The sequence below is a fragment of the Lampris incognitus genome, chromosome 3 (genome assembly GCF_029633865.1).
Source record: "Lampris incognitus isolate fLamInc1 chromosome 3, fLamInc1.hap2, whole genome shotgun sequence".
Lineage (NCBI taxonomy): Eukaryota > Metazoa > Chordata > Actinopteri > Lampriformes > Lampridae > Lampris > Lampris incognitus.
Genome location: NC_079213.1, coordinates 64,531,534 through 64,819,891, shown reverse-complemented (window position 1 = coordinate 64,819,891; position 288,358 = coordinate 64,531,534). Strand labels below are relative to the sequence as shown.

The 288,358-nt window shown below is 45.8% G+C and overlaps 6 protein-coding genes across 10 annotated transcripts; 3 read left to right on the top strand and 3 right to left on the bottom strand.

Moving 5' to 3' along the window:
• The first annotated feature begins 43,513 nt into the window (after positions 1-43,513).
• On the top strand, positions 43,514-56,612 carry c3h1orf52 (chromosome 3 C1orf52 homolog). 2 transcript variants are annotated; one of them, XM_056276661.1, is made up of 4 exons: positions 43,514-43,936; positions 44,245-44,455; positions 46,627-46,772; positions 56,526-56,612. In XM_056276661.1, exons 1-4 carry the CDS (start codon positions 43,622-43,624, stop codon positions 56,598-56,600), a joined length of 747 nt encoding a protein of 248 aa, XP_056132636.1. In that variant the 5' UTR covers positions 43,514-43,621; the 3' UTR covers positions 56,601-56,612. The 2 variants fall into 2 exon arrangements, with proteins under 2 accessions (XP_056132636.1, XP_056132637.1); XM_056276662.1 differs by lacking the exon at positions 56,526-56,612 and having other exon boundaries at positions 46,627-47,615.
• A 6,245-nt stretch (positions 56,613-62,857) lies between these two features.
• Positions 62,858-136,785, top strand: syde2 (synapse defective 1, Rho GTPase, homolog 2 (C. elegans)). The gene is given in 9 exon segments (XM_056276554.1): positions 62,858-63,145; positions 74,605-74,906; positions 75,506-75,920; positions 89,724-90,946; positions 106,067-106,193; positions 127,232-127,413; positions 129,326-129,557; positions 135,292-135,741; positions 135,744-136,785. Coding segments are annotated over 9 exon segments (3,363 nt in total). The 5' UTR covers positions 62,858-63,006; the 3' UTR covers positions 136,037-136,785.
• A 15,714-nt stretch (positions 136,786-152,499) lies between these two features.
• Positions 152,500-190,535, bottom strand: dnai3 (dynein axonemal intermediate chain 3). Its single transcript, XM_056276766.1, has 22 exons — positions 190,520-190,535; positions 187,846-188,030; positions 186,844-186,946; positions 186,750-186,757; positions 185,730-185,873; positions 185,073-185,272; positions 184,592-184,708; positions 184,038-184,225; positions 183,067-183,191; positions 177,819-177,908; positions 175,472-175,567; positions 171,466-171,585; positions 169,966-170,039; positions 169,468-169,621; positions 168,871-168,967; positions 165,090-165,214; positions 163,875-163,938; positions 161,293-161,423; positions 160,761-160,965; positions 159,014-159,105; positions 158,572-158,694; positions 152,500-152,643 (listed from the first exon to the last, which is right to left on the bottom strand). The coding sequence occupies exons 1-22, from the start codon at positions 190,533-190,535 to the stop codon at positions 152,500-152,502; spliced, it is 2,601 nt and encodes an 866-aa protein (XP_056132741.1).
• A 2,644-nt stretch (positions 190,536-193,179) lies between these two features.
• On the top strand, positions 193,180-201,788 carry mcoln3b (mucolipin TRP cation channel 3b). Of its 2 annotated transcripts, none has more exons than XM_056275661.1 (14): positions 193,180-193,256; positions 194,164-194,387; positions 194,954-195,121; positions 195,588-195,741; positions 195,875-195,950; positions 196,135-196,231; positions 198,119-198,218; positions 198,416-198,528; positions 198,723-198,872; positions 199,497-199,598; positions 200,379-200,501; positions 200,811-201,017; positions 201,151-201,278; positions 201,607-201,788. In XM_056275661.1, exons 1-14 carry the CDS (start codon positions 193,250-193,252, stop codon positions 201,644-201,646), a joined length of 1,689 nt encoding a protein of 562 aa, XP_056131636.1. In that variant the 5' UTR covers positions 193,180-193,249; the 3' UTR covers positions 201,647-201,788. The 2 variants fall into 2 exon arrangements, with proteins under 2 accessions (XP_056131636.1, XP_056131635.1); XM_056275660.1 differs by having other exon boundaries at positions 201,148-201,278.
• A 185-nt stretch (positions 201,789-201,973) lies between these two features.
• Positions 201,974-245,752, bottom strand: LOC130108984 (G-protein-signaling modulator 2-like). Of its 3 annotated transcripts, none has more exons than XM_056275657.1 (15): positions 245,639-245,752; positions 234,130-234,351; positions 229,801-229,936; positions 227,883-228,022; positions 226,441-226,564; positions 225,447-225,562; positions 224,813-224,968; positions 224,107-224,215; positions 223,226-223,391; positions 221,036-221,136; positions 220,186-220,368; positions 219,493-219,655; positions 215,016-215,201; positions 214,488-214,597; positions 201,974-202,972 (listed from the first exon to the last, which is right to left on the bottom strand). In XM_056275657.1, the coding sequence occupies exons 2-15, from the start codon at positions 234,348-234,350 to the stop codon at positions 202,805-202,807; spliced, it is 2,079 nt and encodes a 692-aa protein (XP_056131632.1). In that variant the 5' UTR covers position 234,351; positions 245,639-245,752; the 3' UTR covers positions 201,974-202,804. The 3 variants fall into 3 exon arrangements, with proteins under 3 accessions (XP_056131632.1, XP_056131631.1, XP_056131633.1); XM_056275656.1 differs by lacking the exon at positions 245,639-245,752 and adding an exon at positions 245,395-245,476 and having other exon boundaries at positions 201,975-202,972; XM_056275658.1 differs by lacking the exons at positions 215,016-215,201; positions 245,639-245,752 and adding an exon at positions 245,395-245,476 and having other exon boundaries at positions 201,976-202,972.
• A 35,512-nt stretch (positions 245,753-281,264) lies between these two features.
• On the bottom strand, positions 281,265-288,275 carry si:ch211-262h13.5 (uncharacterized protein LOC571127 homolog). Its single transcript, XM_056277937.1, has 7 exons — positions 288,051-288,275; positions 286,408-286,518; positions 285,943-286,030; positions 284,081-284,247; positions 283,257-283,364; positions 282,352-282,438; positions 281,265-282,125 (listed from the first exon to the last, which is right to left on the bottom strand). Exons 1-7 carry the CDS (start codon positions 288,273-288,275, stop codon positions 281,637-281,639), a joined length of 1,275 nt encoding a protein of 424 aa, XP_056133912.1. The 3' UTR covers positions 281,265-281,636.
• Positions 288,276-288,358: the final 83 nt, after the last annotated feature.

Sequence of the window (288,358 nt, the reverse complement as noted above, 5' to 3'; positions counted from 1 at the left end):
GATATGGAAAACTGAATACGACTCAGCCCTTGCTTGTGCAGTTGTTTACCTTGAACAGGACTCTGCACACCCGCCGTCTCCGGAGGCGCCGCCCAATCACTGACCCTGTGTTTTGACCCCCGTGTAAAGGAGAGGTTAAAACAAAGGCACTTTTGAGGTTAAGAAGTACTATTACTGATCATTGCTAATCTCAGACGTGTGAGATTTCAGCCACAAAGAACTTGCGTTTGGTCACCAACAGAAATTTGAGTTTTCAATGGATCCGTGCAAAGCCAGTTTGTTGTTTGACCCCAACTGACCTCACCTCTAGGTGGCACTGCCTACCATATACCGCATGGAAACAATCACTAACAAGCAAAAAGACCCATTTTATATGTTAACATGTTTAACTTGGTGAGTTATGAAGACAGACAGAAATTGGTTGTGTAATTTTAGCTGGCTCCCGAGGTCCGTTATAGGACGGCGTCGGGGTCCGTTTCTACGTCTAGCACAGCAGAACCGCTCATCCACTTCAGCCATTCACAGCTGGTGTCCCCAACTAAGCCAACAACAAGATATCAAGTGCAACGCTAACAGATGGCTGCTTACATTCAAGTTGCCGGCTGTGTCTAGAGATGTTAAAACACACAGTCCCAATATCTGCTACATGCACCCCTACAGGTCCAGGACTGAATCCAATGGTTATCTCACCCACCCCCCTTTTCCTTCTCTATCATGATCCCATAATCCTTACCACAAAAAATGATGTCAACTTTGAGTCAAATTAGCTGTTTTTCCCCCTTTTCTTTTCTTCTTCATCCTTTGATTCACTGCACGTCAGACACCCAAGTCTTCACAATTTCCAGAAATGTTTCTCTTTGATATTTTGACTTACGATAACGATGTTCGGTGCGTGAACTGTTATTGGCGTGGGTGGGTGAGGGGGGGATGGGATGGGATGGGATGGGACGGGACGGGGAATATTGAGAGCCTTGACTTATCTGAGTGAGTGAATTCTGTATTTTTTTTTCTATTTCAGTGAGTGCATGACATCAGAAGATCTATATTAATACATCGTAGTTAACTTGAAATTTGTGACTGCAATTTATTTATCTTACGCCAAAGAGAGGAAGCCAATTACTCCTACCTTTGTTTTGTTTTTCTTTATGAGTTTTAAAGTTGTTTAACAGTCACCCTGGGCGCAGCAATTATGTTCACTTGCACGCTGCAAGTGAATTATGGGCAAAATTAATTCATTAAACAGCGTGTTTCCACACATTAAAATGCACCACCAAAGCAGGCAAAGATGACATGTACGTTTGAGTTTCTTCAGATATGTTTTAGTGCACAACTGTATAACGGCCAGAATGTAGGTAAGCAAGAAAAGTAACGGTAAAATGAGTTGAAACTCTCGTCCTCTCTGCCAACTTCCATCGAGGGAAATTTCGAGGTCTCTATTTAGCTGGCCAAACTAGGCGTCCAGGTAGTTTTCAGCCACATTATGTATAGTGGTTAAAAAGCAATATGTGGGGACTACAGTAGTCCTTTGGGCTTGTATCAGGTGGTCTCTAGTCCTCACATTGAAAACCACCAATCCCCCCAGCCTGAGCGACAACCACAAGATCCAGTGTGACTGTCCCAGCCCCAGAAAATGGCAGTCGCTTTGTCATTCTCGTCAAATAGGCCCAGCAGTGACATAATAGTGTTACAGCATATTAGATATGGATATTATAACAATGATGATGCGGTTAGTTCACGTGAAACAGTAGTTCCAGCTGCTCTTATGTCATCTCTTGGGTGCTACAACACACTTTACACAACGTTTATCGTCTGGAACCTGGAGCACACTCTGTACATTCAGACCAGATCAATCAAACTGACAGACCGCCCTGCGCACGGTTACCGCTGCTACCACCACCCGAAAGAGAGACTTCTGGCAGCTCGCACGGTCATCGTTACTGCTGAGAGTGTGTGGCGGGACTCGAGGATGGTGTTTGCCTGTGTTTGTACAGACAGATGACAACATGAGAACACATCTCTGGCTTCGGAGCGCTTGGTTGGCCGATGTCCTAGCTACAAACAGAGAGGGTGCTACCCGCAAACAGGTCCCCGTTTTGGTGTCTTGTGGATTAAAGAGAACAGATGAACACTGGAGAGGGAACTCAAAGTGTTTGAGGGGCCCCTTGTTTGAGCGAGCGCCAGAGGCAGGCCGCCATATTTGTTTTCCTAAAACCGTGTGGCGGCCTGCTCCGCTCAACAGAGAGAGAGAGAGAAGAAGAAGAGTCAGAAGATGATGGGGGAAGGGGAGGAGGGGGAAAGAGAAGGATTTATATAGACGAATAGGGGACAAGAAAGACAGGGAGGGAGAGAAAGAAAGGAACAACACGAGCCCTGTCACCTGTTCCCCGTCGAGAAACTGGTGTGACATTCCATGGCCAGGAATGGAGACGCTCACCCCCAGAACAGGAAAAGGGAATGGGGGGAAAAAAGAGAGAGGGAGGAAATATAAATATAATTATTCAACTGCTGAGGGAGGATAAAACTGACATCTGTAATGCCAGTGAGTTGCTGATTCAGGTTAGCACCCTGCAGAGTTTAAAAGTAGAAAATAAAACTCTAAATATAACACGCAACATCCCCTTTTGGAGTGCCAAGTGGGGCCACCCGATGCTGATTCGGACAGCCTTGTCGGTCCGTCTGTCAGTAGGTCTCTCCATTTAGGGCCATTTAAGGCATCTCTGAGACCCCGCCGCCATACAGAGCCAACACTTCGGCACATCGAACAATAACGTCAGAATAAATGGTGGGAATTTTCCCATGCCCTTACCTCTATATTTGTCAAAATTTCTCTCGTAGCATCGGATGACAAACTTACTGCAGCCAATTCTGTCCAGTGCATCCCAAAATAGTCACAAAGGTCAGCATATTTCAACCTCATTTAGAGAATAACTGCTTTTCTTAGATACTTTCAGATTACTTCGCATCTGTTTATTCTTCAATGCGTGACTATAGAGTACAAAGGAGGGGGATGAGAAGACATCATACAAAAGGCAATGTGTCGAATTCACAACTTCCAAAATACATGCTCTGCACCATGACCCTAGTGATCGATCAGCACCCTCCTGAGTGTCTCGAGTCCTTACTCTAACCATAAGGATTCCTCTCCATCTAGGTTGACAGGACAGTGAGACGTGCTTCCCAGTCCAAGTCCTTTCTGGAGATGACTACTGAAAGCAAGACAAAGCTCCCCAAACATTGGTCTGTTGACTGAGGGAAATACCACTATGTGGGGAGTGGGTGCCATGTCAAGACTATAAATAATCACTTCTAAAAAGTCGGTGCTGCAGTGACTGTGTCCAGAACTACTTTTCTCCTCTGTAAATTAGCTTGGATCCCAATGGTTCCTTCGAATAAGGAAAAGCCCGAGAGGCAAATGGAGGAGAAAACCAGTTAATTTTACTTGGCAAATGACAGCAAACCCACTTTAGCTGTATGTGCAATCCTCATCAGCAAATGGAAATAATTATCTTGACTCTCTCATTGATGACTATCAGGGTACCAGTCTATGAGTGGTGACATTCACAATACATTGTTTGCATGGCTAATTTGGCAGACCACTTACCAAATCCATTAGAGGCAACAAACCATACAAAGCCGTTAATCTAGCATAATATCCATGAAATGCTTTAGTGAACACGGAGAACCAAAGTCAAGCCAATAAAAAAAAGCCGTGGTTCTAGTTACATAAAAATGAAATCCTCCGTAAGCGAGCTGGCTACAGAGTTAATAGAGTCACATTCTGCTCATTTTGGCTTTGCTTTTAATGACACGTTGCTTAATTTCTTGAGATGACGTGGGACCGTCAGACCACACCTGATAAAATCCCTCTAACTGACCAACGCTCTTTTAATCGAGTACATTGTCCTTTGCAGAAAAAACATTCAAACTTCAGATTATCCTTACAGTCACAGCATGCAAAGCACAATCATACTCCAAGTAAGCCCTAAATATGGGAGAACAATATGGTTTGTGGAGCTTGAAACACTGATCTTACACTAACCCAAATAAAATGGAAGCATACCGTATAACAACCAACATATTAACACCACACATTGCAATAAATGCCACCAGAAATATCAAAGAAGACCATACAACATGAAATGAGAGTGAGCTAAACTATAATGCAAAACCAAATCCCTGCTTCTTCTTTTTTTTTTCCTACACCCGTTCCTCCCCCCTCACAACGATTAAGGTGGGGGATTTTCTGAACGAAAACGTTCTTGTAAACCAGCAACTCAGTTCCTACATTTTCACATCCCGGTGCCCAACCATTGCATTCTTGGGCACCGTTATGGCATTGGTCCTGGGCCAATACCTGCTGCTGTTGGCAGTGGTTCAGCTTCAGCACCTGTACCCCCACCATTATGACTTCAGTATGGAGGCGTATGAGCTGATTCAACATCTTCGCACAATCCAAATGTCCAACCACAATTCATGATAATTAGCAGGTCAAAATTTTCCAGGATCCAGCGCCTGCTCCCAATTTATCACATGCTAAGTCGTTAAACACACAATAGAACAAGTTTCTTTTTCCAGGTTGTGGGTTCCCAAGCTTACTATCCCGGAGACACTCAAATGCTGACACAGAATCTGAATGAGCGCAATAATTCAATACTATCATTTACTGTCTTTCAATGGTACTGGATCGAGATGAAATTTGAATGTTGTCATACCGAGATACACAATTGTGTTGTCTAAATTAATGGCAATGAAAAACTATGACCTAAGATTTTTCACAAAATGAGATCTGAAATATTTGGTTTGATGTTATATTTTACATTACCAATGTGATGAAACTCAGCTGGATTCCTAAGCATGGTATTTTTGCATATGTAAGCAGATTTTGTGATATGTGTTGATATTGTGCAAAATTCCCCGTGATTATCGTGATTTTAATATCTTTCATATTGCCCAGTGCAAATCTGAATAAAACCTTATGGGGTTTGATGATGCACTGTAAATGACCTTTGTGCAAAAATGACACAGAACCAATGCAAAACCCCGTGAACCAATCAGTCCCTGGCGTGATGAGACACCGTGCAGACCAACAGAAGGTCAGGCTAAGCTGCACGGCCAAAGCTGGTGCTTATCTGTCAGCCCCGTTGGCCTTTTTGCTCCAAAAACACACCAAATGGTCACGGGAGTCAAGAGGTCACTGCAGACCAGAGCAAAGATTGACTCAGTCCACAAGACAGCGAGCAGACAAAGGGTTGTGAGTAAACTTCCACGGGTCTTTATTGGCTTGCCCTTTTCCTGTCATGGGGGAACCTGCAGATGTTTAGGAGGGTTAAACACACTCACTCACACAGACCAGCCAAAATCCTTACAACCAGTTGAGAAGGTGAGTAGACTGCCTCAGGGAGGTGAGTGTACCGGGATCCCACAATGACACGTCTTTAAGTGCCAATAAAACTGAGTTTATGCTGAATATCCAGAAAATGCAAGAGGGTAGGTATGACCACTTGCTGCACTGGCGGCCACCAAACCCAACCACCCAACAGACAGGGATACAATTTGCAACTGAAATATCTGTAAGAAGACCTCCTATCAACCCCCTGTTCAAGCACTAGCAAGAATGTCATTACTGACCCACGATGCCCCGGTGAAAAAGTTGCCTCATGCACTATTTTTCATCCAGTTTCTCTGATGGAACTATTACATCTCATCCTATCAAATGCTCCTTAAAGGGTTCTCGATGGGACATTTCTCTGATTTCTTGCACAGTAGGACCACCTGTCTGATCAGACTTTTCAGCAGAACTCTTCCATGCTCCCTGATAACGTGCATCAGGACATGAGAAGGCACAAGTTACATAATAAGGTGCAATGCCATGGCCAAACAATGCATAATACTGTGTCATATTATGACAACATTGTTGTTGTTGTCTGTTGACATGTTTAATAAAAAAAAACACATCACTCCTTGTGCTTTTACGCGATTTACAGTCCAAAGATTTGAGAGGTATTTCACTCCTAAAGAAAACGTTTAATGAAAAAGGCTTACACCGATCCCCTTTAATACCACCACACCACTGCCCACCGCCTGCAACACAAAGCTCGGTTCTGTTAGTGGATCAGGTTCATTCAAACTCACTGTCTCTGTGTGGCCATGCAGTGTGCAACGGCTCATCACTGGTGGGGATTAGAGAAGCAGTTTCCATTTTACACTTTATGTCATTCGCCTCATTTGTGGTTCCTTTAATGCAACAAGATTTGACCTTAATATACCACATCCTCTACAAACAACTGCCCAGTGTTTGAGGACCATGCACTGTACTCTCTCAGTCAAGTGTAGGTCAGTGGTTGTGTGTGTCTGTGCAGCCGTAAGGTCCAGTCCACAACCTGCAATGGAGCAGCGGTGTCTGCCAACAGTGGGTGATTGTCTAGCGCTCAAGGAGCCACATGCATGTCACTTAACCAGCGATGCCTGCACACTAATCCTCAGTAGATTCATAAGGTCGCACACTTGTTCACAGTCAGCGCAGGTCCAGCCAATTTCCTTCTAAAGGGCAAAAACGCATACAACAGGACCAATTTATTTTCCTCAGGACAAACGCCACTAGCAGGGGAACAAAACAAATTGTGAGCCCAACCATCTCCAATAATATCTGGAGGTGATTTGCTCTACAGACATCTTGGCCCCACTTATGGTTAAAAAAAAAAACCCCGAAACAAAACAAAAACAGAACATCCTTTTTATTAATAGTCCCTCAGAACATACAGATCCCGGCAGCTGTAACAGGAAAGCAATACCCGCATGCTAGATGTAGCCTAAATAATGCACACTTCCATGAGGAATGTCAAAATCTAAAATGAGACTTTTTTTTCTTCTTTCTTGCCCTCTTTCATTTTTTGGGTCCCAAAACCGGCTTAGGTTAATTAACTGTAACGTAGAGGTGATGAAATTATTTCCACTTGTAATAACAGCACTATTTATCACAGCTATACTAAGTAAGGTAGTCTAAGTTCTTATTTCTAAAGGGCAAAGAAGCTCTTTGACGGTTCCAAGTCATCATCCATTCCCTGTTCATTGTTTATCTTTTCTCATTGCAGTTACCATAACTATGTGGCTGAGGGAGAGATGAGAGAGGTGAGCGATGGCATGTAGATGCTGGGCTGTTCTTATTAGATGCTGGGCTGTTCTCATTAGTACCCCAAAGCACGACCTGATAGGTAAAGCGATGAATGTGCATACACCTTCCAACCTCACAACACTGCAGTTTATCACATCACAACTGTAGAAGAAAAGGGGGGGGCAATATTAAAATAAAATGAGCAGCCCCTGGACAAAAGCGCTATTCAAAACTATTGCATTCAATCCAAATAGTCCAAATTAGTCATCACAGCCCACCGTGTTTCTCCTGGGGAAAGATGGCAAATCGTGTATGTTGCAAGTCTGTCAAGTTTTAAAAAGAAGAAGAAGAAGAAGAAAAAAAGGACGAAAAAAGAAATACACCCTGTGCACCGGTCCCCCCAAATTGCGAGCGTGCGCGCAGATAACGTGCCCCTTCCAAACGTTTAATCTAAACGTGACTTACGTTGCTGCAGCGGGAGAAACGTGTCCACTCCTTGTCCGTTGGGCCCCTAAATGCATTTGTATGCATTTGTCCAGGCAGCAGAGATCTAGGTGAAAACAGAATTCCACGCAGGACACCGGCTCATGGGCTTAACCTCTGGGAAGAGCCGAGGGAAGCGTAAAACTGAAACGAGAACGGGGGGGTGGATGGAGGGGGGGGGGGGTGGACTGCCGCCTCAGAATTTCCTCATCGTATGCAGTCCGGAGGAGAGATCTCTCCCACTCTTCACCGCTTCTGCCTCTTCGGCTCCTCTGCAGTTTTGATTGGAGGCTATAATTGTTGTTTTCTCTCTCTCTCTCTCTCTCGTCCTTGCCAAAGAGGCGCGCAACAGCGAGGAAGAAGAAGAAGAAGATGAAGAAGAAGAAGAAGAAGAAGAAGAAGAAAAAGAAAGAAGAGTGAATGAACGCTGTCTGCTGGAGAGCGGCTGCGCCGAGCGACGCCGGCGCCTTGTTTTCAGTATTCAAAGAGCGGCACGAAGGCTGCTCCGGCGTTTCCAGGAGGGCTCCTCGGCGGGACAGACGTGCATACAGATCCGGCTCCGGCCCCGGCTCTACCTCCAGGCGGTGGTTTCTGTAATGTGCCCTGACTTGTACCGGTGCAAGACGAGCCGTATTCTCTCAAAGTGAACTCCTTACGTACGAGCCGGTGTTAAATTTCACCAATTACACGACGGGGAGTGGGGGGGGTGGTGTGCTGACATCACAGATCGGAACCAGGGCCCCCGGCGTGTTGCTCATCCACGTCCATGTCTGTGTCTGTGATGATCGTGGCTACTCGGGCCAACTAGGGGAGGGGGATGAGGAGGAGGAGGAGGAGGTGGGGGGGTGACTGTTCTTCAGCAGCGATGCTAAACTTTGCCCGAAACAAATTTAAGCGCGTTCACACATCTGGCATCTGTTGTTCAGGTCTAGTGGATGTGCAGTGGCCTAACATGTGGAGAGCTGCCTAATCTGGGACCCGTTTAGCTCTTTTTTTGGGGGGGGGGGGGTCCCACTGGTCTTGTTTTAGAAACATCAAAAATAAGTTGATTTCTCCCATGACGGATGTGAGTTTGAATCCAAGTACACGTGTCAGTAGTAGCCTATATAAGATGCTCACTTTGGCAACAACGCGCCATTAAGTCGTCATATGTGGACTTGCTTTGGTTTTGCAGACCCAGCAGTTTTCATGTGGACGATCTGAACGGCGGATGGTGTGAGGAGCTCATTCAGATCTGACGTGTTTGTGCAAGTGGTTGAACACAATGTCTGCTGTAACACACACACACACACACAGTGAGAACGGACTACCCAGTCAGGGAATGAGAGAATATATTCATGTAACGTGACCCCAATCGTAACCTGGTCTTTATTTTCGTTGGTCAGCATCCAAAATAATGTAGTCCTCAACTAGGGCCTCCCATTAACTGCCTTTCTACTGACATGAAATCCCAATAACAAACAATTAGGACATGGACCACCATGTGATGCAGTTATGAGCATGTGGTTTATGAGTACAGAAGCTGAATCCAGGAACTACTGTGAGGTTAATCCTATCAAACCCGATGGTACATTAGCGGTGCAACAAACTAAGTGCTATCATGTAATCATGCACTTTTGACATTTATTACCCCACTCCATCTCCGTATTTACTCCACCAATCATCTGATGTTAAAGAAGAACATGTTCTTCTTGTAGATATGAATGTATTGAACACAAAACTATTAATTTTTAAGGGCTATACATGGCTATTTTCCAAGAGTTTACCTCAGAATGAGGCCTATTGGCCCTGGTTGCAGATGTACAGGAAAATTAATTCCTCCTTCTCCGACTTGCAGCCGTTCCCCGCACAGCAACGCCGCGTTTACCCCCCCCTTGAAAATGATAGTGTTGGCTTTCTTTATCATGGCCGCCAGAGTTTCCAAACAAACGGGCCGTAACCCACTTCCACCGTTCCCGCTACAGGTTAACCCATTAACCCAGAACAAACAGAACTATAGGAGGCCCCAGGACCCCCGCCTGCCCACACATACTCCAGCATCCTCTTCCAGACAATTTCAGCCTCCCTCGGTTTATCCCGGAAAAACGGAGCCCATATGGTTTGCAGTTTAGGGAGCGAGGGAGATGCTAGTAGCAGCGTAGCAGTTCCTGCCTTCGGTCCCTGGTGGAGCACGTTGACTTACTCAGCCAGACACTTGAAAATGACAAAAAGGAGAGGGGAGGGGGGGGGAGAGAAAAAGTAGAAACGGTGATGCCTATCCATGAAATGATACGCAGGAGAAGGTCAAAACGACATGGAAACTCCAATGGCTCTAATTGTCTGGGGACCAGCCAGTCTGCCGGGCCCTCTAAACAGTGAGGTTAGTAACAATCAGCCATGGTTAGCATCGCTGCATTCGTTTTGTGGTGAATGAGAACAAGGCATCTGAGGGGCCTCTGTGCCAGTGAGGTCTCTTGTCTGTTTGCAATAGTGGGTCAAGCTCTCTTCCCCTCTTCATCAAAGACAGTCGTCTCAAGAGGAGGAAGCACGTGCCACTGGGATGTATTCTGGCTTTGCCATCAGCCAGCGTCTCAGGCCAGCAATGCCTTGACCAGATGTTGTCCACCACTTCCAGAGAAAGAAATGTTGAAATGCTGGTCGTCTGACAAGATCATGAATCAACATCATGAACAAATGAATTAACAGATCATCGTGTGTGTGTGTGTGTGTGTGTGTGTGTGTGTGTGTGTGTGTGTGTGTGTGTGTGTGTGTGTGTGTGTGCGTGCGTGCGTGCGTGCGTGCGTGCGTGCATGTGTGTACTGTAGTCTTAGGCCCTGTAAGCCTTGATAAGGTTTCCCCTCGGCGGGGTCAAAGCTTTCATTTTTTGCTGACTGGTAAATTCTTACAGATCCATTTTCAGCCAATGGTAATGGATTACACTGATGAAGGTACGGACACGGCGTGCCTGCTCTTGAGAAGACCCTTCGAGCTTTCGAGCCAGCATCTGAAACCATACGAGAAACGTAAACCTGGCAGCCTTGTTGTAGGCCGAGGGCAAGTCTACAGACACGGCGGATGGCCGGCTCGCTGCAAAACTGCAATTGCGCCATCCTCCTCCCCCTCCTCTGACGCTTGCCGAATCTCCGCGCAGACTGAAAACAAGCTTTTCCGGATTACGTCCCCCGATGCAATGTGGCAGAGGACTGTATCCTTTTCACATGTCCAGATGTGCAATAATCAATTCATTACGCGGCGAGCAGCATCGTTTAAGAACAAAGAACAACTGGCATCCATTTAGCGAGGCCGGATCACCTCCACCCTGCTGAGTTCACATCTTCACTCACCCGGGGAATGGGCAGACACAGATGATGAGCCCGCTTGTGCTGAAACACACCAAATCTGCCCCCCCGCAGTTTCATTGCTGTCCCCGTGGCTGGCCCATAAAGCCGCAGTAAGCAAGCCGGAGTCACAATAGCTGTCAATGGGCCCGTGTTTTCAGGCAATGACTGGGAAGATCTGGAAGTAAACGCGGCCCAGAAGGGATTCTGATCAGTGTAACATGTGGTCAGAGACAAAGTCCTGCCAGAAGATAAAATGTTATATAACCCACAAAGCACACGCCGCCATTCTAGCTCGTATTGTTACCAAACCAAAACCCCTTCCTCCTTTAATACAGAGTCCTCTCTGTGCAAGCCACACGTCTTACGTTCTAGCGGTTTCATTACGATTCGTACTTGTGCAATTTTGGGATTCGGGTACGTAACGAGAACCGATGTGACGGTCCGTAGTATGGTTACGCTATTTGAGACGGGATCCCAACACGAGGGCTGCAAACAAGGCCACAGTCGTTCACGGCCTCCGTGCTTCTCGGGGATGTCAGCGTCGGAGCAACAGCGGCGTGGGGGGGGGGGAACTAGAGTTCATCGTGCATAAGTAATATTTCGCCTTTTAGGCTAGATCTTTTTGGACTTTCCTGTTCTGCTCTGTATTAGTGTAAACTACTAATAAGACACGTTAGCCCCTAGCTAACGGGTCTGACCCTTTAGTCGAGCGGTTAGTGATGTCGCCTTATGGTGCAGTACACCTCATATCGAATCCCGCACCGGGCAAGAAAATAACCGGTTACATTAGTATTGGCTATTAACGAGTACTGATCCATTCCTTCAGGCGAAACAGACTCAGACCGTTAGTTTGTGGTCAGCAGGATTACAGGCTTACGTGTGCCGTAAACCAAGCCATTTTGCCTTTTATCTGTGATGTTACTCGTGGCTTTCGATATCAGGTTTTATTTTCACGTAAAAATCTCCGATGCCGATACTCCCTCCACTTCGACCCGATATCAGCCCGGCGACATCCGATACCCGATCCCCAGTACTGGGGCATCCCGGGTGAGAACCTATCACTGGTCATGCACAACAATAGATGTTAATTCCTATTTAGAGCTGCAAACCTGCTCGTAACTAAAGGCCATTAGTCATGTGATTGTTCAGCACATCTGCAGCGCAGATGGATCCTCCCCGACACAAAGACGCAGGCACACTCTGAGCGGGTATATTTAGCTTCATCCCTGGTCAGCACCCTACCGCGATGCTGAACGAGTGAAAGCAGTAGGCTGGCATGTGTCTGTGAGCCGACTGACAGCCGGCTCTACCTGCAGACTGGCTGGACCCCCGAAACCTGCCTCCCTCTCTAATTAGCAGCCGAGGGCCTGTGTAATCTCTGTCCAGCGCGCATGTCATCGGCTCGTAAGGCTGTTATTTTGCCGAGCGAGGAGAGAGTGGGCAACAGCTGGGCGAGTGCTTAACAGATGGCGGAACACAGAGGGGTCGGCGCATGTAGCCGAAAACAGTCCCGCGTGGAGGAGTTCGCGTGCGCGCCAGGGTGGTTTTGCAGAGCCGCGGGGACTACGGGGAAAGAATGGTGAGAGACCTGGCGAGTCCAGGGACATGGGAGGTGTTTGGGCCTAAAAAGAAGCCCGGGTTTGTGTAGGGAAACTGATTTGTAAGGCAGAGAAGAGGACAGGGGGGGGCACACATTACGGAGAGACAAGGGTTCTTGTGGTTTCTAATTTTCTTTCCTCTAAGGCCTGGTATGTACTTATGGATTTATTTTTCTCTAAAAGGAAGAAAGAATAAGGCCACTTTATTTTGTCCTCGTACGGGTTACAATCCATTTGTTCTCTGCATTTAACCCACCCTCGAGGCTCGGCGTTTTCGGTTTTTTTTCAAAGCCATCCAGCGTGCCGAATTTCGCCACGATAGGGCACTGTTACATAACCTCACACGAACAGGAACGACTTTTGGATCCGTGGAAACATAAAAATCCGGGTGAAAATCAGTTTAAAAATCTGGGTATTTTTCGGTGGGACGGCCTGGAGTTCAAAGCCAGGACCGTATTGCTGTGAGGCAACAGTGCTAACCACTGGGCCACCGTGCTGCCCAAAAACTGTGCATGTTTAGTTAAAAATTCTGCTCATTAGTATCCCAAAAATTAATTCCCAACAATTTTATATTTTTCTGTTGTTGCATTCATTACATTACTCTTTTTTCATTTTTAAAGTTGTAGTCGTGCACACTTGGCAACACACAAATACACTCACACATACACAGACAAAACTCTCCCAGGCCACTTCCACACTCACCGGTTCCCCTAAAATGCCAAAATACATACAGCAAATATACACATACCCATACAAAGCCATGGTACACCCACAAAAATTACTCTCTACCAATCGTAATTGAGTGATTGAATTTACCAGAGGAATTTGTGATGCACAATTCTTTTTACACATGGTGGGAAGAAGTCAACCAAAGCCACAAAAGCAGGCCTGTGTTTTAACTTCAAAAATTACAGCGTGCCATACATAAATTACTCAACTCGATGATGAGCTGTGAGGATTTATGGTTTCTTTAACATCTCCAATTAGCAGATTTAGAATATATGGTGCAGCGTCTGCACTTAGAAGAAAAAAAACTAAGGGAGGTAAAGGCACCGAGTAGACCAACGACCATGCAGTGCGTGCCGCCAGTTAGAAATTAATTCTCCCATTTTGGCCTTTTGGGGCATTGGTTCCTTGCATCAGATATCACCTCTTGGTGAATGAACCCCACCTGCCATCACAAAACCCCCAAATGGCTTTCCCCCTCACCTGTAGAACAGCAAAGAAAATCAAGGACTCTTCAACTGAAACATACCAAATGACTGGGGCCGCTTCGAAGGGAGACGGGTCTACACGTATGCACATTTTACTTTTATTTACATGCATACTGTTGATACATCATTTTACATAAACACGTGATGTAACATCATATACCACGTCAAACTGAAATTAAAAATGTCCTTTGAATATGTCGAAAATGGACTTTTCTTGAAGTTTGGTCATTGCTAGGCAAACATTAGCCTCAGCACTGGGAACTATTTTCATAACAGCAAAGGCCATGGTGTTTTAACACAGCTTTAGATCCTGTTTGCAGTTGGTCTTGGATGCTTACAGGGTAAATTTCAACGAATCAAAATTTCAGAGAAATATATTCCTTTAAGGGCAGCATGGTGGCACAGTGGTTAGCGCAATCGTCTCACAGCAAGAAGGTCCTGGGTTCGAGCCCCGGGGTAGTCCAATGTTGGGGTGGTCATCCCAGGGCATCCTCTGTGTGGAGTTTGCATGTTCTCCCTGTGTCTGCATGGGTTTCCTCCGGGTGCTCCGGTTTCCTCCCACAGTCCAAAGACATGTAGGTCAGGTGAATCGGCTGTACTAAATTGTCCGTAGGTGTGAACGTGTGTGTGTGTTTGTCGGCCCTGTGATGGACTGGCGGCCTGTCCAGGGTGTCTCCCCGCCTCCCGCCTAGTGACTGCTGGGCTAGGCTCCAGCATCCCTGCAGCCCTGAGAACAGGATAAGCAGTTTGGATAACGGATGGATGCATATTGATTTGCATTTTTTTCAGGGTTGAATGTATGAGACAATCACGGTTTACCCTTAATTCACAATTTTGCTGTATTTATGACAATATTCAACAAATTCAAATAAATCATGAAGCGTTATTTGTTAAGTGAGACATGATCGAAACCTGTTTTCAGACACACATACTGTATTTTAAGCCAACCTTTAGCATGATTGTATTGGCACTGTAAGCTTTATTTATTTATTTAGTTTTTTAACCTGTGCTGTTGGCAGGCTTGGCATACAACACAAGGAGTTTGCACGCCAATGTGCCCTAGACAGAGTTAATCTGCAAGTGGAGTTCAGATTCTCCACCTGCAAAGGCAATCTTTATTAATTATCAAGAACCAATTACAGAAACTCCATGCTTTGGATGATCTGTGGGATGACAAGAGCACAGGGTTTTTGTTAGACATTTATAGCCGCCACCAGTCCCCCTCTTCTGCATGTTTGATCAGCAAAACAATCAGTCAGCATCGTTTCTCCACAGTGGCGAACCGTGGCCCTGGGACCTGGGCCTTCAGCAGGACCACATGTGGCAATAAAAAAAAAAATCAAACATAGCAATAAAACTAATAGCCAAAGCCCTGTCACATGGAAGTTCAGCATATAAAAGGCTTCTTTGCCCTAACTGGCTTCACAACACACAAAGGTGATTCCGGAAAACATTATAATCCAGCTTTTAGTATACCCCTCTGGTCAATCATTTACAAACACACTAAAAATAATTTACAGATGCCTCATTAGAACAGCAGACGTCAGCAAAAGTTGCGTAATTTCGAGATAAAATAAAAATAAAGAAAGCAGCCGATTATTGAAATAAGCTGCGTATTCACCAAATGAAGATCACTTGAACACAAAGTCAATCCTGATATCCTTTTTAACAAAGTGTGCAGTTGCTGGGTCGTACAGTTTGTCCTTTGACTTCAACTCCATAGGAAGTTCTTTCTCAACTGAGGTTAGAGCCCAGGCTGACAGACGAGCCTGTCCAGTGCTGCTTCTCGTGTACATTTTTATCCTTTTCAGTGCTGAGAATGTCCTCTCCATGGAAGCTGTGGACACAGGGATGGTTAAGACCAGGCAAGTGAGAAGGTGGACTTGGGGCATACTTTCGGTCAGTCCCTTTTGCTGGACAAAGTGGAGGAAATCAGAAGGACTCCATCCTTCGAAGTCAGACATAGCATACATTAGCTCAGTCTTCAGACGGGATATGTCGAAGTGGCACCCATAACTTTCCTCCAGCCTGCAGAGGAAGCTCTGCCTATATGCAGTAAACTGCTGTGGGTCTAGTAGTGCAAGAAACAAGAGCCTCTCATGGTCTTTGAACCTGTCCCTCACCTGTATGTGCAGGTTGTCCATTATCCCACTGTGTAATTGTTGGTAATGAGTGCGCACATCATACTGCACTCCAGCCTGCCGCCTTCTGGGTACCCCAGTCTCACCAACTGTTTCCTCACAGATGGCATGGAAGCTCACCTTCTCCCTCTCAATGGTGCCACAAAAGTCACTAATCCTCTTCAGACAAAACTGCATGTCCAGTCTGCAGAATGTCAAACAGCACATCCGAGTGTGCAAAGACAGAGTTGAAGGTAGCCAGAAGGAAATGGAACTTGAAGCTGGACATAAGGTTGACATACCCATCTGCACAGCAAACGCTGGTGGCATCTGTCCTCGTGATGATCTACTATGTGCTCAAACACCTCTTGTAGCTCTTCTCTCCTCTCGCACACTGTGTTGACCAAGCAAGATGAATACGTCCACCATGTTGGGGCAACTCTGGGTAGTCGGCGCTGGCATATGTCATCCAGTAATTTTGTGTGTTTAGGTGATCTTGAGAAAAACGCTGCCAGCCCACTGAGATGGGTATAAAAGATTTTGCATTCCCTGATCTTTGCAGCACCTTGAGACATGACCAAAGTCAGTATGTGCACATAGCAGTGAACGAACAATGCCTGTGGGACTGCTTCCTTTATCCTGTCCTTGAACCCCATGTAGACCAGAGGCCATCACCGCAGCTCCATCAAAACACCAAGCAACTACATTTGAAGTGCATCCGACTTTGTTAAGAAAGGCAAGAATGCGAGCTGCAACAGCCTCCGCCCGCTTGACCACAGTCACATCCTCGAATCTGAAAAATCTCTCCTTCACGTCACTGTCAGTGACGTAACATAACACAAGTGGCATCTGTGGTGAGTTACTCACATCAGTTGTCTCATCAACGATGATGACCGCTACAAATGGTGTTTTCCTCACCTCAGCTTTCATTGCATCCCCAGCAGTGGCACTGGTCGGGTCATTCTGGATTTTGCTTAACGTGCCACCAAACACCTTAGATGTTGCCACTGTCATATTCAGCTAAGTAGTCCAACAACTCCAAATAATTCCCCTTGTTCACCAATTTTCTGCTCTCATCGTGTCCTCTAAACGGTAGTTCCTGCTTCCCCGAAAACATCACAGGGTGGATGAACCGTTTCAAAATCTCCCTGTTCTGTCTCACCTATGGGCAGAAATATGGGTCACTGGAAACTGAATTTGAATCGTTTATATTTGAATTTGAATTGCTAAATTTGAATAATTGCATTAAAAACTGAATTTGAATCACATAATTGGAATTTGTGTTGTTTAACTTGAATAATTGCATTGAAAAACTGAATCTGAATGGCATAATTTGAAATTGAATTTATTAGTTTGGAACTGAATTCCAATAGAATTCCAAATGGATCTGAATTTTAAGTGAGGATCAAGGCTGGCTCCAAGCATTTTGCGACCTTTTTTTTTTTTTTCTCAATGGCTCACACCCCACCCGTCCTGCAAGCCCTAGTCCAATCATTTGGTGTGAGTGCTGCATATGCATTCCAGAACTGAGAGAGAAGGGTGAAGCACAGCCTCCCCAGTAATGGAGGGCAACTCTGCATCCCACCAAGTGCACCGACACGGACATGGCCAAGTCCCCCAAATACCCAGTCCCCCAGCAAGAAGCACCCCATGCATCGAGAGCAGAGAGGAGACCAAACCCAGGCGGCCCAGAACAACAATGGAGTCCTGCACCCCTGAGGATGATCACCGCCTGGGCAAACCCACCCCGGGTGCGCCCAGTCAGGATCATATGCCCATGTGGTGCCCATGACCAGATGGCACATACCACCGAACCCGGCACAACTCCCCTGACCCCAGGGTGGGCGGCCCCCACAGCACGCCCACCCACCGATCACGAGGCCCAATCTCGACCCAACGACCTGCCCGCCGCCCCCAACCCTGAGCCCCAAACCCATGAACACACCTCATAGATGCACCTGTAAGCTGGATAGAGGCGACCGCCAAAGCCACGGGGCCCCCCTGCACCTCCGCTGCTCCGGCCTGGGAGCAGGAGCTGATCCCCCCCCTCAGGCCCAGAGCCCCTCCAATAGGCCCAGGATCCCCTGTAGCCACAGCACCAGCACCCAGGACAACATCCATAGCTGCAGGACACCCATCCAACCATAGGATGGCCCAGAAGCCCCCCACATGCCCAAGACCCACAACATCGACCCAGATCAGATATACTGGCAGCGGCATGGCTCAGAAGGTAGAGCAGGTCGTCTAGTAATCGGAAGGTTCCTGGTTTGATTCCTGGCTCCTCCAGAGAGCATGTCGAAGTGTCCTTGAGCAAGACACTGAACCCCTACTGCTCCTGATGGGCAGGTTGGTGCCTTGCATGGCAACCTCTGCCATCAGTGTGTGAATGTGAGGCATACATTGTGAAGAGCTTTGAGTGGTCAGTAGACCAGAAAAGTGCTATATGAATGGAGTCCATTTACCATTTAAATACTAATCTGTCAATGGATGGGGCTAAGACATTGATAAAAGTATCCCATATTTCATTAAATGAATCAACTTCATTTTTGGATAATGCCAATAGTCTTTCCATTGTGATATATTCGGTAAATAGGTGTAACCGTTGGAGTGTGTTGAGATTCTTTCTACTTTTCCAGGTGAATAAAACTGTTTTTTTGGCAAGTGTTAAGGCCATCAAAATGGGTGTCTGGAGTTTGGGTGCTGTTTCCACCGAGGAGAGACCCCCAAGAAAACAAACCGATGGGAAAACTGGAATACTGTGGCCCAGGAGAGAGGAGAGTTTATTAATTATGTTGGTCCAAAATGTTTGAATAGGTGGGCAGAGCCAAATGGCATGGAAGTAATCATGCGTGGTATTGAGAGTAGAATGTGAGCAAGTGTCTTTGTCTAGGAGTCCCATTTTGAACATTTGGTGTTGGGTGATATGTTGACGGACAAGATCAGGCAGGAGACTCCGTGGACTATGATGTTTGCGGATGACATTGTGATCTGTAGCGAGAGTAGGGTGCAGGTAGAGGAGAGCCTGGAGAGGTGGAGGTATGCACTGGAGAGAAGAGGAATGAAAGTCAGTAGGAGCAAGATGTAATACCTATGCGTGAGTGAGAGGGAGGACAGTGGAATGGTGAGGATGCAAGGAGTGGAGGTGATGAAGGCATACGAGTTTAAATACTTGGGGTCAACTGTCCAAAGTAACAGGGAATGCAGAAGAGAGGTGAAGAAAAGAGTGCAGGCAGGGTGGAGTGGGTGGAGAAGAGTGTTAGGAGTTATTTGTGACAGAAGGGTACCAGCAAGAGTTAAAGGGAAGGTTTACAAGATGGTAGTGAGACCAGCTATGTTATATGGTTTGGAGATGGTGGCACTGACAGAAAGGCAGGAGACGGAGCTGGAGGTGGCAGAGTTGAAGATGCTAAGATTTTCATTGGGCATGACGAAGAAGGACAGGATTAGGAATGATTATATTAGAGGGACTGCTCAGGTTGGACAGTTTGGAGACAAAGCAAGAGAGGCCAGATTGAGATGGCTTGGACATGTGTGGAGGAGACATGCTGGGTATATTGGGGGAAGGATGCTAAATAGGGAGCTGCCAGGGAAGAGGAAAAGAGGAAGGCCAAAGAGGAGGTTTATGGATGTAGTGAGGGAGGACATGCAGGTGGTTGGTGTGACCGAGGAAGACGCAGAAGACAGGATGAAATGGAAATGGATGATCCGTTGTGGCGACCCCTAACGGGAGCAGTCAAAAGTAGTAGTAGTAGTAGTAGTAGTAGTAGTAGAAGTAGTAGTAGGTGTTGGGTGATATGTGCTCTATGTAAGACTTTGTACTGGATCAGTTCCATTTTTGAATTGCGGGTCATAGAAAACGTGTTATTACAAATGCACTTTCAGAAAGACACATCAGTGGTGACAGCAAGGTCTCTTTCCCACTCCGTAGTTGGTAAAGACACAGGTTCATCTCTTTTTAATAAGAGTTTGTATATTCTGGAAAATCTTTTTTTTTTTTAGCTAGCAATACAAGTAAACTCACTGAGCATTGGAGGTGGTTGTAGGGCATTGTTAGTTAATTTGAGTTTTCCTTTTAGAGACTGCTGCAGTCTGAGATGTTGCAGAAAGTGGTGGCTACCAATGTTATGCCTCTGGGTTAATGTTGTGAATGATAAAAATGAATTGTTTTTGAAAATATGTTTCAGATGTGTCGCTTCCAAGACTTGAAAATTAATGGCTTTTTTTTAACCTAAAAATCTGGGGTTGTGCCAAACTGGAGTGAGTTAATTTGTGGGACAGTGTAACCTGAGAGTTTGTTGAATTTCCACCAAGCTGTCAGAGTCATTGCGATAGAAGTGCTTTCAAAACAATTGTTCATTTATTCAGAGAGAAATGGGAGATCAGCTATTAATAGTTCCTCATATTCACTTTGTTCTATGTCCAGCCAAGCATGGTTTAATTGTTGCGCTGGCTGCATCCATTTAGTAATACATTGAAGATGGTTAGTCAGATAGTAGTATCTGAAGTTTGGGGTGGCTTGACTGCCACAGTCTTTGTTTTGTTTTTTGTTTTTTGTAGTGTTGCCAGTTTAATTCTTGTTTTTTCCACTTCCAGTAGTAACTATTGGTTTTAGAGTCCAGGGCATTGAACCACTTAGCTGTCAGTTGAACTGGGGTCATTGAGAAAATGTAGTTTATTTTTGGTAGTATATTCATTTTTTCTGCTGCTATCCTGCCAATTAGTGACAAAGGTAGTTTGTTCCAGTGGGTAAGGTCTTCTTCGATGGATTTTTAAGTTAAGAGCAAACAGGTCTGACAGATTGGTGGGGATATCATTACCCAGGTATTTAATATTGCCTGTTGTGATGGTTAAAGGAAGATTGAGTTACAGCATTCTGGTTTTCCCCACTGAGTGGTAGGACTGTAGTTGTAGACCAGTTTATTGAATAGTCTGAAATTTTGGGAAAAATGTTGATATAAGAACTCGCTGGAGGGACTCCATGTCCAATCTGGCCCGGGAACACCTTGGGATCCTCCGGGAGGAGCTGGAGGGTGTTGCTGGGGAGAGGGATGTCTGGAGTGCCCTACTTAGCTTGCTGCCACCACGACCCAACCCCAGAGAAGCGGCTGATGATGAGATGAGATGAGATGAGATGAGATGTTGATATAAGATTAAATACCTCCAGTAGGGATGTTGACGTATTCCTTAGATATAACAAAAGGTCGTCTGCATAAAAACTGATTTTGTGAACAGAGTTTCCTGTTTGTATGCCAATTATATTACTGTTTTGGCAAATGCCTGCTGTTAGAGGTGAGCGTGGACAACCTTGTCTTGTGTCACGTTGTAATATAAAACGCTGTGATGTGAACCCATTGGTGATGATAGAAGCGGGTGGCGATTTGTACAGAATTTTAATCCACCGAATGAGTGACTCTCTAAAACCATATTTTTTGAGAGTGGAGAAAAGATATGTCCAGTTAACTCTATCAAACACCTTCTTGGCGTCTAGGGAAACAATAATAATATTTAGGTTATTCCTGTGGGATATGCTGCTGAGACTGAATAAAGGGTGCATATTGCTGGCAGAGTGGCTTCAGAAAGCCTGTTTGGTCTGGGTGAATTATTTGAGCAATGACAGATTCAATTCTGTTTGTTAGTGTTTTGCTAATGACCTTTTTTTCACAATTAATTGGGCTTATGGGTCTATAACTGGAGGGGGTCTATCCTTGGTAGGTTTGAGCAAAACTGACATGAGCGTAGTATTCACAAGTGGGGATATGATGCCCAGATATGTTTATAGAATTCCACTCGGTAGCCATCTGATCCAGGTGATTTAGTGTTGGCTATGGTAAGAAGAGCTTTCCTGATTTCTTCTGAGGTTATGGGTAAGTCTAATTTATTGGCCTGCCCTTGGGATAGTTTTGGGAGGTCGATGCCATCGAGGAATGAGGTAATGTTTTAAATACTAGATTATGAGTGATATAGTTTTTATAGATGTCCCTGAAATTTGTGTTAATCTCTTGTGGACTATGTGTTAAAATGCGCTGTAAGCTTTATAATCAATACATTTGCAGGCAGGGCATTAAAGAGATCATCTTGAGTGCAAGTATCTCAACACTGTGTACTTAAAGTAAAGGCTGTCCTTTCCATTCTGTGTGGAGTTTGTATTTTTTCCCCGTGTCTGCGTGGCTTTCCTCTGGGCACTCCGGTTTCCTCCCACCATCAAAAAAACATGCATGTTAGGGTTAATACTCCTGTCTGTGTCCCTGACCAAGGCAATGGAAAGAAGGACTGGAGGTGGTCCCCCGGTGCTGCATGGCAGCACTGCTCCTAGCTGCACAGCTAGGATGGGTTAAATGCAGAGAGCGAATTTCATTGTATGGATGTACAAATGACAAATAAAGTGTATTCTATTCTATTCTATTCTATTCTATTCTAAATCATTCAGCTAGAGAAGAAAAGCTCTTTACACTGTAAAATATCCATCTTTATAATCCTTTTCATCTATCTGAGTGAGATAACCCCATTTAATTCCCAAGTGGTTTCAATTGTTTCTGTCAGATTACTCCACAACCGCCTAGAGAACAACACTTGAGTCAAAAAATTCTTGAAACCACTTGAAATGTTCTGAAAATAAACTAAATTAATTCACTCCACAGGAAGACTTGTTTTTTTTTTTAATTTGTTTTAGGAAAACAGGCCTTTAAGATTCACTAGTCGATTAAATGACGTTACTGAGATGGATTTTTTTTCTATACTGTCACATTGCCTGGCATGATTTCAAAAGACCAGAGCAATCACTCTGCTCCAACTACATACATGGATTAAGGTAATTTGATGAAGGTAGAATGTCTTTCCACTCAGTAATGATTTTTATTACCATTAGTCAGCGCCTTCCCGCACATGTTTTGGAAAGGCTTTTCTTTAAAGTGGTCTAGATGAGCTGTTTGCATGTATTCTTGGCATAATGCAAACGCATCCCTCCTCTGCAGCATTATCAGCCAGATGAAAGATGGCTAGTTTGAAGTAAATGCCATTTGGTTGGGACGTTTTGTCAGCATGAACAGGTGACAGTGCCCCCAAGAGTGAGCTGCAACTGCAGCAACGGATGATCAGCCATTCAAACAATGAAAAAGACCGGAACATCGATCATCGGGTTCGTATGTGCTTTCAACAAAGCATTTGTTAAAGGGCCTGCTTCTAGTTTATGAAATAAGAACAGTAATATATTTTAATGATGTGGAATTGTTTTGGTTCATAAGGCTGAAAAAGTTCCAGACTCACACTTAGAGAAGAGCTTGATTAATCTAATAAGTCTAATTCTGCAGTATAAATACACAGGTTTTGGACTGCAGTGTGTAAGCCGCGGGTTATGCACCCTGATATGGTTTACAAAATCAGGCGCACAAACATCAATATAAATGCAATCAAAGAGTATAATTTACTCTGCATGTAACAAACTGTACGAAGTAAATATAATCAGTACAATCCACGCATCGCTCTCACGTGCATTTCAAACAAATGCGTTACAATTTATGATCCTATAAAATTGCCTTTATTGACACAACCCGGTCCAGTTAAAGCTAATGAGCGGCAGGCTACATTGTTCTCTTCCAGTATCCCCATCCCGAGACACGCTCCCGAGATCTCCGAGCTGCCTGGCTGAAGGCGAGTGCTCGCTTGAAACAACCGGTGATGAAAAAGGAGAGGATAGGAAGAATGAGACATGAAGAAGAAAAGGGGAGGAGAGCGGGGGGGGGGGTTGAGGTGAGATAGAAAGCAAAAAAGGAAGGAGGAAGAGAGAGAGGTGGAACGGAATAGCCGAAAGAGAGCCTATGCGACTTGGGGGAGAGGAGAAAAGGTACCCTGCTCTTACTTTCATCTTTGGAGCTGATCCTCTGTCTGGCGTGAATTCTCCGAGGAGCTGGCCGCGGAACAGAGGGAAGCTTTATGCTCGCTAACTTGAATATTCCTTGTACAAAATCCCATTTCATTTCATGAGAGGGATAAGAGAATGGCTTGAAAGGCATGATCTCTGTTATCTCCGGTGATACTATGTGGCTGCTAGTAATTGAGGCCTGGGTCCTTTGTATTTTTTGTGTGAAGTCCAGCCAAAACCAAAGATCATAATCATTACACAAGGATAATGTGTTGAACAATCATGATAGAGATTCAACGATTCACAAAGAAAATCATTGTTATACCGGATGATGCGGTGATTTGGCAGACGACGGCGGCACACAACGTGTACTCATGTTGCGTTTCACCTTGTGCGCGGATCTAATGTTCGCCCATTTCTCTCCCGTAATTACTGCAGCTTTATGCCGTAGCAAGAAATACCTTAAAATATGATATGAATTAAAAATTCAAATCATTACTAGTCTAGAGAGAAAGTCTAGCGAGAAAGAGTGCAGCTTTGGCATGGCTGGAAGAGACTTACTCCGCATAGCCAAAATTAGGAAAGCATCTTTCAGTCATAGATTATTTGCATCAACCTGTTTTGTGTTATATTCTAAGAGTTTTGAGTATCAGTGATGAAAGAGGTTTTTCCCTACTGAACCAACTCCGCTGCTGTAAGATGCTTATGGGATGTGCTAGTCCTGATGGGAGCCACTTTCTTTTCAAATACAGAGGATGCACAGATGGGATTACACAGATGCTGGACTGAGGACGGGAGACAGCAAAGTCATGCAGGGTATTTGGTGATGCTGGTAGGGATGCAGAAATAGTGTATTTATCCTTCTTCCATAGCCGGAAGTGAACTCCTTTATCCACCCATCTCCACCCGCGAGAGACTTCACACCAGCTCGCTGCTGCCTCTCCCGCACTTGGAGACGGGCAGAAAAATTTCACATGTCTGCTTTGACCACAGGCCCCACTTTACCTTTCAGGTGTCTCCTTTTCACAAACAACCCACCCCTTCATACCCAACACACAAATTCAGTTATTCCACCCTTTTCTTGACATACACTGTCACCAACAAATGGATGCATTTTCCGTTCTGTACTGACCAATGTCATTCTAGCACCTTCTGTGTGCCCTCATATCACTTCCAGGATCATATAGGAAAGCTTCGGGTCCCTGCACTGACATGGGTCTTTCACTGCAGAGGGTTCAGACATCAAAAGAGTCAATCATAGGAGCCCTGGTTTTGACTGAGAGCCAGGTAATGGAAAAGGCACGTCAGGCTTGCCCAACAAGAATGGTGCAGACTGCAGCTCCTTGCATTTGTCAGACACAAATATCCTCACAAGGAACTGCTTTGGGGACCCGATGGGGGCACATAAAGGTTAATTCATATTTCCAAATGTTTTAGTACTGTTTCACCTTTTGACTTAGCTTAATTAGTACCTATATCAGCGGGATAGATGGACAGGACAACGTCGAAGTCAAAAAACCCTAAGCACATGTCACTGCACATTTACAGTTCAGTGGGTCCTGATGTGGACTACCCTACTACCTATGTGATACTCCACACTGGACAAAGAGACAATGATTTAAAATACCCTTTGACCTAGTTAGGGATGGTGGAAGACAGAAAGCTCAGGTAAATGAGAGAAAGATAAACTGCAGCATTCGGGTGGCGTAGCAGTCTATTCCGTGGCCTACCAACACGGGGGTTGCCGGTTTGAATCCCCGTGTTACCTCCAGCTTGGCCGGGCTTCCCTACACAAACAATTGGCCGTGTCTATGAGTGGGAAGCCGGTTGTGGCTATATGTCCTGGTTGCTGCACTAGCTAGCGCCTTCTCTGGTCGGTTGGGGTACCCGTTCAGGGGGGGGGGATAGCGTGATCCTCCCACGTGCTACGTCCCCCTGGCGAAACTCCTCACTGTCAGGTGAAAAGAAGTGGTATAGGAGGAGGCATGTGGTAGTCTGCAGCCCTCCCCGGATCGGCACAGGAGGCGGAACAGCGACCGGGACAACTCAGAAGAATGGGGTAATTGACCGGATACAATTGAACAATTGAGGAAAAAAAGGGGGTGGGGGGGGGGAGCTCAGGTAAATGAGAGAAAGATAAACTGATGTCTTGACATATGTGAATGTCTCTGTATAGACAGTGTGTTGGCAGGGTTGTGTGAGGCCGTGTGAGGAAAACACCTGCTTTGCTTTTTCTCCCTACCTGTGAGCGAACTTGCCACCTGGCCCCTTGTGGGCCCGGCACGACTCTACTCCAAACTTCAACAGACACACTATCCTATTGTATGAAGAACACAAAACAATGTGTCCTGCTGAAGATTAGAAACAACTGCTGAGAAAACTGTTCCCGCTTTCTAATGGGAGAAAAACAATAGATTTTACTGGTGCCGGGGAAGAGAACCTGCTGTGCTGCCTGCTTTTCAAGACAACCCACAGGAAGAAAAACAGCCCAGTTTGGCATTTAAGGCAAAAAGAGGGCACATGAATCGTATGAATGTCAGATTTTAGTATGCTCAAAATAAGCGTTTCAACTCTTGGCTCACATCAAATAACAAATGCTTGGGAGAGATAGAAGCTAATCCCAGTGGAAAAACCTGTCTTGAAAGTGTTTGAGGGCATATCATTAAAGATGAGTATTCTTGGGGTTTTTTTTTTACCATCAGTTTTAAACCTCACAGCAGATCTGCCGTCTCTTGTAGCACCACACAGACTACCAGCGGACTTGTTGGGTGGCGAGGACAGATCCCCGTTGTTCCCTCTGTGTCACTCCTGGTGGTGTAAGATTAGCTGCCATTCCATCCATCAGTTGTTCCGTGTCATCAGCTTGTGTCAGCGGTGCACAAATAGCCCAGGTCTACTGCCCTGTTGCCCCACTGACCACCGGGGGTGTAGCTCTGCCACCTGTCAAGCAGAACACAGGTTAAAAAGCCAGACTCCAACCCCAGCGACACAAAGACAGCCACGATGTACCACTGAGACATGTTTAACGTGCTCTCCTGCATGACCAGCCCCAAACAAGGGGAAGTCGAGAGCGGCACGCCGATGCCCTCGTCTCTGCTAGCTGGCGTTATGCAGGCTCACAGACAGGTTTAGTGTGTCTGGTTCCCAGCATGTATTTCTACCATTAACTCATATGTGTATGACGTCCCACAGGAATGATAGTCTAAGTGGCTGACAAGATGATAAAGTGCCGGTCTGCTAAGTCCAAGAGTTCCAAGTGCACTTGGCCACCCTAAGACACAAAACTGAGGCCGATTCAAAAAGATTAAGTCAAACATGAGTTTTGGGATTTACTGGAATGTGAGGAAGCTGACTGAACAGACAGTATCAAGTCCAAGAGGGCATTCAAGTCTCGAGTCAAGTTCTGACCTGACTACACTGTGAGGTTGAGTCAATGACCCGGGTCTCAAATTTTTTTGCTCCAAGCCAGATTTGAACTTGCACCACTGACACTACGGACAAGTCAATAGCTTCAACGTGCCCTCCGCAATATATATTATCCACACAGCTGACGTTTCGCATGGGCTGTGTGTGAATGTGCTGCACTTCTGCATCTTAATAAGGCTGCTCTTAAAGTGTGAATATCACATTTCTCTATCCCATTCTCTTGCAAAGATAAAAAAAAAAAAAAAAAGATCATTTGCACAGTCAGTCCAGACAGAGAAAGACCTGAGGTCATCACAACGGCTGCCAGACTGTTTTGATCCGTTTGGGTCTGCTGGACACAAATCTTGACGGAAACCCAAACTCTAAATAGGGCCGAGACATTAGTTAGGTCAGTATGGTTATGTCATGCCTGTCTTTTTTTTTGTTTGTTGCTTTTATATATATTATATATATATATATATATATATATATATATATATATATATATATATATCTTCATCTAAGCCATCTTGATCTATCGGTGTGAGTCACATATTACATATTGCCTTGGAGACTGTATGAACTCATTTGAATTCTATATTATACATTTGCACCTTGGCAGACCTACTTTTGTTTAAAACGGAGTATGGCAAGTGTGGACAAACCCTGGTATACTCGTTTCATTACAATAAATATGCCTCTGCAGCCAATGATTTGGTTTGGAGGGTTAACAAGCATCACGCCTCGCAACAGTTGTGCAAAGAAAGAGAGAGGTCGGGGAACAACCCCTGTGGCATGTAAGACTGTGATGCACGACGTCATCACGCAGAGGGAACACATACCATTCATGGTATATTGCCAAATGGAAAACAGGACTTAATTAACACAGTCCAAAGTGATTAAAATGGAAAAAGAAACACAAAAAAAAACCAAAACACACGTTGAGCAGGGACAATGATCAAGTGAGATCTGTGAGCAATTTCCATTAAAATGAGTAGCCTTCGGCCGGTGTGGTGTGTTTAAAAACAAAAACACTATGAAAGCATCCATGCCTCAGAGGCTATGTGAAGCAACTGTTGGTTGATTCACTCACACCGAATGTTTTGCTCCAGGAAACGGGGGTAATAACGGCACCTAAATTCTTGGGAACATGTGTAAATGAAACAATATGGCTCGCAGCAAAGATGTGTTGCAAACTGCAACACATCACTATTCATGGAGTGAATTACTTGGGGGGGGGTACCCATAAATGCGATGAGCTTTGCAAGTTCTGGGGTTTGCACGGCGTGTGTAGCTGCTGCTGTCAGCAGGGTTTTTCAGAAATAAAGAAGCATGCCATCTCTCCAGAGACTCAGGCCACTTGTCTCTGTGATGCCAACAGATTCATTTAGAGCCTGGAGCCAGGGACACTCAATCGTCTCCTTGTCACACTGCTGCTATATGTGTATAAGCCCCCATCTTATGCGGCAGCACGGTGGCACAGTGGTTACCGCTGTCGCCTCACAGCAAGGAGGTCCTAGGTTCGAACCCCGGGGTTGTCCAACCTCGGGGAGGGGGTCGGCCCAGGTCCATTCTGTGGTGGGTTTTCTCCAGGTGCTCCGGTTTCCCCCGCCATCAAAAAGACATGCATGTTAGGGTTAATACTCCTGCCTGTGCCCCTGACCGAGGCATGGCGAGACGAGCTGGAGTTGGTCTGCGGGCACTGCGCGGCGGCTGCACACTGCACCTAGCTACACAGCTAGGATGGGTTAAATGCAGAGGAAGAATTTCCCCATGGGGATTAATAAAATAAAAAAATGAATAAAAATAAATCTTAGATCGTTCGTTGTTTTCTTGAGGGGGGGGGTTTGGGCACATGAAAAAGGACAGTCGGCAAATAATACACATCAGAATATAAGGAGAAACTGTCATTCGGGCAGAAATGTTCCATCTTTTTTATTACCCTGACACATTTTTACCAACAGTCCCTCTATTCAAGCCCATCCTGGGCCTGGGCCTGATGGGACCATAGATAGTGTAGGTAACTGTCTCGTGGTCAAACAGAGAGCGGGGGAGCTACACTGGCAAAGCCATGTTATTGAACCATGGAATGTATGTGGAATCTAATACATCAGCTCCAACGCTCGCCTCAGCACCACTGCACCCCAGACATACAGCACTGTAGAGTGTCTGTGTGCTGTACGGTAAGACGGGCACCGGACTGTCTCTTCCCGTAAACGAGCACATTAAACAAGAAGCTCTGAGGCCTTCCCGTAACTGTCCAACAGAGGGACCCTCCTCTGTGAGACCCTGTGGACTGAGTGGCTTAATGCAAATCATCCAGAAGAAGAACTAGTTATGCACACATCCAAGAAGCAAGAAAAGGGCAAGAAAAAAAATAGAATAAAGGAGTGAGGTCAGCACCCTAAATTGCTCCCCAAAGCTATTTTATTCGGCTTTAATAACTCTTGGGACCAATTTAGCGTGCAGACCTTACTCCTCCATTCTACTAATGCAAATCATTCTCAAAACCCTGAACGTTGATTTTTCGGCATTCACACAGAGGGAAGTGACAAGAAGTTGTTTTCCAGCTTAACGGTATCCTAAAAGTGTCTCTCTTTCAAAAACCTGGCAGGAAAAGTAACACTGACTGAATGTAGAATTCAGTAAAGTGAAAAACAACATATCTGAGAATGAAATAGCCCCAATGGTGGCAAGCTCAAACGTTGGACAACACGTGAAGATGGTAACCGTTATGCTTCCTGACAGTCCAGGTCAATGGGACACCATTCAAGAATGTTGGTGTGAACAGGTATTCCCCTTCGGTCCATTTTATTCTGACGCAGTCATTTCTCCTCGCACCATTTCAGGTCAATAGGACACCATCTCCACACCACACCTAGGGTTAAACAGACACTTGCTACCCGGCAGAGGAGCCATGTAACTGACAGGCGTTAACACTCCCGTAACTACACTGCTAAGCTGTGTTAAACACGCTGCAGTGCGTTAGGGCCCGACGCTAGCCCTGCTGCCCATATCAGACTGCATCAAAAACCATCTGCTGGCTGTGATTAGCACTTCTATCTTCTCTCCCGCTCAACCCCATCCTCCTCCTCCGCCCCCTGCTCATCTCATTTCACACTAAACAAAGTCACGGCGGGGTCCAGTGGCTGAAGCCCCCGCTCCCCCTTCACCTCACAGCTGGAGCGCCTGGCTGGGTTGATGAACTTGGCTGGAAGGAATCTGTAGGCTGCTGCACTTGACTGAGTTTACCTAATGAGTCAGAAAATCCCACAGCTAGGGCTTCAGGGTTCGCCGTGGGCATCAGGGGAAACAGGTAGTTCAAAGATGGGTGTGAGGTGAGAGGGGTATTTCATCAAGGCCATTGCATGGATTTTTTCATTAAGCAGCTAGCGCAACCTGTAAGGAGTAAAGCATGCTTGGGGAACGTCTATATAGAGAGGAACTGGATGTAAGCGCACAGCGCAAGGACTGCGAGGGGGAGAGGGCATGGAGGGAGGAGGAGTGGATGAAACAGGGATTTACCCCTTTGATCTGTAAACCATGTCTGTAACGGGGGAGGCTGGGGGACCTCTTCCCTAAGCCAGGTGCACTCCGTTCATCTAGTTGCTGCCAACCCCCCACCAAGCTGCCCCCTAGGTGTGAAATGTGCCCCCAATCCTTTTGCTGCATGCCCCATCACACAGGAGACCTACAGCAGGAGGAGACTGGCAGAGGAGCAAGATGGTAGACAGAAAGCAGGGCACAGGGCTAACGCTACAAGCATTTTCAGATGGCAGGCCAGCAGGTGTAGCCAGTGCAAACTGAATCTTCATGCAGTGCAAGCAGCATTCAGCGCTGTACCACTTTGTCTAGACAAGTTGCTTTCAAAAGTTAGCATTTTCCTTTTTTTCTTCAGCCCTCAGATGCCAGAAGCACCTGATAGCCGAGCCACGTGATTGAGAGACATCAGAATCAGAATCACTTTATTTGTCATTTCATTTCATGCACTTCCGCACATGAAATGAAACGAAACATCATTTCCCCCCAGCCCACAGCAGGGTAACACAAAGACAAAAACACATATCCAAACTATAAGAACTACAAGAACACATATATCCAAACCAATGATCTCTGTCCAGGAGAGCGAACGCCAGCCAGGATGACCGTCAGTACAGGCGGTCTGCATGGGCTAGCAGTTAGCTTAGCTTGCCCTGCTTCCGCATCCTGTCAGACCACCCTCGGTGTTTCCTCTTTGGGCTCAGCTCCGGTCAGGGCCGTGGTCCTTGGGTCCACAGGACACAGCAGACCAGGCTCCCTCAGCCGATCCAACGCCGGCTCTCCCAGCCAGACACTTTCGACACACCTCCCCGCACTCCACACGACGACAATAAAACACAGTCAAGGGTAGGCGAGGCTGCCGCCAGACCGCCCTCGGTGTTATCGGAATTGCTGGTTTGCTTGGGCTAGCAGTTAGCTTAGCCTGCCCCACTTCCACGTCCTGACATGAGCTTGTTGTTAAAATTCATCATTTTGTTTTTGCTTGACATATCTGGTAATTTGGCAATTGCATCACAAATGCACAACTGAATGGCTGTATAATGGGGGACTGAGACTGTACCATGCCATACAGTCATTTTAGGGCTTCTGCATATTAATTCTTAACAGCCTTCTTAACAGAATCAACATATTTCCCATACAAAATCACCCATCATAAATAATGAAATGACATTCTGAATTTCTGCAGTGCTTTTCTAGTTCGAGGACACAAAGCCCTTTACATTAGACGACTGCATCTAATTACAGTGTGGGTTGCCCAAGTGGGATTCAAATCCCCAACTTTGTCTGTATCAGTACCACGCTCAAGGAGTAAATAACAAAAACAACAAAAGTGCTCTTATTTGGAGTCATATGAGAATTTACTACATAAATTACCATTATAAAATTAGGGATACGTTTTTGTAATGCCCCCATGACTCTGAACTGGATTAAGCATGTCTAGATAATGGATGGGTGGAAGGTACTGTAAGGCATGAAAGAGAGTCCATGATTAACACTATCGTTCTTCTTCTTTGTGCTTTTATTTTGTCTAATTTGGTCGTCATCCGGTTCAACTTGCTGCAGAATGTGAGAAAACCTTAGTCATAAACTTGTGAATCATACCAAGCAAAATGTGAATATTCAAAAAAAAACAAAAAACAATAAGACAGAAGCTCTTCAGCACGTATGCTGTAGGAGATACAGAATGTACTGCAGATCACCATGCTATTGCAGTTCATTAAACATTTATATAATCTGAGAAATGTCTTACTTCTTCTGCACATATGGGACTCTAAAGACACAGAGGGCTGTCACATGCATGTTATGCATTGTCTGTTCATCATTAATCTTCATCATCTCGTTCTCATGGATATGGTTTTATGCAGTACGAATAAATGCATAGTAATCTTTTTTTCAAAACCAAAACATTTGGTTTCATTGAGCGCAAACCCTTTGTACTGTCTGAATGAGTTATCTAGAAATTAACGTCTTTTTGACGACCAAGTCTCGTCATAGAACTGACACCTGGGCACCGGAATAAACAAAATAAATAAGTGAAGCCGCAGATAGGGCCGACCCGGCTAGGATTTTTGCCACACACAAACATCTTGCCTTCACCTCTTGCCACAGGAGACAACCGCCATATAAAATGAAATCCATACGTTATTCCTTGCACGTTGGTTTAGTTCTGACTCCTGGTTATCTGCAGTGCAGCGGTGGTCAAGTGAAATAGCCGAACATAGCATGCTGTGTTTGTAGGTCAGTGGCCTAAAATAGGCCAAAATGGGTTTACAATCTAAAAAGTTCCCAACAGTTTGCAAATCTAGCTTTAAGCATGTGGAAATTCACTTTGAAAATGTACTAAGTCCTCGGAGGGGGATCCAGAATGCTCTGCTCTTCTTTCGACAGACAAATGTGCCACAGTATGAGCTCCTGGTTCAGGCCAAAGACTACAATAACAACACATCAGAGGCTTTTTCTCTGTCTCTGCTTCAGATCCTCTCTGGTAGTGCACAGCTATGTTTAGTCACTTATTGGCCACTGTCTATCAAAAACCCCTCCTCCTCTTCTGTTTGGAGCAGTGACTTGCACACAGAACCGAGGAGACCACGTGAATTATGCATTCAAATTGTAGACGTTGTTGGCCCCGGCTCAAAGCATTCTTCTATGAAATGTGCGTAACATACAGAGAGGGAGGCCTCTCTGCAAGGTCTGTTTAGCAGTAACAAATCTGTTTTGCAGGCTTCCTTGAATGTCCTCCATAAGACAGTGGATGCTCCCCTTCCCATCGCTGATTATTTTTGTATCTATCCGGGTCGTGTGTAAACCTCGCCCTTGCCTATTACATACAGACCGAGTCGGACTTAACCCCCATTTGATCGAGTGTTTGTGCAAAATGGTAAGCCTTGAACGGCTTGGATGGATTCATTGGTGGTCTCGCCAAGGTAAACAAGGAGAAAACAGTTGTGTTTTATTCTGTCTTGCCCCCAGTGATGGCTGCTCCAGAATAATTCTCTACAACACCCTTGGAGAACATCTACTGCTGGCAAAGAAGACACGAAAATAAAACTTTTTTTTCCCCTCCCCAGAATAGCCTGAGACCACACCAATGGAAAACTGCTGAGAGAGGGAAAGAGGACAGTTGGAATGGAAAAGCTGCACATGTCAACTGTCATCATATGTAGACTAATTTTCTGGCACAAAGGGTGCAATTAACAGTTGGGAAACAGCAGTCTTTCCATGACAAGAAAGCCCAGCACCACAACAACACTGACTCACTAAAAGCTCGGCCCGGCTGCAGATGTACGTTAACTGACACGTGATAATTTGCTAAGGATCTCGGGTGTGTTTGAAATTACTTGAAAGTGGAAGCGCCGCGATAATGCAAGCGTGTGAGTCAAAAGGGATCATAACTGAAAGAGGGCACCACTTGCTAGAACAGTTTTTACAAAATTTCCGATTGTGCCGAAAAGAATCTTATGGAACATGTCGGATAAGAGTACTGCGGTGTAAAATCAGCATCCCAGAGACTAAAGCTAAAAATCAACCAGTCAATCAATCAATTCAATCAATCAATCTAGGAAGAAAGAGAAAAAAAACAGCAATTTTGCACAGAAATAAAAAAAGCTCAAGTACAGCGAATGAACGGGTTTAAGGTTCTTTTTTTTTCTTTTTTGCTGCTTTCATTGTTTTACCATCGGTTCAACATGGAAGCAATAAAGACTTCTAATCAGTTGCAGACAATCTGCTTTCTGACCTCATACAGTATTCATTTTTCATGGCAAAAACCATTCTAGGCAGTAGATTTGTTTGCATTAAAAAAAAAAAACTAGCCCACAAACTCCCTCGACTAGTTAACATATTGCTTGCAAGTTCTCGCCCTGCCCATACTTTTGTATTAATGGACTGCCTTAGAGTAGCACAGCAGTGGAAAGCTGGGCGAGTATGTGTGTGTGCGTGTGTGTGACTTTATGTGTGTGTCTGTGTCTGTGTGGGTATGTGGTGCTGGTTGGGGGAATGCGGGAAGGGGAGGGGGGCTCATAACATCAGGAAGTGCATGGGGTTGAGGGTTCTGGTGTGCTTAGCCCACAGTCATCTACACTGCAGGATGTCTTGGACCATGTGATGGGGATGATCACCCAATGCCCCCCTACACGTGTGCGCACACACACACATACACACACACACTCCCCTAACCTCAACCCCCCACCACCGCCCACCTGCCCTCAAAGTGTCCTTTTGACCCAGATCTCCCACACCTTCCCTGACTACCTCTGCTGCATCCTTCTATTTTTTTCTTCTCTCTTCTCTCTCTCTCTCTCTCTCTCTCTCACTTACTCTCTCCCATCTTGCCACATCACTTGGATCCTGTTCCGGCCTCCAGCCACGAGCCCCAACAGGCCGTGTGCTGCAAACAGAGCCTTCAGTTAATGGAATAAGCCCAAGAATGCCACCTCTCAGGTTTTAAATCGCATTAAGTGTTAAGTGACCAGAGAAAACACAGTGGTGGAGGAGACTGTGTGTGGTTTTCACGTGTCTGATAAACAGCGACAGGGAAAAAGGGGGAACACAGCAAAAGATGAAGAGGAGAAAGCGATATAAAGTGAAGAAACACACACAGAGGAAAGACGAAGGAGGAAGATGAAAAATCCCGTGACTATGAAAAGCACCGCCCCCCTCCCCCCCATGCTTGTACAATCACCATGATCTATATGTTTTTAAAAATCATGTGTTAACATGAATGTTGACTCTCAACTTCTAACTTATACAAACAGCTGGCCTTTTCTTCAATGCCTGCAGGAATCTCTTCTCTGGCAAAAAGAAAAAAAGGGGAAAAAAATCACCAGCCATGACAGGACATGTTATTTCCACCTCAGTTTCTCCAGAGTGCATCTGTATCACTGCTGGAAATATGGATGGAAGAGAGAACTGAGACAGCAGTGATCAGAGAGCGAGAGAGAGAGAAAGCAAGAGAGAGAGAGAGAGAGAGAGAGAGAGAGAGAGAGAGAGAGAGAGAGAGAGAGAGAGAGAGAGAGAGAGAGATAGAGAGAGAGAGAGATAGAGAGAGAGAGAGAGAGAGAGAGAGAGAGAGAGAGAGAGAGAGAACGACAGATATTAATCAAGTGTTACTGGAAGGAGTGGATGTAAAATAAACAAGCATTGAATTTAATGGGTTCAAACTATTCTGTGCACACAAATATACATGCACGCACATGCAGTTGCACGTGCAAGCATTCACAATTACACAAATGATCTCATTTGAAATTAATTAGCTTTGCTGAAACTTTGATCTAAAACAACCTGGAGTGCTTAACTGACGGGGGGGGGTGCTGATCTGTACTATGTGTTATCACACCTAACTACACAGTGGTTCACACAAAGTAGCGAAGTTAGCCTCACATTTATTTTCAATAAGGCTCAGTGATCTGATGTAACAGGCCATATTCTTGAGCCCTAAAGACCCCCAGCCATGAGAGAGAATCTAAAACTGTCCAAGAAGCACCGCCTATTAAATCCAAATCAAGCCAGGTAATGAAATAAAACCCCAAATAAATCTGAAATGTCCACCATCAGCTTCAGAGAGGTCTCTTCATTAAGTGTTCTTAAGTCATTCATTTTACCTCCTGTCATCCCTCCACATCAACAAAGCATGAGGTCAAAGGTCACCTCAACGGCATCAGCCTAAGATTGACTCGGTGGGAACAGCTTCCACACTCCTGCTTAAAACTCTTAGTTTATGTTCGGACAACTGAAGTGCAAAAAAAAAGGCTTTGTGAAGCTGGGAACAGATGGAGTGGATGAAAATAAATATCATGATAAAGAGGTTGATATATGTAGACTGTTAATCTCATTGCACGAAAGGAGAGAAATCACATCTGTGTTCTGCTTTTCCTATTTGTGCCATTGTAGGGATTCTGCTTGTGATTTTTTTTTTAATGTAAGCAGGCTTTCTACAACTAGTGCCCAAATTTAGCCCCGGGTCCACTGACACAGGAAACACAACAAAAATAAACATCTTGCAAATATCCTCTTATTTATCATATTAGCAGACTAGGGATTGCATTGGTGGGGGAATGACTTGGCCACACTCTACCCCTACTCGGCAAAAAAAAGATCATATGCATTTTCATTTTTACATATCTTAGTATCAACTGCCCATTATCATCTTTAATAAAACAGAGCAAACAACCATTGTTGTTCCTGGCCTGATCTTAGCCTAAAATAAAGTGCCACACAGAGTTAGGCGAAGAGATTATGAACAGCTAAATCAAACAGAGACATGGAGAGGTGTGGTTTTTCACTTCCATGAGGCATTTCTCACAAGGCTCTGTGGAGGATTGGAGGAAAAAGAGAAGAAAAAAAATAAACCAAAGAAAGAGGAATCTTGAGCAGGACACTTCCCTGGCTGACAGATCTGCACTAATTTCTTATTCGGAGTAAACGCAACCGAACGCGGGAGACCGTGAAAGTAGGCTGCAACCTTTTCAGGATGCAAAGTTTGTCTTTCAAAGCGTCGTGAAGAGTCTGGCAGCAGCAAATGTGAAAAAATGAATACAAATCACTTCCGAAACCTTTGGCAGAGAACCCTTTGAATAAAACTGACTAAGTTTAGCAGCAAGTGAGCACAACGTGAAACATCTGAGGGAAGTTATAGGTTGATAAATCTGAACAGACTTTCCAAAAAGCAACATTGCTAGGAGCGACAGTCGGCGCTAACCTTACCCGGTCAGACAGTCAGGGTCTGTTTGCTTTTTAAACATCGCTGTGCCATTGAAAGATGCAACAGATGAAACGTGAAAAGACTAAGCTTAAATACTAAACTAGGTATATCTCATCTCTCATCTCATCATCAGCCGCTTCTCCGGGGTCGGGTCGCGGTGGCAGCAAGCTAAGTAGGGCACTCCAGACGTCCCTCTCCCCAGCAACGCCCTTCAGCTCCTCCTGGGGGATCCCAAGGTGTTCCCAGGCCAGATTGGACATGTAGTCCCTCCAGTGCATTCTGGGTCTACCCCGGGGTCTCCTCCCAGTTGGCCGTGCCCGGTAAACCTCCAAAGGAAGGCGCCCAGGAGGCATCCTAATCAGATGGCTGAACCGTCTCAACTGGCTCCTTTCGATGCAAAGGAGCAGCGGCTCTACTCCAAGCTCCCTCCGGATGTCCAAGCTCCTCACCCTATCTCTAAGGCTGAGCCCAGACACCCTACGGAGGAATCTCATTTCAGCCGCTTGTATCCACGATCTCACCCTTCTGGTCACTACCCAAAGCTCATCACCATAGGTGAGGGTTGGAACGAAGATTGACTGGTAAATTGAGAGCTTTGCCTCATGGCTCAGCTCCCTCTTCACCACAACGGTCCGGTACAACGTCCACATTACTGCTGATGCTGCACCAATCCGCCTGTCAATCTCCCGCTCGTGAAAAAGACCCCGAGATACTTGAACCCCTTCACTTGAGGCAACAACTCATCCTCAGCCCGGAGGGAGCAAGCCACCATTTTCCGGTAGAGAACCATGGCCTCAGACTTGGAGGTGGTGACTCTCATCCCGGCCATTTCACACTCAGCTGCAAACCTTCCCAGTGCGCGCCGGAAGTCGTGTTTTGATGAAGCCAACAAAACCACATCATCTGCGAAGAGCAGAGATGCAATTCTGAGGTTCCCAAAACGGACACACTAGGTATATGGTACCTGAAAAGCAAAACTAGAAAGGCCAGGGTTATACCACATCTAAGATGGATGCTAATGATTTTGTGACACATCAGTTATCAGTATACTGTGTTTTCCAGTTCAAGGCCATACATTGAGAGTCAGAACCAGCAGATAAAAACAATGAGGGGTGCTTGCTAAATGGGAAGATTGCTGGTTTGAGTCCATCTCATAACAAAGGAGCCCCAGAGGGATCACATGATGACAAAGCTACGGTACCAAAACCGTGCAATCCTACGATGGCCATAGCTCTCATTTTACATAATGGCTATTTTGAGGATTTTGAAATGCTGAGCAAGCTAGTCAACTGTCCACTTAGGCTATTGTAGTTGGTGTATAGTCATTGTGGTCTACATTTGCACTTGGATGCCAGATACTAGAGGTCATTGTGGTTTCTCATGCGTGGTTACTCTCAACGTGACATAAAGTAAATTCAGCAAAACATCAACAAGTGATAGATGATGCTTACATGATACACCCAGTGACATATCTACACTCACCCATCTTTTCATCTGAGGCTCAAGCCCGGCTTCCATGTTGGTCTTCCCCTTAGTTTAATAGCACAAATAATAGATTAGATAATCTGTATTGCTTGACATATATCAGATGACAAAACATGTACATAAACAGAAGAGGAGAAGACAGCAGTGAGAAAGGACTGGAGGGGACAGGAAAAGAAAAATGTGAGTGAATAACTCAAAAGTCAAATTTTAGAGTTGCTTCACCAGCCTTAAAGTGTCTCCGCGGTCCTATGAAGGCCTCCTCATCATTGGAGAATTTCTGCTATTAGCAGGGAGTATATCACTACTATATATCTGCCAAGCCTTGACTCATTCAGATGTTACAACTTGACACAGCGTTATTACACGTTGATGGGCCTAAAGTGCTAATGACAGGTTCTGCAGAGGTTTAGTGTTAGTCTACAAGATGTGATCACTGCATGTATCACCAATGAAATAGGGGTAGCATGTATATGAAATACGTTCTCCTGACAATTATATCTACCCCAACATTACCCCTGCTCCATGGCATTTTCTCCAAATCATTGACAACATAGGCTTGTTGAGGCAAAAGCTAGAACAAACTTCTAACAAGAGATCATAATTACGATATTAGTTTGAGGTTGCATTCTGGCTAACACTCTGAGCAAGACTACTGCCACTATAACTTTTGTTATTATTAGTACTATTATAAAACAATGAAAGGAAATTCAGAAAAGGAAATGGTGAATGCGAGCAGTGATGGTGTGAGTGATGATAAGTTGCCTAACATATTTAGTCTTCTTACGACCTTTAGGCTTTGTCAGGATGGCCTACCAGTAAATTCTACCTCTCCTGACCTGCGTTCACAACTCAGCTAAAATTAAAACGTCTTCTTTGAGGTGTTGCCGCTCCCATTTGTGAGTGCAGAATAGTGATAGTACTGCGTGAGAGAGGAGGAGGTGGGAGAAACTGTGGGCAGTATTGGTAGATTTATGTTTCCTTGTCTACTCTTTGTGCTGTAGCTGATGTTTGACCTGTGCACTGGGGCACAAAGACTGGCCCCTCCAAGTCTAGATGCCTCATAGAACAGACCACATTGAGGTGAGTTTTTATATTCAGGTTCTTTTAACTAAAGTTATCATCAACAGACATGACATGTGGTTGGCCAGGAAGCTGGGGGCTACACAAGCCTCTGTTACATATATTGGGTAGGAAATAAAGACGGATTGACAGCGAGTTAACACTGCTTAGGAGGTAGACATTAAAAACAACACAAAATCAACTTAACTTTTGTGAAACTTTAACAAATTCTAATAATGTCGTAACCTAGGCAAGAGGTTTTACCTCATTTAGATTAGACTTTTGATACACAGACCTTATGGACAACAGACTGCGTCTTAACTGACCTGTCTGATCGTGTATCTGTAAAGCTATACTGCACTCTAGGGGTGAATTAGTTTCAATGAAATGAGGTCCATTAAAACTCCCAAAATGTGTCTGTCAGTCTGACCCTCCAAGATTCACACTGAATGAGTTACTTTAAAAATGTAGATCAATCAATCAATCAATCAATCAATCAATCAAGTCGCATTTTTATAGCACTTTTCTAGCTGCAACAGCCACTCAAAGCGCTTATTTCGAGCAAATAGGAAATATTGAAACAGTAATGAAATACAGTTGGTTATGTTTTTTAATAAGTTAATTGCTGTACCTCTTATCTATTTTTTATTTGATAAAAAAGTTGCAAGAATTTCCTGCAAGCTTTTTTTAATGCCATTCTCCGATCCAGCTTAAATATTTTTAGTGATCCTTTTACCATCAACTAGTATTATACTAATATTATACTCTGTTCTCACCATGTGGAAGTGCAGGTATATCAGGGATAATACTAACCCAGTATAGAGAAGAGTTTAGATGATATCCTAAAGGTAAGTCTAGACATGCAATGCATCTTTGTCCATATTTACAATGTACCACAAAATTAGTTTATTGCTTGATTTAAAAAAAGTAATGCAAACACCATAATTTGCTCATAATTATGCTTCTGTGTGCTTGCTCATACATGAACAATGTTTTACTTGGACTTTTATTCCACATTAGTAACAACATTGTCTTCTTGACACTGATTTGTGACCGCCTATGTCAGATTCTTGTTAAGACCATTAAAGCCAAGTCAAGTCAGTTTTACTAGCCCAATATCACCAAATAAATAAATAAATAAATAAATAAATAAAAGTGAAAAATAAAGCTAAATAATAGTAATTGTAATAGAGTAATAGTAGTAGAGTATAACTGTGTATTATGTGTGGATGGGCAACATGAGTCAGAAAGGGCCGGTGTGATTGCAAGTCTTTGTTCCAACCAAGCAGTTACACACCTGGTTCTATTAGTCAACCAACAGTCTTGTTCCAACCAAGCAGTTACACACCTGGTTCTATTAGTCAACCAACAGTCTTGTTCCAACCAAGCAGTTACACACCTGGTTCTATTAGTCAACCAATAGTCTTGTTCCAACCAAGCAGTTACACACCTGATTCTCTTAGTCAACCAACAGTCTTGTTCCAACCAAGCAGTTACACACCTGATTCCATTAGTCAACCAACAGTCTTGTTCCAACCAAGCAGTTACATACCTGGTTCTATTAGTCAACCAACAGTCTTGTTCCAACCAAGCAGTTACACACCTGATTCTCTTAGTCAACCAACAATCTTGTTCCAACTAAGCAGTTACACACCTGATTCCATTAGTCAACCAACAGTCTTGTTCCAACCAAGCAGTTACACACCTGGTTCTATTAGTCAACGAACGGTCTTGTTCCAACCAAGCAGTTACACACCTGATTCTCTTAGTCAACCAACAGTCTTGTTCCAACCAAGCAGTTACACACCTGGTTCTCTTAGTCAACCAACAGTCTTGTTCCAACCAAGCAGTTACACACCTGGTTCTATTAGTCAACCAATAGTCTTGTTCCAACCAAGCAGTTACACACCTGGTTCTACTAGTCAACCAATAGTCTTGTTCCAACCAAGCAGTTACACACCTGGTTCTAATAGTCAACCAACAGTCTTGTTCCAACCAAGCAGTTACACACCTGGTTCTATTAGTCAACCAACAGTCTTGTTCCAACCAAGCAGTTACACACCTGATTCCATTAGTCAACCAACAGTCTTGTTCCAACCAAGCAGTTACACACCTGGTTCTATTAGTCAACCAAAAGTCTTGTTCCAACCAAGCAGTTACACACCTGATTCTCTTAGTCAACCAACAGTCTTGTTCCAACCAAGCAGTTACACACCTGATTCCATTAGTCAACCAACAGTCTTGTTCCAACCAAGCAGTTACATCCCTGGTTCTATTAGTCAACCAACAGTCTTGTTCCAACCAAGCAGTTACACACCTGATTCTCTTAGTCAACAAACAATCTTGTTCCAACCAAGCAGTTACACACCTGATTCCATTAGTCAACCAACAGTCTTGTTCCAACCAAGCAGTTACACACCTGATTCTCTTAGTCAACCAACAGTCTTGTTCCAACCAAGCAGTTACACACCTGATTCCATTAGTCAACCAACAGTCTTGTTCCAACCAAGCAGTTACACACCTGATTCTATTAGTCAACCAACAGTCTTGTTCCAACCAAGCAGTTACACACCTGATTCCATTAGTCAACCAACAGTCTTGTTCCAACCAAGCAGTTACACACCTGATTCTATTAGTCAACCAACAGTCTTGTTCCAACCAAGCAGTTACACACCTGATTCCATTAGTCAACCAACAGTCTTGTTCCAACCAAGCAGTTACACACCTGGTTCTATTAGTCAACCAACAGTCTTGTTCCAACCAAGCAGTTACACACCTGGTTCTAATAGTCAACCAACAGTCTTGTTCCAACCAAGCAGTTACACACCTGGTTCTCTTCGTTAACCAACAGTCTTTGCTAAGGACCTTGATTTGTAGACTCTGGTGTGTAACTCCTTGGTTGGAACAAAGACCTGCGGATCATGTTGCCCATCCCTGGATGAATTTTTCCCAATGAGTGTGGACCCACCTTAAATTAGTTTAAACGAGCATAATCATGTCAGGCCTACATGAATAAAATGCATACCCATGAAGCCCAATGCATTAGTTTTTCATTTCCCCCCCGTTTAAGGTATCAGGTGTACGAAAAGACATGTGTACGATTCAAACATGAAAAAACACATGGTTGTATTTTACTAAAGTTAGCTATTTCACTTACTGTGCCACTCATTAATTTTCAGCGAGATCTTCTGCTGTACATAACAAACCTGAGAAATCTTGAAGTAAGATGTGATAGTAAAGTAAAATCAAACTTAAACGCTACATTTTTTTTAAGTTTGGCGCAACGACGTTGGCGATTAAAATCTTTACTTAAATAAAAGTATAACAGCGACACTCTGAGGCCGGTAGGGCCACCGATGGAGCAGGACGTCAGTTGTGCGCACACTTTGTGCCACAATCCGACAATTAAAACAAAAAACAAACAACAATAAAAAAGCTAGACTCTTCAAATAACAGGCGGAAAAAAATAATTTCTTATGGATTTGTGACACGAAAAAACTTCCATATTCAAAGCCCACATAAATGGTACTACATAGACGTACCGTGTAATTTTGCGACAGTCGTCACGACACTGCATGAACGGTTTACGTTTGTTTTGGAGGCTTATTCAAAATGGAGTAACGAGAATCGCGTCAGACGAAGAAGTTGCAGCTCTATCGTCGTCACACATTTAACGCATTTACTTTATCTTTGTTTACGTATTGACTACAAAAAACAACGAAAACACAATGACCGACGAAAAAAACTCCGACTCCTTCCGTTTCTTTTCGAGTTACGACGATTTGAGCGATAGTAGCGGCAGCAATGACAGCGGTGACGACGATGAGGCAAAAGGCACGAAAAAGCCAGGGCAGAAATCGGGTACAAATGCTGTTGGAAACAGTGACAAGTCACCTCAACAAGGGGCCACTTCTGCCTCCAGTATTGTCCCCTTACCCAAACCCGACGAGCTCTTCGGTTCCGTGTCCAAACCCGCTTTTTTATACAATCCACTGAACAAGGAGATAGACTGGGACAGTCTTGCGGTCAAAGCTCCTGAGGAGGTTGGATAGTATGTGTGTGTTAACGTGTGGCGTAGCTTCATGTTAGTGAGGCTGATACGTGTGTATGCGTGTTGTTTCAATTGTAAAAGATTAGTAATTGTAGATTTAGGAATGGTAGATTTGTAGTAGTCTATACTCTTACCTTACGAACAAACGCTTAGGATGCTATAGAAATATCATATAGGAAATATACAAAACCCTATAGTTTTGTATATTTCCTGTATGATATTCCCTAGTGTGTGTGTGTTTTTTTATAAGGGTGCAACCCCATTCTGCTCTTCCATGTGTGCCCCCCCCCCTACTTGCAGCCTGCCAGAGAGTTTAAACCATGGAAGACGAATGCTGTCCCTCCTCCTCAAAGCTACACCCCAGAGCCAGAGAAGAAAAAGGGACCTCCTCCAGGGATGGACATGGCCATAAAGTGGTCCAATGTCTACGAGGACAATGGGGAAGATGCACCACAGCCTTACACTGGCAATGCCCGCTTCCTACCCTCAGAGGAACAACCCTCTGACTCAGGTTAGTGCATCAGACTTCTCAAACTGTGGTTGAATTCTTAGTTTATTCACTAGGAGTAATGACAGAATGGGCGGTGAATTTGAAGGTTTTACTCAAGCCATTGCCATTGTTCCTACCATACAACTAACTAGATGAGCTCTGTTGATGGATTTACAGATGATCCCCGTTTACATATCTACAGTGCATGAGCGTATGCTGGATGTGCATCAGTGAGAGATGCCTATAATATTCATTTTACCTATTTATATGCAACGTATATTTGGATATAATATTTGGATAGAACCTCGCTAATGTGGATTTTCACAAATGTTATTGTACATACAAGACACATTTACAGACCAATCTGAAATTATTCTTGATTGTTAGTAACCACTCAAAACAGACCTATTTCTCGAGTATCCAAAGGAGTTGAATCAAGTGCAACTGGACTTGGTATATATCCATGAAGACATTTTGCCTCTCATCCAAGAGGCTTCCTCAGTTCGTGCCTTTCTGACTAGACCAAGCTAGTCTGACTGGCTGGTGATGAGACTCAGAATTTATCCTCTTTGGAGTCGTTGTCAGAGCTATAGATGTCCATGGCTCTTTGCGTTCCAATGTTTACCAATGCCCGTTGCTAACCTCCAAGCCACTGGTTCAGATATGTGGACGACACATGGGTCAAAATCCAAACACAAGAGGTGCAAGCGTTTACCAAATACATCAACTCAGTGGACAAGAACATTAAGGTCACAAGGGAAGACGTAAAGAACAACAGTTTGCCCTTCTTGGACTGTGACGTCCACATTGGGGAAGACAGGAGCCTCCACATTGCGGTTTACAGGAAACCTGCACACACAGACCAATATCTACTTTTCGACTCTCACCACCCACTGGAAACACAAACTGAGCGTCATCAGAACTTTGCAACACAGAGCTGACAATGTGCCCAGCAGCACTCAGGCCCAACGAGAAGAACACACACACCTGAGGGGAGCTTTAAAAACCTGCGGCTACCCCAATTGGACCTTTGTGAAAACTGCAAAACGTTCCAAAAAGACCAACCAGGTGAGCGACGAGGAGAAAAGGAACAGAAGGAATAGCACAGTCATCCCGTATGTTTCTGGGGTCTCCGAGAAACTCAGGAGAATTTTCAACAAACACCGCATCCCGGTATACTTCAAACCCAGCAACACACTCCGACAAAGACTGGTTCATCCCAAAGACCGTGTACCACACACCCGGAAAAGCAATCTGGTGTATGCTGTTCAATGCAATGAGGATTGCACTGACCTATACATAGGAGAAACCAAACAACCACTACACAAACGGATGGTCCAACACAGAAGGCCAAACTCCTCAGGACAAGACTCAGCAGTCTATCTACACCTAAAGGAGAAGACACACTCCTTCAAGGACAGCAACGTACACATTTTGGACAGAGAAGATAGATGGTTTGAAAGAGGGGTGAAGGAAGCCATCTATGCGAAACTGGAAAAACCATCCCTCAACAGAGGAGGAGGTCTGCGTCACCACCTATCTCCCACTTACAATGCCGTTCTTTCATCTCTACCCAGGAGACTCAAGAAGCCTAGCCTCCAAGAACAACAGTCGGTCACTAATTGCTCCAACGACTCTCATGACCACTGAACGATGAAGTCGAAACTAACACCCACAACGACCGTCGCTGCTAAACAAATGCAAATCAGTAGCTCCGATAACGACGGGCGCGGCCAAACATCGGTACACAAAAGAGCCACTCATGGCTCTGTTAGCGACGGGCGTTGTTAAACATCGGGACACAAAGAGCCATGGACATCTATAGCTCTGAAAACGACTCCAAAGAGGATAAATTCTGAGTCTCATCACCAGCCAGTCAGACTAGCTTGGTCTACTCAGAAAGGCACGAACTGAGGAAGCCTCTTGAATAAGAGGCGAAACGTCTTCACGGATATATGCCAAGTCCAGTTGCACTTGATTCAACTCCTTTGGATAACCATGACCTGGATGAATGAGAACATTCACAGACCTATTTCTCAAGTGTTTATCACATTGCTCTGTTGTTAGATTGGGTCTTTTGTTAACACAAGCACAGTATGTTTCTCTGCTCCTCTCTACTCTGCTTATCTTTGACTACTCCATAATTTCATTCTGACAAGGTTTCCATGTTTTTTCCTACTCTGGTGTTTTAGATGAGGACACAGATAAAGCAGCCATGTCTGCTAAAAAACGAAGGGTGGAGACCTTCCAACAAAAGGAGAAGAGAAAGAGGGACCTGGGACAAGCCACCTCTGATAAGAACTTTGTGGAGGAAGAGAAAAGAATCCTCAGACAGCAGGTAGAATGAGGCCTAAACTGTGGGGGGGTAAAAAACATCATTTGCAAATTAGAAAAGTTCCTGGACAACAGTGAAAGGACTTGCTGTGTAGTGAACATGCACATCAGTCTTGACTATGATGGTCACAGTATTGTGACTTGAAATATCATGCCAGTATTTGTTTTCATTGAGGTTGGTACATTTGAGAAAATACATATTGTGTTTAAAATAGATTTTTATCATTAGGATGTCAGGCATCGATAAAGATAAGGAATATGTAGGCATAGTCTTTCAGGTGGCAGTAGCCATACCCCACTCCAGCATGTACATCTTCAATAATTCATCACAGAAAGTTGAGTCAGTTCATCTGGACATAGTGTTTATTGAGAGAAACGTTTCATCGCTCATCTAATGCTCCTTTTTCCATTACATGGTACTGGCTCGAGTCAACTTGCCCTTTTTTTCGTTTTTCATAACTGGAAAGTACTGGAATTTTGGTAACTGTTACTACTTTGCTGGTACCACCTTTGCCAAAAAAAAAAACTGGAGCGGGTACCAAAATCAATGCAGACCTCTGACTGGTCAGAGAAACCCGTCATTGCATAATTTTGCGTCACTGCGTCATCAGTGTGCGCATGGGCTATCACCCGGCATTTTTAAATACAGAAGCAGTCGAAGCGGAGTTATCTTAAAAGTACATTTTGAAATTGAAAACCAGGCGTCGGTATGACGACCAGCTACACTGATGAGGTACTGTTACGGTAATGGAAAACGACACAGAAGTGAGTCGAGTTGAGCCGGTACCATGTAGTGGAAAAGGGGCATAAGTAACCTCTGCAGTCTCAACTGACTGCAGGTATCTCCACCATTATAAACAATACAGTGGCATAATGACTGAAAACAACAATCGGTTCCATATGCAGATTGCCGTGACCATTAACTAGAGTTTCAATGGTAATGTGTACTATTCACTAAGGATCATGGAATGGTTGCAATCACAGCATAGTAAGATGGCGATAGATGTACTAACCCCCCTCCCCCCATTGGTTCAGTGCTGGTCGTTCCCTCTTCACGTAGATGGCCTCTGTGACTCCCCGTTGTGATTGTGATTGATTCCCCAATCCTCTGTAAATAGTACACATGGCCATTGTAACTTTAGTTAATGGTCAGGCAATTTGCATATGAAACCAATCATTGTTTTCAGTTGTTATGCCATTATTGTTCATAAGGGTGGGGATACCTGCAGTCAGTTTAGACTGATGATGTCACTTAAATGAGTGATGAAACGTTTCTTTCAAACATTACGTCCAGATGAGCTGATTCAACTTTTTGTGATTTTCTTACCTGGATTATTGAACATGCATAAATACTTCAATAATTCAGTTTCCACTGAATGGACAAACGGGGTAAACTGTGTGCTAATCATTATCCTGGTCCACTTAAACGGCCAGATAAAAGTCAACGTAGACATATGTGCTCAAATTCGTTGGCAGTACTCCTCCACAAAACAAGGAATGCACCGTTTTCTCTGAAATAACTTGAAACTGACGAAAGTAATTGACATCCACCACTGATTATTCCATATTTCATAGAAATCAGATTTTTCTTTTCCATCATCCATTTTCCAAGCTGCTTATCCTAATTAAGGTCGCGGGACGATTTTTATTTTTATTTTTTTATTCAACATAATATTGTAAATCACAAAACAAATAAAAATGGCATGGACAAAAATGATAGGATTCTTGACCTAATATTTTGTTGCACAACCTTTAGTGGCAGTCACCACAATCAAATATTTTCTGTAGCTCTGAATGAGACTTCTGCACCTGTAAACAGGTATTTTGGCTCACTCTCCCTGAGCAAACTTCTCCAGATGTCTCGGGTTTGATGAGTGCTTTCTCCAGACTGCACGTTTCTGTGTCTGGCTTGTTTATGTTTTTCTTTCAAAAGTGGAGTCCTCCTGGGTCTTCCATGGAGTTCAGTTTCACTCAAAAAGCGACCGATGGTGCAATCAGAAACTGACGTACCTTCACCTTGGAGTTCAGTTTATCTCTTTGGCAGTCATCCTTGGTTCTTTTTCTACCATTCGCACTATCCCTCTGTTCAATCTGAGGTCGAGTTTCCTCATCGGCCGTGCCCAGGGATGTTGGCTACTGTTACATGGACCTTAAACGTCTTAATAATGATATGATGATGTGCTGATACCAAACAGCACAGTGACTACTTTTTTCCATTGAAATAGGCGGAATGACTGATTACAAGATTGGATAAATGTTTGATACAAATTAAAGAAACCAATTAGTTTGAAATATCACTATAATTCAATTATTTAACAATTATGTAATTATTAATTATATTTGATAATTATATCATTAAAGTATATCAAAATCCAAAAAAAAATATTTTCTAAGGGGTATCAACAAATTTGTCCAAGCCGTTTTAGAATATCTTTGTAGGATAAGCGATAATTCATCTCTTTTCACTGCTTCTTTGCTTTATTCTATGACATACCAAAGGCATGCAAGTATATATGACGAATGAGCTTTTAATTTCATCGCTTTTCAGGAGGAATGAATCAATATTTCAGTGAGCTGCACAGGTGCCAACAAATTTGAGCATGTCTGTACTTACCCTGTCTTCGCACCAAAAGCGTCATGAGCACCAGCGGTTGCTCTGGTGCTATAGCTACTCACTGCCAGTGCTCTAGCATGCTTTGCCAGAGCGGCAGGTTGTTCAAGCTGTGTTGCTGAAATAATTTGTGACTATAAAGTTTGCACTTGATATGCTGCAGTGTGAAGAAATCCCTGTCTGCAGTCGTTTGCTGCTTCAGCACATCATGGCTAATTTGCATAAAGGTAACCTCAGCTCAACTACAACTCGTTGCTCTGGGTACTGGCATCTGTGCTGTCCCCTGCTGCCGTGGTGACCGCTGCCCCTCATCTCCAATTCTTACAGAAAATAAATGATTGCCGGCTGCTTTTGTTGCTCATGACACTTTTGTGTGACAAAGTTACAGTATACTTTTCTGTAAGTAATAATTGTGATAATAATCATTTATATAGCGCCTTTCTAGACACCCCAAGTACATGATGGATTATAGAAAGCTTTCCAGTAGGGTAATCCCAAGATTTATCATTATCAAATTAACAAAGACATACCTTGTTATCTTTGCCCCTTAACCCCTAACCCCACAAAACTTGTACATGGTCACGTCTGGTCTTGTTTTTCATATTTATTCATGTATCTAAGATATGAGAGTGATTTCTGACTGTCGTGACTAATAAGAGGTGAGTTGGCCTACGTCCTTTTGTCGTGATTTTCGGTGTATTGTCTTTGGTTAATTGTAAATAATCAATTACCACATCACAGAGACAGTGCTTCATTAAAATAGTCTTCAGATTCCAGCTGAAGACAAAACATGCTCCATATGCTGCAGTGGTTATTGGGAAAAAACATACGTGACAGTTTTCTTGTCGGGCAGCATTGTGGCTCATTGGACAGCACTGTTGCCTCATTACAAGAGGGTCGACGGTTCGGTCCCAGTCCTTCTGTGTGAGCGTTTCATGGTCTGTGTTTTTGTATAGCTTTTCTCTCTGGTACTCAACTTTCTCCCCACCATCTAAAGACAGTGTATGTTGGATCAATTCTAAGCACGAAATTGCACAAGAGTATAAATGATTGTGTGCAGGGGCCCTGTGACGGACTGGAGACCAGTCCAGGGTGTCTCCTTACCTTCCACCCGATGCATGCTGGGATTGGCTCCAGCAACCACTGACCCTGAATTGGACTATGTGAATTTGGACATTGAATGAATTAATTATTTTAAGTTTTTTTTAGATGAATAGGAAATTGTGACTAGCGTGTATGTTTAATTTTTTTAAATTTCAGCCAAAACTTTTGAGTCGTTCTTCCTTCCTTTTGGACACCAGATGTCACCATTAACCCACAGCAACATGCCTCCTTGGCGTTTTTAGTGTTATCTGCCTCCTTTGGGCACACAAATTATAGTGACCTATGTGCATGGTTTTACACAAGCGATATTACGGAGTCATGCAATAATTTATAATCAGGTGTCATGTCAAGATTACAAAGATAGTTCATGTTTTGAGGCAGTATTACCCTATATATCACACTGGATGTTTGCTGAGCCCTGAAATAGTATTAAAAAAAAAAAAATTCTACCAGCCCAGTATTTCCATAGAGGATTATGGAAGGTTCTCTCGAGGTTAAAAACTGCAGCCTGGTGCAGGGATCCTACTCTTGTAAACTGCTTTCAGTTGTCTTTTGTCAAGTCCATACAGTTTGTTTAAGCATCATATTACTGTCATTATTTGTAGTTTATTTTCACTGATATATTGTTCATTGTGAGGTAGTAAATGGCAAATATTTATCTGCACTATGTCTCTGTCCCGGTGTTGAAATTGAGATTGTAATGGCACAAGTGTAATGCTAAAATATATTGAGAAACATAAGACATGAGCTTCACTTTTGCCCTTAATGACCAAAGTGTGAAGAGCTTTGCAGAACATGCCATTTATTGTATTAGCTGAAAGATAATAGCACTTTGTTTTAGTCAAACAAGTATTTTTCTTGAATAAAGATGGGTATCAGTTTGGGGTTTTTAAATTTGGTTTTTCATTTCTACACCTCTTGATGAGTAGGAAATGCTTTTTTCCCCCCATCGTTGAGAACTCTCTGTGACCATTTGTGTAAATGTACTGGTGTTTTACCCGTAGAGAGAGAAAAAAATGAAAGTTTTCCACAACTCTTACTTCGCAACACTTTGGTGATCAGAGAAATTCCTGGCCTATCTGTCGTCAGGTTTGACATGAAATAGTGGTAAATATGCCTGTGATAAAATTCCAGCTTTCAGGGATGTGCCTGGCCATGTCTGAAACACGTACCTGGCCCCCATCACAACAGCAGGAGACTGATTTTATCAGTCATATTTACGGTCAAATAACTCCTTTCCTGACTGATTGTGTGTTATATGGTCAGTAAGGTCACATCAATCTGCATTCGGGAATTCTTCATGTTGCTGTCAGCCATAAAAAATGGAGGACGTTTCCCAGAAAATGTGTTTTGGTAACATTATGCTCTCAGAATGGACTTGTGTGATTGGTCGAGTTTCATTTCTCAAGTCTAGTTTGCGGTGTCTCAGAATCTATTTAGCACCACCGTGGGCCTGTGATATGATATCCAAAGCATTCCTTGTTTGTGGTCTCTTTGTACTGTAGAGATTGTTACCAGGGAAAAGCATGTTTTCTTTCCGCTGTCACACATGACTGACCTAATCTTCTCCTCTTCTTCTTCTTCTTCTTCTTTTTTTTTTTTAAGAGAGAATGTCTTGGTCTAAAATTACACACAACCCACTCAGAGCATCCTCTCCTGTTTGGTGTTATAGATCTGCACTAGTTGCCCTTTTTGGGGCACCCCATCGGTTACTTAGGTTCTACTAAATAAGTCCCAATTTTATGTTATCTGCAACGATTTCTTCAACTTGAAATGCTGAGCTGATCAAACATTAGGTAGTTGTTGCTTCGTGAGATTTACAATCAGAAAATGAAACCATCAGTTTAGGCTGATTTAGCCACGGTGGCCCAGTGTAAGCGCTGTTGCCTCACAGCAAGAAGATCCTGGGTTCGAACCTCAGGGCTTCCCAAGGTCCTTTCTGTGTGGAGTTTGCACATTCTCCCTGTGTCTGCGTGGGTTTCCTCTGGGTCCTCCGGTTTTCTTCCCACCATCAAAAAGACATGCATGTTAAGGTTAATACTTCTGTCTGTGCCACTGAGCAAGGCAATGGAAAGAAGAACTGGAGTTGGTTCCCGGGTGCTGCAGCTGCCTACTGCTCCTATACAATGACAAAAATAAAGTGGCTTTTTTTGTGGCTTACAGGAGCTGGAAAATGTTTGCAAGAGGTTAACAAGGCTCAGGTGAAGTGTTTTGTCACAGCTACACCCTAACAAAATGTCATTCATACTGCCCCGATGTTATGACTCTGACACATTTAGTGGCAGGTCGAGACCTCATAATGGCCAGGGAGCACCCAGGGATCTTAACTGAGCCCTGAAGTAGGGTTGGGGTTAGAGTCAATAACTGACGTTTTACATCCTCGCACAATCCATTTGCAGCCTGTAGATAAATTTTGCTCACAGACACGTTTGCTGGGTGGTCAAAACCTGTGTTGACCACCGCATATTATGGGGCATTTGTTAAATCCTCCTCTTCGTTTTACTGTCCTGCTGTGGCTGTCATCTGGTGCCTCAGACTTGGAGCCAAAAACAACCTAACAAAACTAGACCTTGAGAAGTCTGACTGTAACAACACTGTTGCTCAAACAATGAGATAACAGGAGATGAGATTAAAATATCACAAATGAACTGATCTTTTTTGTTTTTGTTTTTTTGTAGTTTGCAGTAGGGAACTATCATTCAATTTTGGTGTGCTGGTGACAAAACAAGCCTTATTTAGCAGAAGCTTTGAGCTTTGCTCCCTGTTCGACAGAAGCTTTGGTGTGAGTACCCATGTCTCGTTAAATGATTTACATGTTTGCATGTAGTATGTGGTGGTACCTATGCAACCATGTCTTACTTGTATGGAAGGATGTATTTATGTAAATATGTATGAAGGTGAATTTGTTTGCTGATTATATCTGTCTGTCTGTCTGTCTGTCTGTCTGTCTGTCTGTCTGTCTGCCTGCCTGCCTGCCTGCCTGCCTGCCTGCCTGCCTGCCTGTCTGTCTGTCTGTCTGTCTGTCTGTCTGTCTGTCTGTCTGTCTGTCTGTCTAGCTAGATGAAGACAGACAGACAGGTAGCTGTATCTATCTATCTGTCTGCCTGTCGGGCGGTCTGTCTGTCTGGCTAGCTAGCTAGCTACCTGTCTGTCTGGCTAACTAGCTATCTGTCTGTCTATCCATCCATCTGTTAGTTCTATGCCGGCCCATAGGCTAATTCACTTCCTCAACACTTTACTTATCTTTGCAAACTCCAGTCTATAGCTGCAACCTATATTTGCAGCCTGTGAGGCCCGCTGCTAAGTGCCAGGATGGAGGGCTGTCAGTGTGGCTCGCAGAGAATGCTGACCGCTGAGAGCTGCATGCTTCTTGTCTCTTCTCACCCCCGTTTGCCAACAGGGGCCCAAGGCAGATGTTTTCTAGGAGCAAACAGTTGCTTTTCACACCAGAAAACTGGCCAACAGTGTGAAACACATGTTGAGCAGAGACAGCGGAAAAAAACAAAAACCTTTCCAGAGCTAGAGAACATAACATGGTGCTAACATTGGTTATGTAGCAATCGAGCAGCATTTCAGTAGCGTATTGATCCACGTTATGTACAGCTACAGTGTAATAATCAATTATCTCTTGCAGTTAAGTGAGAACACAACAACCATTAGTTGCTCAGACGACATGATTAGGACATTTCTGTATAAACCAAGGGTGCCTCTCTTACCCTGACACGTGGTTTGAATGTAGGACTTTCTGGATTGAAATTTTTCAAACCACATTAAGAAACTAATGTAATGTCTTAGTTTGTTGTAATACTGTGGTTCTATCTACTGATGGCTGCTGAACGTTGTCAAACTATCCCTCATATCCCTTGTGGCATAGACCCAATGAAAAGTACCATGCGTCGTTCGTGATGAAATCACTGAAAGACATTGAAAAAATAAAAAGTTGGATCTACTCGGAAATGTTATTTCAAGTTGTTCCTCGCAACTACTATGTTCAGTAACTTCTGACTCATTGAGCACATATTTATAGGTCAGATTTCTCTTGTGCAACCACATGACATGAGATTTACTCTCATGATATGAGAGTAAATCTCATGACATTTTTTTTTTGAGTGCAGATCCTTAGAAAACAGCCCTATCAGAGTAAAAGTGAAAAGTTAAATCATTAGAATAGATGGAACTAATAATCTGATTGGGAAATTGAAATAAAAAATGCAGCAGCAGATATGGCGGCATGGCTCAAGAGGTAGGGCGGGGGATGTCTAGTAATCGGAAAGTCGCTGGTTTGATCCCCGGCTCCTCCAGTGAGCATGTCGAAGTGTCCTTGAGCAAGACACTAAACTCCTATCTGCTCCTGATGAGCAGACTGACGCCTTGCATGGCAGCCCCTGCCACTGGGCATCACGGTGGCCCAGTGGTTAGCACCGTTGCCCCACAGCAAGAAGGTCCTGGGTTCGAACCCCAGGCCGTCCCAGGTCCTTTCTGTGTGGAGTTTGCATGTTCTCCCCATATCTGTGTAGGTTTCCTCTGGGTGCTCCGGTTTCCTCGCACCATCAAATACATGCATGTCTGTGCCCCTGACCAAGGTGATGACAAAGAACTGGAGTTGGTCCCCGAGTGCTGCACTGCGGCTTCCCACTGCTCCGAGTGTACATGCTGCCCACTGTTTCTAGTATGTGTATAGAGGATGTCAGAGAAAGATGAATCAGTTCATCTGGACACAATGTTTATTGAGAGAAACATTTCCTCACTCGTCTAAGTGACATCTTCAGTTCTTCAGTCTCAACTGACTGCAGGTACCCCCCCCCCCATAAACAATACAGTGGCATAATGACCCAAACCAACGAACACTTAAGCATTATCACACGAGAGGGAGTGCTGTTATACTGAGGCCTCGTACCGACGACTCAATCACAGCCGTGTTGATATTCAGTATAACAGCACGACCTCGAGTGTGATAATGCTTTTATACAACAGTTCTACAATCACCATTTATTCGTTAACAGTAATAAGCAACAACAGATTATGATTTGTTTGTTTATTTAATCATTTATTTAGCGCCGCCAACAAATAGTTCCACAATCTATCCATCTGTGCCATGCAAGTTTGTTACAATCTGATATTGATAACGACCGTTAATGTAGCCTAATTAACGGTTATTAATAGAACATCTGTGCGGCGGAGTGATACATATAGTTAAAAGTCTCAGTGCTGTTATACTGAATATCAGCAGTCATGGAATGCCTCTTGTCCAGTCAAATGACTTGGTTGGAACTAACTGTTGTATAAACATTGCCATTGTATTGTTTATGAAGGTGGGGATACCTGCAGTCAGATGAGACTGAAGAGGTCACTTAGATGAGTGATGAAATGTTTCTCACAGTAAATACTGCGTCCAGGTGAACTGATTCAACTTTCTGTGATTTCCTTACCTGGATTATTGAGCATGCATCGAGACATGAACAGAGCATGGGTTAACTGCAGGGAATGGATTCCATCATATGTATGTACAGTGATAATAAAGTGTCTTCTTCTTCTTCTTCATCATCAGTGTATGAATGTGTGTGTGAATGGGTGCATGTGAAGCATACATAAAGCACTCTGAGTGGTCGGTAGACTAGAAAAGTGCTATATACATTTACTATTCCATTTACCATTTATATGAGTGAAACAGCAATGTTGTTTTAAATCTTATTGTTACATATGACAAGCAATATGGGCATGGTTAACATTTACCAGACCACCCCCCCCCAAAAAAAATACTGTAGAGAAAAAATAGTTCTGGTGGCACCTATTAACCCATTTGCACACAGCTTCATAGTCTTGTGTTCTCCAACAAATGTCAAGTTTTAAAGATGGCATCGTACCAAGCAGTATGTAGGCTCTCATGTCCGGAGCCAGGCCCCCCATCCTTGACCTCAAGAGACCTCAGACTCAAAACGCGAGTAGAACTTTTATTTTCCATCCTCTCCGTTCCTTCTGTCCCTCTTATCATGTTTATTTTCTCAACTTCTCCTGGATCGTCACCTTGCCGTGGTGGAGAAGCTTGCATGTACCAGTGATACCAAGAGCTATGCCGTCCGGAGCTTGGCTCCTGGTAGGGTCACTCAAGGTGGATAGGTTAAGGGGGAGGTTCCAGACGAAGCGTGATCCAACAAAGACCTCAACGGCAGAACTGGCGGAAGATGTCTCCAGGTCACAACGGCAGTGAAGGCGGATGAAGGCTGCAACAGAGGGTGGTCCTCAGTCATCTTGGTTCTCCATGCCATTGTACTCTGGTCACCCCCTGCCAAGGACCGTGTGGTGGCTGCAGGCACATCAGTCTCTCCATGTAAAAAAGCTCTCCAGCACATGTGTCCTCCCATTATGCTGCGCCAGGATCAGCCTCTACACCCTACTGAAGGCCCAGAAGGACCCAGACGGGGGATGGTCATACTCGACCCCGAGTGACCGCCAATGAATCTTCTCTGACAAAATCACAGCGATACACGGAGGTATCGATGTATGACTTCCCTGTTGACACATGTTTTATAACACCTCTGATAAAGTTGGATTGGAAGTGATGGCGATTGGCCAGTTTACTTTGTGGTCTCGGTCAACCTCCTCATCCTCATAACTGCAGCTTGCAACAAGTGTACTGAATATCAAATTTTCGTGTTTTCTGCTCTGGTTTTGATTAAAAGCAAATTAGTAAAAGTATCTGCCAAGGGGCGGATATAATTTCATTGGATCCTAATCCACTTCCACTTATTAGAGGCGTGTCATCAAAACAATGCACTGTATATTACGTGGAACACGTGTCCTCTATTCCTGTGTATGCTGGCAGAATAATTAATTAATAATTAATTTCACATTTCCCTACCGGAAAATGGTGGATTGCTCCCTCCGGGTTGGGGAAGAGTTGTTGCCTCAAGTGAAGGAGCTCAAGTATCTCAGGGTCTTGTTCACGAGTGAGGGTAGGATGGAGCGGGAGATTGACAGGCGGATTGGTGCAGCATCAGCAGTAATGCGGACGTTGTACTGGACCGTTGTGGTGAAGAGGGAGCTGAGCCGGAAGGCAAAGTTCTCAATTTACCAGTCAATCTTCATTCCAATCCTCACCTATGATCATAAGCTTTGGGTAGTGCTCGAAAGGGTGAGATCGCGGATACAAGTAACTGAAATGAGTTTCCTCTGTAGGGTGTCTGGGCTCAGCCTTAGAGATAGGGTGAGGAGCTTGGACATCCGGAGGGAGCTTGGAGTAGAGCCATTGCTCCTTCGCGTTGAAAGGAGCCAGTTGAGATGGTTCGGGCATCTGATTAGGATGCCTCCTGGGCGCCTTCCTTTGGAGGTTTACTGGGCACGGCCAACTGGGGGGAGACCCAGGGATAGACCCAGAACTCGCTGGAGGGACTACATGTCCAATCTGGCCTGGGAACGCATTGGGATCCCACTGGAGGAGCTGGAGGGTGTTGCTGGGGAGAGGGATGCCTGGAGTGCCCTACTTAGCTTGCTGCTACCACGACCCAACCCCGGAGAAGCGGCTGATGATGAGATGAGTTGAGATGAGATAATTTGCCCTGTCACGTATTACCATATCGTGACAGGGCAAACTATCTTGAAGTGCTTGTTTTGATAATAAAAATGCTTGCCTGGATTTTCGAGGTTATTTGCTCTGCGTTAGGGGAAACTCTCTAAGAAAACAACTCCTAAATGTTTCAGAATCCCCTTAAACCAGACTAACTGTCTGCACGTGCAGACAGTTACAGTCTGGTTTAAGGGGGTAAATAACATCCGTTTTATTTTTTCAATTCTGTTGGAAAATAGGGACCGTCGAGAAAGGAGTTTCCTTTCAAGCAGGAACACGAGGTAAAGGCAGCAGCTGTGGGGACATTCTTTTGCGGCACATGATGGGCGAGAACGGTAGCAAGAGACGAGGACGCTGACCTCTTTCATGATAAACCTCCGTCATGATAAACGTGTCAGAGGTTGTCTCTTCATAAAGACGCAAAGGAAGAGCAGCCCAACTCTCTGTGTGTGTGTGTGTGTGTGTGTGTGTGTGTGTGTGTGTGTGTGTGTGTGTGTGTGTGTGTGTGTGTCTCTCTCTCTAACTGGAGAAAGTGATCAGCTAGTCACCTTCTGCTGGTTAGTAATTGAGGAGATCCTGTCTGCCGGAATTCTGACAGCTCGATCCTTGTCCTGTCTTCACCTAATCAGACTTAACACACACAACCACAAGCCACTGATAAACACACACAAACCCACAAACGTGCACACGCAGACACACACCACCACACATACACGTGCACAGAACATGTCTGATCGTTGCTACTGGGACACAGCGTACCACTTTCCAGGCTGATGATCATTATATCCCTCGGATGTTGCTGAGGTTTTATGACGGTTAAGATTAGAGCTTATCTCGGTCTACGTCAACAGGACATGATGGCGACACAATTCCATGATATGATACTCAAAGAGCCGACGTTTCAACGGGAGACTGGTGTGCACTGAAACCTACACAGACTTAATGAGCGTTAACGCACAGCAAGGGTCCTCCTGTTTTGTTTTGGTTTTTTTTTCTCCCCAGTAGTAAAATATGAGTGAATAGCTACGAAAAGAATGTGACTCTCTGAGGCGTAACACTGGAGGCCCTCGGCAACGCAACTCTCACAGGGATCATCCAGTCTGATTTATACCCGAGAAAGGCTTGTGTCCAAGGACATGAATTTAGTTGCAGTGTGCGTTGAGAAAAGGGTAAGGCCCATAAACCAGCCAGGGGACGGAGAAAGAGCGAGAGAGACAGAAAGAGAGAGAAAACGAGGGAGAGAAAGAGGGAACAATGGGCAGCCATCAGGAGCAGAACGACAACAGCTGCAAGGCCTTACATCCCTGCAAACACACACCCACACCCGCAAACACACACACACATTCTCCCTGGTTCTTTCCCTCTGTCTTTCTCTCAAACACACACACACACACACACACACTGTTTGGTCAAGCAATCTGAAAGGGGGCCAGCCAAGCAGATGTTCTGCCACTGCCATCACAAAGAGGGCAAGAGACTGTCTGGGCAGGAAAGAAAGACAGAAATAAAGAGCGGCAAAAAGGAGACAAAGTTCCTCATTTTCAAGGTATTGTTAGGACAGCTTGAATAGCAACTTGACAAATGAGTCACGCCTGCGTGGAATATTTCCTCAATAACTTATTAATCATTCAGAATACTTATTTTTACAAAGCTCAGTTCAAAAGTATGTATGGAAATGTACTCTATACCTCACAATAAGATAAAGGTAGAGACACCATGTGACCTATGAGTCGCCATTTCTCTGCCACATGGATCATGTTGTGCATTTTGTTGCAAGTAAAACTGTTTCACTGTTCCACTTAAGTTTCCCTATGTAACACAAAATGTTACATTGATACCAACGGGTATTACAGTGAAACTGTTACATTGATACCAACGATTACAGTGGAAATGTTACATTGACACTGTTGCAAATTCGGGGGGCAGCTCGGCCGGACCTTCAGAGCCGGGACGCGAACTCGGAATTCCCGCACCGCGGGCGACAACGTTAAACAGTCGACTAAAGGTTTCGACCCGTCTACGTTACACTAACCCCCTCCTTCGGGAAACGCTTCCGATGGCTTCACGGTCCTTCACGGTCTCACCATCCCACTTCTGAAACTAATGTAGCAAATTTGGGGGGCAGCTCGACCGGACCGTCACATGAACTCGGATCTCCCGCACCACGGGCGACAACGTTAGCCAGTTGACTAAAGGGTCCGACCCGTTAGCCAAGGGCTACCGAGCCTATTCATCCGTGATCGTTACAATGCCCACAGGTATTACAGTGAAAATGTTACATTGATACCAACAGGTATTACAATGAAAATTTTACATTGATACCAACAGGTATTACCGTGAACATGTTACATTGATGCTAACAGGTATTACCGTGAACATGTTACATTGATACCAACAGGTATTACAATGAAAATGTTACATTGATACCAACAGGTATTACCGTGAACATGTTACATTGATACCAACAGGTATTACCGTGAACATGTTACATTGATACCAACAGGTATTACCGTGTTACCTGTCAACACATTTTCAGGCAACATATCTAGCTTAAAGGTTTGCATGAAAATAGACTAATGTATATATATGTGCATGCACCAGTGTGTTCAATGGTTGAATCTGCAATTTAAAGGTGTAAAAGTCCTTACCCATTTATCTACCCCTCCCTCCCTTCCAATATATCGCTCTCTCTCTGTCTCCGCCTACCTCCTCCTACCACCCCCTCAACGCATGCGCACACGCACACGCGCGCACACGCCACGCTGCCTGCAGGCTTTGACCTGTAAATAGCTGCCCAGACAGGGTCTAGTCAGTCAGGGAGGCGGGCTGAGGCGTCAGGGCCTACACGGCTCCTCCAGAGCAATAACAGATGCTTATCATGTTTTACTGGAGGAGGGGGAGGGGGGGTGTATGGGGTGGCACAGGCTGGCGGGCGGCTGACAATGAATGACTTTAACAATAAACGGCTTCAGCCAGGGATAGACATTGACCTTCTTTAGTAGAACAGACAGAGGCATGCTAGTTTTACATGCCAGTGATTCAAATCCAGTCACACTCCAGAAAGTGCGTGTGCACGTGCATAATTATTCGTGCCTTAAACAGATGGAGAGAGAGAGAGAGAGAGAGAGAGAGAGAGAGAGAGAGAGGGAGAGAGAGTATGTGCACTCACACACCCGCCAAGGCTTTTCAGCGAATCTTATCCTCTTGCACATTCCAAGTGAAGACAACAGCAAACAAATGGTTTAAGGTTCAAGTGAAGTACGTTTCATTCCTTTCTTTTCCTTCTCAACCATTCCTAATGCCCTAGTTTGTGTCGCAACGGGGCAGGAGGGGGGTTAGATGAGAGGTCAAATAGGAGGGGATTAGTCAAGATACACTTCAGATAAAAGTGTCAGTCAGGAACTTTTTGCTGATCCATCATTTGCAAACCATGCTGGCACTGCAGCTCAAGAAAGGAAAGAGAAAAAAACAACAACAGTTCTCACTTCGGTGTGATGATGGTAATGAGCCTCGTGTGACGCATATAAAAAACCTGTTTGTCTGTGACGACTGCTGAAGGGTTCCGAGTTGGTACTTGGTCACTCTCACTGTGACTACGTTAAGAAACACTGTTCATTTCTCTATCAACTCACGAGACAGCCGAGTGCATTTTTACCCTGCGAAGGAACGCTGCTGCTGCTGTTGTTGTTGTTGTTGTTGTTTCCTGCAGTTTACTGAAGCGTCTTCACAGCCACCAGTGAAGGTGTTAATTTGAGGTTTTGGCTCTCTTGCTGAATTGCATTCACGTTTTGGGACAATGATGTGTTGAATTTCAATGCAGAGTGCTTGTGCGCGTGCGTGTTTCTGAGGGCCTGCATAGTGTAAAGCATACAGGCCAACTCTACGGCTACTCCACACAGCTGGTTTCTCGTTGGTACCCGAGGGTAAACATTTGGTTGGAGGATATTCTCTTTATCGCTCAGTGAACGTAGCATCTGTATAATGTGACGTTAATTTCTATCCTCATTACGTCATCGCCGCGTTCGGAAAGCCTGTACATGTGCCGCGATGCTCGAGAACAATGCATGGTCATCATGCAAATGCTCCCCTGAATTATAAACCACACACCACTGACGGGCTGATAGTCTGCTGTTCTGATGTCCACGGTGTCGCGTTCTGTCTCCGTCTTCCATGTGTTTAGTTGTTCTTGGTATTTGTTTATATATTTCCCCCCTGTGACGCACTTTGGGAATCTTTAAAAGCATGATGCAAATACAATTTATTATCGTTATTGTTGCTGATGTTTTTGTTGCTGTTGTTATCATTATCATCATTAGTATGTACTATTATAATCATTATCGTAATCGTTTTATTACTTTGCCACCGGGCTCCTCAATCCCGCGAGAAAATATTCCAAATATTTGACCTGCAGCACGACGAGTTGAAGTTAGGCGAGGGAGCGGCGCTAGAGCGCAATTGAGCGTGTGCGCGTGCGCGTGCACGTGCGAGAGAGAGAGAGAGAGAGAGAGAGAGAGGGAGAGAGAGAGGCAAACAGAGGGCGAGAGAGAGAGAGAGAGAGAGAGAGAGAGAGAGAGAGAGAGAGAGAGAGAGGATGAGAGAGAGAGAGAGAGAGAGAGAGAGAGAGAGAGAGAGAGAGAGAGAGAGAGAGAGAGAGAGAGAGAGAGAGAGAGAGAGAGAGAGAGAGAGAGAGAGAGAGAGAGAGAGAGAGAGAGAGAGAGAGAGAGAGAGAGAGAGGAGAGAGAGAGAGAGAGAGAGAGAGAGAGAGCCCAGTGAGCTCTCGCAAAGCAGAGCGGCAGACAACGGACGGAGTCAATGTGACAGCGGAGAATGGAGATGACTCCGCGCGCCCGGTGAGCTATCACCGCGGCGAGCGACACGCAGCAGTAGGTCGGTGCGTTGTCCCTTCGGAAGACGGGGGAGTGCTGAATGAAAACTGGAGGAATTACCGGCTGGAGAGGAATGGCCGATCCTCTGCGGAGGACTTTACTAGCGAAACTTCGGGGGAAGAAAGCCAAGAAAGGGGCGACAGCTGGTGGTGGATACTGCGCCGCCGCCGCCGCCGCTGCCGCCGCCGCCGCCGCGAACGGGGAGCGAGAAGGTAACGACCAAGTTTTCCATAAGCAGCGAGACTGTGAAGGTCACTCGGTAGTTTTACTCACAGGGCTGGATTGTATGGCAGACAGAATGAGTACCTATGAGAATTGTGTGGACGGGGGTGTCGCGGCAGTGGTGCGGGAGAAAAGCGCGATTCCCCATTACGAGGCTTCAGCGACGCACATATACAGCACCGACCGAGAGGCAGAGCGGGGCGGCGGGGGGACGAGGGCTCGGGTTGACGAGGGACTCCCGGGGGTCTCGCCCGAGAGAGAGACGCGGTTCGCGGAAAACGTTAGAGAGAGAAACGCTAAGTTTCGCCAGGGGCCCTGCGGTGGCTCTGCCGGACGTGTCGCACCGGCGGGGGGACGAACCGGCGGGGAGCATGCACGGAAACGACACTTCGTCCCCATCCCGCGGCAGTACAGTGTCGGCGATTCAATCGGGTTCGGGGACAGCTATTTCAGCCACGTCTCGTGCCACACAAGGGTAGAGCAGAAAAACGGGGCTGGTAGATGTAACCAGGTTAGCGTGAGCGAAGCGTGCCCCGACCGAGAGGAGAGCGGGGCAGATCCCGGTTTGGGACCCCGACACATGGCCGAGAATGTGGCGGCTGTGAATGGACACGTCCATGCTGTCAGTGATGGCAACCCGACGTCGGAGGGCAATTCTGCAGCTTGTACGACGCAGACGCGTCCGAACGGTATCGCGGGCTGTCGTCTTAGCGGGCGCAGCACGGAGGAAAGCATTTTGATAAAAAACATCGAGAGCTACGGCAGCTCGTCCGGGTTCGCAGGGGACATCAGGGCGACCGCTCTCCAAAGCCCGACCTTTTTCCCCACAGAATTAGAAATATGCGATATAAACATGGCCCCCTTGTGCGCCAGAGAGGGCTCAGTCAGACACAACTCGTTAGACAGTGAAGACGAGGATTACTACGATAACGAGAATCTGCCCTTTTATGACCGCGGGCGTGCTGGTGTGCATGACTGGAAAGGTGACGGTGATGCAGCGGAGGTTGCAGAGTTGACCCAGGCTGGGAAAGATAAAGGACAGCTCAATGGCGGCAGTAGTGCCCAGGAGACAGACAGGCTTAGGAGTCAGCTGAAAGAGGCGTATTACCTCCTTATTAACACCATGCATGACATCAACCTTGATGTACAACAACACAGCGGGGGTTTAGCAGACCAGCAGGCCACCTCGTCTTGCAGCAGCCACTCCAGAGATAGCTTGTGCTCAAGGCTGTCAGCAAAAAACATGGATAGCGACTCCTGGTCCTCCGGAGGGGAGCACAGTCCTCAGCAAGGGTCTGACACCGACTCGCTCCTGCTGTGCCTCGGTTGGGACATCAGGTCAGGCCTCAGAGGCAAACTCGACAGCAAGAGCGTGCCGAACCTGTCCTTTACAAACACAAGACCCACGTTACTGCGCTCCAGTAGTGACAGCGCTATCAGGTATCCTAGTGGGCCCTTGTGCGCTGAGACCTCTGGAGGCCAGAGCGCAGAGATTTGTGTGGACGAAAGGAGTGCAGATCTTAAAGGGGTTAACGCAACAGGAGGGGCTGTTGACGACGCCACCAGCAGCGACGAGCAGCTCCAGGAAGCAGGTGGCGAGGATGAACAAGGCAGCGGGCGGCTGAACGAGAGCAGTGGCTCGGTCAACAGCCTCACGGGGTCGTCGGACAACAACGGCGACACGGCAAACACTCAGGGTCACGATAACAAGGAGGAGACGAGTAGAGGCGGCACACAGGAGGCCACCATCGGTGGTTCTGTCAACAAGGGTCACGGCGTGACAGTCAACAAGATGCAGGAGTGGATGCACAAGGGCCGTCTGCTTTCTTCTGAGATGAAGCAGCGCATTGAGGGCTCTTCAACCTCTCTGCCTCGTGGAGGCCAAGGTCAGGACAAAGTGTGTCCCCAGGCTAATCTTGGGGGGTGCAGAGCAGGGGCCGACGCCCCAAGCCGGGTAGATCGTGGGGTGAAATCCGCCCAGGCCAAGTCGACAAGCCCGAGTCACGTGGGGAAACCTGGCACCACATCACCAAGGCGGTCCACTCCCTCGGCACAGCAGCAGTCAGGTAGGAAGGCCATACGGAGCGGCCCGGACTCCTGTGGATCCACTAAAACCGGGGAACTCTCACCCTCCTTCTTCCCGTCTGATTATTGTCATCCTCCAACTCTAGTAAACTTATTATTGTGGTGGTGCCCCCCCCCCCTCTCACATTCGTACCTACTCCTCCTCTTCTGGATGCAAAGCAAAGGGTCGGGGGCACCTCAGCCCCCTTTGCTTTCCTTTTAAGACTGTCTAACCGGTGGTGGGTCCCCTTCTCCACACTAATTTAGGTGCATTCTAACATTAAAGCTAGTAGCACGCTAGTTGTAGGATCACTCACGGTGTAGTAAAATAACAACTAACTCACCCTTCTTCTAGTCACAGCTGATGTATGGTGGTGCTGGTGGTGGGGCAATGTGTTTGTGCTAATGATTTTTGATCCATGAAGGTGATCAATGGGAGCGAAAGGGAAAGGCAAGTATGCCCGGGGACGTTCTGTTTGAAATGAGACGGTGAAGACATGAAAGCATCTGTATCATGAAACTTGTTCCATCCATAGGAATGTGTGACGTGTGTTATCAGTTGTCTATGAATCTGTGTCTAGATGTAATAAGTGGGGCCGGGCAATATGGGCAGAATCAAACATCAGGACGTTTTTGACTGAATTTCTTGATATCGATATTGTGATGATATCGTAGAGATGACTATTGATCTCACAAAACATTTACACGATGACATTTTTTGATAAACACTATTGTTAGTAGACAAATAATATAACAGCCAGAACAGGCTAATAAGTTCAGAAAATTGCACGTCTTTGCTGTAATGCAGCATTTAAAACCAGGAAAAGGTAACGCTGATGTCATATCACAGAACCCCAGATGATATCTAGTCTCCTATCATGGTATTGATACTATATGAGAATCAGAATCGGATATTGATACGATATGGATGTATTGCCCGGCCCCAGTAGTAAGAGGTTTGCTCGGATCTGTGTTGAACACAACTGAACAGAAGGATTTCATTAGCTTATTGGATCTGGGTACTGGTGAAGCATTAGAATAACAACAGGATGTGGTGATGGTCGAACTTCCTACGAGGTGGACCAGCAGGGAGGAAAACCAAACGAGAGAACAGAAATGTACCAACATGTACTCTTTTATGCCACGCTTGTTTTTGCCCAAAATGGTATTTCTGTGTGTGTGTGTGTGTGTGTGTGTGTGTGTGTGTGTGTGTGTGTGTGTGTGTGTGTGTGTGTGGTGTGTGTGTGTTTGTTGGCTCCTGCTTGTGTGCTTGTGAGTGTGTGCCTTGGCTTGAGAGTCTTTTCCAGAGTAAACAGATGATCGGCCACATGTGCAGGCCGTCGTTGTGTGCTGCGCTGCTAGAAATAGAGCGTGATCTGCGATGGGTTAGGGTTGGGAAGGCTTCTGTGCTTGACTCCCAGAGACGTGGCTGCGGTTGGGCTTCTTCTTCTTCTTCTTCTTCTTCTTCTTCTTCTTCTTCTTCTTCTTCTTCTTCTTCTCTCTGCCATCCTCTCCTCTGCACAAAAACATCCGTGAAGCAGGTCCGTGAAGCAGGTCGCCTCGGCGTATTAACGTTGCAAAACTTCTGTCCCTCTCTGTTCTTTCTCGTTTCTCTTCAATTGTCTCCCTTTCCTTCACTTTATTAGCTGTCTCCATCTTTTACTTTGCTTTCCCTCCCTTTGAGTCCCCCACTGAACTTTTCTACAGCTGTAGCCAGTGGATTCCTAACCAGGATAGGAGCCACTGCGGCTTGTGGTGTGTGTGTGTATGTGTGTGTGTGCGTGCGTGCGCGCGTGCATGTGTGTGTGTGGTGTGTTAGTGAGTGAATGAGTGAGCGAGAGAGAGTGAGCGAGTGAGAGCGAGAGCGATTGAGAGAACGAGAGTGAGAGCGATTGAGAGAACGAGAGTGAGAGAGAGCAAGAGAAAGAGAGCGATTGAGAGAATGAGTGAGAGTGAGTGAGAGTGTAATTGAGAGAGCGAGAGAACGAATGAGCAAGAGAGAGAGAGCGATTGAGAGAGAGCGATTGAGAGAGCAAGAGAGAAAGTGCGATTGAGAGAGCGAGAGTGTGAGAGGGAGAGAGAGAGCGATTGAGAGAGAGAGAGAGAGAGAGAGAGAGAGCGATTGAGGGACCGAGAGAGAGAGTGCGATTGAGAGAGCGAGAGAGAGTGCGATTGAGAGAGTGTGAGAGCGAGAGAGAGCAATTGAGAGAGAGAGTGAGAGAGAGAGAGCGATTGAGAGAGATGGGGGGGAGAGGGGGTTAGAGGGTTTTATGTTTGGGAGGGGGGTTGTTGGGCTGTCATGTTGCCTACCTCCTCAGTAGTTTGCTCGGGGCAGCTCCATGGTAACTTGCATTTTAAAAAGACCTGGGAGTGAATATTTAGAATGCCATTCCTGTTGTTTAACTTGTTTGCGCAGTGTCACTTAATTCCTCACCATGAATGAACAAAATGAAGGGCGATTAAGTATTTATTAAGGTCAGCCCTGGGCTTATCTTGCCGCCATGGGCCTCTCAGTACCTCACAAAGAGTCATTTAAAAAAAAAGAAGGGGGGGTGAGGAACACGGTAAGGCTCTTAAATGTGCCAATGAATTACCACGCCTGGCTGGAAACTTCAGTTGTACAGCTCAGAAGTATTCCCTTAATTTACACAGATGTTGATGTTTATGCCTCCCCGGCCGGGTGTTGTTTCGGAATCAAACCTCAACATGGAGTCGAATACATAAATCCACATTTCACACCAGGACTACTGACTGTGATTAGATTTGAAATCAGGTTTATATTTGTACATTGACGTGTACTTTAATTATCATGCACAAGTCCATGCTAATTACCACCTAGCTGTAGAGCATCTGCCATCTTATAACACTCTGTGTGTGTGTGTGTGTGTGTGTGTGTGTGTGTGTGTGTGTGTGTGTGTGTGTGTGTGTGTGTGTGTCTGTGTGTGTGAATATTTCCAGGAATGCAAATTGAATTTTTCTTCTATCTCACAAGTGTGGTCGTTACACTGTGTGGGTTCTTTTGTGTGTCTCTCTGTGTGCACGTGATTGTGTGTATGTGCACAATTAGTTGTCCGTCCTCTGTATACACGCGTCTTCGCTTGTTTGTTTTGTTATTTTAGAAAATGGCACTTCCACCGACATGAAGGCGGGCAACGGTTTTAGACGCAGGAACCCGAGTTTCAGTCGACCCAGACCAGAGTTTGATAGCCCAAAAAACACAGCTGGATTTAAAAAGTCAGTAGGTCAATACCACGGTAAGGAAACTTGTTGGGAATTTTTCCCAGCCCAAGGCTGAGACAAGACGTCAGGTAAATTTGTAGAGCGCCCTATAATTAACCTCCCCCATCAGGCGAGATCAATTAAAAGACTGCCAGAAGTGCACAAGTTTCAAAATAAACACAACCAATGGATAGCTAAATTCAACAAAACACATTGTGCGGTTGGTTTGTAAATGCATACAAACAGATATGCACTGCGCTCCAGAGCATGTGTGATGTGGTGAAATCACAGTGCAAGAGTCCCGGGGAGCTGTTTCTGGATTTCAGTCACATTCTGCGTCTTTTATATTCGATAGCCCCGGTTTCTGTTCCGGGAAACGCTGGGCTTGTTTTGTATGGGAGCGGACCAAACTTCTCAAACGCTTCGAAACAGCGGCGCTTGTTTGTGTGGTCAAACATGTTTTCTGTCAGGGTTGTTCCCCCGGTTACACGCTATGCCGGGCCGTATGACGGCGTTGCTCAACATCTCGGATAAAGTAATCCCTTGCTTTCTCAGCGGCCTTGACGACTGTAGGTACGAAAATAGGAAGCAGCTAATCTTATCCTGCATGACTGTTGTCAGTCAGGTCGTGTCTGGACGATGCCGAGTCTGGCGTCTGCGTCGTGCCAACCTCTTGTTATTGAGCTGGGTTTTTTTATTTTATAGAGACACACAAAACTCAAGAGTGGAGGTACAGTGATTCATCTGGTCTGGCTTGACTTCAGACAGATTTATGGAGGAGATGGGTGCTAAAGAGAGTTCAGGTGATGGAAGAGAGACCGAAGACATCACGTTGGCATACCAGGGTTTAATTTCTCTTTAGTTTTTATGCAAAGTATGAGGCCTGAATCAGACTCCTCTTTTCTGAATGTAACGAGGTAGTTCATATTTTTTTTGTACAGTTTTTGGATAGTATAAGTTGCAAGGTTTTACAGAAAGGCTTGGGGAATTTTAGGGTCTTGTTGAAGAGACCTTCAATGGATGAATACTCCAGAGAAATGACTCAATCAATCAATCAAGCAATCAATCAATCGAACGTTATTCATATAGTGTATTACATCTTTTAAAATGCAATGCAGTGTGGTTTAAATGGTAAAAGGAGAAAGCGGAGTGAACAAGTAGAGTGGAAATAAAGAACTATAATAACAGAATCAAATGACGTGAGTCGGAAGTCTTGCATTTGCCAGTGGTACGAACTCGGACCAGGTTAAACTGTGTGACTCTGTCTCTCCAGATTGTGCCTCCTTTTGCACCATTCTTGATTTTTGAACCGGTACAGTGAAGAAAGTGAGGAAAAGGGTGAGCGAGACATAGCAGTGTAGCACAACTTGTGACTGAAACGCGCACAGCGACGAGGAGGAAGTAGTGCTAGCTTCCTCAGACTGCAGCGCCAGGACGCCTCGGCGGGACTCAAGTGTTGACGCGTGATGCAACCCGCTTTGCCTTGGTGTAAAAAAAAAAGAAGAGACAAATCTACACCAAGCATCCTCATTAGCATATGAATGAGTTTCTACAAGAATGTATGGCACACAGCAAAAGATCCCCTCGTGACGGGGGTGCTAAAGGCTCTGTATGCGTGTCCCAAGTGTTTGTCTGTGCGGGCCAGAAAGGAACGTGGTTTATCCACAGCACTTGGCAAAAGAGGAGCCTCCATCAAGAGAAGGATTTCAGGAAATAAAAGATAGACCTATGGGAAAGTGGGCCGTCTTTTGTCGGAAGTATTTGGAAGGAAAATTACGCATAAAATCAACGTCTGGTTTATGTAACACGTGCTTAATTGGAATGTGGTTTACTGTCGGACAGCCAAGATTAATATCAGTACATCCAGGAAATTAATCTTTTTCCTTCCAACTTTGTATTCCTTTCATTGCTTTCAACCATTCAAGTCTCTCTTGCTTTCTCACGTACACCCCTGTGTTATGTGCTCTCGCCATCTGTTACCTCCAGGTCAGGGGTGTGTGTGTGTGTATGCTGTGCCATGAGCACATCTCCACACCACAAGGGCACAGGGAGCCGGGCAGCGTTAGTTTGCTCAGGGAGATTGTAATTGGCTGATCTCCTTCTCGGCTCACTGTTGTGTGCGCGGTAGATGCTGGTGAAGGTCACCGGCCTCTCACGCCAGAGAGTGGTCTGAGGCTATGGTTCAGGGCCTGGCGAGCAAGCCCGGTCATTTGAAATGCACTGTTATGTGTGTGCGCCTTTGTAAGGGTCAGGGCCGGACTGCAGGGCACATGCACATATGCATTTATATTCATACATCTGCATGTGTGTGCACGCACGCACACACACACACACACACACACATTTACACATACATTCATACAACTGTGTCAAAGTGAAGAAGTCACAAAGGGAATTAATAGTGATTTGCTTTGAATATTTCTCTCGCCATTGCTTCCAGGATGTTCTTTGAAGGGTAACTGGGGTGGCATCATCTCTACATGATGAAATCTACCATTTAGATCAGGGGTAGGTAACATGGTCCAGAAAGGTCCGGTGTGGGTGCAGGTCTTTGTTCCGACCAAGTAGTTACACATCTGATTCTATTAGTCAACCAATAGTCTTGGTAAGGACCTTGATTTGTAGACTCAGGTGTGCAACTCCTTGGTTGGAACAAAGACCTGCACCCACACCGGCCCTTTCTGGACCATGTTGCCTATCCCTGATTTAGATGGACTGAATTGAATTTGAGGCACTGGATGGGAAAATGGACCGGGCTTTGCTGGGCGTTGCTTGTAAGCATTGCGACGAGAGACCGCGTTCCCTCGGCTAACGGTAGCTTGTAGGCTAACGATGGTACACGTAGGCCGCTAAAGATTTTAAATGAGTTGTGATCACACTTTATACTGAAACCAAAAAACACACCACTGAGGGAACAGCGTGATCCTCCCACGCACTACGTCCCCCTCTGGCGAAACTCCTCACTGTCAGGTGAAAAGAAGCGGCTGGCGACTCCACATGTATCGGAGGAAGCATGTGGTAGTCTGCAGGCCTCCCCGGATCGGCAGAGGGGGTGGAGCAGAGACCGGGATGGCTCGGAAGAGTGGGGTAATTGGCCAAGCACAGTTAGGGAGAAATGGAAACAGATGATACGCTGTGGCGACCCCTAACGGGAGAAAAAGGGAAAGCCCCCCCCCCCCCAAAAAAAGAAGAAAAGAGCTCTGATAGTTAGTGGAGAGCGCTGAATCCATGACCACCGAGTGCTGTTCATTTGACTTTGAGCAAATCTCCACGTCGCCCTTTAGCTGTTATGAACTACTTGGTCTCTGTCTTATATGTTCAACTTAAAGCACCGGTCCACTGCGGTGCGTCAGGACACGGTGTTAGGAAGTGTGTGATGGTGGAAACAGATGGAGGGGAAAGGCTGTAAACCTGGTGCTGTGGTCTGGAATGCTGTACGTGTCAGAGCACGCTTCCTTTCCCAGTTATGAAAGACCCCTTAAAGGAGATATGGCATGCTGACAACTCCATGCAGAGCAGCCTTTCGCTATTCTCGCAAAACCAGACCTCTGAGAGAGTTGGCAGCAGGGTTTGCAGTCTTGTAGCTTAGCCTTATTTATAGAAAAAAAAATACCCCTTGTTTTTTTTGCAATTTATTCTTTTTTTGTTGTTGTTGTAATTTCTCCATTGGTTAAGCTGTAGTTGCTGGCGCTCTCTGTTGGTCGCTCTGCTGAGTGAATGAATGTAATGGCAGATTTCTAATCTGTAAACAGAGATTAAGAGATGGATATGGAAAACTGGCCCCGAACAATATTGTGTATTGAAACGTAGCTTGCTAGCTAGGACCTGCACTCGCTAGAAAGGCCAACACACTGTTCCCATTGACTTTGCATTGAGCGCATGCTAAATCTACAAGGGCCGCAAGCTCTTAAGAGAACGCCACTCTAATCCAGCCTAAAGCGAGCTACGCCGGTGGCTCCCGTCATACAAACACGTTTGTGGCTGCCACCCTCTGCATCTTAAAGAGGGCAGAATGGGAGAGGTATTTAAAGATGTGCTGTGCATCCTGACAGCGTTACAGTCTGTTTAAATCAAACCGAAATAGGAGCTGGAGGAAAGATGGTGGCATGTGTTTTTCTCAGTGAGGCTGTGTGTGTGTTTTTTTTGTTGTTTTTTTTCCTGTGTGGAGATTAGGAGTGTCTTAAAAAGTGGCTTCTGTTCTAACCCATGAAAAGCTGTTTTATATACTCATAAGCATCTTATATAACAGGCTGAACGCACGGACAACGGCACCCACAATGGAGTCATTTTCGTCTCATTTTATTAGACTATCACGTTTCAGGAGTAATCACAGAAAGAAAAAAAAATCCAAGCCTACAGTCTTCTATAAGGGGCGAGAAACCGACTCAAAGTTGAGGACTCCTTCTGTTGTGGCCGAGGAACTCCGGGGTTGAGGTTTAGGGGGATTTGGGGCACTACAAACGGCAGCAATTATTTCGCGTGAACAGTTGTTCTCTTGAGGCGATACCGACGTTGCCTTGCAGATCACAGGGAAGCCGAGCCTGCAGCTAAGAGGGGTTGGTTGACTTTCAGGGGGAACCTAATCCAAAAGGAGCCCTGCACCGCAGAAGCCTCTGCTCCCTCCGTGGCTCTTTAAAGGCCTTTTATCCATAAAGGCAACCAAGCAACAACAAAAAAAAGCATCTTAGTTTCAATCTACTGAGTAGCGGTTATGCAATGTTAAAACCATGTGATTTTTCTCTCCATATGCTTCAGATGCTTTTTCTTGGATTACATTGACTGAATATGAAAAAACAAGCACAGTTTACCCTGGACTCCATCGCACTTCATAGTGACACAGCCTCACGTGCACGCAAGTGGACGTCGCCGAGCGTTTGTTTCTATCACATGAAATTTGTGCCGAGGACAAGTCTGATTTGGCGATTGCCGCCCAGCCGGCGTGAAAACGTATTTCCTCGAGGAAAAGAGAAGTTGTCATTATAGCGTGTGGAGGGGCTCATCTGGGAGCCGAGGATCAAAACAGTCTTTTTTTTTTAAACGAGCCTGCCTAACATGTCGAAGCAAGACCCAGCCCTCAGCACCTCTTTCTCTCTCATAAACATACACACACACATGCACGCACCCACCCACACACACACAGCTTGTTTTTCCTCCATGCATCTGCCCATCAATCAATAGCTTGTCAGCACTTGGTAGAGAAAAGACGATACGATTTGTACAGTTACTTTGTTTGTTTTTTTTACTTTCTGAGGAGTACTCTGCAATCACAGACACACACCGAACGCACACATTGGTAGTTTGAATTTGGACATCCGTGAATCGTTTGAAAAAAGGATAGCGCCACATCACCACCTTTATTACTTTGTCCTTTTCACTGCACAAATTGTGCCAGTGACCGGACTTACTGTCAACCCCACAGGCTCCGTCCTCTCAGCACGCTATTTTCACAGCTGTGATTCCAGTGGTTTGTCTTTCTTTCTTTCTTTCTTTTTTCCTGCCGTGTTAGTAGAAGTGGCTTCTTGATCACTCCGTCTGGCTGGGATCCTCTCCCGTAAGCTTTGAGCCTGTATATTCCCAAAGTTGACATTCCTGGTGCGGGGTGTCATTGAGGAGTAATATGCCAGAACGGGGAGGTGTTTCTGGAGTCCTGCGGCAGTAGAAATGAAAATCTTTTTTTTTTACAGGGGTATAGCAGCAATAAAGCAGATCCCACTCTGATCGAGACAAGACTGAGCTGAATGGCGTGGTTTACTTTTGTAAATGTTCGTGTATCTGTGTGTGTGTGTCTTTGTGTTGTTGTATTTGTCTGTGTGGGATGTGCAGGAGAGAGAGACACACACATAAAGCCATATATCCGTTTTTGTGTTAACGGGGTCATTAGACCGAAACAGACCTGGTTTCTTGATACAGATGTTTTGTTCATAGTGACATGACATAAAGCTCATCCCCTCTGGGAAGGAGCAGTGGATAAACCTGAGGCTGAAAGATCCTCCACATCATGAGGGTTGTTTTGTTTGACTTGGCAGTGAAGATACCCATCTAGTCAGATCATTTGATGGAGTGACTTGGAGTTGATAGTGTCTTCTGGTATTAACATGTAATACTCTTTCTCTTGCCATTTTTTCTCTCTATCTCTCTCTCTCTCTCTTTCCACCCCTTCCTGCAGCTTTGATTGAGAATCTCCAGGGGCCCTGTGCTAACGGCCGCGAGGTGGGGAGGGCCACCGAGTCGTCATTATGGCGACCGCCGCTCAACACCATCACTGTCTCAAAGAAGCGCAACTGGCTGCAGCAGAGCTCCCTGGGGAGGACTCACGGTGCCAGGGAGGAGCCCCAGGGAATTCTGGGAGCTGACGAGGAGAGCAACCAGAGCTCCAGCAGACCTCCTCCCCCTCCTAGTCCCTCCCCTGACCACCTGAGGCCCCCAGGGGGAGGCGCCACACGCCCACTCCGTTTGCACCTGCCCATGGTAGGTGTCAAGGTCTCACTATATTATAGAGGGCTGAACCATTTTAGACAGAAATAATGTATGGGCTACTATACTGCCATATGTACTATACTGCCATATGTATTATACTGTACATATGGCAGTATAATAGATGTACTGGGCAATATGGAAAATATTATCATGATCATCACAGGGAAGTTTACATGTTATCAGTATGTATCACAATATCCTTCTTTAAGCCAAAATACCATGTTTAAGAATACTTCTGAAGTTCATCACATTGTACTGTTTGGTAATGTAGGGTATAATATCAAACTAAAAATAGTTTTCATATGATACTTCCTCAAATATTTCAGACCTCATTTTGTGAGAAACTTAAGGTTACAGATTCTCGTTATTGTTAATTAAGGCAACAAAATTATTGTGTATCATGATAATACCATAGCCGAATTTCATCCAAATACAATACCATTGAAAGATGATAAACAATAATGAATTATCGCCCATCCCTAGTAGTTGGTGTACAAGCTGAGTACATGTTACATTACGCCTTCTGTTTCTCTTTAAGAGAATTCTGCAGCCAGTGCTGGTCCAACAAAACATATTTTTGGCGCTTTTAGGTTAGCGTTGGCCAGACCAGGGTGGCTCCCCAGCCTCGGTGCGTGGACCCAGCTGAAGAAAACGACGCAGACGACGAAGGGGAGATCTGGTACAACCCCATTCCTGAGGACGATGAACCCGAAATGCCCCACAGACAAGCTGTTAGACTGACGGTCCCCCCGAGACAGGACTCCCAAGCCCCCCAGAGGCGGCCCAGCAGGGGCGGGGATGCGGGTCAGTGCGTCAAAGCCCTGGAGGGCTCCTGCAGCGGTGGGTCGGAGGCGGTGGCAGAAAGCTTGGCTGTTGGTGTTGGAGGTGGAGGAGATGGGAGACAGGGGAATGCCGTACATTCCACAGAGGCAGTACATCTGCACAGACAGCTGCTCGCGTGCAAACCTCATGAGGAGGGGGGGCCTTGCACCAGCGGAGCCACAGGTAATGCAAAAAAATCCACACCCCCCTCTCACACTAAATTTAACCCTCCTCTTTCTCCACGCATCATCCGGCTTTCCCTTCTTTTTCCTGCCTTTTTTTTCTCTTTTCTTTTTACTGTCTCCTCTTATTTAACGACCGCATTTTGTCTAGATTAATGCTCCGGGGCCAGTCGTCTGTTGCTCTGTCTGTTTTTCAGCCAGTCAGTCTAGGCAGAGTTTTGTGGTTGTGTGCAAACTGTGATCACTAATTGCTGCTGGTGTTGAATGGTGAGAAGATCAACCGGCCTATTTAGTTCTCAGTCACCCTTAAAGGTCCCATGAAATGAAAAAAATTGATCTAACAGGTATCGTATACCCCCACAATCCAACATTTCCGGGAACTGTGACAAGTCAGTTGATTATTCTTGTAAATGTCACTTCAATTTTGATGAAATATGTGTCTCTAGTTTACAAAAAAATCTATTTTCATTCTTGTTACCTCTTTTTATTGCACTTAATATCTATTATTATTATTATGCTCTATGTAGTGCTATGTCCAAGAAATGTACAAAAAAAGTTTTATTTTTGTGTTTATGATTTTTTCTCATCCTAAAACAATTTACATAGATTTTTTTTTTTAGTGACGTCACCCTGCACTTGCAGGTGTACCGTAACTAAAATGTCCAATGAATTGGTGCGAGATTGAGAGAGAACCAAACTGAAATGAGCTGATAGCATAAAGGTGTCCAAAACTGCTTGGCCATCCTTGGCTGTCCGTCAAATTAAACTCCCTCGCCTCATAAAATCCCACCTGACCACTCCATATCATCAGGATACGTGAAATTGCGAACAATCACCTTACTCTAAATGCTGTTTCATGGGAGCTTGAAATGATTGATTTTGGCCCTGTTTATGCATGCAAAAAAAAAAGAGTTGTTTTTTCATAACACCAACAGCAGACTAAAGCTAGATTTAGAACTAGATTCTGCTTGTTTAAGAGCTGAAATCTCCCTGTTAAAATCCATATATGGCCATGTTGTTTGTACCAGCTCTGATGGTTTTCATGGGCTGTTCATTCTGATGGGAGCAGACCAGAGCGCTGGCTGTCTAACCGTATCACTCCATACCAGTGTCCCTCATTAGTTAAACTCAGACAGACATTAGCCAGGTGGAATGTAGAGTTAGCATTCCTCAGAGGAAGGAAAAAAAAAACATTTACTTTTGACTAGCACTCACAGAGGGCTGTAAACATTGTAAGTTGGCAGTTCTCGGACTTTTTCGGTGCCAAAGTGAGCAGATTTTATCTCACCCTGGGACAAGGCTAACTAAAACAATACTCTCATTGTGTGTGCAGACACAAAGGAAACGGTGCCGTTACCGTTAAAGGTTTGGGCAACATCACCAGGAATACCCTACAGCGTTCCCCATGTGTGTTTGTAATTTTCTTGAGTACTTGAATGTTGCCGGGGAGTTCGGTCTTGAAATATGGTAAAATGATGAAGGCGAGCACACGGCGTCCTATCGCTCAATAAGCTCTCTTTGTTTCTTTTTTGTTCCTGCTCGTTGTCTTTTCTGATGTGGCAACATAGTAGTTTGAACCGTTTGGCAAATCTTGAGTTGAGCCCATAATTGCAACTTTTGGCTACTCTTTTCAGTGGGGCACGCAACAGCCATTTTCAGTTGTTCAAACGAAACAGACAGGCTGATTAGTTTGACGAACCAAAATTGAAAGATCGGAATCTGGCAGGCAAAGCGGCAGGTTTGCAGCCGTAACCACTGCTCACTTTAAAGAGACGAAAACGTCTCAGATGGGAGTTGACGTGAACGTGAACTATGATGGAACAGTTGGTGAACTGCGATGCTCCTTTTCTTACGGGACGCTATCTACTCCTCCCGTTGGTGGTAGTAACTGAGTACTCAAAATTGCCTACACACAGTATGTGACATTTTGTTTATGGTTTGTTTTTATATTTTTAATTTTTTTTCCTGAGGACTGTATTAATCAATCATCCATCCATCCATTGTCTTAACCGCTTATCCTGCTCTCAGAGTTGCAGGAATGCTGGAGCCTATCCCAGCAGTCACTGGGCGGCAGGCAGGGAGACACCCTGGCCAGGCCGCCAGACCATCAGACAACTATTTTATTTTGGATACAAAGCACCTCATGATACTTGCATCTATTTCATCCACTCACAAACTGGCATTTAGTCTCAAGTTTAGCTATACCATCTGTAATGATTCAGGCGCGTTGTGAACCCTTGAAAAATCTTTGTGAGTGAGTGCTTCTACACATGATTCAAAAAAAGGACTGGTTGCTAAAATCCCTAGTATTTGCACTGCAACAGATTCAGTGGAGATTAAACTGGAGATGTCTGCCAAGGTGACATTGCCACCACCAGGGCACATCATCCGTTGCATATCTCAACATCACAGGGTGTTTCGGCCTTTTATCACAAGACACCCTCCGCTGAGGCAGGCCCACCACAGGTTGATCGGTCCTGGGTGTGTGACCTGTGGTTAGCTGTTCACCCTGGCAGCCCAGACGGCGTCTCTCCTTTTGTTCCAGATCCAGTGGCTAGTCCTGTTCTACACATATATGCTGTTGTTGACATTAAAGTTATGTTTTTTATTGATATCATAATCTTCATTGGAAAGAAAATTGGCAAAAACCAAAAACCAAAAACAGCTTTTTTCTGCACCCCCACCGCTATCCTCTTGGCAAAAACCAAAAACCAAAAACAGCTTTTTTCTGCACCCCCACCGCTATCCTCTTTTAGTCACTCCCTCATCCTCTACCACTTGGTACTGGCCATGTGGTTTCATGCGAAGTAGGATTTCACAGAAACTCCATCGACAGATATGCAAGTAAGACGTGCTCTGTCGCCTTTAACATGTTCAAACAAATCGATTTTTTGATAAAAGCTTTTCAGTGCAGCGCCAATCTTATTTTTCTGGATTGTTGGTTAACTAAAAACATGATTCGGACAAGCTGACCTTAGCTCCGTTGAACCGGTGCAACAACTTCTATCTTGCAATGTCACTGTTAATTGAAAATGTTTAGTCAATGGAACTGCTTCTAATTACAAATTTAAGACGATGACCCCAATTTGTTCTGTTCACAACAAAGCCAAGCAACAGTTGTGCTATAACACTGTGACCTTGTTCCATGATGGAAAAGTAGTCTTAGCATGAAATGGTTTAATTTTCTTATACGGTGAGGAAATGTGAGTCCTCCCTCGTGTAAGCATCCTTTAGAAGGACACGATATCGATCGATAGCTCGTAAACACCTCAACACTGGTCGATCGGCCTCAAAGAGCTGGCTATCCTTGATATCACGTGCAGCTCGGCGAAGCTCTCTCCCTAAAATACTTTCTGAGTGGGATTAGGATTACCGCTGGCCTTGAGGAGTCTCAGTGTACTCGCCCAGGGAAAGTGCTAATCGCGGCACACATAGCCAATTAAAACAAGGCTATTTCTGCCTGCACCGTTTGATAGATTTCAGAGCAATTTTGCGGTTGATGTGAAATGTGCGGGTATCGTTAGGGATTTTCATGCTGGGTAAGCAGATAAGACTGGATATAATTGGATGCTAGAGTGGCTTGTTCAGTGGTTCCAGCAGTAAAGGAGTTTTGCCCAAGGCCTCTTTCGACAGAAAGGCTCTTGTCTCTTTTTTTCAAGGTTCAGTGAGCTGTCCACCCTCCTTTACGAGAGATTATTTTCCATCGAGAATCAAGAACCCATGTCTTGTCTATACCCCCGTGATGGATAAATTCGTTGAAAATTATTAAAACTGGGGCTATAATAGCATAATACACATGCTGTGGAAGCATACGGCAGCGAGCCGATGATACTGTGGGTTTGCTATAGTTCTGACAGCGCCTCTTGGCTGCAGTGAAAATGAGAAGGGAGCAGGGTTTGTGTGTGTGTGTGTGTGTGTGTGTGTGTGCGCGCGCGCGTGCGCCCCGGAACTGCCTCCCTCCTGCCTGCTTTTTTACTTTTGTGGCCGATTCCTGTGGGTTTGGCAATGCCATCCCACAGGTCACCCAAACAAAAAGAGCAACAAGCTCGGCTACGTGTCATCAAGAAGGAAGTGCTTGCAGAAACCAGCTGGTTGTGTCTGCACAGTGCACAGTATGTGTGTGTGTGTGTGTGTGTGTGTATATACGTGTGCGTGTAACTGATGATTCAGCCAAGATTTTAGGAATGTAGAATATTGCCTCACCAACTCTCCAAATTTATACTTAGCAAGGACGTGCTGTCCACTCTTCTGACCCCTCAAATTACTGTCTGCGTGCCTTTGTTTTTGTGTGTTGTGTGTCTTTCTGTCTGTGTATGGGTCTATATATCTTTGTGTCTGAGTTTGTGTCTTTATGTCTATGTCATCTACGTGTCTCTGTGTCTATTCGTGTGGCTGTGTGTGGGTGTGTAAGTGCAAAGGAGCTTCAGCTAAGCCAGTTTGTGCCTCCAAACTAACTGGTTGGATGGAGTGGGGGTAGGTGGGCTGGAGTCAAAAGGACAAGGGCCTGCTGTGTGACTTCAAATCCACCCAACATTCAATAGCCCAGTCTTCACCGTAGGCCCTAACAGGGCTAGCCACAGATTAATACACCGACAAATATGTATTCCAGATAATTTTATATTTTTGCATATTTCAACGTATTTGTCAGCTGGCTGTAGCGTCAGACAATGCAATCGTGCATTTAATGCCAAGTCCAAGAACCCTCACCCCACTAAGTGTTAACTGAAACATCACACCATCGCTGCTACCCTTTAAAAGAAATGTCATCTGTCCCCAGCCAGATTAATCGTGTCTTAAAGATGTGGTGATGGGAACATTGTCGTTACCACTATGTTGTGTCAATTATTTTTCCATCACATCTAGTATTTGAATTTAGGATACCTCACACTTGAATATTTGAAGACATTTCTTAAATTGCTTATGCCTCCTCGCATGGGCAGCACCAGGAGTTTCCCACTGCGGTGGCTTAGCAGTTGCTATCTCATAGCGTGGGGTTGCCTCGCGTGTTCAGGTTGGGCGATCATTTCTATTTTCATATCATCCAATCACGGTTACTCGAGATCGTCCAGGGGCGGGGGGAGTAGAGTCGGCAAATTGGTTTGTAGTACATTTATTCCATCCATTCCATCCATCCATTATGCAAACCGCTTATCCTGCTCTCAGGGTTGTGGGGGATGCTGGAGCCTATCCCAGCAGTCATTGGGCGTCAGGCGGGGAGACACCCTGGACAGGCCCGCTAGGCCATCACAGGGTAATACAAACTTGAATATCAAAATTGAAAAAGTTAAAATACTACCTGAAAAACAAAATGGAAAACACAATTTATTCTCTTTTTAGCATTTTTAAAAAAACTATTCTTGACGTTAGAATTTAATTTGGATGAAAGATTTTGAATAATCATCTTAACCGTGGCTCAGCATCTGACGGAGCTTTGAAATAATTGAACCTTTAAGCTTTCTGCAAGCGATACAGTTAAAGTTATGTGAATAAACATCTATAAGAGTGTGAGCGTTTCATTTAAAATATTTAAACATAAAAAAAAAATCTATTTGACAGCAAGGTCTCCTCTATTCAAATGACGACTCCCTTTTAAAAATCTATGTCTGTGCGTGGTGCGACAATATCACAGCATCACGTTCCGTTTAACATTATTATCTCACCTTTAATATCACAAACCAAATCATATCTGTAATGTCAACTACTGTTATGGAGCTTAGAGCAAAGTTTTGGTGAGCAGCCATATGGAGAACAGAGATGCGGGGTGTCAGATCCACCACAGAGAATTATGCACTTTTATTAAAACTGACTTACAGAGTGCATATAATGCACTAAATGCACTTTTATTCAACTAATTGAGCCATTTCTTTATACTAGGACCAACAGCACGTGAGCACCAACATGCAACTGGCCTCACACACTGAAAAAGTAATGTGACTGTCCAACACATAACATGGACATTAAATGTAGCCTATTGCCATCACTTGCCAATGTGACAATCTCTCACACAAACTCCATCGCAATACTGTCAACAAGTATGCCTGTTGTCATTACCAGCACAATACATACCCTAATTATAGCGTAAATGCCAAATGTTCAACCAAATAATATGACTTGAGGTTAGTATAGCAGAACAATGCACCTGTTGTGGTTCGTGGCTGTAGCATCAGTAATGTCGCTCATCTGGGGTTGATGGACAGCAAAGCAGGTTGCTGTTTCTAGTGTCCCTGCTGTTGCTCCTCTTGTAATCTTTTGACATGGCGTAAACAAGAAAAGCTTCATTCGCGGGTCTCCAATGTGACGGGCAGTTTGACTGATGTACACAAAGGTCTGTGCAAATCAATAAACACATCCTGGTATGGTCGGAGAAGGGACAGGAATTCGTGTGTAGTGTTCATAATCTGTCCCTGCTCTTTTTTTCCGGTCAAGGAGCCATGGGACCAAGTCTACTATTCATACCATAGGCAACTGAAGGATCGCATTTGAAATCCGTACTTCTTTGCCGGGTAATTTCGGAGAATAGGGTGCCATGGTCCTTCGTTAGCTGTGTGGCTAATGTCAGCTACACCACTGCTACAGCTCGGGGTGGAGGCCAACTGCTGATCAGATGGTGGGGACAGAAGTTTGTCTTCTTCCTCCCTAATGTTATCGAAGTCCTCGCTGCAAACCTGCTCATCCTGGCTGTCAGCCTGCTCTTCTTCAACGTTGTCAGAGACAGCAGGGTTAACATTTCTCTCGTTGGTTGAGGTCCATGGTCTTTTGGGCACGAGATATCTCTCCATGTTCACCTCACATTAACTAATGTCTAAAGCGCGCAATACTGAACTAGCAAGTTCATGACCTCTGACTCATTCTCATTGGCGAGTAGCGCCACTTCGTTTGAGAAAAGACTGCATTTAGATTTTTTTATTCACTGTGTTCGTAATTAAAATGCACAATATTGTCAAAATAATAAAAAGGTTTCTAAATAATTTACATTATTATTATTAGTTTTCATAACGACATTTTTGGGGTTACTTTGCAGATGCTAAGCCAAATCTTGGGGTTGCTATAGCAACTCCAAGCAACACCATTTGCGTCTTTGGGAATAATAGCCTTAGATATGAGTGTTGACAAGATCTCGAATGATAAATAAACAGTGGAACATCAGTGTTCCACTCTATTTTACATTTTGGCAGTTTTCCTGTTAATCCTTTTCTTCCCCATCAGTCTTCCATTTCAGACACCCCTTCCCCATGAAGATGGGCCAGTACAGATGCCACTTCCACTCTATTTTACATTTTGGCAGTTTTCCTGTTAATCCTTTTCTTCCCCATCAGTCTTCCATTTCAGACATCCCTTCTCCATGAAGATGGGCCAGTACAGATGCCACTTAAGTTTGAGGGCTAAAAATTGACCAGCTTTTCACTTATTGACTGTGAAAGAGGGTGTCTGCTGAATTAATGAAGCAGTGCAGATGTAAATAGTCGCTCTAACTATGGGCTTCCTCTGTTCGGCTCGCTGGTTCTTTTTCTCCCACCGGATACACTTCAGACTCCTCGTGTGCTGCCTATTGACTGGCTTTTTGTTCATCTGAATACTCTATTTGTATGGGGAATAATGATTGATGGACTATGGGGGAGGGTGAGCATAGTGTGTTCCCGATTTTTTTCATCCCTGTAACGTCTGTTTGTGGAATCTGACTTGGCCAGTGGTCAGAATGTGATCAGGGCTATTTCTGGGGGTTGTTTTGGTCACTGCAATGTACTGGCTTCACTGTTCCACAATTAGCCAGGGCTGCTAGAGTTACCAGAGAGTTCAGGCCCGAGTTGGAATCGAGTCTAGAACGAGGATTACAAGGTTGGGTTCTGAGGAAGTTAACAACTTAGTGGGCTCACATCAAAGAACTTGCTCTGAAAACCACAGTGCCTTCCATAAGTCGCTCATAGTTGTGAGGGTCAGTTGACACACTTTCCTCTTTCTGTCTTTGCTGTTCTCGGTGTCATTGCAAGAACAATTTTGGAAAAGAAACCAAAAAAAAAAAAACCTTGGTCGCGTGTCCAGTGTATGATGCATTTTCTCTCCAGGTGTCATCATTGGCTAGTTCTTGATTCGGTGGCCCTAAACTCAGGGGTTAGTTAAGATGTCTGTGGTTTAGTTTATTCGACCAGTTTCCAGGCAAGCGTTTAAAACCTACCCACTGAATTACCTTAAAACATTTAATACTTGGTTGTGATCCTTGCACGTCTCAGTTATGTTATCTGTGGTTTAGTTCAGTTTAAGTTTATTTGACCAGTTTCTAAGTGCAGGTTTAAAACTTACATACTGAATCACTCTAAAACCTTTTAAGCTCGGGTGTGATCCTTAATACGGGGGTGGGGGGAAGAGAACAGACACTCATTCATCAACACTCATTACAGAGCTATCAATGCCCTTTCTGTGGTTGTTTTGATGGGGGCTGTACAAGGCCGTTCTGGCAACAGGGTGCTGTAGAATTAGCTGACACTCTGTTGCTAGAGTTACAGGAATGCCTGTACCAGTAGGCAAGCCAGGCTACATGAGGGCTGCCTTGGCAGGGGGCCATGTTGTGCTAGCGAGAGGGCCCGCATGCCTGGCTATATTAGCAGGGGTTTTGTAACCACTGTCATGAAATGCCTGGGTTCCTGTGGCCCCTGAAAGGCCCTCTAGTGCTGAATGATTTGGAGCCAAAAGAGAGGAACCAGTGCAGCGTTGGCCTTTCGTCAGAGAGGGAAACTACAGAGAAACTACAGAACAAGTATGCCATTCACCAGTTTATGTACAGTCCTCATGTTTGTCGCTGCTCCCTGGCCCTTTCTCTCTCATGTTTGACACACATGCAAGACTTTAATGAGCTTAGCATACACGCAGGCGCGCGCGCACACCAACACACATATAGGCACACGTAAGTGCAAGAAGTTTTATAGGGGTAATCAACAGTAGTATGTTAGCATTTCCGTCCAAAGCATATCAGAGTACACACTCTGTTTCGCTTCTTGTTCTTCGATACACATATAGTGTTATTGGGCTCAAAAAATCACTTTCTTACACTTCCTTCTCCTGTGGCACAGGTAGATCCTTGTGTTCTTCCACAGTACATGCTAAGCACGTTGCTTGAACACAACAACACACATCCGTGCAGACACACAGAACAAGCACTCATATATCAAGACTTATGTCCAATGTCAAGTTAGGGTGATTAGTAACACCGAGTGCACACGTGTACAGATAACACACAACCACGCACATGCACACACTCTGCTGCACCTGCCTGATCCCAGAGTTATGGAGCGCAATCAGCAGCCATAAATTCCTGGGCTTTGTCAAGAGGTGTCAGAGGCAGGGTGCCTGGGGTGGGCCAAGGGGTCAGGGAGGGCATGTGCATGTGTGTGTTTGTGTCAGTATGCATGTGTGTACATTCATGCATTTGTGTCTGCCGTGTCTGTCTTAACATGTCCATATGTTTGCATGTGGCTATGTGGGTTCATATTGCTGTGGTCACCTGTGTGTGTATGCTTGTGGGTCTTTGTGCGTCGGTGGGGGATGGACACGATTCCCCAGATCAGGTGTCACCCAGCGGAATGCAGGCCTTTTGCCCTCTGACCTTGTAACATGGCCCCTGAGGGTAGGGTGCTGAACCATCGCCCCTGAACCTCTGCTAGTGGGGTGTCAAGTAACCTGGCTGCTGCTGCAAGGCCAAAGGCTACAGAGGATACAGCTTGGTGTGTGGGTGGGTGGGTGTGTGTGTGTGTATGGGTGGCTGGGTGTGTGTCTGTGTGCACTGCTAAAGTGAGGAGGGCAACGGAAACAGTAATTAACACTGTCAAAGGTGGAATCTGCCACACAGGGCTCATACGTGTTGTTCAGACTGAAAGAAATTGTACAAATACAGGCCATAAACTGAAGGAGCAAACGTTCCCATTTATTCCTTCTTAGTAACTTGGCTGTTAAAAGATAAATAGATAAGGCATCCGGGTAGCAATCCCTGTGTTACCTCTGGCTTGGTCGGGCGTCCCTACAGACACAATTGGCCGTCTGTGGGTGGGAAGCCGGATGTGGGTATATCTCCTGGTTACTGCACTAGCGCCTCCTCTGGTCGGTCAGGGTGCCTGTTCAGGGGGGAGGGGGAACACTGGGGGAATAGTGTGATCCTCCCATGTGCTACGTCCCCCTGGTGAAACTCCTCACTGTCAGGTGAAAAGAAGCGGTTGGTGATTCCACATGTATCGGAGGAGGCATGTGGTAGTCTGCAGCCCTCCCTGGATCAACGGGGGTGGGGGGTGGAGCAGCATCCGGGATGGCTCGGAAGAGTAGGGTAATTGGCCGGATAAAATTGGAGAGAAAAAAAAGGGGGGGGTAAATAGATAATAGAAAACCTACTATTTAAGAATGTAGGCCAATCTGGCATTATATTGGTTTACTAGAGATCTATATATGTTAAATATACATCATTTGGTTGAATACTATTTTCTCATGTCTTCTCTCCTTTGCTGTTTACATATTTACCACCTCTACTATTAGACTGATCTATTACATCATTTGACAGGTCCTTTACATCATAAAAATGTAATGCCATCGTCTTAGTGAGACACAGCAACTGCAGTCTCCATCAATTCCAATATTGTGAACGTATACGTAGATAAAATGCTACATTTATCCATATTCGTTGACACCAGAATAACATTATCTCTTATACAAAATGTTGGAAGTTGGGAGTTTTTCCTCATCCGAATTGAGGGTTGTGATGGACTGGTGGCCTGTCCAGGGTGTCTCCCCGCCTGCTGCCCAGTGACTGCTGGGATAAGCTCCAGCATCCCGTGACCCTGAGTAAGGATAAGCGGTTTGGATATTGGATGGATGGATGGATGGATGATATCGGGTGTTGCAAATTGTACATAATGTAATATGATTGTAAATTCCTCTGGGATTAAATTGTGATTTATGGCTATATAAATAGATTCGACTTGATATGACTTGAATTAAATTGACTTAACTTGATAAGTCAAATCAGAATAAAAGTGAACTTGTTAAACCCAAGTACATTAGATACAAAAAAAAAAGTTTCAGAATTGACCAAGGGTCTGTGTGTATGTTTCCCCACCACTGATGTTTGGTGTTTTTGCACCTTTAATGCTCTCCACCCATGTTCTCCTTCTCAGAGAGCCTTTGTGTCTATTATTGGCAGGAAGTAGTGAGAGTGAAGTCTACTCAGCCAGAGGAAAAGGAGGCTAAACATGGCTCTGTATGGAATGTGACAGAACAGCCCAGTTCATTTGCACACTGGACAGCTAGCCAGCCAGTCAGCCAGCTAGCCAACCAGCAGTCCAGACTTCTAGCCAACCCACTAGACCTCAGCCCCAGGACAAGGGCCGCCTTTGTCTCCCATCTGCCTGCTATACTCTACCCTGCTCCTGCCCCCCAACTTACCCCCTTCTCTCCATCCTGTTGCACCTCCTCTGGCTCCCTCTCTCCCTCTTAGCCCCTTGCTTCAGAATAGCACAGCAGGCCCCGTCTGAAAATAGAGTTGGTGATGTTGGCAGGTCAAGCTCTCTCACTACACTTTGCTCTCTCTCTCTCTCTCTCTCTCTCTCTCTCTCTCTCTCTCTCTCTCTCTCTCTCTCTCTCTCTCTCTCTCTCTCTCTCTCTCTCTCTCTCTCTCTCTCTCTCTCTCTCTCTCTCTCTCTCTCTCTCTCTCTCTCTCTCTCTCTCTCTCTCTCTCTCTCTCTCTCTCTCTCTCTCTCTCTCTCTCTCTCTCTCTCTCTCTCTCTCTCTCTCTCTCTCTCTCTCTCTCTCTCTCTCTCTCTCTCCCCATTGCCAGAATTGTCTCTTTGGTTTAAGTGTTTTATTCAGAGGAAGTTGTCAGCAAACTGAAATTAGTATTTGAAGTTTTCCATACAAATAGAACAGGAGTTCATTTTATAGATACATTGAATTTGTAAACAGCCCACTAGTCCCACATTTAGTCCAAATAAAGCATTAGTATATTTGATTTGTTTTGTTTTCTTGAGTTCAGAACTCCGAAGTCTTTATTGCCAGGATGAAAATCGTACAGGAATTGATCTTGGGTTGATGTTAAAAAAATAAAAAAATGGGACAGTTACAATATACAAGAAAACACAATGCAAGCAATAACAATTTGTAAGACAACCAACAAAGTGCAGACAATACCAATGTGCAACAACAACAGTGCAAATCATGAAGAACACAAATACCATACAGTACTAGGCTAACCATACAAGTCCTATGAACTACCAAAGGTATTTCCCTCCCACCTACTCACATGGTGTAGCCTTGTTCTCCAATGGACCCATGCACTGAGGTATTCCCTCTAAATATGTAAAAAAGAAAAAAAAGAAGAAGGAAAAAGCAGGTTAACCAAGGAGGAAATCTTATTAGTAGGGAACTGAAGGGGGTAAAGTTGTGTTTTTCTGTTTGATTTTCTGTTTGAAATGAGTTCAGGCTTCCTGTTGGGTAAGTAGCAGGACACCCGTCATTTGACAAATTCCAAATTGTTTTTGGCTCCAGCTCTACCACTCCATCGCGCTCTCGCTCTCTCTCTCTCTCTCTCTCTCTCTCTCTCTCTCTCTCTCTCTCTCTCTCTCTATAGAAAGATCATTTAAACCTTGCAAGCCTTTGAGTAAAAGGTTAAGTTATACTCTATGCAATAGTTTGGACTTCTAATTTAATTAGTACATAAAAAGGTCCATCATTTTTAAACCTTCAACGGACATGAGATGTTGCTGAAAAGAAACAAAAACTAAACAGATCAAACTAGAACAGATCAAACAAAACATCACTGTTGTAACGTCTAGTAATTCTTATACCACTCCAAGTTCTTTAGAATAAAAAAAAATCAAATAAGTTTTTTTTTCCTTTTGATGTTATGTGATGAATAGTCTGATTCTCACAACCACTGATGCATGACAAGTTTGATTCGCTTTTTTCCCCCCATAGCATAAAATAACTAATCCAACCCCACTGAGGCTGTTGTTAGGGAAATTACCAATTTTAAGATGGGCACAATTCTGGGTAACTAAAATCCTCAATTCAGTGTTGGAGACTAAACCATGACGTCACTCCACCATAGAAATTATACCCTGAAATTTCATCTTCTAGACATCTTGTTAGCCTAAATCTGCATCTGTGGTCCACTCCAACTAGATATATCTGCACTATGAATGACTTCAACTAATTCCGGCTCTTAACCCTATATAGTGGTGGTGACTCCTGAGAGAATCCCTCCGAATGCTGCCTACTGTCTTGCCAAAGGTCTAACTGTACCTTTGATACATTCCAGTTGATTTTTCATGGTCTCTAATTGAATTAGTCTCATTATAAACTAGGCAAAGGGATTTTTGTGAAACGTCTGGCCAGGGAGTAGTGTAGTTTTATTGGACAATTAAGTTTGTCATGTTAGCCCCATCACAGCCATCGCTCAGTGGTTTCCTCAAGTTGCTGAATCAGTTTAAGGTTTTGCCCAGGTTTACACGTAAGCTTGAACTGGATTATCCACTCAAATGAAACTGTCTTTAAAATTATGGTTTATGTATCCTGTGCTGTCACTGTTTTTCTCTTCACTACCCTGTCTGTGTTCCCTGGACAATTTGAACAGCCAATTAAAAATAACTGAAACAGTATGGTCTGGTGGCTGGAGATCTCCATTGCTTCTTTGAAAAATCAAACATTAAATACAACATGCTAAAACATTTTGCAACTGAAGTATATAAACGTATGAGTGTTGCAATTACAATAATGTCCCAGGCATCCAGTTAATCACCATTTTTCTCTTGCCTTGTTATTTCAACTGCAGATGGCACTGACCTGCCAAATGGAGCTGGCTTCTCTCCTCCATCCAGCCCAAATCCAGCCAAGAAGAGCAGCTCCCTCAATTGGTCCTTCCCAGATAAGATCAAGTCTCCACGCACTGTCAGGAAAATCTCCATGAAGATGAAGAAGCTTCCAGAGCTCAGTCGGAAACTCAGCGTCAAGGGGACCCAGAGTATTAGTAACAGCAATAACGGCAACGGAAGTAGCCAGTCGGAGCCCAGGTCCCATTCTCCAAGAACCGATAGCAGTGGGCAAGAGGTTGTGCCCTCAGGTTCTCCTAGGTTGTCTGCATCTGGTGGCGGGCAGGTTGCAGCTGCAAGCCGTAATGTCATCTCGCGCTACCACCTGGACAGCAGTGTGTCTACCCAGCACAGCTTTAGTAAGAAGAAAAACAACAGTGGGTCAAAGTCAGCCAGTAAAGGCGGCTATCTTAGTGATGGTGACTCACCGGAGCTGGTGGCCAAGTCTGGGAAGCACGGCTCTGCAGAGGGGAAGGGAAGCAAAAGCAAGGAGATTGCTCCTGGAGGTGGAGGTGAGAGGACAGGAGCAGCAGGAGGAGGAGGAGGGGGAGGTGGAGCAGGAGGAGGAGTGGGAACTGGAGGAGGGAGCCCCAAACTTCACGGCACAGAGCTAGACATTGATGCCTTCCGCCATTACAGCTTCACAGAGCAGCCCAAGTGCAGCCAGTACATCTCAGGCCTGATGAGCCTGCACTTCTATGGAGCCGAGGACCTCAAACCACCACGAATCGACTCTCGGGACGTCTACTGCGCCATCCAAGTGGACTCAGTTAACAAGGCGCGAACCGCACTCCTCACCTGTCGAACCACCTTCCTGGACATGGACCACACCTTCAACATTGAGCTCGAGAATGCACAGCACCTGAAGCTGGTGGTGTTCAGCTGGGAGCCCACACCGAAGCGCAACCGTGTCTGCTGCCACGGCACGGTGGTTCTGCCAGCACTCTTCAGGGTGACGCGCTCCCACCAGCTGGCGGTAAAGCTGGAGCCACGGGGGCTGATTTATGTGAAACTGAGCCTGATGGAGCAGTGGCAGAACTCGCTGGATGGGGGGCCGGATGGAGACAGAGAGCCCCACGTATTTGGGGTGGAGGCATGGAAGGTGGTGGAGAGGGAGGGCACAGGACTTATGGTCCCATTACTGATAGACAAGTGCATCACGGAGATCGAGAAGAGAGGCTGCCAGGTGAGTCTCTCTGTCCGCGGGTTAGTGGTGCTGAAAGTGATAGTTGAGTAGGGCAAGACTTACTTTTTTATCGTTCATTCGCTCACTCATTAATTCGAATCTTTATTTATGCAGAGAAGCCTGACTGAGACCGAAGTCTTAATGGCAGGGTGCCCTGATACAAAAGTTATAATTAAAAAAAAAAAAAAACCAGAGAACAAAAACATGGTAACACAAAGAAGAAGACAAGGATAGAAAATGTAAAATTTAAATCCATGATTTCCCGATCTGTCCCTCCCTCTGGCAGCGAGAACTACAAACCAGGTGTAGCAGCCATTGTCACTTGTGTGCCATCAGCTCAGCAACAAAAAATTCCATCCTTGTAAAAATGGCCTCCTTGGACCAAGGCTAACGCGGGCAATATAATGTATCATACACTAAATCAAATTCTATGGGAACACTGTTCCACTGTAATACTGAATGCAGGATTGGTAGATTTGCTCTCCCAACAGAAGCCTCGTGTTCGTCCTACCTGGTCAAACATTTCAACAGTGGTATATGAAGTGTCTCCAACTATGATAAAGGTGTCTGTCAGTATTAAGTAACCTGACTCCATTATGAGAAGGGAAAATAATTATTAATTAATGGGAAAAAATCCCAGATTCCACCTTTAAATTACAGTCAAGTTAAATGTGTCCATGTGTTGTCATGCATGTTGTAAGTCATTCTTAGCAAGTTCTAAAGCACAGACATCACTCTGAAAACACAATCATTATGAAACAGTTATATAATACATTTTCTATAGAGTCAGAGAGGAGAGTTTGCCCTGTGGCCAGTGGTGATGGTGGGTGAATGACCTAAGCACGGAATTACAACAGATGGGGGCATCATGACATCCCAGAACTGGACCTCAGCTGACTTGCCTTTGCATTCGGCACAAAAATAAAAATAGAAAGACAGCGAGGAAGAGAGAGAGAGAGATGGCGGGACAAGAGGAAATGAAAAAGAGTGAAAGAAACAGAGTTACAAGAGGGTATGGTGAGAAGGTTGAGTAAGCGACAGGCCACTGCCCATAGATCATATTGTTTTTAATTTTCCCTCTTCTTGGTCCTCTTTGAAGAAGGAGATATGGACAGAGAGAAACAGAGAGACAGAAAGAGAGAGAGAGAGCAGCTCTCGTTTCTCCTAATTAGAGCTGAGATGTCGGCAGTAAAAGTGTCTGGCCACCATCCCTGAGCGATCACTCAAGAGGGGCATGCCAAGAGCAGCGGGTGCCGGGGGCCACTGGGCAAACAGTAGGCCTCTCCAAGGAGCTCATCTGTCAACCCAGTCCCAGCTCTGGGCCACTCACACTGTGTGCTGGGCCTCCTCACAATAATAAAAGCGGTGTCTTATTCATCTCAGCTCTGCCAAATTCATTTAAATATACAGTATACGATCAAATGAACTTAACTTCATATCCCCAAGTTTCCTTATTTTTCTCAAAAAAGAAGTTATTCCCATTCAAAAAAAAAACAAAAAAAACAAATCAGAAATGACAGGGCTGAATGCTTAAAGCTTCTTTGTAGTATATTGTGCTTGTAGGAAATGTAGTCAATTTTATTTAGGTATAGGATTGGGTAATAACTCAATGTGATCATTTAGTATTGTATTGGGATGAATTTCAGGTATTGTTATATCATGAGATACATTTCTGTTGTATTATTGCGTAATAACAAGAATCTACCTAAAATTTCTCATGTAATAAGGTCTGAAATATTTGAGGGAGTATTACTTGACAGTAAGTTCTGGTTTTATATTACACTTAAAATTACAACAGTTCAGTTGTGATAAACTTCAGTTGGATTCTTAAAACATTGTCTACCATATTTCCAGGACTATAAGTCGCTGTTTTTTTTACTCGTCTGGCTGGTCCTGCGATTTATATTCCAAAGCAATTTATACAACGTAATTTTGTCGGACGAATACGCTGCATTTCAACTACGGCCACTACATGGCATTGTTTAATATTGTGACTCAATTGAAAATACTGTATTAAAGGACTGCATTGGGATTGGGGTCCACGGCCGCAAATCTCGTGGGAATGGGTGGTTTTAACTTTGCTCTGGGCAGTGTAGCGGACCCCAGCCGGACAAAGGTGAAGCATACTGATGTTCCCAGAAGCCTTTATTCATGTTCAGCCCTTATCCTTTTTTGAACATAAATTAGTGTATCTTCCCTTACACGTTTCTTCTTGAAACACCGTAAAAGCCACAGAACAGATCAGCTCAACAGAATGAGCTTTACAAACAAAATCCCATCCGCATGTCATACCATCAAATATGTGTTAACATGGAAACACCTCGACTAATATATACTTAGCACAAAAAGTAAGGAAATTTGTGTTTGGTAGATTATTTCTTTGTTGTAAAAATGCTTCTTGGCAATAAATCTTATACCGTTGGAAAGCCTGTTTATTTCCCTTTTAAATGGTGCCACATTTGTAAGGAACATGCATTCGTGGGATGAGCAGCAGAGCTGAGTATGTGGGTTGCGCCCATGAAAAATTTGCCAAATTTTCTCTGCCAATGCCAAACAGCTTACTTTGCTGTTGCTATTGACTCTTGTTTTGAGCTTCTGGTACCCCAGGTGCTGACAATCAGGTGCCTGATATAAGATTTATTGCCAAGAAGCATTGTTACAACAAAGAAATAATCTACCAAACACACATTTCCTTACTTTTTGTGCCAAGTTTAGAATGACAAGACATGACATTTTCAATAAATACGTGACAAGACAGAAATTATGCTAACAGTAAACTTTTAGCGACAAAGCTAATATTGGCATTAATGTTGGCATGCCAATATATCGGAACACTTGGCTGCCGTTCAATAGAACAAATTATATATTTCTATACATAAACAACTCAGATTGCATAATACCTTGTTCCCATTCCAGCTAGGCGCTTAATTTTTAATTAATGGAAACATTTTGGATGGATGGATGGATTTTCATGCAGAGTAATAACGAATAGGTGTCGTTTTGTCTGTCGCTCGCTCGTGTGAAAACAACATTTAGATGCGAGATTTTTTAGATCCGCCGATAGACCTTCAAAATAAAACACCCGTAACATTCAAAAGTAGAAACTAGCAAAATAAAAGCTTTCGGTAAGTGATTATCCTATTAATACAACATTTTTTAAGAGTCCTTTACAGGCAGTCAAAAACTAAACTGCGATTAGCTAGCCCTAACAAGAAGGACGGAGTCAACAAATGAAGTTGAAAGAAGATCAAAGCAGATCATTATACAAAAGAAAAGAAAAGCAAAGGTAAGTCTGACATTTGGAAAAAATTCTCAGTTGTTACGGACAAAGATGGAAACGAACTGGATTGTATTAGTTGCGACAAATGTGCAAAAGTCTTAATCTACAACGGGCACAAATCTGGCACCTCTGGGTTGAGGCGACATGCCTGCTCTGTTCTCCCCGGTCAAAGTAAGCTCTTCTTCAAAGATACAGCACTTCCTGCACATATTAAACAAGATGCTACTGGGAAATATGCCGCACTTCGCTGTAGAGACAGACATTCAGCTGTATGATTTCGTCGCCGGGAAATGCTTTGTTGACATAGAATAGAATAGAATAGAATAGAAAGCCTTTATTGTCATGGTACAGAATACAATGCTGATCAGTGCATTAGAAGACATAGGGAAATGAAACAATATAAAACAACCTTAGCAAAAAAAGCCCAAAACAAAACAAAAATACAGCAAACCACACGTTTTAAAATAATAAGTTAAATAAATAAATACAATGTAATGTTTCCCTAGAATAGACGTATTTATTGCACTAGAATAACTACTGCACTAGTATGAATGTAATTATGCGCTACAACGTAATTTTGTTACGTTATTACCGACAGGTATGCACCTCTATTAATACGACACAGTAAAATAGCGTGTTTTGCCTAAGGGACAGGAGAAGACAAAATCAATGGGACTCTATTGTGCGGGTGTGATTGGTCAGAATGTTTAAAGGTGCGAGTGGGAGTGGACACACATATTGCAGGAGAGCGGGCATGAGTCTAACACACACATTGCAGGAGCAGGCAGCAATGGTCAGAAATCTAGCGGAGTGGGATTTAGAAAACAGTCCTGCGCAGGGCTCTATACTGTACCAGCATATAAATGTGACTTACACAGAGACAATTTATATATGTTCTTTTTTCTCCAAACAATGCATTTTTTTTTGTTGCTTAGTGCGACTTATACTCCAGTGCGACTTGTAGTCTGGGAAATACCGCATTTGCGTAAATAAGCCGATGTCATGATCTATCTTTTCCATAGGTTTATCAAGATAATATCATTTTTATATTGCCCAGCAGTATATTGGCAGTTCAAACACATATGTATGGTGAATACAGCGTTGCCATGCTATAACATGTAACCTCCAGGGCTCGATGAGTTGGCCGTGACCTGTCCCCCATAGATGAGCCCTCTCCACACTAAATGATATGAATGCTGATTATAACCTCAATTTGATCATAACGGCTGATTTTCAAGATTGCGGAGAGTCTGCGCCATTCTGTGCAAAATAGGGCAGGTCACCGTGGACATTTGCAAATTTCAATCATTAAGTGCGCAGTGTCTTGCCTTTCCACAGTCTAATCCAATTATAAAAGTCGTGTTGTCTGCCTGGGGCTCTAGGACCCGAGAGGGGTTGTCTAGACAGCAAGGCCACTCTCACCTGACTACCATATCCACGGGCCAGCTATGTAGCTCTCAGTTTACCAGCAGCTTGTCAGGATAATCTAACAGCTCAGCTGTGTTGTGTGTATCTAATGCAGTCTACTGCGTCTCTGCGTCTCCGATCTCTATCATTGTCTCTTTGTTGTTGTCTCTTTTCCTCTCTCTTGTCTCTCCCTATCGCTTACTTTCTCTCTTTGAAGTCTTTGTTTCTTTCAGTGTCTCCCTCCCTTGGACACTCATCATCCCTCTCTGTGTTTGTCTTTATCGCTCTCCATCTCGCTCTCACTGTCTCTTTCCCCGCTTTGCTGCTTTTTCATTACAGCGATATAGCACACAGTGGAGTAGATTGTGTGTAGTGTATCAGCAAAATATCCTGTGTAAGAGTTCCTCCTGGTTGTGGGTTTAGGAGATCGGGACTGACACCAGATCTCAGAGGAATTTACAGGCTGTCTGTAAAGCATGCATGGTCTAACCTGTAGTGGGATGTCTTCACGAATTATTTTATGGATCTTTGATCGAGACCCCCCCCCTTTTTTTTCCAGAGTCTCAGAATTGCATGTCCTGAGGGCTCCTCTAAGCTTTCAAGATGCTAGATGGATGATTGTGGCTGTTTTGAATAGACTGCAGATAATGTGCGTCAGAGACAGGAGTTATGCACTGTACGTGAGTGGCGCTCGTTAAAAAGACAGACGCACTTTGAAAAAGGAATTATCTCAGTAACCCACATACCACCACACATGTTATTTAGAAAATTCTTTGGTTCAATTTTTCAGTTGTTTGAGCAATTATAGAGTCAGGCTGTTAATGGGACAGAAAACGTCACTTAAATACATTCATGGCTTGTGATATTGAGAGCCCAAAAGAAATAGGCAAGTTTGACAATTTAAGAGGAAGTTGTGGGGATTTTTGTACTAGGGGTCGCCGTGCAGTCTGCTGGATGAATGAGCAATGCGTGCAGTCACGTGTGCTCGAGCCTGAGAAAATTCCACCGGTGTCAATGTTCAAAACAGAAGGGGCAAAAATGCACAAGCCAAAATCAACATCTGCAGACAAGTTGGCGGAAAGTGAATCTGAAGGCAGTGAGTATGAATTAGACTATCAGTCTCCTTTAGTGCAGGAAAATGGTCAAAGACGGTTTGCTGTAATGGCCTTCGAGCCCATTGCTCCCAAGTCTCACTCGTCAGTGTGTGGAGCCGATGTGACGTCGGAGCATTTACACAAGCGATCCGGGGGACTTATCTGTATGGTCGAAATAGTCTCAATAACGACCTTCAAGAAATTGCCCGTGATGAGTTAATTCTGCTTAAAAACAGACTTTCATATGATGATATCTCAGTTGTATGAGTTCTTTATTTTCAATAATGTGCATGAATTAGTTCACATTATAATCAGAGTCCAAACTATATTCTTACCATGTGTTCACTTTTCCTTTAAGAATGACGCAGGCCTGACTTGTGAGCTCTGGTGAACAATGCTGATTATTAACATGTTAATTACTGTTTTCATGTGCACGTGTGTTGTTTGTGCACATTTTTCTTCAGGTAGTTTGCCATTCATCAGTCATACAGTCACTGTTGTCATGGAAACAAGTTTTTTTTCTCCTTTTGCCAGTCATTACCTTTGCATTAATTAGCATACTACGCCTTGTCCAGGGCTTTTTTTTTTTTGCCGTGTTGCCCAGCGCCAGCAGCAGGAAAAGGGCAAGCCCTCTTAGCGAACAGCTGTTCCCTGCCTGCGCCCGGCTCTCCCCCAAAGAAAGGTTCTTTTTTTCTGAATGGACTTGTTGTTCATTGTGTCCACTGACTTATGTTTACTCTCACACAAAGCCAAATCCCTGACTAATCTGTCCTCCTCTCTCCCTCTCGCGTGAGGTTTAGAGACCGCTGCTCCACCAGACAGATCTCACCCGTTGTTTGGCTGGTGGGATCCATGGACTTTAAAGGGGATAGTTTTACTGTTTTTACTGTTTTTTTAGAGCTGAATATATGTCAGTATGGGTCTTGTTTGTGTAGAAGTGATTGCCCTCAGGATGAATTTAACAAAGAGATATGGTTTGAGATACGCCATTTCTTTTTGTGTGGGAGGAAATGCACATTACGATCAACCCCTCGGAAATAAATGCCAAGGTAATTTCGGGGCATTAACAATGCCGAGAGCCATGTGACGTGGGCAACACACATGGGGTCCAAGCACGTTAGACCAGTCAATTATGAGGGGAGTAGAAAGGCGACACGGTGGCGTTAGTCAACTCTCTGGATAGACTTGTGAGAAGCTGGGTCGAGGCGTTCAACTCAAGCACTGCCACCTTCAACACCCCCACCCCACACCACCGTCACTGTCTCTTCATCTACACCCTTTTTTTTTAACCTTTTTCTGTGTGAGTAGGCAGAGAAGGGCTAAAAACAAGTGCTTACTTACTCTTAGAGTGCTCATAGACTTGAGCCTCCAAAGGCAGTAAAGACAGTTGTGTGTGTGTGTGCGTGCGCGCACGCATTGTGTGTATGTTGACCCAGACCCAACCTGCCATTCACAGCCCACTGACTTAACATGTTGCCAGGACAACCACACCAGTTAGCCTGCCCCGCCACATACCAGACAGACACATGTAGGAGAAATTATGGGATGTGTCCAGTTTGGCCTAATCCTGGCATTACAAGGAGGCCATTTGAGCCAGGCTTCATGTAGCAGATGTCAACGTGTAAAACTACTTCTAAAGGGAACTGTGTTTGTTAAGAGTTCTTTCAAGTCACCCTGAGGTCTTTGGCTGAGTTGGCCAAAAGTGCTGATTGCATGGATGTCAATGGTGAATGTTATGCTGGCTGTGTTACTTTCAACACTTTTGTGTGTATATTGGGATGAAACACATCCTGTCTTCCTTTTGCATGTATGCTCAAGACTTGGTAATAGAAGCATAATTTGATAATAATGATGCTACACAATACTGCCATATTGCCTTTATGGGCGTGTTAAAAAAAAGAGGGATGCTGTGGTATAGACATTTGGGGGGACCTCCCCGAGAATTGTTTTAAGTGCATTTCCCACAATTCTATGATATTTAAATGTGAAAATTCCCACATTTTAAAACATGGTTTTGAGGACTTGCATTGTGACCAGATATTATTATTTTACCAGAAAAATCTTGATTATTTTCATTTAAATATTCTGCTTTTATTACTAGTTTTATTTACTGCTGACACGTAGGCCTAGGTTAAAACTAATGTTATCAAGCTGTTAAGTCTCGCATTCCAGTTTCTCACCTGATTGTATCTCCAGAGCATGTCCGTCTGGCCACTCCTCTCCTTCTCCGTCTCTCTGTGCTGCCTGCATTGTGACCAGATAATATTATTATACCAGACAACCAATGACTGACCTTCGTGATCATTTTAATTTGATACACTGAATACTCTGATTGTATTACTAGTTTTATTAGCTTTAATGTTATCATTAGGGATGGGTATAGTTAAGATTTTAACGGACCGATTCTGCTCATCGATCCAGTACTTTTAACGGTACTCCTATCAGTTCTTTTTGTTATTTTTTTAAGAGAAAAAATGCAACAAATTAAGAACAGACTTAACGGCATTGTTTTATTTTCTCATGTGTGGACAGTGCATTACTTTTGATCATTAACCCTTGTTTATATAATTTAGTTAACTCCGTGTGAGCTCCAGGCTACTAGCATACATAACATACCTGAGGTGGATGGGGCAACGAGAGATGAACTACGAGCTAGGCAGTCAAAAACTGCATTTATCCGCCTGTATTTGATGCACTTCCGCTGGATGTTTCGAAAGATTGCTTGTTTCCGCCCTTACATGCAAAGGACTTGTTGCACTTGTGGCAACGAGCATTGTCGGCATTGACTCTAGTGAAGTATAACCAGACTTTGACCATTTCTCTCCGCCATTGTCACTAAGAGCAGAGAGAGAGAGAGAGACTAGCAAAAATGCTTCATAGACGAATGTCTTCATTTTATTGCAAATTAGAAATGGAGTTGGTGAGATAAGTCTGCAAGAAAATGTTTATGTAGCCTAAATAAACAGGACATTTATTTTCTTAATATCCCCAATACCGATAGCAAAGCCGTTAATGTCGGAACATCACCAATACTACGGTCTTTAATAAGTAGCACCGGTGCCCTTTTAATATCGGGTTTCAGTACCCATCTCTAGTTATCATGCTGTTTAGCTAGCTACAGAGTAAGTGTGTAAAGTGTACAATGTACAGGTAGTAACAGTTACCTGGAACATTAGCTATTGCCTTATCTACTAAGCTAACATTACAGTTACCTGAAACGTTAGCTACTGCTTTATTTACTAAGCTAGCATGACCTATTTAGGTATCTAGTTACTTACTGTCTGAAAAAAACTTATATGTCCTGCCAAGGTACCGCATTTCCCGGATTATAAACAGGGCCGGCGTGAGGCAATCAAGCGCTCAGGGCAAAACAACGAAAGTGCGCCCCAGTGTGGACTTCACAAAACGTGATAAAACGCCTCATATTACTGCCAGCTATTTAAAACCAGTACGCTGTTAACACCCAACATTAAATGTAGGTTATAACAACATGGAAACACAACGTTTAAGTATCCCTGTGGTTGTGAGGACCTGTCTTTAATTAACACCGTAGTTATTTGCGAAATTAAATGCACACACAGCCCCCCCCCCATTTCAAAATAAACCCATTATAATGACCACCGTCAGCTGTAAGGCGTCTTTTCAGAGCGTCGCTGGTTAATTGTTAAACAACTCCCATATGTTCATATTATTTGGCTCTCGTATCTTTTCAACAACATTTCATATTGTAGCGTACTCGGGGGACAACGCAACCACAGGAACTGCCGCGGCCGGGAAGCGAACCAGTATCGCCCGCACCGCAGGAGACATCGCTAACCGCTCGACTAAAGGGTCTGACTCACCAGCCAGCGGCCAGCGTGTCTACTTATACGTGCACGTTACAATATTCATTTCGACATTGAAATGATGTAACATAACACAGTTACACACACTTAGGCCTAGGCCTATCCCATCCATTATCGAATAATAGGTTGACTCACCCCCTTATAAGTGGACCTTTCTTGATTTGGCTGCAGCAAACTCTTCAATTAACTTGGAGTAATCCAATTTGCGCGATATTTGGAGCTCAATTGCGATTGCGGCCAGTCCATTCAGACGGTCTTGAGACATAGGTGACCGCAAGTAAGTTTTCATGAGTTTGAGACGAGAAAAGCCTCTCACCACAGGCCACTGTTACCGGCACAGTCAACAACATGCGCAGGGCAACGCTGAGATTTGGGTACAGATCCAAGATGTTTTCCCGGTAAATGTAACCCAGTATGTCAAAGGGAGAATCTGGCAAGCCACTGGGATAGCTCTTTACCACTATGCCCATCTCAAGACGCAGGTCGTCGGGATCTGTGTCCTCCATCTCCTCCTAGCTGAGGACTCGCCGCCGGCGCCACCCGTAAAAAACGCTGTTAATTTTGGATACGCTTGCAGTGCTTTTTGTCTTTTCGAGTGTACGGCGTCTATTTTCCGCCCCACTTATTTCGACGACCGTTTCGGTTTTTTTGTTGTTGTGGTTTTGTTTTCTGTGTTTGCTAGCTTATGAACACACCGACACAGTATGCTAGCAGTAGCACACACCAACGTTTGAGATGTAGAGAACGCAGTATTTTTTTTCCAGCGGTGGCGCGGCGCCCTTTGGCGCCCCTAGTGGCTTGGCGCCCTGGGAAGATTGCCCAGTTTGCCCAGCGCATGCGCCGGCTTTGATTATGAATCGCTGTTTGTTTGTTTTTTGTTTTTGTTTTGTTTGTTTTTTACCCGTCTCTACGGTCTTGCAATTTATTCTACCCAAAGCGATTTACACAGTGTAATTTTGTCGGGCGAATAAAGTGATAATTGGATAACTAAGGCCACTAGATGGCACTGTTTAATTTTATGACTCAATTTAAGCGCCCCTAGAAACTGAATGAGGGTAGAACGGACATCGAATGGACATGTCTTGCTCATTTTGAGTTGTTAAAAAATGGCGATTGTTGTCAGTTGTTATGGTGCCAACACGCGTCAGTGGGGCCGTAAATGTTGGTACTGCTCGTTTGGTCGTTACTGCAAAACTTCACTTCAGTGAATCTACTAGTACTACTTTCGGTTTATACGGCGTTAGCCCGCTACAACGGTCACAGTTCTTTGCAATGGCCGCGGTTAAAATGGCCGCCGCAGCGCTGACCATCCTGCTGTGATGATCTGAATTGGAATGTCCGGTCTGCTGTCATTCAGTTTCTGGGGTACCACCATATACATTCGATTTATGTATGTTTGTTTTAAATTGTGGGATCGAACACAGAAATAAAGAGCCATTTGCTAGCAGAACCCCCGCAGTCGGCAAGTACTTTATGGGTGTCTTCTTTCCCCCATTTTTAAACTAACGAACATACAAATACATGTTATGCATAAAAAAAGTTCAGTATTTTCTGCTGAATCGAATGGTACCAGGGCCGAAGCAATCTGACCTCTTGCTTTGACGCTACGAGGGTACTTTTCCTATCGGGATACGTGCCTTGGCACGACACCTGCCCTGCTTTCTCCACCTTTTAGGTAACGTTACTTTCTCCACTTGTTCACCTCCACTGACTGACCAAAAACTAAAACTAGAACCTGTCAGATTACCATCGCAGCATGGAAAGACGTACAATGGATTAGAACATTAGGAGATCTGATCTGAGCTTTTTTAGCGAACATTAATAGTGTAAACTACTAATAAGACACATTAGTCCCTAGCTAACGGGTCTGACCCTTTAGCGGAGCGGTTAGTGATGTCGCCTTGTGGTGCAGTACACCCGTATCGAATCCCGCACCGGGCAAAAAAATAACCGGTTACAATAGCAACAACAACATGCTAAATCAGACAACTGAGTTGTGTGTGTGACAGATGTCGCACGGTGGCGCAGTGGTTAGCGCGGTCGCCTCACAGCAAGAAGGTTCTGGGTTCGAGTCCCGGGGTAATCCAACCGTGGGGGTCGTCCCGGGTCGTCCTCTGTGTGGAGTTTGCATGTTCTCCCCGTGTCTGTGTGGGTTTCCTCCCACAGTCCAAAGACATGTAGGTCAGGTGAATCGACCGTACTAGATTGCCCCTAGGTATGAATGTGTGTGTGTGTGTGTGTGTGTATGTGGGCACTGTGTGATGGCCTGGCGGCCTGTCCAGGGTGTGTCCCCGCCTGTCGCCTAGTGACTGCTGGGATAGGCTCCAGCATCCCCGCAAGCGTGAGAGCAGGATGAGCTGTTCGGATAATGGATGGATGGATGTTGTGTGTGATCGATGGGCACAACAAAGTGTACAATTCGGAGGGGGGGGGCACACACTTGTTTTCCTTAACAAATGGAAATAAATTGAAAATAAACAGGAAACAACAAGGGACATATCCATTTACTGGGTTCATAAAAGGAGGACATATTTAACATTTTCTACTATATATTGGGGGGGCACCTTGGTATTTTCTCAGTATTGGGGGGCACGATCCCCGCTCCCCCCAAAAACTGCATAGTTATGCTTAAAGAGGGGATACTTCATTTTGTTCTTAAAACTTTGGGTTTCCCCTTTTGACTAATTACAAACAAAGGTGTAGGTGTAGCCTACATTTCTTCTTTTCCTTTTGTAAATACACAGCAGTAGAATGGGATGAGAACAAATATACTGCTCAAAAAAATAAAGGGAACACCTAAAAACACAATATAGACCTCGATGAATGAAATATTTCAGCTGAAAATCTTTATTTATTAGACAGAGGAATGTGTTTAGAGCAAAATAACCTAAGAATGATCAATGGAAATCAAAATCATTAGCCCATTAAGGTCTGGATTCAGAATCATACTCAAAATCAAAGTGGAAAATGAGAACATAGGCTGATCCAACTTCTGTGGAAATTCTTCAAGACGATTCAAAATGAGGCTCAGTAGTGTGTGTGGCCTCCACGTGCCTGTATGCACTCCCTACAACGTCTGGGCATGCTCCTGATGAGACGACGGATGGTCTCCTGAGGGATCTCCTCCCAGACCTGGATCAGGGCATCGGTCAACTCCTGGACAGTCTGTGGTGCCACATCGTGTTGGCGGATGGTACGAGACATGATGTCCCAGAGGTGCTCGATTGGATTCAGGTCTGGGGAACGTGCAGGCCAGTCCATAGCATCAATGCCCTCGACATACAGGAACTGCTGACACACTCTGGCCACATGAGGACGAGCATTGTCATGCATGAGCAGGAACCCAGGGCCCACTGCACCAGCATATGGTCTGACAATGGGTCTGAGGATCTCATCCCGGTAGCTAATGGCAGTCATGGTACCTCTGGCTAGCACGTAGAGGTCTGTGCGGCCCTCCAAGGATATGCCTCCCCAGACCATCACTGACCCACCGCCAAACCGGTCATGCTGGAGGATGTTGCAGGCAGCAGAACGTTCTCCACAGCGTCTCCAGACTCTCTCACGTCTGTCACATGTGTTCAGTGTGAACCTGCTCTCATCTGTGAAGAGCACAGGGCGCCAATGGCGAATCTGCCAACCAAGATGTTCTCTGGCAAAAGTCAATCGGGCTGCACGGTGTTGGGCTGTGAGCACAGGCCCCAATTGTGGACGTCGGGCCCTCATACCATCCTCATGCATTCTGTTTCTCACTGTTTGAGCAGAAACCTGCACATTAGTGGCCTGTTGAAGGTCATTCTGTAGGGCTCTGGCAGTGCTCCTCCTGTTCCTCCTTGCACAAAGGACCAGATAGCGGTCCTGCTGCGGGGTTGTTGTCCTCCTGCGGCCCCCTCCACGTCTCCTGGTGTACTGGCCTGTCTCCTGGTACCTCCTCCATGCTCTGGACACTGTGCTGGGAGACACATCAAATCTTCTTGCCACAGCACGCATTGATGTGCCATCCTGGATGAGCTGCACTACCTGAGCAACTTCTGTAGGTTGCAGATACCGCCTCATGCCACCTCTAGTGGTGAGGGCACTAGCAAAATGAAAAACTAACCAAAGATCGGCCAGAAAAGATGAGGACAGGCAAATGGTCTGTGGCCACCACCTGCAAATCCATTCCTGTTATAGGGGTTGTCTTGCAAATTGTCTAATTTCCACCAGGTGGAAATTAGACAATTTACCAACAGGTGAAATTGATTCACAAATCAGTGTTGCTCCCTAACTGGACAGGTTGATATCTCAAAAGTATGATTGACTTGGAGCTACATTGCATTGCTTATGTGTTCCCTTTATTTTTTTGAGCAGTGTATATTTGGGTTCTTGTTTTTCTCTCTGAGTTTTTGAAAAGCGGCTGTTGGCACTCAAGTCATCAGGATTATGTGAAAGCTCCTGGGAGAAACTTGTGAAATTGAAATTTCAACTTGAAATGTTCTAAATTTGACTTAAGACGGTGCAAAGCAGTGCCTCTTTATATTGTGTAAGCACATCTTTTGGCGGCTCATCGATACCAGTTGTTTTGCAAGAGTCAAAGCAGCTTGTACCAGCCAGGTGCTGTGCCACACTGTGACCTATGACCTCTTACAGCAAGAATCCAAGAGCTGTGCCTTGGAGCTGTCCATTGTAAAAGGGGTTAGATTATAATGTTGAGTGTCAGCTCATTTTTCTCCATTTGTTAAATTACAAAAAAAATAATAATTTGCATTTGCTGCTAGCTTAACCCAAGATGTCTTCTCTGTCTTCTTAAATTAAATTAATATGACCCTTTTGCAACAAGCTTAACTTATTTGAATGAGAAGTGCTACTCAAGATGTTTTTGGATTGCTTAAGAAAAAATGTGAAGCCATTCCCATCATGCGGCCAGTGAAGAGGAATAGCATGATGAATTGAAATTAAACATTGTTTAATAGAAGTCTCTGTACCTCCGCTGTGTCACTAAAATCCTACGGGGCTCGTCTGCTTACAGTGCACTGCATGATTTAAGAATTAAAGCTCAACAAAACCGTACACTAACAAATGAGCAAACTGAGATGCCCTGAATATGTTCCCTGGAGAAATATAGCATACCTCAGAAATGGAGACATCACCTGAAAAAATGAATCAAGGGCCTCTTGCCTATAGATTTAATCAGGTGCTTCTTATCTTAATTATCCAACGAGTATTAAGCTACTGTTGCGCCTGGGGATTGTTGCGCTTCAATGGACGTGTGAGTTTTGAGACGGGTGGGTTGACTTTGGCAGTCGTTTTGGCTTTCTTCCAGCAGCACGTTGTTTGGATAGACTCAGAACTTGATCGATTGGGTTGTAAAAATGTCCGCCTCTTGGTTGACCGTTTGACTCCTAGGCCATGTGTGTTTATTTGACCTGATTATGTGTGTGTGTGTGTGTGTGTGTGTGTGTGTGTGTGTGTGTGTGTGTGTGTGTGTGTGTGTGTGTGTGTGTGTTTGTGTTTCCAGGTGGTGGGTCTCTACCGTCTCTGTGGCTCCGCAGCTGTGAAGAAGGAGCTACGTGAGGCCTTTGAGAGGGACAGTTATGCCATTGAACTCTGTGAAAACACCTACCCAGACATCAATGTCATCACAGGTAAGCGGACCAATCACCTCACAGTTTTTGAGAATGGGGGGGGACTTGATCGTCACAGAAATGTACCCAGCTCAATATGGAATTAGTTTCGCCACGTAACCCCTCTGAGACCCTCGCTCATACATATTCATATCTCAGTATATGGCAAGAAGTGTCACAGGACAGTCAGCCAGGAGCAGAGGCTCAAATGTGTCTCCAAAGGGTGGACATGAGCCGTGTCGGGAGATCCGGGCTGTAAAGTCTCTCACTATCAGACTACCATTTATTTCCCAGTTTATTAGAAAACGACGCTTTGACACGCTGAGTGTACCAACGCGTAGCATCACACCAAATAAACACCCTTTTTTCTCCATGAATAGACTTATCTGGTGAGTCCAAGTGAAACAGTGAACCGATATTCATTTCACTTCATGAGTACTTCCAAAAAGTATTTATGTAGTCTGTCCATAGTTCCAAAAAAGGGAAAAAGAAACAAAACCAAAAGAATTGTGAGTTATGGGGATGTCTTTTTTTGAGACAAACAGGACATGGATTGTGCAGAGAGGGTGGCAAATTGTAATATTTGGAAGGTGTAGACTCGTATGCGTATTTCACATTCAGTTCTTAACCTCCGTATCTGTCTGGATGTCTGCAGGACACCTCTTAGCCATTTAGCCAATGCTGGTCTCCACAACAACTGACAATGGGTGAGAGTTGCTTTGAGCTTAAGAATGAGGTAGAATCACACATCCTCAGGAATAACAGCACAAATGGGGGCATTTGCTTATGTGCCATTTTGTTTTGTTAAAGCTAGTAAAATTAATGAAATGCTTTTTCGCCTCAGGAGGTGTGTGTTATCCAGTGTGCCTGTATTATGAACACTACTCCTCTTGTATGTGTCTATGGAGGATGGGTCAGCACAGGAATGAGTCCTCCACTGTGTGTGTGTGTGTGTGTGTGTGTGTGTGTGTGTGTGTGTGTGTGTGTGTGTGCGTGCGTGTGCGTGCGTGTGTGCGTGCATTCATGTGTATCTGTTTGTGGGAAAAGCATTCCGGCAGTCTGGTCCCTGAGGGAAAGCCCCCCCCCCCACACACACACACACACACAAACCAGGCCATGCTATACATTCAGGTCATTCCTATCTTCAGAGTCCCTGGTTGAGACATGCTCTCTAATGTCCTTCCTAGATAGCCAAGGTTTAGTCGAGGCAAGGTTTTGTTATTTTGCTGAAAGAAAACTCCCTGCAGGAGTCTGATAAGAATTCGTAAAAGTCAAAAGAATCGCGCTTTAGAAAACAGTAATACCTGTAAAGGACATGAAGAAAGAATACAAGGAAGAACTTGTCGGCAGAGCTTCATTGCATTCAGTCCATCATCTACACTCCGGTCTGCATGAATCGAGAGTTTCCTTGCTCTTTTCCCCAAATCATAAACTGAATTGTGAGTTAAATTCATTGCAGTTACCCTCTGGCGTTCTGCATTGATATTGAAATGGGGACAGTGGGGCTGATGTTGGCGTCTCATGAATGGACATCTCGCTCATTTGCCTGCTAAGCTTAAGCTTGTCGGTGTGCTGCAGTGCGCTGAACTCAGAGGCGTTTCTTTATGATGACGAAGACAAGAGGTCACTGCACAAGACATGGATGGGGCGGGTTGAGTGGCCTAACATTTGTGCTATCCACACACATGGCACAATGCTCATATCCATGAAAGCAGTCTCAAATCCCTAATATGGACAGAGAACAAATAAAAATGTAGTTCATGTAGTCATATGCCTTTATTTTTTACTGCAAGCACTCGTCCAGTCAGTCCTGCTCTCATTCTTTTCTATCAGCATTTTCTGTTGACTTTCAGCTGTGTCACTGGACTGAGTAAATGAGTCCTACAATGAGATAGAGATTTATCGGTTGATGATGTGTAGAGTAGGTGGGGGTGTGGGGGGTCACCTTGGTCATGATTTTTTTTTTTTTGTCTCCCACAAAAAAGAGGAACACCATGGAAGCTCCATGGTCACTTTGGGAGCTGCTGTTGGTTTTGGGAAGAGGCCCCACATAGACGTCCTCCTATCATGCCTGCTTTGATCCACATGCATTTGCATGGCAGGGCAAAGAACACAGTTAACAGTTGAGCGGGTTAGAAAAAAAGAGCCAGCCCCAGCGTGGATTGTTGGTTTTTGCTTGCTGTCTAAATTTGCTCTGCCGAGCGAGTGGGTGTTGCAGATGGGCCTGAGTATTTGACTGAGATAGAGAGTGAGTGGATGGGGATGGGGATGGGGGGGGGGCTCAGCCTGGACTGGATTGGACTGGACTGGACAGGGTTTTGAGCGTGCACTGCAAAAACGCTCCACCTTAACCAGTGACATAATCAGTGAGTAAAGGTAAACAATGTGGATTTTCAACTTAATCTATACATTGTTGGGTTAACACTCACTCACATTAGCAACCGTAACGCTGAGCGGTCTTCTGAGCGCCTCTGAAACGTGACAACATTGTGCAGAAACGTGTCCGCAGGTGACGTCACCGGTGGGCAATTCATGGTTATGAATCCCCGCGTTACCTCCGGCTTGGTCGGGCGTCCCTACAGACACAATTGGCCGTGTCTGCGGGTGGGAAGTTGGATGTGGGTATTTGTCCTGGTCGCTGCACTGGTCAGTTGGGGCGCCCCCCCCCCCCCGATCGGCAGAGAGGGGGTGGAGCAGCGACCGGTACGGCTCAAAAAGAGTGGGGTAATTGGCCAGATACAATTGGGGAGAAAAAGGGGGGAAATTGGGGGGGGGGGCAACTTACTTCCTGGTCTGCAGATAGGCTGCAGGGTATACGAGAATGCAAATATCAACGCCACGTTATACGGCTGTGTGTTGCATCATTATTTTGCACTAGGGATAGGTAATACCACTGATTTTCTTTTCGGGCCGATACCAAGTAATACCATATTTCCCGCACTACAAGTCGCACTCAGCAAAAAAACAAAAACGCGTTGTTGTGAGGAATAAAACGTAAATAGGTCACTTCCGTGTGTAAGTCGCATTTCTATGACGGTGCCATAGAAACTGATTGAGTAGAACGGACATTCCCATTCAAATCAACATAGCAGGATGGTCAGAGCGGCGGCCATTTTTATTGTAACTGCTGCCATCGCAAAGAACCGTGACCGGAACGCCAAGATGGCTGCCGAGTAAGTCGTGGTAGCTGAGCTCCTGCACAATAAACGATTTATCTGGTGAAAAACGAAGAAGTCGTCGTTTAAATAACTTTAACAACAACCGGAAGAACCTCTTCAACGACTGAAAGCAGCTTAATGTCGAGTCGAGACAGGAAAAGATCGCAAAAGAGCAAAGTCCCCTCGCCTGCGGTCCACTCGGGTAACATGCTTATATCCTCATGCCATGATTACGCCCGCTCCGTAGAACCAGTAACGGTCACTATGGCAGAGGAAGAATTTCCTCCGCTACCTGTGACTCCATGCAAGTCCCCTACTGCAAAAAAAGCTCTTTATGAGACTAAAGAGTCCACATCCCAAGATAACGCCGTCATCTCCATACTCTCCAAACTCATAAATGAGCGAGCCGACTCTATTGAAAGGCTGGTGAGTGAAAACACTAAGAAAATCGACGAAAATACACTGAAGATAGAAGGGATAAAAAACAATAGACTTTGCATGCAGTGAAGTAAAAGACACACAGAAGAAAGTGTCAAATGTTGAAGCTCGTCTTAAAGAGGAAGAGCGCAAAGCTGCCAGTCTTCAAACACGTGTGTGCGAGCTGGAGTCCTACTCAAGACGGTGGAACCTGAAGCTTTATGGCGTTGCTGAAAATTCAACCGAAAATGCTGAAGAAAAAGCTTTAGAGGTTTGCCAGAATATCCTTCCAGAGGAAAAGAACAAGCTCTCAAATGTTATCGATGTTGCCCATCGTCTTGGAAAACCATCGCAAAGCCGCTCCACTCCAAGAGCCATCATCATCCGATTCTCCCTGATGTCCTACAGAGATGCTGTGTGGAAGTCAGCAAAAAATCATTCCTTCCTGCGTGACAACAGGCTTCGTTTTGCTGAAGATCTCTCTCAACTCATCAGGGAGGCCAGGCTGAAGATGTGGCCCATGGTGCAGAAGGCTCGAAGTGAGGGGAAACCTGCATATTATGTAGGTGCACGAGCCTTCATCAATGGACAGGAAATTACCTGAGGTAAACATGACTGATTTCAACTGAGTCTTTTTCATGGCTTGCAGGTCCAACACAGCTCAGTCTCCTGACTCTCTAAACTGGTGTGCTGTTAGACTTTTCATCACAGGGAGAACTGAGCCTAATTGAACTCTCATTTAGTTTGCATTCTTTTCTTACAATATTTCTTACAATGTTTTATCCTACTGATTTTTTTATAGACAACAGCTTGAAAAACTAAGTGGTTTAAAACATGTAGGACACCCTTATTTTGCTCAATTTATATTATATTGTCACCTACTATGTTGACTGTTCCAAGTGCAACTAATGCTCAGCGTACCAGGTCATAACTACTTGTTCAGTATTATTTCGTAAGTTTTCTTATCTTAAGAATTTCTTTGTCTGTAGTTTCCCTAAACGCCAGGGGGTTAAGGAATGTTACAAAACGTAAAGCATTATTTTTATTTTCGAAACAGTTTGATACAGATTTTTGTTTCCGTCAAGAATCTCACTCAATCGCAAGTGATGTGAATTTTTGGAGAACCCAATGGGGTAACGATTCATGGTTTTCTCACAGCTCAGAAAGATCAGCGGGTGTCTTAACCATGAAAAATAGATATAACGGTGACATCCTACACACAGACACAGATCCTAAAGGACATTTTATCTGTCAAATTGTCAGTTATGATAAAATTATTTTGATTATTGTTAATGTGTATGGATACAACTCTAATTTAGAAAATTCTCAATTATTTACTGTCATAGAGAATAGACTTAAACATTGGCTCACTAAATTTCCAAATTCCCAAATAATAATTGGAGGAGACTTTAATGTAACTTTGAATCCACTTATAGATAGATGGCCACCTACACAAGATAATAACAGAAAATATTTTATTAAATCTTTTATAGAAAGATATGATTTAGTAGACATATGGAGAGTCAAATCCCCAGATATGGTAACGTTCACTTGGAAGAACAAAGGAAACACAAGGCTTTCTCGTTTAGATTTTTGGTTAGTTTCCAAACATTTTAACGAACAAGATATCACAGTAAATGTTATCCCTTGTCCCTTAAGTCAGTGGTTCTCAACCTTTTTGGGGTCCTGGACCCCCTGCGTATTTTTGATCTACCCTGAGGACCCCTCCACCTGATCTTGGGGGAGGGGGGTTGCAATTTGATAGAAACAGTAGAAACTGCATTTTAAATTGCATTACAGCATTTATTCACTCTTTGGGGCAGAAATAAGAGCTTTCAGTTGTAACTTAGATATAGTTAACAAAACAGAATTCTTATGCAGTAACTTTCAGATATATGTAACAAAACAGAATATGTATTCAGTAACTTTCAGATATACACTCACTGGCCACTTTATTGGGTACACCTTGCTAGTACCGGGTTGGACCCCCTTTTTCCTTCAGAACTGCCTTAATCCTTCGTGGCATAGATTCAACAAGGTACTGGAAACATTCCTCAGAGAGTTTGGTCCATATTGACATGATAGCATCACGCAGTTGCTGCAGATTTGTCGGCTGCACATCCATGATGCGAATCTCCCGGTCCACCACATCCCAAAGGTGCTCTATTGGATTTATGACATGGTGCGTTATCCTGCTGGAAGTAGCCATCAGAAGATGGGAACACTGTGGTAATAAAGGGATGGACATGGTCAGCAACAATACTCAGCAAGCCTGTGGCATTGACACGATGCTCAATTGGTACTAAGGGGCCCAAAGTGTGCCAAGAAAATATCCCCCACACCATTACACCACCACCACCAGCCTGAACCGTTGATACAAGGCAGGATGGATCCATGCTTTCATGTTGTTGACGCCAAATTCTGACCCTACCATCCGAATGTCGCAGCAGAAATTGAGACTCATCAGACCAGACAACGTTTTTCCAATCTTCTATTGTCCAATTTTGGTGAGCCTGTGCGAATTGTAGCCTCAGTTTCCTGTTCTTAGCTGACAGGAGTGGCACCCGGTGTGGTCTTCTGCTGCTGTAGCCCATCTGCCTCAAGGTTCGACGTGTTGTGCGTTCAGAGATGCTCTTCTGCATACCTTGGTTGTAATGAGTGGTTATTTGAGTTACGGTTGCCTTTCTATCAGCTCGAACCAGTCTGGCCATTCTCCTCTGACCTCTGGCATCAACAAGGCATTTTCGCCCACAGAACTGCCGCTCACTGGATATTTTCTCTTTTTCGGACCATTCTCTGTAAACCCTAGAGATGGTTGTGCGTGAAAATCCCAGTAGATCAGCAGTTTCTGAAATACTCAGACCAGCCCGTCTGGCACCAACAACCATGCCACGTTCAAAGTCACTTAAATCACCTTTCTTCCCCATTCTGATGCTCGGTTTGAACTGCAGCAGATCGTCTTGACCATGTCTACATGCCTAAATGCATTGAGTTGCTGCCATGTGATTGGCTGATTAGAAATTTGCGTTAACGAGCAGTTGGACAGGTGTGCCTAATAAAGTTGCCGGTGAGTGTATGTAACAACAGAATTTTTATGCAGTAACTTTTAACAATGCAAACGGGAGCGAGATCTCTTATTAAAATACAATAAATTACACTGTTGGAAGCTCCGCCAGCTGCTGGCAAGTACGATGCTATAAAGACATTCCTCCTGAAACTATTTGAACTGTCGGAGCTGGAGAAGGCAGACCGTTTACTGTCCCTGAATGGCCTCGGCGACGGCAAACCGTCTGAGTTAATGGAAAAAATGCTGTCTGTGCTGGGATCGGCTGATCCGGCCTTTCTTTTCACACACATTTTTCTGAGGCAGCTCCCCGCACCTGTACGCACAGCACTGGCCAGTTCTCCTCTCGCCGCCTCCAAGGACTACCGTTCTCTGGCTGCTGAAGCAGACAGGGTTTTCCTGGCCAACCGGCAACAGTTTGTGCATGCCCTGCTACCCCACCAGACCGCCCCACCACCACCTGTGTAGGATTAAATGGACACCGCGGCTGCGGTGACAGCCCGCCGCCAACCTGACGACGGGCTCTGTTATTACCATGCCAGGTTTGGGGCAAAAGCAAAACAGTGTCGCAAACCCTGCAGTTACAGGGTTCAGGGAAACGCCAAGGCCGGCGCTCGTTAACGGCTATGGGCGCCGGCCGTGACTGCAAGCTGTTGTTCATCAGAGACTCCTTGTCGGGCCGGCGGCTGCTGTTTGACTCTGGCGCTCAACGCAGCATACTACCAGCACAAGCTGTGGACACGATGACCGACAGTCACGGCCCCCAGATGGACGCCGCCAACGGCACGTCCATTCGGACGTACGGTATCAGACATGTGGACGTGTGTTTTGGCGGCCGACGTTTCGGCTGGGTCTTTGTGATGGCTGCTGTATCCACCCCGCTCCTAGGTGCGGATTTCCTCTGTGCTTTCAACCTGCTGGTGGATGTTAAAAACTGTCGCGTGATTGATGCCGTCTCTTTTGCGTCATACCCCTGCACGCTTGGGGGGGCTGGAGCGCTGTGCCTCGCTAACGCACTCTCCACCGGGGATCCATACCAACGCCTGCTCGCAAATTTCCACCCACTGGATGTCCCAAAAACGGCTGTCATCACACCCTTTGGGCTCTTTGAGTTCTTACGTATGCCTTTCGGCGTTAAAGGGGCGGCGCAGACGTTTCAGCGCCTTATGGATTCTGTGCTCCGCGACATGCCATTTTTGTTTGTGTACTTAGACGACATCCTCGTGGCCAGCGCGCCAGCGGAGGAACACATGACGCACCTCAGACAGCTGTTCGACAGGCTCAGCGAACACGGCCTCATCATCAACCCAGCTAAGTGTCAGTTTGGGGAGTTGTCCATCACCTTCCTCGGGCACCACATCACTCCACAGGGGGCCGTTCCCCTCCCTGCCAGGGTTGAGGCTGTCACCATGTTCCCCCGCCCCCGCACTGTACAGTCGCTGCAGGAATTCCTGGGCATGGTGAACTTTTATAACCGTTTCCTGCCCCGTGCCGCCCACATCATGCGTCCCCTGTATGAGGCCCTGCGGGGTAAGAAGTCTAAGGACAAGCTGGACTGGTCTTCGGGGATGGACGAGGCTTTTGTGGCCACCAAGACCGCGCTGCTAGCTCACCCGTCGCCTGCCGCCCCCATAGCCCTTACAACGGATGCCTCCGACTATGCCGTGAGGGCCGTGTGTGAGCAGTGGGGGGGGGGGGGCTGGCAGCCGTTGGCGTTCTTCAGTAAACAACTCCGTGAGAGCGAGCGCAAATACAGCACCTTTGATAGGGAACTACTGGGTCTCTTCCTCGCAACCACACACTTTAGGTTCCTATTGGAGGGCCGACAGTTCACCGCTTTCGTGGACCACAAACCGCTGACGTTCTGTATGGCCAAAACCTCAGAACCGTGGTCTGGGCGTCAGCAGCGCCATCTCGCGGCGGTTTCCGAGTTTACCACGGACATACAACACGTGTCGGGCAAGGATAACTTCGTCGCCGACTGCCTTTCACGGGCGGTTGTTAACGCCGTTCACTTGGGACTCGACTACGCCGCTATGGCAGCGGACCAAGCCAAGGACGCGACCGTTCGAGACTACCGGTCGACCCCTACGGCGCTACGGCTGGAGGACGTGACATTCGACGCGGCCAACACCACCCTCCTCTGTGACATCTCCACCGGTCAACCATGCCCCCTGGTGCCTACTTCCTGGCGGCGCCGAGTTTTCGACACCGTCCACGGCCTTTCCCACCCGGGAGTGAAGGCCTCGACCAAGCTGGTGAGTGTCAAGTTCGTTTGGCCTGTGCTCCGTAAGGATGTTAGAGCCTGGGCCGGCTCGTGTGTGGCGTGCCAACGCGCCAAGGTGGACTGCCATACCAAGGCCCCTTTGGCGCCGTTTGTGGTTCCAGAGAGGCGGTCTGACCACGTCAATGTTGACCTGGTGGGTCCCCTGCCCCCCTCCCGTGGTTATACGTTCCTCCTCACTATTGTGGACAGGGCCACCAGGTGGCCAGAGGCTATTCTCTTGTCCTCCACGACGGCAGCGGAGGTAGCACGGGCGTTCATCGGCTGCTGGGTGGCCCGTTTTGGCACGCCTGGTGACATCACGAGCGACCGGGGCTCCCAGTTTACCTCGGAGCTCGGGACGGCGGTCGCTGAGCACCTGGGGGTGAAGATCCACCGCACTACGGCGTACAACCCGCAGAGCAACGGACTTTGTGAGCGGTTCCATCGGGACATGAAAGCCGCTCTGCGGGCAAGCCTCACTGGCTGCGACTGGATGGACCGGCTCCCGTGGGTCATGCTCGGCCTGCGTTCGGCCCCGAAGGGAGACCTCCAGACCTCCTCCGCTGAGCTGGTGTATGGCCAGCCCCTGCGGGTTCCGGGGGAGTTTCTTCCCGATGCTACGGCTCCCTGGTCGGCCGCCTCTCACCTCAGTACGTCCCGGAGCGCTGCCGGTGCCTTCGCTCCCGTTCCGATGTCTCAACACTGCCTCCCCCGGTCCTACGTCCCCAAGGATCTGCCATCGGCGAGGTACGTCTTCATTAGGCACGACAGCCATCGGTCCCCGCTGCCGCCCCCATACGACGGGCCTTTCCGCGTCCTGGAGGCGGGGGATAAGAACCTTGTGGTGGACATGGGGGGGCAGGCCGGAGCGGGTCGCTATAGACCATCTCAAGCCTGCTCACTTGGACATGGGGGAGCCAATGCAATTGGCCCTACCCCCGCGGCGGGGGCGCCCTCCTAGGTCGGCCCCGGCACCTGCCTCTGTTCCTGCTTCGGCCCCACCTATGGCCCGGGTTTCGGCCCCATCTGTTTCCATTCCTGTGAAGCACAGCCGTTATGGCCGCAGGGTCCGCCCCCCGACTCGTCACCTGTTTTCCCCGTGACTTTGCACTATGTCATTGACTGTTCTGTTGTAGAGTCTATTTTTATGTTCATGACTTGCACTTTTGCTGTTTTGCATTGTTTTGTGTAGGTGAATTCTGGGGGGGCCTGTGTGGTGACCCACATATATATATAACGAGAGACATTCACCTAAGAGGACGGTGTACCTTTAAGGGAAGAGGCGAGGGGGTCAGATAATGCACTTCCGCTTCCGGTTCACAGTTCAGTGTCGTTGTCGAATGTATGACATGCTAAGTTGGAGCTAGTAAGCTACCTCGACTATGTCTACTCTCACGTCTCCTGTCTCGTTGTTTTCTAACTCCACAATATATATATTTAAATTTGGCCAATATTGTTGCTTCAAGATTGTCTCGCTTCTTTCACGTTTTTTTGTTGAAGCAAGTTAGATTAATGCTGAAGTAAAGTCCCAACTCTTCAAATGATTTTTCATCTTGAAAAAAAATTAAGACTGGGTATAGGATTAAATTGCGTATTAAATGAATTATTTTGCCATGTGGAGAGTGGAAGGCAGACTGACCAGAGACAGAGAAGCTAATAAGCTGGCAAAACGGATGAGCTAAGAGGGCCGGGGTGTCACACGGCTAATTTAAAAGCAGAGGTGGTGAAAGGGATTACCCCGGGGTCAGAGTTTAGTCCAGAGTTTGCAGAACATGCTCGGTGCTTGGCCTTCCTTTGTTTCAAACCACAATCGAGTCAAAAGAAACAAAATAAGTTTTATCAACTTGACCGGCACGCTGTGAAAAATAAAGACAAACAGCATTATCTACACTCGGGATTCTGTCGCTCAGCAGTTACTTGTGTTCTCTTGCTGAGCTGTTTTTTTCCCCATGTTTACTATAATGTCTAAAATGGCAGTCGAGAGCCCGCCACAGGGTGCGTCTGTGCTGCAACAAGAGTATTTCAGCTTGGAGTTGGGCGACTTTCTCAGTGGTTCCCTCACGCTGGGGTTTGGCGGCGTCTGAGACCAGGGTCAGGGGTCAACTCACTTTTTTATTAAGCTCTTCATAAACTGTCAGATTCTCAAGATTACATTTATTGCTAATTCACATTTATTTAAAAAATATGTTTTTTACTCTATCAGAAAAGGCGCTTTTTGAACAGTAATGCATTTGAGGAGTAATTTAATCAAGGTGATGGGTCATCTGTTTTGTAATCTCCTCCATGTCCGCAGCCCACCACTGTGCAATTTAAAGAAAAATACACTTAATTAAAAGCTGAAAAGTAGATGTGCTTAGCAGGAAAGATCTGCACAGATCAGTCTTTTGGGGGGTGGGGATTACGGAGCTGTTTGGCAGGAGACCAGCACCACAACAGGCGACAGTCTCTGCAGCCACTTACCCCCATCAAGCAGGGCCAAGTGAGCTCAGCGGAGCCAGAGAAAGCTCAAAGCGTGATTTGTTTTAATAAAATGTACCCCTACTTAAAGATAATCCTGGCTGGCAACAATGAGGAGAAAAATGAATCGCGGCAGAAAAGTTTTGTCATGCAGAGCAATTGAATGGCTCTAACCGGCAATTAAACCCGAGCTAACCTTGTTTGGCCTTTTTCTTCTTTTTTTTCCACAGCAAAGCACCTTGCATGTTTCAAGGGGAACAGAGCAGGTTTGAGGCTAAAACAGTTTAGACGCGTGGCTGCGGTTCAAGGGAAACAACCACCCACCATTTGCAAAATGACCTTCATGTATACACTCACTGGCCACTTTATTAGGTACACCTTGCTAGTACCGGGTTGGACCCCCTTTTGCCTTCAGAACTGCCTTAATCCTTCGTGGCATAGATTCAACAAGGTACTGGAGTTTGGTCCATATTGACATGATAGCATCACGCAGTTGCTGCAGATTTGTAGGCTGCACATCCATGATGCGAATCTCCCGGTCCACCACATCCCAAAGGTGCTCTATTGGATTGAGATCTGGTGACTGTGGAGGCCATTTGAGTACAGTGAACTCATTGTCATGTTCAAGAAACCAGTCTGAGATGATTCGAGCTTTATGACATGGCGTGTTATCCTGCTGGAAGTAGCCATCAGAAGATGGGAACACTGTGGTCATAAAGGGATGGTCATGGTCAGCAACAATACTCAGGTAGGCTGTGGCGTTGACACGATGCTCAATTGGTACTAAGGGGCCCAAAGTGTGCCAAGAAAATATCCCCCACACCATTACACCACCACCACCAGCCTGAACCGTAGATACAAGGCAGGATGGATCCATGCTTTCATGTTGTTGATGCCAAATTCTGACCCTACCATCCGAATGTCGCAGCAGAAATCGAGACTCATCAGACCAGGCAACGTTTTTCCAATCTTCTATTGTCCAATTTTGGTGAGCCTGTGCGAATTGTAGCCTCAGTTTCCTGTTCTTAGCTGACAGGAGTGGCACCCGGTGTGGTCTTCTGCCGCTGTAGCCCATCTGCCTCAAGGTTCGACGTGTTGTGCGTTCAGAGATCCTCTCCTGCATACCTTGATTGTAATGAGTGGTTATTTGAGTTACTGTTGCCTTTCTATCAGCTCGAACCAGTCTGGCCATTCTCCTCTGACCTCTGGCATCAACAAGGCATTTTCGCCCACAGAACTGCCGCTCACTGGATATTTTCTCTTTTTCGGACCATTCTCTGTAAACCCTAGAAATGGTTGTGCGTGAAAATCCCAGTAGATCAGCAGTTTCTGAAATACTCAGACCAGCCCGTCTGGCACCAACAACCATGCCACGTTCAAAGTCACTTAAATCACCTTTCTTCCCCATTCTGATGCTCGGTTTGAACTGCAGCAGATCGTCTTGACCATGTTTACATGCCTAAATGCATTGAGTTGCTGCCATGTGATTGGCTGATTAGAAATTTGCGTTAACGAGCAGTTGGACAGGTGTGCCTAATAAAGTGGCCAGTGAGTGTATGTTGTAGGGATAACGCATAAGCAGCAGGGGGACTGGGAAATCGGCTATGTGTCTCTGAAAGCGACATTAATGGTGGAAGCGTGGCCATCTTTATGTGGCATTTAGTAACAACAGTTGTATTCGGGGGTTTTATTTGCTTTTTCTTACACGGTGCAGTCTGTTCCACTTTTCTGCACAATTTTGGCGGCATTTCGAAGGCACATACAGGACTGCTTGGTATTAGGGCTAATGGATATATATATATACACATATGAGAGAGACAGAGAGCGAGAGAGAGAATGAGAATGTTAAACCTCTCAATTTTTGGGCATCTGGGTAACGTAGTGGTCTATTCCGTTGCCTACCAACATGGGGATCGGTGGTTCGAATCCCCTTGTTACCTCTGGCTTGGTTGGGTGTCCCTACAGACAGAATTGGCCGTGTCTGCGGGTGGGACGCCGGATGTGGGTATGTGTCCTGGTCGCTGCACTAGCGCCTCCTCTGGTCAGTAGGGGCACGTGTTCAGTTGGGGAGAGGGGGAACTGGGGGGGAATCCTCCCCCGCGCTATGTCCCCCCCGGTGAAACTCCTCACTGTCAGGTGAAAAGAAGCGGCTGGTGAATCCGCATGTACCGGAGGCGGTATGTGGTAGTCTGCAGCCCTCTGCGGATCGGCAGAGGGGGTGGAGCAGCGACGGGGACGCTCGGAAGAGTGGGGTAATTGGCCAGGTACAGTTGAGGGGACAAAGGGGGAACCCCCCCCAAAAAAAATTATAAATTCTCAATTTCTTCCCCTGTAATGAAGGGAAACAAGTGTTTATTTAGCCCAGGCCGGTGACAGAGTTTGAAAATGTCCAGCACAGTTATTGATCATAGTTTGTGGTCTGTATCCCCCGCCTGGCTGACTCGTATTTTCCATCACCTTCTTTCCACCCCCCTCACTCGCCTACAACTGATGTGCATTGCAGCTTTGCCCCAGTGAAGACATGGAAAGTAATTAACAAGTGCCCCCTTTGTTGCCAAACAAACACAGATGGTATTTGGCTCACGTACGGGGGATTAGCTGAACCCTGGCCTGGCTAGGGGCGCAGACAGCGCTCTGTACAAAGGGCTTGCGGGGGCTGTGTGGGCGTCAGGGCAGCGTTTCTTAAACTGTGGTTGGGGGATCTGAAAATGTGGGTCACGGGCTTTTCTCTGGGGGCTGCCTATCGCGTCGCAGTAATGCCAGACTGTTCCAGACGGGGAGACTGGATTTGCTCATTTGGAGTTTCTAAGTTTGGAGAAACCACCGTACCCGGACAGGGCAGAGCCTCCACCCTGCCCCAGCACACACACACACACGTCTACTCTGTCCCCTGCTCTCTGGGTGGAGGGGAGGGGCGGAGGGCTGGGTGGTACTGGAGGAGAGGGGAGAACAAGCCCCATTTGTTCTCTGGGCGAGGCGTCGACTGCAGCACTGACAAGAGGAGTGACCTGTCGGGTTGTTTAAACAAGAGGTCAAAGGTCGAGCGGTGCCCCGTTGCATTGTGTGTCTTGTAGTGTGCTGCCCTGCACAGTGTAGGAGAACAATCAGATTACATTTGTTTGTGCATGTTTTGCCAGCGTTAAATAGCTTTGCTTCCTAAATTACAGATGAATCTGGCTCAGTCACTTGCCCCGTTGTGTTGCAGGTGGTCTTTGGATGTGTAGGCTAATCTTCCAGGTGTAGGCTAATCTTACAGGTGTGGGCTAATCTTACAGGTGTAGGCTAATCTTACAGGTGTAGGCTAATTTTACAGGTGTAAGTTAATCTTACAGGTGTAGGCTAATCTTACAGTTGTAGGCTAATCTTACAGGTGTAGGCTAATTTTACAGTTGTAGGCTAATCTTACAGGTGTAGGCTAATCTTACAGTTGTAGGCTAATCTTACAGGTGTAGGCAAATCTTACAGGTGTAGGCTAATCTTACAGTTGTAGGCTAATCTTACAGGTGTGGGCTAATCTTCCAGGTGTAGCCTAATCTTACAGGTGTAGGCTAATCTAACAGGTGTAGGCTAATTTTACAGGTGTGGGCTACACAGACGTCACCTCATCCACTGTTCATGCTGCCACACCATAAGGAAGGAGCACCAGGCAGAAGTCATAGTAGACATGTAAGGTGCATTTGTGTTAGTGAAGGCCCGGTTCCCAGCAGTTTGACTGTGTGGTAGCACAGACAGTCAGTGTGTGTGTGTGTGTGTGTGTGTGTGTGTGTGTGTGTGTGTGTGTGTGTGTGTGTGTGTGTGCTTGTTAATTTGGCTGTGAAGTCAAATGGAGAACCTGCAGAGCACACCCACCCGTTCACCTCTGAGCCCATCACCTTGCCTTTATATATGTGTGAGTGTGCATAATGTTCATGCCTTGGTGTGTGTGTGTGTGTGTTTGGGGGGGGGGTCATTGAGTCCTTGTGAGTAAGATTCGGTTGGTGTGTGCTTGTTGTTGTGTATAAGAGTGCTGCAGTGTGCCCCTGGATCAGTGTGTGTGTGTGTGTGTGTGTGTGTGTGTGTGTGTGTGTGTGTGTGTGCGTGTGTACTTGAGTGAGAGTGAGCATGTGCATTGTGTGTGTGTGTGTGTGTGTGTGTGTGTGTGTGTGTGTGTGTGTGTGTGTGTGAGAGGCGCCAATAGGGGTTAAGGTACTAAAGTAAACACTGGCGCTGACTCATAGCAGGGTAATGATTTACCTCAATGGTTTTATTCTCCTCACTTCAGAACACTCCATGAGTGCCCACAAACACACACACACACACACACACACACACACACACACACACACACACACACACACACACACACACACACACACACACTCAGTCACGCACACACAGCCGCCCAGTGTTTTGACAGCAGTGCAGACGGGGGGACCCTGGTGTTGTGGTAAGGGCCGTAGGCATCAAGCCGTGTGGCTGTTGTGGTTATGACGCGGTGCTGAGTGAACGCCATGCGCTGTTTCTGCATCAGGATCGAATCCGTCGCTCCGCCCGCGAGCCTGGTACGGTACTGCATGAAGGTCGGCGGGGTCTTCCCGTCCTGAGCGAAACCCAAGTCGAGCGGTCTCGGCACTTTGTTCGCCTGGTGGCTGGTCTTTCGTGGGAGGTGGCGATAAGGACTTGCAGCGTGTTGAGCTTCCAGCGTGTGATTGTAGCTCATCCCGGTGCAGTCTGGGAGAAGCACGATAAGAGCAGTTCGGAGGAGGCGCACAAAGCATCTCTGTCTAATCTGTTGTGGAAACCAGCAGCAAGCGGGTCGGGAGCGTTCAGAGGAGCGCCGCAGACACACACACACACCAAACTAAGCGAATATCCCTCTTCATTCTTGCATATAATCATTACACAGGGATGTCCTAGTCAGGATATACCTGACATGGAGGGTACTTACTCGCCCTCTGCCATGGAGGGTACTTACTCACCCCCCTCTGCCCCACTGCTTGTCGGAGCAGACACACACACCGTTATTTAGCTTTGTTTTTGGGGTTGTTTTTTTTTTCAGCGTTACCTTTAGCTGCCTTTGGAATGTGTGGTTCTCCTCTCCCTTGCTGCTTCACTTACCTCTGTCTGTCTGTCTGTCTGTCTGTCTGTCTCTTGCTCTCTCTCTGTCTGTCTGTCTCTCGCTCTCTGTCTGTCTCTCTCTCTGTCTCTTTCTCTGTCTGTCTGTCTGTCTCTCTCTTGCTCTCCCTCTTTTTCTCTGTCTCTCACTCTCTCTGTGTGTCTCTCTCTCTCTGTCTGTCTGTCTGTCTGTCTGTCTCTTGCTCTCTCTGTCTGTCTGTCTCTCTGTCTCTTTCTCTGTCTGTCTGTCTCTCTCTTGCTCTCCCTCTTTTTCTCTGTCTCACTCTCTCTGTGTCTCTCTCTGTCTGTCTGTCTGTCTGTCTGTCTGTCTCTCTCACTGTCTTTCTCTCTGTCTCTCTCACTCTCTGTCTGTTTGTCTCTCTCTGGCTCTCTCTTGCGCTCTCTGTCTCTCTCTGTTTGTCTGTCTCTCTCTGTCTCTTTCTGTGTCTGTCTGTCTCTCTCTTGCTCTCCCTCTCTTTTTCTCTGTCTCTCTGTCTGTCTGTCTGTCTGTTTGTCTCTCTCTCACTCTCTCACTCTCTCTCTGTCTCTCTCACTCTCTCTCTGTCTGTTTGTCTCTCACTCTCTTTCTCTCTGTCTCTCGCTCTCTCTCTGTCTCTCACTCACTCTCTCTCTCTCTTTCTGTTTGTCTTTCACGCTCTGTCTCTCGCTCTCTCTCTGCCTCTCACTCTCTCTGTCTCTCTCTCTGTCTGTCTGTTTGTCTGTCTCTCAGTCTGTCTCTGTCTCGTGTGTACTGGTTTGTGTAGGCATGTTGAATCTTGAGTGGAAGGGTTATGAGAAGGGCTCGGAGGGCTGTGCATAAAAAAAACAAAAACAAGAGTTGCCGTTTGCACCTTTGAGGGGACGCTGTCACGGACTGTGATTTTTATGACACTGTAAATGGGTCAAAAGGAAGGAGGCTGTAGGAAATACCTCTTGACGGTGGAAAATTAAGAAGAAGAAAAAACAGGAAGGGTTCGAAATGTAATCCAGACGGCTGAACGGGGTGTTGAAGTAAGACTGGAGTGACGCTAGTGACGGCAGCATTGTTGAGAGGAGCGTTATTAAACAGTTCACCGTCCATTAAACTGATTTCAAGTTGGGCGCAGAGTCTGGAGACGGCGCATGATCCTGTTTGCTGTTCCTTGGCGTGGTGCTGCGCTGTGCTGAATTTAGATCTCTCTTTCAACCTCCCGCACAGTCCTGCTCCATTCACAGGCTGTCGTACCCACCCTGTCATTTCCACAAACAGGAAATTAGAGTGTCTCATTAGCCAGAAGCGCTGTAATCTCTGCTAAATTTTTAATTTTGCCTTTGTCTTTGTTTAACTTTACCTCGGAGATTAGTGGGCACGGGCCCAAAAATCCCCCGTTTGAAATAGACTGGGAAGTGTTAAGCCACGGGGGGCGAGAGAGGGAGGGAGAGAGACAGATAGACAGGCAGACAGACAGAGCGAGGGAGAGAGAGAGAGGAAGTGAGACACTGTTTGAGAGAAAAGAGAGAGACAGACAGAAAACGAGAGAGAGACAGAGTGATAGACAGAAGAGAGGGATTGAGAGACAGGGATAGAGAGAGGTAGAGAGAGAGACGGAGAGAGAGAGGTAGGGAGTGAGAGATGGAGAGAGAGACAGGAAGATAGGGGGAGAGAGAGACAGAGAGAGAGGGGGAAAGAGAGGGAGAGAGAGACGGAGCGAGGGGGGGGACAGGGAGAGAGAGACAGAGAGAGGGAGAGAGAGACGGAGAGGGGGGAGAGAGACAGAGAGGGGGGAGAGACATGGAGACAGGGAGAGAGAGACAGGGAGAGAGGGAGGGAGAGACAGGGAGACCGGGAGAGAGAGGCAGGGGGAGAGAGGGAGGGAGAGGCAGGGAGAGAGAGGCAGGGGGAGAGAGGGAGAGAGAGACAGGGGGAGAGAGAGGAGTTTAGTGGGATTAAAAAGTGAGCATGTTAAATTGTGTCCTGTCCTGGACAGACAGTAGGGGGCAGATTGTATTGTATAGTTTCCTGTAAATAGCATGAAGCCAAGTAGAGAGAACACCTGGGGAGGGGGGGGGAATCGGAGGTTCCTTCGGCATTGTGGGTAAGCCATTAGACTGGAGCTCCTATTTACAGCCCACTAATCAGTATCTGTTTCAGCAGCTTGGCAGTGGCCTGGCTGCTTTCTAAATTTGGGACGCGGCTTCGCACTGAAGCCGATCTCCCTTCAGGCAGGAAGATGTGTGTCGTCTCCATTACGCTCCCGCTGTTTATCTCAACAGCTCCCCCGGCTGCACCAGGCCACTTGCCCCATTTCCCTCAAGGAAACATATGCATGGGGGGAAACCAGGGGGGCTTGGTAGGAACTGAGCAAGACATTTGGTGTAATTTTCTTCATGTCCCCAAGATCCTAGAAAATTGGCATTGTTTCGGTAACTTTCAGTGAATATTTGGGATTGTGTTGTGTCTGCTGCTGCTGTGTGTGTGTGTGGGGGGGGGGTTGTTATTTTTCATTTATCGCTCCACAATATAAAAAGCTTTTTTCTTTTGGCTGATGTTTGAAAGGCACGGGTAATCACATCTTTAACACCTAGCCTGCTCCGTAAACCGATCCGGCTTAGCACAGAGGGGGATGACAGTTCCACCTCAAAGACCTGTCACGCTGCCAAGCGTCCGTTTTTATTCCCTTATTAGTTCATATTTTCCCTCCGGCGGCGATGAAAGGAGACGCCGGCAGTGTTTTCCGGGGCTTAGCGGAGAGGGACGGTGCGTATTTCATCTTTGCCCGCCGCCTTCTGTCGGGGTCCGCGGGGAGGCTGTGGTCGCAGGTGTGAGTGCTGTGCCGCAGAGCCGAGGTCCCTTAACACGCTCAGGCTGCAGACGCCGTAAAAAAAAAAAAAAAAAAGAAGGACATTAGCAGCAAAGGGGCCTCTCTGTGTGAGCCTGGTCCGGGCATCTTTCACCGCGTTTACACTTGTGAGTGGTTTGTCAGGACAGGGGCCGTGACGTTCACCAGAGGGAAAGTCAGGTGACCGGCGTCGTGCGACGCAAACCTCCAACGTTGTGAAAGGTTCCTATCATGGCTGCTGAAACTTGACGTCCATCCGCCGACATCGCCTCCTGAATTGGCGTGATACACATTGTTTTGAGGAATTTGTCCCTTATCCGGTGCGAGGGTCTGGGCGGCACGGTGGCCCGGTGGTTAGCATTGTTGCCTCGCAGCAAGAAGGTCCTGGGTTCGAACCCCAGGCTGTCCCGGGTCCTTTCCGTGCGGAGTTTACATGTTCTCCCCGTGTCTGCGTGGGTTTCCCCCTGGTGCTCCGGTTTCCTCCCGCCATCAAAAAGACATACGTCCGGTCCGCGGTGGTGTAGCGGTCTAAGCATCGGCTCTGTGTCGATGCAGTTGCCCACTGGGGACTGGGGTTCGCGCCCCGGTCTCGTCAGATCCGACTACGGCCGGACTCGACGAAGCAGCGATCATTGGCAACGCTGTCTTCGGGAGGGGGGCGGAGTCGGCTTGTGTTCGTCACGTGAATGCGTCTCTGTGTGTGTCGGAAAAACAGTGGTTCGGCTTGGAGTCGCCTTGTCACGAAAGTGGCGAGGCGGTCTCCTTCGAGACTGCCGGCCGGAGAGATGCAGTTGGCGAACGCATACAGTGCGAGGGTGGGTGTTTGAATTAAAATAGGGATCGATTGGCCACTAAATTGGGAGAAAAAAGGGAAAAATCAGAAATAAATTTATTAAAAAAAAAGAAGACATACGTCGACATCCGGGTGGCGTGGCGATCTATTCCGTTGCCTGCCAACATGGGGATCGGTGGTTCGAATCCCCGTGTTACCTCCGGCTTGGTCGGGTGTCCCTACAGACACAATTAGCCATGTCTGCAGGTGAGAAGCCCGATGTGGGTGTGTGTCCTGGTCGCTGCACTAGCGCCTCCTCTGGTCGGTCAGGGCGCCTGTTTGGGGGCGGGGGACTGGGGGGAATAGCGTGATCCTCCCACACGCTAGGTCCCCCTGGCGAAACTCCTCACAGTCAGGTGAAAAGAAGCGGCTGGCGACTCCACATGTGTCGGAGGAGGCATGTGGTGGTCTGCAGCCCTCCCCGGATCAGCGGGGTAATTGGCCAAGTACAATTTGGGAGGAAAAACGGGGGAAAATCTAAAAGAAACAAAAAAGACACACATGTTAGGGTTAATACTCCTGCCTGTGCCCCTGAGCAAGGCGATGGAAAGAAGCACTGGAGTTGGTCCCCGGGTGCTGCAGCTGCTCACTGCTCCTATGCAATAGGATGGGGATAAATGCAGAAAACAAGTTTTGTTTTATGTATGTACAATGACAATAAAGTGTCTTCTTAGTGTCTTTTAAGGACAGGATGTTGTGTTGCTGGGAAGCCCCCTGAGGCAAATGTGTAATTTGTGATATTGGGCTGTACAAATAAAATTGACTTGACTAGATGCTTATATGTTCTGTGTCTCTTATGCTCTCTCTCTTATGCTCTCTCTCTCTCTCTCTCTCTCTCTCTCTCTCCCCCTCCCCTTCTCTTTTTCCTCTGTTGCCATACTCCCTGTGTCCGCCTGTCTCCGTTTCCGCTCCCCCTCCTTCGTCCTACTTCTTCTTCCTCTTTCTCCCCCAGGTGTGTTGAAGGACTATCTGCGCGAGCTGCCCTACCCTCTGATCACCAAGCAGCTGTATGAGGCGGTGCTGGAGTCCATGGCCAGGAGGCCTCTGCGGATTGGTGCCGCCGGCTGCGAGAACGACCAGGCCGACACAGAGCACACCGTCAGCCTGCTGGACAATCTGCCAGAGGTGGAGAGGGTGAGGAAGGAAAAAAAACACAACTACTCACTTCACACCGGTGATGGCAATACAGTGGAGAAGCGGTACAGAGTCGCTGCTTCCCGGAGGAGTTTTCCCATTCCTCCCGCTGTTGGTAATGTTACATCTCGCGATTTCCGCCGCAATTCTCAACACAGAGACACGGGAGCCTCCCGGATGATTAAGAAATATCTCATCTCATCTCATCTCATCTTCAGCCGCTTCTCCGGGGTCAGGTTGCGATGGCAACAAGCTAAATAGGGCACTCCAGATGTCCCTTTCCCCAGCAGTGCCCTCCAGCTCCTCCTGGGGGATCCCGAGGTGTTCCCAGGCCAGATTGGACATGTAGTCCCTCCAGCAAGTTCTGGGTCTACCCTGGGGTCTCCTCCCAGTTGGCCGTGCCTGGTAAACCTCCAAAGGAAGGCGTCCAGGAGGCATCCTAATCAGATGCCCGAACCACCTCAACTGGCTCCTTTCAATGCGAAGGAGCAGCGGCTCTACTCCAAGCTCCCTCCGGCTGTCCGAGCTCCTCACCCTATCTCTTAATGCTATTGGGTTAATTCATGGTCGTCGGTTATGAAGGTTTCGATCTCTTTTCTTAGAAATCGTGTGTTTTGGTCTGTTCACTGAGTCAAAACAAGTACAGTACCCATGAGCCTCAGCGGCTGTCACCATGGAGAATCCAGCGCTCCTTCAGAGAACAAGTCGAAGGAAAGTGGTCGACTTATCTGTTATGTACACAGTCTTTGACTTTTTTTGCAAGGAACCTGATTTTATTTTATTTATTTATTTATTTATTTTCAGTGCACTTGCTACTTGTTTAATGCTCGACCGGACAGTCACAAGACGTTGTCTAGTAAAACATTAATGGGATTTTTTTTTTCCTTCGGGGAACCAAGGCCCCCTGGTCTGGGGTGACGGTGGCAGTCTCGCTGGCCTGGTTACGCCCATTACCGAACTGGGACGCTGAGAGAAACAGGCATGGTTGCTTCTGTTTTGAAGGAACCAGTTGTTATTCTGGTAGGCGAGACTCCAAGTGACACTCCTCCTCCAGAATAGCCCCGGGTGGTAAATTCTTTATCGGGGGAGCTGAACTCATGAGTAACACGTGGGTGATTTGGGGAAGTGAGCAATGGAGAAACGTTGTCTCATTTGTGGTTGTCGTTATAAAAGAAGAGAAGAACAAGCATAATCTATGAAAACGCATTATGTTTTAGATTTGGAAGAACTGACCGAGCCCATGAGTGCGAGCAACGCCCTAGCCTCCTCCATGCGAAGGGCCGGGCTTTTCTCTGAGCCTCATGATGAACGTACCAGGTCATAGCGGTTCAAAACGGAAGTGTTTCAGGCATGCTCTTTGCACATCTTGGACGTTTGCTGATGGAGTGAGTCCAGCACGCCTTGAAGAGGTTGCGATGAAATTCCTAGTTGTAGACGTCCATGTTGACAGTTGCAACGGTCACACAACTGTTTCTAGTGTTGTTAGGCAGATGCTGAAATGTGTAACACAAGAGGCTTGGAGGGGAAAGGGAAGGATCTGTCTGACCAGTCAGAGTACTATATGGATTTCTCACATCCGTTTGGTTCGACGAGAGTGATGGTGATACATTTGATAGCAAAAATGGCGACCGTGATGATAAAGCAGCTTATTACTATGGCTTCTACTATTATTATGACTCATAAGAATATTTGTATCTGTTCTTGTATTTAAAATTGTAAAATCTGTTAAAACTCCAGCACCTCTATTCATATTTTAATGTTTTTAATGCTCACTTGCTTTCCCTCCTCGTATTGCTAGCATGCTGCTGTTTATTTTTATTTCATGTTTTCGTCTCGTTTTTTCCAATATGTAACAGTTGTTTCATGACGTTCCTTGTTTTTATTATGTTTATGGTCTGTGTGCATATTTCAGGTGACGCTGCGGAAACTCCTGGACCACTTGAAGCTGGTGGCGTCGCACCAGGAAGTGAACAAGATGACGTGTCAGAACCTGGCGGTGTGTTTCGGGCCAGTTCTCCTCAGCCAGCGCCAGGAGGCCTCTTGTCACACGAACCGAGTCTTCATTGACTCTGAGGAGCTCGCCAGCGCCCTGCACTTCAAAAAACACATCGAGGTCCTCCACTACCTTCTCCAGCTTTGGCCAGGTTCGTCCTTTTTCTAATTCCTGTGGTGTTCCAGTCAATTGTCATATTTGTAATGACCTTTTTATAGCCAAGCTGGTTTGGGAAATATAGCTTTATTTACAGTAAGGTTATCCATCTCATTGCGTCTGCGTACAGCTACCTCAGACCCTCCCTTCTGCCTGAGGGTCCTGTGCAAATAAATGCCAGCTTTGTGGTTTAGCCCCACACAGGATCGTAAAAGGGCGAGGCTCTTTTCATCGTTAAAACTTACCCACCGCTCACACAAGCTAAACAAACAGCCATCAACCGCCATCTGTTGATTCATCAAATGTGAGCCTCCCCACGGTGGGTCGCCGTCACAGAAGGCAGCCAATAACCGAACCATTCAGGCACGAGCAAGTAAACCCCACTGTAAACGAAACGTTAAAGGCGCTGGCCCCCCGTCGTATGGATAAATCCCCCCGACCGCCGGCGACAGATACCCGGTACCAGCTGACTTCAACACCCGTCATCTGCGTCCCTGTCCAGCTGCTTCCTGCTTGCAGCTGTCTCGTCTTGTGTGCTCAGCGAGATGTGAACGAATCCAAGGATTACTGAGGAATGATGTGGGGTTGTGGGTTAACGCAGGCAGCTATCTGTGCTAATAGACCTCTGAAGTGTTGTTGTCTGCTCAGATCTCTCAAACTACATCCACATCCACTTAGTTTTCACCTATGGTGAAGCTGAACAGGGTTTTTGGATCCTGTCTCTCAATGATTCTGCTTTTAAGAGACGTTGAATGATATGGGGAAGAAGTTACACACGATGAGGAGATTACATATTTCAACATATTATTATTTTGCCTACGACCATGGCGTGGGTGTTGCATCACCGGTCTTCAAGAGGGATGACTAGGGAATTCACGCAGCGGCCACCGGAACGTGCCGGGGACACACACAGCTTATGCTAAGCTAACAGTTGCTAACGATTTCTTCACTGCCGCTTCAACACCGATCAAATTCCACCTCAACCAATCTGGAAATTCAGATTCACATTCTTTATTGTCGATGAACGCGTGCAATGGGAATCAGTTAGGAGCTTTCGGTAAGACACAATAAGAGGGGAAAAGTAAAATTCTGGACAAATTAAAATTCTAGACAAAAATGACATGACATGCATAAGAGAGCAAGCCGCAGAAGGAAAAAGAGTCATTATTAGCACTGGACGTAGCTACAAAGGTAATTATTTTTGCATCCCTGTGCATTTCTACACTGGACTGAAACAGGTTTGGATCCAGAATCCCTTATTTTGGCGTGACATTTACGTCCCACTTCAGAGGTCTGTTCAGCGAGCGGGTTCGTGCATGGTGGAAAGCTGCATACTGTTGATCAGGGATGCGTATGTATGTGGTTATTGCTAGTGCCCCCTCTCCTCTCCGGTCGCTCCGCTCATAAGAAGCTGTCCCGTGTTGGTGAGGTCTATGACAGGAGAAAGGCTCGGCAGGCCCTCGGTTAACCGAAACCTCACTTTCCCAAATCGACTTTCAGAAATGAAGCCATCGTACAAGAATTACACGTCACTTTTACCAGTTGAACACTTTGTCCCTGCTTTATGTGGCATTTTTCATGGTTTTATTTGAAAACGTGTCGCAAAAATACTGCAGAGCTGATGAAGATATTTATTGTCATTCTACCTACAGAAATGTGTGAAAACTACAGTAAAAAAACTAAAAGTACAGTAAAATAAATTTATTTTGCTAAAATAAATGCGCCGAGTAAACATTCACACAGTTCAGCCGTTCAGAGACGCAGGGATCATGGCGGGATAATAGAAATACATGTGGGTTAATGGCGTCCGCACACAGCTGTTATCACAGGTATAGTGTTTCTTCTCAGTTTCAGTCGCGAGTTCCAGATCCTCACTGGGATACTCACGAGACAGGGTCCCGCGGTAGTACTGGCGAACCTGTTCGGGTCATCAGAGCGGATGTGAAGCGAAGTCACGTACACAGGTTCTGCAGCGCTGCCGTCTGGCTCTCGCCTCGAGATTTAACTGAACCGCATCCTGTAATCCCCAGATTGAAGCAGTTCTGTGTCAACCGCAGAGGTCTAGCAGACTTCAGCACCCCCTCCTACAGCGCGTGTGGGAAGGGGCGTCTTACAAGAGGAGCAAGCACAGCACTTTAGGAAGTCGGCGTTTGGGAATCCTGTAATCACAGGTAACGAGCAAGTGCGAGCGCGAGCTCAGGTGGAATCACGAACACTGAGCAGTAACATGTTTGAAACTAGAACAGGAGCGCCCGGGTGGTGTGGCGGTCTATTCCGTTGCCTACCGACACGGGGATCGCTGGTTTGAATCCCCGTGTTACCTCCGGCTTGGTCGGGCGTACGGACACAACTTGGCCGTGTCTGCGGGTGGGAAGCCGGATGTGTGTATGTGTGTCCTGGTCGCTGCACTAGCGCCTCCTCTGGTGGGTCGGGGACTGGGGGGGAATAGTGTGATCCTCCCACACGCTACGCCCCCCCCCCCGGCGAAACTCCTCACTGTCAGGTGAAAAGAAGCGGCTGGTGACTCCACATGTATGGGAGGAGGTATGTGGTAGTCTGCAGCCCTCCCCGGGTCAGCTGAGGGGGTGGAGCAGCGACCGGGACGGCTCGGAGGAGCGGGGTAATTGGTCGGATACAATTAGGGAGGGGGGGGAAACTAGAACGGGGGAAGATATTTGAACATTTTTATCCTTTTTAAAAGTCTGACTAAAAGTACTTGTACCCACGGACGGACGTTTGGGGGAGGCGGCTCGTCTGAGAAGAGGTTTTCAGTCATGTGGACCGGCCGGCTGGGGAGTCTCTGTGCTGCAGCTTATGTCACTTGGCTGGCGGCTGAAGACCGCCGTGTGAAGAATGCGAACCTTGGCCAAGCTGTCGCGGCAGCCTCCAACCCGGTGTTAACACCCCTGCTGACATCTCCATTCTGTCCACTCCCCGGGCTGAGGTGTCGGATCCCCGGGCTGAGGGTGGAGGCTCGCCGGGGCTGAGGGGTGGAGGCTCGCCGGGCTGTAATTAAATACATTCCTTGCTTAACCTTAGCCCTTCACCCTCAAAGCGTCACCCTAACATTTTGCAACTATTATGGGATATTTTCTGCCGACTCTTCACACCCCACACACATACCCATCCCACCACAGCATTGTTGCTTTGGCCTCAAGTGTGTGTGTGTGTGTGTGTGTGTGTGTGTGTGTGTGTGTTGCTAGTGTGAGGATATTTGACAACTGTACACACCGTGCTTTCTGCAAGGCCAACAAGTTAACACTACGTGTTTATATGGAAGTCTGTCAGCGTGTGTGTGTGCATGTGCATGACGACTGCCTCTTGGTATTTGATGCATTTCATGAGGAGGCATCATGTGTTGCAACTCGGGAACAAATCCGTGGTGCGCGCCATGTGCTTCGCCAACTGCTTGTGTCTGTGTTTGTGTGTCTGTGTTTGTGTGTCTGTGTGTATATGAGCAGGGGCGGATCACGCGACAACAGAGCTGTGGTGAAAAGCATGAAGGACGGGGTTTGAGCCTCCTACTTAAGTGTGTGCGCGCGTGTGCGTGCGTGTGTGTGTGTGTGTGTGTGTGTGTGTGTATGGGCACGTGAGTGTTAGATGCCACCTTTCTGCATGCATATCTGCAACATACGGGTGTTTCGAACAGGTGGCGATGCGTAACACGGTTAAACGGACCCGGGGCAAAACCAAACCGTACGGTGCTGTGCGGCGTCCCCGTCCCAACCTGTTGGCAGTGAAAAGGGGCCCGGCGTTGTGCCTTCCCCTCTACGGACATAACGGCACAGTACGAGCCAGCAATAACACACAGCCAGCCGCTGCCCGCTCCCAGTACACTCTCTGCACAGCTAAGGGTCCGGATAAAAGTTCGCTTCACGTCTCTTCAGCATCAATTCCAAACGCCGGTGGTATCCGTGAAGGGATAGATCTGGTTCCCTTTAGACAAATCTGGGCGAGTCTGTGGCCTCGGAGGACTCGCAGGACTCACATCACCGCTCACACACGTCAGCGGTGTTTCGCCGCTGCACGTGGTTCATGAACGGCCGTTGTGGCGGCGCCCCGGCTCATTGATCCGGGTGGTTTCGTGTTACATCGGCAAGAAGACGGTGCTGAGGAGACAAAGAGTATTCACCGTGTTTTCATTCCGTAAAATTCTACCTTGTAACTCGAACCTGTGTTATAAACATCACTGTTAACGCTGCCCCCCCCCCTTCCAATCCAGTAAGGGCGAGCTAGGGGTGTGGACAAGTGTAGGGACACAGACACAGAGAGAGACAGACAGACAGACAGGTACATGAGATATGCTGGTTGTGTTGGCGTGCTCATTCTCCTTCGTCAGTACGGTCTGCCCTGTCTGCCCTGTCAGTCCTGCTCTTATGTCCAGACAGCGTTTCACCTCAGCTCAGCTTAGCGTGGTCAGTAGTCAGTAACACCTCAGGGGTCGTCAAAGACGGTCGGTGAAAGTTGCAGTAGATGCGGGGGCTTTGTAAGGTGCACACAGGTTTCAGGAAGCGTGGCGGCGTGACTGCAGCATGCGTGTGACTTCAGCGTGCGTGTGACTGCAGCATGCGTGTGACTGCAGCATGTTGTGCGACACTGTCTGAAATCCCACGTGACAACTGACTTGTCACCTTTTCGGCGTTTGTGTTGGGATGTTGTTGTTGTTCGTTGGAGAGTGTGAACATCCGATTAAGCTGGACCAGCATCGTCTCTTGCAGAACTATGCACATGGGCGTCCCGGTGGCGTAACGGGCTATTCCGTTGCCTACCAACACGGGGATCGCCTGTTCGAATCCCCGTGTTACCTCCAGCTTGGTCGGGCGTCCCTACAGACACAATTGGCCGTGTCTGCGGGTAGGAAGCCGGATGTGGGTATGTGTCCTGGTCACTGCACTAGCGCCTCCTCTGGTCGGTCGGGGGCACCTGTTCGGGGGGAAATAGCGTGATCCTCCCACGTGTTACGTCCCCCTGGCGAAACTCCTCACAGTCAGGTGAAAAGAAGCGGCTGGCGTCTCCACGTGTATCGGAGGAGGCACGTGGTAGTCTGCAGCCCTCCCCGGATCGGCAGAGGGGGCGGAGCAGCGACCGGGACGGCTCGGAGAGCGGGCTAATTGGCCAGAAAAGGGGGTGGGGGGGAAAGAACTACGCACGTGCATAACTGTGACGTGCAACAGAGCCCCATGAACTGAAGTCCTTCCCCGGTGACTCAGTCAAAATCACGTTCAAAACCCGGTTCAGTCACAACAGGGGCGACACGCCGCCGTCCGTTTTCAAATGGCAGGAATCAGTTGTGTTACCCACTCTAAACTTGTTTTCAGTGCACGTTTTAAATGTTCACTTTGCTTGTGGTGTCACCGAAGGAAGGGAAACAATCCCAGTTTTCGACATCATCTCTGCACGAGCAGCCGTAGTACTGAGCAGCCGTCCGTGTCTCTGACACGTGGCCAGAACTGTGTGCAACAGGGGGTCTGTGGATCACCATCTTTGTATTGCGTTCAGCAGCATTCGCGGTGCAGTCTGTTTCAGTCTGGTCCACCAAAGGCAGCAGCAAACTATGAAGTGAGGGTCGTCGTCTTCACATTCATGGATTTTGAGTGTGTTATGGCTGTTGTCCCTACAGAGATAATGCTGAAAGTTGTGATTGTTTCCCTTTAATACTGTAATTACACATTTGACTTCTGAGTCACCATTTTCTTCTCTATTTTTCTCTGTATTTTCTGCACTCCCAGTAGTGGACCCACACCGCCGGCCCTCCGCCACCCCTGCAGCCCCTGCCCCACCTACAGCTGACCTGCTTGCAGTCCCTCCTCTGCGCCGGAGAAAAGAGCGCCCCCAGCTACTGAACCTGAGTGATGCGGAGATGGCAGGCGTCTTGAGGCCCAAGCCAGGGCGCCTGGACAGCCCCAGCAACCGCTATGCGGGCGACTGGAGCAGGTGCGGCGAGAGCTACTTCCCTCCCGAACTCCTGCCGCCTCCCAGCAAAGAGGAGGCAGACTATGACGATGTGCCCTCTGAGGATGGGGAGGTGGCAGAGGAGGGACAGGAGAAGGCAGAGGACAGAGGACAAGAGAGAGGAGTGGAAAAAGGACAAGATAAATGGCGGGAGAGGGACCAGGAGGTCCTAAACCCTGCACAATCTCCTGCTGAGCAGGAGCAGCCTCTGGGAGAGGAGGGCGTAGAGGACTGACAGCAGAGGAGGAGAAGGAAGGTGAGGAAGAGGAGGAGGAGGAGCGGAGAGAAAGCGACGGCTCGGGCAGCAGTCAGCCCTCGGAGGAGGAGGAGAGGGTGTCGGAGCACATCTTGCCCCCATGTCTCCCCAAAGAGCACACCTACCAGGCCTACATGAAGATCCAGGATATCAGCCCGGTGCTCAGCAACAGGGTCAACCTGAGAGACCTGCAGGAGAGCATCGACACTCTCATAGGAAACCTGGAGCGGGAGCTCAACAAAAACAAGCTCAATGTCGGATATTGACACATACCGTGCTCATACACAGAGGCACACGTTGACAAGCGCACACACACACACACTCACACACAAACGCAAAGCCTGTTGGGGGGAATGGACTGACTTTACCCGTCAAGGTGCTTCAGGATGCAGCCACGTCATTTCTGCAGAGATTCTGTGACGCCGCCATGATAATGTGGTGGTAATGTAACGCATGGTGCTGTTTGTTCCTGTAACAATGTAGTGTGCGAGATAATGAGCTACAGCAGGCCGCTTCGGCTTTGTGAGTGTCCTCCTGTACCTTACTCATAGACATTCCACATGGTTTTTGTTTGTTGGCGATGTTCTGTTTCCAAGTCTGTGTGCTTCTCTTCTTATTAGAAGAACCCATTGACCCCCAGGGGTGTAAAAGGTGCCTTAGTTGAGCGAAGGTGGTACTTCAAGGGGAGAAATACACCCTAAAACACAGCACACATTTGGCGCACCTATGATCGGTCTTAGAAAGCAACTCTGGAAACCGGCGCCACCCTACTGACAGCTGAATTTGATCCCGATTTCGAGGACACCCCGTTTGGGGAGACGTGGCGTGTCAGTTTTACGTCTAAATAAGCTATATTTATCATCGCAGTTGGAGGTACGAACTAGGAAACGGTCCGACACAAACTGTAAAGTCACCCCTCGGTACTTCCTGTTTCACTGTCAGTAGGGAGGGCCAGGACTACAGGATCTCTTACGAATTATGATCAGGTACGTGCAGTCCAGGATCATAGAGTAAGCATGAAATGCTGTTTTGGAATATATTTCCCCTTAAAGGCAGCGGAAAGCGTTTCTATTGAAGTACCAAAAAAAAACACAAAAAAAACAATAAATATTGTACAACAATAATGCACTTATGAGGCAGGCAGTAGTTTAGAGTGTCATTCAATTACATGCAGTACATTGTATTGTGGTTGTTCACTAGGGAGTGAATTAGGGAGTAAAAGCCCCCACTTACGTATCCACACACACACAAACACACACACACACACACACACACACGCTAAGGCATGTTTTAATTATTAACAAATATGAATATGACATTTTACATAGTGCACAAAGTAAAATGCAGCGCAGACATGTAGACACACACGTGCACACGCATCACAAACACAGTGATCTAGATGATTACGCTCTCTACTCGCACAAATGTGTATAGCAGACATTGTATTCAGCCTTCTGTGCAACTAAAAAGCGTAACCGTGTTCCGTGTGGTGTCGCCGTCAGTCGGTAGGTGAAGTGGTTTTAAAGACCAGCGGTATGTGTTTCACCCAGCCTCTCTGCTTGCCCCGGCTGCCCATCTTCAGGCAAGGACTTAAAAAGAGACAAGAAGCCAGTTGTGAAACAAAAAAAGGTAACACTTTCTATGAAGCTTGCATCTATAACGCCCTATAAGCATCTATAACGCCCTATAAGTGTAGCTATAAGTTGTTGTAAGGTTCATTATAACCATGTATATGCCCTCACAACACCTCATAACCACCCTTTGATAGATTATGTCAATTTAAAACGGACTTCTGCATTATAAATATGTCATCATTAGCCTGTTTATCTGTCAAATGTCATAATGCACCATAGCCAAATTGTTTTGCTGAAGTTTTGTAGAGATGCGTAATGAGACTTCAGTGCTATTTCAGTCTTCAGCCATAGCCGTTAGCTATTGTAATACACATTATAGGAAAGTATGGGCGTTATAGGTGCTTATATGGCATATACGCTTATAGGGCGTTATAGATGCAAGCTTCATAGAAGGTGTTGCCACAAAAACTGCAGAGCAGCGGTCAGCCAGCGTGGCCGCTGCGGCGTAGACTAGCACGAGTTAGTTGGCTGCCTAAAAAAGACGGTACGTTTTCAGCAATCCAGGGATTCAGAATGATCAGTATTTAACCTATATGTATATATTAATGTATTCGGAGTATATTATTTTTTACGGCTTACGTTTCAATGGCATATTTAAATACTTCCGATGACCTCGTAGTGTTGACTTGTGACTTGCCCCCCCCCCCGAGCTACCTGTACACATCTTAATGTGCTGGACTTGTAAAATATACGATAAAAATGTGTTCTTGCAGAAAGAAAGAAAGAAAAGATATTGTTATTTTTGTTATATTGTGTACATATTTGACATTGTTGTTGTCTCTGGTGGACTAAGCTGTGTTCATAATTGTGGCTTCTTTTTTATGTGCTGAGCGTTGCATGGTCACAAAGCTTTACTGGTGTAAACAGGACTTCCTCTTCCGCCTCGCTCGTCGATATTTATGTTCACGGAGCGACGCTGTGACGCGCGCTCCCGTGTTGGTTTTGGCGCGCCGGTCGCCAGGCTGCGGTGTTCAGAGCGCGCTTCTCCAGAGGACCCGAAGGCCCGCGAGGATCTCTCCAGGCAGCTTCCGGGGGACGCACGCCGTTTTGACGAATACCCGCCTGTTGGTACGCAAGCCTGTCACGCCGTGGCGGCGGAACCGGGTGGGTCAGTGCCCGGTTTTGATCCAAAGTGCCCCTAACCCGCCCTGCCCTGCGTGTTCTTTCGTGCGATTCATCCGAACTAATTTGCATCAGTTGTACATGTACAGTATGTTCACCATAACCTTAAACCGGAGATTGATATCTATTAAAAGTATAATTCCTTAAAAGTGTCACACCCACCTTTCTTCTTTTTATTGCGTTTGCTTTTAGCCCGTGCACCCCAGCGATATCCTGAGCTGAGCTGTCACCTCTGGCCCATATGTCTGGGTGGGACCGGTGGAAGTGGGTTTTAGTGGGGTGCCTTTCAAACCATCTGTTCAGTTTATCGCTGAGGGGACAGGAACACAAAAGAAGTAAGGCCTCATTTCGGGGAGAAAAAAACCCCTTATTGGAAATGTTATTTATGAACATCTCTTGTGAGATCGTTATCACAGAAACACATTTCACACAAAACCCCCCTCCGCTGAACACGTTCTCGGGTTTTGCACACTGAGACCGTTAATGTGTATGATCTTCGCAGTCCTGTCCAGATGGGAAGACGTGGCTTGGATCGAAACAATGACGGCGTAATAGCGGCATGAATCCATGCTGTTGTCTGGGTTGATGGTAGCCTTGCAAGCTTAATTCCATTAGTCCACTTCTGTTCCCTCAAGCAGCTTCTCGGAAAACGAGGCACCGGGGATGAAGCGTTTGAACAAGGCCGCAACCAGCCGAGCTAGGGTAACCTCTGGCTCCTTGTGGGGTGCCTTGTGTTCCTCTATCAACGCATTCCTCTCTCTACGATCCCTCTCCGGGCACCCCCCTCCCTCCCCAGCCGTCTGTCTTACACCAGCATGTACGTGTGTGCTGTTTGTGTCGTACGATAGTCTCCTTCATCTCCCAGTACTGTCCCCGTCTATCCGTCTGTATGTCCTTTGGGGAGAAACTGCGACACTAAACCGAAATGTACTTTGTACTGATCCTGAGAAACGTATGGTCGTAATGAAGTTCCATTATTTCCCTACTCAACTCGAGGCCTCGGGAGTTTTCCTGCTGGTTTCGCCGTGGATTGTGTTTTCCATGGAAGCGGAGGGTCGAGACTCCGCCGCCGACTCACGGTTTCAACCACCACCCGCCGCAGAAGAGTCAATGCTTGTGTAGTCAATGCTTGTGTATATATCTGAGGATTGTTGTGTTGTGGCGTTGTTATTCTACGCCTAAGCACGCTGAGAGCGGCGCAACCGGCGTCAAATTCCACGCATGCGCAGACCTACGTGGGCAATAAACCCGCTTCTGATTCTGAAAACCCCGCACCCTTTTGACCACAAGTTACACAAATATAATGTCCCAAAACATTCTGAAGCTCGTCTTTCCTGTAGGGAAGGCGCTGGAGACAGATGGGGAACCGGACCCTGCCTCGCTGATCCATCTGCCTTTGCTGTGGTAGAGCAGCTGTGGGCCGGCCTCGGCAAAATGTAGATCAACAGACTGGGGAATTGCCCTCGTGTGGCTTGTGGGAATCTCCCAACGGAGCGCACCGCTCCAGGGACATTCCCGGGATACAGCTGTCTCTGCGAGGTGTCCGGTAAAATCAGCCCGGTTTCGCTCAGGCTTACGAACCGATATCTCCACATCTGTTACGCGGTGTGTGCAGCTGACCTCTGGTTGGACACGCTACGCGCCACAGGTAGCATCTTTCACCGGGCGCTCGCCATCGGAAGCAGAGCGTGCGCTCTCGTGGGTGTAGTTTCAACAGCGCGTGGAACCGGTCCCCGGCCTGAAACGCCGAGCAAACCCTGGGGAAAAGCCGGTTTAAGAGGGCCCCCCGGTTGAGGTAGTAAATATTGTAACGTGCATGAATAAGTAGACACGCTGGACGCTGACTGGTGGGTTTGAGCCTTTAGTCGAGCGGTTAGCGATGTCTCCTGCGGTGAGGGCGATACAGGTTCGCTTCCGGCCGCGGCAGTTCCTGTGGTTGCGTTGTCCCCCGAATTCGCTACAATATCTTTGAAAGTTGACACAAGAAGCCAGAGCCTCCTCGGGCCCGTGGGCTCTAAATGGGTTTCAGCCTTTGCTTGATGTCGGCACTGAATGTTCGCGTCTTATTTTGATGGTTGTCTGCCATGAGGTGTCTGGGAGGCTCCCGGGTACACGGCGTACCCGTGACTGCCGTCACCCGCAGCCATATTCTCTCATCCCATTTGAAGTGATGAAAAAGAAAAGAAATCATATCTTCCCCCGGCGCCTTAGAGAAGCCCCAGAGTGGTATTTAGGTGGGGGCTGAGCCAAACCTTCCACCGACGAGCTGAAGGTGTGCACAGCGAATCTAACGATCATGGTCTGGATGTAAACATGCTGTCTGTCGCAGGACTCGGTGGCTAACTAACTGGACTACTTCTCGTTGAAGTACACTTCACAACACAGATGCTCTGTAATCCCACCTTTTAAAGCGCTGGGTTGCGGTTTTATATCTAGACTCTGACGGAGGCTCTAAAATCGACAAGTTCCAACAAGAGGTATGACTGTGTGTGTGTGTGTGTGTGTGTGTGTGTGTGTGTGTGTGTGTGTGTGTTGTGTGTGTGTGTGTGTGTGTGTGTGTGTGATTGGTAACGCTGTTCTTTCAGTCCCGATGAAAACAATGGCGTGACATCCCGTATGAGGAACGCAGCAGACATGATAACCGCAACGTCTGTTTGGTTGGTCAGGGCCACCACCTGATATCAGCCTGTCTGTGTGAGCGACCTGGACTGAACTTTTGTTCATTTCTGATTCGGGGGGGGGGGAGAGAGAGAGAGAGAGAGAGAGGAGAGAGAGAGAGAGGAGAGAGAGAGAGAGAGATGAGAGAGAGAGAGAGAGAGAGAGAGAGAGAGTGAGAGAGAGAGAGAGAGAGAGAGAGAGAGAGAGGAGAGGAGAGAAGAGAGAGAGAGAGAGAGAGAGAAGAGATACAGGTCTCCTAGGGTAAACATCCCTGACAGCCACCTGCATGTGAAACCAGACCTTTTCTCTCCTCCGTTCCCTGATTCTCTCTCTCTACCTGACCTTTGATTTGGTTTCAGGGCTTAGGCGGACCACTGGACCAGGGAGAGGCCCGCCCACGACAAACACACTTTGTCCGAGATTCCCCTTCTTCCTTTTTCGCTCCGTTGACTGGTGTAGCATTGACAGTGACGATAAGGTTTAAGGTGTAGCTCATCTCCCAAGGTGCGATTTCTCTTCGCTTCAGGCTCAGATGAGAAAAAAAGCAGAGCGGAAGAAAGGTATGACGTGAGCCGGACTCAGACTCACAACATCCCCAGCACACGGTACGAGTTCCGCTCCGTCGACTTGTTCATTACTCCTGAAGGACACTTTCCAATTCGCCTCATGGTTTGTGGTTATTGCTCAACGGTGTGTTCCTTCCGGGGCTATCAAACATTTCATTTGGCAACGGCAACTCTACATCTGTCGCCGAGCATTTTAAGATACTCTTCCACCGACATGTAAGAACATTCTAGGTAACACTTTCTATGGAGCTTGCATCTATAACGCCCTATAAGCATCTATAACGTCCTATAATCATCTATAACGCCCTATAAGCACCTATAACCGCCCATACTTTCCTATAACGTGTATTACAATGACTAACGGCTATGGCTGAAGACTGTGAAAGAGCATTGAAGTCTCATTATGCATCGCTACAAAACTTCAGCAAAAGAAGTTGGCTATGATGCATTATGACATTTGACAGATAAACAGGCTAATGGTGACATATTTATAATGCATAGATCCGTTTTAAATTGACATAATGTATCATAAAGGTGGTTATGAGGTGTTGTGAGGGCGTATACATGGTTATGATGAACCTTACAATGACTTATAGCTACACTTATAGGGCGTTATAGATGCTTATAGGGCGTTATAGATGCAAGCTTCATAGAAAGTGTTACCGAACATTCTAGGCAGATGGCTAAACTCGTGACCTGTTCATGCACAGGAATACACTGGTTACTGAGAGTTTAAGGCAATAGATTACGTTGTTCATAATAACCAGAATTCTCCTCAAACCACGTGCACGTGGAATATTTTATCAGTGGATTCTTCTATTAATACTCGTGCTAAGTTTTCTATTTGCAGGATCATCTTGTTCTATAATTGTTTGCTTCTCAAACCAGTGGAACCAGTCCTATGTGGGTGGAAAAGGGGTAAAAGATATGCTGAGGGCTGGTTAACACTCATGTCTGCCCATATACGCTAGCCATGTAACGCTAATGAACATGTGATAGCTGAGACTCGATAATTGCTGGGAACCTTCACGGGACAACCCTGGGCACACATTCCATCCGTGCAGTGCTCTTCAATAGGAAGGCTATTAAATCGCATTTTACCAAAGTTCCAGCCCTTCTGATGTGTTTTTGGGGGTCTTTTGTTCCTGGCAGGCCGGCCCCTGTACTTGGCAGCTCATCTGAGGGCCGCAGGTTAGATCTCTGGCGTACCGTTGACAGATTGCCCTGCTAGCGGCCATGTCCCGGACGGTGGTGATGATGAGAGAGGAGACCAGAGGGAAAGGGGCTGGAGGGAAGAGGACAGGGAGAGAGCGAGAGGTGAAAGTGAAGAATGGAGGGAAGCAGAACACAGAAGAGCGGTCCTTTAGATCCCAGGGCTGGGCCTCACACAACATCGGCCCACGCTCCTCTCCCAGCCTCTGACCCCCCCCCACCACCTCCATTGCTCTGTCACTCAGGACTAGACTATTTCATTTTAATAAGGCTAATCCCTCTTTGAGGTAAGCTGCTCATCACCTCTCGCCCTCCCTCTCCTTCACTCTGCTCTCTTTCTCTCCTCTCCAGAAGAGAGCAATCTCCTTTCATTGTGAAGACAGGATAAGGGTAAGGGTTTGCTCCGCTTGATAGGAGAGAAAAATGTGAAAGGTGAGACTGAAAAGAGGCCTTGATGGCAGCTGGGGTCTGGCTCAATGCAAAGATTTGGGCCTCCAAGGTTTGATAAGTTAGCAGGTGGCGCACCTTTACCGGTGATTCATCCCCCGGCCAGCCTCTAACATCAGAGCAACATGGGACTTAGTGATAACTTTGTTCTCCGAGGAGGAAGTGGAGCGATACGGCTGGTATTTCAGTTTGATATGATATCACCTGGCTCTCCTCACAGCTCTCCCTCAAAGGCGAAAGACAGGACGCCTCTTTCTCTGAGGGAAGTGGAGATGGCCAGGGACGCTGACCATCAGCCAGCCTCCCCGAATATTTTTTCTAGCCTGGTAGTGGAAACCCCACCCCAAAAGAGAATTCCCAAATCTGAAGTTATTTCAATGGTCTTGGATGGTAGATTATTCATATTTTTGTTCCTTAAAGGTGGAAGACAACTCACCAAGCCTCAGTTCACAGCTGTCACCAAGAGATGTAGCCACACCATTAAACAGGTGAAAGATCTGGTGTATTTAAAGAAAATGTGAGCTTTTGCCCCTAAGACCACTTTTTTCTCACCCATGCCGATTTTGAGTACTGTCGAATAGTCCAAAATGCTGGTTGTAATAACTGTCAGTGAATGATCTCCAACTGTGGTTTGTTGACCCACGCTGATTTGCCTTTTGCTACAGGCTTCTAGAGAAGCCTGGGAGGAATTTTCCAAGGCCACAGAAAAATAAATAAATAAATATATATATATATGTATTTTTTTTATATTTAAAATTTTTTTTCCTTTTCTATTTTAAACATTACCAAAGATGTACTTGTATGATCGAATTTACTTTTGATGGACAGAAAGCGGAGGTGGCAGGTGCAACAGAACAGAGGAGTGGAACTAATGATAGGCTGGTAGATGGTAAAAGAGAAGAGGGATTTACAAGAACACTCAATATAACGTTTATACAGGCTGTACCTTCGTCCCATCGCCTACCAACACACTCTTTACTAAGTTCGGTAACAATTTCTGTGAAGCTTGCATCTATAACACCCTATAAGCATCTATAACGCCATATAAGCATCTATAACTCACTATAAGCATCTATTGAATCTATAACGCCCATACTTTCCTATAATGTGTATTAAAATGGCTAACGGCTATGGCTGAACACTGAAATAGCACTGAAGTCTCATTATGCATCTCTACAAAACTTCAGCAAAACAAGTTGGCAATGATGCATTATGACATTTGACAGATAAACAGACTAATTATGACATTTATAACGCATAAATCCGTTTTAAATTGAAATAATGTATCATAAAGATGGTTATGATGTGTAGTGAGGGTGTATACAGGGTTATAATGAATCTTAAAATGACTTATAGCTACACTTATAGAGCGTTATAGGTGCTTATAGGGCGTTATAGATGCAAGCTTCATAGAAAACAGACTCTGGAAAGAAGTTGTGATCCATTTTAGCATCGAGGATCGCTGCATCATTATTTCATAGGGTGTTTGGGGGCAGGAATTGTTGTCCATGGTGTTGTAGCTAGGGCCTGAGCTGATGTGGCCATTAGCTATTATTGGTCAAATCCTGCAAAGACCAAATAATCACAAATCAGACACCAGAAACACTTTGCCATTTCATTTCATGCACTTGCGCACATGAAATGAAACAAAACATCATTCCCCCCCAGCCCACAGCAGTGTAACACAAAGCCAAAAACACATCCAAAAACTACAAGAACAAGTATATTCAAACTAACACATATCTAAACTAAACAAAAAAATCACTGTGCAGGAGAACGAACGCCAGCCAGGATGACTGTCAGAACTGCCGGTCTGCATGGGCTAGCAGTTAGCTTAGCCTGCCCCGCTTCCGCATCCTGTCAGACCGCTCTCGGTGTTTCCTCTTTGGGTGCAGCTCCGGTCAGGGCCGTGGTCCTTGGTTCCACAGGATGCAGCAGACCAACCTCCCTCAGCTGATCCAACACCAGCTCTCCCAGCCAGACACCTTCGACACACCACCCCACACTCCACACGACGACACTAAAAACAGTCAAGGACAGGAGAGGCTGCCACCAGACCACCCTCAGTGTTATCGGGACTGCCGGTCCGCATGGGCTAGCAGTTAGCTTAGCCTGCCCTGCATCCGTATCCTGTCAGACCGCCCTCAGTGTTACCTCTTCGGGCACAATTCCAGGCAGGGCCGTGGTCCCCAGGCCCACAGGATGTAGCAGACCAAGCTCTCCCAGCCGATCCAGCACCAGCTGTCCCAGCCATCAAACGAAGACAAACTTAAGACGCAGACGTGGACAAAGACACTGCATGGACGGTACCAGGTTAGGCCGCCGCAAACGTGAATTCACACCCTCTTCCCACACTGGTACTGGGTGAGGCCGCTGTAAATGTGAATTTGTGCCGCCATCTTCCCACACAATAATAGCCCTAATAATTACTTTACAGTATGTGTATGTTGAAAAATTTAAGAGGTTGTGGTGAATAAAGCAAGCACACCCTTGTGGACATGTAACTGATGTATAGTCTGTCCCTTACACCATAAGTGACCTGTTTTCATTTCCTCTATCATAGAGAACCATGGTCTACATAGTAGATATTAAGGTGCACTTTAGGTAAGCATGTATATACACACACACACACACACACATCCACTGTCTCTGCCATCCCACAGATTTGGGCTCTAGAGGGGGACAGTAAAATCACAGGAATCCAAACAAGTTGAGCGCTCTGAAATTAGAAAATGAAAAGGAGTCAAGAGGGAACATTCCACAGCAGTGCCCCAGCCACCTGATCTCTTATGAGGTCAAAGGTCAACTAATGAAATCCACAACCAGTCTCTTTAAGGTTTTAAAGTGAGGCAAAGCTTTACAGCATGTGGTGATGAAGCTTTCCTTGACACATCCTGAACTTTTTACTCGCTCTCAGTAAATCTGGAGTCGAGCAGGGCCTTGGGACTGCGTTGAGGTTAAGTGAAGGCAGTGAATGAAATTCTTTTGTGAGGGCACAAAGGAGACAATCTCTTCATTGCCACTTTCAATTTGTTTTCCTACAATAATTTGAACCCGTTAATATCGGGCATACTGTTTCTGATGCCTCGTCTTCACTCTCTGGTCTGTTATTTTTTTTTTCCATTGGCGTCAATTTGTTTTTCCACCGGACGCCAAAATATAAGGATACCAAACATGTCCGCGGTAGCACACAGAAAGATATGAACCCCTGCCGCCCTTTTCACAGCGGCAACCATTTAAGTCTGCTTTCAGCTGCTAGCATCTTCTCTTGTTGTCAGGCATCTGCTCCACGCGTCCAGTGATTGGGCGACGTCGCTGTCGAGCATGCGTGCATTTTGCACCTTGGGTGAGTTTAAATGAACATGTGTGAAACGTGAAGAGCGCCCCCATGATGGGAGATTTAGAGTTCCCTGTGTAGCAACAGACCTCTGCTTTACCCTCCCCCCTTCTTCTCCTCCACTCCCCCCCAGCAGGAACAGCTAGCGGGGCAGCCCCAGAACAATGCCAAGGCAATGGCTTTATTTGGCAGACCAGATTTACAGCCCCTCCTGCCCGGCACCTGCTCACATTGTTTCCCAGGATTTGGCTCGAAAACTTTCAAGAATTGGTGATAAAAATTGGAATGCGGGCATCCCCCCCACCACCACCGCACCCTGTATAGTCACCCCCCCCCAAAAAAAAAGGTCTGCCTTTTTTATGTTAGGGAAATCTCTTGGGCTTAGATGAAGAAATCACAGAGGACAATCTATGAACACCCCCTGCCCCGTGCTTGTGGGAGTCATTGGGTTTATGGCCTTGGTGCTGTTATTTGCTGCCCACATTGTGCTGTACTTTCAGAGTCCAAATGCTAAGCAGCTGAGTTCAACTTTCTAAACGGCCTGTGTGTGTGTGGATGCGTATTTGTAACTTAAAATATGACGGCTCTGATGTTTTCGTTACACACTAGTTTATGCAACTGCAAATCAATCTTTGCAACTGCGTTCACAGCTAAGTAGACTGGTGAGGGTGAAGCGACTGACTCTATAATGTCTGCGTGTTGGCTTGCAGAGGGCAGCAGCACATTCCTCCGCTGGATGCGAGAGAAAGTATGAGGCTCTGGGGAGGCGAAGGGGTCTGAAAACAAAATTCCCAGAGAGGTTTGAAGAGGGGACAAATGGAGAGTGGGGCCCCTTTTGTCAACCTGGCCTTGCTGGTGCCTCGGGGGCCATATGGACGCCTGCCTCCATGCACCCTCAGACCGGGCCCCTTTGCACAGAACCCCTAACCCCCGCCCCCTCCCTCTGTGACAGGTCCGTCCATGTGAGTGAGGAGTGAAGTCAGCCGGGTGGTATCTAATCTGTCCGACACCATCTGATCTCACTTCCATTCACAGAACCGTGTCGCCACGCATTTCCCTCTTATTCTCTCAGCTCAGCCTGTTTCACCAACCTCATTCAGATTTTCCATCCTCCCCTCATTTACTCCACTCTCAACTTTTGTTTCTCAGTTGCACTCGCTGACAATGTTCTTCCCTGTCCCTGTTCCTTCCCTGCTTGCTCACCCTCTCCTACCCTTTCTCGCTAACAAACTTTTCCTTTTGTGTGGCCAATAAATCATCGATTTGCCTAAAACTCTGGCCATCGCCTTCTCGCCTCTGCAGTGCACTGTCTCAGCAGTGAAGTGCAAGCTTGGCCGCAGGCAGCTGCTACCGTATTGTGTAGTTGGCCCTCCGCCCTCCCTGGCTCCAGCCTCTCCTCTGGCAGGATACCAGCTGTCAGTGGTAACTATGGGCTTGTTCACCTCTCTTGACCTGAGATGGACACTGTACTTTGAGGGACCCAAAGATGTCGTTATTTTACCCTCACAAAGGAGCATAGCGAATGGAGTGTCTATAGAACTGGAAGGAAACTCACTGGTGTTTTGTGGTCAGTTGGTATATCTAACATGGCTGCCATAGAATTTTAAGAGTCAAGTCATGGGAATATTGTTTCATGTTGGGTTGAAATGAAGTTTTTTGAGACGTTCAAGTCTCATACACTGGTGCAATACAACTTTCCAAAAAAGATATTATTTCACAGAAAAAGTATTTCATATCACCCCCTTACAATAATTCTATAGTGTGGTACCAATATGCTTATGAGTGGACCAGCCACAAAATATTGCTGTGAAGGACTAAGCATTTTTCTTTTGTCATATGTGTATGTGTTCTTTGAAACTGCCACTCTAAGGGTAGGATTATGATAAGGTTTAGGGAAGCCTAGCGGGCAGCCTCCCGACTTCAAAAGACTTGACAGAAGCGCAAAAGATTTATACATGCAGAGCTATCTACACTGATCAGCCAAAACATTATAACTACTGACAGGTAAGTGAATAACATAGTTTATGTCATTACAATGGCACCTGTCAGGGGTGGGATATATTAGGCAGGAAGTGAACAGTCAGTTCTTGAAGTTGATGTATTGGAAGCAGGAAAAATGGGCAAGTGTAGGGATCTGAGTGACTTTGACAAGGGCCAAGTTGTGATGGATAGACAACTGGGTCAGAGCATCTCCAAACCGGCAGGTCTTGTGGGGTGTTCCCGGTATGCAGTGGTCAGTACCTACCAAAAGTGGTCCAAGGAAGGACAACCGGTGAACTGGTGACAGGGTCATGGGTGCCCAAGGCTTATTGATGCGTGTGGGGAGTGAAGGCTAGCCCATCTGGTCTGATCCCATAGAAGAGCTACTGTAGTTCAAATTGCTGAAAAAGTTCATGCTGGCTATGACGGACAGGTGTCAGGACACAGTGCATCGCAGCTTGCTGCATATAGGGCTGGGTAGCTGCAGACCGGTTAGAGAGCACATGATGACCCCTGTCCACTGCTGAAGGCGCCTACAATGGGCATGTTTCAAGAGATTCAAGATCCTTTATTGAACATCCCATTGTACAAGTATAAGAGAGTACATTTCTTGCGTAGGCATCAAAATGGAATAAGGTGGCCTGGTCTGATGAATCACATTTTCCTTTACATCATGTGGCTGGCCGGGTCTGTGAGTGTCGTTTACCTGGGGAAGAGATGGCACCAGGATGCACTATGGGTAGACGGTAAGCCGGCGGAGGCAGTGTGATGCTCTGAGCAATGTTCACCTTGGAAGCTTTGGGTCCTGGCATTCAGGTGGATGTCAAATTGAAACATACCACCTACCTAAACATCATTGCAGACCAGGTACACCCCTTCATGGCAACAGTATAGTCCCTGATGGCAGTGGCCTCTTTCAGCAGGTTAATGCGCCCTGCCACACTGCACACATTGTTCCAAAATGGTTTGAGGAACATGACAAAGATTTCAAGGTATTGCCTTGGCCTCCAAATTCCCCAGAGGTCAATCCAATCGAGCATCGGATGCACTGGAAAAACAAGTCTGATCGTCCCGGTAGTGTAGCGGTCCCACCAACACAGGAATCACTGGTTTGAATCCCCGTGTTACCTCCAGCTTGGTTGGGCGTCCCTACAGACACAATTGGCCATGTCTGCGGGTGGGAAGCTGGATGTGGGTATGCATCCTGGTCGCTGCACTAGTGCCTCCTCTAGTCAGTCGGGGCGCCTGTTCAGGGGGAAGGAGGAACTGGGGGGAATAGTGTGATCCTCCCACACGCTACTTCCCCCTGGTGAAACTCCTCACTGTCAGGTGAAAAGAAGCAGCTGGCAACTCCACGTGTATCGGAGGAGGCATGTGGTAGTCTGCAGCCCTCCCCGGATCAGCAGAGGGGGTGGGACAGCAACCGGGACGGCTCGGAAGAGTAGGGTAACTGGCCAAGTAAAGTTGGGGAGAAAAGAGGGGGGGGGTTTAATAAATAAATAAATAAACTACCTGTAGCGTTGCATAATCCGCTCAGCCATGATTTATTTAAGCAGCAGGTGATTTGAGGTTGCCCATAGAAGTACTACAGTCTAGACACAATACAAGCCTTTGACAATAGATGGTTTTACTTACTTCTAAATATTGAATTGTGCTTTGTTTACATTTTATAACCATCATTAAATCCAATCCATCATCTTGGTGTGGCAGGCTGGCTAAATGTGATTACTCTTATGAACTGCTTTTCTTGTCATGGCACAGTCTGGATAGGGGATTTGTAGGAAAATAGTGGGTAAACGGCTCCTTGTAATGTGTTGCTGTGCTCCGTATGTTTCATGTTCAATTAGTGAATAACTAAAGGGAAAGTTTCCCATTAGATTTTTGTACAGAACATGCTCAGGGTGAACTGATTATTTGACTATTGACTGACTATTGATTATTTGGTTAGCTTGGCTAAATGTTATTACAAGAGGGAGACTGGCACACAGAAATGGAGAAAACATTGTTTTATGCGCATTAAACTCTCTCTCTCTCTCTCTCTCTCTCTCTCTCTCTCTCTCTCTCTCTCTCTCTCTCTCTCTCTCTCTCTCTCTCTCTCTCTCTCTCTCTCTCTCTCTCTCTGTTTACTTCCTTTAATGAAGCGTGGTCTAAAACTGCTTTTATTTTCAGGGCAGGATACAAAAAAAAATAATGCAAAAAAGTGGCAACTTTTAAACTTCCTTGCTGGCAAAGCCAAACTGTCAACATATATCAGCAGAAAGAACATGCTAGAAAGGAAACTGTGTGTACAACTAGTCCCTGTGTTCAACTCTCTTGTAAAAGCCAGTTTTGATTGATTTCAAATGTCATAAATTAATGAATAACATGGTTGTGTTTGTAAATCAGTGGTGTTATAATGATGCCATTTGTTCAGTGATGATGAACTAACGTTTAGTAATGTGTTCAGGTAATGTTATTTCTGTTTCTATGAATCATTGTTGCAAAGCTGCTGTGAATTTGTGACATTGTATTTGTGACTTTGTGACTTGCATGGAACCCTCTATGCATTTTAGCGCGTAATTTCAGCTAAAATACCTGTAGCAGGCATCTGGGTAGCGTAGCGGTGTATTCCCTTGCCCACCAACATGGGGATCGCTGGATCTAATCCCCGTGTTACCTTTGGCTTGGTCGGGGTCCCTATGGACACAATTGGCTGTGTCTGCGGGCGGGAAGCCAGATGTGGGTATGTGTCCTGGTCACTGCACTAGCGCCTCCTCTGGCCGGTCGGGGCACCTGTTCGGGGGGGGAGGGGGAACTGGGGGAGAATAGCGTGATCCTCCCACGCGCTATGTCCTCCTGGCGAAACTCCTCACTGTCAGGTGAAAAGAAGTGGCTGGCGACTCCACATGTATCAGAGGAGGCATGTGGTAGTTTGCAGCCCTCCCTGGATCAGCAGAGGGGGTGGAGCAGTGACCAGGATGGCTCGGAGGAGTGGGGTAATTGGCTGGATACAACTGAGATGAAAAGGGGGGGGGAATCCCCCCCAAAAAACAAAAACAAAGTCTGATCGATGGAGGCCCCACCTTGCAACTTACAGGACTTAAAGGATCTGCTGCAAACGTCTTGGTGCCAGATACGAGGACACCTTCAGAGGCTTTGTCGAGTCCATGCCTCGACGGGTCAGAGCTGTTTTGGCAGCACGAGGGGGACCTACACAATATTAGGCATGTGATTTTAATGTTTTAGCTGACCGGTGTAGTGTTGTAGTTGTGCTGAGCGAGTGCTGCTGCAGTTCAGATCAATAGCGCCAATCAATAGTAGGCGGGCATGGGCCAATTAATATTTCATATGATAGCCCAGCCATGAAACTGAAGAACCATGAAATGATTTCCTGCCAGCTTTAGACTCTTGAGGTACTCCAAAATGTATTGTATTTCATTACACAGGCTCTAGGGGAGTGGTGGTGAACGGGGGTGGGGGGTGGGGTGTAAATGGTTAGCATTACCAAGTAACCAAATATCTGATGTTCAGATGTGAAAAGTCCCTTGGTGACCCCTCATCCCTCAAATCCCCTAAAAATGTTTTCACAATATAAATTGGACGGGTTTTGAGAATTTGTGAATAGTTTGTGAAATATTTTAATCTAAATGTAATAAATATATAAAAATACATTAGAATAATAAAAAATACAAACCTTGGTATTACGTATGATGAAAGCTTCTATGTATGAGTGAGTATGTGTGTGTGTGTGTGTGTGTGTGTGTGTGTGTGTGTGTGTTTGAAAGAGAGAAATGTCAGTTTTTCAGGGTGTTGTCCTCAGGATCTAGCAGCAGACCTACGCCCTTGAGGATGACCTCAGTAAGTGATAAGTAGTCTTCGTATTCCTTCGCATCCTCCTCCTCAGTCTCGGCCATGGATTTCACTGTCTTGATGGGTTCCTGGAAATAAAACCCAGACTCAAACTGGAGTCAAGTAGGGCCACAGAACAGACCTTCTAACCTTACATGAGTCAGATCTGAAACTCAGAAATGAGTGTGAATTTTAGCCAGCCAAAACTGCCCCCACCAAAATTTCAAAACCCTGAGAATTCATTAGCCAACCACTAGTGTGTGTAGCGACACTGGAACGTATTTCAAGTAAACTTCATGGCTCAGCAGAGCATGTGAAAGGCAGATGGCATGTGCCTTAACATTATGGGGACCATATATAGTTTAATAAATCTAGGGTGATGGGTTTTAACAAAACCAAATATAGATATTTCTCCATGAACTTTGCACAAGAGCCAGATGATATTGACAACCTGGCTTTTTAGAATGAAGATTTGTCTACACTGAAAAAGTTCTAAGTTCTGCCTCGGTACAAAAGTGCAGTTCTTTATTTTCTGAGAACTATATAAAACTATAGAATAGACCATAGAATAACACAAGTACCTGCTTATTTTTAGACAGCATTTACACAAAAGAGAAAAAATGATTCTGCATGATAGTCTGAATTCACAGGCCCCTTATTTGCTTCAGTGAGAGCAATTTAGCAAACTTTTTAAGGTAATCCTTTTCATCTAACACATCATTCACAACATTCACAAGAGAACAATTTCCACATAAATGTGTGTTTCAAGTGTAATCTTATGGTGGTGTGTTTGTTTTGAATTCTCGAGGTGTTCTGTCCTTGCAAAGCCTTTGACCTTGAAGCTAACTGGGCTGTTTGCACCTCTTGCTGACAACGCCAAGCAATCCGTGGGAACACGATGTACCAAGAATATATGTCTGGTATGTTATGTGAAAATACACATAATTTCTGGTTTCTGATCATCTCGACGTCAGAGGATGTATATGAGACAATTCATTCATTTAATCTATTTGGGAGTGCGATAGGAAAAACAACCCCAAAAATATGACAAAACAATGGCAGGATTACCACAGGGAAAAAATAGAAAATAAAAAAAACATGTCTGTGTGCACTTCTCTTGACTAGCCTCTGGTTTCAAGGTTTCTATACTGATTAGGGCAAGGATGTTGAGGCAAAAACGTGAAATGGCATGAATGGAATGAGCGGTTTACAGTTATCTTTAGGTCATATTTAATAAGGAATAAATCTTCTCTATGTAAATCAAACTAATTTTTGGCCCAAATACTTTTTTTCTGACTTAAAACTTTTTTTTATGAGGCTTGAGGGAACTAAATTTGAGAAAATTTGGGATCAGTGCAAATTGTATATTTCCCCAAAACGTCCTTCTTTTGTTTAAATTTGTTTATGTAAGTATGGTTTTTGTACTTTTTCTTTTCTTTTTTAAAAAATCTCAAATGGAAAAACACCCCATGTTCTATTTTTGTGTTCTATAATTACTCTGTAAAATGCAGAAAAGATTGATCACTTCATAAAAGTACCTAACTGAAGACGATTATGTAAAAAGGCTGTTAATATGTGATTCCAAATTAAAAAAATAAATAAATAAAATTATATATATATATATATAATACTGTGCATGGTAAAAAAAAATCAGTCAGAGATATAACTAATATTTTTGTGGCAACATCATGCAGCCCTTCCCCAGCCCTTCCATCATTTGATCCAAGATTTGAAGGTTCATCTGCTGGACTTGTGGCCCCACCCTGATCAGTGATGGAATACCAAATATTTAGAGATAAAGTTGCATTTAGTGCATGAGATCAGGGATTAAAAAAATGGTTCCAGCCCCCACCTAGACCACGGTGGTCAGTTTTAGGTGTCATATGGACGTAGCCTGCAGACAAGATGTTGGTAGTGATAGCTTGTTGTGAAATATTTGACTCCAGACTCTAAAACTGTAACTTGGCTGCCTCATTGCGAGGCACGTGTTTTGACTGGGAGGATTTACTGCAATATACACAGCGCACATCTCTCAGAAGAAAAGCTGTGAGAGAACGCTTGCTCTCCTTCGCTGGGAGTGGTGTAGTTTTGTAATCAAACTAAATGTAATCAAACAAAGTGAATGCTGACAGGCCCTGGAAGACTACCAGGCGCATTGTTGTACACTATTTCTATTTCATAATTACTTCGCCTTAACCTAATTAATATACGCTTAACACGTTTAAGCAGAAATGGCGAAATGTTGCGGAAGGAAGAAAAATGGCGGAAGGCCCATCGACAGACCGGAGGGTTGAACTCTTGCTGGCACGCGCACAAGAGTAGCTGGCTGCAGACAAAATGGCGGACCTCCGCAGTTGACAGGACCATCACATGACCTCCGCAGTTGACAGGAGCATGCGCAAGAGGCACAACGAAGCTAACTATTGCGTTACGTTAAAACAACACGAAGAAAACCAACGTCCGGTTTTCTGTCGACCGCGGAGGTCACGTGATGGTCCTGTCAACTGCGGAGGTGCCTCTTGCGGTGGTCCGCCATCTTGTCTGCAGCCAGATGCGTCTCAGCACGCGAGGGCTTCGCTCACTCACACGTTACCATACTCGACAAAACTTAACTCTTACTTACTCAAAAAGTTACAAACACTTCCACCTGAAACTCGAGCTCATATTAGAAAGTTACTACGGCTACGTTAACGCTGGAAAACACCGACAACATGCCTACAAACGGGGAGAAATACTCGGGAGTGACTGGGTAACGCCCTCTCAGTAACAGCGTTTACTCGAATCAGGAAAATACGCCCATTTCACGCCGCGGCCATCTTGGATTAAAAAAAACCAAGCGGTGGGAACTTAGCCACGCCCCCTTCTTCATTGAAAACACTGCTGGAAGCAACATGTACTGCTGTGTACCATCCTGCAACTCCTATCAAAGAAGGGAAAGAGATAAATCCTTGACGTTTCACCGCTTCCCCAAACGCCTGCGCACCCGTAAGGCATGGGTGGTGAAAATTAAGAGGGATACAGGGCCACATTTTCAGGTAACTATCAATACCTTCATCTTTACCTAGCTAGCTGGCTGGATAGCTAGCTAGCTAGTTCCCTAGCAACGTTGTTAGCTAGCTTTCTGTTCTAACTACAACTATATATAGTATATATATATATATATTCACTAATCTTTCAATAGTGGATAGCTCTGTTCTGACACATCATCTTGATAACAGGAAAATGTGTGGATTTATATTGCTTCCCATATGTATGACATATCCTCATGTGTCCAGTGAGGTTTGGGCGACTCTACCCGATCATGTCTACGACGTGAAACCCCTTTCTGTGGAAGACCAGCTTGACGCAGTAAAGAAACGCATCGCTTTCCTGGAGGATGAAAATAAAAAGCTAAAAAGTGAGCGTTTTAGTCTAGAACACTTCCAGTGTGCACCCAATCTGATCAGGTTTTACACTGGTTTTAAGCATTACCACACCCTCAAGGCACTCTTCCTAGCTGTACAGCCTACTGCAGAGTCCATGGTGCGATGGACTCAAATGCAAAGGAACAGCCATAACCTAGAACACATTTCTGTGTCTGGCTTCCATGCAGAGCATTTATCGCTGATTGATCAGTTTTTCCTGTTCTTGTGCCGTGTGAGGCAGGGCTTTTTTGCTCTGGATGTATCTGTACGATTCAACGTGTCGCCGGCCACAGTCAGCAGGAACTGTACGACGTGGGCCAACTATTTGCTCTTTATGTTAGGGACCCTCCCAATCACTATCTTAGTTTAGTAAACAATTGATGATTTGAGTTGGTAGCGAGTTCCAGTTTATTGCTACAACAGAATGACAGTTGACCGAACATATTTTAGTTTAAAATGAACCAACAGTTTTGTTAAAGTTAAAGGACAAAGAATGAAAATATTGTAGCTGGGACAATCTAATGTATGAATATTGAATGTACAGTATAAAAATGAAATGTATCTTTTTATTTTATTATTTTATTGTGATTAAACAGCTTCTTTGAATACAGCCCTGTGTGAGTGTCTCTCCTCACCGGCACAGGAGAGGCAGAAAGTACTTAGTTTTAGTTTTCATATTCCCCCATTCCTCCGCATCAAAGTAGATTCGCTCCAGGTGGTAGTCATCTCGGCACTTCACAAAAAAGTCCCACCACATCATCCCTGTGATTCCCATTTGTCCCATCATGTGATTGTAGTAGCCTTGGCTGTGTTTGAGAGCAAAAGATCCATCTGGTCTTAGAGAAAGGTGCTTGCACTCCACAAAGCTGTCCACATCAGGACACTTGATTTCCAGCAGTCCCTGAAGATGACCGGAGTCATCCACCACTTTTCGGTCAGGGGAGGCACCCAAATGTGGGGCGTTGGGGTTGATGGCGAGTGGAGACCGAGTGTCCAGTTACTTCCTGATACTGTATAGCTGCAGCGGGCTCCAACTCAATTCCTCTCATCATGGCCTGTGTCTGCACAGTCCTCTTCGGTCTCTGCCCCGGCTGCATTGATTTCCGATTGAGTAAGAAGGGGGCGTGGCTAAGTCACCTTCAGGCCGCGAAGGAGGCGTAGAAGAATGCTTTCGGTTGTGTTTCGTGTTCTCGTGAATGACGCAGGGTTAGTATTCATAACCTGGTTTATTAACCAACACGAGGATGCAATAAGACTACATATACGGGTAGCTGGCATCCAGCACTATCGCTTCGCGGGCCCTCACCCGGTAACCCGTATAACTGAGTGTTCCTCAGTACGGTGTCTGCAGTGGCTCAATAAACATCAGCAATAACACAGTCACTGATCTACATCCCCCTTTCTTAGCTCATGCTCATACCATAACAAAACCATGTTGTGTCCTTGTGTGTTAGTTGTCGTAGTGGAGCCGTAAGCTCACTAAAGTTGGGAATGAACTTTCCAAGGTAGTTAACCATCCCACTTCTGACACCATGTTTCGTGTTCTCATGAATGACGCAGGGTTAGTACTCATAACCTGGTTTATTAACCAACACGACGAGGATGCAATAAAACGACATACGGGTAGCTGGCATCCAGCACTATCATTTCGCGGCGGGTTATTCCGCTCGGCCATCAGAGCGGCCCCGGAAGAGACCATTTTTATCGGGGACACTAGCTGTCCGTATCTGGCAAGCTCCTTCGCCAAAGCTGCATTTCTCATGAGCGGGGGTGCATTAGAAACGGTGCTTCTCGTGGCAAGATAAACCAGCGGCAGATCGGGAGTCAACGTGTCCTTAATCACCACGCCGCTGTCCACCACCTGGTTGGCTTTATCGACACTATCGATAAACATGACCGCAGCACTGTTCATCCTGGATGCTGGTGTTATGCTCCCATATCCCACATGTTGCCCTACCGCGAGGCAGCACTCCTCCACCCGGAGCCACTTTAGTCGCTCGCCACTTTAGCACCGCTACCGCAAATAAAACAACTCCGCTTAGAACTGTCGCCGGAAATTAACTAAACGGGAAAAAAACACAAACAAAAAAATCCCAAAAGGACAAGGCGGATAGAAAAAAACTAACGTTTTAGAAACCCGTTCACACTGAAGCAACACGCTGCCACTCCGTGCTCACTCGCACTTCCGCTCCGCGAGAGAGAGCGAGAGGGAGCGAGCGAACAAGACGAAGAAGAAGAAGGCGAAGAAGAAGAGGAAAAGAAGAAGAAGAAATAATTGCATTTTCCTGCTTTTAGTCTCAAGTTAGCAGAACTGGCTCAAGCAGTTCGATGTCTGAGTCAATAAAAGCCATTTTCCAGTCTCACTCTTCTTGGCAGAAAAGTACCCGCCTTTACAGGTAATTCTCAAAATAGGGATGAATTACCTTGCTCAAGGGCACTGTGGCAGTAGGTAATGACAGTGTGAGACAAACAATTGCTTACCCCGCTTTGATTTTCCCAACACTAGAGGATACGCAATATGTTTAAGTTGTAACTATCAACCTGCTTGGGACTACTATGAAGCATGAACCATGCCCTTCTTTGCAAACTATAGAGTCAAAATCCAAGTCTCACCATTTTCTTCCTGAGTTCTTCTGCCTCAGCATTTTTCTTCTCCTCCATCCTCTTCTCCCTCCTCTTCTCAAAATACACCAGCCTTTCCACTCCTCTGTCAAAGTACTCCCTCATTTTCAGCTTCTGCATGCAACCAGAGGTGGAAGGTATTGGTTTCAGGTGCCAAAGGCAAAGTTCTTACATGATTTAATATGGTCAAGTCTTACAAAATAATTACGTTTCTGCAACAAAACTGTGTATATTTGTGGGATCCATGGTGCTTTAATTACAACTTTTTCTCAGAGTAGGATCACTGTTTTGACTGACAGCAGCATTGCAATAAAAAGCCAACAGTAAATCTCTGATAGTGTGTGACTCTTTTTCTTTTCTTTTTAAAGAGCATAGAAAAAACACGATCACCTTTTTTTCAGTGATAATTGAAGGTGGGGTTTGAATGCTGTACCTCATTACCAGAGGGACTGTGGAGTATCCACGGGACCCGGAGGATGTGAGTCCTTCCATGTTCATCAGACACTGCCAGGAAATGCTGCTTGGCTACAGGCAAAGTGGATTGATATTGATTTTTCAGTCGAGCATCTACACTGGTAGAGCAAGTATGATGCATGACTACGAGTTTGTACTCCTTGAAAGGCAAGAATTAAAAACAATCAATGAATGGAAATGTGAATAACTGGTTTTGATAGAGAAAAGAGTTGGTATCACTTAAACTGCAACCCGGTAATACTTTGTCGTTACAGTAGTGTTATAGCACTCAAAGATTCCAGTGATCGACTCAAAAAGAAACAGATTTACTAGCGCTGTTGCATCAGCACCTTCATCAACGTCAAACAAAAGAAACCCAGTTGAACCTGCATTTTAGCAATTGATTATGTGGCAGCGGTTGGTAAAAGATTCCTCAGAGCTTATCCTGCCATATCTGTTTACATGCCACAACATGTTTAGTTCTTTTTCAAAATCTCCACTAGTACCTACCCTCTTGCACATTTGGTTGCTATGTTGAAGATGTAAAATGTTATGCACTGTACTAGTTTTCCTGGGAAAGTCCAGCCTGACAGTAATCATTAAAATTAGCAGTTTTGAAAGTGTTCATGATCTGGATATTCACGGATTAGTTATAGCATTAAACACGACGGCAATGTAAAGTGTCAAAAAGAACATTTGTTTGCATGTAAATCTTCAGGATTGCAACTTTAATCCATATGCAATATAAAAAGCCCAAATCACATATCGCTGCAATACTGAACAAAACTAAAGGACATTTACTGAATAGATTTTTTGAACAAAGATATAAGGAGAGATGAAAGATGTGGGATATGTAAAAATGAGCGCATAAAATAAGAGTTAAGCAGCAGCTCAATAGAGGGAATGCAATTGGCCCTTGAAAATGCTTTCAGGTTAAGAATCTCAAACAAGTAGGAGGCATGGAGGAGAATTTCCATGGGAACATAAGCTTGATGATGAGGGGGGAGTAGGGCAGCTGATTTAACAGAGCTATCCACCTGAAATTATGTTAACATCCAACATGCACTTAAATGGTTGGGAGATTAAGTCCATCATTTTTGGAAACCTCAGGTATACATGGGGTCAGAGGTTTTTTGTTTTTTTAACCCGCCTTTATCAACCTTAATAAGCACTGAAATACTAAAATGTGTAATGACTGCAGCTTCCCATGAAACAAGACTAGGTTAAAACCTAGTAGCATGTGAATGGACCGCGACTACATTTATTGAACGGCTGTTTTTGCACGACTACATTTAAAAAGCAGCTGTTCTGACATCGATTCCCCAATGGGAAAGCCCAAGTCGGCCGTCCGACCAATGCTGAAACTCCATCACTCACTCAGGCACTCACACAGCCCCTCACTCACGGACAACCTCATATGTAGGGCTGGCCCCGCTGTTGCGGTCCAGCCAAAAATAAAAATTGATAACACCGCACACACATGACACATAGTACCATGTTTAAGTAGGAGTGAAACTCAAGAATCTCCCTTTGCACTGTGCCAAACATTAGTTCTCACCTTTTTCAAAACGACTATAAAATTGTAGTGGTAACAAGAGTGTGATGGTCTTGAACAGCAGTTGGAATTGAGGACCAAAACGACCTCTACAATGAGTTCAAATAAGGACTTTGCCATGATATGACTTAAGGTATCTGTGTCTAATATGCCACGGATGAGAACAACTCACGTGAGACAACACAGGGCTTGATGTGCGTGATCTTGTTGGTAGTGATGTTCTGGACCTGTGAAGGTTCATAGGTTTTTTCCAGCAGATTCCAAATTTCAATGTTGCCATCTGCCTTCCCAATGAAAAACACCGCTGGCCGGGACTGGGACCAATATCCCACGGTGCACATCTTCTCAGAGTTTGCTGACTGCATAATGGGGCCAGCCTGGATGTTTTAGAGTTACCAAGGGTGAAAGTCAAGTCAAGTAATTTTTAACTGTATAGCCCAATATTACAAATTTGCCTCAAGGGGCTTTACAGCAACAGATTGTGCAAAGTGTGCAAAAGATTACACATTGAATCATTACCAGTTTGTTGTTTTGATGGATTTGATTTTGTATTATCATGACTGAATCAAATTACATTAAGAGACTTGGATTAGCTTGTATGTATTTATAAAATCAAATCCCTTAACATTTGAAATTGATTTTGAATCACTCCAAATAAACATGTTGTTGAGATCTACTACTGTGGTAGTGATGAATGTTGCTACCATGACTCCTTCCCTCCAGATGGCAAAGGTCCAGCCCCCCACCGTCAGAATAATGTCTTTAAAGAAGGGTGACCGTTGTACTGTTGTAACCACCCCACTGTGAATGCTGAAACAATGGGAAGGCTTGGCACCTGAGAGAGAAAAAGAAGTAAAGGAAGAAAAGAATGGTTGTTTTAAGACAGAAATTTGCCCATTGGCGCAGTCTAGAAGATGACTCCTCCACGTGTAAATTGAAATACTCATGGGCAAGGAATAGAGTAAGTTTGAGGCAAATAAAAGACAAAGAGAGACAACCAGACAGACAGAGAGAGAGAGAGAGAGAGAGAGAGAGAGAGAGAGAGAGAGAGAGAGAGAGAAGGTGAGGGAAAGAGTTTAGTGCTTAACCAATGTTTTCTCCATTTCTGTGTGCCAGTCTCCCTCTTGTATTAACATTTAGCCAAGCTAACCAAATCAATAGTCAGTCAATAGTCAAATAGTCAGTTCACCCTGAGCATGTTCTGTACAAAAATCTAATGGGAAACTTTCCCTTTAGTTATTCACTAACTGAACACGAAACATACGGAGCACAGCAACACATTACAAGGAGCCGTTTACCCACTATTTTCCTACAAATCCCCTATCCAGACTGTGCCATGACAAGAAAAGCAGTTCATAAGCGTAATAGCATTTAGCCAGCCTGCCACACTGGGATGATGGATTGGATTTAATTAAGCAATATCACACAAGAGGGAGTGCTGTTCTATTGAATATCAGCACGGCTGCGATTCGGTCATAGGTACGAGGCCGCAGGCCGAATATGAAGATAATCACAGTCATGCTGATATTCAGTATAACAGCACGACATTGAGTGTGATATTGCTTTCATACAACAGTTCTACAATCACCGTTTATTAGTTAACAGTAATAAGCAACAACAGTTTATGATTTGTTTGTTTATTTAATCATTTATTTAGCTCCGCTAACAAACAGTTCCACAACTGCGCTCTTGAACTGGGACCGTTGCCAGGCAACCTGAACACAACATTTTCCTGCACAGCTTGCTCCTTTGTACAGGTCTACACACGTTACCGCTGGCTAGCTACTTTGTATCATGTACATAATTGGACGTTTCCATTCGTAATTTAACTCAAATGTTATTTGTGGAAACATATCCATCTTTGCCATGCAAGTTTGTTACAACCTGATATTGATAACGACCGTTAATGTAGCCTAATTAACGGTTATTAATAGAAGACCTGTGCGGCGGAGTAATACATATAGTTAAAAGTCCCAGTGCTGTTATACTGAATATCAGCACTCATGGAATGCCTCTTGTCTAATCAAATGACTTGGCTGGAACTAACTGTTGTATAATGATGGTTATAAAACTGAAACAAAGCACAATTCAATATTTAGAAGACTGTTATTGTAATTAAAACCATCCATTATCAAAGGCTTGTATTGTCTCTAGACTGTAGCACTTTTATGGGTAACCTCAAATCACCCGCTGCTTAAATAAATCATGGCTGAGTGGATGATGCAACGCTACAGGTAGTTTATTTATTTATCTATGTATTTATTTATTTGTTATCCCCCCCCCTTTTTTTGTCCCCAATTATATCCAGCCAATTACCCCACTCTTCCGAGCTGTCCCGGTCGCTGTCCCACCCCCTCTGCCGATCCAGGGAGGGCTGCAGACTACCACATGCCTCCGCCAATACATGTTTAGTCACACGCTGCTTCTTTTCACCTGACAGTGAGGAGTTTCACCAGGGGGACGTAGTGCGTTGGAGGATCACACTATTTCCCCCAATCAGTCCCCCCCCCCCCCCAGGAGGTGCCCCAACCGACCAGAGGAGGCACTAGTGAAGTGACCAAGACACATACCCACATCCGGTTTCCCACTCGCAGACACGGCCAATTGTGTCTGTAGGGGCGCTCGACCAAGCCGGAGGTAACACGGGGATTCAGCTGGTGATCCCTGTGTTGATAGGCAACAGAATAGACTGCTATGCTACCCGGATGCCCGCTACAAGTATTTTAGCTGAAATTACATGCTAAAATACATAGATGGTTCCATGCAGGTCACATTTGATGATCCCCTACTTTGTTGAATGAAAAACCTTCACTTTCAATTCAAACTGACCTTGTATAAAGTGCCAAGTAATTTTAGTATGGATTGAAAAATTCTGTGTATTTAAATAGTTAGTTTGGGATTGGCAAATGTCAACCAAATACATTACCAAAATCAATGTGCAAAACATATTGGTCTGTAAGGGACACAAGGTATGCTCTTAGTGATGTGTCCTGATAATATTGCCATTCCACACTGATCCTAATTGCAGCTTATTTGTCAAGCTTTGAGGCAAATCAAATCAAATCAATTTTATTTGTATAGCCCAATATCACAAATTACAAATTTGCCTCAGTGGGCTTAACAGCAACACAACATCCTGTCCTTAGACCCTCTCATCGGATAAGGAACAACTCCCTAAAAAAACCCTTTAACAGGGAGAAAAAATAGGAAGAAACCTCATGGAGAGCAACAGAGCAGGGATCTCTCTCCCAAGGCAACAATGATAATAGTATTGCCCAGTACTTACTGTAAAGCCTCCCAGAGTCACTGTCTTTCTCCAGCCTCCAGTCAGTGTAAACAAGATCTCCATCCTTTGAATGTAAAAATGTTACACAATTACAAAGATGCTTCAAAAGAAATAGGCTATAAGCTAAACACAGCAAAAAAAACAACACAACATAAAGTGTCTTGGTAAGGTGTTGGGCCACCACGAGCCACCAGAACAGTGTCAATGCTCCTTGTCATAGGATTTACAAGTCTCTGAACTCTACTGGAGGGATGGACACCATTCTTCCAAAAGTTATTCTCTGATTTGATGTTTTGATGATGGTGGTGGAGAGCGCTGTCTAACACCTCGGTTCAAAATCTCCCATAGGTGTTCAACTGGGTTGAGATCTGGTGACCGTGAAGGCCATAGCAGATGATTTACATCATTTTCTTCATCATCAAAGCATTCAGTGGCCCCTCGTGCCCCGTGGATCGGGGCATTGTCATCCTGGAAGAGACCACTCCCATCAAGATAGAAAGGTTTCATCACAGGATAAAGGTGATCACTCAGAATAACTTTGTATTGATTTGCTGTGACCTTTCCCTCTAAGGGGACAAGTGGACCCAAACCATGCCAGGAAAATGCCCCCCACAGCATTACAGAGCCCCCGGACCCCCTCACTGTAGCATTCAGGTGTTTCTTTTAATTTGTCACCTGTCTGTATCTACATAGAGTATGTAGACAAAGTACAAAGTCAGAGACAGAGGAAAGAGTATAATATTATAGAAAAAAAGAAGCTGTTATGAGGTTGTTATTACTGAATGCAGTTGCAAACAGGTGCTGCTAGACACATTCTCATAGAATAATATTTACAAAAATACAAACAAATCTGTTGTTCAACTAAAAAGCCACTAGCTAACTATGCTTTTCTATCTCTTTGTTTTAAGGCCAGGCTTATGACAAACAGTGTATTAAACTCAAGAAGTTTGACACAGGTAAAAATGGTTGCCTGTGGATTGTTGGAGAACTTTTTTTTGAGGATAAATTATTTCTTTATTCATAAATGATTTATTCATAAACACACTATTAAGAGTCTGAAGGCCGGTAATGAAAACATTCTCTAGGAGGCAGGAAACGTCTGAAGCAGACATTCAACACGTCAAACAGAGCACAAAGAAAAATGAAAATATTTCGAAACAAAATGTTGATTTGAGAAAACCTTTACAAATGTGTTCTAACTGGGGAGATGTTTACCTCAGTTCCAACATAGAGCTTGGTGTTGATTTCCTCCAGAGGTTTGAGAGTCTTTGCTGAGGGTACCCGGAGAAGGTCATATTCTGGGTTGACCTCTGAACTATTGACATACTGGTGGGCTCTGTCTGTCAGGGACACAGGGAGACAGAAAAGGAATGGCATATGGTAAATGTTGCATGGCTTATAAGGCTGTGGTAGTTGGGCTTTTTTGTCAGCTATGGGAGGGCAGTAAAACATGTTTTTTCAAACATGAGAGTTGGAAAATCGAAAAAAAATGGATGTGGATGAACTAGATCCTGTGCGCGTGCTTGCATTTTAAAGTCGACTGAAAGGCATTTCAGAGCCACACTAACAGGTGCCATGCAACATTTTCCTTGAAGCTGCGGCAGAATGTTTTATTTTTGTTGTGACAGTTCAGAAATGAAGAGGAACAGAATTCCCAAAAGATCAGACATGATAAAAATAGAGCGAGCATGCAAGAGATAGAGTGCAATGTTGTATGATGACCTCTTGCGCCTGTTTTCTGACCATCAGGAGCATGACAGGCAGAGAGCAGAGAAGGAACGAGAGGAGGAGAGTGGTGGGGGAGAGGTGAATGGAGAGTTGGGAACTGGGGGTTGGCAAGATGGAGCATGAGGGGAAGGAGGGGAGAGAAAGAGGGAAGAGAGGGAAGGAGGGGGGGTGCTGTGGAGAATAGGTGGGAAAATAAGGGTGAATGGGTAGAAAGGGAGGGGTGTAAGTCAGTGGTGAGAAGAGTGGTTTTTTCCATTACAAAAGCCTCACTGTCTTTCAGGGACAGTACAGGGCGATCCATTCACACCCCATTATCAGCAAGCAGTTTCTAACCATGTCCCATCTGGGACGCCTTTAGATATAGCTATCACAGTTCACATCAGATTACCCCACCACACACCTTCTAGAGCCATTTTCCAGCGGTTGAGATGTGTTTAAAGATATCTGGCACTCAATAAGGGAAAAGGAAGATGATATAACACACCTTTAGATGTAGACCTTATGGATCCTCAGCCTCATTTTTGGCTGGACCGGACCAGCAGGCCAACCCCACAAACACCAATGTTGCTGACTGACTAACTGACTGAGTGATCATGTTTGACACAATTGGGCCACTGGATCAGGTGACCAACAACGTCACTAAAGTTACACAATTGGTCGGCCGAGCACCGAGAGGCATGAGGGAGAGCACACAGTTAAAGCATCACAAATAATCACTCCAACGAAACACTCACTGGTGAATTCATAAAAGGATTGCGTGGCTTTGGCAGCCACTAAACCTGCACAAATAAGAGAAACCTTGTGATTCTCAAAGCACCCACAAAGGATGAAATGCACCCCTTACTGTGCTGCCAAGCAAATAGCATCTCGGTGCTATTTGCACGTATATAAATTAGGTAATATGCATACACATTTGGTGCAAAATGGGCCCCTTTCTATGAATATGAGCTTCATTCCAAAAAAAAAAAAATCCAATTCACAAAACACCAGCACTACTGTGAAAATAATTAGCACCTTCAGAGAGTTGGTGGGAACTGGCACCCAGACTTTCTAGGGATCATTGCATCAGTGGTTGTAGCCAGGCGAAGGCATCATCATGTCAGGCGTGCTCATGTGCGGCTGTTTCAAAGAATATCACTTTTTGATTTAACTGAGACCGAAACCATTCGCAGATACAAGTTGCCAGGTCTAACAATTCTTGCTATACTTGATGACATCAAGGACCTGCCTACTATGTTCTTGGTGCAAAGACACCATTTATACTTTTCCACACGGATAATTGCAATCAGACACAAAACAAGGGCAGACTGCACTCGGCTGCAAAGCTTTGTGGACGAGTTTGCGCTGTAATACCATTCGTGCAGTATCTTTTGTGACTCGGACCTTAAGACGGGGTGGATAGAGGTTGCAAGTGATGCACAATTCATGGTGCTATCAGTGGCCACAATCCGTTCTTTGTGAATTCACCAGTCGATACAGAGTGAGTCTTACAAAGACAAAAGACATCCGCAGATAGAAACGAATAAAAGAGGTGGGAGAGTTAACAGATAATTAGAAGAGTTATAATTGAAATTAAATTGAGTTCTCTTTCAAATCAAACATCCCCAAATTATGAGTGGAAAGTATTGTCCTCGCAACTGCATTTATAACCTTTTCTTTTTCTTTTTTTTTTTTACTCCAATGTAGCTTAACCATGTCATGTGATATGCTACTTCAGTACACTTTAACAACAAATATTACTGGGACCACTACAAAAACTTACAGATAAGCATTTAATATCCAGGAATTCACATTATAGACACTACCACTGACTATCCCTGTAACAAATTGGCCATAATTTCGAACATACACGGTCCAGCCATACACTAGGTTCTGACCTAGTCTTGTTGTACATACGTACATCCTGCACTGCTTCTAAATTGTTACTGAAGTCTCAAAAGGAATTGTTTGGGAAAACCGTCGGTGGACCTTTTACTTCTACACTGGCCATCATCATAATAGGTAGAAGCAGTTGAAAGAATGTGGCCCTGTCTGTCAGAGTTGGTGCAAAGTAAAGAACAAAAGAAAGAAATCAAGTATTCAGTGACACAGAGGGGGGGGGGGTTAGTACACAGCATTATGAGCTGGAGATATTAAGCAGCATCAAGGTATTAGTCATAAAGGGATTCATTTAAACATAAAAACAGACTGCCTTAGGGTCACTGAAAAATGTGGTGAATTTATTACCTGAGTAAAGCAGCACATTAATTCAGTAACCGTGAGCCGTCAAAGCTTTGTTTATAAGGCGGACCTTCAGCTAGACAAAGACAGGTCTCTTCTCCACCAGCCGAAACACACAGGAACATCTTTTGGCTTAAAGGGCCAAAAGCCTGAGGAGCATATTGCAAAGAGCTGACAGTCAATGAGGCTAATGCGCCGCCACTATGAGAGCCTTGTCTGGGCTATGAAATCGGAGGAGAGAAGAGAAGGGGATGATGAAGGGAAAACGAGAGTGAGAAGGGAGTTAGGGAACGTGTGGACCATGCCCGGCTGATCACTGCATTCCAGTGCAGTTGATTGTTAACGTGCACATGTGGGACAGGGAACACACAACTCAGCCATAAGTACCCACATACACCAACACACGGGGAAAAAAACAACAACGTACAGAGCTACACATATTTAAGAGATTAGATAGCTGTGTCCACTGAGATGCTAAAATGTCAGTTATGAAGACTTTCTGGTCTTCAGACTTTACTCCATCTAAACAGTAAAAGTGCCTGCAGATTTTGGAAAAAACGGCCTACAAAGGCACATATGAGTTCATTTCAAGCCCACTTTTATAACTGTTCAGCATCCAACTAACCTGTTTTGCTTTGTGGATGACAAGGAAAAAGCAGGGAGGGATATAGTAGAAATCCACCTAAACACAATTCACACACTAGCTTATTCATGAGTGAGTTTATTCATCTTTTAAAACTTGCTACAAATCTTTTTTTCTTTTTTAATAGAAAACAGTGAAACGTGCAGTGAGAAGTGTCAGACCAATATGTTAGGGCAAAATATACTTCTTTCAAGAAAATAAAACATAAAAAGCATAATGTTGAATGATTATTTTTTTCTTGATGTAGTTGCCAGTCCTCCAGGAATGCTGCTGAGAAGACAGTAAAATAAAATGTGACAGACAAATAAACGGATAACAGAGAGTTAACTTGTCTGACTGCCTGAAGGAATTGGGTGAGCTGAAAGAGAAACACAAAGATAGACAGAAAAAGGTGGACTCCCTCACCTGCATCGCTATCTGTATGGCTGTCACAGGTGTTGGCTTCGAGGCTGAATTTTGTAGCGCTGTATTCGCCGCGAGTATCCATTTTTGGCAGGGAAACCTGGCACATGGCGGGAAAGGGGAGCACTTTTAACCTCTGGAGAACTGACAGATACACAACATCATTACGCAAAAGCCACTGTCTCCTCTCAATCACTTCAGGGACTTATGAGGGAAAAGGAAGGGAGTGTAAAAAGTATGCCAAGCAAAAGGTTTCATTACTCCAAGACAGAATCAACAAATTATTGCTGGTCTTCTCCGCTGTCAGATCGATGCAAAAACAGCTACTGAATTACTTTCAAACAATTCAGAATGATAGATACTGATATAAAACATTAGACACTCGGGTATGTTACTATGAACAAGGATGAAATGAAAAATCCTGCTCAGAAGTGGGGAAGGAAGTTGTTCCAGGTACCATGAAAAAGAATCCAAATTGACAATTTCCTCAGCAAAGTTAAATCATCCAACAGTTGGAATGTTTAAAGTACTTTTAAAAAAATAATGTGTAGTGGGTTCATATATGATTTCCCCCCCATCCCTTTGACATGGTAGCCTTACCCTGACCAGTGGTTTCCACGTCAGGTTAAGGTGTCTGAAAGTGCTGGGGACAGTATGGGGCTTCTCCAGGGGTTCCTCTCTCATCCTCTGCATGCTGTCCATCAGCAACTGGGTCACCATCCTCGGAGCCCGGATGTCCCAGATCATTAGACAGCTTTGGATGGAGGAATGAAAACAATGAGAGAAAGGTAGCAGCAAAACAAAGAAGTAATATATATATATATATATGAACAAACAGAAGAGAAGGAAGATTCAGAAAGATGGCGCCGAATGGACACAGAGAAATGCAGACAGAGAGACAGACAGACAGCCAGTGGCAGACCAGGTAGTCTGCTCCTAGACGTTTATGGAGCTGCTCCTCTGATGGAAGAGCAGGTTTAAAAAAACAAACAGAAATTCTTGCACTTAATAAATCACATATACCATACATCACTCGGTCATACTAGCTGTGAGCTGACAGTGACTCGTTAGTTCAGTGTATTTTTTCACAAGTCCTACCAGTCAAGTGCGCAGGTGACAATCTGAACACATATATTATTCTCGTTCTCCACCGGTATGCCCGTCTTGGTCACCTAATCAGAGAAAGAGGGTAACAAAATCAACAAATGTCTACACCGGGACGCCCGTGTCAGGAGCTAGTGGTGGCAAACAAGGGCCCTGTGCAGAAAGACTGTGGGGTTAAGTTCTCCCTCGGGGCACTTAGATGATTGCTTTGCGTTACCCTCCCAGATGACTGTCAGTGGCTTTCACAAGTACTTGATTTATGACATGCAGATACAAGGGACAAGCATTTTTAAAAGGGGATGGTTTCAAAATCCCCAGGAAATAAGAATCTCTTTTTTGTTCACTGGGCTTATTACAAACTAGGATTTTATCAAAACATTTCGCTTGACATGTGCATGTTTTGACCTGTGCAGATTCATTACAGCAGGTAGCGAATCCTTGGTTTCAGTTTTCAGTTTTTGATTCGTTTTCCAACTGATGTCCTTAACATTGCCATCTTCTTGGTCGTTGTCATTAAACGTATAATTGGATAGTCAATGCAGGACACATAATCATGACAGGTCAACAAAACTAGGTTCAGTTTTACTAATCGTACTCACCAGTTCCTACTGGTGGTGCATTTTTCCATTATTTTGTTGACCTTCAGTACTTCAACAGTAAAAACGGCCTTACTCAAAACATTGGCTTTGCATTTTCATCTTTATTGATTCCTCTCTGCTCTCAGATCTCCCGTGTGCCCACTGCCTCCTCACCACCGGGTAGCTAGAACCATTACAGTCAAAGGGGCTTTTAAGCCTGATTGGATTACAAACTCTGAGGTCATTATTCCAAAACTAGATGGAGCACTCATTAGGGCGATAAGGGACCTGATACTTTTGCTTTAAGTGTTTCACTATTGGTGTGTAAATTAGGTGTGAAGGTTTAAAAGCAACTGCTATGTGATGGGTTGACCCTGGCATGTTGGAGACTTAAGTGTTTACTTTAGATGTGGTGAAACAAGTATTACAAAGCAGTCACATTAGAAACATATTATTTATCTTTTCATTATGGCGATAGGCTAAAAGAAAATTTTGATAAACACAATCAAAGTTTCCAGCCCCTATCATATGTACTCCTGACAGAACGTGTGGATAGTGCCAGCAATAATAACATGCTAGGAATAATTCAAATATTAACCAGCCTACATTTCTACAGTTCACTATCTTTCACTATATTTCAGCATCTCTGATATATTCTCTGCACCATTGCACCTTATTGCCTCATATTTTATTTACCTGTGTATAGTCAATTCTTGTGTATATATCTGAAGACTGTTGTGTTGCTATTCAGTGTCAAGTACACTGTGAGAGCCATGAAACTGGAGTCAAATTCCATGTGTGTGCAAACTTACATGGCCAATAAAATCTTATTCTGATTCTGATCTTCACAGAGCTCGGACTTGTGGTTGTTAGCAGCCTCTGACCCCTTTGCCCTCCATCCCTGAGCCCTCTGTACCTCAAAGGTTTCCGGCAGCCACTGGACATCAGTAATTGGTGCTTTGTGGCTACTCTCTATGGCCGAGACAGCACAGTAGCGCACCACAGGGGTCTCATTCTTCTTCTTCTCTTCAAAGTCCTTTGAGAGGCCAGAAAGAAAGGGTATAGCATTCAACTGTACAGCATGTATTGCGAAAATTCACAATTCATTCAAAATTGAAAGGCCTCAAGCATTGGCAACCAGTATATATATATATATATATATATATATATATATATATATATATATATATATATATATATATATATATATATACACTACCGTTCAAAAGTTTGGGATCACCCAAACAATTTTGTGTTTTCCATGAAAAGTCACACTTATTCACCACCATATGTTGTGAAATGAATAGAAAATAGAGTCAAGACATTGACAAGGTTAGAAATAATGATTTGTATTTGAAATAAGATTTTTTTTACATCAAACTTTGCTTTCGTCAAAGAATCCTCCATTTGCAGCAATTACAGCATTGCAGACCTTTGGCATTCTAGCTGTTAATTTGTTGAGGTAATCTGGAGAAATTGCACCCCACGCTTCCAGAAGCAGCTCCCACAAGTTGGATTGGTTGGATGGGCACTTCTTTGAGCAGATTGAGTTTCTGGAGCATCACATTTGTGGGGTCAATTAAACGCTCAAAATGGCCAGAAAAAGAGAACTTTCATCTGAAACTCGACAGTCTATTCTTGTTCTTAGAAATGAAGGCTATTCCATGCGAGAAATTGCTAAGAAATTGAAGATTTCCTACACCGGTGTGTACTACTCCCTTCAGAGGACAGCACAAACAGGCTCTAACCAGAGTAGAAAAAGAAGTGGGAGGCCGCGTTGCACAACTGAGCAAGAAGATAAGTACATTAGAGTCTCTAGTTTGAGAAACAGACGCCTCACAGGTCCCCAACTGGCATCTTCATTAAATAGTACCTGTTAGAGCCTGTTTGTGCTGTCCTCTGAAGGGAGTAGTACACAGCGGTGTAGGAAATCTTCAATTTCTTAGCAATTTCTCGCATGGAATAGCCTTCATTTCTAAGAACAAGAATAGACTGTCGAGTTTCAGATGAAAGTTCTCTTTTTCTGGCCATTTTGAGCGTTTAATTGACCCCACAAATGTGATGCTCCAGAAACTCAATCTGCTCAAAGAAGTGCCCATCCAACCAATCCAACTTGTGGGAGCTGCTTCTGGAAGCGTGGGGTGCAATTTCTCCAGATTACCTCAACAAATTAACAGCTAGAATGCCAAAGGTCTGCAATGCTGTAATTGCTGCAAATGGAGGATTCTTTGACGAAAGCAAAGTTTGATGTAAAAAAAATCTTATTTCAAATACAAATCATTATTTCTAACCTTGTCAATGTCTTGACTCTATTTTCTATTCATTTCACAACATATGGTGGTGAATAAGTGTGACTTTTCATGGAAAACACGAAATTGTTTGGGTGATCCCAAACTTTTGAACGGTAGTGTATATATATATATATATATATATATATATATATATATATATATATATATATATATATATATATATATATATGCTTACACAAAACTGTAAATCACTGGCTGTTGGTTGCAGTTTCAAAATTGTGTGTTCTTGTTGAAAGCCTTAAGAGTTTCAAATAATATCAATACCAATATTGGTATCAGATACTGGACCAATACCAGGGTCAAATTGAGTGTTGGTATCACAGATTTTACCCAATACTAAAATCTAACATGAAAAGCCATGAGTAAAATGTCATAAATACAACCTAAACATCTTGATTTACTGCATCTTTGGCACATGGAAGCTTGTATTATTTTTTTTTAATGGTGGAAAATTTTTGATTTTAATCTTAATTATTTTGCCCAATGACCCCAAACTAATGGTCTAAGTCTACACTGTTCAGCAAAAGTATTGGCTCGGGTTGGTACTCAGTATTGGCAAATTCGGAATCGGTATAGGCAGTGAAAAAAAGTATACAAGTGCATCGCAGGTACCAATTTTCTCTATGGAAACCACTGTTGCTGTATCTGCTTCTCCTTAAAGCCTAGCTAGCTGGTTAAAAAACCTATACGTGTACACTGAAGGGGGTGCATGTTGACTGTTTCTCTGTATGTACACATACATTTAACATTAGCTATCAGTGCAAATATCAGTGCACCTGATATTTGATGTATCGTGTAAAATGGTGGGAACAAAACACACATCTAGCAGGAGGATTTCAATTGCTCATTTATCTGCTAACCTACCAACAGGTGCTGGCAGAGTGGCACTTAATGTTGGAATAATGGCTTTTAGCAGATAAACACAAGTGGGTGAGGTCTTGTGCAGATCGATGGTCTGATTTGACAGGGATCTCTGCTGAGGGAACAGTCTACGGTGAGACATAGTGGGCTAGGGTAACAGCTGGAGATTGTGAGCTGATGCTGTTGACTCTGGAGCATGATGAGTAAACAGGGGGGGAGGGAGGAGAAGCAAAAGGAAGGAGGCAGAGGAGAGAGACAGCTGGTCGACGGCAGAGGTAATAAAAAAGACACAAACTAAACAAGGGCTGGATAATGGGGGCATATATGTTTGTTTGTTTGAACACAGCAGCCGGAGGGAAGATGTCAGGGGAGGTCAGGCTTTGTGGGACAGAACTGGTTTATCATTACAGGTTGTCTGGGTGATGCCATCGGCTCTGGTGCATGTCATGCACTTAACAATTTTGAAAGTTTGAACGTAGTTCATGACCACCGTCACCTACTGTTCCTTGTCAACACCCACCCCCCCCCTTCCTTACCCCAAGATAGTCTAACTGGCAACACATCCATCAATGTCATGGATATGTTGGCTTGTAAAGGTAGAAGGTGTTTACATAGAATCTACCCAAACCAAACTGCATGCCCAAGCTGACATTTTCTTAACAACTTTCCACACATTGAGCATAGCATTAGTTCAGGCAAGCCACAAGGTCAAGATCAGTTTATAATCCCAGCTATAGCAGCTATAACAGCTGATCTCAACGCATCCGGCATTTTATGCATCAAATTGGCAAATCTCATGCAGGGTGCCTTGTTTAAGCTGCTTTAGCTTCCTACTCTTCCTGCTTTGTTCTGCAAGTCGCTTTGCAACCCGCCTCCATCACGGCTCCTCCTTTCATGCTGTGTCTGACTTAATCAATGTCTTTACTGTTGTCATTGATATCTGCTCTGTTCTGTACCCTATACCCTATGGGGGGGGGGGGTTGTTGCTCTTCCTGCCTTAGGCTTTCCATGTATGCACATGGAAGGGCAGGGAAGTCCCACAACAGAGGCATTGCACCAAATATAACTTACTACATATGGCAATAAAAGTTTTCTTTGACTAAAGTGGTCCTGACTGAAATATAAAATAATTCCTTCAAGTTTATATCAGATGTTGACTTAACTGGATAACTGGATATCTATCTAAGGTATCTGCATGATTTTAGAGTAAATCTAATCAATGTATCAAATATATCCGAAAGCTGGATGTCAGCAGGCTCAGTGGGGTATGGATGAGGTCATGTAACATACAATTTTGCCGTATTACATAAGCTAATACATATGTGAAACGGCAGCCTTGTATCTTTCTTGGAGCAAAAGTCTGCTTCTAGCATTAGTAGGTTTGTGGGACTAGTTATGACAGCTGCAGCTGACTTGAAAAGGACCATCAGACCACAGCATTCCCATCTAATGAAAGGCTGAGGATGAGGAGAGAGACAATGGAGCCAAGGAACCAACATGTTATCATCTCCTCCTGTCATACAGCACCTTTACAGAATGGCCTGTCTTTACAGTAAATATGGAAAAACCGGAACTCTTTAATAAACCAGGGATCAATATTTGAACAAACCAAAGTGACCACACATTCAGTCAGAATTACAGTAACTTATGCCAGGCACAATCTACCAACACTGATATGCTGTTATGTCAACAAACTGCTCAACTCAGGGTCATTCCGACAGAATCAATAAGGAGATGTTAGGTACTTACAGATGCGTCAGTGTTGTTGACACTAGTGTTTTTTCCACCACCGGGCTGTGATTCCTGCAAACGCTCAGCATGAGCCGAAATGTCCCACAACACAACCTGAGATGAAAAGCAACACAAAGTCAATTAGTGGGCATCAACACCTGGGCCTATCACAAAACACACATCCTGCCATAAAAGGAATCCATATCCACCTGTCCAAATGCTGATAAAAATAGGCTGACAACGGAAACAATCAGATAAATTATATTTACTTTACTTTACTCTACTGAATATAGAATGGGGGGAAAGGCTCTGGGAAAGGGAACATATGACTGACGAGGTATACACAGTTTGACGTTAACTAGAGTACACTGAAAAATACACAGACAGGAAAGTAAGTACAGCGACGCAGTGGCGGTTTTAACCAGTTTTACCTGGGGTGGCAACAGGGTGGCATGAGATTCCAGCTTGGGGGGGGGCAGAGGTTATCCCCTCCAAACAAATTTGAATTTCAGAAACTTCATTTCCTGAATTCTGGTGGGGGGGTTTTATGCATGCGCTTCACATAATAATGAGACAATGTAAAATCAACTTTCTAAAATAAGTTTAAGCAACTGTCAAAGATAATATTTATGTATTTTATCACATGTGCAATCAAGAATCACAATTACAAGTTTTTTCATCAAAACATCTTTATTGAGTCTGTTTATAGATAGACAGATAGATAGATAGATAGATAGATAGATAGATAGATAGATAGATAGATAGATAGATAGATAGATAGATAGATAGATAGATAGATAGATAGATAGATAGATAGATAGATAGATAGATAGATAGATAGATAGATAGATAGATAGATAGATAGATAGATAGATAGATAGATAGATAGATAGATAGATAGATACCTTTTTATTGTCCCCTAGGGGAAATTACAGTGCCGCAACATCACAGGAAAATATAAACATCACAGTAAAAATGCACTATACAAGTCACAAATATAGATGCTTTTTTTTTGGAGTTTTCCCCCTTTTTCTCCCCAGTTGTACTTGGCCAGTTACCCTATATACCCCCTCTGCCGATCCAGGGAGGACTGCAGACTACCACATGCCTCCTCCGATACATGTGGAGTCGCCAGCCGCTTCTTTTCACCTGACAGTGAGGAGTTTCGCCAGCAGGACGTAGGGCATGGGGGGGATCACACTATTCCCCCCCAGTTCCCCCTCTCCCCCGAACAGGAGCCCCGACCGACCAGAGGAGGCGCTAGTGCAGCGACCAGGACACATACCCACATCTGGTTTCACACCCTCAAACACGGCCAATTGTGTCTGTAGGGACGCCCAACCAAGCTGGAGGTAACACGGGGATTCGAATCGGCGACCCCCGTGTTGGTAGGCAACGGAATAGACCGCTATGCTACCTGGACGCCCCACAAATATACAGATTCAATATCCAGTCTAATATAGTCACGAAAACAATAAATACAAAGCAAGTATATAGAACAATAACACAACAATAATATCTCACCCTCCAATCCCCTCATCCTTTTACACCCCCACCCTCCCCTCATCCCACCACTACCACCCCTCACACACACAGAAATAAAGTATTGAATTTCTTATATTTCCAACATCATCCAGCCATCCATCCATTACATTACATTCCAGTCATTTAGCCGACGCTTTTATCCAAAGCGACTTACAGTAAGTGCATTTAACGTAGGAAATCAGGAGAACTACTAGTCATCAGAGGTCATAAGTGCATCTTCTCTCTAAACAAGCATCTAATAGCAAAACCAGTGCTAAAGTAAAAGCGCAAGAAAGAGATTTTTTTTTTAAAGGAGTGAATACAATAAGTGCTAAGAGCAAGTAACAGGGTAGTATTTCTTGAAGAGGTGAGTTTTCAACCTGCACTGAAAGATGGGCAGCGACTCCGCTGTCCTGACATCAGTGGGGAGTTCGTTCAACCACTGTGGGGCCAGGACCGAAAAGAGCCGTGACAAGGTCGATCGGCAGCAGGGGCCTCTGAGCGACAGGGCAACCAGGCGTCCCGAGGCAGCAGAGCGAAGTGGTCGGGCGGGGGTGTAGGGCTTGACCATGGTGTTACGGCCCTAGTGCCGTGTGTGTGTAATTTTCCCTCTCCAGGTGCCACCCCTTACCACCCCTTGGAACCGCCACAGCAGAGATAGATGGAGATGGAGAGAGGGACACACTGGCAGTGACAAAAATGATCACGTATGAAAAAGTAAAAGACTGAGGGAGGATGAAAGAGTGCGTGGAGAGAGGGCGAAATAGAGAGAGAGGTTCAAACTAAACAAGTAGAAAGACAGAGAAACAGCCAGATACACAAACCCAATCAAAGTCAGCACCTGGCCATTCATGCAGCCGCCAACAATAATATTTGGATCGGACGGGCAGAACGCAAAGGTCAGAACGTTATCTGGGCACTCCAGCAGTAACTGTGAACAACACAGGAAAAACCACATGCGCAGGGCGAAGATATTATATTTCAAAGTGGAGACTTCAGTGTGTTGGTTCTCAGCCATTTCAAATATCTATTTATTCTAGACTTTCCATAAAAAAAAATCAGCTTTAATCTGCAAAGCCAAGCACACACAGTATGAGTCCATTTCAGGGGGGGAGGGGGAATAACCTTAGACTGGCAGGATTGCATTACAAAGTGGTCACTTTTTAGTATCATGCTGAGTGCTACTGCAGATGTTTAAATTACCTACAAAGCTGAACTTTAGGAGTTTAACCCCTCAATTAAATAAATGTGTTTTGTCTCTATAATGTCTTTGGTTTCCACTATTCAGTCAGTGCCAGCTACTATTTTTATGTGCTTCAGCAGATGGTAAAACCTCATGCTGTCATTCCCAGCTCACACTGCTTCTGCGTAATTTGGCAGTTCATTCTAAAAGATCGAGTAAAACATTTGAATATATTGTGTTCATTTTAATACAGTGGCAAGAAAAAGTAAGTGAACCCTTTGGAATTACTGATCTTCAACTAATTTATAATAATGAACAAACACAATCGGTTTTAACTAATAACACACAAATTATTGTACTTGTCCATACTAAATACATCATTCCAACATTCACGGTGTAGGTTGGAAAAATGACTTCAACAAAAGCTAATTGGAGTCAGGAGTTGCAAACCTGGAGTCCTTTGAGATTGGAGGTGTTGGTTAGAGCTACTTTGACTTATATACACACTCAGACCTTTTGAGTGTGTATTGAGTGTTGCTACTCACAAGAAGCATCTGCTGATGTGAACCATGCCTCACAAAAAAAGAGGCCTCAGAAGACCGACGATCAAGGATTGTTGATTTGGATGAAGCTGGAAAGGGTTACAAAGTAATCTCAAAGAGTTTAGATATTCATCAGTCCACACTTAGCCAAATTGTCTGAAAATGGAGACCATTTAGTACTGTGGCTACTCTCCCTAAAAGTGGGTGCCCAGCCAAGATGACTCCAAAGGGGCAACGCAGAATGTTCAGTGAGGTAAAACCCTAGAGTAACAGCGAAAAGCTTGAAAGAATCATTGAAACTGGTTAACATCTCTGTTAATGAGTCTACTATACGCAGAAGCCGCTGCTCTCCAAAACAAACATTGCTGCATGCCTGAAGTTTGCCAAAGACCACCTTGACACTCCACAATGCTACTGGGAAAATGTTTTGTGGACTGATGAAACTAAGGTTGAATTCTTTGGGAAGAACACACAGCAATATATAAATATGTAATATACATACGTATACATATACATACATACATACATACACACACACACACACACACATATATATATATAGACACACACACACACACACACACACACACACACACACACACACACCTATGTTGTAAAAAGGGCACCACATACCAACATGAAAACATCATCCAAACGGTGAAGTACAGTGGAGAGGGCATCATGATTTGGGGCTACTTTGCTGCCTCGTATCTGGACAGCTTGCCGTCGTCAAATTCAGTAGAAGTTGGGTGATGCAGCAGGACAATGACCCTAAACATCCAAGTAAATCTACTACAGAATGGCTTAAAAAAAAAAATCAGCCTTTTGGAGTGGCCCAGTCAGACCCCAGACCTTAACCCAATAGAGATGCAGTGGAATGACCTCAAGAGAGTTGTTCACATAAGACATCCTCTAAGACAGGGGTTCTCAAACTTTTTCACACCAAGGACCACTTGATCATAAAAAAAATTTCCGTGGACCACCTAACCAGCCGGCCAACACCCCCCCCCCCCCCCGCCCAAAAAAAACCTTATAAAACAGTCTATATTAGGCTTACAATAGCATATTATGTTTTATATTACAAATTATGTCTGCAGAATATTACAATACAAAATATGTAATAAATAGGCTACTAGCAAAATTAGGCTAGGCTTCTACCATATACCTTGACCTTGATTTTTGTGAGATGTATGTGTAATTACTGTTTCATATTAATTTTGTTCAGAGCTATTGCCTTTGGTTGTGATGTGATGAATAAAACATGGGAATTTATTTGATATACCACTGTCAGGGTGAACTCAATGTGAATTCATCATTAAAAGAGTGAACTATTAATGTTAATTTAACAAAAATTCGTTTTAATAGGAATCAAATCTTTGTACTGGCTCTTGTGAAGCTATGAAATTACACATTTCAAATAAGCATAACAGCTTTACAGGTAGCAGCAGTCAACAACTAATGGGAGGAATGCTGTTGCTTTTGCATCACTGACTCAATGTCTGGCTCCACACTAGAGAATTTCAGTCTCATACAGGGGGCTACATCGATCTTGTTCCTCTGCTTGGTTTTCAAACCAACCAGTGTGGAGAACCCAACTGCACGGATGTAGGTGGTTGAAAACGGCATTAACACTTGCAAAGCAGACTCAGCCAGCTCAGGATGTTCAGGTTGGACGAGAACCCAGAAGTCTGTCAAGCATTTTTCTCTGAACGCCATTCTCAGTGTTCCATCGGATGCAATTTCCACAAGACTATCCACCTTCCGTGCTGATAGTTTGGAACTGACACGCTCAATGTGAGGTTGGTCTCCAAATGGATTTCTGATCCATTCAACGTCCACATCCAATTCGGGAAAGTATCTTCCCAGTTGCGTGTGAATGCCTTGCAAATGTTCCTTGAAGGCTGCAAGTGTGTTGCTATCCAGAACCTCTTCAGCTTCGAGGATAAAATCGGCTAGAGTTGGGAAACAGTCAAACTCCTGGCGATCAAGACGCGCGCACCACAGATCCATTTTGATGCGAGTGGCTTTAACTTTGTCCTGCACTGTAAAAACCGTGACAGCTTTTCCTTGCAGTGCTAAATTCAGGTTATTAAGCGTGCTGAAAACATCAGCAAGAAAGGCGAGTTTTGCGAGCCATTGAAAGTCATGCATTCTGCCATAAAGTTCATCAGTTTGATGCAAAAACAGCTTGACTTCATCGCGCAGTTCAAAGAGGCGGGTGAGAACTTTACCACGCGATAGCCAGCGAACTTCTGTGTGGACAAGAAGTCTTGTGTGCTCACTCCCCATTTCTTCACACAGAACTTTAAAAAGACGTGAGTTCAGTGCCTTGCTTTCAATTAAGTTGACAATTTTTACGGCCTCGTCCAAAACCAGTTTAAGACAGGGTGGCTTTTTTTTTTACTGCCAATTGCTCTCTGTGGATACAGCAGTGCGTCGATGCGGCAGAGGGAGCGACAGCGCGTATACGCGTCACCAGGCCCTTGTGTTTGGCTGTCATCGCCGTGGCACCGTCAGTGCACACGCCAGCACACCTCTTCCAATCAATGTTATTCTGCACAATGAAGTTATTTAGGGACTCAAATATCGCCTCTCCTGTGGTGTTGGTTGGTAGGGATTGACAGAAAAGAAAATCATCGTGAACAGCACCCGTATGTATGTACCGCACAAAGCAGAGGAGAATAGCCTCGTTACCGATGTCCGTGGACTCGTCCAGTTGGAGAGAGAAAAAAAGACTGACGCAGACGTGTCACCAGCTGATCTTGGACATTTGCAGCCATGGATGTTATTCGCCGCTTGACTGTATCATTGGACAGAGGTACTTTGTAAAGTTCCTCACTCGCTTTCTCCCCTCGCATTATGTTGGCCATAACCTTTGCAGCCGGCTTATCCAAGGTCTCGCCGATTGAGTGAGGTTTGCCAGCTTTCGCAATGAGTAGGGAGACCTTGTATGAGGCTTCGGTAGCTTTCGCGTTTTCCCCTGCGGCATAAAAAACTGCGTGGCTTCCTTTCTCGTGTGTCGCTCGAGCTCTTCACGTTTTCTCTCAAAAAATTGCACAGGTTTCGAGGTGTATTCCTTGTGTTTTGACTCGAAGTGACGCTTGAGTTTGGCAGGTTTAATTGCTTCATTAGCTAATATGTCATAGCACACAACACAATGAGGTTTTGGATCCTCAGCATCTCCAGTCCAGAAAAATCCAAATTGAATGTAATCGCTACTGTATTTACGTTTCACTTTTGCAGTGGCTTTTTCAGAGTGTTGTGCTAGCTAGCTCCTGCTGCAAACTGTTAGCACTATGGGACTCCATGCTAACACTGACGCGCTCAATGTGAGAAGGAAGTCTTTGCACCTTGTTGCTTACATTGTTCGTCGTTTATCCGGATTTTCTCTTCAGCCACCGATCCATGATGTTTGTATTTTGAACGGTTCACTTCACTCTTTGTTAGATTTTACTTAATTTTCACAATAGTCAGGAGGTCTTTGATATGAAAATCCTGTTTTTGGAATGGAAGCTAACTAGGTAACCTAGGTAACACAGGCTAACTGAAAAGACATGACTCAAAACGCAGGTTTGCATTAGACAAATTGAACAAAATTCTTAGGCTTATTTAGGCTACATTTTGATTCACTTTTAATTTAGAAAACATTTAGAAAACAGCTGTACTCGTAACTTTGCATTGGAACGCAGATGAAGGTGATTTCAGAAACACGATTTTTTTGCAATCCTCCCGCGGACCACTTGGGGGCGCTCGCGGACCACTGGTGGTCCGCGGACCACACTTTGAGTATCACTGCTCTAAGAATATGGCTGAGCTGCAGCAGTTCTGTAAGGAAGAATGGTCCAAAATTGCTCCTGAACATTGTGCAAGTCTGGTCCACAGTGACCGGAAGTACTTGTTTGAGGCTATTACTGCCAAAGGAGGTTCGGCCAATTATTAAATCCAAGGGTTCACTTACCTTTTCCACCAGCACTGTGAATGGGTGTATTCAATAAAGGCATTAAAGATTATAATTGTGTGTTATTAGCCCAAGCACATTGTGTTTGTCTATACGTGTGACTTAGATGAATATCACATCACATTTTATGACCAATGAATGCAGAAAACCAGGTAATTTCAAAGGGTTCACATACTTTTTCTCATTGTAGACTTGAATGCCTGGGTCAAAGTAAAAGAGCTGTTTTAAGTTTGCCAAACCAAACAATGGTCTTGAATGACAGCACCAAGTAATTCCATCAAGACAATCTGTTTCTTCTGAAAGCTTGTCTCAAACAGATCTGACATGAGCAGAGAGAAAAAAATTGCTTGTAAATTGTTAGTGCAGATTTAGCCAGAGAGAGAAAGGTGTGAGAGGGTTGACATACCTGTGGGTTGAACGGATCAGAGAAGCTCCAGAAGAGAATAAGGGAGGAGTTGTGGAGAAACGTAGAAGAACCACCGAATCTCTCCTCAAAAGACACTGTTTTTATCATGGCCACTGCTATCACACCTGTAATAACCAACACACATTACACACCGTCACATCTTGGACAGAGATGGCAGTCTCCTACTGATCCTCTCACCTCTCCTCTCATCATCCCTCTCCACACACACACACACACACACACACACACACACACACACACACACACACACACACACACACACACACACACACACACACACACACACACACACACACATACCTCAAAAAGAAACCCCCACCTGGGGGTCAAAAAGGCCCTAAGATGCATTTAGACCATGTGAAAATGTCCACTGAAACCTTGATGGCAGGCTTCCAAAATAGATTTTAGATGTAATGTTTAAAGAGCCCATTTAACTCTACCGACTCGGGAATTTGTGGTTCCTCATTCCTAGTTTTACTGGCACACAACTAGACTGTTCAGATGTTTTGGCACTGCCATCGATCATAATGCAGACCTATTTGAAGGGTAATGATAAATGGGCAACATTTTGAAAACATGGAGATGAGAAATATTGCCTTTGGAACAGATGAGGATTAGTAATTTTGATACTTGTGAATAACAGTGTTATATGGAACACTGTTACAATGATATAATCATCAATTGTCAATGTTTGCAAAGTTGACATAGTATATTGTGCATGTATCATCATTTGGAAACACTGTCTTTCAAGTACCATAACCTTTGTAATATTGTCTGCCAAAGGGATGCATATTGATGTTAATTATCTGCTTCCAGTTTGAAATCATCATCCAATAAGTCAAACTTCTAACACATATGCGAACCATGGTGATGTGATTCAGATAGCTGCATTCACATCTGGTATGCTCAGATGATATCTGGGTTAAACAAACTGTGATTGTGCACCTCACCGGTGATAGTAGGATGCCAGCTGATGTCGCTGATGGCCTTGCCCTTGCTGTAGCGCAGGTCTGTGAAGGACTGATGTTCCCTCAGGAGAGTGTCAGTCTTCCCCTCAAAACTGTCGTCCCCACCCAGGGCCTTCCAGTCGTCAAAGAACACGTCCATAATCTCGTTCTGCTGGAGAGCTAATTCTATCCTTCAATAAAATTGAGGAAATTTTCACAAAACACATTTTATAGACATAGTTATTCTTTTCATTTACATATTATTTTCTTACTTGTTTATTTAAAAAAAAAACGTTGGTTTTACATGTATTGGGATTAAGCCGAGAGTCTGGGAAGACAAAGCATTGAGCCCTGGTGGAGTGAATGGTGTAGCAGAATCCCCGAGTTCCCTGCAAAGCTCTTGATACATTTCAGGCTTAAATAATAGATAAGTGCGAGTCCCTTGAGGCCGCTGCTGTAATGTGTAATCTTGAATTGGCTTTCGGGCTCTCCGTATAATGTCTCTCCCTAAAAAGCAGAGGCGATGTCCCATCAGTCATTAAAAAGTTCTTATTTACCTGGGGGCCACTGAGTTGATGAAATTTTTCAGACTCTCAGATTGGAGGATGTTTTCTCTTTCTTCATCTGGAAACTCACGTGGCTCGCATTGTGTGCACATATTTTTGGGGTATTTCCTGTTAAAAAAAAAGACAACTGGCTCGCTTACTGGTCAAAAGCACTTGCAGCAATGGAGGTAAAGTGAGGAGAAAATAAACAGGTAAGAAAAACTCAACTTTTCATGTAAAGAAAAGTAAAAAACAAGTTAAAATATACAGTGTTGTAAAACATGGAAGGCTTAGAAGGCACGCTGAAATGAGAGTCATATAGATACCACAAACACTATACCCATGCTGTGTCCTCTATTTTTAAATACTCTGAAAGAGGAACTATTGCCCATCTCCACTGAAAAATGTATAATTTATTTTGGGGAATATGTCTTTAAAGCACTTCTTGAAGTGGACAGTAAACCATTTTGTGTCCTTCTTTCTCCAGGCATACCATTGTGTCTGAGTGCTGGAGGTTTGGGTTTTGGAAATGGCTTGCACCCCGCAGTGCCTCTCCATCAACTTTATGCTGAAACTGTGATCTTGATATGGAAAGCACACTGCACTGCCATCCTTTGCTTCTGCTGCATTCCGACATGTAAAACAAACCGGTGCCCCGAACTCCCTTCGCGCCATGGAGATCTTACACCTAAGCTGTTGTAATGAACAGAGCAGAGAAGAGGGTAAAATGGAGGAGGGATGTGAACAGGAAGACCCTATTTAACAAGAAAATACATTTCATTTGAGAAAACATTTGGGTGAGAAGAAAGCGTTTACAAGGTGCATGCTAGGTGGCTGCTGGAGATCTGTGAACAGCCAGCCATAGGCAGTCTATGACTGGATGTTCACACCCTATGATGAAAAAATGAATAAATAAATAAAGTTTGAAATATAATATGGAATTTCAAAAAGTTGAATTTGTGCATTTCCTAAAGTTGCTGAATGCTTCAAAGTTTGACAGAAGAGGCTACTTATATGTAGTATTTATATAAAGGATAGTTCCAAGTCCAAAGTTTTGTAGAAAACAATAATGGCAACAACATGAGTTTGCGAGCTTTGATTAGCACACTAATAAAGAGCAGTGACTTTCTTTCCATCGATGTTAAACTACCCTTTCTCGAGACTCTTGGACAGATTCATCTTGTATCTCCTGCTCACTGCCAAGGGATGTCCACGGCTGAGGCTCTGGAGACTTCTGGACAAACACCTCAGATGTCTCACCCTCAACAGCCACTTCCTTCTCAGCCTCCGGCAGCTGTGGATCATGGGATACAAAAATGACCAAAGCATTACAGGAAAAGGAAACAGAGTAAATTGAAAATAAGTTGAGATGTAGTTTTGGGGCAGTGAACTCCAGCAGCATTGCGTTCATTCTCAAGGCAGTGTGGCTTATGAGACAAAATGAACATGACTGCAGTAGGACTTTTAAAACAACCTTTGTACAGCAGCTTAGATTTGGAAAAACACTACTACAGTAACTTGAACTGATGGCAACTGTCCATTTTTTGACTTGATTCCCATATCCTGTGACCTTTATACTGTCTACTAGCTAATGTTTCAGACCAATTTTTATTAAAGGCTGAGACATCAGGGGGCCCTGAAAGGAGATGAAGATGACATATTAGTCTCATTGAATTGGAATTTTTCTTGTAGTTGAAGAAACATGGAATTAACATTGTGGGATTATAAACCTGTTTTTTCCTTACCTCACCTGTAGCTCTGATTGCCTTAAGCCCATTTAAACATGTAAACACCAGTACCATCAACTATCATAAACAATGAAATGCACATTTCCCACAAAGGGTAAAATGTCTGCACCTCCTTGAAGCCTAGATTTTTTTTAACCTTGTTAAACTGAACCAAACATCACATTGGTTAGGCAATAACATTTTTAAATCAGATGACAAATTTGATCACTGTTTCAGGTATTTTCATTCAGCATAGTGACCTCCATTGTTGGAATTTGGACCCACAATTAAATTAATGTGAATAAGAATATAAACATAATACAGCATTTGGGCTTGCTGGTAATCCTTAAAAAGGTTTTTTTACAATTAGAATATATATCATAATATAAGTACGAGTACCCTTTTTCAAACCACAGAAAGTGAAAAGGCAATACTTGGAATACTACAGGGACTGTAAACGGGTACAAGAGGTGACATTGCATTCTCTGACATACTTTAACAAAACATTGTGTGGGGAACATTCATACTAGCTTACACTGAGGATTCTCTCCTTGGCCTCTGGTGTCAGAACCAGGTAGAAATTCTGTCCATAGGTGAAGTCCTTGTCAAATACCAACAGAATCTCTTCTTCTGGATAGTTCTATAAACCACAGACATAACTGGGTCAGAAAAATTTAACTGAATGAAAATGACATCTATCTATCTATCTATCTATCTATCTATCTATCTATCTATCTATCTATCTATCTATCTATCTATCTATCTATCTATCTATCTATCTATCTATCTTCAACCTGACGGTTCATCAGTCATGGTTCAAGATTTAAACATTCAATTCCAATGTACACTTAATCATCAATGACCCAACATTCTTGCGTCTCATTAATTTTATCTGTAGAATTTTAGATAAAATATTGTATTCTGTGCAAATATTTGTCCGTCTGTCTTTTAATCTAATTTTTTCCTCATTCTTTCATCCTCACTTTTCATGTATACAGATTTTTCCATAAATGATTCCTGAAAATACAATTGCGCCATGTTACAAGTAACACGATTTCTTTAAATAGCCAGGGAATTTGGCACTCTCTGTTATTGTGAGTGAGGTGGTAGATGAGGGTTTGGGAGAATGGAGGTTTAGATCTGTGAGTGCAAGAGTCTGCTGATTTTGCAGTGTTTGGGAATGCCGAAGAAAACAAATAACCACCCACATATCACCAAAGGCACTATGCTTTGCCATAGTTTTGATCTGGGGCTCAGCCAAAAGTTAAAATGTAGGACATTGAAACTTGTGAAAATTATGTCCACAAACTGATAAATCTATAATGTTCCTTCAGTTACTCGGCTGTCTTGATTGTTCTTCATCCCCCATCCTCCAGAACCACAGCCCCAGGCACTGTAAAGGATAGTGGTGGCTGAGTGCATAAACATAATGAAGATGGTATGTTTGTTCCCATAGCACTGAACATGGGGTTCTGTGCATCATCACAGTGGCTTGGGGGTATTGTCAAAGTGATCTATATGACAATGGATCAGGCTTACAAGCACAATTTGCTTCACAGGACTGAAATCGGACACTGCTGCCCTTGTCTTCATGTCTTGTACGATGTCGTCTTTTCTCAGCAGCTTGTAGGGGCTGTCCCCTGTGACGTCCTCATCAGCCCGGCAAACAAACATTTCCTGAGTGGCCGAGGTCAGGACCATGGGGAAGATCTCCTTGGTGATACCTTGGTGGAAGATAAAACAGGAAGTAGTGTTTTCTTTTCATCGCTCATAGCCAGTGTCCAGGGGAATAGACAAGACAGATAGGAGACAAAGGGCAAGATATCCATCCATCCATCCATCCATCCATTATCCAAACTGCTTATCCTGCTCTCAGGGTCGCAGGATACTGGGGCCTATTCCAGCAGTCACTGGGTGGCAGGTGGGGGACACACCCTGGACAGCACACACACATACACATTTACACCTAGGAACAATTTATTATGGCCGATTCACCTGACCTACATGTCTTTGGAATGTGGGAGGAAACCGGAGCACCCGGAGGAAACCCACGCAGACACGGGGAGAACAAGCAAACTCCACACAGAGGACGACCCGGGACGACCCCCAATGTTGGACTACCACAGGGCTCGAACCCAAGACCTTCTTGCTGTGAGGCAACCATGCTAACCACTGCGCTACTGTGCCAAAGGGCAAGATATCTAATAAAGAATTTGATTTGACAGTGAAAGTGTGCACTCTTTCATGTTAAACCGACAGAATGCTACAGCTCTTTGTTGTTTTTTTCTTGCTTTCAAGAAACACAGCTAACCCCCATTTTTGTGTATTTTCTTTTGATTTATAAGATAAGAAACAGATATGGTTTCAAACAGTGCACAAAATGTTACAGAATGGGCAGGGTTACTGACACAGCCTAAAAAGTGTTACTGATGTGTAGAACAGGAATCCTATCAGAAACGCATGATTGACAGACATACAGGTTCTACAGGAAGTTGAGAGGTTTACAAACATTTAGGAGGCAAATGATATATGATGCCCAGATAGCTTACATGATCTTATAAAGGGTTTCATACATGATATTTACAGGTATTGCCCCTGCTTTTCAGATCAAACATACCTGACCTCTGATCCTCCCCAGCCCTTACTACCTGTATGGGTGGACCACCCTGCAACAGCATATGCTTATGTCCAATCCCTGAGAATGACCCGAGCCTTATGCAATGTCCAAATAATAAAAGAGGGACACTGCTACTTTCTGTACAATTACATCCTCATTTAAGAGAAAGCTTACCATGAACCCAAGACATAAACCACCCAGCTCCCAAGATGCCTTGACCTCTGACCGGTTTTGTTGTATCATGACACCACAGTAGTGCAGCACCACAGAAGGCCTTTTCCTAATCAACAGTCTATGGCAATACTTTTCCACGTAAGTGCTGGCCTGGTGCAAGGCATGCTTTAGTAAACAAGGCTTTGTGTAATGATAGTTTTCATCCTGCTTGTGGTCTCGCTCTTCAAAGTCTTTCCACAAGGTTGCAGAGGGGGCGCTGAGAATGATGAAGTCTAGTTTAAGTAACCACTTCCCAACTGGGTGTGTCAAGCCTCTCTCTACTCAGTCCTCTGGGGCCTATTGCGAAGTCGTTATAGTGGAACCTTGCACTGTTCATTTCAAAGTAATGTGTCAGCTCCACCTCATTAGAAATATCTGCTTGAGCCATCGAAAGAGGATGATGCGCTATGATGCAGGTTATGAGTTGCTTTATTTTGGGTTAGGAATGTGTCCTAACCCAAAATAAAGCAACTCATAACCTGCATCGTAAAAGACAGTTGAGATGTGTCCTAAATTTAGTGGGGCCCATTTCTTCCCGTATACACCGCTCAAAACTAAGGCATCTGGATTCCTTACTGCAAGACATTGAAGTCCTATACCATGTCACAACATATCATAATATGGGCCATTACAGACTAGTTTATCTCATCAGTGCCAGTGGACCGGCTGCCCTTATCATGTAAATTTCCCGTAGAACATTTTCCTGGAAAAAAGGAAACTGTTCCAGTTGACACCTATGCATTTTTGCTATGATATAATCAATACGTTATCAACAGATGGGCCTGGAGGATGGCTAATAAAACATTTTATACACATGACATTGGCTGAATGTCACTATGAATTTATTTAATTTGTTTTGTTTTGTTTTAGTATATTGTTAGTTTTGTCATGTATGGTAATTGTTGTCTTTCCAGTCTAGTGACTACAGATGCAAATTAGTTTATAACTCTGGTGCAATTATTAATTGTGCGTAGTCCCTGTTAAATTATCAATGAATTAAAAACTCAATACCAGATGGCAATTTAAAGGTAAAAATGGAGATGCAATTTCTGTACTGGAATTAAAGACTGGACCCTACTTTAAGTCTTTTTACATATTCTAAATTCTATATTTGTTTGCGTTTTCCTAGGTTCATTCTATCTTACAGACAGCCAAAAGGACAGACTCAAGGTACACTGGAAATGTTGGTGACAAAGGAACCTTCCATACCTTTCTATAAAACCCTTAAGACCCTCACAAGAGCCAGTCACCTGACCTATAGGAAAATGATACACTCTTGGTCTGACCTGTATTCAACTAAAGGCATGTTTTCATGGCTGGCACATTGAAAATAAAAGACATCTTTATAATGAGAAATCGCAACTGAGTAGAGATATAGCTTACCTGTGGCCATGTGCATGTTTAAAGGCTATGAAACAGTACACCTAAACTCACATCAAAAGAATGCATATAGTATTTTTTTCTACCCTTTAAAGACTGCTATGACTGGGCTATGATGAGTATCATAAATCACCACTTAAGAGTAAAACAAAGGCTTTTTGTTGCAACCATGCCAAAGCAAATCAACAAACACATAATCATTAATATGATGGCCATTGCCTTTGAAAGAAATGAAACCAATTAAATAAAGGGATATAATTCAATTATATGTTGTATATTATTGTAATTGTATATTAATGATTATTTCATAAATTTGTATCTTATAACAACAGCAAAAGAAAAAAAATGTTGGTTATGAAATTGTGTAAGAATTATCAGAATTAGAAGAATAAAAAGAATATGAATTACCAAGAGCTGTTTTGTTGTTGTTGTTGTTGTTAACTTGTTATGCTACAGTTAAGCTACAAATCTGCAATAATCATTGATATATATCTGTCTTACTATGTAAAGTCACTGAGTTTTTCCTCAGTCACAGGTTATTTGACTTTGGTTTGATGGTGCTATTGTTTACCTGTGAGTAATTAAACCAATGCAAAAATATAGTAATGGGTAAGACCAATTTAATTCGGATTACTCGAGTTTCTTGAGAATAAGTGTAACATGTTTGTATCAGGTTAACAAAAGGTGTAGGAAAATTGGTAGGGTCCTGTCTGAAAAAATGAAAGACACATTTTTAGTATAAAAAAACTTAAGTAGTTACATCATTATCGGGCGTTTGCTTTATGTTGTTGAGTGATTGGAGCTCAGCAGAATCAGCACAGCAGTGGTATCAGTGGACAAGTGCACCATGATGTCTGCTGTAAAGAGGCCAGTGAATTGTGTCATGGCTTCTCTTAAATGGTCTGCTCCACAGGATAGTGGGCCAGGGTGCACACCATACCCTCTCCAGTCTCAAGTTCTGCTGTTAGATTTTTGTCAGCGCATTTTACTTTTTCTAGATTTTCCTGTCTCTGTATTGTAGATAGTCAAGTAGTCATCATCATAATGACGATGTTAGCAATTATATTGATACAGTGACTAGTAAACAATAATTCAATAAACATTGCTCTGTTTGCCCTGCGTGTGATAAAATGCCTGATGGAGCTAGCATGGAATTGTTTCTAAATGCGTGCCAGATATAAATAGTCTTACATGGCTGAATCACATAATAGTCAACACAATTCTTGGAACAAAATATACAAGCAGCATGAAACCTTGCCAGGTTTTCCTTCTCCATAATTTAGGGTGATTGATAGTAAAAAGGTATCCTAAATACAATGAATGCATATTATGTTCCATGGCCTTGCTACTTACCAGAGCCTTCATTGCTTTCAAAATGTGAAGGCGATTCATGTGTTTTATCTAAAAAGGAACAAAAAGAAAATTTAGCATATTATTTACAACGTATGGTCACTAGAACTCTTAAAACAGGTTAAATATGTATGACTATGTAGGTAAATGTTATGTTAGAATTCATATAGGCATGCTCACCTTTATCCTTTACCCTACTTCTAGCACCACTGGCTGTCCTCCTGGGTGGCTTGGGGGGCATGTCTGCTCATAAATAGCCAAATAACTGTTAAGGAGAATAGACAGTGGTTTATCTTAAATTCTCTGGACAAAACACAGTATTCTTTAATACTAGTTGTATGTAATGTTATGCACTATGCATTTCACTTTGTTTGAACCCTTTCTTTTCCACAAGACAAAATCACACAGGCATAAATAACATTATGACTGTACCGCACCCCATAGATAGATAGATAGATAGATAGATAGATAGATAGATAGATAGATAGATAGATAGATAGATAGATAGATAGATAGATAGATAGATAGATAGATAGATAGATAGATAGATAGATAGATAGATAGATAGATAGATAGACAGATAATTTGTCATGAGGAAAAAAAGGCAGTTGGTGTAAGCACCACAATAAAAGGTAACTACAAATAGACAGATGTATAACTCACTAAACACCAAGTCAGTTATTACACTCTAATACAGTTACACATATGAACCGAGACCTAATCAGACATTACATAGACATAAGGCTATGATCATCCATGCAGGTGGCGACATCTTGTGGTCTAGTCCACCATATAAATCTGTCTGAATTATTGTTTTGGAAACTGCAGTAATCTCATCGCTGTCTACGCAGTGATAGCTATTCGTGGTCTGCAGGCTTTATAGAAACGTCTCATTTCTTCATTTCTACGCAAACGTTAAACCTCGTCAGGAAGGCAACCTAACGTAACCCGTAAGCTAACTTGAGCTAGCCGCTAAGCGAGGATAACAAATGCAAGATATCTTAGCCAGACATGAAAAATCACTTGTAAATGGTGTTGTTTCTCGATTAACGGTACCTTAAATCCCGGTGGTAATCTTGTTTGAAAACAACAACAAAAAAAGACGAGAAAATGATTCTTACACGATCTATAAAACGTTATCTCAGATATGAAACTGGCTCGACTTTGGGCAACAGGACGGTTGCTAATAGCAACAAAGGCCGAGGCGGGGTTAAGTAAACATTGAGTGGCAGATTCGACAGCCAATCACATTTCCCCAGTAAGGTCTACCTGCGCTCCTCCGGTGTTGTTCGAGGATATCGACGTGATGCCGTGTAAAGTTGGCGAGCCTGCAGAGTGAAGTAGAGCCCCCAAAAGACGGACGGCGTCCCGGACACAAAACAGATGTCAGGTGGGGGCAATTAGTTAATCAACTTGCAATATAATCGTCACGTTAATCAACAGATGTTGTGAGTTACTTACTGTCCAGCTTTTCACTAGCTGTTTTTACTGTTATCACACACAGTCATATGTATTTCATGTAGTTTATCGGAATGGTAGAAAATGATCAGCTCTCGGGACATAAGATGGTGTTTATTATTCAGCAATGCTCAGGCTGTGTTTCAGGTAAGCGCACCTGACATAGCTGTTCCGAGAATCAAGCCTTCTTTTATTAGTGGTGCAATCCAACGCCTTCGTTCGCTGTTGCGGCAGTTTGTCCGTTTTTGTTTTGTTTTTTGGGGGGGGTCCCTCCGGGGGGGTGTCCCTCCCCCCGTAGACTACTGTAACTGGTTATTTTCTAGCCCGGTGCGGGATTCGATACGAGGTGTACTGCACCATAAGGCGACATCACTAACCGCTCGACTAAAGGGTCAGACTCGTTAGCTAGGGGCTAACGTGTCTTATTAGTAGTTTACACTACCAAGGAAGTGAAATGAGAAACACGTTCAATACATTTGAGGTGGCAGCCTTTATTTTCTTCAAGCCAGTCCATGTCAGCTGAAGGGGAAATCCGGGTGACACGATAGAAACGATTCTGTTCAGCTTTTTACTGCATGCCTTACGCTTTGCCTTTCTGTGTTTTTAAGATGGAGATTCTCAAACCTTGTGTCAAGAGCCACAGTTCAACTTTTCATTTTTCTTAGAGTACCAATGCCATGGGAGACAATTAGGCCATGTAAATTGACAACAGTTGTGAGCCACAAATTTTTGATGATTCTCATCCCTAAATGCCATTATCTGGATTTTTTTTCTTATTATTATTTGCCAGTCCTAAACCACGCTTGGTTTCAAATTTGCCCATATGTGTTCACTTTTAGACAGTGAGGAGTCTAGTGATGTGTACTCTGTGTATGAGACAAATGGACAGCCTTCTTGGGCCGAACACCAGCAGAAGCACCAGCAGGACCTGGGTAACGTAGAGAACCTCAGAAGGAAGATCAAGTACTACTTCATGAACCCCTGTGAGAAGTACCATGCCCGAGGTCGAAAGCCGTGGAAACTCGTGCTTCAGCTCATCAAAATTGCCATTATTACTATTCAGGTAGTGGACCTGGATATGACCAGGATGATTACACTGGTCTACAAAAATATAGTTTTTTTTTCTTGCATGGACTTTTGAAACTGTTTTTGGCTAATTTTGGGCTGCTGAATCCAAATCTGAGCTCAGGTTTGCTCTATCACATCAAGTTTTTTGCTATCTGTATGCTCCTTATTCCGGATTTTACAAAAGTTGACCATCTAGTCTGGCAATCTTGGTGGGGATAAAAATGACCCCTATTCATTTCCTAAGTAATTTCATGCTAGGCTGAGTGTTTATTTATTCATTGTAATCATTTTTGCATCTATCGATCTTCTAATGCAACAGTGTTTTTTTAACTTCGAGTGTAAAATTGCTGTTTTCTCAAAAATAATGATTTTTCATAGCTCAAAAACCTGATGTGATAGGCAAAAAATAATGCCAGACTTGGATTCAGCACCCAAACGTTAGCTAGAATCCGTTGAAAAACCCCATGCAAGAAAAATTGTGTTGACCAGTGTTATATTAGCTTAAGTAAATAAAATGGTTATTGTGATGTCTACTGGCTGATCTGTTCTCTCTCATTCCAGTTGGTCTCTTTTGGACTGAGCAACCAGATGGTTGTCATGTTCAAGGAGGAAAATCTGATGACATTTAAGCACCTCTTCCTGAAAGATTATGTTGATGGAGGTATGGACACGTACGCGCTCTACAGACAGGGAGATGTCTATGACCATATCAACTACATTGTAGAGCAGGTAAATGAAGAGCAGCATTTGTTGTCCTTTTATTGCAAGGGGAAAAAAAGTTTTTAGTGGAGTCACAAGATGTTTTGTGTGGCAGGCAATATAGAAAACGTTATAGTCTCTGTAAATCATTGTAATTGGGTCACGTCTGTGCGCCGGGCCCTCGAGCTGACAAAATTCTGCCATTTCATTGGACTTTGTCATTGCTACTGTATCTCTACTATAAAGCTGTGGCTGTCAATTCTTGTTGGCAAACTAAATGTGTTTCTTACTGTGTGGCTATCATCAATACTCACCAGTTTCTATGCCTCATCTCAACTTGTTATAGCCCTTTTCTAACGGTACTCTCCAATATGTGCAATTGTTAGCGTTGCACTTAGATAGCTAGTCATGTTTTTAAAAAGCTTTGACTACATAACACACCAACTGGGAGGTTTACCGACAAACTGAGTGAGAGGTTTCAACTACTCATTTTTAGTACGGACTTCTACGCAACATCACAGTAGGCAACCATGCTTATGACAGAAATGGCGGTACGTACTCCCCGATGTCAGTTTGTCAAGAGTACTACAGGAATGGTACCATCTACCCGGGAAACGAGACCTTTGAAATTGACGCTGAGGTGGAAACTGGTAGGCTGCTGACCTACTGAATAAATATATATCTTTATCACCTAGAGAAATTGATTAAACCAGTTAACTTTATTGGAGCATTTTACAATTGCATTGTCGCAACCTTCTCTCTCTCTCTCTTTTCTCCTCCTAGATTGCCTTGAGATTTACCCGATGTACCCCCTGGCATTGAGCGAAGACCTTCATGGTTTTAAACTACATTTTAAAACGTTAGTAAATGCTGTTCAGGCACGATCCTTGTTTTTGTTTCAAGGCTTGTGTGTGTGTGTGTGTGTGTGTGTGTGTGTGTGTGTGTGTATATATATATATATATATTGATTCGGGAACATCCCTAATGTTACGCTGTTGTACAGCTGAAAGAATTCCTGTCAAAATGTCTGCTGTATCTTCCAGGTTACTTCGCGTGAAGTTCATGTTTGTTCTCAAGGCTATAAACCTACAGACGGTGAGGCATCGAGAGCTGCCTGATTGTTATGACTTCAAAGTCCTGGTATGTCCCTTGACTCGTCTGTTGTATCTGGGCATGAAACATACCACAGGATCACAAGGGTTTCATTTCCGTTTTTCAGTGACTTGACCCATCCATCCATTATCCGAACCACTTATCCTGCTCTCAGGGTCGAGGGGATGCTGGAGCCTATCCCAGCAGTCATTGGGCGGCAGGCGGGGAGACACCCTAGACATGACCCAATTAAATAAATGGGCTGCATTTATATAGCGCTTTTCTAGTCTACCGACCACTCAAAACGCTTGACAGTGTATGCCTCACATTCACCCATTCACACACCATTCGTACACTGACGGTGTATGAAAATTATTGGTGTATGTACATTTTTTTTTTTAATTCAGAATTTAGTTCAATTGGCAGCACGATGGCCCAGCGGTTAGCACTGTTGCCTCACTGCAAGAAGGTCCTGGGTTCGAACCCCAGGCCATTCCAGGTCCTTTCTGTGTGGAGTTTGCATGTTACATTACATTAGTCATTTAGCTGACACTTTTCTCCAAAGCAGCTTACAGTAATATACATAGGAAATCAGGAAAACTACTAGTCATCAGAGGTCATAAGTGCATCTTCTCTCTAAACAAGCATCTAAGTGCAAAACCAGTTCTAAAGTAAAAGCGCAAGAAAGAGATTTTTTTTTTAAATGAGTAAATACAATAAGTGCTAAGAGCAAGTAACAGGGTAGTGGTTCTTGAAGAGGTGAGTTTTCAACCTGCGCCGAAAGATGGGCAACAACTCCGCTGTCCTGACATCAGTGGGGAGTTCTTTCCACCACTGTGGGACTAGGACAGAAAAGAGCCGTGACCGGGTCGATCAGCAGCAAGGGCCTCTGAGCAACGGGGCAACCAGGCGTCCCGAGGCAGCAGAGCAAAGTGGTCGGGCGGGGGTGTAGGGCTTGACCATGGCCTGGAGATAGGAAGGAGCTGTTCCTTTCACTGCCCTGTAGGCTAGCACCAAAGTCTTAAACTGGATGCGAGCAGCTACTGGGAGCCAGTGTAGGGACATGAGAAGGGGAGTTGTGTGGGAGAACTTCGGGCGGTTGAACACCAGACGAGCTGCAGCTTTCTGAACAAGCTCCAGAGGTCTGATGGCCGACGCCAGGGCGCCAGCAAGGAGGGAGTTGCTGTAGTCCAGCGGGGAGATGAGCAGAGCCTGGATGAGCACCTGTGCTGTCTCGTTGCTGAGGAATGGGTGAATCCTCTTGATGTTATAGAGGAGAAATCTGCGGGAGTGAGCAACTGATGCAATGTTTGCAGCAAATGACACTTGGTCGTCCACGATCACACCCAGATTCCTCGCAGTCCGAGTTGGCATCACCACGGTGTTGTCAATGGTGATGGCCAGGTCTCGGTGCGGGCAACCTTTCCCCGGGTAGAACATCAGCTCTGTCTTGTCCCATGTTCTCCCCGTATTTGCGTGGGTTTCCTCTGGGTGCTCCAGTTTCCTCCCACCATCAAAAAGACATGCATGTTAGGGTAACTACTCCTGTCTGTGCCCCTGACCAAGGCAATGGAAAGAAGAACTGGAGTTGGTTCCTGAGCCCAGTGCTCCTGTACAATAGAATGGGTTAAATGCAGAGAACAAATTCGTTGTAAGAATACAATGTCGAATAAAGTGGCTTTGTCTCCATGCCTGCCGCCCAATGACTGCTGGAATAGGCTCCAGCATCCCCGCGACTCTGAGAGCAGGATAAGCGGTTCAGATAAAGGATGGATTTCATTCATTGATATGCCCAACATCTCATGAGGCTAAGTTACCTTTGCTATGTATTGAGGAAGGCTAAGCTTCAGGGTTAGATTAGTTATCAGGGTTGGGTGCAGCTATATGGTTCTGCTGATGGAATGTAACCCTGTTGAATCCTACTCTGGTTGACAGATCACTTTCGACAACCAAGCTCACAGCGGCAGGGTGAAGGTTAACTTGGACAACGATGTCGAGATCAATGAATGCAGAGACTGGAAAGTAACTGGAGCATGTAGGTCCAAGCTAACAGCAAGATATACACAGGATTTTACAGTTTTTCTTTTTAGACAAGTGTTAAGCATTGTTTTAGTTGTTTTGAAAGTCTCTCAGAACATTTTCGCTTGATATTTGTGTTTTCATGTAGGGAAACAGAGCTCCAACTGTATTTTCAAAGATGTCTCACGTGGTTCCTTAATTTTGCTTTCCCAGCGGCTAGAAACGTGTACTTCCCACTACTATTTGACTGCCTCATCATCATAACATGCATCACATCCCTTGCCCTCTGCACTCGCTCAGTGCTCAATGGGATGCAGCTGCAATTTGTAAGTACATGTGAACTGGTAGAGTTGCATATTCCCATCCAATGTGTATACTCTCCAAAAGTAATGAGGGATGAGACCCAAGGTTTAATAAAATTTTGCCTTTTTTGGATGCCGTCTCTGCTCATGACCCCTAAAATTGACCTCTGTCTTGTACTGATTTGATACATACCCTTCTGTTTTTGTCTCTTCAATAGGAGTACATACTGTACTGCAATAACCACTCCGGTAAAGAGGTTTCATTGTCAGACAAGTTGGACTTTCTCAATGGCTGGTATATCCTGATCATTGTCAGTGACACACTGACCATCATCGGCTCGATCCTCAAAATAGAGATCCAGACAAAGGTGACAGGAATTTGCTTCTCAGGGCTGAGGCTGGTTACAAGATGCCAATCAAAATAAAGTGCAAATTACAATGCTTGTTACTTTTGTTGAGGACTGCATTCAGTAGTATTAGGAAAATTGTTTAATTAGTTTTGGAGGTGTGGTGCAGTGGTTAGCATGGTTGCCTCACAGCAAGAAGGTCCTGGGTTTGAGCCCTGGGGTAGTCTAACCTTGGTGGGCCGTCCCGAGTCGTCCTCTGTGTGGAGTTTGCGTGTTCTCCCCTTGACTGCGTGGGTTTCCTCCGGGTGCTCCAGTTTCCTCCCACAGTCCAAAGACATGTAGGTCAGGTGAATCGGCCGTACTAAGTTATCCCTAGGTGTGTGTGTGTGTGTGTGTGCACGCGTGCGCACATGTTAGGCAGGGGCCCTGTGATGGCCTGGCGGTCTGTCCAGGGTGTCTCCCTGCCTGCCGCCCAATGACTGCTGGAATACGCTCCAGCATCCTCGTGACCCTAAGAGCAGGATAAGTGGTTCAGATGGATGGAGGGATAGTTTTGGAGGTATATGATATGGGGTTGGGATGCTGACTGGGGTCCTGCAGTCACATAATTGATATGTTGAACAAACTACACACACTTTCTTGTAGGCCCTAACAAGCTACGATGTGTGCAGCATCTTCCTTGGCTCGGGCACTATGTTCGTCTGGATCGGTGTTATCCGCTACATGGGATATTTCAAGAAATACAACGTAAGGCTGACTCATTTTTCCTTTGTATCTGTAAAGGCACTCGTTAATTTAAAGTGGCAGGTAATTTTGCAGTTGTGTGTGCCAGCTCTATTCTGACCCAAAGACTACACTAATGGGTTCCCAATCTTTGGATCCCTTGATTATGGGATATCGGTCAGCGTGACGATTGGCTGGAATGAATCCCTGTTACCCATGGCATGCAATGGCACGATTGTTTGCAACTTGTACACAGGATATACTGTTTACTACTTATGACATTATTGCTGTTACTGACATGATCATAATGTTTAGCGTAGAGATTACATGTGATGTTACATTCAAGAACAACTGATGTTGGGTTTAAAAAAAAATTGACACGGCAAAACATCAGTACAGTTCAATTCTGGAATAATTTCATGCTTATGGGCTAGGATAGCTCCACCACTATCTGTACTTGGCAAAACTAAATTAAGCTGAAGACTAGAGAATTAAAGACTTGTGGAGTCACCAAGAAGTAACATCTGGAGCAGTGGGTAGAGGTTAGGGGCCAGTTTTCTAGGGGCTAAATATAGATTTTTCATATTGAAGAAACTGGAATACTTTTGGAACCATAAATATCAGTCATTTACATGGCTCTATGGAGTTCTGTTAGTGAACTCCTGATTCTCCCATTTTAATGTCAGTTTGCCCTGTATTCAGATGAGGGTTCACGTTCAAGTAAGTATGTCATGTTACGGTGAGTATTTTCCCGTTCATACTGCAGTTAACTTTTTACAATGTTTTCCCCTGGGCTTTTTCCAGATTCTCATCCTGACACTAAGGGCAGCTTTTCCAAATGTCATCCGATTTGTCTGCTGTGCTGGAATTATCTACCTGAGCTACTGCTTCTGCGGCTGGATCGTCCTCGGCCCATACCATAAAAAGGCAAGGGATGTTTAGAGAATGCACCGGGAACAAATCCCATAATAACCGGGAACAAGTCACAAATCTTTCAGTGTGACTCATTTCACTGTTACAAGACTAATTTGGGGGGGATAATTAGCTTTTGTGATGCATTCTTCGTGACACCTAAAATGTGACCATAAGGTAAAATTACATATTTGGGTAATTCGTAGAGGAACACAAGAGTCTCAGGAGCCTCAAGGGTCAAAAGAAGCCTGAGAACCTGGGGGGGGGGGGGGATAATGGTTGCTGCCCTGACCCAACTTTTTCCTTCTCTTTCACCAATTTTAGTTCCGGACCCTTAACACCGTGTCGGAGTGTCTGTTCTCGCTGATAAATGGAGACGACATGTTTCCCACCTTCAGCAACATGCAGCAGAAGAGTCAGTTGGTGTGGATCTTCAGCAGAGTCTACCTCTACACCTTCGTTTCGCTCTTCATCTACATGATTCTCAGCCTCTTCATCACCCTCATTACCAACACCTATGACACCATCAAGGTGAATGAAGGAAAATTCTCACTGCAATAACAATGAGTTACCTCCGTTTTAAATCTAATGTTGGGTTTGCTGGCATCAGCATAACGTAATATGGTTACCGTTTGTGAGATCATGTATAATGATGTTCTAGCAGCAGCAACAGAGTGAAAACCCCACATCAGAGCTGCAAAGGTTCCTTTTGGAGTGCAAAGATCTGCCAAACTCTGGGGTGTACAGAATCAAAGAGAAGCCCAGCTGCTTCCTAAACTGCTGCATGTCTCGGTAAGGTCAAAAGTCATATGTAACGCTGTCCAACCCCGAGATTGAAGTTAAGAGCAGTGTCTTTTCTGTGATTATTGGTTTGCTTTAGTCATGTTGGAATCCAGATTAAGTTTTGGGGTCACCTCTCCTTTGCTTTCAGCCAAAGAAGATGGATTAAATGCAGATAATGAATTTCATTGTATACATGTACAGTGATAGTTTCTTCTTCAACTTATGTCATTGCTTTTAAAGGCCCAGTTGTGTACCCTCAGCAAACGGAGCATAGTGTTGAATCATTTAATCTGGACAGACTCCTGTAATGGAAACAAAACTTGTTTGTTCTTTTTAGATGCAACGGCCATCGAGACAGGCTGATCTCAGAGACATAGTGTGTCTTGCTGCTGATATGAAGACATCTGAATACGAGAAGAAGAGAGGCTTATGGGATTTCGTGTGCTCACTCTCAAAGCTACGTGATTTGCACTTAAATATATAGTCTGTCTGTCGGGGGAAGCTCTGGTCATGGCAGCTGTTCTTGCTCCCCGAGTATTGCAGTGGTCTAAATCAATTACTGACAAGTATTGGACAGCGTGAGGTCCTACTGCGAGTTGCTTGAAGAATTTGGTTCTATTTTCAAATGTACAAATTAAATATTGATAAAAGATTTAATATTAAAATTCTTTATAACAAACAAGAGGAAATCCCTTAATGTACTGTAACGTGCAGATGATGAATGATAAGTTGTACAGAGGAGATAGTTGCTGTTTAATGTTTTATTTCTCCAGGGTCAGGAGAAATGTCAAGCACAGGAGGAACAAACTTTTTTTTTACATGTTAAATCTGTCTTTTTAAAAAACCGTACCTTTTTTGGGAAAAGGAAATCTGAGTTCATATTTTACACAAAATTCATAAAGATGAAATTAGTTCATTGCACAATTAATACATAATTACTGAGAATACGCCACCAGCGAAAATAGAAAATGAACACTTCAAGGTCCTCAATGTAAAAAATAAAAACTGGTTCAACTAAGTCTTGTATTTGGTGGTGGTTGTGGAGAGGGCAAAAATCATTTTCTCCAGAGGTGGAATTGCTGTCATTTGCCCTTGTTGACTGCATGGACATGTAAGGTAAATAAAACTCAAGGTGTGCCACTCTTCAAACTGCAAGTAACAGTTTGAACAGGCCATGTGACCGAGCGCACATGACCTAGGTGGCTAATAGTGCTCTGGGGTATGACTCATGCAAGTACCTTGTGCCAGATTTTAACGGGAAACTGAGGTATGCCTCATCAAACCCGATGAGCATTCACAAGCCTGTATGAATCCTGAGATCAGAGCAGCTTCATCAAAGCTGGAAAGAAACGTCCCTTAGTGGTGCCCTAAAAGTAACCAGTAGGGGGCGACTTGGGGCAAAACGGACGAGTGGCCCACTGGAGAGCTTTGCATTGTCCAGAGTTTGCTGGATGGTGGGTTTCTTGTCTCAAATACCAAGAAACGCATCACATGCACCCAAAGGTTCTTGTGGCCTCCCTAGTTTCCAGTCCTGGTCATACAGGTTTGGACTGAGTGCAACCAGCCGGCAGCAGGACTCTCTGCTCTTCCATCCTGTTGGCCTGGGAGCGCAGAATGAGGCTGACAAAATCCTCATCCGGGACTGTGGATCCCTTAGTAGGAGAAGGGGGAGCCGCGCATCTCTGGTCATCCAACCTGGAGCCCTGAAAAGAAAGGAGAGGAGGTCTTTACATCTGATGTTTCGAATATTACTTGAGCAGACAATGGGCCTCCTTCACCAATATCTTCCCAAGTTTGTGCTTAAAGGTCCGGAGAAAAGTCTACGTCAGATTCATGACTTCAACACCGGAATCGTTTGCACCTGTCTTCTTATAACGATGAATCCCGTCGTTCTTGTAAATTGAAAGCACGTGCCAGTTGATCCCAATTGACCTTTCGCAAAGTACCACCCCAGAACGGTGCTTGTCCAATCCTACCTTAGCAACGGTCCGTCAAGCTTTCAAACACACAGCAAAATGCTGAAACGGTGTGCCTATGGGATCTGCAAATCGGATACTAGATATCTGAAAAGTTTGGAGGGGGTGTAATTTTCTTTCCCTTCCCGAAACCCAGAACGCAAGAAGCGCAATTTCGGCAATAGATTTGGCAGTATAGCAGACCCCATGGCCAGCTTAATCCATATCTGCTCCAAGCTAAGCTTGCTACTGTGACCCACATCTATATAACGAAAGACATTCACCTAAGAGGACGGTGTACCTTTAAGGGAAGAGGCGAGGGGTCAGAATGCACTTCCGCTTCCGGTTGACAGTTCAGTGTCGTTGTCGAATGTATGACATGCTAAATTGGAGCTAGTAAACTACCTCGACTACGTCTACTCTCACGTCTCCTGTCTCGTTGTTTTCTAACTCCACATTGGTGACCCCGACGTGATCGAACTACTAATACGAGTATGTCTGACAACGAAGACGCCGGTGCTAACAACATGGCTATTGCTAACGCTAGCATTTATGCCGCTACTGTGAAGCTACCCGACTTTTGGCAGCATAATCCACGGCCGTGGTTTCAACATGTAGAAGCCCAGTTCCAGCTGAGAGGGATAACGCAGGATGCAACGCAGTACTTCCACGTAGTGGCGGCGTTAGACGCATCGACAACGGCGCGAGCAATGACACTGTTGGAAGCTCCGCCAGCTGCTGGCAAGTACGATGCTATAAAGACATTCCTCCTGAAACTATTTGAACTGTCGGAGCTGGAGAAGGCAGACCGTTTACTGTCCCTGAATGGCCTCGGCGACGGCAAACCGTCTGAGTTAATGGAAAAAATGCTGTCTGTGCTGGGATCGGCTGATCCGGCCTTTCTTTTCACACACATTTTTCTGAGGCAGCTCCCCGCACCTGTACGCACAGCACTGGCCAGTTCTCCTCTCGCCGCCTCCAAGGACTACCGTTCTCTGGCTGCTGAAACAGACAGGGTTTTCCTGGCCAACCGGCAACAGTTTGTGCATGCCCTGTGTAACCAGGTTAAAATTAATGTTTTTATTTTATTTTGTTTGAGTATGAAATATCACCAAATCCTGTCTGTGTGCTGTTATGTGTTTACTACATTTTATTTTATGTCATTATTTACTTTTATGTATGTTTTCCAACGACCGTCATATACGTGTACTGTCGCTTTAAGAGAGAGGTCTTGTGGGTACACGGAAGAGGGAACGCGGGAGAGGCCATTTTTGTTTTGTGGGAGGAGTCTCAAGCAGCAATCGAGCCGAGCCACGCGTGTTTCTTACCGTGGGACAGTTTTGCGGGTTGAGGAGAACGTAACCTTGAGTATCCCTGTAAGAAGATACTGCAAGCTGTGGGATAAAATACTTGTTTATCCTTTCTTACATCGGAGTCCCGTGGACGGTTTCTCCTTCTAACGCACACGAGTGGAGTCCGGGCAGTGGTTGAACTTCGACCCTCACGTCCGTAAGAAACACCGCTCCCGCTGGAGGACTGGACGGTTGTCGAAGGGTTTGAAACCAAAATAAATGGCAAGGTGAGCCAAATAGAGTCCTGTGTGTCCCCCCTCCTTCCTTGATTATGATGATGATGATGATGATGAGAGACTGAGGGCCCCCCATAACACCTGGGACCCCACCGAAAATAGAACACAACGCAGAGCTGATGATGGAAGTGACGGGCGTGCAGCAGGCTGACCAGCAGAGAACAGCATAGGACTGCCCCCGTTACATTGGTGCCGTGACCCTCCTGGATCCTGAGAGCGACATCAGTTGCTCGCCGCGGGAGGCTGCTGTCGTCATCAAGCCCCAGACGTCCTCAGGTATTTCTATAGACTGTACACTCATGTTACAGTGGACTGGAGTTGAGCTGTGTGGACACTGAACAGTCATAGCTGTGGTTACCATGGACTGGGCTTGTGAACAGGACATTTGTATATACTGAAGAAAAACACACGAAAAAAAAAAAAGGAAAAAAAGGTTAATGTTGATGTGATTGAAGGACTCGTGTGAATAATCTATTGATCTAAACTACTGGATATGTGCATATGTGATTAATCTATTGGTGAATTTGTTGATTGTGTGTGATTGTTTCAATCTCTTAGTGATTTCTAGATTCAATTATTTAAATGAATTGAGCTTTTCACTTTTTTATTTTATTTTTTATTTTATCTGAGTGTTAGAGGTAGGAACATGGCAGAGGGTGGTTCGTACGTAGGTGGGGGTAACATTGCTGATCAGGATCTTTTGGATCGCCAGTGTGCTATGGAGAGGGGGTACCAGTTAGATGTGGGTGGGGGTTTACGGCTAGGTGTAGGTAGGAGTTTCGGGCAGCTCTTAGAGGGCGGGGAACCAGACACCAGAGCACCAGGACCTAGAGACCCGACCACATTTGGCACTCCTCAGTTCACCTCCACACGCTACGTAGAATGGGCCAGGCCAGTTATCAGCGAAGGGGCTGTGCTGGGTAACAGCGAGCAGCCAGTGGGTGAGTTAGCCATGCTCATTACTCGGTTAGCAGAGAAGATAGGAGAGTCAATCACTGCTAAGCTGCAGGAAACACAAATGCTTAGAAACACACACACAGACAGTGCTAGGTCTGCTGAACAGTGTTCGGAGACAGTGCCTAGTGTTAGAGTAGTAATGCAGACAGATGCTAGGGAGCCTCCTATTTTCAGGGGCGATAGCTCTGATAAGTTTACAGTTCATGAGTGGGAGAGCCTTATGACTTTGTATTTGAGGAAGCGAGCCATTCCAGTTAGTGAGCAGTCACATGAGATTCTAGCTAAGCTTATGGGGAAAGCAGGGGACGTGGTGAGGATAAAGCTGCGCAACACATCTGTCGACCACATAGCGAACCCCCACATTATTTTTGATGTACTGAAGCAACACTTTAGTGACTTCACATACTCGAGCATGCCCCTGGCGGACTTTTACAGTACGCTGCCCAAGCCAGGTGAGGACGCTATGGAGTATTGGATTAGGCTTAATAAGACAGTGGAGGTGGCTGACGAATGCTTGAAGTGGCAGGGCCGTAGTATTGAAGAGCCAAGCCACGAGGTAAGCATGATGTTTATCAAACACTGTCCAGATCAGTCTCTTGCCAATGTTTTTAAGTTCAAGTCCGCAGGGAAATGGTCTGCTAGCGAGATCCAGGAGAGGCTTGATGAGCACATGCTGGAGAGGAAGTCCCGTGTTGCTGCAGGTGGACAACGTGAAGCAGGCGCGGTAGAGCGTAGGTTCCATTCACAGGTTCATGTCCCTGTAGTCGACATGGCTCCTGACTTGAACACGACCGTGCCGGTGGTGCTATCTCCCGTCCCGGCTCATGCGTCATCTCCTATACCATTTTGTGCAAGGTCTCCTACACCGTCTCCTGCACCTGTCTCTGGCGGTGATGATTATATGAGGAGTTTGGTGAGCTTGCTAGACCGTTTGGTCAAAATGCAGACTCAGGTTCCAGTTAGCGCTGCAGTCCGGACACCGACGCAGACTCAACCGCCAGCTAGCGCCGCAGGGCAGGTGTCAGACGCACCGCAGAGGTTGTGCAGGGTTTGTAAGTCTCCGGATCACTCCACATTTTCCCACTGCAGCCGGGAGAACCGATGTATAAACTGTTTGTCTCCTGGTCATTGGAAGAGGGACTGTCCTCACCCTCAGCCGCCCAACCAGCTCCGTTCTCAGCCTGGTGGAAGAGCTGGTCGTCAGTCTCGTCCGTTAAACTACTAAACCCACACCTAGAGAGGGATGGTGTGGGTAATGTAGATGTATCCCTCACTGATGTCTCCGACCTGGCTCACTTGTATGAAGACAAGTGTGCCAAAGCACCTCAGGGTTCGCGTATGGTCATTCAGGCGACACAGAGGATTCAGGCTTTCAGTGACTTGTTCTATGCTCCTGTTCTTATCAACCAGAGTGTGCAGCTTAATGGCATGTTGGATACTGGCTCTATGTCATGCAGTATCAGTGAAAATGCAGTAGAGAAGCTCCGCTCTGGGGGTGTTTTACCTGAGAAGCAGCAGCCTGAAGAGAACATTGTCTTGATTGGCTGCGGTGGTCTGGAGACTAGGCCTGATGGTTTTTATGACCTCAACATGCAGCTTTATGGTGTTTCCTTTGTCATACCCACTCTGGTCGTGCCCGGTCAGCATGATGATCTGATAGTCGGCACAAACGTCATTAAACATGTGGCCCATGTACTCAAGAGTGGTACTGAGTACTGGGACATCGCGTCCAGACAGGAACATCCGTCTAGTCCTGACGTTGAACAGTTCTTGTCCATGTTCACGAATGTAGAGCGCTGGAGGGGTGGTGCAGTTCCTGAGAAGATAGGTACTGTTAAGCTCACCCAGGCCGTGACACTCTTACCGAGGCACGAGCACTTAGTCTGGGGCAGACCTCCTGCTAAGGTGCCTATGTCAGCTGGAAGCACTGTTGTTGTGGAGCCGACAGACTCCAAGGCCATGCCACGCAGTGTCCTCGTAGGTCGACTTGTCACACCGCTCTGGGGTGATAGGTGGGTACCCATGACTATTGTCAATCCATCTGACAAAGCCATCACACTGAAAAGGAACTGCAAGTTGGCTGATGTGTTTCCATGCTTGGCGATTGAGGACTTTAATGTTTTCCAGGGACTGCAATCAGTTGCAGGGAGGCATGAGTCCAACGCCACAGATAGTGCCTGTCCCCCTGTCCAGCCGGCTAGGAGTTTGTCAGAGCTCGGACTCAGTGACATTGACCTCAGCTCCTGTCAGGTTAGTGAGGCATGCAAGTCCCAGCTCACTCAGCTGCTCACCGAGTACCATGACATCTTCTCCAGGGACTCTCTGGACTGTGGCGAGGTCACAGGATACACACATCGCATCCATCTGGTGGATGAGCGCCCCTTTCGCTTGCCCTACAGGAGGGTTCCCCCAGCCCACTATCAGAAGTTGAGACAGGTTCTCACTGATATGGAGGAGAAAGGGATTATCCGGAAGTCCTCGAGCGCATACGCTTCACCGCTGGTTATGGTATGGAAGAAGGATGGCGGGCTTCGGATCTGCACTGATTTCAGATGGCTGAATGCTCGGACCTTGAAAGACGCTCATCCCTTGCCACACCAGTCGGACTGTCTTGCCGCGCTGGGTGGTAACTGCCTCTTTAGTACGATGGACCTCACCTCTGGCTTCTTCAACATCCCAATGCATGAAGATGACAAGAAGTACACTGCTTTCACGACTCCCCTTGGGTTGCATGAATACAATCGCATGCCACAGGGCCTTTGTAATAGCCCTGCAGCCTTCATGAGAATGATGATTGGGATCTTTGGGGATCTGAACTTCACGAAGCTTTTGTGCTATCTTGATGATCTTCTTGTCTTCGCGCCGTCAGAGGTTGAGGCTCTGTCGAGGCTCCGCACTGTGTTTCAGAGGTTGAGGGAGAACAACTTGAAACTGGCTCCGAAGAAGTGTCATCTGCTGCAGAAGCGGGTGCGGTTTTTGGGCCACGTGGTTGATGGCGGAGGTGTGTCTGTCGATCCCTCCAAAGTAGAGGTAATCTCCAACATGACAGTGCAGGATCTCATGGAAGGTGATGGGTGCACGCCTTCTGTTCGTAGGATCAAATCTTTCCTTGGTATGGTATTTTACTACCAGCATTTCCTCCCGAACTGCTCCTCCGTGGCTAAGCCCCTGTTCGCCCTTACAGCTGGACAAAAGAGGAGGGGGAGGTCGGCTAAGGATAAGAAGCCCCATGGCAGCTTCCGTAAGCTTACCTCCGCAGACTGGACGGTGGAATGTGGGGAAGCATTTGATCTGTTGAAGACGATGTTACTGGAGTGTGTGGTGCTTGCCCATCCAGACTTTGAGGTGCCTTTCATTTTGTCGGTCGACGCGTCTTTGGACGGACTCGGCGCGGTGCTGTCTCAAGTGCCCCGAGGAGAGTCCAAGGCCAGACCTGTTGGTTTTGCAAGCAAGTCCCTCAGTGCCTCACAGCGGAAGTATCCAGCTCATAGACTGGAGTTCATGGCGCTGAAGTGGAGTGTTTGTGAAAAGTTCAGCCACTGGCTGAAGGGTCAAAGCTTCACCGTTTGGACAGATAATAATCCGCTGACTTATCTCCTAACGAAGCCGAAGCTTGACGCGTGTGAGATCCGCTGGGTGTCTAAGTTGGCGTCTTACACCTTCGATCTCAAACACCTGCCAGGGAAGAAAAACGTGGTGGCGGATGCATTGAGTCGCGACCCTTTTTCCAAGCCCGTCAGTCAGAGGCTACTTAGGGAGCCCTACCCGGCCCTTGTTCAGGAAGCCGACGGGGTTGAGGGGGACTCTGTGCAGGATGTTTTCAGACTCAGTTGCCAGTCCCAAACACTGAGTAGTGCGCGATCTGGGTTTGCTTGTGATGCAGCTGAGGTCAGGGCTTTTTGTCAAGCCAAATGTGACTGGCCTGATGCATCAGTATTCACAGCACTCAGTTTGGTCCAGCACGTTCAGCATCTGTCGGGTGGTCAGGATACACTGCCAATGTTATCCACCGAGGAGCTCAGGTTGAGTCAGGAGCAGGACCCCTGCATCTCCAAGGTGTTGCCCTTTGTCGCTGTTCGGAAGCGGCCATCGAGGCGTGAGAGGCATGGTGCTGACCAGAAGGTCCTCAGGCTGCTGAAACAGTGGGAGAAGTTGGAAGTCAATGATGGTGTCTTGTACAGGGTGACAAAGGACCCAGTGTCCAAGCAGAGGAGGTCTCAGTATGTTTTACCTCTGAGTCTGAAAGACAAGGCACTGTCTGGCATCCACGATCACGCTGGTCATCAGGGCCAGGACCGTACTCTCTCTCTTGCAAGGCAGCGTTTTTATTGGCCTGACATGGAGAGGGATATCAGAGCATATGTCAGATGCTGTCGGAGATGTGTGTTTGGGAAGACCCCAGAGCCAGCTGCTTGCGCGCCCCTGGAGAGCATTAAAACCTCCGCACCGATGCAGCTTGTGTGTATGGATTTCTGGTCCGCTGAGGACAGTAAGCAGCGGTCGGTCGATGTCCTAGTGGTTACTGACCACTTCACTAAGCTTGCTCATGCATTCCCCTGCGCCAATCAGACAGCGAAGCAGGTCGCCAAGAAACTCTGGGATCATGTATTCTGTGTTTACGGGTTTCCGGAGAGAATACATTCTGACCAGGGCACAAACTTTGAGAGCAACCTGATTGCAGAGCTTCTCAGGTTGGCGGGTGTAGCGAAGTCCCACACGACGGCCTACCATCCTATGGGTAATGGCGGGACAGAGCGGTTTAATCGCACGATGGGGAATATGCTCCGTTCCCTTCCGCTTCAGCAGAAGCAACAGTGGCCTCAGCAGATCCATTCTCTCACGCTCGCGTACAATGCCACTGTTCACGAGACCACGGGTTACGCGCCTTTCTTCCTGATGTATGGGCGTGTCCCAAGACTGCCGGTGGATGTTATGTTCAGGCAGGTTTTGCATGACCCTCACGTTGTTGATTATGACTCTTATGCTCAGTCTCTGCTTTCCTGTCTAAGGAGTGCAATGGAGATCGCTCAGAAGCACTCCACGGCTGAGCAGCAGCATCAGGCGCGACAGTACAACAGACATGCCAAGGGCACTGTCCTGTCTGTCGGGGATCGTGTTTTGGTTGCGAACCAGAGTGAGCGAGGGAAGAGAAAGTTGGCGGACAAATGGGAGAACGGAGTGTACACGGTTGTCGGTGTCAACCCCAATATCCACGTCTACAAGATTCAGGATGCAGAGGGGCACACCAGGGTGGTGCACAGGAACCGTTTGTTGGAGGTCAACTTCTTGCCCCTCCCTGAGTTAGATCAGGGTGAGGAGTCCAGTACAACCAGTCAGTTGCTTGACTGCGCAGGGTCCAATGAGGAGGACAGTGCAGATGGCCTGACGGTCTCAGGGGATGCAGTGGGGCTAGCAGTCTCATCACTTGGAGACTCACCTAGATCTGAGTGGGCAGAAGCGGAAGAGTTCATTCCGTCTAGTCTGGTAGTCAGTCCTGTGGGGGCCACTGCTCAGTCTCCACCCAACACACACGCACCACACAACACACATGCACCACACATAGAGGCATCACACTCACTCGATGTAGGTGTTATATCTCACACTGATTCGCACACAGGGGCACCACCCTCACTCGATACAGATGTTGCAGCTCGCACTGTCTCACGCACACAAGCAGAGAGCGATGGTCGGGTTAGGACACGCACAGGGAGGGTGGTGAGGTCAGTGAACAGGTTAATAGAATCTATGGCTCAGATGCCATTTCTACGGAGTGTGAGGGTTTGAACTTTGATGGAGGTTGGAGTCATTCAAACTAGTTTAATGTGAGTTATTAGGTGTCTATCAGACAGGGTTGTTTTGGGCCAAGTGCATGGTGTGGCGTATCAGGCGTCACATTGATCTAGGGGAATACTGAGACTTGATCAACCTCATTATTTTCTGAACCTCGTAACCGAGGTAGCTCCTAAGTTGACTGGAGGACTAGGTCCTTCTTTTCACTTGTGCCAGTAGTCAGTGATGGGCTTTTCCTTTCCTCTTTCTCTTTTTATCCTGCTGTCAGGATGTTGGTGAATTTCAGGAGGGGTGAATGTAACCAGGTTAAAATTAATGTTTTTATTTTATTTTGTTTGAGTATGAAATATCACCAAATCCTGTTTGTGTGCTTTTATTTGTGTTTACTACATTTTATTTTATGTCATTATTTACTTTTATGTATGTTTTCCAACGACCGTCATATACGTGTACTGTCGCTTTAAGAGAGAGGTCTTGTGGGTACACGGAAGAGGGAACGCGGGAGAGGCCATTTTTGTTTTGTGGGAGGAGTCTCAAGCAGCAATCGAGCCGAGCCACGCGTGTTTCTTACCGTGGGACAGTTTTGCGGGTTGAGGAGAACGTAACCTTGAGTATCCCTGTAAGAAGATACTGCAAGCTGTGGGATAAAATACTTGTTTATCCTTTCTTACATCGGAGTCCCGTGGACGGTTTCTCCTTCTAACGCACACGAGTGGAGTCCGGGCAGTGGTTGAACTTCGACCCTCACGTCCGTAAGAAACACCGCTCCCGCTGGAGGACTGGACGGTTGTCGAAGGGTTTGAAACCAAAATAAATGGCAAGGTGAGCCAAATAGAGTCCTGTGTGTCCCCCCTCCTTCCTTGATTATGATGATGATGATGATGATGAGAGACTGAGGGCCCCCCATAACACCTGGGACCCCACCGAAAATAGAACACAACGCAGAGCTGATGATGGAAGTGACGGGCGTGCAGCAGGCTGACCAGCAGAGAACAGCATGGGACTGCCCCCGTTACACCTGCTACCCCACAAGACCGCCCCACCACCACCTGTGTACGACTATATGGACACCGCGGCTGCGGTGACAGCCCGCCGCCAACCTGACGACGGGCTCTGTTATTACCATGCCAGGTTTGGGGCAAAAGCAAAACAGTGTCGCAAACCCTGCAGTTACAGGGTTCAGGGAAACGCCAAGGCCGGCGCTCGTTAACGGCTATGGGCGCCGGCCGTGACTGCAAGCTGTTGTTCATCAGAGACTCCTTGTCGGGCCAGCGGCTGCTGTTTGACTCTGGCGCTCAACGCAGCATACTACCAGCACAAGCTGTGGACACAATGACCGACAGTCACGGCCCCCAGATGGACGCCGCCAACGGCACGTCCATTCGGACGTACGGTATCAGACATGTGGACGTGTGTTTTGGCGGCCGACGTTTCGGCTGGGACTTTGTGATGGCTGCTGTATCCACCCCGCTCCTAGGTGCGGATTTCCTCTGTGCTTTCAACCTGCTGGTGGATGTTAAAAACTGTCGCGTGATTGATGCCGTCTCTTTTGTGTCATACTCCTGCACGCTTGGGGGGGCTGGAGCGCTGTGCCTCGCTAACACACTCTCCACCGGGGATCCATACCAACGCCTGCTCGCAAATTTCCCCGAGCTCACCACACCCACCTACTCCTCGGCGGTGGCCAAGCACGGCGTGGAACATCATATCACCACAGTGGGCCCCCCAGTTTACGCCCGGGCCCGACGCCTCGACTCGGCCAAGCTCGCAATAGCCAGGGAGGAGTTTTCGACTATGGAGCGCCTCGGCATTGTCCGCCGTTCTGACAGCCCGTGGGCTTCCCCTCTTCACATGGTTACTAAGGCCGACGGGGGTTGGCGCCCGTGCGGGGACTACCGTCGCCTAAACAATGCCACGACCCCCGACCGGTACCCCATACCGCACATACAAGATTTCTCTACCCACCTGGCGGGCGCTGCCATCTATTCCAAAATCGACTTAGTGCGGGGGTATCACCAAGTGCCGGTCCACCCACTGGATGTCCCAAAAACGGCTGTCATCACACCCTTTGGGCTCTTTGAGTTCTTACGTATGCCTTTCGGCCTTAAAGGGGCGGCGCAGACGTTTCAGCGCCTTATGGATTCTGTGCTCCGCGACATGCCATTTTTGTTTTGTGTAGGTGAATTCTGGGGGGGCCTGTGTGGTGACCCACATCTATATAACGAAAGACATTCACCTAAGAGGACGGTGTACCTTTAAGGGAAGAGGCGAGGGGTCAGATAATGCACTTCCGCTTCCGGTTGACAGTTCAGTGTCGTCGTCGAATGTATGACATGCTAAGTTGGAGCTAGTAAACTACCTCGACTACGTCTACTCTCACGTCTCCTGTCTCGTTGTTTTCTAACTCCACACTACTAGCTATTATTGATAGCTAATACAGCTAACGTATTATTACTGTTACTTTTACCCACACAATGCGATGATTTCTTCCTTCATGTTTTGGTGTTTTCCGGCTACTTCCTGGATAGTTCTGAAATGCTTGACGGGCATAGCAACAGTAACTAATGGGGGGCGGGACTTTGCGAAAGGTCAATTAGCATAGGTAAATGCCCCCTCAAGCCCCATAAAAGGGCATTGGACTGCAGGGCTGTTGGCTCACACAAACATTGAAAAAGGTTGAGAGAAGTCGAGGATGTCCAAAAGAAAGTCTAAAGAAGGTGAAGCGCCGGATTCCACATGTAAAAATAAACAACTTCCGGTAGTCTGGGTAGCGTAGCGTAGCGGTCTATTGCGTTGCCTACCAACACGGGGATCGCTGGTTCGAATCCCCGTGTCACCTCCGGCTTGGTGAGAAGCCGGATGTGGGTATGTGTCCTGATCGCTGCACTAGCGCCTCCTCTGGTCTCTTTCTTTTTTTTTTTTAATTACCTGGCACTTAACAAGCATATCAAAAAAGACGTCGTCGGTGGGATCATCGCTGGCCTCGAGGCGCTTGTGTAGGGACATCGTATGGGGAGAACTTGTGTTGGAACTCGGGGCTGAAAGGAGAAAGCAAGGATGAGGAGTCGAGAAATATGAAAAATTAAACAACCATCAACTCTTTTTTAGCCCTCGCTCAACAGACATGGACATAGAAAGACATTACAGAACTGATACCTGGACATTGAGGCCATTATGACAATGATATTTTGGATTGATGTAGTATATCAAGACATAGTATAACACATTGAGAGCGGGGGTAAGTGGTTAAACACGGTAAGACTGAGTAGGAGAATAGAAGTTTGGGGTGGGTGGGGGGGTCGTATGTGTGTGGCATCTATCTAAAGGCCGATTCAAATTCAGTAGAATTATAACAGAACTGTGTGAGCGATACATTCAAAGGAAGCTATTTTTTTTCCATCCCATGTTTATATCTTTCACACTTCTGAGCTCCACCTCCTCTTGCACTACTATTACCTTGCGACTGGGCTGGCCCTTTGCTGGAGGAGGGGGGTGTGTAGGGTGGGTCGGAGCTGCTGAGTCGCAACCCAGGAAAACGACTCAAGCTGACTCTTTGGTCGTCCAGCCGATGGCCCTGGGAGCTGGCCAGCAGCTCCAGGAAATGACCAGGATCCGGGGACGCTGTCTTGCACTCTGAAATAGCTGTTCACCAAGATGGGGCGTGATCGGTGGACATCATATTTAAATGAAGGGAAAGGGAGCATTGTGGGTGGCTGAGCTTAAACGTCTCTCCTTTATTCTTGATGCAGAGTAAATGGTGTGCGTCTAATAGCACGCATTCAAATGGCACCAGGTAACTTTTTGGATTTCGGCCACACCTTTTGTATAACCGAGACATCCGAGGCACGTTGTTTTTCCTTCATGGCAGAAAGATGTATTTGTTTACATGAAGGGCTGTGTGATATGACGACACACTTCATGTGACGACAGAAAAATGTCTATTGCTTCATATTATCCCCTCATTTGTTTTGCAAATCATACTCTTTATGGCAATATTTCTCACCGCGTGGAGTCTGTCTAATCTCTTAGATATATATGAGAGAGAGAGAGAGAGAGAGAGAGAGAGAGAGAGAGAGAATTTGTATGTAGGCACCGGGCAAAATTTTGATATCGGAAGTGTTCTGGTTTCTGTTTTAGTCCAAGTAGTATTGACCAATCACTTTTTTTGGGGGGGGGGGGGATTTTCTCCCCAATTGTACTCGGCTAATTACCCCACTCTTCTGAGACGTCCCGGTCGTTGCTCCACCCCCTCTGCCAATCCGGGGAGGGCTGCAGACTACCACATGCCTCCTCCGATACACATGGAGTCGCCAGCCGCTTCTTTTCACCTGACAGTGAGGAGTTTCACCAGGGTGACGCAGCGCATGGGAGGATCACGCTATCCTCCCCCTCCTCCTGAACAGGCGCCCTGACCGACCAGAGGAGGCGCTAGTACAGCGACCAGGACACATACCCACATCCGGCTTCCCATCCGCAGACACGGCCAATTGTGTCTGTCGGGACGCCCGACCAAGCCGGAGGTAACGCGGGGATTCGAACCGGCGATCACCGTGTTGGTACGCAATGAAATAGGCTACTACGCTTGACCAATCACATGAGTAAGCAGTGCATTCTACAGGAACACACAAGTATTGGTGTTTGAGTAGCGTGGGGAGAAATGTTTGACTCGTGTCGACTATTTGTGGAACAATCCGGTCGTAGACGTCATCTCTCGACTCGAACTCCATTCTCGCATTTCACGTCGCTAATCCAACGGGTGGACAATAATCCAACTGTGGACAATAATCCAACCGTGGACAATAATGAAGGGCGCACAGAATTAGACGTCTCCACAGGAAGTGGAAGCGAGCAGCCTGCAGCTTACTGGAAGCCCTGAAATACTGGCCATTGTTCCCAGACCATTTAGCCTCCGGGTTCCGAGATTGGCATCTGTCCATATTTTGTGCGGACTACATTAATAGATCACACATACTTGTCGTCAGCTCTCCTCTGAGCCCCGTCCTTGGTTAAACAGAGAGCACAGGGGAGACAATGAGAGACTAACGTGACCAGAAACGACAGCAAACCGCATTAGAGACTAGAGACTGTGTTTATTTATGTTGTAAACCTAATTCATGTGCACCCGTTTGATTTCGGGGGGGGGGGGGGGGGGTGCAGAAGGTGCAATGCACACAGGCGCCACATCAGCGGGGGCGCCAAAAGACTGTACGCAAAAATAAATAAATAAAAATATAACATGTAACTATATATTCTAATCCAAAATTATCATAAGTAACAATATTTAGAAATATTACACTTTTATAAACAAAAAGGCTACACTGTACTTTTGGCACCCCTGCTGATGCGGCACCTGTGCATTGCACCCTCTGCACCCCCCCCCCCCCACCGTTGCGCCCCTGTTAATGGTCGCACTCCTCTGCTCTCTGTGGCTCAGTGAGGGGGTGGTGGGAGGGGGGGGGTCGTCCACAGACCACAAACTATTTATTCATCGAATTAACAGAAAATGTGCTATATTGTGATCGGTATCGTTACCGGTACATGAAATGGCCTGTATCAGGATATGAGATTTCGGTCATATTTGGTCACGGCCCTATAGATAAGCCCGAGCTCAAAAGGCTGTTGCAGACAAAGAGGAGTTCTGTTCATAGAAGAGGTACAATAAATCTTGTAGTATGAGATTTACTGAATTCAGAAATAGGAAAATAAAGCGATCTCTACACTTCCCGGGAAGTTTCCTTCCTGGTGGTAGGTGGACAAAATGCTTAGCAAAAACATGAATTCTGAGGAGCTGATCTGAACAGTATCCCACTATCATCATGCGACCAAATATTAAAGCAAAAAAAGAAAATTACCTGGTGCCGCTTAAACAAGAGACCTGATCCCTATTAGCAATTTGAAACTGCCGTGTGAATTTGAACGTAATTATTTTTTTTAATCACATAAAAAACAAGTTTTTGAAAGAAGGAAAGAAAAGGAGTTGGGGGGAGCACAGTAAGATAGGAAAATACAGGCGTGTGTGGTAAGAAGGGCATTTTTTTTTTGGCCCCCCCCCCTTTTCTCCCCAATTGTACCCAGCCAATTACTCCGCTCTTCCGAGCCATCCCGGTCGCTGCTCCACCCCCTCTGCTGATCCGGGGAGGGCTGCAGACTGGTACATGTGGAGTCGCCAGCTGCTTTTTTGTACCTGACGGTGAGGAGTTTCAATAGGGGTACATAGTGCGTGGGAGGATCATGCTGTTCCCCCCAGTCCACCCCCCCCCAAATAGGAGCCCCTGACCAACCAGAGGAGGCGCTAGTGCAGTGACCAGGACATATCCACATCCGGCTTCCCACCCGCAGACACAGCCAATTGTGTCTGTAGGGGCGCCCGACCAAGCCGGAGGGAACACGGGGATTCGATCCCATGTTGGTAGGCAACGGAATAGGCCGCCACGCTACCCGGACGCCCCCATGTAGGGCATGTTTTGATGAGAACGTGTGCAAAAGAGAAACCCTTTAGAAACTGAGTCATCTTACTACACACCAAGATCAAACTAATGGAGGAGGCACACATTTGTTTTTTTAAATGACGATGACAAGTATCTATGAGAACATGCTCTGTTCACACCAGTTGTGGGACAACAGAAAGGATCACTGAGACAACTTGATAAAGTATCTTACATCAAGGCCCAGCTTCCTCATTTAGTCGCAGACCCACTGAAAGTTTCTCATATTTCAATCTTACGCCAATGAGTTATTCTGAAGAGCATTCAGAGGGAAATGAAAGAAAGGTGAATCAGTTCATCCAGACACGACATTGATGAAGAGAAACGTCTCATCGCTCATCTAAGTGACCTCTTCAGTCTCAACTGACTGCAGGTATCCCCACCCTTATAAATAATACAGTGGCATAATGACCGAAACCAACAAACACTTTCATATGCAAATATAGGTGTGACCATTAACTGGAGCTTCAGTGGCCATGTTTCCTGTTCACACAGGATTGGGGAATGATTGCAATTCCCGCATGGTAAGAATGCGACAGATGTACTCTTAGCCCCCCTCCTCGGTTCAGGGATGGTCGTTCCCTCTTCACACAGACGGCCTCTTTGACTCCCCGTTCAAACCAGCGTTCCTCCCTATCAAGGATGTGCACATCCTCATCCCTGAAAGAGTGGCCACTGGCCTGTAGATGGCGTAGGCTGTGGAGTCCTGGCCTGGTGTGTTAGCTCTCCTGTGTTGTGCCATCCTCTTGGCCAGCGTCTGTTTAGTTTCCCCGGTGTACAAGTCACGGCAATCCTCCTGGCGCTTAACAGCGTACACTATTTGTGCCGGGGGACCCGATCCTTGGGGTGGACCAATTTCTGTGTGTTTCGGGGTTCGAAGGCAGCTGAGACGCGATGTTTGGATAATACACATCTCAACTGTTCCGACACCCCCGCCACATACGGAATCACCACTGGTTTACGTTTTGACAGCTGGTAGATCTGTCGCCATTTTACAACGCTGTGATTGCAACCATTCCCTAATCCTCTGTGAATAGTACACATGGCCACTGTAACTCTAATTAATGGTCACACTATATTTGCATATGAAAACTGTTTGTTGGTTTCAGTCATTATGTCACTGTACTGTTTATAAGGGTGGGGGGGTACCTGCAGTCAGCTGAGACTGAAGAGGTCATTTAGATGATGATGAAACGTTTCTCTCCATAAATGTTGTGTCCAGATAAACTGATTCACCCTTCTTTGATTTTACTTCCTCTCTTCATGGAGAGGGTTGATTTTTCCAAATGGGGGGGGAAATCAGGGCGTATTTACAAATCAAGTCTTCACTTGTGAAGTACAACGCTGATGTTGAGAAACGAGTGGGGGAAAAATGGCTTCTTACACCAACTTCCATACAGTGTGAACACAGGGTCAGACACAAGGTAAGGGGGGGCGGGGTAACTCACATTTCCTCTCGACTACAGGTGGGGTGGAGGAGGGAGAGGTGGGGGTAGGAAGGAGGCACTGGCCGTCAAATAGGGAGCACCTTTGGTCGTCCATTCTGTTGCCCTGAAAGCGAGACAGGAGGTCGAAGAAGCTGTCTTCTCCCAGAGTGTCCCGTGATCTGGGCTGCAGTTTAGTAAAAAGACAGAAAGCTCACGTTTTACCAGCAGTTCTGAAAACATCAGAAACGGACTTCTGGGAGGGGGTCGGTATGTTTCACATAGTTAAGCTGTATTTTGGTTAGTAGCTATAAACCTGCAGCTCTACAGCTGCAGAGCTTTACAGTATCATCCATTAAATTATAATGGATGTTAACTGTGCTTTTTTTCCATTCTAATGTAATTTCAAAGGATTTCAAAATGAGGGGGGAAAACCCTGAATAAATAGCACTCTTACTTTCAAACTACTGAATTACTTTGGCCTCTTAATAGTACTGCTGTATGGAAAAGTTGGGGCATCCTCAAAAATGAGACTAAACTCCTACACTAACAGAGAAAATGTGGTTGTACTTAAGTTTATGTACACCTCGGCTTGGCTTACATTTTGCGGACTACCAAAAATGCAGTTAACATTTTTTGCAACACACCATTGAGGAGCGCACTATAAAAACACAGAGGACATTCTAGAAACAGCTGTCGCGGACAACAGAAAAGCACCTTAGCCGACGGCGGCGTGTCCGACTCGGGGGCTGAACGCTCGTTTCTCTCCTCACGGCCTTTGTTGGGGGACTTGCTGCCCTTCTGCTTCTTGCTTTTAAGGCGGTGAAAGAGGAAAAGCTTCGTGGAAGCCTTGATTGTGTTGTTCCTTGACGACTTAGTTAACGCATCTTCGACCCAGTCCTGTGCACAAATACAGACTCAGACCATTAGAAAGACGGAAGTGATGTATTTGCAGTATTATGCACATATAAAGCCATGCACTTTCAACACAGTGGCTTGTGGGAGTGCATGATTCTGATATCTTTGCGCCCTGCTCTGAGGCGTAATCACAGCTCCAAAGTGATCCCACAAAAGTCCTTAATGGAAGGATGTATACCCATTTATTCTTTAGATAGGCAACTACTATAAGAGTAACGGCAGTCCCTTGTTATTGCGGCCACACACTGCATGTAATTCTGTATACGAGTAAAAAAAAAAAAAAGCCCACCGTGCCCACCCACCATCTATCTAGCAACAGAAAACTGCAAAAACAGCTCTTGATTAGGAGGTGAACTCATTATCTGGTTTGGAAATTGTTTAAAAAAAAAAAGTAATTTGGAAAACTCTTATAAACTCAACATCAGCTATTTAAGTAAAAGCTGAAACGGCTACACGATTTCTTTTTGTATCCTTGCCAAGCAGGAAGAAGATGGAAAAACACTCGGGGATAGAAAAACCCCCCCCTTTGATTCAGAAGGTTTTTCACCTTCAAGTTGTGTGTTGTGTTTTGTTTTTTTGTTGTTGCAAAAGTCATTCAGTTTCCTTTACACAATGCCATGTTTTTGTACTCATCCCTGGCTGTACATACTGAATGGGTCTGCATTTGGTCAATTGACATTTTGTCGGGGCTCGGTCTTAACAGCTCCAAATTTTCTTCACCGTCTCTTCTCCCTGGCAGGCACTTGGCTTCTGAAAGAAAGGCACAAGATACAGTAGTGTTGCTCCTTCCTGTTAGCTAAATGACACTAGTAACGATGATAATAATAATGATGATGATGATTATCATCATCATATTAGTAAGTCAAGCACTTTTCTGTTAAAATCCAGACTATTTATTTATTTATTTTCTCCCCAATTGTACTTGGCCAGCCACTCCACTCTTCCGAGTCATCGCAGTCGCTGCTCCACCTCCTCTGCTGATCAATCCGGGGAGGGCTGGCGACTCCACATGCCTCCTCCGATACATGTGGAGTCGCCAGCCGCTTCTTTTCACCTGACAGTGAGGAGTTTCACCAGGGGGACATAGCGTGTGGGAGGATCACGCTATCCCCCCCCCCCAGTCCCCCCCCCCCCGAACAGGCGCTACTGCAGTGACCAGGACACACACCCACATTCGGCTTCCCTCCCACAGACACGGCCAGTTGTGTCTGTAGGGACGCCCGGCCAAGCCGGCAGTAACATGGGGAGGTAACATGGATTTGAACCCGCGATCCCCGTGTTGGTGGGCAACGGAAAAGTGCTGACAAAATTAAAGAAACTTAAAAGGGTATTAACACACCATCAGCTTTATTAAATGAGAAATTCCTGCAGGCGGCTGCCCCCCCACCCCACCAAAAAAGGAAAAGCTGCAATTGTGACACTTCATAACCATTTTTTCTTTCCTCTTGTGAAGCCACAGGTCACTTTAAGCTACTTAAAGGGACAGTTCACCCCAAAAATCAAAAATACATGTTTTTCCTCTTACCGTGCTATTAATCCATGTAAATCGTTTTGGTGCGAGTGGCCGAGTTTCGGAGATATCGGCCGTAGAGATGTCTGCCTTCTCTTGAATACGGTTTCATATAGGAACTATTTTCTTAGACCGAACTACACCTACATGAAACTGCTCACAACAAGGTATGTGGATTATCTTGAGCAGGGATGGGCAACATAATCCAGAAAAGGCCGGTGTGGGTGCAGGTCTTTGATCCAAGCAGTTACACACCTTATTCTATTAATCAGCCAACATTCTTTGCTAAGGACTTTAATTTGTAGACTCAGGCTTGTAACTGATTGGTTGGAACAAAGACCTGCACCCACACTGGCCCTTTCTGGATCATGTTGCCCATCCCTGATTCTTCCAATTTTAGTATATGTATTGTCGAAGCAATACTCAGCCCTGATTCTTGAGTAACCGGGTCATGGTTTCTGGAAAGAGACATTGCTGTTGAGTTTTTCAAATATTTTTTTTGTTTTTTTTGCTGCTTTGTGCAACACAAACCGAGTGCCATTCAGGTCCTTTGTATTCGCGCGAACGCAGACATCTCTATGGCTGATATCCCCAAAACTCAGCAACTCACACCAAAACAACCGAGGTGGATAAATGCCACTACGGGTAAGTGGAAAAACATGCATTTCTGATTTTTGGGGTGAACTGTCCCTTTAATAAATAAATAAATAAATAAAAAAGTGGAAGCGGGGGTCACCAAGTGTCCAAAGCTTGCTCTGTTCTTTGTTGGAGTTTTTTGCACAACAACCAGTAGCAGACTAAAGAGACATTTTCTGTCGTGATGAGAAAAAGCCGAGACACAATAGCTGGAACAAGACAAATAATAGGTCATTTCACCAAGTCAGAATCATGCGGGGATGACCCAATTAAAAACAGAGCCTGTAAAGGCAGAAAATAATCCAAACAACTTGTCCAGGCTGGATTCCTGTAGGTTGGGAAGAAATGATTGCTAGCAATCAGTTTTGATACAAGTAATCGACCATATATAACTGCCCCTGCTATACAAAAGTAGAAAATTGCACACACCAACCTAGATATGAATAGGGGCTCGTCTGAAACAGCATGAGGGAGGGAGCCAAAACTCATCTTAATCCTCGCATGTGATCTTAAGAAAATGTGAAGATCAGATCTGGGTATTGATTTCAAGATACTATTAACCTAATACTAACTGAATACTGCTTCAATAAGTCCTTTGCTGTTCCGCTTTGCAGTGAGAGATTTTTTCTGGACAGCTTGAGTTTTTTTTTTTTACTTTTGCAAATGTCTCAAAAACAAGGTGTGGGGATTTACCTGGAAGGGTGTGGCAGCCCTGGTGACTTTCTGGCAAAGCAGATCTGTTGGTGTTGGTGTTGCTGTAACTGTTCAGATGGATGTTGGGGTTAGACTTGAGGCCGACTACAAGGCGCAGATCCGACAAGTTCATCCGGGCTGTGACCTCTCCACTCTTGTCTCCTGTCTGGACCAAAGACATGGTACAGGACATGCAGAGGAATCCCCCTTCGTGAACACAATCACCTTTTTTGAACACAGGTATGTTTCAAATCCAAAGGCACTATCAGCAAATGTTGAATTATTTCACATCAGAATCAAAATGATCTTTATTTTGCCAAACATGTTTGCTCATACATGGAATTTGACTCCGGTTCAGTGGCTCTCAATGTACTTACATATGAAAGCAAGGGAAGCCCAAATCGAAGATCATATTTATTATGTTACTGCTGGTATTAAACTGATGTTGTACAGTTGTAACACAATCTAGCTTTACTGATCATACTTCTGATTGGTACTAGAAAAAACATAGCCAGGCATCAATTAAAAACACGAAAAAGAAACAAGCTAGCCATGGCACATAGAATACACATAATACACTTTAACTAGGGTCTTTGTCATCTATGAATTTGTGTACAAGCAGGTTTTTTTTATTATTTGTAACTAATTGGTAGTGACCACAGTTCCTGAAAGAAACCAATACTGCCATTTTGCTATGTGCTTTATAAATCTATATACTATGGTTATAATACATTACAGCAAACCGCCACCAGATGGGGGTGTGATCTGATTAGAGAGCCTGATTGGAGAGAGAGAGAGAGAGAGAGAGAGAGAGAGAGAGAGAGAGAGAGAGAGATTGTGTGTGTGTGTTTTTTGGGGGGGGGTAAATACTAAACAATCACCTCTCTGGCAATTTCCAGATGCTTCTCAGCAAAATGTATGGCTTGCTCATGATTCCCCAAGGCAGTGTAAGCATTCCCGAGACTCCAAAATGCTCTGCCCTCGCCGACCCTGCAGCAAGGCACAAGAGGAAGCAATGTGAGCAACTCAAACGGGGATTACGCAAGACCGGGGTTTCTTATGCCGTTTTTTCCTCATTCGTGTCTAGGATCCAAGGATAGAGGATATCATATATTGTTGTATATTGTACAAATCGTAAAGCCTTTCGGGACTATAATGTGATTTTTGAGCCATACAAATACACTTGACTTGAATGGGTGAGGCAGACTGTTAGATATATGTGGGCTTTGTATACTACAGACAGTTGAGTGTGCATTTAATGTTCTACAGAAATTAACATGAATACAGTTGAAGGTGCAGCACGCTATCATTAAAACATGTGGAAACAGGCAAAGGAAAAAGGACAGCTGTGTTACGAGTGAGGAGTTCAGAAATAGTGAATCCTTGGTGTTTTTCCTCAAGAATTATATTCATGAGTAAAATTCTAAGTGGATTATTGAAAGAAAGAACAGACCGCATTGTGTTTTAGCTACAGCACGGAAATAACACTGCCGAGGTTAAGGGTTTGATTTGCATGGAGGTCTATATGCAGAACAGTATGTACACTCTGGACAGAACCACCGCCAAATGGTATTTCGGGTTACATACCGATCTTTGAGCTCCTGAGCGATGATCAAGTGTTTGAGGTGATAGTCAATGGCTCTCTCGTAGTCCTGGAGTAGCGTGTAGGTGTTCCCAAGACTGTAACAGGCCTGGGCCTCCACTGCCCTGTCCTTCAACAGCCTGGCTATCTGCAGAGTCCTCCTGGGGGCAGAACGCAAGGAGAGGAGGAGGGGGCGAGTCAAAAGAATGTCCAGGGTGGGAGCGGAGGAATGATACTTATCTTGTCGGCTCTCCTCTCCCTTTGCTGCTTTATCTTTTGAGTTGGGTCGGAAACACACTGGAGTAAAAGGATTTCAAGCACAAAACACTCGTCTTCTACTCCAAATTTAATCCAGGAGTTAGTTATGTCACCTACATTACCACAGCGGGGAAACTATATCAGCACTTTCCTGGGGTTAACGGAGAGAAAAAGTAAACTGTACAACATCACGTAAATGATCACGATCATGTGTCGTATCAGAATCATCTTTATTTGGCCATATATGTTTATACATGCACGGAATTTAACTCCGGTTTAGTGGCTCTCGGTGTACTTGCATAGAACAATAATGCTGGAAAACATCTGCCCATCCGTGTTCGTCTCCTCCAGGTTTTGTTGCCCTCAGGTCTCTTTACTCACTTGTAATGACTGGCCGCCAGATCAAACTGGCCGAGGAAGACGTGAGCGTTGCCCAGGTTGCAGTGGGCTCTCCTCTCAGCGGACCTGTCCCCAAACTCTTTGGCGACCAGGAGACGCTGCCGAACAGAGCAGACAACAGCGTGCACAGTTACAATCTGCCATTAAGGACCAAAAGCAACACAACAGTGAGGAAAGAGCCAGAATAATAACACTTATTAGCATGACTGCACAACGACGTCACCTCAAAAGGGGCCATGTCTAAAATGGTCTGTTGTCACTGCAAAAACGATATAGCTGAGCAAGTCGGACAGGCTTAAAAAAAAAAACACGAACAATCTCATCTTGTTTTAAGAATAATTTACTCATCAAGAACTCAATAAGATTTTTACAATTTAGGAATATTTATCGTGTCAAGAAATTATACCTTACTGCTCTGGTACACTACTGAGCTTATTTGGGGGGATTTTCTTACTTGCATATGCAAAATTTTGCCTCAGTTTTGACATGCCCCTTTTTGCTGTGACAAAGCCCATTTTAACCAGTGATTAACCATGAGGGGTAGCTGAGTAATGGTGATTGAAACAAAGTAAATTCAGGGCCCCCCCCTCCCCATATTTTTGCTATTTAAACCCACAGGAGCCAGGCTGGCTGAGTATTTTTGTCATTTCCAGGACCCAACCCCCCCCCCCCAAAAAAAACACTTTGTATGCACTGCAGTTCTCAGTGAACTATACAGCCAGCACAGCGAACCGGTATCTACTGAAGGCATCTGAAAGACAGATGACGGATGTCCACAGACATGCTGGTTACCTTTCCATTTCATTTTGCTTGTTTCATTTTGACTTGTAGTTATCATTGACCCTGCTAAAAAATGACGTATAGCCCCTTTAATGAGATGCTTAGGACCACAGCCTGCTAAAAAGAGAACAATATTTACAGCGATATGAAGCAGATGTTATGCAGTAACTGGTTGTATTAATAGTCTGCAGCCTACTTTTTCGTGGGCGGCAACAGCGTTTTCGAAGTCGCCCATCAGATAGTAAGTGTTCCCAAGGTTGCCGTAGGTCCGACCTTGTGCCGCCCGATCACCCAGGTCCATCGCCAAGGCCAGGTTTGCTCTTTACAAGAAACGACATTGGCACACGGAAGAAATCAGATTCATTTTCAACAGGTTGCATGCTGTTTGCTTACTCATTTCAAAGTAATTGCAGAAACGTTAACAGTTTCAATGCTTCCAAGTGCCAGAAATGTAGGCCTTTCACATTCCTGCTTAGTACATACGATGTCTGAACAAGAACATCTTTACATGCAGCCTAACTTGAGCTGGGGATGGCAGGAAATTCCACACACGCCACCATTTCCAGAACCTTTTTTTTTCTTTTCTTTTTTTTCCTTCTTCCCCAGACCTTCTTGGGGAACACACCCAAACCTTCCCTGGCACTAAGCAGTCAGCCGGGTTTCATAACAATGTGCTCATTATGCTGTATAATGAATGACGAGGACACCTTTACTGTAAATCCAACTGCGGCGCCATCATCCAAATGACTCAAGGTTAAGCTCACCAGGAAGCTTCTGAGGTTTAATCCTTTGTAAACACACTAAGAAATGCACAGGAATTACCATAAAACAAAAATCTAAGTATTATTTGTATTCAAAACAAAGAAACTGATCAGTAAAATGGGATCTTTGCGAGGTAAATGTCGTCACGTAACGCACACAAACCGTAACTCATCACTACTGGACTCACTTGAGTGTGACATCAAGCAAATAAAGTATTTTCCACTCAGCACGTTGACCAAATATTAAACAAATCAGGCGCTCCGGTGGGTACAGCTAACTTCCATCCATCCTGACCGGACAAGTCGGCTTCCTCATGTCACATCTCACCCGTGTTTAACTTCATTCAGTGTCATTTGCTTTTCTTTTGACCCGAGTACAAAGAATTTTCCCTTCCCTTCACCCTCGGTACCCGATTATAGGAAGCTCTGGATAGCGAATAAACAGCGGTCGATTTTGTTTTTCCCCTGGTTTATAGACGCTGGTAGTTTATTTTGTTTGTTTATTTGTTTGTTTTCCTCTCTGCAAAGCCGTCCAATGGATGTGATGGGATTTGCATCATTGGTATAATGAGGAACAATCGTACAAATTGTCATAATGACTCTGACATGTTTAAAGAAAATGGCATTTGCTCACACAAAAAGGGTCCTCCATGCCCCCCCTCCCCCATTTTCAGATAGTTTGGACTACTAAACTGTGACTTTGAGCCTTGAAAACATATTTCAATTCTGCCAGTATGGACGTTAGACAATATACCGCAAACTCATTGAGTGTGCCACCTTTTAATCAATCCTATTAGGGAAAAATAAAAGTTATTCAATTACTTAAAGGGGCCAGTGTTAAGAAGAAAATGAAGAGGAAACACTGCTACCAACTCACTCGTAGTACTGTGTAGCTTTCTTCAGGGCTATCCTGGCGTCCTCAGGGAACTCTCCTGGCTCGGCGCCAATCCAGCAGATGCTCTTGCCCTTTGCGTGGTAAACGTTCCCAAAATTATAAAGTGCCCGGGCCTGCCCAACCTATAGCACAGAGACCAGATTTTCACAGAAGGAAACCAAAGTTACCCTCACTGTAATTATACACTTAAAAATACCCTGACGCCAGACCCTCAGTTTGCATGCGGGCTAGACTATTCCTGATGGCGGTAAGCATTCGCTTTAAAGGCGCAGCTCATACCAGAGCTGTGCACTGGCTGTGGGGTATGATCTAGAACAAATATGCACCCATCAGTTTATGCAAAAGCATGTAATTGAAGCAAATGGACCTTTTAAAACCAAACAAATTAAGTGTTTTCAGTGGCTTTAAAGCTACAATTCTGGAGATATATATATGCAAACTAATTTCCTTTTGGATACTTATTTTTGTGTATTTAAACTGATAGCTTACTGAAAATTGTGAATGCTTTTGTACTTATTTGAATGGTTGCCGTCAGGTAAAACTTTCCTGGGAAAAATAAGATGTGGATAGACAGCATTTTACCTAGCATAGCAGCCAAATCTAGAAGAATAAAGGGGGCAGCGGCAGGTTAGAAAACTAACTAAAGCGGTTGTGGGTGACAAGCAGCTATGGCAGACCAAGCTCATTAAAGAGCTTTATCAATAGACATGACAATATTGACAGCTAAAACTCAGCTGTTAGCAATGTTTTAGCATTTTTTTTTGTTTGGCAGTGGGGAGGGATGCTGACAGTTTCATTTCAAACGGACCCTCTGGAGTTTGGAGTGCTCAAACACCACTTTAGCCCCCACATATCACCACATGTGCAAATAAGCCAAGCAAAATCAGCAATCTTAGGTATTTTAGCTTTAAAGGCACAATTGGCAACTGATGCACACAGCAGCCGTCCGCCCCACTTTTGCCGCCGTTTTCGTCAGACTGAGCATTCACCTTATTACTTGCGGATGAGAAAACCAGTCAACGCCAGCCGCTTTCGATTCCTTCAGGCTTTCAGACGTCTCCATTTCTCCAATGGATTCACAATGTTGACCCGATGGTGAGATGTGTCACATCACATTACTCACAGTACATAGCCATGACGGCACATGCCACTATGGATAGTATTTTCAATTTCCGAACGTTGTTGTTGTTTTCAGCTCATATCTTTCCATGTTAAAATAATCTTCCGCACAGTTTAAAGATTTAATACCGTTACTTAAAAAATAAGCTTGGGTTAAACCAAATCTACCCCCCCCCTTTCTCCCCAATTGTACTTGGCCAATTACTCCACTCTTCCGAGCTGTCCTGGTTGCTGCTCCACTCCCTCTGCTGATCAGGGGAGGGCTGCAGACTACCGCATGCCTCCTCCGATACATGTGGAGTCGCCAGCCGCTTCTTTTCACCTGACAGTCAGGAGTTTCGCCAGGGGGATGGAGCGCATGGGAGGATCATGCTAACCCCCCCCCCAGTTCCCTCTCCCCCCGTACAGGCGCCCCTACTGACCAGAGGAGGCGCTAGCGCAGCAACCAGGACACATACCCACATCCGGCTTCCCACCCGCAGACACGGCCAATTGTGTCTGTAGGGACGCCCGACCAAGCCGGAGGTTCCAAATCTACATTTGTACAGATGTGTTATCCCTACCCAAGAAAACAGAGGACCACGGCTCTGAGATGTTATTCCAACAGAAGCTGGACCAAACAAGTCAGAAGCTGACTGATACTATGCAAGACTGGCAGTGCGTTCCCAAGCAATGTTGGAAGTTCAACATCTAAAATGAACCCCATGTTACAGCCGTGCTGAAATTTAGTCCCCCCCCCCCCCCGAAATATTTCCTCTTGATTTTTCATAGTATGGCCCACCTTATCGTACATGGCTCGGGTGATGTCCAAGTGTCTTTGGCAACAAACCACTGCTTCATCAAACCGCCCCAGAAGCTTCAGCGTGTTCCCAAGATTGCCACTGGCTTTGGCTTCTCCAAGTTCATCTCCAATGGTTCTGGGGTAAAGGAAATAAATAAATGACTAAAAATAGGCAAGTTGCTATGGTAATGCTGCTTCAATGAGTCCCACAATCAAATTGAGGCCTGCATCAGGAGAGATTCAGGGTTGGTGAATAACTACAGAAGTCCATTGTTTTAGTTTTCAAAGGATCACAGTGACCACTGAGAGCTAGTTATGAAACAGTACCCTGGCAACAACAGTTACTTTTATTACCACACAGCTAGGCTGGTGGAATTAGTCTTGGTACAGATTCAATGGCTGTAACAATACATCACATACAACACCAGTGCAAACATAAAGGACACAAGTGCAAAAAGAAAAACATACAGTACACAGCTCCACATACACATACAGTACAACTAGACCAACTTTTGCGTATTTATCAACTGTACAGCTTTGGGGAAGAAGCTCCAGTTAAGGCGTTCTGTCCTGCCCCCTAGTGACCTGTACCTTCTGCCAGAGCAAAGACACAGAAGAAGATGATGAGCTAGGTGGAGAGGGCCATCCGTTATCTTGCTGGCGTGTGAGATGGTGCGTTGTGTGCGTATGGAGTCCAGTGTGGGGAGTTTGCAGTCTATGAGCTTTGGTGCTCTGGTGATAACTTTGCCCATTTCCTTATCGTGCGCTTAGATGTGTTTCTGTGCCAGACAGTAATCGATAGTGACAGGATGCTCTGGATTACGGCTGTGTAAAGTGGACTAGCAGACCTTGCCTTACTGTGTTTTGAGTTGCCTCAGGAAGTAGAGTCTCTGTTTGGCTCTTTACTTTTTGCATTTGATGGTTGGCGATGACGTCCCATTTCAGGTTATTGCTGATAAATTTGCCAAGGAACTTGAAGGAGTTGGTTATTGTAACTGGTTGGCTGTTGATGAGGATAGGTGCTTTTACTCATTGTTTTGTTCTGAAGTTGAGGATCATTTCAGTAGTCTTTGTTTCGTTTAGGACCAGGTCATGTTCCTTGCACCAGCTGACTGACCTTTCTACCTCCAGCCTGCAGGCATCTTTATTGTCTTTTGAGATCAATCCTATAATTGGTGTTGTCCATGTACTTCAGAATCCTGATGGAGTCTGATGTTGATCTGAAATCATTGGTGAAGAGGGAGAAGAGCAACGGGGACCCAACGCATCCCTGTGGCGCCTCAGTGCTGGTGGTGAGGGGGTGGGAAGTGATGTTGACTCTGACAACTTATAGCTCCTGTCTTAACAAATCCAGGATCCGGAGGGACTGTGAGGTGTCAACACATCAATGTCCTGGAGTTTCCTGAACAGCTTGAAAGGGTCGATAGTATTAAAAGCAGAACTGAAATCGATGAACAGAAATCTTGCATAGGTATGTTTGGACTCAAGATGTTGGAGGATGAAGTGCAGTGCCAGGTTGACTGCATCATCTGTGGACCAGTTTGGGCAATATATGGGTCCATCAGGGGGGATGTGATTGATTTAATGTGTGCCAGAACTAAGCACTCAAATGCCCTCATGGCCACTGACGACAAGCCCAAAGGCCTGTAGTCACTGAGGCCAGATATTTTGCAGCTTTGGGAATGAGGATGATAATAGAATATTTCTAGGGAGCTGGGACCTTTTGTTGGCTGAGTGAGGAATTATAGATGTCCGTGAAGACTGGGGCCAGTTGGTCTGAGCAGTGGCTTACTAAGCCTGGGGTGGTCTGGGCCTGCTGCTTTGTTTTTGTTCAGCTCACGAAACACCCTTCTCACTGTATTTGTTTCAGTTGTGAATGGTGGTGGTAGGTTGAAAATAGCCATGTGCTCGTAGTGGGCCTCTCAAACCGGGCAAAAAAAGAAAGAAAAAGAGTTCAACCTGTCTGGTAGTTCAGTGGTCTGCATCAGTGGGGATAGGTTAGGTGACTTTTTTTTTCCTTTTCTTTTTTTTGTAATTGGTCTGTTCCTGAAGACTTCTCCATATTGCCTTGGGTTTTTTTGGCATACGATGCTTTTGTTTACTTAATGCAGATCTGAGTTCATATTTTGCTCCCTTGTATTTTTCCATGTCCCCCACGTTTGAATGCTGTGTTTTTCTAGATTAGGTCGTGTGAGAACCAGGGTTTACTGTTACCAAATGGCATAGGTATGCAGACGTTCTCACAGAAGTCGAAATATGATGTAACTGTGTCTGTGTATTCGTCTAGGGTTTCGACATGACTCACTAAAATTACTCCAGTCGGTGCACTCAGAGCAGCCTCTTCCTGTTTCAGTTGTATCCTCTGACCAGTTTTTAACAGCTTTGGTTTGGGGTTTGACGGCCCGTACCTTTTGTCTGTAGGTAGGAACCAAGTGTAGCATTGTGTGGTTGGATATTCCCAGGGGCGCTTTAGTGTGTGCGCGATAGGCGGATGTTATTGTGTTGTAGCAGTGGGCCAGGATCTGATTTTCTCTCGAGGGGCAGTCAGTTTGTCGTTTCATAATTAGAGAGTTCTTCAGATAAGTCGGTCCGGTTGGGATCTCCCAACACCGTGATGCTGCACTCAGGGTGGTCTCGTTCCAGGTCGAAGATGTGTCATGCCAGCTCATTAATGGCCCGGTCGCTGATCTCCATTACCTGTGTAGGTGGAATGTAGACTCCTGTTATGATCACCGGGGTGATATGGTCTGTGTTTGATGGAAATGTATTCCAAGTGGGGTAAACAGTGCTTATGGGGAAGAGCGGAGTTGTTACACTAGCAGTCATCGATCAAGAAGCATATTCCGCCTCCTATGGATTTTTGGCTGTGAGCCTCTGACCTGACGGCCCCGTATGTTATGAAGCCAGGAGGGGACACCACCGAGTCCGGGATAGACTCATCCAGCAATATCTCTGTTAGGCACATCACAGAGCAGTTCTTAAAATTCAGAGTTGTTTGGACCAACAGCAGGTGTTCGTCAGCCTTATTCCCGAGTGATCGGATGTTTGTGAGCCACGGAGCTGGTAACGGAGGTTTATAAGGACATCTCCTGCGTTGGGATAGGGTCCCCGATCACCCCCTGCCATGTGGTTTGTGCTGCCAAGTGTGTTACCCCCTTCCTGGTATGGTGCTGTTTTTTCGTATCTCTTCAGGTGGGGGTGATTTTATGGGTCTAATCCATAAGTAGTTCTCCCAATTTCCAGTAGCGTATTTCGGTCACACGTATTCACAGACTTGACAAACAGCAAAAATGAAAAAACAAAAACGAGCGGTGTTTGGCCAGAGCTCGTACTGTGGTTGGCCTCTGGGCCACCATCTGTCTGTCCAGTATCATAACCCCTGACAGACAGCAAATTACAATCTGCATGCAACGGTGGTACCACCATGATATGCCTGTTTTACCTGTCGACTCTATGGCTTTTGCAGCGGTACTTTCTACCCCAATGTTGGAAAAAATATGTGGCATAGAGGGGTATTTTTATTCATGTTCTGATTCCAACCAAACACAAAAAAGAAACATAAGGGGTCAGGGAATTTCTTCCCCTCTAATTAAAGTTGGGCCAGTTAGGAAATTAAACTGGAAATGAGCATCACCTACATCGACGGTGTCATACACACTGACAGGACATCGGTGGGGATTGTTTATTTGATTAGGTTTTGGCAGTGCAGTGGGGTCATTTACCCATGGACAGACAGCAAGACAGTTTGTCCTGACTTATTATATCATATTCCTTTATACCATCAAGGCTTTTTCACAATCAAGACCTTTTTTCAAAAAACTGAATGATTTTACATTGTTCCCCACCCCCCTTTTTTTCTCCCCAATTGTACCCAGCCAATTACCCCACTCTTCCGAGCCATACTGGTTGCTGCTCCACCCCCTCTTCCGATTGGGGGGGGGGGGGGTACAGACTACCACGCCTCCTCTGATACATGTGGAGTCGCCAGCCGCTTCTTTTCACCTGACAGTGAGGAGTTTCACCAGGGGGACGTAGCGCGTGAGACGATCACGCTATTCCCCCAGTTCCCTCTCCCCCCGAACAGGCGCCCCGACCGACCAGAGGAGGCGCTAGTACAGCAAGCAAGACACATACCCACATCCAGCTTCCCACCCGCAGACACGGCCAATTGTGTCTGTAGGGATGCCCGACCAAGCCAGAGGTAACACAGGGATTCGAACCAGCCATCCCTGTGTTGCTAGGCAACGGAATAGACCTCTACGCTCCCTGGATGCCCCTGATTTTACATTGTTGATGGGAGTACCAATAAGGTTGCGGGAAATGTTTTACCTTGTGAGCGTGAGGTCATGCCGGTGGTACTCAAGGGCTTTTCCGTATTCCTGCAGGTGAAAGTAGGCATTCCCCAGCTGGCTATAGATGGCGCTAAGAATTTGGAGGTCCTCTGTTCCAACCTGGATGGCTGACTCAAAGAAGGAGACGCCAGCTTTGTAGTCGCCAGTCTTACAGAGTCTTTCACCTTCGAGAGCCAACTCTAGACACGATGACTCCATCCTGTAGGGACATCACCAAGACGAAAGAAAACTGACTAAAGCCGGAGAAAGAAATTGATAGTTGCACATAATTTGATGTCAGTCTAAAAAAGAAAACATATGCATGATGTTCTCTAAACAACCAATAGAAAGGACACATCCTAACATATTTATGGAAGGGGAGGAGCTCGAAATTGTTCAAGAATTCAAATAGCTTGGTGTTACATTGGACTCCTCATTATCATTTAAGAATCATGTAAAAAAAGATATCAAAAAAATTAAATATTTATAATTTTAGGCAAATTAGATCATCATTATCATAAAATGCTGCTGGGATGTTTCTTCACTCGATGTTTTTTCTTAGCACTGTTTTACAAACTGGTAATTTACAAGTGCAACAACACTCAAACCAATAGTATCACTCTTTAAAAAAGCCATACAAATCTTCAACAGAAAGCCTTCTTCTTTTCACCACTGCAATATTCTGGACCAGGGATAGGCGACATGGTCCAGAAAGGTCCGGTGTGGGTGCAGGTCTTTGTTCCAACCAAGGAGTTACACACCCGAGTCTAAAAATCAAGGTCCTTAGCAAAGACTGTCGGTTGACGAATAGACTCAGGTGTGTAATTGCTTGGTTGGAACAAAGACCTGTACTCACACCGGACCTTTCTGGACCATGTTGCCTATCCCTGCTCTAGAGAAACACAATCTCCTAAATTTCGAGGATTTTAAAACATTCAAATATGCCTGCTCGGTATACAAGTCACTACACGGTCTTGCCCCACCTCCATTAAATGAATAAATTAAAATAAGAACAAACAGTACTAGAATAACCTCAAGGGCCTCCGCTAGAAGGGACTGGGAGGTACCCTTCAGACGCACCGCTTTCAGTCAAACAGAAGGGCACTAAGATCTGGAATAACACACCTTCTGCAATAAGGGAATGTCCCACATTTCCCACTTTTAAAGCCCATCTTAAAAAGTGGCTCAAATGACACCAAGTTCGTGCTCATTTTTAAATCGGTGTGAGCTCAGTCCCTCTTTGTCCTGTTGATTATATCAGTCCCTTGTGTGTTATGTGTTTCATGGTATTGTATTGTATTGTATTGTATTGTGGTGTATGGTTTTGTGGGGTGTATAATGTTGTATTGTTGTGTGTTTTAGTGTTATTGTATTGTGGTGTACCACATTTGTTTTTTTTTTTGTTTAGACCTGCCTAGAGGCAACGGATGTAAATTAGCAGTGTTGCTACAATCCGGCATGTTTACATGTGTATCTGCGATACCAATGTTCATTAATATGCACTGTCCCTATTCAAATAAATAAATAAATATCCAGAAGGTTTACCAAGACACCTGAAGTCCTGAACAAAATAATTTTGTAGAAAACGGAAATAAACAAATAAATAAAGCAGATTTTATACATTTATCATTTCTGCGAGTATGGGATTTTCGTCACTAGATCTCAGACGGCTTCTTTGAATTAAAAAAAAAGTAGAAGTAGTAGTAGACACTGAGTTGTGATCCAAAGGAAAAAAGCAAATAAAAGGTGTAAAAGGCAATACTAAAGGCACCGTGAGCGTGTGTGTGTGTGTAAATTGTGTGATTGAAATTGAACTGCATGTAACAGCAGCAAGGTAAAGCGGAGGACTGTGCGTGTTGCACTGAACCCTGGCTCGAGCCACCTGAAAGTTCACCGAAATCCAATGAATCGAGACACGAGAGGAATGGATTAAAAATTGGACGGGCTATTCTCTGTCAGTTGAAATCTCCGAGGAGAAACTGCGAGACTCCAAAGGTCTGTGTGTGTGTGGCCAGAGTTTGACCATGAACATAAAGTAAACTCAAGGCATGTTTATGGAAAGGACCACCATCTCACAGTTTGGACAGTCAATTTAAGACCTTCACTTTCAGTCCCTTCTAACGCTCAATGCAAAAAAAGAAAAAAGTTTTCTTCCTCGAGCAATTGACATGTTGAATCATGGCCAACAACAGGCTCTTATCTGCTGGTAGAGCTTTCTATAGGATTACATCACAAGATGATAAACGTACTGCAGCCATGCATAGGCCTCAGCTTGCAGACATGGCACACAGCTCACATGTTTACAACTGCGGTGCGTCAGTGGTGGAAGGGCTTCGTCGATGATATTACCAGGAAGATCAGTGGGACGCGTTATGTGTGGGAAGAGAGGTTTGAAGGCACATTTTCGAGCCAAAGTTAAGTTTTGGGAGCCTATTCTGAAACCATAATTCAATCAAAACCCTCCATTTGAATCAAATCCAAAGCATAATTTGAAAAAAAAGAAAAGAAAAAAAGACAGATGAATAACTTGCATGACTTCTTTTCACTTTTTGCTGGAGGGGATCTCACACAGACAACTAAAATTGTATTAGCGACATGAAGACAAAATACGAGGAGCAAAGTTATTCAGAAAACAGTGGAAAATTGAAATCAGAATATTTTCAATTTTCACGTCTACCATTTGTTAATCTAGCGCTGTACAGGATCCATGCCTTTCAAATCAAATTGCACAACAGTGAAGCCTTCCTCTAAACTCACAATTAATTCGTTTCAATTCATATTCAGAATTAGAGAAGAATTAGAGACTGGCGCCATTCCTCAGCCTTGCTGGTGAAACTCTGCAACTTTCACATCTCTACAGTCTTGCCATATAATAAACATCTTAAAGTCGCAGTAGGCAACTTGAATATGAACAATGTAGAACCTTCCACCTCACTCCACTGCCTCGTATCACTCCGCCAAGCCCCTCCCACTCCCACCAGACGAGCATGGGCATATCATGGATGCATTAGCATGGATGTATTATAGTAGTAGTAGTAGTAGTAGTTCTACTATAGTACACCCATGGGGCATACGTACAGTCAGTACAACCAGGAAATATCAAAGCAAGACTAGTGGAACTCGTGTCGAAACTCGATTATTTATCCATGTAAGAACATATTTTTTTTAGCGAATCTTAGTTAAATTAATATTCTTCATATTAAGCAGACATCTCAAGTTGGTCTTGTTCATTTCTTTTAAAAGTAAAACACTCGTGTGTGTGGGGGGAGGGACGGGGGTTGGTAGAGAAGGGAGAACTAGTCGACAAGCGGCTGGCGGGGCAGGGCGGATGCAAACTGATCGGGAACACATGCGTCTGCGTTTGTACACCAGCCAATAGGAATGCCCTCTCTCTGAAATGACCTGTGATTGGCTAAAGTCTCTTGTCACAGGCTAGATTTTCTAAAGCCCGAACACAGAGCCAAGAGGAGATGCAGAAGTCTAGTTTTCTCTCAGACCACTTCAGTCACAATATGCTGAAAGGTTGTGGCATTTTTGCCCAATGACAGCAACAAAAAAATTGCCTACCCCAACTTTAATATCCAACAAATTGCAAATATAAAAATTTCACTTGGACAGCAGCAACATGCCACAGTTTTCAGAGAGGGAAAACATGGAAAATCAGCTCTGTATGATTCAAAATACTGCTCGCATTCCCAATCCAGAGAGCTATTAATGGAACATGCATTTCTTTGAGGATATATGAATGCGCGGTACAGGCCAGATTCTTTTTTCTCTGCATCTCCATTTAGGCTACAAGCTGCCTTACATCCACATCAAGACAAGCCATGACCTCTCAGTGTGACGTACACAGACCCACATACCTGTTGTTTTTTATCCTCATGCACGCCAGACAGTCTGACAGGATGGACATCTCAAGCTTCTCAACCACTCTCTCGGCACGGGCGAGTGAACGCGGCCCTTTTCGCAAAGCACTCCTCAGCTTCTCTCCTTTGGTGTGCATACACATAACGCACACGGCCAATGTGACCCAAGTGCCTAAAACGAAGCTCCCCTGGATCCCCCTGCTGTTTCGAAAAGTGATTTGTTGACCGGGAGTAACAGCAGAACAAACGGCTTAATCTGCTCCGTGTCCCTGATCCACCTCAACGGTCATGTGCCGCAGGCCGAAATCCCACGTTTGTGCAGAGTGTAGGTCGTCACCCATTTCTTCTCGGGGGGGGGGGTGGTCAAAGAGAGAGTAGTCGGCCAGACTCCGTTGGCGGTCGTATTACTTGTTGCCTTGGTTGTCCATAACCCGTGTCGCTAAACCACCTGATGGTATGTGTCACTTCCAATTAGTCCAGGGACTCGACGGTAATTATAGCCACTCTAAGTGGCTCCAGGGAACACTAATGCTATTTACGACAACACTCTGCGAAATCATCATTCAGCGACTCTCAGCCGGGGTCAGTGGGCGTATATATCTCGACCCCGAAATTTAAGTTGCCGAAGTGACGTTCCCAACTAGTCTGCGCTGTATGTACACCGTTTTGATGCGCCCGATCGGCGGCTTACCCATGCTTGCCGCCCAACCGCTGACATCTCAGTGATGGGTTAGGCTAAATACCGCAGGGGTGGCATCACACCGGATTAGAGAAATCCACACTACATTATGGTTCCCCTTACCAAGCTTCAAGTTTCTCAGTCTCTGTAGCAGATCCAAAGAAATCCACTTGACTGAATTAACTAAGACACCGGGCCAAGGTGCCCTGAAGGGGAGACAACAATATGCTGCGACCTGCCGCCATGTCCACTGAACTTTCCACACGCGCCAGGTGGCGTCAAAGCTTCTACCTCAAATGACCAGACGCCAGCTCACAAATTACTACGCCGAGGCTCCTTCGCGCTCCGGGGTAACATTGTTTTACGTGCGGAGTATGTTTATGCATCTCATCCCCAGTCTCCATCTACGACAGCAGCTTTGTAGTCGTCCATCGACGGCAAATTAAGTTCTCAGTCATTCGAGCGCTGAAAACATCCATCGGTGGGTTACAGAGAAAGAGGAAACTGTAAAATATCGGCATATTTGAGAAAGGCTGTTTTGTGTATTCGGCTTGTGCCAGCAAAGTCCAAGTCTGTGTGGAACCTACATGTTTTGTTTTGTTGTTTTTTTCTGTCATTGGTGTAGTGCTTACGCAATTTGACTATGGTAGACTCATGGGTTACCATGTACTCCTTTTAACACGTTTGAAAAAAAAACTAAGTAAGCTTGCGCATCGAACAATTTCACAATTGGAAAACTCACTAAAGCGTTAAGGGGCCACTTCTACAGCAGCTCTCCTGCAGCAATAGGAGCTTTAATCCCTTGCTCAAGAGCCATTTAGCAGTGATGGCGGGTGGGCACTCAGGCTTAAGGTATGATAGCAACCACCATTTAGCTACCAGCAGGGAGAGGATTGTGCTTTTAACCCCTTAGCTGGTCACGCTGTAAATAGCAGGCGAAAGGTTAAAGTTTAGACAAATGCTTTACAAAAATGGGGTGAACCCCCCAGAGTGGGGCGACAGGTCTGTGGTACTGTGATCCAGCACTGACGTGGCTATGCTTGTTTGCAGGACATTAAAAAGATTAAATGGTGTAACTTGCTTTCCATGAAACCACTCACTAAGCCAGTCAATGTGGGGCCCTGACACTCTGTGTGTGTGTGTGTGTGTGTGTGTGTGTGTGTGTGTCAGGACCCTGCAGGCAATGTTTATTACCTGGACCTAGATGTGTTGGAAACTGTGTGTGTTGGCTGTAGTGAGTTGTGATGTGTAGTGTGGCAATGTTGTCAGACATTAGAAAGCCACTTTATATTGCCATTGTATTCTTAGGATCAACATGTCTTCTGCATTTAAGCCATCCTATTGTTTTGGAGCAGTGGGCAGCTGCAGAGCCCAGGGACCAACTCCAGTTCTTCTTTCCATTGCCTGGCTCAGGGGCACAGACAGGAGTATTAACGCTGACATGCATGTCTTTTTGATGGTGGGAGGAAACCGGACCACCCGGAGGAAACCCACGCAGACACGCGGAGAACATGCAAACTCCACACAGAAAGGACCTGGGACGGCCTGGGGTTTAAACCCAGGACCTTCTTGTTGTGAGGCAACAGCGCTAACCAACTGGGTCACTGTGCCTGTAAGATATATATATATATATATATACACGGTGGTTAGTGCAGTCGCCTCACAGCAAGAAGGTCCTGGGTTCGAGCCCCGGGGTAGTCTAACCTTGGTGGGTCGTCCCAGGTCGTCCTCTGTGTGGAGTTTGCATGTTCTCTCCGTGTCTGCGTGGCTTTCCTCCGGGGGCTTCGGTTTCCTCCCACAGTCCAAAGACATGTAAGTCAGGTGAATTGGCGGTACTAAATTGTCCCTAGGAATGAATGTGTGTGTGTGTGTGTGTGTGTGTGTGTGTGTGTGTGTGTGTGTGTGTGTGTACATACACACAGGGTGTTGTGATGCGTCTAGTGCAGCAGTGTGTAGTTGGAGGGAAGGTGCATGTGTTCTTCCAACCCGCTTGTGTCCTTCCTTCCCTTAGCTTGCTGCCGCTGGCTAGCCTTTGTGGCGAATAGGGAAGCATCCTAGCGTGTAAGCCTTCCCTTGCCAGTACATAGCCTCTCCTTCACCAAGACTCCTGCCAGGCCTCCCCGTGGCCACACATGGTAACTGGGGTCTTGCGGCCCCAGGCTAACTTGGCAGGGGATCTCGGAGCAGCAGTGGGCCCCAGAGATATGGTGTGCAGGCCCACCCTGGTGGACACGCCCTGGCACCTATCAACCACTGCCCCGCTGCCTTGTGGGTGAGTCTGGAAGACATAAGGCTAAGGGAGCTTACCCCAACAGAAAAGCAAGCTGTGGCGGCACGCTTCGAGGCGGTTTCCGAAAAACTGGATTTCCGGCAGCCCCCTGCAGTTGTGTGGAGGTGCCGGTCGTCTAGGGATCCCCCTTGCCATCGGAACCATCTCCTCTACAATCAAGTCATGTGGCGTTGGGAGAAGCGCACCCCCCATGCCACTTTAAAAACCATCTCTGCGCAGGTATCTTCTGCTATCTGAGTCCTCAAAGGACCCACAAATAGAAGAAGATGGTCATCATCGGGCACGATGGACAACCAGCAAGCAAGTGTGTGTGTGTGTCGGCCTGTGATGGCCTGGTGGCCTGTTCAGGGTGTCTCCCCACTTGCTGCCCAATGACTGCTGGAATAGGCTTCAGCATCCCCGCGACCCTGAGAGCAGGATAGACGGTTAAGACAATGGATGGATGGATAAATGTAAAAAAGCTTGGTGCAATCTTTTGAATGAAATAGCATCGTTTCAAGAACAAGAGTAGTTTTCAACCCCCCCCCCCCCATCACCTTTGGATGCAAGTTACCAATATCTAAAGTCAACTGTGTATTGGCTGGGACCTAGGTGTCAAAGCTCATTCAATATACCCTGCCTATAAGTCATCGGGAAATGATGTCATCATCAATATTTCAGTAGTGCCATGAAATATTGACTCATGGAGGTTAGTCCAGTGTCTCAGCCTAGACCTCCCCGGCTCGACACCAGTCCCCCGTTCTCCGCGGATGTGGTATCATCTTACTGCCACAAGAGGAACACTTTCATTGTGATCCGTATACAAATAGAAAGAAAGGTTAAAGTGAAAGCAGGATTAATATACAAATATTAACTGTGATGTTGTAGTAATGATAAATTACTGACAATGGAACATTAGAATGTCTCATATTCCTTGAAATCAGTACTGATAAAGGCAACAAATTCCCACTACAACAGACAAATTGGTGAGAAATAAGTCATTTTTTGAACAGGAATCAACTGTTAGTCTATATATATATATATATATATATATACACACACACACACACACACACACATATATATATATATATATACACTACCGTTCAAAAGTTTGGGATCACCCAAACAATTTTGTGTTTTCCATGAAAAGTCACACTTATTCACCACCATATGTTGTGAAATGAATAGAAAATAGAGTCAAGACATTGACAAGGTTAGAAATAATGATTTGTATTTGAAATAAGATTTTTTTTACATCAAACTTTGCTTTCGTCAAAGAATCCTCCATTTGCAGCAATTACAGCATTGCAGACCTTTGGCATTCTAGCTGTTAATTTGTTGAGGTAATCTGGAGAAATTGCACCCCACGCTTCCAGAAGCAGCTCCCACAAGTTGGATTGGTTGGATGGGCACTTCTTTGAGCAGATTGAGTTTCTGGAGCATCACATTTGTGGGGTCAATTAAACGCTCAAAATGGCCAGAAAAAGAGAACTTTCATCTGAAACTCCACAGTCTATTCTTGTTCTTAGAAATGAAGGCTATTCCATGCGAGAAATTGCTAAGAAATTGAAGATTTCCTACACCGGTGTGTACTACCCCCTTCAGAGGACAGCACAAACAGGCTCTAACCAGAGTAGAAAAAGAAGTGGGAGGCCGCGTTGCACAACTGAGCAAGAAGATAAGTACATTAGAGTCTCTAGTTTGAGAAACAGACGCCTCACAGGTCCCCAACTGGCATCTTCATTAAATAGTACCTGTTAGAGCTGCTTCTGGAAGCGTGGGGTGCAATTTCTCCAGATTACCTCAACAAATTAACAGCTAGAATGCCAAAGGTCTGCAATGCTGTAATTGCTGCAAATGGAGGATTCTTTGACGAAAGCAAAGTTTGATGTAAAAAAAATCTTATTTCAAATACAAATCCTTATTTCTAACCTTGTCAATGTCTTGACTCTATTTTCTATTCATTTCACAACATATGGTGGTGAATAAGTGTGACTTTTCATGGAAAACACGAAATTGTTTGGGTGATCCCAAACTTTTGAACGGTAGTGTACACATATATATAATTTCCACACTCAGTAATAATGTATTCTTCCTTCTTTCAGCTTTTTCCCTGTTTTTCAGGGGTCGCCACAGCAGATTTTACAGTTTCCATCAGGACCCTGTGAGGGCACAGCACCAATGCTGACCGTTGTTCGATCCGGTATGGTCTTGTCAATCTGCATATTGATTTGGCAAAATTTTACGTCGGATGCCTTTCCTGACACAACCACTAACCCTATGGACGGGGGCACAGGTAAAGCGCTGGATGCCATCCCAGTATTCATGGACTTGCGCCCATGCCTGTCGCCATTCAGTAATAATGTACATATATCAAGTCTTTTCCCCACATATTTTGAGGACAGCATACATGGTGCATTCATTGAGTACTTCGAGCACTTCTAATTTCCTGCCAGGAAATAATACTTTCAAGATAAGACCAAAACCAGCTCGGCCACTTTTTTTCCCCCCATCAGCGTTGTAACAAAACAGCAAAACCTAACACAAATAATGTGAAAACGTCAGAGCTCATCTTTGATTTGTTTGGCTTTTGAATCATTTTTGAGGTTTCAATGGTCTTTTTGCACGATGAATAGGTTACATGACTCCTCCTGCACAGGCAGACTTTATTCCTCCTGACTCCTATGAAGTTGACTTTTTTTTGTTGTTGTTGGATATATTGAATCAGACAAACGACAACAAAACAGCCTACCTGAAGCGGACATACAGCACGTGTTCCCTGTCCTGCACACTGTGGGGAGAAACGCCGCCATACATGACAGTGTGTTTTCAGTCCCGGGTAAACGCAGCCAGAGGATGACGGACATGATGGCTCCCCGCAGCGTCTCAGGGAGCCAGAACCAGGCAACTCAGCTTACAAAACAATCTAAGGTGTAACGCAAACCAAACACTACCGCCCATGAAAGCCATCAGCAGAACATTTCGAGAAGGGGAAACCTCCTTGCAGGAGAGCTCCACACCAGGGTGGGAGATATACTATCTGCATATGCTCGGGCCCACCTCTTTCTCTGGCCTACCTCTTTCTCGGGCCTGCCTCTTTCTCGGGCCTGCCTCTTTCTCGGGCCTGCCTCGCGCTTTGGAAACTGGAGCCGGGTATCATGAACAAGGACTCGTTCTCTTGCATTAGCAACAACAAACAAGCGCCAGCCAACACAAACAAACAGGTCGACTCCACTCAAGGCCAAAATAAATAAATAAATAAATAATAAATCAAGAGACTGAGGGAAATGGAAATGTGCAGTCCTGGGTATTATTGAAACGTTTGTGTTGTTTTCATTTCATTCCTGGCTGCTTAACAAAGCTCCCATTATCCGTTTATCAAGCGGTGCGTTACAGACCCCGCTGAGGGGCAGAGTGCCAACCTCCGTTACTTTTCACCAAACATGCTGCAAAAGAACAAAAGCAGTCCCCTTGAAACCGATGAAGGGGTCAAAGAAGTGGGGCAACACGGTAAAGGCTGGCTGGGTGTTAAACGTGAAAGCTGGCGGCTCCACGTTTGCACCGTTGGCTGTGCACAGGAAACCTGCCAGCTTCGCCTGCACACTCCCCTCTCGGCTGGCTTTGGTAAAACTCTAAAGTGGCAGGGAGGACGTGTGTGTGTGGGCATTCTGCATTTGAAAACAGTGATGCCTTGCAATACACAACCTCAACAGCTCTATGCAACCCTGGGAGAGATGGGAGAGATGGGAGAGCCCCCCCCCCCATTGATGGAGCAATGAAAACCCTCTCCACACACACACAAAAAAAGAAAATAATATCCTGTGAGATTTAGCAGCCTAAACCATGAATGCTGAGGTTGTTTAAGGAAACTACACTGGGCACTCCAACACGACTCGACAGGACCGGAGCCATAGTACCTCTGCTTCGGTGATGAAGGCGCCAAGTAGTGCAGAGTAACGCGTGTGCAGGCGTGCATCGATCTAGCGTCCTGTAGGGTTTTGCATATTGTGTCACGACAGTCGTAAAGCTTAAGACGCATGGGGGAACCGAGAGAGAGGGGGCACCGATGCTTATCGCGACACAGCAGATGTCATAAAACCGGGAGAGGACGTGCGGAGTGGGTTCGGTGGATTTTACAGCTGCCCCTGCGTCGGTTTCTCGTGGTCTGGCGAAACTAAACGGCGAGATGAAAATACAGGTTAGACGGGGGGGGGGGGCCTAAATTGTCCTCCACAGGCATGCTGCCACACGCAGCCCACTCTCTACCGGGAAAAACACGAAGCGGAGAAACACGGGAAGAGTTCTGATGTGGGGTTTCACATAGACCCCTCTCTACCATTATGAATCTTTATTTATTTACTTATTTATTTTAATTGTTGAAAACGTATAGCGAGCACGTTAGTCTACAAAGCGCCGTCAAAACAAACGTGGGAAGACCAAACTTACCTCCCATTGACCTGGAACGAAGTCTGCGGACGCAAGTGGAGTATGTCCCCGATGTGAAAATAAATTCCCGACCTACGCGACTTTAAATGCGTCCGGTCCAGCTGTTCCCAGTATCATTCACCCCCCCCCCCCCCCGCCACCACCTGAAGGGAACGAGTCAAGAGGCAAACTGCTGGAATGGCCACGCCTTGTGGCCAAAAATCTGTAACCAATTAGCGAGCGACGCCCCGGAGGACTATTTTACCTTCAGGGCTTTCCGTAGCGCGGGGCAACGCGCGTGGAACGGCCGACTAGGAGCGGGTCTTGCCTGGAAGTGCCGCGGGATCCATAATAACGCGTCTCTGTCCCACAGCCGTGTGTGTGTGTGGGGGGGGGGTGGTCCTCTGACCTTCCTCGGGCGAAGTGACGTCTGAGGCGCAGCGCTTAACTTTAGAAAAGCGGGTCAAGTCTGCCCCCCACACGCACGGCCGCGCATTACACACTCTGCATCAGCCTCTCTCTCTCTCTCTCTCTCTCTCTCTCTCTCTCTCTCTCTCTCTCTCTCTCTCTCTCTCTCTCTCTCTCTCTCTCTCTTGCTCGCGTCTAGACGGCAACCCCGGACTTGCGAAACTCTTGCACGCTCTCGCACATGCGCAAACGAGGTCCAGAAAGGGCCGGTGCGGTTGCGGTTTTTTTTGTTGCTGCAAGTTGCGGTTACAAGCCCGATTCTGTTAGTCAACCACTAGTCTTTGCTAAGGACCTTGATTTGTAGACTCAAGCGTGTGACTGCTTGGTTGGAACAAAGACCTGCACCCACACCTGCCCTTTCTGGATCATGTTGCCCATCCCTGCACGGGTGGGGTTAGGCTAAAAATCCATCCATCCAGCCATTATCTGAACCGCTTATCCTGCTCTCAGGGATGATGGAGCCTATCCCAGCAGTCATTGGGCGGCAGGCGGGGAGACACCCTGGACAGGCCGCCAGGCCATCACACACACACACAATTTATTCACCTGACCTACATATCTATAGACTGTGGGAGGAAAGCGGAGCACCCAGAGGAAACCCACGCAGACAACATGCAAACTCCACACAAAGGACAACCCCCAAGGTTGGACTACCCCTGGGCCTCGAACCCAGGACCTTCTTGCTGTGAGGCGACTGTGCTAACCACTGCTCGACCATGCCGCCCTAGGCTAAAAAAAAAACCTCCACGACAGTTTTGCAATTCTAGGGTTCCCATTTAGACACGACCCTTTCGACTGTACTAGTTAAATGTTTAAACTGTGGTTTAAATGCCGTTGTTGTGCTGCAGTTGCCGTGCTCAAAGCATCACCAGAGGATCGATGTGACATAAACAAATGAGCATTGAATTACCTCTCATGTAACTTATTGTGTCAATTTAATTAATTAGGGGAAAAGATTAAAAAAATAAAAATAAAAATGCTTATACATGGATACCAACAGATGCACAGAAGGCTCACCACGGGATTCCCAGCCTCCAGATTCCCAGTCAGTCACAATAAGACCATGCCCTCTGTTTCTGAGCAGGATTTATGAATGGCAAACTAAACCTCATTTATTACCAGATTACCTTGAAGCAAGCTTAATTCCTGTCTGAACTCTGAAAATAGTTTGTCCCCTAACAGGGACAAACAAGTTCTCGTATAGGCTGCCTCAGGCCAGATTTTAAAGGCAATCAATAGATAAAAATAAGGGTGCCTGGCTAGTTGCTGAATCAACCTACCTTTCATTTTTGCTTGAAATTTTGAATTACAAATAAAAGAATTCACAGATATTCAAGAGACAAATCTTGCACCACTTCGAATGATATAATCTGAAAAGAGTTGGTGTGAACCCACAACGTATCAGTCCTGTTGAGTGGAGGTGAAGACAGATAGCTAACAAGTTTAACAAAAATCTCATGTGAGGCAGATATACTATAATGATATATAATGATATCATGTAAAGCAGATTTTAAAAAAAGTCAATAAAAGAACAAACTCTTGAATTTAAAATGGCTAAAGGTGCAAAATATACACGTTGAGACATGATGAGTGCACTGAGCACGAAACAAACTTGTTCCGCCATTTAACAACTTTGAGCTATAAAAATATACATACATGCATATATATGTATGTGTGTATATATACATATATGTATGTACTATATATATATATACACATACATATAATAGATAAATAAATGAAATAGAATAGAAAAATTAAGTTAGGAGGGGATGGGGAAAGGGGTGAGGAAAGCAGGGAGGGAGCTGAGCATCCTCAGGGTCAGGGAGAACACACTTTCTTAACACCCAAACAATATAAGCAGCACGATATTCGTTTTAACTCCGGAAAACAAAACAAAGAACAATACCTGACTCCATGGAAATAGCCACATTATTTCTTTCTTTACTCCTAGACATTGCGCCTTAGAATTATCCCGGATAATCGGGGGTTGGGCAGTGGGGACATGGGGGTGGGAGGGAAGGGCTGTTTCACTGTATCACTGTATGCCCAACCCTGTCCGTTTTTGGTAAAAATCCAATAAGAAATATTCTGAGAAGAAAGAAATCTGTTGGCGGTGGATTCATACTTCTTCTTCACGCCTTTCTTTCTTTCTTTCTTCTCCCTCCGTTTTGGAGCCGGAGAGCTGAACCGTTTTCCAAGCTCGCAAGGCTCCTTGGTGGTGTTCTTCGGAGGGTACTGGAAGAGGAAGGAATATTGTGGAAATAAATGTGTGTAATGTTTTCATCTTAGATTAAACGATCTCGGTGCAATACTCTGTATACTCTGCTCTTTTGTTAAATCCTCTGTTTAAAGTACGCAATAGTGACACAATAGTGTTTATTTATGTACAGTGCCCCTTAATACGACAAACCTTGTTATTGTTTAACCTCCCTTACCTCCAACCTTTTTGCTGTTGCTGTTATTGTGTGTTATGTGTATGTGTATTGTGTGTATTGTATGTTTTCTTACATCGATCCATTTGAGACAAACCAAGATGAATTTGTATGTAGAAACATCCATCCATCCATTATCCAAAGCGCTTATCCTGCTCTCAGGGTCACGGGGATGCTAGAGCCTATCCCAGCAGTCATTGGGCGGAAGGCAGGGAGACACCCCGGACAGGCCACCAGTCCATCACAGGGCCGACACACACACACACACACACACACACACACATACATTCATATGTAGGGACAATTTAGTACGGCCGATCCACCCGACCTACATGTCTTTGGACTGTGGGAGGAAACCGGGCCGGAGGAAACCCACACAGACACGGGGAGAACATGCAAACTCCACACAGAGGACGACCCAGGATGACCCCAAAGTTGTACTACCCCGGGGCTCGGACCCAGGACCTTCTTGCTGTGAGGCCACTGCGCTAACCACTGTGCCACCGTGCTGCCCAATGTAGAAACTTACTTGGTCAAAAAATCTGATTCTGATTCACGTCTGTCAATCAGTAATTTTGGCTACCAGTCAGTATGTCACACCCGTCAGTGTTTTTTTTTTCCAGAATCAGAATCAGGATCAGAACCTCGGCCTGCTCTCGACCTTACTGTTTGTCTTTGTGTTACCTCCAAAATTAGTCTCATCTGCCTACTGAGATCAGCATTTTGAGACCTCGTGCCACTTTCTATTTCAGCCCACACTCTCTCTCCTTCTCCTGCAGCTCCTTGTAGAGGTCGATCTGGTGCTGCAGCTTATCTGTGGACCCCGTCGCCACCAGCTGTGTGACCAGGCTCCTCCACTTCTCTTCTGCCTCTTTGCTGCAGAACTTAACCTGCAGGATATGTTGATGGGCTAGAAGCAGAGCCCGCTGGGTGTCATTCTGGGCTTAGAGGATACAGGCCTTCTCCTCCTGCCACTGGAGGAGGTGACTCTCAAGCTGCTGCTCGGCTTGGGGCCACAATCCTTCGGGGCTTCCATCTTTCAGATGAGACGTTAAAACCGAGGTCCTGACTCACTGTGGTCATTAAAGATCCCATGGCACTAGGGGGTCCCCCCGGTGTCCTGGCAAAAATTCCCAACCTGGCTCTCTCCATCTGGCCACCTAATCATCCCCGTGTAATTCACTCAATGAGTCCTCCCTCTCCACCTCAAGCTGATGTGTGGTGAGCGTTCTAGCAGAAAATGGCTGCCGTGCATCACCCAGGTGGGCGCTACACATTGGCGGTGGTTGAGGTGAGTTTCCCCCCTCACGGTGAAGCACTTTGGATGTCAATATAAAGCGCTACATAAATGTTATCCATTATTATTATTACCTTGATAATGCTCTTCTCTGCTTGATTCTCCTCTCGCAGCGATAACTGGGAGGCCAGGCATTTGTGCAGTGCCTGTAAAGCCTCTTTTTCTGCTAGGAGGGTGGTCTGTACATCTTGGTTGAGGACAGCTTAAATTTGCAGAATCTCTTTCTCGAGCTGCAGCTCCACCTTCTCTTGAAGCAGAATGCCCTTCTCCTCATCCCAGGCATTTCTGCTGGCCTCTATCTCCATGAGGAGATCGTTTTTCATTTCTTCTTCCTCCAGCTGAGTCCCTATGGGAAGAATCTCCTTCTCTGCCTGCAGCTCCTGTATCCCAGGCTGCAGTTCCTCCTTGTACAGCAGCAGGATCTAACCTCGCTTCCTTCCAGGCCTTGATATTTTTCATGCTGATTAAGGTGCCCTGATGCATGCTCAATAATCCAGGTATGGAAATCCCAGAAAGTTGAATCCGTTCATCTGGACACAGTGTTCAGTGGGAGAAACATTTCGTCACGCATCCAACTGACTTCGTCAGTCTGAACTGACTGCCGGTTTCTGCGGACTCTTAGGTGTAATCCCGCTCTGTCTGCATCTGAGGCTGAATCTCAGGTGGTTCCTGTAGTCGGCCATTTTACGTGCCGTTCGCTCGTACTCGCGTACAGGTTTCAGGCAAACCTCACCGAACTGAGTCAAAATGTCATTGTGCATGCTCAGTAATCCAGGTAAGAAAACCACAGAAAGTTGAATCAGTTCATCTGGACACAAAGTTTATTGAGAGAGAAACGTGTCACCACTCATCTAAGTGACCTTTTCAGTCTCAACTGACTGCGGGTATCCCCACCCTTTATATTATATATTATTTAAAATTACTAATATATTATTGTGCATGCATGAAGACATTCCTTCCTTATGGCTTCATCTTTGCCTCTTATACAGCCATCTTCCTTGTCTTACCGTGTTCATGCAAAGTCCTTTATAATGTCTTTCAAGTCTGTCCACCTGTTTAGCCAGTTCACACTCAATGGCAGGTCAGGGCCAGGGTTTGCCGTTATCAATGTTTATATTTAGGATGAACATGATTATTGCCAGCTTCTGGGCGGCACGGTGGTGCAGTGAGTAGCGTGCTTGCTTCACAGCAAGAAGGTCCTGGGTTCGAGCCCCGGGGTAGTCCAACCTTAGGGGTCATTCTGGGTCGTCCTCTGTGTGTAGTTTGCATGTTCTCCCCATGTCTGCTCCCACCGGGAGGGAGGGGGGCTGGGGGGAATAGCGTGATCCTCGCACGCACTATGTCCCCCTGGCGAAACTCCTCACTGTCAGGTGAAAAGAAGCAACCAACTGGCATGTATTGGAGGAGGCATGTGGTGGTCTGCAGCCCTCCCCGGATCGGCAGAGGGGGTGGAGCAGCGAAGAGAGTATTGTGTTTAGAAATCACGTCAGGACACAGCGCTGTCGCTCGACACAACCGCTACGTTGCATTCTTTATTTAGACTGACACAGCATCACAGGCAGACCCGCTCAAACAACCCAGAGCCCGCAGGCATCACCAATCGATCCCAGCACAATAGAACAGCACCAAATCAAATGCAGCACTGTCGATGTGTGCAGCCATAACATCCCCCCCCCCCCCCGGCAGGATTTCAAACATGAAAGGTTGACACAAAGTCCTCTAGGTGGCCAGGGCGTAAACGTGTGAGAACAGGTCGCGGGGTGGCCTGAGGCTGGGCAGGCCGAGGTAGGGAGGGAGAAGGCAGGGGAAGCTGAGGCCCAGGAATGTCTGGGGCCCGTGTAGGAGCTGCATGAAGCCACGGGGCGTCTCGCCATGCTGAGGGAATGGCTAAGGTCGTGTCACCAGCTGTGTGTGGCGGAGCTGACACCTTCCGTAGACGACTGGAGTGCCACCGAGTGCCATCGCTGAGGAGGTAAGTGGCTGGGCCCAGCTGACGGGTGACTTGGAGAGGAGAGGACCAGTATGAAGCCATTTTATTGTCCCTGTGGGGCCTGCGGACCCTGACCCAGTCTGACACATTGATGTCTGGCACCCTGGTTCGTTTCAACTGGTCAAACCGTTGCTTCATCCGCGTCTGCTGACGAGTGACTGAGGCTCTGACCCCAGAGGGAGGTGCCTGGGGTGTGGAGGGGCGGAGCCTGTCAAGGGGCATGCACAGTTCCCGGCCTAGCATGAGAGAGGCTGGGGAGACGCCTGTGGTCGAGTGCTGTGTGGCCCGATAGTGCAGCAGAGTGTGACGGATGGCCTGCGTGAAAGAGCACCCTTGGGCCATGTGTGCTCTGAGGCCATTCTTCAGTGACTGGTGAAAACGTTCAACGCCGCCATTGGCCTGGGGGTGGTAGTACGCAGTGCGTATATGACGGATGCCCTTGCTTTCGAGATAAGCAGTGAACTCAGCAGAGACCAGCTGAGGGCCGTTGTCAGTGGTGATGGTCTTTGGGAGGCCCCAGCGAGAGAAAAGAGAGGCCAGGAAGTCGATGATGATCTGTGAGGTCACAGTGCCGGAAGTGGTGAGTTCAGGCCATTTTGAGTGTAGATTGTAGGCGACCACCATGAAGCGTTGGTGGTGGGGAACTCCATGGATCTCACCACAAATGTCCAACTGCAGGTGTTCCCAGGGCTGAGAGGGCCAGGCGAGAGGTTGCAGGGGTGGGGGAGCCTGGTGGCCAGTCTTGCCACTCACAAGGCAGGCAGAACAGTCCTTCACCAGAGCCTCAATATCTCTGTCTATCCCCGGCCACCACACCAGGTCTCGGCAGCGCTGTTTCAGTTTCACAATGCCCAGGTGGCCTTCATGCGCTATATTCAAAACACGTGCACAGAGAGCAGCTGGGACCACTGTGCAAAACCCACGTGCCACGCAGGTGTCGTTCCAGCAGGAGAGCTCCTGTCTGACTCGGGCGAACGCAGCCAGCTCCTCTGGGACCTTGTGAGGCCAGCCGTTCCGGATGTAGGTGCGGAGCTGGGAGAGGACAGGGTCCTGTTCGGAGGCTGCCCTCAGCTTCTGCAGAGAGACAGTGGCCTGAAGGGGTGTGTGTAGCATTTGGACAATGTCCTTTTCCACACAGTCAGTGTCCGTCTGTGGAGCTGGGGTGGAGACAGAGCAAGAGAGCAGGTCGGCGACAACATTGTCTCTGCCTGGGGTGAACTGCAGGCTGAAGTTGTACTGGCGGAGGCGGTCAGACCAGCGGTGCAACCTCAGGGGTTTGTGGCCTGTCCCAGATGTGGACAGCAGCGCTGTCAGGGCCTGGTGATCTGTCCTGAGGGTGAAGGAGCGGCCATAGAGGTAGAGGTGCCACCTTTCACAAGCCCAGATACAGGCTAACGCCTCACGCTCACCCACGGACTACCGCTGCTCGGTCAGGTTGAGGGCACGGGAGGCGAAGGCGATGGGCTTCTCCACACCGTTCTGGGTTTGAGACAGCACAGCCCCTATCGCTGTGGCTGATGCGTCACAGGTCACAAAGGTGGAGCTGGAGATGTCGAAGTGAACCAACACTGGTGGTGAAGTCAGTTGAGTCTTGAGATCACGCACAGCGTCACTGCATGCCTTTGACCACACCCATGGCTTGTTCTTACGCAGCAGCTGGCGCAGGGGGGCTGTGGTCGCAGAGTACTGGGGAAGAAACCTCAGGTAGTAACTTGTCATACCCAGGAAAGAGGCGACCTGGGCGGCCGAGCTGGGCTCAGGGATGGCCTGAATGGCGTCCACGTTGGATTGTAGTGGAGTTACACCGCTCGCTGACAGCCGGAACCCCACGAACTTGATGGCTGGCACAGAGAGGACACATTTCTCAGCATTGAGAGTTAGCTTGTGCTTGGACAGGGCTGCGAAGACCATGTTGAGGCGCTTGTCATGGATTTCACTGGTGGGCCCGTGTACCACTATATCGTCCAGATAAATGGCCACACCCAGTATGCCAGCCAGCACGGAGACCATGATTTTCTGGAAGCAGCTAGGGGCGGAGCTGAGACCGAAAGGCATCCTGGTGTAGCGAAACACTCCTGCATGTGTCACAAAGGCTGTGAGATTTCGGCTGCTGGGGTGGAGGGGCACCTGTAAGTACCCCTGTCTGAGGTCGAGCTTGGAGAACACCTCAGAGCCATAGAACTGAGCAGTGAGTTCTTCTGAGGGGGGCAGTGGATACTTATCAGGGACCACTGCCTTATTTACTGCACGTAGATCGACGCAGACACGCAGGCCCCCCGACTTCTTCTTAGCCACCACGAGGTTTGAGACCCAAGGTGACGCGTCCACCGGTTCAATGATGCCAGCTTCCAGCAGTTGTTGCAGTTCGGCGGAGACCCCATCACGGAGAGCCAACGGGATGCGGCGCAGTGGTTGGATGACAGATTTCACAGCAGGGTTGAGGAGAGGTTGATGGGCGAAGGCGGAGAGGCAGCCCAGCCCCATAAACAGCGATGGCCACTTCTGCTGCCAAGGTGTGGCAACAGTCAGGATTGCTGCCCCCCTTGTGTCTAAGAGGGAGAACCCCAGAGCGGAGAACAGGTCCAGGCCCATCAGGTTGGCCCCACGGCGTGCCACATGAAAAACTGCATTGGGCACCAGCTTGGTTCCATAGCGGACAGTCACTTGGAGAGAGCCAACCAGATCGATTTTGGAGTCACCATACCCACAGAGGACAGCTGAGGGTGCGGACAGTGGCAGTGAACCGAAAAATTGACTGTAGGTATCAACATTCAGGAGAGACACACCTGCACCGGTGTCCAACAGCAGGGGGATGCACACATCATTAATGTTGGCTGTGCATGATTTGAATGACACTGGCCCAGAGCTCACCTTGTGAATGACGGCGGTTGAAGACTGGGGGGTGTGGCCCTCTGACCCAGCCGGGGAAGATCGACAGACATTGGCAAAGTGATTTTACTTACCGCAGCTACGGCATGTCTGGCCACGGGCAGGGCAGTTCTGAGCCCTTGAAACATGAGACCGAGATCCACAGTTACCACAGGACTGTTGAGGGCGGGGCCGAGAACGCCGTCGTTGCAGTTGCAAGACGTCCCCGGTAGAGTCGGCGCCCGCCTCGCTCTGGCTGGGTTGCGTCCCGAGGGGCAGCTGTGAGTAGAGGGAGGAGTCGTTGGCAGCTTGACTGGAGGGCCACTTGCTGTGTATTTAGCATAGCAGCACACTCAGCTGCTCCCTCAACCTGTAGTGCGATGGTAATTGCTCTGGACAGCAGCAGATCTCTTTTTCCAGCAGGAGAGTCTCACGCACCTTTGCGTTGTTGGTGTGTTCGATTAGCTGGTCGCGAACCATCTCGTCCTGAAGCGCGCCAAACTTGCATGAGCTAGCTAGCCCTCGCAAATAAGCTACATACTGCTGCACAGACTCACCGGGCAGTTGGTGTCGCTGACGGAATATAAATCGCCGAAGGAGGGCACTCTGTGGAGCAGCGAAATGGGTGCTCATAAGTCCCACAGCTTCGCCAAAGTTTGTGACGTTCCCCAGAGTCCCGAGCACACGATGACCCTCTGCTCCTAAGCAGTGTAGCAACAGAGCCGTCTTCCTAGCCTGGCTCACGTCGTCGAGCCCTGAGGCGATGATGTAATTTTCAAAACTATGTAGCCAGCGAGTCCATGGTACCGGAGGCTCGCCAGGTAATGCCAGGAAGGGGGCAAGTGGTGGGAGAGAGATATCAGCCATCCTCGTCGCCAATATTGTGTTTAGAAATCACGTCAGGACACAGCGCTGTCGCTCGACACAACCGCTACGTTGCATTTTTTATTTAGACTGACACAGCATCACAGGCAGACCCGATCAAACAACCCAGAGCCCGCAGGCATCACCAATCGATCCCAGCACAATAGAACAGCACCAAATCAAATGCAGCACTGTCGATGTGTGCAGACATAACAGAGAGGGGTGATTGGCCGGATGCAGTTGGGGAGAAAAAAAGAATCAGTTCTCAGGAGTGTCTGTCTACAGGTTGATGGTCTTTAAACAGGTCAGACTGCTGAACTATAAGGAAACTGAGCTCCTCTCTGCTCGGGGAGAGACGGCTCCCCTACGCCAGGGTGTTTCTCCCCAACATGTTGTGCACAACATATTTTAGTCCTCGACCCGTCAATGCGTGTGTTAGTGTGTCAGTGAGTGTGTTTAGTGTGTTATTTAATGAGTGTTGAGTGTTTGCAGGCGAATGTCCGCGGCGGTCTCCCTCGTGATGGGTGGGGCTTTCTACAGTGGCGCGTGCTTATTGTCCCAGTTTACCGCATCATAATGAAGATCATCTTAATGTAGAGCATCTTAAATGAATAACCTGGGGGACCTCAGACGCAGCACGTTTGAATTAATAACGAGTAATATTACGATTGTATTATTAGATTCCAACATAACAATGGCATTCTAAATTGCACCCATGAAGGAATTTGAAACGGTTTATAAAAAGAAAACAAAACAGCGCTGGCTTTCAGTCGAGCTATGGTGCTAAATGTATTATTCAAAGGGAGATGTTGTGAAAGCCTTTCCTGCCCTTGGTGCTGGCTATGGCAGACTTGGGTAATGATATCTACTGTTGAATTTGCGAGTTTTAATTTTTTCTTTTTAAGTACAGTCGACATATTTAGAGAGAAAATTCAATCAAAAAATGAGTATGTGAACATTGACTTTTATATTATTTACATACCATTTTCCGCACTTTTAAAGGCATTTTTGTCACATTTTTTTCTCTTTTTTTTTTACAACAAGTGAAGTTTTGAATGAGCTATTTGAGCTATTTCACACAGAACTGACTTCCGTCCGGGGGAATGATTTGTTCAAGCAGAAAATAATGGCTATGAAACCATTTTATTTTATTATTATTTTTTCTTTAGGAAATAGCAGATTTTGAGCAGAGACTTGGAGCATGATCCACAAACTGGGACCCAGTGGAGGCGAGAACACCCTTACAACGTGCTTTAAGACATCTTATAGCCTAACAGGTCAACCATGTCACAGCCTGGACACCTTCTGTGTTAAAGGCTCTGGAAATCCATATCTGTCAGAGTGATTTCACAATTTTATTTATTCATTTTGTTTTTGTCCCCTATTCATATGACTAATTCTTCTCCATTTGTTATGCATCATTCTCTCTCTGCATGGTCCTCTGTGTGTGTGAGGGATGAGCCCAGTTCTGCCCGCTGTGTGCACGAGAGCTCTTTTCTTTATTCCAGAGCTCCATGACACTTCTGTAGTGATGCTGCATGGGCCGGTCCTGCTCTGTGGTGCTGTTTGTTGTGATTCTGCACGGGCCGGACCTGCCCTGTGGTGCTGTTTGTAGTGATGCTGCATGGGCCGGTCCTGCTCTGTGGTGCTGTTTGTTGTGATTCTGCACGGGCCGGTCCGGCTCTGTGGTGCTGTTTGTAGTGATGCTGCATGGGCCGGTCCTGCTCTGTGGTGCTGTTTGTTGAAATGCTGCACGGGCCGGTCCTGCTCTGTGATGCTGTTCGTAGTGATGCTGCAAGGGCCGGTCCTGCTCTGTGGTGCTGTTTGTAGTGATGCTGCATGGCCCGGTCCTGCTCTGTGGTGCTGTTTGTTGAGATGCTGCATGGGCCGGTCCTGCTGTGTGGTGCTGTTTGTAGTGATGCTGCATGGGCTGGTCCGGCTCTGTGGTGCTGTTTGTAGTGATGCTGCATGGCCCAGTCCTGCTCTGTGGTGCTGTTTGTTGAGATGCTGCACGGGCCGGTCCTGCTCTGTGGTGCTGTTTGTAGTGATGCTGCACGGGCCGGTCCTACTCTGTGGTGCTGTTTGTAGTGATGCTGCACGGGCCGGTCCTGCTTTGTGGTGCTGTTTGTAGTGATGCTGCATGGGCCGGTCCTGCTCTGTGGTGCTGCTTGAGAAGGATGGCTGACGTGCTTCTGCTTGCAAAGCTGTTCCACAGCCACTTTCACTTCTGCCTTTCTTATAAGTGCTCTTATGTGTTTTTTTTCCAAATTGGTCTCTGCATTGTCTACCTTACCTGCGCGGCACCTGTTGCACACCCCTCCATCCTGGAAAAAGGATTGGTTCAGGGTTTATCCCTCCTCTGATGCCCTCCCTCAGGTTTCTCCCCGTTTTTCCTGAAAAGGATTCTTTGCAGAGTTTCTCCTCATCCAAATAAAAAAAAGAAATGGAGGCATAGAGGGCAGCATCTATTGTCATTAAACCGCAACCTCTTTTTCATTGATTATGATTTGGGTAAGATATTCTATAGCTGGTACAGTTGTCCATCAACACACTCAGTTCAATTGTTAAAATGTTCAGAAACAGCAAAAGTGATTGTGACTCAACAGGCATCACACACACACAAACACACACACACACACACACACACACACACACACACACCTTTGTAAATGTAATTCAGCTCTGGTTGGATAAACTTCAGAAATGGTTCAGTGGACACATGACCTACAGCATCCTATACATCCAACTGTGTAGCTGAAAGCCTTTATTTAGAGTAGGGCAGCAATCATTTGCACACTCGAAAATTCGAAGATCTACACATAAAATAGTCAGGGTCCCTTCCAGTCTTTACTGCCTTCTTCACAAAAGGCTGGTTTGAGTCCAGTTTCCAATAATTGACTTGGCTTTGGAAGGCTTGACCAAAAAGTCAGTAGCCAGTATGTTTGTATTCCACCCTCAGTACATTTAATGAGAAGTTGGCCACCCAGTCTCTGGCTGCAGACACAAAGGAGAGACGTGGGCAGCTTTTATGTCAAACAAATGTGGGGCCAACTATGTTCAGTGGGGTGAGTTCCAATTCTGCCTGGGTTACCCACCCGGCAGGTATTACGTTATTTTGAGGAAGTCACAGGAGGTATTTGAGATTGAGCTGCTATTTTCTCAAGTCTCCATTTGTGTTGTGCAAGAGAAAGAGGCACTATGAATCTGTGCTGAGACCAAAAGCAATGCCATTCAGAAAGGCCTTGTTGCTCAGGCCCAGACGTCTTTACACTTACAAAAGGATGTGCATTAATACCACAGATGTGAATCCAAATTCATTGTCAATGTACAATAATGAGTAGCTGCTAACTTGAAACCCTTAAATTTGATTGCGGTGAAACAGCTACGACAGAGCATGGCAGTGCGTTGGTAATTATGATGGTGGGGAAAAAATATATTTCAATACATATTGACAAGATCTACTCTGAGGCTTGAGGGATTTTTTTTCACCTCATTTTAAAGTAAGTGGCTTTATAATTTATTTCTATTTAAAATAAAACAGAGCCCAGTGCACATATGGCTGCTTTACCAAAGATAACGGGATTTAGAAACTCGGAGGGGGTTTATGTAATCATAATGGGAAGAAAGATGGAGGATGCATTGTCATCATACAGTTCTGTCAAAGGACAGTAATACAACAGGAGCACACAGAAACTGTGTCCATTGTATTTGGGTCTTCTCCACCACTGCACACAAAGCAGGCGAGCTTTGTGCACTCGCCACTGTTTGTCACTGTACTCTTCAGTTTTCACCGATGATGTTAAATTCTGCAAGAAGAGAGTGGCATAACATTGGGAAATCACTAAAGATGGTGCAGATTTGGCAGTATGATGTTTTAAAGTAGCAGAGGAGTAGAGTGCAGAGCTCCACCAGGTGTATCCCCCCTTATCGGGTTTAGCCAACAAACCAGCTGAGGAGTTAGCACACAATTTCAGTATAAAACACGTTTTTCAAAGGTTTTGAATCACCACAACCACTCCTTTATCATACTGTAAGAAATTCGGGGGTGTAGCTCGGGACGCCGCATCCGGGACACAAACCCGTAGCTCTCACACCGCAAGCAACGACGTTAACCAGTCGACTAAAGGGTCCTACTCGTTAGTCCAGAACCAACGTGTCTACTTATCCATGCACGTTACACTAGCCCCCTCCTTCGGGAAGCGCGTCCCCGCGCTTCAGCATATCAGCTTCCTCACGCCTCTGGGCGCACGCGCTTCCAATGACCTCGTGGTCTCACCATCCCACTTCTGACACCGATGGAGCGAATTCGGGGGACAACCACAGGAGCTGCCGCGACCGAGACGCGAACCAATGTAGCGAATTCGGGAGGCAACGATACGGGTTCGCGTCCCGGCCGCGGCAGTTCCTGTGGTTGCCTCCCAAATCCACTACGTTGGTTCGCGTCTCGGTCGCGGCAGTTCCTGTGGTTGCCCCCCGAATTCGCTACAATACAGTCATGACTGCACAAAAAATATTGACAACTAATAACTATCACCATTTTCTTTTGAACTTCTCAAATTACCATGGCAAATAGTTCAATGTCCATTCTACTCTTATTCAGTTTCTATGGTTTTGCCTGTCAGTCTGTGGATGTGCAGCCTTCTAATAAATAAAATAATAAAAAATTAATAAAGGATGCGTAATAATTCTAGGTGGACCCCCCACACGAATTCGACCAAGTCTAATATGAACTTGTACTTCCCAAAAATAAAAGGTTTGCTGTCCAACCATTTTGGTCAAACACTAACCCTGTCTTTATTTTCATACAAAGCTAAATTGATGGGGGTGGTCGGTAGCATTAGCCCTTATGATGAAAATACGGAGCTCCGATCGCTTTGTCCAAGCGAACGGCGTTGAAAGAGAGATAAGCTTGCACCGACATTTTTGAATGTCGTGGGTCCAATGACTGCTGGGATAGGCTCCAGCATCCCCGCGACCCTGACAGCAGGATAAGCGGTTTGGATAATGGATGGATGGATGGATTGCGTTGGATGGATGGAATAATAAAACTGGGTTAACCCTGTACGCTCGCGCATGCATGACTCACATCTACGGTTGACTCAGATCGGACAGCAAAAACAACTTTAATTTTTTTAAAACTTTTATTTCCCCCTCTTTCTTTTGTATTTATGTGTTTCTGTAAGTATAATTTAATCGTTTAAAAAAAACAAGAATATGCAACACTTCCTGTTTTGACACGCAACCTAGAGGAAGTTGTTCTGTGATGAGAACTACAGTGCCCAGCATGCTGTGTACGTAAGAGGAGGGTGTGGTGACCCACATCTATATATCGAGAGACATTCACCTAAGAGGACGGTGTACCTTTAAGGGAAGAGGCGAGGGGTCAGATAATGCACTTCCGCTTCCGGTTCACAGTCAGTTCAGTGTCGTTGTCGAACGTATGACATGCAAAGTTGGAGCTAGTAAACTACCTCGACTACGTCTACTCTCACGTCTCCTGTCTCGTTGTTTTCTAACTCCACATTGGTGACCCCGACGTGATCGAACTACTAATACGAGTATGTCTGACAACGACGACGCCGGTGCTAACAACATGGCTATTGCTAACGCTAGCATTTACACCGCTACTGTGAAGCTACCCGACTTTTGGCAGCATAATCCACGGCCGTGGTTTCAACATGTGGAAGCCCAGTTCCAGCTGAGAGGGATGACGCAGGATGCAACGCAGTACTTCCACGTAGTGGCGGCGTTAGACGCATCGACAACGGCGCGAGCAATGACGCTGTTGGAAGCTCCGCCAGCTGCTGGCAAGTACGATGCTATAAAGACATTCCTCCTGAAACTATTTGAACTGTCGGAGCTGGAGAAGGCAGACCGTTTACTGTCCCCGAATGGCCTCGGCGACGGCAAACCGTCTGAGTTAATGGAAAAAATGCTGTCTGTGCTGGGATCGGCTGATCCGGCCTTTCTTTTCACACACATTTTTCTGAGGCAGCTCCCCGCACCTGTACGCACAGCACTGGCCAGTTCTCCTCTCGCCGCCTCCAAGGACTACCGTTCTCTGGCTGCTGAAGCAGACAGGGTTTTCCTGGCCAACCGGCAACAGTTTGTGCATGCCCTGCTACCCCACCAGACCGCCCCACCACCACCTGTGTACGACTATATGGACACCGCGGCTGCGGTGACAGCCCGCCGCCAACCTGACGACGGGCTCTGTTATTACCATGCCAGGTTTGGGGCAAAAGCAAAACGGTGTCGCAAACCCTGCAGTTACAGGGTTCAGGGAAACGCCAAGGCCGGCGCTCGTTAACGGCTATGGGCGCCGGCCGTGACTGCAAGCTGTTGTTCATCAGAGACTCCTTGTCGGGCCGGCGGCTGCTGGTTGACTCTGGCGCTCAACGCAGCATACTACCAGCACAAGCTGTGGACACGATGACCGACAGTCACGGCCCCCAGATGGACGCCGCCAACGGCACGTCCATTCGGACGTACGGTATCAGACATGTGGACGTGTGTTTTGGCGGCCGACGTTTCGGCTGGGACTTTGTGATGGCTGCTGTATCCACCCCGCTCCTAGGTGCGGATTTCCTCTGTGCTTTCAACCTGCTGGTGGATGTTAAAAACTGTCGCGTGATTGATGCCGTCTCTTTTATGTCATACCCCTGCACGCTTGGGGGCGCTGGAGCGCTGTGCCTCGCTAACACACTCTCCACCGGGGATCCATACCAACGCCTGCTCGCAAATTTCCCCGAGCTCACCACACCCACCTTCTCCTCGGCGGTGGCCAAGCACGGCGTGGAACATCATATCACCACAGTGGGCCCCCCAGTTTACGCCCGGGCCCAACGCCTCGACTCGGTCAAGCTCGCAATAGCCAGGGAGGAGTTTTCGACTATGGAGCGCCTCGGCATTGTCCGCCGTTCTGACAGCCCGTGGGCTTCCCCTCTTCACATGGTTACTAAGGCCGACGGGGGTTGGCGCCCGTGCGGGGACTACCGTCGCCTAAACAATGCCACGACCCCCGACCGGTACCCCATACCGCACATACAAGATTTCTCTACCCACCTGGCGGGCGCTGCCATCTATTCCAAAATCGACTTAGTGCGGGGGTATCACCAAGTGCCGGTCCACCCACTGGATGTCCCAAAAACGGCTGTCATCACACCCTTTGGGCTCTTTGAGTTTTTACGTATGCCTTTCGGCCTTAAAGGGGCGGCGCAGACGTTTCAGCGCCTTATGGATTCTGTGCTCCGCGACATGCCATTTTTGTTTGTGTACTTAGACGACATCCTCGTGGCCAGCGCGTCGGCGGAGGACCACATGACGCACCTCACACAGCTGTTCGACAGGCTCAGCGAACACGGCCTCATCATCAACCCAGCTAAGTGTCAGTTCGGGGAGTCGTCCATCACCTTCCTCGGGCACCACATCACTCCACAGGGGGCCGTTCCCCTCCCTGCCAGGGTTGAGGCTGTCACCATGTTCCCCCGCCCCCGCACTGTACAGTCGCTGCAGGAATTCCTGGGCATGGTGAACTTTTATAACCGTTTCCTGCCCCGTGTCGCCCACATCATGCGTCCCCTGTATGAGGCCCTGCGGGGTAAGAAGTCTAAGGACGAGCTGGACTGGTCTTCGGGGATGGACGAGGCTTTTGTGGCCGCCAAGACCGCGCTGGCCAACGCTGCGCTGCTAGCTCACCCGTCGCCTGCCGCCCCCATAGCCCTTACAACAGATGCCTCCGACTACGCCGTGGGGGCCGTGTGTGAGCAGTGGGTGGAGGGGGGCTGGCAGCCGTTGGCGTTCTTCAGTAAACAACTCCGTGAGAGCGAGCGCAAATACAGCACCTTTGATAGGGAACTACTGGGTCTCTTCCTCGCAACCAGACACTTTAGGTTCCTATTGGAGGGCCGACAGTTCACCGCTTTCGTGGACCACAAACCGCTGACGTTCTGTATGGCCAAAACCTCAGAACCGTGGTCTGGGCGTCAGCAGTGCCATCTCGCGGCGGTTTCCGAGTTTACCACGGACATACAACACGTGTCGGGCAAGGATAACTTCGTCGCCGACTGCCTTTCACGGGCAGTTGTTAACGCCGTTCACTTGGGACTCGACTACGCCGCTATGGCAGCGGACCAAGCCAAGGACGCGACCGTTCAAGACTACCGGTCGACCCCTACGGCGCTACGGCTGGAGGAAGTGACGTTCGACGCGGCCAACACCACCCTCCTCTGTGACATCTCCACCGGTCAACCGCGCCCCCTGGTGCCTACTTCCTGGCGGCGCCGAGTTTTCGACACCGTCCATGGCCTTTCCCACCCGGGAGTGAAGGCCTCGACCAAGCTGGTGAGCATCAAGTTCGTTTGGCCTGGGCTCCGTAAGGATGTTAGAGCCTGGGCCGGCTCATGTGTGGCGTGCCAACGCACCAAGGTGCACCGCCATACCAAGGCCCCTTTGGCGCCGTTTGTGGTTCCAGAGAGGCGGTTTGACCACGTCAATGTTGACCTGGTGGGTCCCCTGCCCCCCTCCCGTGGTTATACGTTCCTCCTCACTATTGTGGACAGGGCCACCAGGTGGCCAGAGGCTATTCCCTTGTCCTCCACGACGGCAGCAGAGGTAGCGCGGGCGTTCATCGGCTGCTGGGTGGCCCGTTTCGGCACGCCTGGTGACATCACGAGCGACCGGGGCTCCCAGTTTACCTCGGAGCTCTGGACGGCGGTCGCTGAGCACCTGGGGATGAAGATCCACCGCACTACGGCGTACAACCCGCAGAGCAACGGACTTTGTGAGCGGTTCCATCGGGACATGAAAGCCGCTCTGCGGGCAAGCCTCACTGGCTGCGACTGGATGGACCGGCTCCCATGGGTCATGCTCGGCCTGCATTCGGCCCCGAAGGAAGACCTCCAGACCTCCTCCGCTGAGCTGGTGTATGGCCAGCCCCTGTGGGTTCCGGGGGAGTTTCTTCCGGATGCTACGGCTCCCTGGTCGGCCGCCTCTCACCTCAGTGCGTCCCGGAGCGCTGCCGGTGCCTTCGCTCCCGTCCCGTACCTGCCATCGGCGAGGTACGTCTTCATTAGGCACGACAGCCATCGGTCCCCGCTGCAGCCCCCATACGACGGGCCCTTCCGCGTCCTGGAGGCGGGGGATAAGAACTTTGTGGTGGACATGGGGGGCAGGCCGGAGCGGGTCGCTATAGACCGTCTCAAGCCCGCTCACTTGGACATTGGGGAGCCAATGCAATTGGCCCTACCCCCGCGGCGGGGGCGCCCTCCTAGGTCGGCCCCGGCACCTGCCTCTGTTCCTGCTTCGGCCCCGCCTATGGCCCGGGTTTCGGCCCCATCTGTTTCCCCTCCTGTGAAGCGCAGCCGTTATGGCCGCAGGGTCCGCCCTCCGACTCGTCACCTGTTTTCCCCGTGACTTTGCACTATGTCATTGACTGTTCTGTTGTAGAGTCTATTTTTATGTTCATGACTTGCACTTTTGCTGTTTTGCATTGTTTTGTTTAGGTGAATTCTGGGGGGGCCTGTGTGGTGACCCACATCTATATATCGAGAGACATTCACCTAAGAGGACGGTGTACCTTTAAGGGAAGAGGCGAGGGGTCAGATAATGCACTTCCGCTTCCGGTTCACAGTCAGTTCAGTGTCGTTGTCGAACGTATGACATGCAAAGTTGGAGCTAGTAAACTACCTCGACTACGTCTACTCTCACGTCTCCTGTCTCGTTGTTTTCTAACTCCACAAGGGGCACGCAACCATATGTTTCAGCGCGGTTCTGTACTGGGGCATTCTGGGGATTGTCCGGGTCGGGGATTGGAAGCAGATGGCTGAATAAAGCACGTTATTAATCGCGACTCCCTTGCCTGTCGTTTATGCACATGACGTGGTGTCAGAAGATCTTCGAATCCACTTACCTCAATAATCGGGAACGGAGTTTGTCCGGTGAGACGAGGAATGGCAAAATTTAATCCCCCCAAGGCATTTGATTTCACGCAACCGGCGGCATGGCCGATTTGGATTCAGAGGTTTTCCCGGTTTCGACTAGCAACCAAGCTAAATGCGGAGGACGGTGAGATCCAAGTCAATTCCTTAATATACGCAATGGGGAAAGATGCAGAAGCTATTTTTTAATTAATTTACGTTCGAAGAGGCTTCTCACGCTAACGATTATGACAGGGTGGTCAGTAAACTCAACGAGCATTTCGTACCACGGAGAAATGTAATCACGAACGTGCATGTTTTCACCAGCGCTCGCAGAGAGCTGGAGAGACTGTCGAGGCCTTTGTGAGGAGTTTATATGAGTTGGCAGAACACTGCGAGTTCGGGGCATTAAAGGAAGTGCATATTCGTGATAGAGTTGTGATCGGAGTTGCTGACCGAGACGCGATATTATGAACCCTACATAGGCCTCGCCAAAATCCCGTTTCTGGCTTTGTCACGTGTGCGCCACCGTAGCAACGCGAAAATATGTTGTTATGGGGTTAGCGCTCATCAAGGAAACGCTGTACACCCACAATTTAACCTGTCTAAGTTATCCACAATCAACATTAACGTTTTTAACTCAATCTTTGCTTGCTCCACGTTTGAGCATAGGATACTTCACCCCTTATCATGACTACAAACAAAACGAGCTCCTATATTGTAGTAATATGACTTTTACATTTATACACAGGTAACAACTTACTGATCAGCTTTCTTAAATGTGAGAAAGTCTATTTATTAGATATATGTTCATTTTCAGACAACTAACGTTACTTACCTCCGTTCTGTTGTTGACAGCCAGCAGTCCAAAATTACAAAAGCAGCCAGCTGTCCAAAATTGCGAAAAATACAAAATTACAAAATTGAAGGTAGCTAACGTTAGCTTTGCTTCGCACCGAGTTGATAGTTGATTGTTTCCTTAGCAACACAGCGGAAATCCGGCGTCCGTTCGCGAGATTTGGGACAGGGTACGGGATTTTGGCGAGGGCTATGTAGGGTTCATAATATCGCGACCGAGACGTGTCACAGAAGTTGCAGATGGAAGATGAGCTCACGCTAGGAAAAGCGGTGCAAATGGCCCGTCAGTTCGAACTGGTTAAACAGCAAAATGCGGAAGGAATTACAGCTGAACTGAATGCAGTTAGCAAAGCACAGGGCGCCAATACCAACCGCGACCGTAGTAACGCTAGCAACCACTACAATAAGGGCAACGGAAACGCACAGCGGCCCAAAACAGCCTGCCCCCCATGTAATCGCGTGCACGGGCAGCAGCAGGAATGCCCTGCACGCAACAGGCGTTGCAGGAAATGCGACAAGCTGGGACATTTTGCTGCCGTATGCAAAACCAGAGACGTGAGGGTGTTAGAAGACTAGACTAATACTTTATGTCTATCTCTGCGCAGATGAAGTGGATTATTAAACCGTTATAAAGAATCATACTGACTACCGAACTTCTGCTGGAGGGAAAAATGCAGCCTTCGTTTATTCGGTCGTTTTGGGAGAAGAAGAAAATTAACAGCGTCTCAGTGACGTAATCAATCCACGCATGCAAGCGCAACACCGTCCACTTGTGGACAAACAAAGTCGTAAACAAAATAATAGTACACAGTAACACATAGTCATTCAAATACACTGGTGTTATATCTCAACACTCCCACTTATGAATCATGAGCTTACTGTATACCTTTTCATATTTATAGAACAAAATTAAAAAAAAACTTGGTATAACCCATACCACTCACATTTCACACACCAAACATTGCCTTAGCAAATGTCTTCAGTTTTACCTTGGATGCGGGCTTCGTCATTACATCCGCAACCATTTCGTCTGTAGGGCAATACACCAATGACATTCTTTCCTCTCTTATGGTAGACCTTATAAAGTGGTATTTGATATCCACATGTTTGCAGCGTTGCCTACACACCGGGTTCTTCGCTAAAGCTATTGTCCCCTGGTTGTCCTCATAAACCACTGTTCTCTTGTATTCATATGAATCAATACCTCCCAGTAACTGTTCAACATAAATACATTCCTGGATGGCTAAAGCCAGAGCCATATACTCCGCCTCGCACGTAGAAAGTGCCACAGTAGCTTGTTTCTTGGCTTTCCAAGAGATAAGTGCACTTCCCCTGCTCATGCTCACACAGTAACCTGATGTGCTGCGTCTATCCGCAGTATCTGAAGCCCAGTCGGCATCACTATATGCCTGTAAGCCAAGCTTCTCGTTGCTCTTCCTGTAACAGAGCTGTTTGTCTGTGGTGCCCTTAAGGTAACGAAACACATGTTTTACTGTCACCCATTGCTCTTCAGTAGGCTCTGCAAAATGCTGAGATAGCTTGCTCACAACAAAACATAAATCTGGACGTGTACATGTAGCTAAGTATATTAGACTCCCGACCACCTCTCTGTACTTTTTCACATCTAACATTTTTGGTGCATCTTCTGAGTAGTCTAATTTCTGCTCACATGGGGTTTCTCTTACCCTGCACTCCTGCATATCAAAACGCTCCAATATTTTCTCAGAGTACCTTTGTTGTGAAACTGTTACACAGTTGGCGGACTGAGTGAAGTCCATCCCAAGAAAGCACTTTAACCTGCCCAGATCTTTCATCCTGAATTTTGTGGACAGCATCTTTTTCACTTTACTCAGCATCTCTGTGCTGCTTGATGCTATGATAAGATCATCTACCCAGGTTATAATGATCGTTTTCCCTTCCTTTGACTCCTTGGAGTACACACAATGGTCTGATTGGTTTTGTGTAAAACCATCACCTGTCAAACACTCGTGTAACAGTAAATTCCAATTGCGGCCAGACTGCTTGAGGCCGTAGATTGACTTCTCTAGTTTACACACTAGTTTTTCTCCCTTCTCAATATAACCCTCAGGTTGTTCCATGTATATGTCATAGTCTATGGGGGCATGAAGATAGGCCGTCTTTACATCCATCTGGTGTAAAATCAAGTCATACTGAGCCGCCTTCTGTAGAAGCACTCGAACACTTGTTAGGTTGGCTGTTGGCGAAAATGTCTCCCCATAATCCTCCCCAGCTCTCTGTCTATATCCCTTTGCTACAAATCTAGCCTTATACTTGTCGTGTCTGTCTATATCTGTCTTTATCGAATACACCCACCTTCCTCCCACTGTTTTCTTGCCCTCTGGCAATTTCGTAAGGGTGAATGTTTTGTTGTCTCTTAGAGACTCCATTTCCTCGTCCATTGCCCTGGACCACTTTTCTGATTCTGGCGATTCCATGGCCTCTTTAAAGGTCAGAGGGACACCGCACACTGCCCTGTATGCATAATCTATAGTAGTGAGTGAGCTGTCATCACTGTCGCCCTGACTATAGTCAATCAGGTATCTCGGAGGGTTGCGTTCCCTTTGGGGGTACCTCCCACTGGCTGAGGCTTGTGATGTCACCCTTGGGTGCTCCTCGTCATCATCCTCGGGTGCTGACTGTGTACCGTCAGTCTGTACATTTTTCTGTACTCTAGGCTGAGTTGCAGCTGTCTCAACAGACTTTCTCTCTCTTACCCAGTCTTCTGGGTGCAGACCTGGTGTCTGAGTCTCATTTTCACTAGTTGCCTTGTGTACAAATTTAACTAGTCTGTGTTTCTGTACTTTCTCTTGGTCAGGGTAGTAGACTAGGTAGGCCGGGCTGTTCTTGTCGTGTCCTACAAAACGCCCCCTCTCACATCTAGAATCTAACTTTCCCTTGTCCTGCTGGTAAGCATAGCATTCTGTCCCGAACTTTTGCATTCTAGCCATGTTGCACTTTTTTCCTGTCATTGCCGTGTATGGCGTAGTGCCTGTGTGCTTGTTGAAGCATCTGTTTCTGGTGTGGGCTGCCTCCTGTACAGCATAATGCCAGAGGCTCTTTGGTAGACCACTATCTATTAGCATACACCTTGCCATCTCGAATAGTGTGCGTCCTTCTCTCTCTGCAACGCCATTTTGATGGGGAGAGTATGGGCAGGACGTCTCATGTCTTATTTTGTTCCATCTTAACAGGGTTTGAAACTCCTTGCCTGTAAACTCAGTTCCATTATCCGACCTTATGCATTTCACTGTCCCATAGGGAGCTACATCTGCCAGAAATTTCTCGGTCGCTTGCACTGTGTCACTCTTTGTTTTTAAGAAATAAACACACACAGCCCCTGTGCACACATCTGTAAATGATTGCATGTACCTGAAACCATTAATGGACTCGTTTGCCACAGGACCGGCTAAATCAGTGTTTACCAACTCCAGTGGTGTCTTGGCTTTGTCTGTAGATTTCCTGTTCCTGTTTTGGGTAAACTTCCCTTCTATGCATACTGCACACTCTTTGTCAGGTTTACACACTTTACCCTTTATATGCATACCATCAGTGATATCCTGTAGCTTTATGATATCATCATAGTTGCAGTGGCCCATTATCTCATGCCAACTTTCTATATCATGGCTCACATGGCACTTTTCAACAACACATTTAGTTTGCAAATAGTACATTTTCCCCTGTACAAAAATGTCAAACCTGGTACCATCCGGTGACATCAGGGCATCTCTGCCCTCTTCGAAGAACACACTGGCTCCGTGTGCTGTCGCAGACTTCACAGAGAAGAGCTCTTGGGGGTACGATGGAATATATAGTGCGTTCCGCAGTGTCACTCTACACCGTCGCCCCTCACTGTCGAGCAGACATACCGTAGCATCTCCCCTGCCCTGCACCACACCAAAGGTGCGCTTACCGTCCGCCAGCTCCATGCAGTGTTTCTCTGGCTCGAACGAGCTGTCAAAGCTCTTGAACTTCTTATCATTTACTATGTGGGAAGAAGCCCCACAGTCCATAATCAATCCTGGTTTGAACTGTTGCCGTCGTCCTGGTCCTGCTGAGCTGGTCTCTCCAGCCTGCACTCTGAAGATGTAGTTCTCTTCTTCCGCAGCATTCCCCGGTCCCTGACCTCGACCTGCTCCGTGACCACCCCCGCCGCCGCCACCTTGCTCGCGTGCACACCTGGCTCCATCAGCGCGGTCCTTCTTCTTGCACACTTTGTCCGTGTGACCCTTGACCTGGCAGAAGCTGCACCACACGCTGCGTGAACAGTCCGATTTCCGATGGCCTTTGTCACCGCATCGCCAGCACACCGTTTGTTCATCATCTCCCTCACAGCGTTTCACTGGCTTTTTCTTAGGCGCTGCGTGGGCCTTCATCACCCTCTCGGACGTCTCGTCCGATGCTGTAGCATTAGCTACATCTTCAGCCGCCTCAAAGTTTCTCAATTTGGCCTTAAATTGTCCCAATGTCAACTCACTGTCGCCATGTGTCACCATTAGAGTGAATGGCTTATATCTCTCGGGTAACCCCCTCATCACCATGGCCATCATTAGTCCCTCACTCGGTGCTTCTCCCGCCCCTTTGGGAGCCGTAATGATTTGTTCAGCTCGGATAATGTATTCGGTTATCGTCTCATTATCAGCTTTCTTTAGCCCAGTCAATGTTACATACAGAGTGACAATCCGGGGTCTGCCCTTACCAATGTAATGTTCCCGCAACACCCGTAGACTCTCTCTACCTTTGTTCTTCGTTTCTCTGAAGATCAGTCCCAAGCTTGTGTTGTCCAATAAAGGCGCCAATGCGCAGTAGGCGTCCGCGTTCCGCTCCTCGTCTAGGGCCTGCTCTTCCACTGTCAAAGGTCCCACGGGCTCGGTAAGAATGGTGGTTTTCAGCCCCACACCATGCATGCAACAGAGCATTCGCTCTTCCCACAGTTCATACTCATCGGCCTGTCCGTTGAATGTGGGCCACCTGCTCTTCTTTCGCTCCATCTCCCTAGGTAGCGTTAGTTTAGCTTAGCGTTCCGTTAGCTTCCCGATAGCCTCTCTCGATGCTAACTAGCTTCACACTTGCTAACTTGCTACTCCGTGCTAATCTGCGCGCATCCCGCCATCCGAGGTTATCACACTTTGTGTACTTCTTTTATCAAGCTACTAAATAATCCAACGTTATCTGGGCCCATAACCTGTTAGAAGACTAGACTAATACTTTATGTCTATCTCTGCGCAGATGAAGTGGATTATTAAACCGTTATAAAGAATTGTACTGACTACCGAACTTCTGCTGGAGGGAAAAATGCAGCCTTCGTTTATTCGGTCGTTTTGGGAGAAGAAGAAAATTAACAGCGTCTCAGTGACGTAATCAATCCGCGCATGCAAGCGCAACACCGCCCACTTGTGGACAAACAAAGTCGTAAACAAAATAATAGTACACAGTAACACATAGTCATACAAATACACTGGTGTTATATCTCAACAGAGGGAGATCGTTTACCAGGATGATGCGTATGAGGGCGAAGCGGAAAGTGAAAGCCGCCCCTACTTTCTCGGTTGCATAGAGGGGATGGATTTTGAGAAAAAGTGGCAAGTGGAGTTACCGATCTGCGGCAAGTTGGTTAATTTTAAAATCGATACGGGGGCAGACATCACTACCATGTCACAGACTGCATATAGGTCACTGCCTGAACGGCCACAGCTGGTTAAAACATCAATCGACCTGAGAAGCCCAGGGGGAGCACTGCAGTGTGCGGGGAAATTTGTGGCGTGCACGGAGAGATGGGGGAAGATGCACAAAATTGGGATTTTTGTGATAAAAGGGCCAAATGCCAACAATCTATTGAGTCGCAGAGCTGCATGTGAAATGGGCCTAGTTTTTAGAACAGATCAGGTTAGCGAAGATGTTTTCGGGGACATTGGATTGCTTAATTGTGAACCTGTCATGATTGAGCTTAAGCCCAATATACAGCCTTATGCCCTCAGCACGCCACGCAGGGTCCCTTTCCCTCTCATGCCAAAGGTGGATGATGAGCTGCAATGCATGCAGTCCTTGGGGATCATCACAGAAGAGACCGAGCCCACAGAGTGGTGCGCACCCATGGTGCCCATAGTCAAAAAGAACGGCAAGATACGGATCTGTGTGGACCTAAAGCGGTTAAACCAGGCTGTTAAGCGCGAGCGGTTTATGCTTCCCACGCTGGAGGACATTATGCCCAAGTTAGCAGGGGCAGGGGTTTTTACAACGCTAGACGCATCGTCTGGCTTCTGGCAAATTCCGCTAGATCCCAGATGTGTAAAACTAACCACTTTCATTACTCCCAGAGGCCGGTTCTGTTTCCAGCGGCTCCCGTTTGGCATCACATCGGCACTGGAGATCTTCCAGAGGGAAATGTGCATTCTGCTGAGAGACCACAAGGGCACGGTCGTCGTCATGGGTGACATACTCGTGTACGGCAAGGACCAGGACGAGCACGATAGAAACTTGGAGGCGGTACTGCAGACAATCAAAACATCGGGGCTGAAGCTCAACCGGGAGAAATGCCGCTTCAGCAGGAGTGAGTTGCAATATTTCGGGCACATCATCAGCAAAGACGGCATCAAACCAGATCCAGGCAAGGTGAAGGCCATCTCAGACATGCAGAGCCCCGAGAATGTCCCTCAGGTGAGACAGTGGCTGGGTATGGTAAATTATCTGGGGAGGTTTCTACCCGAACTATCATCAGTGCTACACCTGGTGAGTGAGCTGCTGAAGAAAGACGCAGAGTGGCAGTGGGGGGAGCCCCAACAGCAAGCCTTCACCAAGGTAAAAGCAATGTTGTCTTCCACTCCTGCCCTGGCATACTATGATGTAGCAAGGCCCACCATTGTGAGCGCGGACGCTAGTAGTTATGGGCTGGGGGCAGCACTGTTGCAGGTTCAGGGGGACAAAGTTCAGCCTGTTGCCTTCTGCTCCAGAACCCTCACAGATGCAGAGAAGAGATACTCTCAGTTAGAGAAGGAATGCCTTGCAGGGGTGTGGGCCTGTGAGCGGTTTTCCCGTTATCTGTTAGGCTTAGCTGAGTTTAGCTTACAGACAGACCACAAGCCCCTGGCCCCCCTCATTAATGCATATGATCTGGACAAAGTGCCGCCGAGATGCCAGTGGCTTCTAATTCGTCTAATGTGTTTTAACCCCAGAGCAGTGTATGTTCCGGGTTCACAGCTGGTGGTGGCCGACGCCCTTTCCAGGAACCCACTCCAGGACGGCTGCGGGGCAGACACAGACGGGGATATGCGTGCGCATGTCGAAGCTGTGATCGAAACCAAACCAGTGTCGAGCACGAAGCTGGACATGTTAAAGCAGGCCACGCGTCAGGACGACACAATGCAGAGGGTGATCGGATACACCAGAGAGGGATGGCCGAGGCACGTGCCCTTTTATCTGCATGGCTACCACGCTGCGAGGGCATCGCTGTCCGAGGCAGACGGGCTGCTCCTGTACCAAGACAGGATTGTAATTCCCCCCGCGTATCAGGAAGACATCCTACACAGGATTCACGAAGGGCACCAAGGCCTTACAAAGTGTCGTGAAAGAGCCAGGATGTCTGTCTGGTGGCTCAGCATCGGATCGGACATTTACCGGAAAGTTACACAGTGCACATTCTGCCAAATCAATAAGCCCTCACAGTACAAAGAGCCCCTACGTACAACACCACTGCCGCCCAGCCCATGGCACAAGATTGGGGCAGACCTTTGCGAGCAGGATGGAAAAAACTACCTGGTAGTGGTTGATTATTATTCCAGGGACATTGAGATCGCCCAGCTACGGACCACCTCCAGTCTACAGGTGATTGAGCAGCTGAAAGGTATGTTCGCACGATGGGGCGTCCCTGTGGAACTCATTAGTGACAATGCCACACAGTTTACGTCAGCCGAATTTAGGCAGTTTTGTAGGAACTATGATTTCCGCCACACAACCTGCAGCCCCCACTTCCCCCAGGCAAATGGAGCTGCCGGAAGGGCCGTCGGGACGGCCAAAAGAATTTTGTGGCAGCCTGACCCTCACCTAGCGCTGATGTGCTACCGCGCCACACCAATTGCTGCCACAGGTGCGAGCCCCGCGCAGCTCATGACCGGCCGCCAGATCCGGACCAACATGCCTGTGCTGGAGAGGAAACTCCAGCCACAGCTCTTCGACCACAAGGAGGTGAAGAAGAATGACAGAAGGGCAAAAGAGGCTTATAAGTTTTTCTTCGACAGGAGACACTCTGCACGTGCCCTAACCGAACTGCACTCAGGTGAGAGGGTACGAGTCAAACTAGACGGGCAAAAGGGGTGGAACATGCCCGTAGTCGTGGTGAATCCCTCAGGGGAACCACGCTCCTACACGGTGCGTACGGAAGACGGGGCTGTCTTCAGACGGAACCGCAGGCACCTGCAACTGTTGCAACCCAACCAGCCAGAGACAGCAATGACTTGCAGCAGGAACAACTCAGCCCACCGGTCGCCACCTCATCGGGCACTCCCACGGAGCCGGACGTGCCAGCAAGGCCCTCTGGGTTCACCATCACCTCCAGTGGCAGAGTTGTAAAACCCCCAAAGCGGTATGATGTTTAGATACTGAGTGAGCAATGGGGCAGAATAATCCCCACACTCAGTCGAAGGGCTGGGCAGTCTACCCCACCCTTCAGGTTAATTTTTGAATTTTGAAGTGCATGTCTTCATTGTTAGCTGGTTATGCTGTTAATTAGCAAATGGCTAATATGGTATTGCTGTTGCTATGTTTTATAATCTAGCAATGTTATTGTTTCCATTGGAACATACATGTTCTTTAAAAGGAGGGAGATGTGATGAGAACTACAGTGCCCAGCATGCTGTGTACGTAAGAGGAGGGGCACGCAACCATAGGTTTTAGCGCGGTTCTGTACTGGGGCGTTCTGGGGATTGTCCGGGTCGGGGACTGGAAGCAGATGGCTGAATAAAGCACGTTATTAATCGCGACTCCCTTGCCTGTCGTTTATGCACATGACATGTTCCCTTATAACTTTCACAATTTTTTGGATTATCAGAATTATTTGAAATTAGTTTTAATCATGTCGCTGCCAAATCTTGAGTCAACCATAGATGTGAGTCGTGCATGTGTAACCCAGCGGTTGATTCAGCGTTAATAGGCACACTATCTCTTTAGAGTCACGACCGTGAGCACAGCTTTACGGCTGTAGAGTAGGGATCTCAGAACCACTTGGCTAAAAGGTAGAGAAGAGAGAAGATTTAGTTAAGGAAAGCGGGAGAATAGGGTGTGCCGTAAGGAATAGGAGAGATGAGACAATAATCTCAAGACTCAGATTTGGACACACAGGACTAAACAGTACACTTTTTGCCAGACACAAAGAAACAATAGAGCATGTTATGATACATTGTCAGAAATATGAGGCAGAAAGGTGTATGACTCAGAATCTCAGAAAAATAAAAGTACAATTTGATATTCTACAGAAGAGTTTTATAAAAACTTATTTCAGTATCTTAGAGAGTTTGATTGAGAAGATTTGAGTTTTTTTTTTTTTACGGGGGGCGCGGATAGTGTAACTAATAGACGTTCTGATCCACACTCCATACCAATTGTTGGCGGTAACGCACCAAATCATTGTTTGCCAACCGCAAATAAACACCAAGAAGCAGCAGCAGCAGCAGCAGCAGCAGCAGCAGCAGCAGCAGCAGCAGCAGCAGCAGCAGCAGCAGCAGCAGCAGCAGCAGCAGCAGCAGCAGCAGAAGGAGAAGAAGATTTAGCCAAGTATCGACAGCCTCCCTTCTTACTGCTAAGTCACCGCTCTCTGCAGTGTTTTCCTGCTAGGTGAGCACATGTATTGTAGCTGTATTTGTTTTGTGAAGCGGTTTTCTTGTGTATGAGTGAATGTTCCTTTTACGAAGCCAGAAGGCTAATCGCTAACAAATTGCTAATCGCAAATTCATGGCCAATTGCTGATCAGCCAGCACTCAAAGCGAGTAGCCCATGTTTTAAGGGTAGTAGCTAGCTACCTCATAAAAATGTAAATGCAGTTACTCGGTTGTAATTGAGTTACGGTGATTGTTTGGAGTTGTGTGTTTCATATTGTGGCGAGTCGGCGTGGAAGAATGGCGCGCTAGAGATCTCTTATTCGCAACTCCCGTGTCCCATACACCGCACGACCTCGAGAGTGCTGTTTTAATTTTAACACTCCGTCGGAACCGAACGGAACTGACGGGAAAGGAGAGGCAAGAGGGAAGCATTCATTTAGAATGGCAGCTCCTGGGGCACCCCAGTGGCGCACCCCAGTGGCTCACCTGCTAGACCGCGTACCACGCTCCTTACCGCAGCGGCCTGGGTTCGAATTCGGCCCGGACCCTTTGCTGCTGCATGTCACCCCCTCTCTCTCTCGCTATTATCTCTGGCAAATAAATGCGGAAAATGCGAAGAAAGAAAAAGAATGGCAGCTCCTGTGTCCGATACACTGCACAATCCCAGGAGTGCTCCTTTATTCTGCCCCTCCCCATGGTTGCCGAACAATGGCTTCCCGTAACAAGGTCACTTTTGAATTTGCAAATAGACGGGTTTCCTGTTTACCAACATTACTGGGTGCGTGCGCAGCCAGGGGGCAAATCCGCTTTGGTAGTTCTCAAAAGATTATGAGATGCATAATCTTTTGAGAGCTACCAAAGCGGTTAATCAATGTGAATGTTGAACATTTTCCACCCATCCTTTTTGCGGTTTGTGCAGTTTATTGCACAACAACTGCGCGTCATCTCTGCTGTATCTGAGCTCTGTCTTGGTTAAAATCTCTGCGCTGTAGCTGCTTTCTGCCCTCTAGTTGCACATGCATCTCTGTGATGACGTTGCACGGAAACCCTCCTATGGTGTATGAATACGAGGCTGCGGCCATGTTGGAGGACTTATGCAATTGAAAATGGCAAGTGATGATGTAAAACGAAACTAATGCTATCGTCATATGCAGATAAACTGTATATTTTTGCCTCAATAAACCAATTACTCTTTCCACATGAATCCGTCCACTGGCAATGTTAATAGTTTTCTCTACATCAACTGGATCAAGCTGACTGTTTCCTTTTGTGAATGCAGGAATATTCAATTTTGCCTGGTAATAACTAATACCCTCTTCAATTGTAGATCCTCTACCATCAAGAACCATGTCACCAGGTAAAATATTTTTCAAAAACCCACAATTTTCCGTAATGCATTTGTCCGATGCCCTGCCACCCCAGGCTTTACTCACAAAGGAAATGCTCCCTTGTGGAGTTATACCAATAAGAATTTTAACAGTGTTGTGATGCTTGTAGCTGGAAAACGTCTGTGCCTTGGCGAGGAGGTTTGTGGGTCTATCAATAAACACTTCAAAGCAGTCTATAATAACTGTGGCTTATAGACCAAAAGCATCCACAAAACGTCTGGGCATTGATTTTTGAGTGTCTTCTCGTTCTGGCCAGATTATGAGAGGTGATAATCTGGCGTCCATTGCTTCAATCCAGGCACTAATAACTTTTGAAACAACTAGCCTTGATACAGAAAATCGATAAGCAAGGTCCTGATGTGGGACATTCAAGCGTAACTTCATTAGGACCATCCCAAATTCCTGCAATTTTGTCAAAATTGCTGGTTGTCGTAAAACATGTTGCGCCACAAAATCAAATATTTTCTTTAAAACCTCAAAAGAATGAAGACCAGTGTAGAATTTAACCTTAGCATCATCCCTAGAAAACTCTTCTTCGTCAAGAATCCCAACTGGTGCTCGCTGATTTTGAAACAAGACGCTAAATTCATTTGTATATGTGGCTGCATCTTTTGTAAGGGATGGATCTTCCAGAAGATCAAGTATTTCATCAAATTGTTCGGAAATGTCATCCTGCTTAAAGATGTCTCTAATTGCAAAGCTTGTTTGACTTGGTTTTGAAGCCTTTGCTTCCTCTCTTTCCACATTTTCTTTCTCAGCAGCCTGCTTTCGTCATTCAGTTGCTCTATCATTTCAGACCTGCATTTCAACTCTTTTTTCATTCTGGGTTTCAAATTTGTCTTGTCCAAGTTTTAAGCTCAGTACCCAGTCAGAAGTCCATCTGTCCCATGGCTGTGCAGCTGCTCCACTCAAAAAGTGCTCACCACAAACACCATCATTTTTCAAAATCTTTTCGGTTAGGCCATCTCGACTGATAGCAGCAAGCCATAGCCTACGTCGCTCAGTTGACAGTTCTTCGGCTTGTTCTCCTTGGTGCCCAATGATTTTTGGAATGTGACAAAACAATAAGTGTTTACATTTATTGCTGTTATTACCACATTTGTAAATTAAACAAACTGAAGGCGTGTCTGATTATGACGGTGGCAATTTTGCTGCTAAATTGCAATTCGCCCACAACGTTCTTATCCTCCAACATGGCTGACAATACATTTTTGGTGACTTTTGGTCACGTGTTCGAACACACACTATACCAGTCATGATCCTGCAGTCAATCAGTCTGTAAAATGGTCGTCTACCCAGTCCGAGTCAAACGTACGAACAACAACGCAACAACAATCAGAACATGAACACAACATTAACAAACAATGATTTGAACACAAACGTTAACAGTTCAAGAGTCCCTTGTGCTACCCCAGGGCGTAGCCATCAGTCCAGCGCTACAGTATTGTAAATGCTGAATATACTCCACCCATCGTATATGGAGCTCTAAGTTACTTCACTTGACTAAATGGTAGAGAAGAGAGAAGGCTAGCCAAGTGTTGCTAGCCTCTAGGCTTTCTTACTGTCAAGTCGGCGCTCTCTGCAATGTTTTCCCGCTAGCTGATGGATGGGACGGGAGCCGAGTAGATTGTTCATCTATCTCCTTGGACACTGAAGACGAGTTGGCCACCATCACCTACCTCTGCCTTTGGATCACTTGCGTATCAGTTATTTTATTTTATCTTTTTTGGGTACCAATTTTTTTTTTCAACTGTTTACCTGGAGTGTTTTTGCATGGATCAAGGAGTATCGAGGCGGCATGGTGGCGCAGTGGTTAGCGTGGTCGCCTCACAACAAGAAGGTCCTGGGTTTGAGCCGTGGGGTAGTCCAACCTTGGGGGTCGTCCCGGGTCGTCTTCTGTGTGGAGTTTGCATGTTGTCCCCGTGTCTGTGTGGGTTTCCTCCCACAGTTCAACGACATGTAGGTCAAGTGAATTGGCCGTACTAAATTTTCCCTAGGTGTGTGTGTGTGTGTGTGTGTGTGTGTGTGTGTGTGTGTGTGTGTGTGTGTGTGTGTGTGTGTGTGTGTGTGTTGGTCTGCCCTGTGATGGCCTGGCAGCGTGTCCAGGGTGTCTCCCTGCCCACCGCCCAATGACTGCTGGAATAGGCTCCATCATCCCTGTGACCCTGAGAGCAGGATAAGCAATTCAGATAATGGATAATGGAAGGAGTATCAAGCCAAGGATAAAGAAATTCCTTTCTGGGAGGTTTAACTGTTCCTTGTTCTACAACAGGACAAATTTCACTTTTGATTAAGACTGAAAGAAAAAAAAAAGTTATTGGCCAAGAATTTGATTTTTTAAAAATTGTTCTTAATATCTTAACTATATATTGTCATTCATGTTGGTTATATTGTCATTCATTCTCTTTCATTTATAAGTCAGAACTTATAAATTACAGGAGATCATTTATTTTATTTTTATATTTTTTGTGTATTTACTTAAAACAAAAGGAACATCTGTCTGAAAAGGTTGACATTTATTCGAAGAAAGATACGTTCCAAAATGTAAGCGTAAGGTGCCAGCGTAAGGTGCCTCCTGGGCGACTTCCTTTGGAGGTTTACTGGGCACGGCCAACTGGGAGGAGACCCCGGGGTAGACCCAGAACTTGCTGGAGGGACTACATGTCCAATCTGGCCTGGGAACACCTTGGGATGGATCCCCAGGAGGAGCTGGAGAGTGTTGCTGGGGAGAGGGACGTCTGGAGTGCCCTACTTAGCTTGCTGCCACCGCGACCGCAGAGAAGCGGCTGATGATGAATGAATGATACGTTCCAGCCCATTATTTGATTATTTGGACTTAGGTAGCATACTACTGCCAGACCCAGTATAAATGTCCTGTTACAGTACAATTTATATCTGGTCTCATCTTGATTTGTTTCTATTTAAAGAGGGACACATAGATACTTGGTTACACATGTGCGAGTGTAAACGCTTTACCCAGCTTTATTGTGAAAATAAAGACTGGTTATTATTTTTGGTTCATCCAGCGTTCCCCCATTTCCCCTGTGCTGAGATCAGCAGTGAATGATTTGCGAAATACGATCGACTTAGTTTACTTTAAAGGCTCGTACCTGAATGCATAATATTTCGACGCCATCGCTGCTCAGTATAAGTCAACCATGCGCATGCGTGACTCAAATCTACGGTTGACTCAGATTGGGCAGCGACAAGAGAGCAGCGTTGCTGGGGGGAGCTAGAGAGTGAATGAAGAGAGAGAGAGAGCGGCGATAGCGAGAACATATATTTGTCAAAGGTCACCGCAACCACGAGAGGTTCTTGATCACACAGTCATAACTGCACAAAAAATGTCAGGCTGATAGGTACAGTAGTATGCAGGAATGGCTACACATACACACAATATCCCCTCCAGACTACCGCCTGGCAGAGATAAAAATAATTAGCTGGTGATGTTATGAACCCAACAGCTATTGAACACATTCAACAAACACGGTTTTAAGCCCTGGATGTGTCCCAGCATTTATCAGAACATTCACAGATGGGTTGGCTTAAAACATAGACAAACTCTTAAGATTTGTCTTGGTGTGCCATCTGGGCCTGGGATCTTGTTCATTTCAATTGTGTGCAGCTAATCTTATATCCCCAGACATGTATTTGAGGGAGTGTGCGTGCAACCTGCATACATGCACCCCATAGCCCAGAGGGAACTCTGCCATATTCGTGCCAGCCACTTGAGACACGTTTGTTCTTGCTCATCCATTCAAGAAAAACACCCCGTGCTCACCTCACCCTATGTTATTGTTTGAGTTTTCTATTTCTTGACTTGTCAAGTTTAAAAAATTAAATCAATTAAAAATCTTTGTAATCTGCGTTGGGGATAATTAAGAGAAGAAGAGGGCGAGAGCTTTGAAGTGAACAAAGCACTCATTGGTTGTTGGTGTAGAGATGCTGTAAGGCAACAAAGTTTGACAAATAAGGACTTTATTGCTTAATATCGAATCTGCAGTTGTAGTAACAGAATTAGAGGTATTGTAACGGCGCTGCAGCAGCCCAGTTCAGAAAGTGTATTCAGAAACCCTCAAACGTTTGAAAAAGCATGGGGAGTGTAATGGGTATGTAAAGCTGAGTGTTAATTGGCAGGGAATCCATACCATGCTCTCCTCGCATATTTCAAACCTTTGAATCCATTGTCAAATTGCCCAGGTGTACACATTACAGGTGTAGTCAGAGCAACGATGGTTAAACAACAGTACTGTTTACGACAGGGTGATCGTTTAAGAGCCAGTGAAGGGAGATGTTATGCTTTATGAGGAAAATCATTAAAGGTCTACCTTGCAGGGAAAGCGTTAGTGAGTTAAACAGTGGTATATCGGGCTGGACCAGGGCAGGAGCGGAAAGGGGAGGTGCCGCTCGGGAAATCGGACAGGAAGATTGGGGTGTGGGGGGCCGCTACCTCTGTTAAAACCTGCCTCTTCTTACGGAAGCTCATCCGGTAGCGGAAGTTAACGGGCGGACGCAGCGCCACAGGGCCCCCTATCTCCTCGGAGGATGAATCGGACACCGGTTGTCGTGGCTGGTTAGTTTGGCCTGAACCTTCAGCAGACTCACTAGAAGATGATGTCAGCGGGTTAAACGGGTCGTCCAGGACAGAGGGGTCAAAGGGCAGAGCATCAAATGGTGTGGGGTCAAAGGATGAGGGCGGCTGCACAGTAGGGGGTAGTGTCGATTCAGACGGGACTGGCTGAGGATCGGGATCAGGGATGGGAGATGGTGGTGTAGGGTGTATGGGGTTGATAGGGAGGTCATGACCCTGGGCCTCTACCGGTCTTAGGATGTCGACATTCTGAGAAGAAAAAGAAAAGACAAGAACGCAACCAACGTCTTCTCAGAAGTCACTTCACTGGGTGCAAGTAGAACAGCAGTCTCTAGTCAGTTTTGGACAGAGCAGACATTATTTTAGTACTTTATGTAATATTAAACGGCGCTAATTGTGTTTACTGTTATTCAGTTTAATTCAATGGGGAATTCAATGGGGAATGCAAAAAGGTGACTCGTTTCCCTTTCCGTACCTGCAATTTGTACATCTCACAGGACGTCTGAGCGTCAGGATGGGCATTCATGTCCCCATACACTGCTCCTGTACAGAAACCTGCAGTCTGAGAGAAGACAAGAAGAGAGGAGAGGAGGGGATTAAGTTCGAAAGGAGTACGATGAAGAGCAGATGAGGACAGGAGAGAAGAGAAGACACCATCTTTCAAGGTTCCTATGTTGAATTCAGTCAGCTTTTTTTTTCTTTTCTTAATCACTCCAGTGTTGGAGAATACACCTTTAGATTGTCTCAAGAATCTTAGAGAAGTAAACAAGAAGATCTCTCTTTAAAATCTAAAAATAAACCACCCGTCATCAGAAGCACACGCAGGCACCGGGGAAAAACGATCACAGTCACGTTTTTTTTGTTTTTGTTTTGAGAAAATCAATTTTAACGATTCAAAACACTCAAGAAACTTCACATAAAAATGATGGTTTGATTTGATATCTTTTTTTTGTGGATCTGGTCATGTGATCTGACCAGGACCTCACCAGTGACACCGTGATGGTTTTTCCTTTGTACACATTGGACATTGATCCTTTTGGGTGTTAATAATTTGTGGGGAAGAAACTACGGCGCTTGGGGAGCAGGTTAAGGGCAACAACTCTTAAAAGTCAAAATTGTGACTCTGATCGCTTTTCCCCTGTGGCCTTCACATTTAAAATGTGATCCGCTGACAGTGAAGGGACTGCGTCAGAATGATCGAGTTTCTGTCAGTATTAGATTTTACAGTCAAAGCAGATTCTATAAACAGTATGTCCCCTGTATGGCTAGATAGACTTCCAGGAAACCATTATGAGTCCAGTTGCCCACTCTTAAACGGTACGCTCTATGTTTCATCTAGTTTTTGTGCTGCGGTTCTGACTCTTTTGACCCGCCGTGTACCTCTGTGTCAGAGTGGGGTGTCAGCCGCTGGCACCTTCCTCTGTGCATGAGCCCCTCTGGACACTGCTGGACTGTGTACTCCACAAAGCTGGCCTTCACCGGTGCAACCTAAAGCACACACACGAACCGAGGAACACACGCACAAACGCAAATATCCATATTCCCATTCACAAAAACCACACCAGACAGCGTCGCATGAGCAGAGATAGCGACGTGGTGTTAGCATTGGCTGTAATGCATCTTCACTACTGTAGTTTAACACAAATATATATTCATGCATACACACACACACACAGACAGAGTATTGGTGTGGGCTGTAATATATTTTCTATCACCTTGGTTTAAAAACTGTCTGAACATAATATTACCTTTGGTCGCCATGAGAGAGCGATAATTTAATGAACCTTTGTCCCGGGGAGAGAGATAAAACTTGATTCATTTAGTTCCCAAACAAATACATGGCTGTACAGTGAAGGTCTGCAGTGCCTGTAGTGATCTCCAGCACCCTGTCGGGATTGCTGCTTTATTGTCATCATTTCACAGCAGTATAATGGTTGTGGTGCTAAGATGAGACTCCAAGGTGCAAAGGTGTGCTGTGAAAAGAGCTTGTATACATAGACTTTGCTTTTTTTTTATTCCTAAACAAAAATTATATCCTCTACATTAGAATATAATAAAACCCGCCTCATAGAGCTCTTTTCCTTCTCCGAGTTAATGAAATATTCTGCATGCCCTGCAGATGTAGTGGATTCATTTGTGATGTCGGTTGCAATTGTTTGTACGGCAGCCGGTGCTGCTACAGCTTCACACTATGTTAACTGTACCTGTTTTGAGGCTCGGAGGACTTTCTTCACCCCAAGGCTTGCCCCTAGCGTGGACTGTCTCTTATAGGCAGCGAGGCTGATTCGAGCAGCATCCTGAGCCTCTGAGTTGTCTGTGGGCAGCAGGAGGGGGCATGTCGGGCAGGTCTGCTGCAGCTTCTCTGGGCGGTCTGCAGGTAAAGGACCAGATATAGGAACATGACTATGTCAATGACTGGCCTTAACTTAAAACTGCTTTTTTTTTTATTATTATTTTTGCTGACTCTGCGTGGACAAAAGCGAAAGTGTTTCACAGAGGAGCGACCTCATTTCGCACAAGCATCGCCTCTTGTCGCAAAGATCTACACTCTCATCCTCTGGTAGCTTGTGCATTTGTTCTGAAGAGAAGTGGGAGAGATGTAGTGGTGTTTTGGAGAAAAACAGGCATTTGCAATCTATGTAGTGCTGAGCTGTATCTCTAATTATGGCTATGCATCCCCTCTGTATGCTATAAATCTTTTTGTCATATTTCGCAGGGAATCTGCCCCGGAGACGAGTGTTTGGAATCATTATACAGCAATATCTAATCTTGTCGCCCATAGTCTCATATTTTGCCGTATAGAGGCATCAGAATTAAACTGAGGCTGACAAATAATCAGTGAAAAACTCCCCATAGCAGCTTTAAATACCCTAAATCCTTTCCCCCTGTCTCAGCCAACCGGGGGAAAAATGTAGGCAAAATAATTTGGGTAACACTTTATTTTAGGGGGTCAGAAATTACCTAGTGATTTCCTAGTAATAAGGTGGTATCATGTAATTTCTTAGAAATAAGGTTGAAATTGCCTTGTAATTTCCTAGTAATAAGGTGGTAGTTTTTTACCGGTAATTTTACAGCTAACCCTAACCGTAACCCAAATTACAAGGTAATTTAAACCTTATTTCTAAGAAATTACATGATAATTACCACCTTATTACTAGGTAATTTCCGAACCCCTCCGACCCCCTAAAGTAAAGTGTAACCAGAATTTGCAGTGGAGGCAGAATTATTGATCTCACAGTTATTTTGGAGTGTCTCTAGTGGGTCTAAAGGCACAGATAGTCATTTGGTAAGTAACGTTGGACGTGGTGAGTATGGAGTAGCGGTGGCCAGAACCTCCAGACTGACAAATTAAATATACCTCCATCTTTCCTCATTTGCTTCTGCATTCTAACATTTCTCAAGGCGTCTTAATGGCCCCAACCAGTGATATTCTAGTCACATGAATGCCCCCCCCCCTTCTCCCCAATTGTACCTGGCCAACTACCCCACACTTCCGAGCTGTCCCAGTCGCTGCTCCACCCCCTCTGCAGATCCGGGGAGGGCTGCAGACTACCACATGCCTCCTCCGATACATGTGGAGTCGCCAGCCGCTTCTTTTCACCTGACAGTGAGGAGTTTCGCCAGGGGGATGTAGCGTATGGAAGGGTCACACTGTTTCCTCCAGTTCCCCCTCCCCCCGAACAGGTGCGCCGACCGACCAGAGGAGGCGCTAGTGCAGTGACCAGGACCAATACCCGCATCTGACTTCCCACCCGCACACACGGCCAATTGTATCTGTAGGGACGCCCAACCAAGCCGGAGGTAACACGGGAATTTGAACTGGCGATCCATGTGTTGGTAGGCAACGGAATAGACCACTATGCTATCCAGATGCCCCATGAATGCTTGTTTTAGCCACAAAATGAGTTGGACATGATATGGATTAATATTTAAGAAAGGAAATACAGTTGCATTAATCATATAAGCCAATATGATACAACTCAACTTCTTCTCTATCTATGATATTGTGCTGTATGGTCTTGCATGGTACACTCTGTGTATCGAACCATGTACATCATGGTTTTACCTGGGACCAGCGTGCAGTCGTAGCTGTACAGGTAAGAGTAGCCCTCTGTTGTGTGGAAGATGGTGGTATTGCAGTTGCCAGAGATTTGCTGAAAATAATCAAAGGCAGTAGCAAATTGTGAAGATGAGAAATTCTCGAGATGAAAATGACTACAGAGATCTCATCACGGTTGCAATTCTAGTGGCACAGTTGAATTTTTTTTTAAATTTTTTTAAATAGGATCCAGTGCAACAAATCACTATTTATATACCATTTTGTATTCCAGTGGCAATTTTCTGTGCATTAATGAATAAGCAGACTACTCATTTGGTTATCATGGACACTAAGTTCGTATCGTGATTTGCAACATCATGTTTTGACATGCTTCACTGTCCCGAAGGTATATCTTAGTAGCGTTTTATATAAATTAACTGAATATGCAAGCAAAGATGTTGACTTTAAAGGCTTTGTGTGTGTGTTTCCTACTGTTTCCATGAACGGTCTGATGTCACAGCGTTTCCATGGTTTGGGGCTGCCTATATGACACTTAGTTTCCAGCACATCTAGGTCCAGGTAATAAACATTGCCTGCAGGGCCCTGACGCACAAACGCACACACACACACACACACACACACACACACACACACACACACACACACACACACACACACACACACACACACACACACACACACACACACACACACACACACACACACACACACACACACACACACACACACCAACGTCAACACACATGATTATCAGGACGGGGAGAGGGGCACAGCAGACGGAGCCCGTGGGTTTGGGTGGCGGTCTATCTGCGGGAGGTATTAGGTCGGGTGGATCGCAGAACGGGAGCCATTGTCGTGCCGTAAAAAGGCGTGCACGTCTCGTCTGTGATTAAGAGATTTGGCAGCAAGTGTTTTGTTCATCTGTTGGCGATGCCGACGCAAGTCAGTCGGGCCCAAATTCAGGAAAACCCCGCCAAGTGCTCGCAGACTCTTTGCGTCTGAACCGTTTGCTCTAAATGCTTTATACCAGGTCAGAACTCGGTACAGAAAACCGGCTTGGTGTAAGTGCTGACACGGCTGGGTTCAGCGGGGTCGGGACGGCATACTGAACTCGTGACATATTGAGTTGAGGGTTTAGTCATGCTAAATGGATTAAATGAAATGAGACATGAGACAGGGGAGCATTAAGGAGGTGAAAGTGTTCAGACACTGTTGTGTAAGATCTCCTTGGTGATGAACTGAGGTGACCGGGGTGTTGGTGGTCCTCGCCGAGTTACCGGATGACATGAGCGGTGCCAATTATAATGAGCCCAGTTTTCATGCAGATCTGAGATATATATCCAACACTGCTTATGGTCTCTGAGACCGACATTTATCTCATTATTTCGTTTGTACACCAGTCTGACGTTCTTCATAAACAGCGACTACATCTCTGCTGTTTTTGCTTGGGGGGGGGGGGCGCTATTTTTCTGTGCCGTCAGTTTGGCCGAACAAAGGCTGGCTTCACGATTTTACTTTTCTTGGCTCACATAAAGATTGACGTTGGGTTATTTGGGTATTTTTTTTTTGATTTCCCCCCCCCCTTTTTCTCCCCAGATGTACTTGGCCAATGACCCTATTTTCCGAGCCGTCCCGGTCGCTGCTCCACCCCCTCTGCCAATCCGAGGAGGGCTGCAGACTACCACATGCCTCCTCCGACACATGTGGAGTCGCCAGCCGCTTCTTTTCACCTGACAGTGAGGAGTTTCACCAGGGGGACGTAGCACGTGGGAGGATCATGCTAGTCCCCCCCCCTCCCCCCGAACAGGTACCCTGACCGACCAGAGGAGGCGCTAGTGCAGTGACCAGGACACATACCCACATCCGGCTTCCCACCCGCACACACGGCCAATCGTGTCTGTAGGGATGCCCGACCTAGCTGTAGGTAACACGGGGATTCGAACCGGCGATCCCCGTGTTGGTAGGCAACGGACTAGACCACCACGCCACCCGGATGCCCCGACCTTGGGTTATTTAAGGGAAAATAGGCGGGAAAACATTCCCCAAGAGAACATGAATAAATTATGAATAAATGACCCGCCTTACAGTAACCACTAATTTGTCTCTGTACTGACCTGGGCGTGCAGGTGGACATTTGCAACGCGGTTGAGGGCGAATTTATAACCGTCGTCCCTATCCTCGTTGATGTAGGTGACAGCCAAACGAGACAGCTTCTCCACGGCCTTGTCGTTGCAGGGAATAGGAGCCAGCTCAATGGGCGCCAGTCCCACTCCGTCGCCATACACGCACAGCGTCTGAATAGTTAATTGTAGTAATAGCACCAAGGTGGATTTGTGCATCGTGGCGGAGGCTCGGACTGAGTAAAATGAAACGCTGCCCGGTTGTAGCAGAGTTTGCTCTCTTCTATTTGCATTCAGCGACT

What these genes read in the sequence shown, in the direction of transcription:
- c3h1orf52 (XM_056276661.1), top strand. Translation starts at nt 43,622, where the DNA reads ATGACCGACGAAAAAAACTCCGACTCCTTCCGTTTCTTTTCGAGTTAC. An exon ending in CGGTCAAAGCTCCTGAGGAG is followed by an intron (nt 43,937 to 44,244) that starts GTTGGATAGTAT and finishes CCCTACTTGCAG; the next exon opens with CCTGCCAGAGAGTTTAAACC. An exon ending in AAAGAATCCTCAGACAGCAG is followed by an intron (nt 46,773 to 56,525) that starts GTAGAATGAGGC and finishes GTGGTGGAGAAG; the next exon opens with CTTGCATGTACCAGTGATAC.
- dnai3 (XM_056276766.1), bottom strand. An exon ending in CTGTGAAGCAAATTGTGCTT is followed by an intron (nt 186,947 to 187,845) that starts GTAAGCCTGATC and finishes TGTGGTTTATAG; the next exon opens with AACTATCCAGAAGAAGAGAT. An exon ending in CTGATCCGTTCAACCCACAG is followed by an intron (nt 177,909 to 183,066) that starts GTATGTCAACCC and finishes TGTTGTTCACAG; the next exon opens with TTACTGCTGGAGTGCCCAGA.
- mcoln3b (XM_056275660.1), top strand. An exon ending in GTTATGACTTCAAAGTCCTG is followed by an intron (nt 196,232 to 198,118) that starts GTATGTCCCTTG and finishes TCTGGTTGACAG; the next exon opens with ATCACTTTCGACAACCAAGC. An exon ending in CTAAACTGCTGCATGTCTCG is followed by an intron (nt 201,279 to 201,606) that starts GTAAGGTCAAAA and finishes TGTTCTTTTTAG; the next exon opens with ATGCAACGGCCATCGAGACA.
- LOC130108984 (XM_056275657.1), bottom strand. Translation starts at nt 234,350, where the DNA reads ATGGAGTCATCGTGTCTAGAGTTGGCTCTCGAAGGTGAAAGACTCTGT. An exon ending in AAAGCTACACAGTACTACGA is followed by an intron (nt 226,565 to 227,882) that starts GTGAGTTGGTAG and finishes TTTCTTGTAAAG; the next exon opens with AGCAAACCTGGCCTTGGCGA. An exon ending in GCTCAGGAGCTCAAAGATCG is followed by an intron (nt 224,216 to 224,812) that starts GTATGTAACCCG and finishes GCCTTGCTGCAG; the next exon opens with GGTCGGCGAGGGCAGAGCAT.
- si:ch211-262h13.5 (XM_056277937.1), bottom strand. Translation starts at nt 288,275, where the DNA reads ATGCACAAATCCACCTTGGTGCTATTACTACAATTAACTATTCAGACG. An exon ending in ATGTCCACCTGCACGCCCAG is followed by an intron (nt 286,519 to 288,050) that starts GTCAGTACAGAG and finishes TTTGTGCGTCAG; the next exon opens with GGCCCTGCAGGCAATGTTTA. An exon ending in GTGAGATGTACAAATTGCAG is followed by an intron (nt 282,126 to 282,351) that starts GTACGGAAAGGG and finishes TTTTCTTCTCAG; the next exon opens with AATGTCGACATCCTAAGACC.